Here is a 288,358-nt window from a genome sequence, read left to right on the forward strand (position 1 = left end):
TTTAATAAAGTAATGTGTAAGCTTGTTTTCATCAAGTCTGTGTTCTAGAGGTTGTGTAATGTAAATGCAAGCATTCTGGATTTGGAACCAGACTTAACCTAATATGAAATCTAACTCTGCCATTGCTTAGCTCTTGGTGTCACAAATCACTTAGCCTCCCTGTCCCTCAGTTTACTGCTTTGTGAAATGGGGCTAATAATATCTGGTTCAGAGAACTGTGAAGAATAAAGGGGTAATGTGATATTGTTGACAGAGTATATGGCACATTGTAAGTGCTCAATCTAATATAAAGACTATTATCATTATGGCTCCTATTATACTGCTACTAGTGCTAATTGCTTTCTAGAAAAAAAGCAAAGCTGAAAATCACTGGGGAAGGAATATTTGATCGGTCTTACTAAAGGACTCCTGCTTAAAGTGAAAAATGTTTGTGGTGTAAATGTTGGCATTTGTAAGACAGAGCAATGTTCTTATTTCACCACTGAAGAAATGCCCTGCTTTCAACCTTTTGATGGACAGATGCCTTTGCTGCTTTTACATCCCACCACACCATGCTCTTCCTCCCTAACTGCAACTACCAGTATTTTGTGACAAAAGACTCTTCCTCCGTAGATAGACTGTGGGGATCACTAGGCCAGTCCCAGTGTGACTTCTTACTTCCCATAAGATAGAAATGTCTTACTCCATTTGAGATTAAATTTGATCTTTCTGGGAAATGTAAAGCTAGTGTACTCCAGTTTCTTAAATATAAAGGTTGTGAGGTGAAGCAAGGCATAGCATACATGGAGATCTAAATAGCCATCCCAGGGTTCTAATGAGGTCACAAATCACAGAACTCCATTATGATCAGAGTCGTGGTAGTACTAGACTGACCATAGCTTGCTTAACCTTACTGGTGCCACAATTTTGGAGTAAGCACATTATCTCCCTGTAAAGCACATTTCTATTTAATACGTGCACATGCAGCAGGTATTTATTCTTACACCAGTTCCCCACCCATCGTTATTTGCTGTGAATAGTAATTTTAGAAAATATTTATTTTGCAATGATTTCGGACTTATGAAAGTGTCACAAGACTGGTTTAGAGAATTAAGGATTTATTTGGATTCACCAATTTTATTTTGAAGGAACACGTACTAGAGGTTTTAGCTCATCATTAGTGAGGGAAACAGGTGAATATTACAGCTAGTTCAAAGGTTCATTTATAGATCAGGAATATCAAAATATATTTGCATATGGATGCAAACTAGCTTCTTCTGCAGAAATGGAAGGAAGACAACCTCTACTTGACAGAATTTATTTACTGCGTCTTGACAAGAATTATTTTGCATTGCTCTGCTGATTCACTAATGTTTAACATTTTGCCACATATCCTTTATCATTCCTTCTTTCTCTAATTAAATTTTTCTGAACCCTTTGAGAGCAATTTGTATGCAGCATGCCTCATACTCTTTAGTACCTTTAATTCACTGTGAATTGTCTAAGAAAACACATTCTCTTACATAACCACAACAAGTAATTAAATTCAGGAAACTTATCATTGATACAATACTTTAATCTACGGTTCATGTTTTGTCAGTTGTCCTAATAATGTCCTTGATAGCATTTTTTCCATTCTGTAGCACTGAATTCAGTACAGGGTTATCTTTAGTCTCCTTTATATTTTTTAAAAATTTGAAGTTTGTCTACATTGGAAATTTAGAGTCAAAGATTGTGGCATTTGTATATTTGTGTGTGCATGTACGTGTTGCTTCATTTATGATAATATCCTTAGCTATTATGTCAAAAGCTGACTTTTTTTAAAGTGCATTTCAACTCCAAAGTAATACTGAGGGGAAAATAGCAAGCATAAATCAGAACATCAAAGTAAGTCCCATCATGCCTACAGTGTACAAATAGCTGTTGATGAGTTTGCCATGCTTACTGAACTGAATAAGTATAAAAGCTTTTCGTGTGCATTCCTGTTTTCAGGCCCAATACAGTACGTTAACCTCAGAATATCAAATTGAATCAGAGGTTCTGAGAAGAGCAGCCTGCAAAGCCGTTAGAATGACACTCTTCATTACACTATCTGGATTCAGATTTCAGACAACCATAACTGGGGCTTTTCCAACCTCTCACCTAAAGTCAAATGTGCACAGCCACCCAAATCACTGCCTGCCTTCCTGCAAGGGCTCCCAGACCTCTTAAAGTGGGAAGTCCACCCAGTGCCGGAAAGCTGAGCCCGGAATTATAAAGAACCTTTTTGTGATGACATTTTTCCTGGCGAGTCTCAAATAAACAGCCCTTGCAAGGCAGCTTGCCACACAGTGTGTCAGCACATATTATGCAGTCTGGTGCTGAGTGGATGTGTCAGCTGCCCATTAGATCACACTAAAATAGTATTGCTGGGAGCCTGAAGCATGAAGCATGATATTAGATAAAGTGATGAAATTTCACTCGATTAAAGAGCCGGGTCAAGGACAGTTACCTCGGGAAATTCCTTTTTTCCTCGAATATTCTCGCAACTTTGATGAATTTATCATTTTCTTGCTTATTTTTCATTATTGTCTGGGGCTTTATGAACAATAAAATGTGCCCTCAGCAGGCACTGACATATTGGAGTGATCAGAATCATAGGTTATGTTGATTCAAAGAAGGAAAGGGAAAAAAAGACGAGATTGACATTGCTGCAGGTCAAAAGCTCTTGGAAATGTTGGATTGATTTGTTTAGACAGTTGTTTGATTTCTCTCTCTCTTTTTCTTTCTCTAGCTCTTTTTTTCCCCTCAAGTAGAGGGATAGGAAAAAGAACAGAGAAGGGTAGTCTTTTTTATTTTAGGCCAGTTGAAGGAGAGAAACAGAAGCATATGGCTTGGCAGAAATTTTTATTTTTATTTATTTGATTTATAAGGACAGGCGAGAAATGCTTCTTGCAAAGGGCTTCTTTTATCAAAAGGACTTGCAGGCTGAAAGTAAATGACTACATACCTGCATTGCTTTTTAAACCTGGGTTAGAAAACCACATCTAGCTAGTGTAAAGCTGACTGGCTGCTCTCCATAATAGGAAAAAACAAAACAAAACAAAAACAACCCACTTTGGTTTATTAGTATTTTACTCTGACATAATTTCATTTACAATAACATTTGAGAGACAAAAGAAAGGAAATGTGAATATTCAGAGCAGTTTTTGTTCTATCCTTAGAGCTTAATTCTACAATCCTTCCATCCCCCATTTTGCCACTAAAGGTAGATTTCTTGCCAGCCAGACATCCCAGGAAAACCAAGCAGCACCAAGCCCAGCTAACTGGACCATGTTGAATTCTAATTCAGTTGGTCCTTCTTTAGGTCAGAAAATTGCTTTAGGCAAATGTGCTGGTCTGGTGGACTGGGAACACTTTGGAAGTTTAAGTTTTTAGCACCGTGTTGGGGTGATTACAAACTCTGAACTCAATGAATGACTGAGTAGCCTTACTTCTGTGAATTTCCCATGTAATATTTAATTCTGGTGCTCCAATTCCATTCTAGTATGTAACATGCTTGAGTTTTTAAGACTCCTTTTTCTTTCTTATAATATAGGTATACTAGCATAGAATACCTCTTCTAACGTACAAGACTGTAATGAATATGAAATAAGGTCATCTATTTCCAGATATGTTGTTCCTAAGAGGAAAGGTGTTATCTAAATTCTAAATAGTGCCATGATTATATTTTTATAATAATAATCTTACATTTTAATATAATAATCTTATATTTTAATATTGAGGGACAAAAAATTTACATGACCCAGTGAGCTGTACTTACTTGGACTATGAACCAGAGATGCACTTAAAATTTGTATCTTGGCCGGGCACGGTGGCTCACGCCTGTAATCCCAGCACTTTAGGAGGCCAAGGGGGGGGCAGATCACCTGAAGTCAGGAGTTCAAGACCATCCTGGCTAACATGGTGGAACCCCGTCTCTACTGAAAACACAAAAATTAGCCGGACTTGGTGGCGGGCTCCTGTAGTCCCAGCTACTTGGGAGGCTGAGGCAGGAGAATTGCTCGAACCTGAGAGTTGGAGGTTGAAATAAGCTGAGATTGCGCCATTGCACCCAGCCTGGGCAACACAGTGAGACTCCATCTCAAAAAAAAAAAAAATTATTTTTCAGCAAGTTCCTTGGGTATTACATTAATGTTTATATAAATTAAATTTCTTTTTCATAACAGCACCCATTCATTAGGTGAGATTTGATGTCTAAGGAAGAAATAAATAACAGCCTGGTGGGACAGGCAGGAAATGCAGGATGAGGAGTGTAATGTTGGTACTTCAGTTTTCTCATAATTGATAGGACAAAAGTGAGACGTCAAAAAATTTTTTCTTTTAATTACAGGAAAAAAAGCCTGCACAGAGACGTTAGACAACTGCTTTCAGATCTGATCAACTGTAATCTAATTTTTCTTTTCTTTCTTCCTCTTGAGCCAAGGGGGTTTTGTTTTTTGTTTTTAAAATATTGAAGTGGTTTGAAAGATGGGAAGGCAGTTGTGCTAAATTTTCTATTATTAGCATGGAAGTGATAACAGCTTTCTTACCCCTTGGGAGAAGAGGTGGCAGTTGGAAGCCGAGGAATGCTCAGTGCTGTGTCGGCACACTTTTCACCAAAACAAAAAACGGAGTAAGAATATCTGCCTGTAATAAAATAATGAGTCTGTTACTTTTTCTCAGTATGAAGTGGGGGTTAAATATACGCATATTATTAGGCAAAAGAGAGCACCACGAAATCGGTGGAGTTTTAAACCCTCCCTCTCCTGTCCGGTGGACACCAGTGGCTGCAACCCTCTGTCTTCTCAAGGCTCTAAGGGCAAGCAGCACCGTCTCCCCAGTGTGTTTTTCACTAGTTGCTTGCTTTGGGATCTTGATTTCTTTGCTAGTGTCTTTTTATTTTGGCCTGGCAAAATCCTTCACTAAGCTACAGAATGCAGAGAGTGCATACCAGGGGTGAGTTGCCAACATAAGGCTTAGTCAGCAAGGTGCAGGAGGTGGCATTTGATACACATTTCCCTCCTCTTCACCAAACTCCTGGGCAGCACTCAGCAAGAATTGTATTCTATTTACGGTCATCTTGCTTGTGATGTAAATTATATGTTTCATCCCAAGCAACAATAAAAATATTACTTTGAAACCTCTCACTGGCACTTCTAATGAACACAATAAATAGAAGTATATGCTCATCAAAAATTGTTCTCCTTTTCTCCATGATAAACCCAATAAATATTTCATTAGAAGAAGGGTTTAGCTTCTCATGTGAATTGTGAAATCTCTTGGGTTATATTAAGGCTGTAAATGTAGTTCAAAGCAGCTCAGAGTCTCGCTTTAGGGAATGGGTGCTTTTTATTTTTTATCCTTTCCCTAGAGGGTCTGATTAGCCCAGAGCTCATTTGGTGCAATAATGGAACAGGAAATTTTCTACCAGCGACTGCAACAGAGTTCCAGTTGAGAGTTTGCTACCTTGGGAGAATCAGGTCATTCTCATATCTGCTGGGGAAATGCATGCTCCCCAAGAGAAAGGAATTGGAAAAATAAATTCTTCTGATAAGTGGAAAACTTCTGCTGCAGAATGTTCCTGAACCTTGCCAGAGGGGGAGATTTTGTCTTCCTGATCTGATTGCCCTAGCACTTTCCCCTCTGCCTTTAAAATTTTGTGTTTTTATTTTATTTATTTTGTTTTAACATAAGAGAACTGAAAGGTCTAAATGCTCTAATGTGCATTCTTCTAATCTGAAGCACTTGTCATTTCAGTTCTGAACACCGATTTCTGTCACTTTGGCCAACACGAGGAAGAGGCACACTTCTTTTCCTCCCTGACACCTTTGATGACATGATACACAAATGATGGACTATGTAATAATTTAACCAAGCCTGATCTTTCTGCCTGGGGCACTTGCAGTACTTAAAGCCTCAGTGGGTCTTTACTTATTTATTTTTTAGATCACTCAAATAAAGAAACCATAGTATGTAAAATTCACCTATTTTTAAATCTTTAACATGGAGATTTCATTTTTTTTCTTATTGCTGACCAACTATCCCCATAAGCGAAAGTGGTAAGAGTTCTAGTTAGAAGGAGATTCCACAAATATTTTAATTATCATTTTTTCCTTTGTTAATGTCTGGGGTTTTCGTTTGAGCTCTCCTTTATCTGGGCACTGTGCAGAGGAGAAATTGCATGTCCTTCAATTTTCAGGGTGATCCGTTGGTTTTGTCACTTTGATTATTTTCTTTCCCAAGTACTACACAACATACGTTTTCTGCTGGATTCAGCTAAATTCATTCGCTTCTGGTTCACTGTGTTGCAGATGATGTGATGTACCAGGGATCTTGCTTGAAGCCAGTGCTAGATTTCTTAAGAGCACTTGAGCACCTCTTGAATGACATAGGAATTCCTCTGGCACCACTAACATGGTGATTCTCTTAGGACAAGGACATGCCATTTTTTTTCTTCTTCTTCTTTCCTGGTGTATCCAGGCAGGATTTAATATAGAGATGGATGAGTAGACAGAAAGGAAGATGAGGTAGGTCTTACAGATCTGTCTTTTAAATTAACAAAAGCTACAAAAATATTAAGAATTAAGCTACATTTGAAGAGGCCTCAGGAGAAATCTGTTAGTCTCCAAGACCCAATGGCATTTAAATGTCACTCAAGGCAAAGCCATGAAGTGTCAAATTGGTCATGAACTTCATCACAAAGTGTGGAAACAGGATGAAAAAACAGGAATGCCTTAACCAATTTAGATGTTGTCAAAGAGCATTCTTAGAAGTCCAGTCTGAAAGATGTTAGTTTTGCCTAATGCCAATTATCGCCTAATTCCAACTGAGATTGAATTTCAGACTGTGAGTAGTAAAGGTGAGAGGAGGAGTGGAGACTGGTGGTCAGTGGAGTTGAGAGGTGGGAGCTCTGGCCACTGGGAAACAGATGTTGCAAATTTTAATGGGTTGGTCAATGTCATTGACAAGATGGCATTTGATTAAGGAGAGGATCAAGTCAGCCTTATAGAATCTTCGGAATGGAGGCAAATCAAGTCAAAGGCCATGAGGTAAGGGTATGCCTGGTTAAGTTTGGAGAAAACTGAGGAGGTCAAATTTCATGGAATGTTGCTGTAAAGGGGAAATAGAGGATAATATGGGGGTAAGGAGGGGGTTCTTTTTAAGACATTTGACACTGATGGGCATGACCCAATAGAGAGGAAGAAATTCTTGATGTAGGGAGAGCGATGGGAGAGGAGAAGTTTCAGGAGTAGGGTTTACGTGAGAGAGAGGAGATGGAATCTAGGATGCATGTGAAGTGTTGGCTTTAGGGAGAAGCTTAGACAATTCAGCTATAGCGGCAGGAGGGAAGGACAAACATATGGACACTGCTTCCAGTAAGGAAGGAGATTTGGGGTCAGGAGCTTGGGAAGCTCTTTTCTGATTGTGTGTGTGTGTGTGCGCGTGTGCGTGAGTGCAAGTTAAGTCATCAGTGGAGAGTAAGGATGGGAAATATGTGTTGGAGGTTTGAGAAGAAAGAGAAAGTCATGAAATAATCATCTAGGGCAGTGGTTACCAATGCGTGGTCCAGATTAGCAGGGTCAGCATCAACTGGGAACTTGTTCAAAATGCAGTTTCTTAAGCCCACCTTAGATTGCCTGATTCAGAAACTTCAGGGGTCAGGACCCAGCAACCTGAGTTTCCACACATCCTCTAGATGATTCTGTGGCAGTCTCAAGTTTGAAAATCACCAGTTTAGGGTAACAGGAGAGTGAATGGATTATGGAAATATTGAATGATTGATGGGCAGAGCTCGAGATCTTTTTGAAGGTAGGGGTCATCAACTTAAAATGAGATCAGTCAGTAAGCTGTGTGGCTTTCTCTAGCCATGGCCATCTGTGTTGGTGTGCAGAGTAAACTGAGTTGATTTAACCTGGCCTTGGGCCTTGTTAATCTTCTTAACAAGATTGTTAAGAATGTATGCAAGAGTGTGAGATGATGGACCATCAGATTTAATCTAGGTGGGGGAGGAAATTGAGGGACCAAGAAAAGCTTAAGCAGTCTATGGCTAATAGCTCCTAGTGGGGTCAAGGTTTCTTGGAGTTGGGGCATTGGTGAGAGTGAGCTGGAAAGACAGAATGGTTGAAATTGTAATTATGGATTGCTTTGCTAGTAATGATAAGGATAGAGTATGGCCTTTGGAGGGAGTGGTTGAGGAAGGGTAGAAAATGTGAGAGTTGGAAAAGAGGGCCTCGAAAAACCAAGAGTCTAGGACATTGGAAAGATCATATATATATATGGATATTGAAATTACCAAATATGTTGGAGAAGTGGTGGTGAGTTAGGTGCTAAAATCTTCAAGGAATTAGGGTAGTGACCTGTGGATCTGTAGGTAACAGGAATAAGCTAAAAGGGTGATTGATAAGGACTAATCGCATGGTATTAAAAGATCAGAACTTTGTGTTGTTGTTTGTTCTTGTGGCGGGAAAAAGGATGTTCCAGTGGCAGTATGAAAGCAGAACACCTGCCCCTACCTCCAGATCCGGCATTACGAGAACCTTGCAAGATACCATAGCTACCACTTTCAGACTGCTGGGTAAAAGCAAGTGGTTCCCTGAGAGTCTGTCCATTTATAGCGAGAAGTGAAAAAAAGTTCTGAGAAGAAGTGAAGAGGAGCTAACAATTGAGCATGACTTCCAGAAGACAGTGTGGACTGGTTTCAGGTATTTGGGATGAGTGGCAGAGTGGATGAGAAAAGGGAGACTATAGAGATAATTGAGAATAAGAGTCCAGGAAGATCAGAGTTGATTGGGAGCTGCAGGCTCCTTGTGAAGTTTGATGTACATGAGAGAATGGCAAAACAAGATTTGCCTTGATGTTCTCAATGTAAGCACTGAGGAGAAGGCTGGGAGTGTTCCAGGACAGTGAGTGGTGGAGTCTTGCTGGGAGTGTTCTGAGCCTTTCTCTTTATTCCTGACAGTGGTGATGTGGGGCCCAGGATGGCAGTCTTATCCTGACTGCTTGGAAATCAGGGAGAGGTGTGGAGACCAGGGAAGTTTAATCTTTTTCAGTTGAATGTGTGGATGGCTCTTCAATCGAGTAGATTTGAAAGTGTGTAATGGAAAACGGTGTTGGAAATGAGTTGAGGAGTAAATGAGTCAAGGCTACTCTAATTTCAATGCCCCAAACCATGCCCAGCTCAAAAGTCACAGGGTGATAATAACAGTTCCACTTTTCTATTCTTGTTAACATTAAGCCTCAGAAATAAATAAAAATGGGGGCCTGTCTTCAGCATATCAAAAGCAGCTAAATTTGTGTCCATTTATCCTTTCATTGTTGTGAGATCAAGCAGTTGCACTTCAAGTGCATTCACTGATATAATTTCTAGCAGGAGAGACCACTTCATTCCACATTGGTGCCCCACTCATCCTCCCAGCATGTTCCATACAAAGAGACATCTGGTTTGCAGAAATGCTCTTAGGAACCAGCATGGTTTGGTGGCTTGAGCACAGGTCCTGGGTGTGAGGAGTGTGCCGAGGATGCAATAAGGCATACTTTTCCGGGGATGCACACCTGGACTGCAGAGAGGGGGCTACCAAAAAGCAGTTGGCTTGGATGCAAAATACTTTCAGAACAGCTAGCTCCAGTGGAAGCCTCTTCAACCCTGGCAAGAATTCCAAGTTTTGAGAGTGGTGCACACTCAATTTTCACACTGTATGTGAGCCAATGCTTTGTGTGGAAATGCTCGAATGCAAATAGAATTCTTGTAATGTGCCTTTAGTGGCATAATATTGCATGCAGAGCAACAAGCCTTAATGCACTGCCTCCCTCACAGCTAGGCTTAATAAGTGGCAAGAGAATGGCCTGATGCAAAAATTAATACCTTTTAATGAGTCAAGATTGATTCTAGAATTTAAAGAACTATTCTATGTTTTCAAAGAATTAGGTAATGGAGAAAACTCTGGACAGCTATTGGCAATTTTGAATATCTGCAGAGAGCTAGAGGGATGACAGAAAGAGATTTGCTTCTTTAAGGTCTGTTTTAAAAAATGAAACAATACTGTATAATTCCAATTATATGACTTTCTGGGAAAGACGAAACTATGAAGACAGTAGAAGGATCTGTGGTTGCCAGGGGGTTTGGGGTTGGGGGTTAGGGTTGCATAGGTGATGCACAGAGAACTTTAAAGTAGTGAAAATACTCTGCAGGATACTGTAATTACACAAATGTATAATGAATATGTGTCATTATACATTTGCTCAAGCCCATGAAATGTACAACAGCAAGAGCGAACCCTGTTGTATACTATGAACTTTGGGTGATGTGATGTGTCACTGTAGATCCATCAGTTACAACAAATGTACTACTCTGGTGGAGGATGCTCATAATGGGGGAGGTTGTCTTCACATTATGGGGCAAGGGATATATTGGATATCTCTGTAACTTCCTCTCAATTTTGCTGTAAACCTAAAATTGCTCTAAAAAAGTCATAAAAAAACATAAAACACTTTGAATCTTTAAGATCTCTTTCTCACCTGCTTCCTCTTCTCTTACTGTAGCTATTAACCACTGTGAACAGTTTCATTAACAGGAACACCTTTGGCAACCTGTCCCTGGTGATGAACATTTAGGCGGATTTTATTTTGCAGCTACTACAGCAAAACTGCAGTGGACTTCCTTGTGCAGATGTATTTTGTGCACTAAGGCAAATCTATCTTGCCTTATGAGTGGGGCACCAATGTGGAATGAAGTGGTCTCTCCTGCTAGAAATTATACCAGTGAATGCACTTGAGGTGCAACTGCTTGATCTCACAACAATGAAAGGATAACCGCCTAAAAGTATAATTTCTGGTTTAAAGAATGTACGTATATATTTTTAGTTTGATAAATAAGGCATTTTATTTTAGGTTCACAGTGTTCCAGCAAACCAATAAGTAAACGATGAATTAAAAAGTGTAAAACTAGGTAAAGGAAAAGATAAGTGGCAGGGAAAAAATACAATGGGTTAATGAGCAAATGAAAAGATACACAATCTTACTCATCACTAAAGAAATGAAAATTAAAACGATATCATTTTACTCATAAAATTGATAAATATTTATGAGTTTGATCCCACATGGCATTGGTGAGAGGGTGGGAACCCAGCATACGCATGCCTTCCTGATGGTGGTGTGAACAATCTCACTTGTTTTGGAAGGCACTTCAGCAAGAATTTTGCCAGTGTTTTAACTTTCTAATGCCCTGCAACTTGGCCTCGAGCTACACTCTGCTCGCTTGATCAGAAGAAGATCTTCTTTGGGCACAAATGATAGTTTATTTTTCAGTTTGGAAAGCTGTCTGACTTACCTCATTATGAATCAATGTATCAGTTTAACTCTGAAGGCAAAGGCAATTTTATTTCATTCATTTAATAGATGTTTGTTAGGCATCTGCTGTGTGACTTTGGGAACACAGTAGCCACCAGTGGGCATGGCAGGTAAGGCCTTTGCTCTCAAAGAATTTTTATTTTGATGGAGGAAGGCAGGCAACAAGCAAACATACAGATATATGATCAATAGCAGGAGAGAGCAAGTGCTGTGGTGGAATCAAAACAAGCGAAGTGATGGCAGTGGCTGGGGGATATTGAGATCAGTGGCCAGAGGGTCACTCCAGAGATATGACATTCAAGCTAAATGCTAAATGACAAGAGAGAGCTGGCCATGCCAAGACCTGGAGAGGTCCTGCAAGCAGAGGGCACAGCATGACCGAAGGTCCTGGGGGCAGGAAGCCAGTGTTAGGGACTGAATAGTGTTCTCCCAAAATTCATATGTTCAAGCCCTGATCTTCAGTGTGACTGTATTTGGAGATAGGACCTTTAAAGTGGTAATTAAAGCTTTCTGAGGCATAAAGGTGGGGCCCTAATTCAATAGAATTGGTGTCCCTATAGGAAGAGACCCAGGGATGTGTGTGCGCAGAGGAAAGACACTGTGAGGAGACAGTGAGGAGATTATGTGAGGAGACTAAACTTGCAGCCACCTTGATTTGGACGTCCAGGCTCCAGAATTGTGAAAAAATAAGTGCCTATTGTTTGAACCACACAGTCTGTGGTATTTTGTTAATCAGCCTGAACTGATTAAGGCAACCAGTGTGGCTAAAGTCTCATGACCACTTGGTAACAGAGGACTAGCAGGGCTGAGCAGGGCTTTGAGGGCTGGCATAAAGATGCTGGATGTGGTTTTCAGTGTGATGGGACACTACGGGGGGCGGGGGTTAAGTTTAGAATTCTCACTCTACTTGCTGTGAGGAGAACGGAATGAAATGGGCAAATAGGAAGCAGGAAGGACAATGAGGAGGACTTATGTTATAGAAGTCCAAAAGAGGTTGGGCGTGGTGGCTCATGCCTGTAATCCCAGCACTTTGGGAGGCCGAGGCGGACGGATCATCTGAAGTCAGTAGTTTGAGACCAGCCTCGGCAACATGGTGAAATCCCTTCTCTACTAAAAATACAAAAAAATTACCCAGGCCTGGTGGTGCATGCCTGTGATCCTAGCTACTCGAGAGGCTGAGGTAGCAGAATTGCTTGAACCCAGGAGGCAGAGGTTGCAGTGAGCCAAGAAGGTGCCATTGCACTCCAAACTGGGAGACACAGTGAGACTCCATCTCAAAAAAAAAAAAAGAAGTCCAAAAGAGAAGACAGACGATGGTGGTATCTAGGGTGGCAAGAAAGAGATAGAGACGGCTGGGTGAATCTGGAATATAATGTAGTATATGAGAGGGAAGCCTTGGGGACCTCTACCCAGTGGTGCACCCAGGAAGGGCAGTGGGTGTGGTCTGTCCTGGTGCCTGAAATAGGGGGTGCATTGTCTGGAGAGAATTTAAAGACAATGGTAGTAATGACAGTCCTCTGCTTCATATTATCATCATGCTCTGACACTTCTAGACAATGTTTGGGATAGAACATTCCTCAACATGAACATGGACATCTCCTGTCATCTCCCCATATCCACCATCTCACTCCCTTGGCTCAGACGCTGGGGCGGGAGCGTGAGCCCAGTAACTGCACCACTAGTGCTGTGAGGCAAACTGAGGGCCTCAAATTCTCACCTATTAGGCTAGCGACTTCCTCTCCATCTCTGAAGGGTGAGTGGATAAAGATGTGAGTGGAGAAAAACCAGAATCTCTCCTGCCAACACATCCCTGCACAGTGAGACAGCATGAGCACAAACAGGTCGAGAGGTGGCCAGGTGTTCCCAAATTCTCCTCAGCTTTCTGTTCCCTCTCAAACTTTTGGACTGATGGTCAAGCATATGATCAGCCAAGGACATAGCTGTCCCCAGAGAGAAGGGGTCAGCAGCACCAGGGCCACTCTGCTCCTTCTCCTGGGCCACTGCCCAATACCCGACAAGACTGGGGATCGTGTCCTGGCCCTAGAGAGCCGTGCACTTCAGTTTTTACTCCAGTAGAATAGAGAAGGGTTACAAAAAGATGTTAACTTATTTCAAAGGCCAAGCTGAATTTTAGGCTGAGTTCATGCCTCAGCCAATACCCAGGCACACTAACCAAAATAGTTTATCCAAGATTAGGGACTGGATCAAAATAATGCACTATTGATTCCCCAATATCAAGAATAGATAACTTGTCTCTTTACTAAAGTCCTAGAAGAAATTAGAGCTCGAAAAGTGATATAAAAATGGAACTCCCCTTTCCCTTGTCAACCAAAGAAGCATAATTCTAAAATACCTTCCTCCTCCATCTCCCATTCTGCTCAGAGTCAGTCTTGCCTGGCTGTTGCAGGCTGCTCTGATTTCTAGGGAAGTGCTGCAGCTGCTATATCCTCCTAAGAGTAGATTCAGCCAACCCCAGAGCTCTAATGTGTCCCAGGTTCCCAAAGGGTCAAAAAGTCACCCTGACTCATGAGATGATTGATCAGAGCATCAAACCCATACAAACACCATTTATACATAATCTCCACAGCAAAAGCGTTTCACAAATAGAAGCGATGTTCCCCTCTTACTTTAGCCAGCAATGGATCAAAGCAGAGAGTTGGTGTTGTTATGTGGAGGAAGTAGCACAGAGGAAAAAAAAAAGTATGAAGGCAAAAATCATCTTGTCTTTGGATTTGCCTGTGTGCCAGTTACTCTATGCCAGCTGTCTGGAGTATACAACATGTTCACTTAAACTCAATTGGAAAAATTTTCCATCATGAGGTTCAACATACTGCCATATGCTCCTACCCGAGCCTTACATAAGGCCAAAGCTTCCTTCGCCTGCGCCGCTGCTGAGAACTTTCTCTTTCCGAATCCTGAGAAGTGAAGACCTCTGCCTGCCATGTGCTTCTTTTCTCAAACTTGCAGTAACTGTGGATTTCTTTAGCTCATTCTGGCTGACATAACCCCCAAAACATGTGATTCAGTGGTCCTGGAGAAATAGGAACCCCAAAAGCTTTTCCTTTTTCCAATTTTTTTCTTAATTCCCCCAGGCTTTGAATAAATTTAGCTGCCCAAGTGGCAGCACAAAATCCCTTTAACCACCCATGTCCTGATACATTAAATCCATAGCAATGGACGAAGGGGAAAAACTAAGCAAGTAACCTTGCCTTTCACATGCTCAACTCTCCAAACATCTCATCCATTTGAATTCTCCAACATTTGAATGTTTCTAGGCCCTTGAGATGAGTCTTCTTTAACTCTATTAAAGGGCTTTTTCTTCCTTCCTTCCTTCCTTCCTTCCTTCCTTCCTTCCTTCCTTCTTTCCTTCCCTCCCTCCCTCCCTCCTTCCTTCATCCCTCCCTCCCTCCCTCCCTCCCTCCCTTCCTTCCTTCCTTCCTTCCTTTTCTTCAGAGTTTCATTCTTGTTCCCCAGGCTGGAGTGCAATGGCACAATCTCAGCTCACCGCAACCTCGTCCTCCTGGGTTAAAATGATTCTCCTGCCTCAGCCTCCCGAGTAGCTGGGATTACAGGCATGCACCACCACACCCAGCTAATTTTGTATTTTTTAAATATAGATGAGGTTTCTCCATGTTGGCCAGGCTGATCTTGAACTCCTGACCTCAGGTGATCCACCCACCTCAGCCTCCCAAAGTGCTGGAATTACACGCATTAGCCACTGCGCCTGGCCTAAGGCCTTATTCTTTCTAGGGCTGTAGTCTGTGAAAGGCTCTGTGAGATCCTGAATTCCTGGAGAAATTAGATGGTCCAAGAAAACTTAACTGATGCCAGATGAGAAGTCCTTATCACTGCTCCAGACCAGATCCCTGCTTATTCATTTTGAGATTCCAAATAAACAGTGAGTTCCTTTTAGTTATAATTCCACCTGTGGCCAACTGCATTAGGATCCCTGGAAAAGGTGCAGATGATTCTCAATTGCTGGGGCCTATGGTTTCTAGGTCCAGATTCCTTGGCCTTGTCATTCTAGAGCTGCCATAATGATCTACACTGTAAGCAGCAGAAGAATTGGAACAGAGAGAGGAGTGTGGCCTGCATCTCACTCACCATAACCAATGGAACTTGAAAAAATCTCATGCTTCTCTTGAGCATGTGAGAGTGAAAAAGGAAGCTGATCATTTAGTTTCTGCTTTGGAGGCATGGAGATCCTGCCTTCTACTAAAAGTGGTCAAATGAATGTCTTGTCCTTTGTCCCAAATAGCTCCATAAACAAGGACTAAAAGCTTGCCTGTAAAAGACAGTTTGTGGGTCCCACGCAGATATGTAGATATGTGTCAGTATTATCCTGTTTGTATTGCTATAAAGAAATACCTGAGGCTGAATAATTTATAAAGAAAAGAGGTTGATTTGGCTCTTAGTTCTGCAGATTGTACAGAAAGCATGGGACCAACATCTGTCCCTGGTGAGGGCTTCAGGAAGCTTTTACTCATGGTGGAAGGCAAAGGGGAGCTGGTGTGTGCAGAGATTATATGGCAGGAGAGGAAACAAGAGAGGGGAGAGAGGTGCCAGGCTCTTTTTAACAACCAGCTCTCACAAAACTAATAGAGCAACCACTCACTCATTACCTGAGAACTGTACCAAGCCATTCATGAGGGATCTGCACCCACAAACCAAACACCTCCTATCAGGCCCCACCTCCAATATTGGAGATCAAATTTCAACATGAGACTTGGTGAGGCCAAACAAATCATACCGAAACCACAGGATTTTGCCCCTGGTCTTCCAAATCTCATGTTTTTCTCACATGCAAAATACAATCATTCATTCTAATAGTCCTTAAAAGTCTTAACTTGTTCTATCATCAACTCAAAAGTCCAAAGTGTAAAGTTTCATCTGAAACTCAAGGCAAGTTTCTTAAGCTGTGAGCCTGTAAAATAAAAAACAAGTAATTTACTTCCAAGATATAGTGGTGATACAGACATTGGGTAAACATTTCCATTTCAAGAGGGAGAAATCAGCCAAAAGAAAAGGGCAATAGGCCCTACACAAGTCTGAAACTCAGCAGGGCAGACATTAAATCTTTTTCTTTTTTTGTTTTTTCTTTTGTTCTGAGGCAGGGTCTTACTCTGTTACCAAGGCTAGAGTGCAGTGGTATGATCACGGCTCACTGCAGTCTCAACCTCCAAGCTCGAGCAACCCTCCCACCTTAGCCTCCTGAGTATCTGGGACCACAGGCATGCATCACCACACCTGGCAAATTAAACAACAACAAGAACAACAACAAAAAGCCATTTGTACAAATGAGGTCTCACCATGTTGCCCAGGCTTGTTTTGAACTCCTGGTCTCAAGCAGTTCTCCGATCACAGTTTCCTAAAGTGTTGGGATTACAGGCATGAGCCATTGTGCCCAGCCAAGAAATTAATTCTTGAAGCTCCAAAATAATCTCCTTTGACTCCATGTCCCACATCCTGGGCACACTGGTGTGAGTGGTGGGCTCCCAAGGTGTTGGGCATCCACACCCCCATGGCTTTGTTGGGTGCAGCCCATGTGGCTGCTCTCATGGGTTGTAGTCTGGTGCCTGCAGCTTCTAGGCTGAGGGTGCATGCGGCTAGTGGTTCTATCATTCCGGGGTCTGGAGCATGGCAGCCCTCTCCACAGCTCCACTAGGCAGGGCTCTGGAGGGCATTCTCTTTGGGAGCTCCAACTCTATATTTCTCCTTGGCATTGCCTTAGTAGAGGTTCTCTGCATGGGCTCCTGCATCAGGCTTCTACCTGGGCACCCAGAGTTTTCTATATATCCTCTGAAATCTAGGTAGAAGCTGCCAAGCCTCCATCACTCTTGAATTCTGGGAGCCTGCAGATTTAACATCATATGGAAGCTTCCAAGGCTTATGGCTTATGCCTTCTGGAGCAGCAGCCTGTACAGTACCTGGGGTCCTTTTGAGCTGTGGCTGGAGCTGGAGTGGCAGGGAGATAGGGAGCAGCATCCTGAAGTGGCATAGGGCAGTGACACCCTGGACCAGTTCCCCAAAACTGTTCTGCCCTCCTAGACCTCTGGGATTATAATGGAAAGGGTAGCCTCAAAGATTTCTGAAGTGCCTTCAGAGCCTTTTCCTTATTAGCACCTGGCTCCACTTTTTTTTTTTCTTTTTTTTTTGAGACGTAGTCTCGCTCTGTTGCCCAGGCTCTGGAGCGCAGTGGCACGATCTTGGCTCACTGCAAGCTCTACCTCCCAGATTCACGCCGTTCTCCTGCCTCAGCCTCCCAAGTAGTTGGGACTACAGCTTTTCACTTTCCCTTGTCTTTCTTTTCTTTCACCACATCCGGCTAATTTTTTGTATTTTTAGTAGAGACAGGGTTTCACCGTGTTAGCCAGGATGGTCTCGATCTCCTGACCTCGTGATCCGCCCACCTTGGCCTCCCAAAGTGCTGGGATTACAGGCGTGAGGCTCCATTTTATTCTTGCTAATCTCTCTAGCAAGTTGTTCCAAATGTTTACACTCTGTTTACTCTTTAATTATAAATTCCAACTTTAGGTCATTTCTTTGCTCCCATATCTGATCATAAGCTGCTAAAAGCAGCTATGACATTTCTTGAATGCTTTGCTGCTTAGACATTTCTTGTTCCAGAAGACTGAGAAAAGGAAAAGCTTTTAGGTTCATTATTTCTCAGGGACCACTGAGTCACAGGTTTGGGGAGGTTATGTCAGCCAGAAGGAGCTGAAGAAATCTACAGTCACTGCAAGTTTGGGAGCAGAAGCACATGGCAGGCAGAGGCCTTCACTTGTCAGGATTCAGAACAAGAAAGTTCTCAGCAGTGGCTCAGGCAAAGAAGCTTTGGCTTTATGTAAGGCTCAGGTAGGAGCATATGGCAGTATGTTGAACTTCATGATGGAAAACTGTTCCAATTGAGTTTAAGTGAACATGTTGTACACTCCAGCCTTTGTGAAAGGCTGATTTAAGATTGATAAACTTGCCTTCCACAAAGCTCTTGGGCATGAACACAATGTGGCCAAGTTCTTTGCTACAATGTAACAAGAGTGGCCTTGGCTCCATTTCCTAATAAGTTCCTCATTTCCATGTGAGACCTTGTCAGCCTGGCCTTCACTGTCCATATCTCTATCAACATTTTACTTACAACCACTTAACCAACCTCTAAGAAATTTCACTTTCCCTTGTCTTTCTTTTCATAAGCCCTTCAAACTTTGCCAACCTCTGCCCATTATTCAGTTCTGAAGCTGCTCCACATTTTCAGGTAACTTTACAGCAACATTCCACTCCTTGCTACCAATCTTCTGTCTTAGCCCATTTGTGTTGTCACAAAGGAATACCCGAGGCTAGGGAACTTATAAAGAAAAAAGGTTTATTTAATTCACAGTTCTGCAGACTGTACAAGAAATATAGTGCCAGCATCTGCTTCTGGTGAGAGCTTTAGGCTGCTTCCATTCATGGTGGAAGGTGAAGAAGACCTGGCATATGCAGATCACATGGTAAAAGAGGAAGTGAGAGAGGGGAGGGAGGGAGGTACCAAGCACTTTTTAACTATCAGTTCTCATAAGAACTAATCAAGCAAGAACTCATTCATTTCCATGAGAATGGCACCAAGCTATTCATGAGGGATTCTACCCCCAAGACCCAAACACCTCCCATCAGCCCCCATCTCCAACACTGAGGATCAAATTTCAACATGAGACTTGGCAGGGATCACACGAATCCTATCTAAACCACAGAAGCATCCCACTCAGGTGTACATGCTTGAGCAAGATGCCAGTCTTGTTTCCGGTTACAAGACAGAGTAACTCCACTCATTAGTAAAACAGCATGAGGCTTTGAATACCAGCCCTGGCTATTTAAATTGTTTACCATAGTCACTACTTCTTCCTTGGAAAAGAGTGAGCTTGGGGAACAGTTAGGGGAGAGAGAGAGAGAGAGAGACAGCAAGAGAGAGAGCAAGCCTGAGTGTTTATTATAATGCTTCCTCCTGTGTGCAGAATGTCAGATTGAGAGGCATGAGTAGTGTATCAGCCAGGGTTTCAACAGAGAAACAGAACCAGTAGAATGTATGTTGCGTGTGTGTGTGTGTGTGTGTGTGTGTGTGTGTGTAAAATGAGATTTATGTGATTGTGGGGACTGACTAGGCTAATCAATAATCCGTAGTGTGGATCATCAGGAAGGGCAAACTGAAAATCTCAACCAGTGGCTGATGCAGTTCACAGGGGGAAGTTTTTGCTTCCTCAGGGAAACTTCCGTTTTGCTCTTAAGGCCTTCAACTACTTGGATGAAGCTCACCCAGATTATCCAGGATAATTTCCCTCCTGTAAAGCCAACTAATTGTAGACGTTAATTAAATCTACAAAATACTTCACAGCAACACCTAAATTAGTGTTTGAATAACTAGATTCTACAGTCTAGCCAAGTTGACAGAGGAAATGGACCATCACAAATAGTAAGGAAAACAGCAAGCTTTCTCCACTAACTAGGTGACTGTGAGGGGGCAGGTGTTTCAGACAGTGGGAACAGCATGTGCATAGAAGCATTGAAAGAAACTCAGAGTGTTGTGGGTGGGATGGAAGGTGGCAAAAAAAAAAAAAAAAGACAGAAAAAAAAAAACTCAGAGTGAAGAAGGAAAAGATTTATAAAGGTGAGCTGAAAAAATCATAAGTTGTCTTGCATTTTAGAGCTAGGAAGTTTAGATTTTATCCATATACTTAAATCATAGAATTTTAAGATAGAGAGGGATATGAGAAGATATGTATTTATAGAAAGATCAAGGAGGTGACTCTAAGAAGGGACTGGAAGAGGCAAAAATGGAAACATGAAGGCAAGATAAGAGACAGTGGACAGGATCCAGGTAAGAAATGTGTTTCTAGGGGTCAAGCGGAAGACAAGGTATAAATTCATCATCAATTTAGTCTGTTTAAGAAGTAGAGTTTACAACACATGGTAAGGATTGAAAATGGGATTCAGAGGTCAGAGAAGAGTCCAGGTGTTGGGCAACAAACAGGGTTTTTGGTCATTCATCTGTGAAACAGGGAATTGGGAGGGATATCTGATTTGTATGTCTTGTGTTCATCATGAGTGGTGTGTATAGGGATTCTGTATAGAAAGGAGACTGTGAGTGTTCACATGTGAATAGGTAATACTAGAGCCCTAGAGAGATGTCTGAGCTGAAAATAGAACTTTGTGGTCTTCTAATATACATAGTGAGTTATACAATTGGAAGAGATTATTTAGGAAGTCTATGAACATGAGACTCCAAAAAGAATAGGAAAAGAGGAAATAAGAGGATACAAGAAAAGAAAAGGGCCAATGAGAAAATTCTCAGGGTCACTAACATTTAAAAGATTGGAATAGAAAGAGCATGTTGTGAGTGATGTAAAAATCAGATGAGGTGAAAGTGCATGTTCTTTTCAATAAAACTCCCTAAATGATGATATTCTATAGAGTACTTACTGCCTTTGGTCCTCTTAAATGATTTATCTAATTCCATCTATTGCCAGACACCATTCTGGAGATACAATGATGAGCAAGTCATGATTTAGGCCTTCAAGTATCCTAGAGCAGGGTTTCTTAATTTCAGCACTATTTTTCATTTTATAATTTCAACTTTTATTTTAGATCAAGGGGTACATATGCAGGTTTGTTACATGGGTATATTGTGTGATGCTGAGGTTTGGGGTATAAATTACCCTGTCACCCAGGTGGTGAGCATAGTACCCCAACAGGTAATTTTTCAGCACTTTTCCCCCTCCCTCACTTATCTCTCTAGCAGTCCTCAATGTCTATTTTTTTTGATAGGATTCTTTTTTTCCAACTTTTATTTTAGACTCAAGAGGTACACGTGCAGGTTTTTTACACGGGTAAATTACATGTTGCAGGCATTTAGTGTACAGATTATTTTGTCAGCTAGGTCATAAGCATAGTATCTGACAGGTAATTTTTTGATCCTCACCCTCCTCCCACTCTCCACCCTCTGATAGACCCCAGTGCCTATTTTTCCCTTCTTTGTGTCCATGTGTAATCAATGTTTAGCTCTCACTAATATAATAATATAAATGAGAACATGCAGTATTTGGTTTTCTGTTCCTGCATTAATTTGTTTAGCATGATGGCCTCCAGCTACATTTATGTTGCTGAAAAGGACATGAGCTCATTATTTTTTACGGCTGTGTAGTATTCCATGGTATAAATATATGACATTTTCTTTATCAGGTTCACTGTTGATGGACATCTAGGCTGATTCCATGTTTTGCCATTGTGAATAGCCCTGCAGTGAACATATGTGTGCATGTGTCCTTTGGTAGAATGATTATATTCCTTTGGGTATATACCCAGTAAATGGATTGCTGAATTGAATGGTAGAGCTAAGTTCTTTGAGGAGCCTCCAGACAGCTTTCCACAGTGGCTGCACTAATTTTACATTCCCACCAGCAATGTATAAGTGTTCCGTTTTCTCTGCAACCTCACAAACATCTGTTATTTTCTGGTTTTGTTTTTGCTTTTTTGTTTGTTTTTTCATAATAGCCATTCTGACTGGTGTGAGAGAATATCTCATTGTGGTTTTGATTTGCATTTATGCAGCATTTTTTCATATGCTTGTTTGTCGCATGCATGTCTTTTTAAAAGAAGTGTTCATGTCCTTTGCCCATTTTTTAATGGAGTTGTTTGGGTTTTTTTTTGTTTTTTTTTTTTTTTTACCTGTCAATTTGCGTAAGTTCCTAATAGTTTCCAGATACTAGACCTTTGTCAGATGCATAGTTAGCAAACATTTTCTCCCATTTTGTAGCTGTCTGTTTACTTTATTTTTGGCTTCTTTTGCTGTACAGAAGCTCTTTAGTTTAATTATGTTCATTTGTCAATTGTCGGTTTTTGCAATTGATTTCAGCATCTCCATCATGAAATCTTTGCCGAGGCCTACGTCCAAAGTGATATTCCCTGTTTTCTTTTAGAGTTTTTATAGTTTTAGGCCTCACATTTAAGTCTTTATTCCCTCTTGAGTTGATTTTTGTATATGGCAAGAGGAAGGGGTACAATATTAATCTTCTGCATATGATAGCCAGTTATCTCAGCACCATTTATTAAATAGGGACTCATTTCTTTATTGCTTGTTTTTGATTGCTTTGTCAAAGATCAGATGGTTGTCGATGTGCATCTTTATTTCTGGGTTCTGTATGCTGTTCCACTGGTCTATGTGTCTGTTTTTGCACCAGTACAATGCCATTTTGGTTACTGTAGCCTTGTAGTATATTTTGAGGTTGGGTTATCTGATGCCTCTGGCTTTGTTCTTTTTGCTTAGGATGGCTTTGGGTATTAAGTCTCTTACTTAGTAACATATAAAGTTTAGAATAGTTTTTCTAGTTCTGTCAAAAATGACATCGGTAGTTTGATAGAAATAGCATTGAATCTGTAAATCACTTTGGGCAATAAGGCATTTTAGCAATATTGATTCTTCCTATCCATGACCATGGCACATTTTTCCATTTTTTTGTGTCATCTCTGATTTTTTCAGCAGTGTTTTATAATTCTCATTGTAGAGATCTTTCACCTCTCTAGTTGGCTGTATTCCTAGACATGCTATTATTTTTGTATCTATTGTGAATGTGGTTGCATTCTTGACTTGGCAGTCAACTTGGATGTAACTAGTGTATAGAATTGATTTTGTATCCTGAAACTTTGCTGAAGTTCTTTATTCTTGGAGCTTTTGAACAGAACTATGGGGTTTTCTAGGTATAGAATCATATAATCTGTGAAGAAAGATAGTTTGACTTCTTCTCTTCCTATTTGGATTCCTTATATTTCTTTTTCTTGCCTGATTGCTGTGGCTAACACTTTCAGTACTATGTTGAATAGAAATGGTGAGAATGGGCATTCTTCTCTTGTTCTGGTTCTCAAGGGGAACACTTCCAATTTTTGTCTGCTCTCTATGATGTTGTCTGTGGGTTTGTCAGAGATGGCTTTTATTATTTATTTTGAGGTATATTGTTTCAATGCCTAGTTTGTTGGGGATTTTTTTTTTTAACATGAAGGGATGTTGAATTTTATAGAAGCCTTTTCTGCATCTATTGAGATGATCATATGTTTTTTTGTTTTTAGTTAGGTTTATGTGATGAATCACGTGTTGATTTGCATATGTTGAACAAAACTTGTATCTTAGGAATGAATCTTACCTGTTTGTGGTAAATTGGCTTTTTGATATGTTGTTGGATTGGGTGTACTAATACTTTGTTGAGGATTTTTGCATCTATGTTCATCAGGGATATTGGCTGGATGTTTTATTTTTTCATTGTGACTCTGCAAGGTTTTGGTATCAGAATAATGCTATCATTATAGAATGAGATAGGGAGAAGTCCCTTATTTTCATTTTTTTGGACTAGTTTCAATAGGGTTGGTACCTGCTCTTTACACATGTGATAGAATTTGGTTGTGAATCTGTCTGGTCCAGAGTTTTCTGTGGTTGGCAGGCTTTTTATTACTGATTCAATTTTGGAACTTGTTATTGGTCTGTTCAGAGTTTCAATTTCTTCCTGGTTCAACCTTGGGATCTTATATGTTTCCAGGAATTTCTTCATTTCTTGTAGGTTTTCTAGTTTGCATGCATAGATGTATTCATAAGAATCTCTGACTTTTTTTGTATTTTTGTGGGGTCAGTGGCAATGTCATCTTTGTCATTTCTGGTTGTGTTTATTCAGATCTTCTTTTTTTCATTAGGTAGTGGTATACCAATCTTATTTATTCTTTCAATAAACCAACTTTTGGTTTAATTGATCTTCTGTATGGCTTTTCCCACCTCAATTTCATCCAATTCAGCTGTGATATTGGTTATTTCTTTTCTTTTGGTAACTTTGGAATTAGTTTGCTCTTGTTTTTCTAGTTCCTCAAAAGTTACCTTGTTACCTTGTTAATTTGAAATCTTTCTAATTTATTGATGTGGGCATTTAGTGCTATAAACTTTCCTCTTAACACTGCTTTAGCTGTGTCTCAGAGATTCTTGTATGTTGTATCTTTGCTTTGATTAGTTGTAAGGAAAATTTTAATTTTTGCCTTCATCTTATTCTTTACCCAAAAGTCATTCAGAAGCAAGCTGTTTAATTTCTATTTAATTGTATGGTTTGAGAGATCTTCTTAGTATTAATTTAAGTTTTTAATGTGCTGTGGTCCAGGAGTGTGGTTGGTATGATTTTGGTTTTTTTGAACTTGTTGAGAATTTTTTATGGCCGATTGTGGGGTTGATCTTAGAGTATGTGCTATGGGCAGATGAGAAGAATGTATATTCTCTTGTTATTGGGTAGAGTATTCTGTAGATGTCTGTTAGGTCCATTTGGTCAAGTGTTGAGTTTGGGTCCTAAATATTTTAATTAGTTTTCTGTCTTGATGATCAGTCTAACATTATCAGTGTGGTGTTCAAGTCTCCCACTATTATTGTGCCATTATCTAAGTCTCTTCTTAGGTCTCTAAGAACTTGCTTTTTGAATCTGTGTGCTTTAGTGTGGGTGCATATATATTTAAGATAGTTGAGTCTTCTTATTGAATTGAACCGTTCTTCATTATGTAATGCCTATCTTTGTCTTTTTTATTGTTATGGGCTTAAAATTTGTTTTGAAATAAGAATAGTGACTTCTGTTCTTTGTTTTCCATTTGCTTGATAGCTCTGTCTCCATTCCTTGTCTTTAAACCTATGAATGTCATTGCATGTGAGATGGGTCTCTTGAAGACAGCATACAGTAGTGTCTTAATTCTTTATCCAATTTGCCACTTTGTGCCTTTTAAGTGGGGCATTTAACCTCTTTATACTCAATGTTAATATTTGTATGTGAGGATTTGATATTGTTGTTGTGTTGTTAGCTGGTGGTTATGTAAACTTTATTATGTAGTTGCTTTATAGTGTCAGTTGGCCATGTATTTAAGTGTTTTTTTTTTTTGTGGTAGCAGGGAACTGTTTTTTGTTTCCATATTTAGCACTCCCTTAAGGACCTCTTCTAAGGTAGGACTGGTGATAATGAAGTCCCTTCGCATTTGCTTCTCTGAAAAAGATTTTATTTCCACTTCACTTCTGAAGGTTTGTTTTGCTGAATATGAAATGCATGGTTGATATTTCTTTTCTTTCAGGATGCTGAATACATACTCCAATCTCTTCTGGCTTGTAAGTTTTCTGCAGAATGGTCTACTGTTAGCCTGATGGTGCCCTCTTTACATGTGACCTGCCCATGCTGTCTATCTGCCTGTATTATTTTTTCTTTTGTGTAGGCTTTGTAGAATCCGAGGTTTACATGTCTTAGGGATGGCCATCTTGTACAGTATTTTGCAGGACTTCTCTCAATTTCCTGAATTTGCATGTCAACCTCTCTAGCAAGGTTGGCAAAATTTTCATGGACAATATCCTCAAATGTTTTCCAAATTGCTTTCTCATCCACATCTATTCCAGGAATGCAAAAGAGTCATAGGTTTGATCTCTTTACATAATTCCATATTTCTTGGAGGTTTTGTTCATTTTTAAAAATCATTAACAATTTTTTTTTTTGACTGCCTTTGCTGGTTCAAAGGAATTTCAAGTTCTGAGATTCTTTCCTCAGCTTGATCTATCCTGTTATTAATGCTTCAAGTTGAATTCTGTAATTTCCATAGTGAATTTTTTATTTCCAAGAGTTCAGTTTGGTGCTTTCTTAAAATATCTACGTCATCTTTAAAATATTGGGCCATTTTATTGTTTTCCTTGGATTGAATTTCAACTTTATTTTATCTCAATGAGTTTCCTTGCCATCAAGATTCTGAATTCTATGTCTGTCATTTCAGCCTGGTTAAGAAACATTGCTGGGGAGCTAGTGCAGTCATTTGGAGGTAAGAAGATACTCTGGCTTTTGGAGTTGCCAGAGTTCTTGTGCTGGTTCATTTTGATCTGAGTGGTCTAATGTTGTTCCCTTATTCTTTGAAGTTGTTGTCTTTTGGATGAGGCTTTTTGCTTTTGTATTCTTTGATGCCTTTAAGCATTTTACTGTGGTATGGGTTGGGTTTAGTCAAGTGGCATCATTTCTACATGCTTTCAGGGGCCAAATTTTATCTCAGCATTCCTGGGCTGCATGCCCTAACTCTTGGGGGCTGGGATCAGGCCGCCTGCAGCTTTGTTCTTTGGCCCCTCAAGGTTAAGCACCTGCTGCACTAGAGGGGTTAAGGGTTCCCAGTCTGCTGGCATCAAAATTCCAATGGAGGCTGCTGGCGAAACCACCCCAGGGAGGCAGTAGTGACCTCCCTCACATACGCATGCCAGCAAAGTGGCAGGGGTCCTTGTGTGCATGTGCACTGGTTATGGATCTGCAGGTGTATGTGCATCTGCAAGTCTGTGCATGTATGCATGCTGATGGGGCAGTGGCTGGCCCCATGCACATGTGCTGCAGTGGGTTGGTTGTTGGGAGGCTAAGAGTGAGTGGGCACAGGACAAGGAAGGCTGTGGGTGGGTCCATGCTGGTGGGGATCGGTGGGGATCTAGCTTCAAAAGTGTTATGATGGGTAGGTGATGTCTGTCAGTGAAAGAGCTGTGGTGGTGGCCGCTAGCAAGCTGAGGCTGTGCTGCTAATGGGTGCAGCCAGGCAGGGACCCTGGGAGAGGCTGACAGATATAGGGTGTTCAGATCACATTGGCCTCACCCCACTGGCAAGACAGCCCTGCTTTGTCCAGGTCTAGCAGCTAATAAAAGCTAAAGCTATCTGGGGGAGTATGTTGAGCTTTGGAGGATGAGCACCAATAACCATTTTCCACTGCAGCCATTCCCAGGCCAAACCTCCTGGGCTCTGTGCAGGCTGGAGTTCTGCCTGTGCAAACTCTCTGGGCAGTTCTCCCTACCAGCTCAGATGTCTGTGGGGATCATGGGGTCTGTTGCAGCTACAGTCCCAGAGGACCATGGCTACAGTTGGCCAGTCCACACCTGTTTCACTTGCTCCTTCCCTAAGAGCTGCTAATGGCGAGGTATGAGTGCCAGTTCTTAGAAACCCCATGTGGGTTTCCCAGCTATCTCTCTTTTTATCCTGCAGCCTGCATCCTCCCTCTGTCAACTCCCAATGCCCAAAAGTCATTGAGAAACTACTTTCAGATCTGCTCAGAGTGTGCCAGTCTACCTGATGGTCTGGTCTCTCCCGATGGGAGAAGCTCTTCCTGGCTGCTTGTAGTCAGCCATCTCGGCAAAGCTCAAAACAAAAACAAAAACAAAACAAAAACAAAAACAAAAACAAAAAACACCCTTCTAAAGACTACTACTAAGTCAATTAAATTTGTAGGCAATAAAATTGTTAATATTGTTAATGGGATTTCAGTTATATTTTTGTGTTTTCATAGCTGACAACAGAGATATTAAGATTAAAATATCATCACCATGGAGGCTTTTAATTCCTGCTTATAAAATTATCAAATTTATATAATATTAATAGATCACTTTCTTACTGGTGGAAAGAAAGCTCTTCTAAACAGCTTTAGAAGAGCTGTTTAGAAGAGCTGTTTAGAAGAGCTGTTTAGAAGAACAGCTTTAGAAGAGAAATACAAACAGAAATTTGTATTTCTCCAGTTTTACTGTTAAACAGCAAAGAGGAGAATTGGTGTGTTATATTTTTGTTCACTATAAAAATAAATTAAAATAGGCCAGGTGTGGTGGCCCATGCCTGTTATCCCAGCACTTTGGGAGGCCAAGGCAAGAGGATTGCTTGAGGCCAGGAGTTCGAGATCAACCTGGGCTGAATAGCAAGACCCTGTCTCTCCAAAAAATAAAATTAAACTAGCTCCAAGCATCTCTATTCTCTTTTCTGGTCTACCTAATGGAGCTTCTTAATGGAATCTTCTTACTCTACTAACCTCTCCAATTCTTGGATAAAAAATACTCTTGACTCTGCTGTGATTATTTAGATCTGTGATGCTGTAATCTTAAGCTCTGTTAGCTAGAGATTGGTCCTAGATGCCACCTCCCTCCCACCTAGTTGAAGTGACAGAGTCTTTCTCTGTCACCCAGGCTGGAGTGCAATGTTGGGATCTCAGCTCACTGCAACCTCTGCCTCCTGGGTTCAATCCATCCTCCCACCTCAGCTTCCCAAGTAGCTAGGATTACAGGCGTGCCTCATCACGCCTGGCTAATTTTTTTGTATTTTTAATAGAGACAGGTTTTCACCATGTTGGCCAGTCTGGTCTCAAACTCCTGACCTTAAGTGATCTGCCCACCTCGGCCTCCCAAAGTGTTGGGATTACAGGCATGAATCACCTTGTTCGGCCGAATTGTAATCTTTGCTGGTGGAGAGTCTTGCCTCGATGCTGATGGCTGCTGACAGATCATAGTGGTGGTTATTGAAGGCTGGGGTGGCTGTGGCAATGTCTTAAAATAAGAACATCCATACTGTTCTTGTTGATTTTTCACCTCCTTCCATAAATCACAAATGTTCATAATGCCATCCATAATGGGGAGTCCTTTTCAGTAAGTTTTCAATATACTTTGCCAGATCCGTTAGGGGAATCACTATCTATGACAGCTACAGCCTTACAAAATGTATTTCTTAAATAATAAAATTTGAAAGTTCAAATTACTGCTTGATCCATGTGCTGCCGAATGGATGTTGTGTTAGCAGGCATGAAAACAATATTAATCTCCTTGTACGTCCCCATTCAAGAACTCTTGAATGACTAGGTGCATTGTCAATGAACAGTAATATTGTGAAAGAAATCTTTTTTTTCCTGAGGTGTAGTTCTCTTCAGTATGTTTAAAATATTCAGTAAACCATTCTGTAAGCAGATGTGCTGTCATCCTGACTTTGTTGCTCCATCTATAGAGCAAAGACAGAGTAGATTGAGCATAATTCTTAAGGGCCCTAGGATTTTTGGATAGTAAATGAGCATTGGCTTCAACTTAAAGTCATCAATTGCATTAACCCCTAAAAAGAGAATCACTGTGTCCTTTGAAACTTTGAAGCCAGGCAGTGACTTCTTCTAGCTATGAAAGTCCTAGGTGAAATCTTCCAATAGAAGGCTGTTTCATCTACATTGAAAGTCTGTTGTTTAGTGTAGCCACCTTCATCAATTATCTTAGCTAGATCTTTTGAATAACCTGTTACAGTTTTACATCAGCACTTACTGCTTCACTTTGTACTTTCATGTTACGAAGATGATTTCTTTCCTTAAACCTATGAACAAGCCTGTGTTAGATTCAAACTTTTATTCTGCTGTTTCCTCACTTCTCTCAGCCTTCAAAGAATTGAAGACATTTAGGGACATGCACTGGCTTAGGCTTTGGCTTAAGAGAATGTCATAGCTGGTTTGATCTTCTATCCAAACCACTAAAACTTTCTCCATATCAGCAATAAGTCTATTTCACTTTCTTATCACCACAGTAACACTTTTTTCAAGAATTTTTCTTTTGCATTCACAACTTGGCTGTTTGGTACAACAAGCCTAGCTTTTGGCCTATTTCAACTTTTGACATGCATTCCTCACTAAGCATAATCCTTTTGATTTAAATGAGAGACTTGTAACTTTTTCTTTCACTTGAACACTTATAGCCACCGTATGGTTATTAATTGGCCTAATTTCCATATTATTGTGTTTCAAGGATAGGAAAACCTAAGGAGAGGGGAAAACACAGTGGAATGGCTGGTCATGGAACAGTCAGAGCACATACAACATTTATTGATTAAGTTGGCTATCTTATATGGGTGAGGTTTGTGACACTCCAAAGTAATTACTAGGTTGGGGCAAACATAATTGTGGCTTTTGCATTTTTGGGTTCTATGCTAATAAATGCTATGCCACTTTATATAAGAGACTTGAGCATCCCTGGAGTTTGGCATTCGTAGGGGTACTGGAACCAATTTCCCACAAATATAGAGTGGCAACTGAGTTTTGTTATGGCAGACCTAGAAAAGTATTAATATAGTAGTAACATCAAAGATTACTGATACTAATCACCATAACAGATAAAATAGTAAGGAAAAAGTTCAGAATATTGTGGCAATTATCAAAATGTGACATAGAGAAACAAAGTGAGCACATGCTATTGGAAAAATGGTACCAATAGACTTACTTGATGCAGGGTTGTCACAAATCTTCAATTAGTAAAAAATGCAGTATCTGTGAAGCACAATAATGCAAAGTTTAATAAAATAAGGTATGCATGTACATATCACATTTTATTGATCCATTATTCCATAATTGGATGGTTGGTCAGTTTCCAGCTTTTAGCTATTGTGAATAATGCTTCTATGAACATTGGTTTACAAATATAAGGTCAAGTCCCTGATATCAATTATTTTGCGTATATACTTGGAAGTGGAATTGCTAAATCATATGATGTATTTGATTAATTTTCATATGTTGAAACATCCTTGCATTCCAGAAACAAATCCCACTTGATCATAGGTGTATAATCACATGCTGCTGAATTCAGTTTGTTCATATTTTGTTGAAATTTTAAAAATGTTTACATTAATTTTCATAAGAGTTATTGATCTGTATTTTTCTGTAGCATTTTTGTCTGGCTTCAGCATCAGGATAATGCTGGCCCTACAGGAAAAGCTAGAAAGTGATTTCCTGCTCTTTGAGTTTTAGAAAAGTTTGATAAAGGCTGGCTTTGAGTTGCTGTGTAGCATCCTTCCATTTCAACCTGGAAGTCTCCCTTTATCATTTCTTGTAAAGCAGAGCTAGTGGGAATAAACCGCTCAGATTTTGCTTATCTGAAAATGTCTGAATTTTTCCCTCATTCTGGTGGACAGTTTTGTTGGACATAGAATTCTCAGTTTACAGTTTTGTTTTTCTTTTAGTACTTTAAATATATTAGCCAACCAACTCTGGATTCCAAAGTTTCTTCCTAATAAATTGGTTGATAATCTTACTGCTGATGATTGGCACGTGATAAATCACTTCTTTATTGCTGCTTTCATGTTCCTCTCCTTTTCCTTATTTTTATTTTTCAAGTTTGGTAACGATGTGTTTCACTGTAGTTTGAGTTTAGCTCACATAGAGTTTATTGAGCTTCTTGGATTTGTAGATTCACACCTTTAATCAAATTTGGAGATTTTTATACATTATTTCTTCAAATAATCCCTTTGCCCTTTGTTCTCTCTCTTTGTCTTTGTGAACTCTCATAATGCATGTATTGGTCCTCTTAATGGGGTGCCATAGGTATCTTCAGCTTTTTTGACTTTTTTCATTCTTTTTTGTAGGCTTTCTCATCAATAGTTTTTGACAGTTTATTTTGTTCCCTTAAGTAGGTCATGTTTTCTTGTTTCTTTGCATGCCTTGTAATTTGTTGTAATTGTTGAAAACTGAGCATCTGAAAAACAGACACATCTTCCAGTTTTTGAAGACAGACTCTGTCTAGGACAGCACTTCACTGATTAGCTGGATTTTCTCTGAGCCTAGGGATCAGCTAAAGGTGGAAGTTTAATGTATTTTCTGAGTATTCATCTTTCCAGGGTCTGAAATTGGCCTTCTCAACTCTAAAATATACATGACTTCTCTCAAATGTCCTAATTTTCCAAAGAGTCTTACCCTAGATTCTCCTCAGGGCCTTAGATTGTCTATTCTATGTTTCTACCTATAATCTTTTGTCATAGACATCATCAGGTCTGAAGTCTCCCTGCAGCTTTCAAAAGCAGAGCCTGAAACTTATACCACCTAAGATGTGAGTTATGCAAAATAGAAACCAGGCCTTTGAGCAGTCCCTGAACAGTTTAGAACATTGCAGATAAAATCTTCTCCACTCTCTCCAGTTTGAGAGGGAGAACTGGTAGCTGGGCTGCCACCTTTTCCAGGCCAAGATCATGAAACACAGAAGGGAGATGGGAATTTGGGCCAAGGCAGGTGAAAACACCTTAAAATGTCCTACCATATGAAGGTGGCCTTTTCCTGATTGAGCGTACATTCATTTGCTGTAAATCTTTGACTTTTTTTCAGAGCTTCTATAATGTTAGTTCAGCCAGTTTCTGGTTCTTCCTTGGTGTTTTTGGTGTTTTCAGAGCTTAGAGATTCCTAGTCTGCCATTTTGCTAATGTCACTCTTGTCAGTTTGTCTTTTCATTGAACCTTTTAATGAGTTCTCCTCATTCATTGATAACAGGACAGGGGCCATTCATTCTAAAGCACCACCGATATATATTTCACCAGTCCTCAATGCTATTATTTTCCATCCACATCCTATAGCCAGTTTCTACCATTCCATCAAAAATTACTGTCAAAGGCAACTTAATGACAGAGAAAGGACTTGGGGTTTTGAGATCATCAGGACTTGGTTAAAATTCTGGTCCATAATTACTTGTTTTTGTATCTTGGACAACCATCATAAACTCTGCAAGTCTCAGTATAGTGAGCTATTTCATTATTTTACCTGTAATATAATCACTTTGCAAATTTGATTTAAAAATCAAGATTAGGCTTGTGACTACCCCACCCCCCACCAATAACTCAAAATCCATCTCTCCCTTTTTTTCACATGGTTTATCCTATGGAAATCCAATAAGAACTTTTATGCCTCTTTCGAATCGCTGTAGCACTTGTTATCTGTATCATTTATATGTCAGTTACCACTCTGTGACTGGAAATACAATTTTTCTCTTTGCTTATGCCTTGGATCTTTCTTAATGATGTGTTCATTTGGAAATAAAGTCATGTCTCTATCTGTCAATTTATCTGTTGCTTATTTATTGAGTGTTTCATAGACATTGTGTTCAGTTCTGGTTACAGATGCTAGTGAAATATAGTTCGACCGCAGAAGCTATAATTTACTGCAGAAGCTATATTTACTGCAGAAAAATAGGAAAAAACCAACAGCATATGCCTCAAATATCTTTGCATTTCCCAAAGAGAACACAATTAGTAGGTACAATAAATTAATGTGTTATAGGTAAACATATATTTATTTGGCATCAAAAGCCAGTTAACCACTTTTCTATTTTGAAATAGAAAACTTCTTTTCTCCTTGGTTTGCTCCTTGATATCTGGGATAAACTTAAGCTAGCAAGGAGCAAACCTTATGAGGTTCAGAACTTTAGTTCAGAGAAGCATTGAGAAGTTATTATCTGAACACTTATACAACATGCTTGACATGAAAATAGAGCTGGAAATCTCTCAAAGTTAGGGATCTTTCAGGAATTTCAATACTTCCTGCTGTTGGTTGGAAGGCCTTTAAGAATAGCCTCCTTTAAAATGCAGTTAAATATTCAATGACCTATGTGTTGGCTAAGTGAGCTCAAGAAGGGAAAGAAATTTGTGCTTTAGTTCCATTTACTATGGAGCCTCCAGTCAAATTATTCACTTCTGCTATATCTCTGTCAGCTTATCATCTATAAAATAGAGGAAGCTCTAAAAACATAGTGAGAGATGCTGCACAGCTTTATGTGTAATTGTGTTCATTTATCTTAGAATACCAAGGATATCTAAACTATTACTGCAGACAATTCAAGTGTTATTTGGGGTCATCTAGTAGAGTCTGTGGAAACAAAAGTAAAGAGGCCCCAGAATAACTGACTTTTCCAAGGGGCCACAATTATTTTCTGGCCAACTTGGGACAAAAACCTAGATCTCCTCAATTCCACTCTATTGTTCTTTCATTGGGTCCTAAACACAGATGCATAAACAGAAAATAAAATCCTGTTCTATGTAACTTGTGCAGGGTTTGGCAATATCAAAATTGCAGCACTGAGTATTAAGAGGCATTTGGTAGTTTCTTTTGCTGTGCAGAAGCTCTTTAGTTTAATTAGATCCCATTTGTCAATTTTGGCTTTTGTTGCCATTGCTTTTGGTGTTTTAGACATGAAGTCCTTGCCCATGCCTATGTCCTGAATGGTAATGCCTAGGTTTTCTTCTAGAGTTTTTATGGTTTTAGGTCTAACATTTAAGTCTTTAATCCATCTTGAATTAATTTTTGTATAAGGTGTAAGGAAGGGATCCAGTTTCAGCTTTGTACATATGGCTAGCCAGTTTTCCCAGCACCATTTATTAAATAGGGAATCCTTTCCCCATTGCTTGTTTTTGTCAGGTTTGTCAAAGATCAGATAGTTGTAGATATGCGGTGTTATTTCTGAGGGCTCTGTTCTGTTCCATTGATCTATATCTCTGTTTTGGTACCAGTACCATGCTGTCTTGGTTACTGTAGCCTTGTAGTATAATTTGAAGAAACTACCATCAGAGTGAATAGGCAACCTACAAAATGGGAGAAAATTTTCGCAACCTACTCATCTGACAAAGGGCTAATATCCAGAATCTACAATGAACTCAAACAAATTTACAAGAAAAAAACAAACAACCCCATCAAAAAGTGGGAGAAGGACATGAACAGACACTTCTCAAAAGAAGACATGTATGCAGCCAAAAAACACATGAAAAAATGCTCACCATCACTGACCATCAGAGAAATGCAAATCAAAACCACAATGAGATACCATCTCACACCAGTTAGAATGGCGATCATTAAAAAGTCAGGAAACAACAGGTGCTGGAGAGGATGTGGAGAAATAGGAACACTTTTACACTGTCGGTGGGACTGTAAACTAGTTCAACCATTGTGGAAGTCAGTGTGGCGATTCCTCAGGGATCTAGAACTAGAAATACCATTTGACCCAGCCATCCCATTACTGGGTATATACCCAAAGGACTATAAATCATGCTGCTATAAAGACACGTGCACACATATGTTTATTGTGGCACTATTCACAATAGCAAAGACTTGGAACCAACCCAAATGTCCAACAATGATAGACTGGATTAAGAAAATGTGGCACATATACACCATGGAATACTATGCAGCCATAAAAAATGATGAGTTCATGTCCTTTGTAGGGACCTGGATGAAACTGGAAATCATCATTCTCAGTAGACTATCGCAAGGACAAAAAACCAAACACCGCGTGTTCTCACTCATAGTTGGGAATTGAACAATGAGAACACATGGACACAGGAAGGGGAACATCACACTCTGGGGACTGTTGTGGGGTGGGGGGAGGGGGGAGGGATAGCATTAGGAGATATACCTGATGCTAAATGACGAGTTAATGGGTGCAGCACACCAGCATGGCACATGAATACATACGTAACTAACCTGCACATTGTGCACATGTACCCTAAAACTTAAAGTATAATAATAATAAAATAAAAAAAAAGAAGCATTTGGAAAATTCTGACAATGAAGTAGGATATGGACCTCTGATACTGTAGATGAGCAGAACTGGTAAATAAAAGTGTATGAGGACTGTAGTTTCTGATAGGATAGTTGAATTATTGTCTTCTGGTACCTTGAAGGCTCCAACCCAACATACAACTCTAAAACAAAATAAATTTTTCAACTAGATCACATTGAATTCTACATGCATTCATGCAGACATGCATACATCTACATACACTGATGTAAATCAATAAAATATCCCATGTATCATTTATCATTTGCTTTTCTTGATTTTTAATTTCTACTTCATTCTTTCCAAACATAGAACAGAGACTGAATATAGGTATATGGGAGGCTATGGAGATGAAATAAGCTCACTTCATTCACCATGAAAATTAAGAACCTGACAACCTCTTTGTAGCTGAGAGTATCCAGACCAACTATCTTTGCTTTATAGGCAAGACTTCTGGAAAAATCAAGCTGACAAACTCTTAATTACCTAATGTCCCTTGTCTGTTTCAATAAGTACAATTATATGAGAATTCTTCTAGAGACAGAGAAGGGCAGCCTGACTATAACCATGACCATAATGTGGATATGATGGGCTCAAATTATGTTACAAGGGATGAAGCCTATTTCCCATTACTAATATTAATATAGTACAGCATTTAATCTTCTCTTTGTTTTGTGCTAAATAATTTTTTCCTGTCATTTAAATGGATGGGCTATAATTGAGTCTGTAGTGTATGTATTGTCGAAAGCTGAATAAATCTTTGTGGGTTACTGGTATCACTTTTATAAGTCACAGGTTTCTAGGGAAGATCTGCTGAAAAACTCTCAGTCTATTATTACATTTATAACAAAATTGTAATGTAGCCTTCAGCAAGTTAAGCTCATCTGTAAAAGAAAGATACTTACACAGTAGATAAATTGTGTTATATACAGGAAAATTTGAATTCTCATATTCTGATTCTTTCTCAGCAACTTTCTAAAGCTGAGAGTAAGTCCAGGGGCCTCAAAACTGAGCTCCATTACACAATAGAGGCTCTGAAAGAAAAGGCTTTGGTTTTTGAACACGTACAAAGAGAGCTAAACCAAACACAGTGTCAAATGAAGGAGACTGAAAAAATGTACAAAGATGGCCAAGATAAAGTAGAAAAATGCATAGAAAAGCAAATAAAATTATGTCAACTACAAAGACAAAATATGTTACTTCAACAGTAACTGGATGATGCTCACAACAAAGCTGACAATCAAGAAAAAACAATAATTGATATTCAAGCCAAATGTGATGTTAGAGTACAAAACCTTCAAGCTGAGTGCAGAAAGCACTGTCTTTTGCTAGGAGAAGACTATAAGAAGTTGATCAATGAATTTAATCATTTGAAAGAAAAACAATGTCAATATGAAAGAGAAAAAGCAGAAAGAGTAGTTGTGAGACAACTTCAACAAAAACAGGATGATATCCTAAACAAACAATCAACAACAAAAGCTCTGCTGGATGCTTCATTGCATCACTGCGTCCATTTAGAATGTGAGATGCAGGATTCAAGGAAGAAATTAGGCCAGATGAGAAGTCAATTTTAAGAAATACAGGATCAACTTACAGTGACTATAAGACGTAGTAAGGAGAAGCAAGGCCATGTACAAAAGCTTGACATAGAAAATTCCACGTCAAAAGATACAATTAAAAACTAAGATGACCAAATTGAGCGGCTTCAGAAAATCCTGTGAAGTTCAAGTTTAATGCAGCAGATGTTGCAAGAAAATGAAACTACAGAAGTAGATGAAGCTTCTTCTGAATTTAAATCTGGATACTCTATAACAGAGGTCCCCCAACCTGCAGGCCACGGACAGGTCCATGATCTGTTAGGAACCAGGCTACACAGCAGGAGAGTTATTGTGGATCTTGTGGATCATCTGCATGCCATGTGAATCTTAAAACCAGTTTTCAATTTCTACCAAAAAAAAAAAAGCCTGCTTGGCTTGGGATGGGAATTGCATTATATCTATAGATGAATATGGAAAAGAATTAACATCATAACAATGTTGAGTCTCTCAACCTATGAACAAGATATTTACTTAGGTCTTCTTTAATTTTTCTTAGCAATGCTTTTTAGTTATCAGTGTACAGATATTCCACATAGTTTGTCAGGCTTATTCCCAAGAATTTTATATTTTAATGCTATTGAAAATAGTATTATTTTAAAAACTTCAATTCCTAATTGTTTACTTTTAACATATAGAAACACAATTGATTTTTGTATATCAATTATACATCCTGCAGTGTTGCAAAACTCATTTGCTGGTTTCAGTAACTTGGTAATGGATTTTATTTGGTTTTCTACATAGATGATCATATCTGTGAATTGACAGTTTTACTTATTTCTTTTCAATCTAAAGGCCTTTTATTATTCTCCTTCCCTCCCTCTTTCTCCCCACTCCCAATTAAAAACTGATTGCAGTGGCTAGAATTTCCAGTACAATGTTGAATAGAAGTGGTAAGAACTGACATCTCTGTTTTATTCTCAATCTTAAGGGAAAGCATTCAGTCTTTCATCATTACGTAGGATGTTAGCGGTAGATATCTTAAAGATGTCCTTCAACAGATTGAGGAAATTCTCTGTATACCTAGTTTGCTGAGATTATTTTTTAAATAAAGAATGGTTGTTCAATTTTCAAAAACAAAACAAACAAAAAAAGAAAGATACTTATACTTGCTGTCTCTACCTCAAGGGGCTCTTATAATAAACTCAATAGAGGTGTATATGCATGCATATATTTCCAATATTTACAAACATTTAAAATGAATTCTATAGAATGCACTATAAAAAATCGTGATTGTGTCTCCCTCAAATAGTTCCAGACTCCATCAAAATTACCTAAATGAACAACACCCTATATATTTACAAACATAGAAGAGAACTCCAAATACTGCTTCTTGCAGTACCCTGTCCCAACCATGCTACCTTCTTCTTCACACTAGTCCTCAATTCAGACACTATGGGGATTCATTTACTAATCCATGCATACATTTATTCATTCAAGATAATTTATTAATCCCCTACCAAATGCCAGGTACTGCCCTTTGGTATGTTTCACAGATACGTTGAGGAAATATAGCCATAAACAAAAAACGACAAATATCTTCACCTTGTAGTTGGAGGGGGGGACACAAAAATAAATAAATGAATAATCTTATAAACATATACATAAATATATAAATAAAAATAGATGGGTAAAATGAATAGTACATCAGATAATTGCTAGAGTGAAATAGAAAACTGGGAAAGGAGATAAAGACTGTTAGATGGTGGAGGGAGGTTGCAATTTGAAATTATGGGGGAGGTGAAATTTAAGAAGGAGCCTGAGGGTGTTCCGGGAAACAATAATGTGCATATCTGGGAAATGAGCCTGACAGGCAGAACGAACAGCCAAATGGGAAGGCTGTGAGGCAAGAATGTCCATGAGTATTTAGGGAACAGAAAGGGCACCAGTGTGTGAAGGAGAGAGGGATCAGAGTGGAGAGGAGAAGGAAATGATGTCAGCAAGGAAACGGAGAGCATGGGTTGCTAGGGGTTTGGAGGCATTTAGAGGACTTTGGCTTTTGCTTTGAGCAAGCCATTATAGAGGTTTGAGTGATACAATCTGATTTAGGTTTTAACAGGATCTCTCTGGATGCAATGCTAATTAAAAATTATAGAAAAGTAAAAAAAAAAAAAAAAAAAATTAGCGAGACCAATTCCTGTACAGAAGTGATTTGCTCAAAGATTTGCTTTCTACTCAGTAATGAAATAGATCAGTGATGGGCAAAAAAATGGCCCATAGATCTTTTTGTATGACCTGTGAGCTAAGAATGATTCTTACATTTTGAAAGGGTTCTTGAAGAAAAAGAAAAAGGAGGAGGAAGGGGAACTACAGAAACTGTTTACGGCCTATAAAACATAAAATATTTAAAGTCTGGAAAATATTTGCTAAATCTTCAAGTAAAGGATGTAACTGGAAGTAGGTTCTCAATAAAATTGGAAACAGAAATACTGAGAAAATAGTTGCTAAAAACATTGTGAAGTGATAGGTGTTAAGAAACGTCTATGGTTTCATTCCCAACCTTCACAACGTCATAATTTCCACTAAGATATTGAAAAATATGGTCAGCTTGTAAAAGAATAAACAAAAAGGCATTGTGTCACCTAGACAATGTCATACATAAAATTGTATAGTAATAACAAAAATAATAACACAAAGTATTTTTATAGAACTTAAAATTTTACAAAGCATTTTCATGTTAATTACCTCATTTCACCTTCAAATCAACTCCTTGGGATAGGTATAATTTCCTTATTAGAAATTACTGTATCCTAAATCCTTAGTGACTGAGTGCTCAAGAAAAGTTGACGTCATAAATGCTACATCTGTTAACAGAGGTTGGTTTTCTCCTATGAGAACACTGGATACTAAAATCAACAGTGACTTGTAGTAAAAAAGGATAGACCATGAACACATATTAGCCTTGTGTTCCTCCTGAAAACATACTTAAATAAAAGTATAAAGATAACAAAACTAATAGACCAATAAAAGTCAAGAGATTGTGGAAGTCATCAACCACAGAAAGGTTTTGTTACATGTCTGGAAAACAAAACTGGAGGAACTGGAGGGGTAATTAATAAAACAATAAAGAAGAGTATCTTAAGAAGCAACTGCACAAAGCCAGTCTGTTTTTGCTGAGCCTTGGGCAAAGGCAGAAGTGTGTGAACAAAGCGAACCTGAAAGAGCCAATCCTGGACCCTGATTGGTTAACTGGACTCCAAGCAGCCATTGGCTGACTAGAGGTCACACAGGTACTTTGAATTCCCTCAAAATCCACACCATTTCAACTCTGGAACTTTCAGACATCACCTGAACCAACCAATTAGAGCTCGCCTGCCTAAGCCAATCAGGGCTCAGCTGTATGAACCAGGCAGGGCTTGTCTGTATCAGCTAATTAGAGCTCGGTTGCATCAAACTATTGGAACTCAGCTGTGTTGACCAATCTGAATTAAGCAAGTTTCTAACCTTTCATTTGTGTAAATGGACCTGAATGGGAACCTAGACAGAAAATTTCTGCTGTAAAACTCAAGCCTTCCCTGTAGGGTGAACCGTGTAGCCTAATATAAAACCTACCAAGAGAATTGCATGGGGCTATAGAAGCAAAGCCAAAAGATTACACTCTCATGCCTGTAATCCCAGCACTTTGGGAGGCCGAGGTAGGCGGATCATGAGGTCAGGAGTTCAAGACCAGCCTGGCCAACATAGTGAAACCCCATCTCTACTAAAAATACAAAAAATTAGTTGGACATACTGGCAGGTGCCTGTAATCCCAGCTACTCAGGAGACTGATACAGGAAAATGGCTTGAACCTGGGAGGTGGAGGTTGCAGTGAGCCGAGATCATGCCATTGCACTCCAGCCTGGCTGGGTGACTGAGCGAGACTCTGTCTCAAAAAAAAAAAAAAAAAGATTCTACTCAGCATTGTCTATTGTCTACAGTCACACCCCCTAGGCCCTAGGAAGGGGGGTGAGGATAGAAAGGGAAAATGAAAGAAAAAACAATAATACTATTATTATAGGGAAAGAAAGAAGAAAAAGAAGAAGTATTACCTGCACGGAACTAATTACAAAAGTTAGAAGTGCCAGTGTCTCCAGGTGAGAAGAAACCAGTCAAATAATGTTGGAACCATGAAAAATCTGAAAGTAGTGACACTACCAAAGGATTGCACTAGCTCTCCATCAATGGATGGAGATTTAGTTAGGTTTGATTCCTAACCAAAACGGAAACTCAGAAGTGACAGGTAAAGAATTCAAAGCATGGATTGCAAGGAAGCTCAATGAGATCCAAGACAAAATTGGAAATCAATACAAAGAAACTGCTACAGCAATCCAGGAAAGGAGAGGAATGTGTAGTGACTGACAGCAAGGAGACAAAAGGTATTTTAGAGGAAAAAAGTTTATTTAATGAACTCCATAGGTCAGTAAAGTCCAGAGAACTCAGTATGTCCCCATATTGACTCTATATGACTTAAAATGGATTGTTGGTGATCAAGACAAGAAAAGGGGGAGTGAGAGTGTCAACCACAGTTTGCCAGCTATGGTTTATTGTCACTACCACAATTCCATCCCAAACTGGCCAACCCCAGGTTCATTTTCCATGATTGAAAATTGTTCCTTTTTTTCCTCAAAAAAAAGATAGAGGTGATTTTTTTTGTGGAATATCCTTGTCCAAATTTCCTTGTATTGTCCTGAAGCCCAAATATGCATTATTATGTTTAATAAATTTTTTCCTTTTTGGAGAAAAAATGAAAATAATATGATATTAATTTATTATTTTTAAATGTCTGACATATCATCTTTCTTCCTAGTTCCTCTAGGAAATCGTTGTCCAAAATTTGTACCAGTTTGTTTTGTTCCAGAAAACAAAATCAAGAGATTATTCCTAATTGAACTCTCTCCAAATGATAGCAAGGAATTATGGTTACATGCCATAACTGTAAACCATTTGTGCCCTGGTTTGAAAGGGCTTATAATATTTCTCCTCTTTTCAAACAAAATTTGGGTCTGAGCAAAAACTTTTTGTGTTCTACCAACCTCAGCCTTGTTGGGAATGGAACTTCAAATTTGCTCTGACATGCTATGAAAGGAATCTTATGAGGAGAGGGCTAAAACCAATTTTATAGTATGTTATTGTGTACAGTGTTATTTTAAATAGATGTTTTAAAATGTAACATTGTATGAAAAATTTTTAGAGTTCTGTTCTTGGTTCTGAAACTTCTGCATGTCATATATCTGATACACCACATCAGCCCCAAGAGAGAAAAACACATTACTGAAATAAGCCTGAGAAACAAGATTCAAACTAGACAAATCTCTGTAGGATTTTCAAATCTTTCTTGTCATGCTGAAGCTTCTAGCTCCTAGGACAGTATCACACATTTCTCTTTTCCTGACCCTGAAGATCATGTCTCCTCTCTTGGGCATAAGAAGGTTTAGAGTGATATTTAGGTGACAATAATGTGTGGTGAAGAGTAGTTCCAGCTGGCATGCTCACAATGACCAAATTGTGTTGATCATATTTTAATTCAATACATTTCTCCAATATTAACTGGCAAATAAGTGATATACTTGCTTTCTAGACATATTTCAGGAAGACCAGAAAACATGGATTCTTTATTTTATTATACTTTAAGTTCTAGGGTACATGTGTACAACGTACAGGTTTGTTACATAGGTACACATGTGCCATGTTGGTTCGCTGCACCCATCGACTCATCATTTACATTAGGTATTTCTCCTAATTGTTGTGGGAAGTCAGGGACCCCAAACGGAGGGACCGACTGAAGTCATGGCAGAAGAATGTGGATTGTGAAGATTTCATGGACATTTATTAGTTTCCCAAATTAATACTTTTATAATTTCTTATGCCTGTCTTTACTGTAATCTCTAAACATAAATTGTGAAGATTTCATGGACACTTATCACTTCCCCAATCAATACCCTTGTGATTTCCTATGCCTGTCTTTTCTTTAATCTCTTAATCCTGTCAGCTGAGGAGGATGTATGTCGACTCAGGACCCTGTGATAATTGCGTTAACTGCACAAATTGTAGAGCATGTGTGTTTAAACAATATGAAATCTGGGCACCTTGAAAAAAGAACAGGATAACAGCAATGTTTAGGAAATGAGAGATAACCTTAAACTCTGACCGCCAGTGAGCCGGGTGGAACAGAGCCATATTTCTCTTCTTTCAAGAGTAAATGGGAGAAATATCGCTGAATTCTTTTTCTCAGCAAGGAACATCCCTGGGAAAGAGAATATGTGCTGGGGGGTGGGTCTGAACTGGCCCCCCTGGGCGTGGCCATCTTCTATGGTCGAAACAGTAGGGGTGAAATAGACCCCAGTCTTCCATAGCGCTTCCAGGATTATTAGGAAGAGGAAATTCCCGCCTAATAAATTTTGGTCAGAATGGTTGCTCTCAAAACCCTGTCTCCTGATAAGATGTTATCAATGACAATGGTGCCTGAAACTTCATTAGCAATTTTAATTTCGCCCCGGTCCTGTGGTCCTGTGATCTCGCCCTGCCTTCATTTGCCTTGTGATATTCTATTACCTTGTGAAGTATGTGATCTGTGTGACCCACACCTATTCGTACAGTCCCTCCCCTTTTGAAAATCCCTAATAAAAACTTGCTGGCTTTGTGGCTTGTGGGGCATCACGGAACCTACTGACATGTGATGTCTCCCCCAGTCCCAGGTCCTCCTCCCTCCCCTGACTTGGGAGTGGGCCCAGCTTTAAAATTTCTCTCCTTTGTACTCTGTCCCTTTATTTCTCAAACCGGCCGACACTTAGGGAAAATAGAAAAGAACCTTTGTGACTATCAGGGCAGGTTCCCTGATACCTCATGCTATCCCTCCCCCAGCCCCGCAGCCCCCGACAGGCTCCACATGTGATGTTCCCCGCCCTGTGACGTTCCCTGCCCTGTGTCCAAGTGTTCTCATTGGAGAACATGGATTCTTATCCATAATAAATAAACCGCTGGTGAATTTCTTTCAGGATAGACCATAATGGATCTAGAACATAATCTTTATATACTTAGATACTTCACACAGGACCAAAAAGATCATCTGGGCTGCAAGGCTCCATTAGAAGAGAAATGTGGCATGACACTGTGGGACAATTGCTGGTCCCTGCCCTACATTTTCTCAGAGGACTGGAGCCCACTGTGGGCCATGGTCAACTTATGAGTTGAGGTAAAGGCCTCATCCTAGGAGTGCATGTGCTTATTACACATATGCCACCGTGCAAAATACCCAGAGAAAATACATGTAAAGTAAGTTGCCCATCTCGAGAGAGTTGTGCTTGCTTCCTTTTACAAATTTGCTAAAACACTCCTTCGTTTTGTACCGGATATTGCTAAAACAACATTTGGGCCTGAGACTTTTCTCCAGGTCATTCAGGTGGCAGTGGCCCAGCCAGGCTGTGAACTTGGGCTATGTGATTCCACAGCTCACGCTCTGGCCTGTGTGCCTCCTTTTCGTGGAGACATGGTGTTTTCTCATTCTTTCCTGTAGCCGGATGGAGGTTCATCGCCTCTGCTTCTGTCCCTCGCTGGAGATGGGCAATTTACTTCACACGTTTCTTCCCTGGTCTGGCTGCAGGCTCTTGGGCCAGCGGCTGCCCCTTGCCCTAAAGGCCTCCGTGCCTGCCCAGGACAGCCGGGCCCTTTCTTATTCCTGTTCAACCCGCGGCAGCCTCCTAGGTCCTCCTCTCCAGGCAGCTTGTGTGGCACCCCTTGTCCTCTCCCACATGACAAGGGCGACCCTCTGGAGTTTCTGCAGGCTGTGGCCTCTGAGCCGCCTGTTGGGAACTCCTGAAGGTTGCTGCACCCAGAGTCCCTGAGGACCCTCCTCCCGGCTGCAAGTTCGCCCTCCCTCTGCCTTCACCACCTAAGCAGGTCCCAGCCAGGCTCCTGAAGGAGACTGATGGTAGGGCCGAAGAGGAGCCCAGAACAGTGACATAGGAGCATCACGTAGAGACCCAGGAGCAGGATGACAAGAAAAGGGCCCCTGTAGCCAAGGCGGGACTTCATCCACATCCAGGGCCCTGGAGACCCAGGGAGACCTCACCTCCTTCGGGTGCAGGCCCGGGCCTCTGCAGGGAAATGCCCACCCCTACTTTTCAGAAAACCATTTGAGAGAGAAGGCCCAGGTGTCTCCAGTGAGTGGCTCCTTCTAGGAGGGCCATGAGGCCCCCAGCTCACACAGCCCTGCTGGAGGTGGCCTTCCCCTTGGGAAACCTGACCCGGCTCCAGCACTGTTCCCTGCCCCGGCCCCGGGCTGCTCCCTGCAGGCAGAGAAGGCGGCCAGGAAGGTGCTGGATGAAGACCACCCACCCAGCTCTCCAAGCTTGCTGATGTCGGGGAAGAAGATGCAGGGCAAGAAGCCTTCAGCTCTTCCATCATGGAACTCTTCTCCACTCAGAGCTGCCAGCAACAGGCACTGCGAAAGGAAAATGTGGATTCCATCGCTGCTGCCCCTGGCCCCACCCTGTGATTGATGTGGGATAGAAGTGAGCTTTCTCCATCTGCTAAGCTTCTCTGCCTGTCTATTAAGGGATACCTGGGCAACTTGGAGAACAGCATGGGGTGTAAACAGAACAGCAAAATCTTGGAGGATAAAATGGACAATTTGGAGGACAAAACAGAGGCCAAGGCAAACTGCAGCACCATCCAGCCTGCCCCTGCTATGTCCCCACATGCGGAAACTTCAGACTCCCTGTCCCTGACCACCTACACTTCGCAGGTCCCAGCTCCTCCTTCCACCCTTGACTTGGCTGAGCCGGCTACCAGACCCCGCTGCCTGTCTGTCACACCAAGAATATCCAAAATCCCTAACTCTCCATTGTCTCTTCCCACTGACCTTGTTCCCATTTTTTGGGTTCCACCTAATGAGGAAGGAGGTTCTTCTCATTCTGGAGTAGCTTCAGCATCTCCCACTTCTGACCCCCTGACACCTAGCCCCACACCTTTCTCCTTCCAGCCTCCCTTCAGAAGGGAGTTCCCTACAGCTGTGTGTGTGCATTCCCTTCCTCCTCTTTCCTCTCCCACCCTTCTTCCAGGACCTTCCACCAGGATCTCTGTTATCACCAGCAAGCAGATAAATTCCACAGCAGTCATTTCCACCATCACAGCAAACACATCTGCCCACCAGACCTTGCAGCCTCCTTCAGATCCTCAGGTCCTCAATAAGGACACCACTTTCCCACCTAAGGCTGTGACGTTCAGAACTTCCTCAAGCTCCAGGATGAACTCTCTGCTAGTTTCTCAAATTGATGGCAGTGCACAGCAGGGGCCCCCTGGTAAGACTCAACCTACATCACCCAGCTACATTTATATTCCCCAGCCCCACCCCTCAGCCCAAATTTGGGGCCCCTGATTTGGCCAAGGCAAACTGCAGCACCCCCCAGCCTGCACCTGCTGTCTCCCCACCTGCAGAGACTTCATACTCCCTGTGCCTGGCCACCTACACTTCCCAGGTCCCAGGTCCTCCTCCTACCCCTGACTTGAGCATTGCCTCAGCCCACATCTCCACCAGTTTGCCGGCACAGCCAGTCATGAGACCAATGACAACTTCTAACCACACTGTAAATCTGGGAGCCACCGCTCCACTCACATTGGGGGCCACTAATGGGCAGCAGTGGAAAGCCTGTCTCCCCAGTACCCCTGTTATTCTGAGCCATCCCATCATGGCTCATCCAGACCCCTCCAGTTTAGGGAATAGAACCTCTGCAGCATCATCATCCATTCCTACCATTGACAGCAGTACTGTGGTTACCACCCTTATTCAAAAGCTGTCATCTTCCAGTCTGCCTCTGTTTCATGGAAGAAGTGTATCCTTGTCTCATCTGAGGCTCCTTGGTTCTGGGAATACAGATCCCAGTGGCAACATTGTCTCAGTTCATGTCTCCACCAGTTTGCCTGCACAGTCAGTGGTAGGACCAACTGTAACTTCTAACCACACTGTAAATCAGGGAGCCACTGCTCAGCTCACACTGTGGGCCCCTGATGGGCAGCAGTGGAAAACCTCTCTCCTCAATGGTTTTCTGAGACTTCCCAGACACCTCCAGTTTAGGAAGCAGTACCTCTGCAACATCATCTTTCCTTCCTACCATTGACAGCAGGGCTACGGATACCACCCATTTTTCAAAAGCTGCCATCTTCCACTCTGCTGCTGTCTAAAGGAAGAAGTGCATCCTGTCTTATCTGGGGCTCTCTGCTTCTACAAACAAAGAACTCAATAGAAACATTGCCTCAGTTCACATCTCCACCAGTTTGCCTGCACAGTCAGTCATAGGACCAACTGGAACTTCTAATCACATTATACATCCGGGAGCCACTGCTCAGCTCACACTGGGGGCCTCTGATGGGCAGCATTGGAAAGCCTGTCTCCCCAGTACCCCTGTTTTTCTGAGCCTTCCCATGATGGCTCCTCTAGACACCCCCAGTTTAGGGAGTAGAACCTCTGGATCATCATCATCCATTCCTACCATTGGCAGCAGCACTGTGGATACGACTCCTTATTCAAAAGCTGTTGTCTTTCAGTCTGCTGCTGTCTCAAGGAAGAAGTGCATCCTATCTTGTCTGGTGTTTCATGGTTTTGGTAACACAGAACCCAGTGACAACATTGTCTCAGCCCACATCTTCACCAATTTGCCTGCACAGTCAGTCATGGGACCGATCCCAACTTCCCACCATGATATAAATCCATGATCCACCTCCCAGCCCATATTTGGGGCTTCTCATGGGCAGGATAAGTCAGACCGTTCTTTTATTCTGGGAAACCCAGCAACCCCAGCACCAGTTATAGGCCTGAGGTGTTCTTGCAGCCAGCCACCCAGTGGCAGCACAATGGCAGCAGATCTCACCAGTGTGACATTACCATATTTTGCATTTGGCTTGCCTATCAATGTACAGCCAGGTATGATTAAAAACCCAAGTGCTTTCCTCATTGGCACAGCCAAGTCATCTACATTTAGAGATACCACCAGAATGCCTGGCACTGGAGACAGTAACCGCATCAGTTGACAATTCTACTCTAGACCCATGGGGGATAATGAGACCTGGAGCCCCTAGACATGGTGAAAACATTGGGGTTAGCACATCTCTGCAGTTCCACATCAAGAACACCGAAAACTATACCAGGATGGAGGGCAACAGGCAGCACCAGCCTGTTCCCCCATTTGGTCAGGTAGCCTGGGGCTCACCTGCTCACACCACATTGGTTGTGGCTACAAACACCAGCACCATCCTTGCTTGTTCCACCTTCATGCCAAATACCTGGCATGCACCACTCCAGAACCCAGGTGATGCACTAGGAAGAGGCAACCACATTCCCATTGTTGGAGGTCCTCGTGGTTCCTTTTTCCATCAGTCCATGGTCGGTCCACCTGGACAAAACACAGGTAGTGCATCTACAGTGAATTCTATCATAGCTATAATGAGAGGCCTTCATGTGCCAGCACAGCAGCCAAGCTCCCAAGGCCACCTGGACAATGATTAGATGGTGTCCTGGGGGACAACAGCACAAATGCTGTGAGTGGTCACACTTATAGTTCCCCATTCACAAAGAGCACCTGAGGCCCACTTGTGGTGTGATGGGGGACAAATAAGAAGCAAGTTCCCCTCCACATGCAATCTCCATGAACAAACTTTGCCCCTGGAGAAAGGGGCTTAGTCTCTTTAAATTAAACTTACGCTGCTCTCTCCCTTTAGAAGCCAGAGGCCCCAAACCTCAATGGGTGTGTGTGTGTGTGTATGTGTGTGTGTATGTGTGTGTGTGTGTGTATTTGTGTGTTGGAGGGCATGAGGAGGCTGATAAGCCCAGTCAGAACCACAGTGTATTTGAGACACTCCCCTGGGGAAGGTAGAGGAAACCAGCATCTGTCAACTGTGCTTTCTCTGGCTTGACTGTTAACCTGGCTGTCCCAAGTGCCCAGCCGGTTCTCTAATCTTTGAACTGGCAGGGTACCCTGTTATTTACAGGTGCTACTTTTCCACTTGCCCATTTTTCACAATGAGCCCTTATCTTTCTCAATTGTGTGTATTAAAACCTTGTTCTTGCTAATGTGCCTCTGCTCATGTGTCTTTGCTCTTTGACTCAACTGTGGAAGAAGAATTCACATGTATGAGGAATGATGTGTTGAGGCAGACTTTATGCAAAACTTTCTGTATGCCAGGGAATAGCATGTGGAAGCAGCCACCCTTTCTGACTTCACAGGCTGAGTCCTGAAGCCTCTGTGTGAGGTTTGAGCATCAGGGATGACAACATAGTGAAACATGAGGTTCAGACCAGGGCGAGACCAGGTGGCCCGTCCTTGCCTTTTCTGTCTGTTCTTCTCTCCTACCTCATTGGCAACAATATATTCCTGATGTGTGTTAGGAACCTGCACTTTCTCATTTTCATTTTAAAAATTGTTTAAATATCTTTTGTGTGTGTCTTTTTGTTTAATTTAGACTTAGGCACGTCATCCTTACAGATTCCCACTTCACCAAGAGAGGTTGGGCTTAGCATCCAGCTTCTTGCACGTAGAGGCATCAAGAAAGGAAGCACTCATGCCTACTCTGTAATTATTGAAAATTCATGTTTACTTAGAATTTATCATGCTGCTTAAAACGATCAGAAAAGATTCTTTTTAAAAACTGCTCTGGCTGTAGTCTAAATCACCAAGATATCAAATCACTAGAGTTACAGTTACACCTAGATCTGGCTGACCTTAGCATTCTGCTAGATCTCCACTAGACTGAAATGCTGAAAATACAATCTTTTCTAAGGTATTTCACAACCCAGGAGAACCATCTCAAGATGGGGAAAGAAGAAAAGTACAAGCATTTCCCTCAGCTTCTAGCATATTCGACATTTGCTAGTGATGACTTTATAATAAACTCTGTGCTAGGCCCTGAAGATACAGAATTGAAAGACATCTCTTGCCCCAGAAAATTTACAATGTATTCGGGGGGACAGATGACCAGACCAAACAATTAACTGGATAGGTAGGTGCTGAGATAATGGGAGCAGGTAAGAAGAACATTAACTACTTCTGGGGTAAATGAAGGATGAACTGCACCTTCAAGGAGGAGAAGGAGAAGTACTTCTGGATCAAAGCAATAGCATTACTTCTGGGTCAAAGCAATAGCATTAAAAGGCTAGAGGAAGAATGTAGATGACCAATCAGTGGGACACTAGACTGGTAGTCAGGTGTGTTTGAAGAGTGAAACCAAAGGTGGGAGGTGCACCAGCAGGGTTCCACAAGGGTGGATAGAAAACAAACTTAAACACCACAATGGGGCACCTGTTCGTTTTTCTGAAAGCATGAGAAGTCATGAAGGGATTGTAAGCAAAGATATGACAAGATTATATGTAGATTGTAGAAATCTCCCTGTGACTGTGTGAGAAAGAAGAAGTAAATGATGCCAGGGCAGAGACAAGGAAGCTTAGTGACACTGCAGTGAGTCAAGGAAAGATGAAGCAATGAGTTTCTGGCCTAAAGAACCTGACAGCAGGGATAGTGAGGAGGTCAGAGAAGAGGGAAGTGAAATGGGTGACAGCAACAAGCCCAGGCCTATCCTCATCATCTGGCTTGAGTAAACAAACATGAGTGATTTTGGCAAAAATTTAAGTTCTACTTTTCATAGTGTGAGATGATGGTGGAAAATCCAGATTATATTTGGAAAGCAGTTCATTCACTCTGTCAATTTAAAGTATCTGTTGAGCAACTGGGATGTGCTGTGGACTATTGTAGGTAGTAGTGTCAATTACAAGAAAGGAAAAATTCCTGACTTTGTGGACTCTGCATTCTAGTTGAAGTGGAGAAAAGAAGCAACAAACATGGAGATTATCTAGTAGGTTAGCCAGTAAGAAATGCTATTGAGAATAAAGAAGTACGTGGAGGATTGAGATTGTGGATAGAGAGAAGCAGGGGTTTCCATTTAAACTGTGGACAAGACAAGCCTCACTGGGAAAGTGAAATGTGAGCCTCAGAAGCAACTGAGCCAGATATCTGACCAAAGAGCATCCCAGATAATAGGAATAGTCACTGCAGAGGCTCAGGGGAAGGACGCCTCTCAGGTCCTCAGGGAGCAGCTAGTGAGGCAATGTGGCTGGAATGGAGTCAGTATGAAGGAGGGAGGGAGGGAGAGAGGGAGGGAGGGGAGGAGGACAGAGAAAATGTGGGGTGAATTCCTTGCATCACCATTTATTAGTTGTACAAACAGTAGAGTCAATCTTCAAGAGTCTCAATGAAGTCAGTTCTTATGCTATGGACTGTTTACGTGAGAAAATCTCTAAAAGGATAACATGAAATAATATAAGGAAGCAACTTGGAAGCCATTGTTGTTATTGTTCTGTGGATAAATGGATGGATGGATGGATGGATAGATAGATGAGAGAGGTACAGACTGAAATTTTGCATTCCCTCAAAAATTCATATTTTGGAACCCTAACCCCCAATGTGCTGTTATTAGGAGGCTGGGCCTTTGGGAGGGGTCTAGTTTTAGATGCAGTCATGAGGATGGAACCCCCATGAAGGGATTCGTGCCTATATAAGAAGAGCAAGAAACACCTGAGCTTCTTCTCACTGCCACGTGAGGACACAGCAAGAAGGTGACCGCCTTTAAGCCAGGAAAAGGGTCATCACAAGAAACAGTATCTGCTTTCATCTTGGACTTCCCAGGCTCCAGAACTGTAGGAAATAAATGTCTGTTGTTGAAGCTACCAGTCTATGTCACTTTGTTATAGGAGCCTGTGATGGTTAATACTGAGTGTCAACTTGATTGGATTGAAGGATGCAAAGTATTGATTCTGGGTGTGTCTGTCAGGGTGTTGCCAAAGGAGATTAACATTTGAGTCAGTGGGCTGGGAAAGACAGATCCACCCTTAATCTGGGTAGGCACCATTTAATCAGCTGCCAGGACTGACAGAATATCAAGCAGGCAGAAAAAGATGAAAAGACTAGACTGGCTTAACCTCCCAGCCTACATCTTTCTTCCGTGCCGGATGCTTCCTGCCCACGAACACTAGATTCCAAGTTCTTCAGCTTTGGAACTCAGACTGGCTTCCTTGCTTCTCAGCTTACAGACGGCCTATTGTGGGACCTTGTGATTGTGTGAGTTCATACTCCTTAATAAACTCATATCTATATCTTTATCTATGTCTATCTATATCTGTCTATATCTCTATCCTATTAGTTCTGTCCCTCTAGAGAACTCTGACTAACACACAGCACAAGCTGACTAATATAGACAGGTAGGTAGGTAGGAAGGTAGCAAGGTAGCTTGGTAGGTAGACAGACAGATACATAATGAAGATAGAGAGCAGTAACTTATATATGTGTGCTCTGTGAGTTGAGTTCCTTAAGCAGTGGTCTTCTGCTTGCCTTTACTAGGCAATGCAAATAGAAGAGCCCTATTTTAAAGTGAGCATAAAAATGCTTACTTTCATGAAGTAAGCACCTGTAAAAATATGATAAATAGGGCTAAAAATGCACAGCATTGTGCCTAGTGCAATATGTATGAGATTAGCCCTGTAACAACAAAACCATCTAGTGGACTCCTCCTGGCACCCTGCTGCCTGATTCCTTTACTCTCAGTTGCTTAGTACAGTTCCAGAGGGTCAAAGTTCCTGTGCAATGGGTACAGAGAATCACCTTCCCTTTGTGGTCAGAACTGTCTTACAGAAGCAGGGACAAAATCTGTTTGCTTTTAATAGTCCTGCCCCCTGTCTCTACCATGCCTGGCAATAATATTACCAGGGACAGGTTTTAAAAACTCATACTTTTTGACATTTTAGAGAAGACCTTCAATTATTATTCTGATAAGACAAACTTTAAAAAAATATGTGAGAGATGTAAAGATGAATTTGATTTTTATGTTTTGATGCACTTACACAGCTGTAACTATTTCTAAACAAATAGATTCTTCTGTTTTTATTAAAACAAGCATAATATAAATTTGAATAATACTGAAATTCAACCCTTCCTACTCCAGTTCCCCTTTCCAAAGGTAGGCTTTAGCCACTTTGTTGTTACCCCCGTATTTCTAAACTTTATGCTTATTCTGCTGTATCGTGAAATATCCATTTTAGAAAATATTTCTACCACCCTAACGTAAGGGAGGACGATAAACTCCCACTTCCACTCATATTCCCCATCTCTTCTCATGTGTCATATTCATTTTATTAATTTTGCTGCTTTTGTTTTATAACTTCACGTAGTTTTGTAAGCTTTTTTGATGAGGGAAAATGGTAGCATAGTGGCTAAAAGCATTGGCTCTGGAAATAGACCACTTGGTTTGGAATCCTTGCTCTTTAGCTTACCAGTTCTTCAACCCTGAGTAATTTACAGAGCCTTCCTATGCCTCTGTCTCCTTATCTGTCAATCAGGGAAAAGGCAAATATCTACCATATGGGCTGCTCATGATGCTTAAGTGGAACAATGCATTTGTAGACTTTAGCATCCAATACACAATCTCAAGTTTTTTCTGTTAAGTCTTGTTTTATCAATGTTTACTCTAATCTTAGGACTTTATGCTCAAAACTGTATTCTCATGACTCCTCTGCCTTTCCTTTTCCCTTGCACAACTCACCTTTGTCAATTTAAGTATTGGTCAGTCCTGGGGAAAATAGTGGGATAGGATTATATTTTCTTCTTTGTAGGTAGAGGGCCCCAACTTATGTCTTTTCCATCAATGGTTGTTCTATTCTGGTTTGCATTTTACTTCAACTATTATTTTTCCATATAGATTTCATTGCTTTTCCTACCATTTGACTTGTCTCTTTTAAATCCTTGCATTCTTTGCCACAGGAGAGTATTTCGTATTTTCAGACTCAATATTGTTTATGTGACTGGATCACTCCCTTTTCCAGAAACCTTGTGCCTCCCCAACTCCATTTGGAAGCTTTAAGGCCAAAGCAAGGACATAGTCTCAGAAGAAAGAGGGCCAAAGCGGCCACTCATATTGCTTTTAGGTTAGGCCAGAAGTGTTCACTAATCACTCATTACAAAAAATGTCTGATTCTCACCTTGTCATCCTAACTTCCTAGATCTGTGGTAGAGCCAAGAATCTGGACTTCAACTAGCACTCCGGCTAACTATGATGCAGACAGTCCACATTTCATATTCCTCCAAACACTGCTTCAGGCCTTAGGCGAAGGCTCACCAAGGGCCCATTCATCTCATCAGATAAATAATTTTATATAGGAAGTGAGGACAAAACCGTAGTTACTAATAAGCAGAGTATACATCTACTTCTCAGGAACTAGAAAGTGGCATGTGGGAAATTTTAGGATTTCAGAGATGTGGATGCATGTCTTTCTGGCTCTAAATATTTTCATTTTAGAGATCTAGAAGCTGCCCCTGGCTGTAAGGAGCGTTCCCAGGCCCTCCCTGAAGCAGTCACTGCTGTGACCCCAGGCAATGTGATGCAGTGAGGGCCTCCTGAACTACAGCTCATTCTTTTCCTGAGACACAGCTGGGAATGACTCTCCCAGAAGTCCCAGGACAGGAGTGTCACCTTCAGGAGTGCCTTCTGGATAGGAAAACTGAGGATCCTAGGATCAAATAGCGGCTAAGTCTTAGAGCCACAATCTAGATCCTGGATTTATTGAAGGCGGGGGGGGGGGGGGGGGGCGTGGGAGGGACCAGAAAAACAAAACCGAACAGAATCTCTGCTAAAAAATGGTTTGTCTTAGGTAAATAGCACCTTTCTTTAAGCTCTTATTTTTTTGTTAATGACTAATATCAGAGGCTTTCCTGGAAGTAGGTCTCACAGTATGGAGGGAAAAATGAACACTTATGAGTAAAAATATAGGGCTTTGTGGGGAGACTGCATTGAAGATAAGGGTTCAAAACACATACTAGGTCAATTTCTAATTTGCCATTGGACTAGCCTAAGCTAGAAGCACTGACTAGTGAAATGCCCAAGTTAGCCACAGGGACAATCACTAAAAGTATTTCTTCTGATTTCCCTTGAAGTTTGATGATTTCACCAAATATATATCTCATATATGCACAGAAAATGTAAGCCTTGAAAATGCTGAGATATTTGGGAGCCTAACCTTGATGGACATCAATACTTATGACAGAAAATGGAGTAAGTGATAAGCTTTGGATTTGCATTTATTATTAATAAATAGTGCTTACTCTATGCCAAGCACTATTGTAAGTCATTAGCAAATTCTGATTCATTTAATCTTCATAATAACTCTATTGATAGGTATCATTTATAATCCTACTTGTTTATTTTTTTAAGGACGCTGAGGCCCAGAGAGGTTAAATACCTTGTTCAATGTCACACAGTTAGTAGATTGCAAAAACCCAGATGTATAACTAGACCATCTGAACTTTTGTCACTTGGCTGTACCACCTCATTATAAACCATGTGTAGGGAAAGGACTAAATTGACAAGAATCTGAACTAAAGGCAGAAGAGGGAAATGAGAAAGTGAGTGATGCTGGAACCTGGGGAGAATTTAAGTTCAGAAGTTCTCAGGGATGAGTCCTGGGAGAGGGCCTGAGATATGGCTGGAATATTAACTTGGGGTGGCACCTAAGTCCCCTGAGACAAGAGTCTGTTCTCCTTAAAGTTCAGAAAGGCAGGTTGGATGAAATGTATTGGAAACAGGGTAGAAAGGAAAAGAATAATGTGACTTCAGTGATGAGCAGTAACATTTTCCCTTTAAGTAATAGGAGAAGAGAGGGTCTCTGGGGAAGGAAAGACCTCTTGCTGCCAGGTGTTTAGGCATTTATTCCCCGGATGAACATGGGGAAAAGTGACAGTCATTGTACTGGTTTCAGAAATCCCTTAAAACCAAAGCTTCAGTTCCCCAGAACAGGGTTAACAGTTGTGTGTTAGGCTCTCCACTGTGTCTGCAGTCACATGTTTTCCCTGGAGTAACAGTTCCTGTTAAGTATGCATTAGTCTCCTACGGCCGCTATAACAAATTAGCACAAACTTGGTGGTGTGAAACAAAATACATGTATACTTTTACAGTTCTGGAGGTCAGAAGTCTGAAAGCACTTTCACTGGGCTGAACTCCAGAGGTGGCAGGGCTGTGCTCACTCTGGAAACTTGAGAACAGGATCAGTTTAAGATGAGATAGCACCTACAACATAAGCTGAGAACTGTTAGGTGCAAGTCAGTGACACTGAAAATGAAGCCATCACTAGTTTAGAGAAAGAAATCAGAGAATAAAGGTTTACTTGTTAATATTTGGAAAGGTTTTAATTTTATACAACAAACATTTATGGAGAAAAGGTGACTGGAGAACAGGAATGTGCACAGGATTTGGTAATTGGTAGTGGGGTAGCTGCTGTTACACTCATGAATCCACATGCTTTTCCCTCAAATGGCAAGTGGAAGTCTGTCCTCCGCTACTGACGTCAGCTAGAACTGGATTTTGGCATTTCATTGGCTCAAGTCATACTTTCTTTTGGTGTTAGAATCTCCTTAGAGTTTACAGTCTTGTGTTTCTACTTAGGTTGCTTTTTAAAAGTTAAATTCCAGCATAGGCTGGGGTTTTGCCTACACAGACTCTGTTATGGGCGACGTCATGAACTTCCAATGGCATCCAGTTCAATCAAGTTGTCAGAAGTGTGCAGGAAGCTGTAAGACAGGTTGTTAAGATACAAAGGGCAAGTTAAACTTTAAAGCGCGCTATAAGAGAGGCTGCCTCGTGACATAGTATATTCCAGGCCCTATTGAATTCACTAGGTCACCACAGCCGAGCAAACTGGAACCTGTAGGGCTTCTTTGATGAGAGGCGCTCTGTGTTACTTAAACTCTGCCCTGTACCAGGGCAACTGCTACTTTTCAATCTAGAAGAAAACCAGTAGAAACAAAATTCTTATTGTAAAATCTTATATTAACACTCTCAAAAATAAGAACTAAGGTTTTCTTACATGCTATTAATGAAAATCATGATGATGTAAATTTTTTAATGAAAAATTTTAAATTTTAGTATTTAATTATGGGTGAAATTGAGCATTCGTTCAAGCATGTTTCCAAGTTATTTGTGTTTTCTTCTAAAATGTACTTCTTAAGTGAAAGGCAACTAAAACTTTGTTCTATGTCTATAATTGTATGAAATAATCTAATCATTTATTTCTCCAAAAATAGTATTGTATCTTTTGATAAAAGAAAATTAAACACTGACCCAAGGGGAAAGCTGACAAATCTCAATACCTTCACATTTATTAGGGCCAACTATCCTAATGTCAAAAAGAAAAAAAAGAAAAGAAGAAAAAATATTGGCAGTACATATGATTGTGTTTAGAATTAAACTATCATTTAAAGTGCTATTATAAATCATTAAGGAAAGAGTAAATATATCCATAGAGAATAGGGAAATGACATGAATAAATAGTTTGACAAAAAACAAAATATAAATAGCTTAGACCATATGAATACATGCTCAGTAGCATTCATATTTTATATTAAAATTAAAATAACTGAACTATCACTTTAACTTTGATATTAATCACAAAAATCATTGCTGAAGATGTGGAGAAATGAAAATTTTCAGGCAATTTTAACAGGAATGCACATTGGGATAGTCACTTGAAGCACAATTTAGAAATATCTTTCACATTTTTCAATGTATTTACTATTTGACCCGACAATTCCATCTCAAGGACTCTCTCCTATGGATGTGTCTAACACATAAGCAATGATATGTGCCCATTGTTATTATTAGTAATGGTCTGGAAACATTTTAAAAGACCCATTAATAGGAAACTGACTAAAATAATTATAGCGCATTCATATAATGGATCACTTTACAGCCATTTTTAAAATGAGGTACCTCCCTAAGTTCTGACATGCTGAAATATAATTTTCTCTAAAATATATTGTTAAGAGAAAAAATGAAAGTTGTAGAAGAAGGTAACACAGGACACAATAATTTACATAGAAAATTCCAGAAAATATATATAAAAACTTTTAAGCAGTAAGATGAGAGGGAAAATTATTTTCACTGTTTACCTGTTTTGCTATTTTGCATATACATTGCTTACTTTAATTATATAATCTAGCTAAGGAGAAGTAAAGTATGCCATGTCAAAGTAGTCTGAGCTCTATATAAGCTTTTTAACTTATCTTTAAGGAGGAAAAACATTCTGCTGAAATATGTCAAAAAGAAATTACACAAATAATGAATAGATAGATGAGTATCCATGATGCATGCCACTTTTAAATCTAGATATCTAGAGTATTTCACAAATATATCTGGGCAGGCAATGTGTATACTAGTCTCACTGGCTAGTTCACTTCATGTAATTCATGCCAATTCCTCATATTGGGTTCAAAGAACACAATTGTACCTAAAGGCCTAATAGAAATACTCCTAAAACTTTTGTGACTATAAAAGGAAGATGCTCAGCCTAGGAAATATGATGAGACCTCGTCTCTACAAAAATGTTTGTATTAAAACTAGCCACGCATGGTGGTGCATGCCTGTAGTCCCAGCTACTCGGGAATCTGAGGTGGGAGGATCTGTTAAGACTAGGAGGTCAAGGCTACAGTGAACCATGAGCATGCATTGCCCTCCAGCCTGAGTAACACAGTGATACACTGTCTTAAACAACAAAACAAAACAAATATCAAAAAAATGCTAAATACAATTTCAAAGATTAATCGTTCATTTTAGAAAATTTATCTATACACAATTTCTCTGATTCTGAAGAATTTGATATTTTAATCTAAACCTTAGTTAACTATGGTATCTAAAAATGTCTTAAAAGAGAAAAATAAATATGCTATTAAATCTCATTACTACTCTTAGGTTGATACATTTCCCAATAATCAACTTAGCTTAAAAGTACTCAAATAATATGGCAATGTATTGCCCAGATTCAATGCCACTTTTGGGAGTGAATATAATAACCAAACTTAGATTCACCTATTTATGGAATAATTATTAGCCTCCTTAAGATCTTTTTTGTGATTGGACCGGTAAGTAATATCATTAACTGTCAATTAAAAAGTCACACTCACTGATTTTATCAGGAGTAAATACACTCAAGAAAAAGACCTTGGACATCATCATAATTGGGATTTATACAAACTAGTGGATGAGAAAAGTCATGATGGAAGTCAGATTTCAGAGAGTGACTGGCAGAAAATCTCTGAAAGTGCAGAAGGGATTGAGTCTACTAGGGCTGACTCAGAAATAAGACCCACTTTTCAAAAGGGATAATGATTTTGGGTAGAGAGTCAGGCTGTGACTGAATTTAGTCTGCATTATTTTCTACTAGACTGCCTAAACACTGCTAAAAAGAGAGTTTTGTAGGTGGAAATTAAATAATTTTGGCACCGGAAGCCCAAGACGTTCAGTGGGAATCCGTTTTCTTTATAGAGAGTGCTGGATGGTATAGACTGGACTCTTTCAATAGGAGCCTTAATTATGGATGTGTCATAAGAATAGAAAATAAAAGAGAACTAAAGATGTGTTGTGGAACTTTGGGAGTCAGAACATTAAAATAAGGTGCTCCTGGAGCTTGGAGTTGAAGCTTTTATAGGTGTGGGCCAAACAGCCTATTGGTAATGATATCCATGGGCTGAAGAGGTAGAGGGTTTCCAGGCTTCAAAACAAGTGTGGTGAAGCAAGTACCCTCACGAGCCTTTCTGCTAGAAGTCAGCTGGATTCTGCATTAAATATACTTTTGGATTTAATGCTGGTCTTCCAGGAGATAAGAGAAACCTCTAAACATCTATAATAAAGAAAGGCAAGAATCTGTGTGCTGAAAGTAGAGCAGTGAAGGGCAAGCAAATAAAAGTTGGATTTTCCCAAGGGCAAAACCAACATTAGTATCATACCATGTGAATTAAGCCTCAGGCTAATGGTAAATAAGTAAATCTGACCCATAGTTGCATGTATAAAACCAGAAACCCTGAATAGGGAAGTAGTTCAAGATAGGAAGTCCCTCTGGTTCCCAGCAGATATAAAGGCAAAACCACAGAATAATGTCAACCAAGCACATATAAACTCACAACCAAAGGTCATCCACCAAAATAGGCCACCAAGGGTAAAAATTTGGAGAAAAAGCAGATTCTTCTGATATTAAATATTTCAGTGTGGAGTATTAAAATGACTCCTATTAGATGTTAATAAATAAAAGAAGTAATCACAAATTTAAACAAGCAGTAAGAACACAGTGCAGATATTAAAAGGAACTATGTACTATGTTTTGAAATGAAAATGTATTGTCAAAGTAAAAAGAAATCCTCAAGGACTTATGTAAACAACAGATTAGCACACTGAAAAAAAAATTAGTGAACTGGAAGCTAGTTCAGAAGAAATCAGACAATACAAAGGGACTAGAAAATGTATAACATGAAAAGAGGCCAATGGGTATGGAGGACAGAACTGTAAGTTTCACCACACATCTAATCAGAATTATATAAGGAGAGAAAGGAGGAGAGGCAATATTTGAGGAGCATTTTTTCCAGAAATGATTAAAGACATGAACTCACAGATACAAGTGAAAAGAAATCTAGACCCAGATTCATTGTAGAGAAACTGTAAAATATCAAAGACAAAGAGGTTAAAAGCAGCCAGAGAGAAAATATAGATAATCCAGCAAATTACAAAAGCTACATGACAATTAACATCTCAATAGCAACAATGGAAATTAGAAGACAAAACCTAACTGTCAGCAACAAACTGGGCACTCAGGAAAAATACATTTTAGAATAAATGTAAAATTAAGATTTCATTTTAGGCGCTCCAAAACTAGAAGTTTTTATGTAAAGCTACTTCTAAAAGTTATACTTAAGAAAGAAGAAAAAAATAACATCAGAAGGAAATTCTCACATGTAGGATCAAGAAGGCATAGAAACAGGTAAACATGTAGCTAAATAAAATTAAGCCATGTCATATGGAGTAATCATAGTGTTGTCTAATTAGTAGGGTTGAAAATGACAAAAATGATACAAATAATGATATGCACACCAGGAGGGAAGAGTTGAAGGCATTACATTTCTCATACTGTTTTTGAGGGAAGGTTAAGATACTAACTTTTTAAAAGCATACATGGTAACAAGTTAAGATCAGTAACTAAAATTAAAATAGCATATATAACTTTTCAGCCTCTGGGTATGTAGAAATGAAATAACGAACAAAAACAGCAGTTAAATTAAAAAGAGAGGCAAGACCTAGTGTTTGATAGACCAGTACAGTAGGGTGACCATGATTTATAATAATCTGTAACAAATTTCAAAATAGCTGGAAAAGAATAATTCTAATGTTTCTAGCCATAAAGACAAGAGAAACATTTAAGGTGATGAATAGCTCAAGTACACTAATTTTATCTTTACAAATTATATGAATGTATTAAATTATCACATGTAATCTCAAATTGCATCCATTATGAATCAATAAAATAAGATAAAGTTTTTTAAAGTTAAAAAAGAAAGGCAAGAAAGCAAGAAAAAAATTTCTTGAAGCAAAGGGACACATAGCAAGGATAAAAGAGTAGGCAAGTCTAAATATATTAACCACAATTAATTTAGATATACTAAACTAGCTGGTTAGAAAACAAATTGTCAGATTAAAAAAAAAGAAAATCTTGACACATGCTATTTGTATTAGACAAGCATAACACTTAAGGGCACAGAAAGTTTTATATAAAAGGATGGGCAAATTATTCTAAGCCAATTAACCAAAAGAAATAAGCAATACTGATTTTTTTTAAAAAGGGTATATTGGAATCAAAGTTGCATAACCTCTACAGAAAAAATTAAAAATATGTCTGGAAAGATATTATAGAAGATCTAAATAAATTGTGAGACATTTCATATTCATTAGACTCAGACTGTTAAGGATGATAATTTGCTCTAAGCAATCCACAGGGCATTCAAGGACTTCCACTCAAAATCTTGATAGAATATTTTTGAGGAACTTGACGAGCTGATTCTAAAATTTACATAGCAGAAATAAATACCAAGAATGGTCAAAATTATCCTTAAACAAAAATAAAGTGGGAGAGGGATTGCCTTACTAGATAATAATAGTTTTTATAAAGCTATAATACTCAAGATTTTGTTGTACTGTGAGAGATGGAGACATTGACCAATGGAGCAGAATACATCGCTAATAGGAACAGACCAATGTAACCTGGACATCTGAGAAATGAGAGTGTTGGATTTGTAGAGATAATTATAGACTATTATAAGTGCAAAGCTGGGCTTTCTTAAACAAATTTAAAACATGCAAACAGAAATTGGTAAGTTCTAATTTATAGAAGTTAAGAATTTCTCTTCATGTAAACCCACCAAAGAGAAAATGAAAGCAAGTCACAACTGAAGTAGATATTTGCAGTATGTCCAGCTTGCATGAAGAGCTACAAATCAGCAAGTTAAAGACACCTGCAGAAATTCTGGTTCTGTGTGTGACACTCCCTGATCCTCAAGATCCCAAATTCAGGTACTAATTGAGAGACACAGAAGTAGTGGCTGAATTCTTTGAGACTGAGTAATTTCCTAGACTTTGGGGATTGCCATTGAAAGTACTTTTTGGGAAAAGAAGCAGGTGATCTTAGGGAATTTCAATTTACATATAGTCTATGAAATATGTCAATTTGAAGTACTTCTTAATGCTTGATTCTGATTGTGTATTCTTTTCAAGTAGTACAGTCAGATGAATACAGAATAATGTTAAGATGGTAGGGCAATTGCACTAGAGTAAGTTATTAAGAAAACAACATATTCTTCACTAGTGTTGAGGGTAAATATATATACATTTTTTACCAACTGAAATGTAAGCAAGGCATGAAGTATTGCATCAAAGACTAGTTGTCTGAAAATATGGAAGAGTATTCTTTATATCTTTGTGTGCTTTTCTGCCTTGAAGGCTTTGGTTTCCTTCATCTCTCTTTCCAAAAGCCTCAAAGTCTAGAATGTCTTCTCAATCCTTTTGTTTCCCATACAAACTATAGCTACCTGTCTAGCCTCTCCTCTCCTCTCCTTTCTGCTCCTCTCCTCTCCTCTCCTCTCTTGTTCTCTTTCCTCCCAATCCCTCCCCTCCCCTATCCTTTCCCTCCCTTCTCCCCTCTTCCCTCCCCTCTCCTTGTTCCCCCCCACCTTTCCCCTCTGTCCTCTTTTCACCTCCTCTTCCCTCCCTCTCCTCCCTTTCCCCTCCTCTCTCTGTCCTCTTTTCTTCTTTTCTGTCTTCTCATCTTCTGTCCTCTCTTTTGAAATGTTGACCCTGACTTTTCTTATCATCGTAAAGAGAATAACAGTTTCCTATCAATAACACTGTGTCGTATTAAGGACAATGCAGGAATAAATAGCTACAAATTCCTTTGATTGGAATTTGTGTTTCAGATAAGAAAGCCTATTTAACAAAATCTTAATGGTCTTTTGCCATAATAATAGGTTAATAAGTTAATTAGCCAACCAAACATTCATATATGCTATACTATTTTTCTTCACTTAAATCTTTATTTGTTAAGCACTTTCCTTGAAGTCTTACATTCTTCTAAGTTGTCTTTTCTCAAACTGGGTTCTATAGATCCTTGGGGGATTCAACCACAGACATCTTCTCAAAGAACCAAGAGTTCTCTATGAGAAATCTAAAATACTATATTTTTATTTAAATGAGGATTTACAAATTTAATATATTTATCTTTTAATTCTCTGAATAATCCCCTTATAACAGGATACTCCCCTCTCAACCTCAGGGATCTAATTTGTGCTTGTATTTATGACTATGCTGTTGGTCAGTAAGCTCTCAAAGTGAACACATTTAACTCTTAAAGTGTCGTTAAGTATGTCTGGTAGCAATTAGGTGAATAACAATCATAATATCAGAAGGACAATAATTACCTGATTTCTGCCTCTTACCTATTTTGAGTACTTTTACTGTCAATAAATACAAAATTTCTCTTTTACAATGATAATTCTCAATTGAAGACACTTTTCATAGAATAAGAATTTAATGTCTTATTGGAATTAAAGAACAATCTTTAACATAATATTACCTAAAATTAGCAAAGCAAATCTTACAATAGTATAATAAAAGTACAATGCTTTATGAATGAATTGGTTTTAGTCCAAGAATGCAAGGTTGATTTAACATATGAAAATCAATTAATGTAATCCCCCACACTAACAGGTTAAAAGAAGAGAATTGTATAATCACTATATGTAGAAAAAGCATTTGACAAAACATACTACTCATTTCTCATAAAAATTGTCAGCAAACTAGGAATAGAAGGAAACTTAATCAACCTGTTAAATGGCACCCATAGAAGTCCTATGGTAAGTATCATAATGATGAAAGATTGAATGCTTTCTTCTAAGATTGAAGAAAAGGATGTTTTTTTCTCACCATTTCTATTCAACATTGTATTAGAAGGCCTACTAAGTGCAAAAACTAAAATGAAAAGCATGAAGATTTGAAAGGAAAAGGAAAACTGTCTGCAGATGACATAATTTTGTAGCTAGAAACTCTTGTGGAATCTAAAATTATTAGAACTAATACTGGATATAGCAATATTATAGAACACACGTTGAATGAATAAAACTGTTTTATTTCTACATATTAGCAATAAATAAGTAGAAAATAAAATTTAAAAACATTATCAAAAACATTGAATACCTAGTAATAAACATAAAATATGTGTAGGACCTCTGCATTGAAAACTAGTGCAGGCTCTAATCTGCAATGCACAAGGCAGGATCGGGGTGGAAGTGGGGCCTGAGGTTGTACCAGGGCCGGATGTGGGGTGGTAACTGGCAGGGCTTCAGCCCAGAGCTGTGGCACAGCTGTGGGGTGGGGAAGGCTCTGGGGAGAGGAAGGAGTGGGTGGGGACCACTTAGCCTGCTTTAGGACTGAGGGTGCATGAGCTGTCCCACCTAAGACAGAGGGGACCCTAGTGGGGAAGAGCTACCAGAGGTGGAGAATCAGCCCTGAGTCTCACTGTGCAGGCAGAGGACACCCTGAACAGCTGGCCCCACACCTGCCGCTCAGGGTGCCCCATGGTTGTGGGATGCAGAGGCCACTATGGCCTGCGCTGCTGCTTTCATTGCTCCTGAAAGTTTGGACACCTGTGGTGTCCTGCTTGCTAACAACTGAATCTCAGGTGTTTCCGCCTTCATTTGGTAGCCTGACCTCAGGAGTTTTGGAAATGATCCCCACTTTATGTGTCCTCCCAAATCCAGACATCCCCTTTCTGGATAACTTCTCCCCAGGTGCTCCTGGACATCACAGAGGGGGAGTCTAGCAGCTTCCACATGCCTGCTTGCAGGACCTCCCAGAGACAGGCTTCTGGCAGGTGGCTAGAAATGAGCTCTTGCAAGAGAATGGAGAGGGAGAAGGGGATGGAAAACATTTGTGTCAGGGGAAGGGGTAAGCTGGGTGCTTTTTGCCTGAGACTTCAGGGAGGAAGGGAACACCCAGCTGGAGGTCACTGGAGAGCAGCACTCAGGACAGGGCCCAGCGGGTGGATCACGAGATCGAGACCATCCTGGCCAACATGGAGAAACCCCGCCTCTACTAAAAATACAAAAAAAAATTAGCTGGATGTGGTCGTGCACGCCTGTAGTCCCAGCTACTCGGGAGGCTGAGACAGGAGAATCACTTGAACCCAGGAGGCAGAGGTTGCAATGAGCTGAGATCATGCCACTGCACTCCCTCCTGGCGACAGAGTGAGATTCTTTCTCAAAAAAAAAAAAAAAAATTGCAACTGAGTCCGATGAGTCAGAGTTAAAGCAGAGTTTGCCCAAGGAGGAGCAGATAGGGTGGTAGGTGCAAATCCCAGTCCAGTGAATCAGTGTGATTCCTGGTATGAGTTAAAGTAGGTGAAAGATTGAAATTCTGACAGAGAGTGGGTCACATGGGGAGCTTGGGTCAGAGACCAAAAGAGGTTTGGATGGGTAATAGAATACAGTGTCTGAGTGTGCCTTGGAGTTAAAAAGGAAACATCACTACCTTGATGTGAGAACCAGACCGTTAAGAGATTGAGGGCCAGTGGCACAAAGACACCCTGTGGTGAAGGGAAAGAAAGGACAGTGATGGGGTGGCTGAGTCATGTGGGAATGGTGGACACCAAGAGATGAAAAGGCCAAGGTTAGCAAGGACTCTAGCAGGGAAGCTGTGCCATCCCAGGGGGACACAGAGGGAGTAGCTTCCTCCACCAGCTCTCACGACAGGATGTCCTGCTTCCCCAGCTGTTCTGTGGCACCCCTGTCTGCAGAGATCTTGATGGAGTTTGCACAAGGCTACTTTCAATGGGAGCTTCCCCAGATGGCTGCAGGAGACAGGTGGTACTGACTACAGCCAGGAGCACTCCCAGGACAGGACGCTGGCAAAGTTCGCATCCTCCCACATCTTGACTACACCATTGCTGCAGCTTTTCTGCCCTGAATGAGTTCTGAGTTAGGTAAAACAAAGGCAATGGCCTTGTGTCAGTCCTTCAGGTAACCCCCAGACAGGTTAGAACAAACATACACAATTCTTTAAGAATAGGTTCTTCTCTGCTCCCTTGGGAACCAAGGACCAGGGTCCCATCCTGGGAACCTGGCCTCCTTCTTCAAGACCATCACCAAGCAGGGAGAGAGTGGGGCGACGGCAAGGAAACACACAGCAAAGCTGCCTTGTTGTTTTCAAGCTGCTTTTGTGCTGCTTCACCTTTCACTCTGTTGAAGCTCCTTGGGCTATTTCCGAGTTCTGACAAAGCTGAACCCAGCCACCCAGTTTACTTCCACAATTTCCCCCCCAAATCTGCATCTACAGAGAAGCATCAGTGAGCAAAGTGGCCTTTATTAGAGCGATTGAGGAGGAGGGAGCGGTGAGCACACCCCGTGGCCCCAAATTTAAAACTGCCTCTTAGTGATAATTTCCTTTGAAAGTCCCTTTTGCACTGCTTGGCCCTTGAGGGCTCTCAGCCTCTCACTTGTACCCGTGTAGTCCCAACCTGCCAGCATCCTCCTCCCCTTGCCCAGGGTCCCTCCCTCTCTCCCAACAATCTAAAATATTTTCCCATTTTTACACAGAGCAAGCCAGCTCCCAGGAGTCCCTATTCCTACCTGCACATTCTAAAGCCATCTAGATTTGAAGTACAGATAGGAGGCCTTCTATTTGGTATAACTTAAGAGAGAAGTTGCAGTGATGTAAAGCACTCTCTTTTTGTTTTGTTTTGAATCACATCAGTTGTTGTTTCCCCATGAAGGGTTGTTTTATGATGTGTATGTATGTGAGTGTACATATATACGCACATACACATACATATGCACACACATATACATATGCCACACACACACACATGCTCCCGTATTTTATTTATTTATTTTTGAGATGGAGTCTTGCTCTGTATTGCCCAGGTTGGAGTGCAGTGGCGCAATCTCAGTTCACTGCAATCTCTGCCTCCCAGGCTCAAGTGATTCTCCCTGCCTCAGCCTCCCAAGTAGCTGGAATTACAGGCACCCACCACTACGCCTGGATAATTTTTGTATTTTCAGTAGAGACGGGGTTTCATCATGTTGGCCAGGCTGGTCTCGAACTCCTGACCTCAGGTCATCTGCCTGCCTCGGCCTCCCAAAGTGCTGGGATTACAGGCATGAGCCACCGCGCCCGACTGCTCCCATATTTTATATCCTCATATTAATAGATTCAATTAGCTCAGCTTAAAAAGCATTGCCATTCATTGGTGTGCTGGGTCCTGAAAGCCACTGCGCGCATCTTCTCAGTGCTCTGTAGCAATGCTGTCATGTTGGTATATTGAAATGATAGAGTGGTGGAGTATTTACACCATGGAATACCAGCAATGGTACTTTTAAAAAGAGTGAGCATCCCGCTGTTTCACAGAGTTGTGATGCTCACTACTACATTATTAAGATCCCACCCTGGTGGAAGCAAGCATCGTATCATTTCCTCATTAATCTCCTCAAGTCTCATGATAATTCTAATAAATCAACCACGGCCAAAACTGTTTCCTCTCATATGACGAAACCTCACAAGAGTTGATACCTCCCTTTTTGTTTGTTTTCTCTGGCAAGACAGCTTGTTCATAATCCCTCCCCATCAAAGGACTTACACTTCAAAATCCCCTCTTCTGCTCTCCTTTCACTGCCAGATGATGCTCTGTTTGGCAAAGACCTGCAACTCATTGCTGACATCTCTTGCTTTGGCATTTGCAGCCTGATTCTGGCCGAGACTGACTTTAAAGACCCAGATCTCTTAGATCTAAAAATACCCTTCAAAGTTTGAACATAGGTAAGATCTAGAGAGAGAAGTTCCAGGTGAGAAAATAGGGTTTACAAATGGCCTGAAGTATATTTCTAAAAAACAAATCAGTATTCTAAAAGGCAAAAATTTGCTGGAAAATTTCAAATGTTAAAGGAGACTGCAGAAACATACTATATGATATGCGGTCTTTATTAGACCAGTACTCCAGGGAAGACAGTGCTATAAAGGACATTACTGGGTAAACTGACAGAATTGTCATGCAGAAAGAAGATTCGATAAAATTTCTTTAGTAATGTTAAATTTGTTCACGTTGATAAACTCTGTACGTACTGAAGTATCTAGTTTGTGAATGAATATACTCTGAAGTACTTAGAGAAGTAAAGGACCATGTTGTATGTAACTTATTCTCAAAGCTTAAGGAAAAATATTGATAATTATATGTATATATAGAAAACAAATCTGATAAAATGTTAAAAATTTGAGAACCTGGGTAAAGAGGTATAGAACTCTTCTTTTTTTCCTATAATTTAGCTGTGACTTTGTAATTATTTCCCCAAAAAAATGTTTAAAACATTTTTTCTACATAACCCCAGTAGACTCAGGACTTGGAGACACAATAAGAAAGAAAGAAGAAAACTAAAAGAAATTCAAGCCTGAAAATTGGTTTCAGGGCTGCAGATATCTATTGTGGTGATTGCTGTTAGACTTCCAGTCACCACACCAACAGCTTTTTTTCTTAATCAAACCAGTTCTAAGAATATATAGTAAATTAGCCAGCAACAAAAATCTCCATGGGTAAAGCCATCTGATTCCTGCCTCAGCTCACTGCCTATAGCTCTAACCACCCTGCAACCCAGCATCCAGTTGGATTCTGGGAACTTTAGTTCTGTTGCAACTGTTCTAACTGTCATTACTGGTGTACAGAGAAGAGCTTCACTGAGGATCCCTTTCAGGATGCTGTGACTCCCTTTACAATTATATTTCTCACTGCCTTGGTAAAGGGTCTTTTGGACTCTTCTTGGATGTAGTTTAGCGGGTAGGTGAGTGGTTCTTCGATGAGAAATCTACTCTAGCATTTCAGTTTCCCTCGGCCCTGTAGACTTTCTGCAACATACCAGTGGAGTTCTGGCATTTCACTTGGATTTAGTCTAGGCCACCAGATTTTAGTCAATTAACCAAGCAAACTCTTAGAGCCACTCAAACGGATACATTGAATCCAGAATCTTGGCTTAACGTTTCTACATCAAGATTTCATCCTTGTCCAATAGTATGTTCCTTTCCTCCTGATCAGACCCTTAGGATCCATTTCCATGCATGTTCCTCGGGTTTCTGTCTATATAAATTGATAAACTCTTGCAATATTTAGATGTAACTTGCATCCTCTCATGGTTCACACTTTGTAACTCACACTCTGGGGCCTGGTGAGACTTGAATCTGGTTACGAATGTAGAAACAAGAGGCACTGAGGGTTTTCAGGAAGGTTGGCAATCCTTTGCAAGGCAATTACGTTGAAAAGTTATTACAATCTTTAGGCAAAGGAATACTAACTTTAATCTTGGAGGAAGGGTTTCCATCTGCAAAAGGGGCTCTGAAGAATTTAGAGATTCATGGTCTCCATCTTCACTGGAATTTGTCCATATGTCCCCTTTTAATTGTTAGAGAGAGTCTCACTCTTAGTCAGTGTACCAAGTTCAACATGAATTCAATTTGCCTTGTAATTCAGCCACCAGAAAGATCAGACTTTGAATTTGTTTTTCAGAAATCTTGGCCCTATGTCTACAGGAGAAAAAAAGGTACTCATTGAAGCATTCTGCTCCCTTATGCAGACCTTGAGCTGGGAATTCAAAGCCCCGACTTCATTGTTGTCTTTCCCTAAGTTCTCTATTTTACTTAGAAGCAACTAACCAATCCCATTATGGTCCTTATTTCTACCAAAATATTCTAAGGTATCACTACTTGATCCCCCAAACCTCTGCCTTCTATAGGTTGGTGATTTCAGATGCCTGCAGGTGATCAGATATCTAAGTAACCCTCTTGCCACCAAATAACCACACACACTTCAGTTACTCTTTCAAAAAAATTATCAAGCAACTGCTCTATGCCAGAGACTCTTCTAGTCCTGAAGATATAGTGATAAATAAGATAGAGACAGTTCCTGCTGCCATTCATTCAGCTTGGTTCTAGTGAGAAAGACAGATATATTAAAAAATAACTTGACATTACATTTTCAAGAATTTAAGTACTTTATTGGAAAATATAACTGTGTAAGAAGACACATATTGACAAGGACACCTTTAGTTCTTGTAGCGAGGAAGTATAGACTTAACTCTTATTAGTAAAAGAGTGTTTAAGAATAAAAATATATCAATACCCCTAACTTTGGAGACAAACTGAAGTACTGAATGTACTTCTATTTTTGATTTTTCCCTTAGCATGGTGAGTTGTTTGGGAAATGATTCAATAGTTATTTGTAGTTTCTAAATTCTCAGCAGCAGTTGCCTCCTGATATGTGTCACTATATATTCTGAGTTGACATCTGTTATCTGAATCACCAAAATAGTGCCTTGTTTTAAAATTTATCCACTATTGGCTTATGTTTTATCTTACTCTAGGCCATGTTATCACTACATGTGACATCTCTGTGTATGTGTTTGTGAAACTGGGATAAAGTTGGCAAAACTTGAGATAGAGGAAACTATCTATGAAACATGTTTTGCATTAGTAGAACAGGAGGCATAAGCACATTTGGAATAGAAAGAACAGAGAAGGCGATATTGGAGAAATAGGATCTCACAAAGGAAAGTAGAATGCAAGTAGAGAACTTAAATGCAATTTAGGCAACAACCTATGCAATTTGGACAACTATAGACCTACTATGGCTTATGGTTTCTACCAACTAGACTTAAGCTCCTTTTGGAATAAAGCCTTTGCCTCATGGAGGAAGTCAGTTAATGTTTATTGATTGTGATTTTGATGATGACATTCATGATGATGTTCTATTTGGGGAATGTTTTTCAAAGTGGGGCTTTGACCTGACAAACTGTTATACCGATAGAAAAATCAACATTCTCTCACTGACTCCTTAGGTATTTGATGGATATATGAAAGAAAAATAATTTGATATGACCAAGCAATAGTGAAGTGTAGGATATTGATCTCCAGAGACTTGTGAGACTAAAAATTGTGCAAACGAATAAAAAAAAAACATAGTCTAGATTATCCCAATGTTGAACAATATACTTATGTTTACACATAATGTTGGAAAAGGCATCAGTGCAATTTCTGCAATGCACTGATGATAATGATAATGAAATTTTAGTGACAATGTGATAATGAAATTTTAGAAGAAATTATAATTAGTTTTTCATCTCTCTTAAATGGATGTGTTGTTTTTTCTGTCCTCTTCCCTCTCCATTTATGCCTGTTCTGATTCCTTGTTGACTTGGGGAAATATACATGTGGATAATAAGCGTGAACATTTCTGCAGAAACAAAGCAGGTCTACTATGCTTCAGCAGGCTTAACTCATTTGTTTAATGAGGGTTTGGGAAGATGGTGGGGTTTCCTACATATAGTCAATGCATACTTAAGAACACCTACTATGTGCTGGCTTCATTTTAGTCTCTAGGAACTGGGAGACATATTGAGCCATTTGTATCTACATATATTAAAATTGTTGTACCGAAGAGTATTTCAAGGTCTTCTATCTATCTGTTTTCTTTTGGATGGAAGCAGTCAGTGCAAACCAGCATGGTGAATGAGCTTGACTGTATTTAGGAGAAAAAATTCTCACTTCTGGGGTTTTTGCTACAGATTTTAAGAATGGGGAGCTGTTTTCAGAACTAAAAGTTTGCCAGCGCACTAATAAGATGTAAAATGAAGAAAAATTAAAAGATAGCTCTATCGTTTCAAAGAATGTGGAGCTACTTTGGCTTCATCGGCAGAGTAAGTCTGTTAATAACCCCGAAGCACTCCCCTTGTTGAAATAACACAAATTAGCGTTTAACCTGGGAGGAAGAACACGTGAAGTTATTTAACATTTACATAAAATTATGGAGTAAACTCCAAACAGGTCGCCTCCAAAATGTATAATTACACTCAGCAGTCCTGTCAGCATACATAGAAACAATTTTATTTCCAATCATCTTCTGCTTTTATTCACTCAGGAATGTATCATTAAAATTTCCACAGAACAATGAACCTTAATAGGCGCTAATGCAATTGTGAATTATGGTAATTGTTACCTAAATTAATCTCTGTACTTTCCATTCCTTATTGCCCTGTGCATAAGGAGTGTGAAAAAGATAATGTTGAAACTGACATTTGTATAAATGGTAGAAAAATTTATCTTATTTAATAAAAATTTAGTATAAGAACTTGCTACTTTGTAAAGTAGTTTACTTAGAAAAAAATGTTAGATTTGTTGCAAGTTGAGTTTATACAATCTTTAATTTGTGAAATTTGGGAGGGAAAATGGCAGTTGACCCATTATGGTTATCTCTGGGGTATGTGTATGCACCGAGGTATCTGGATGGCACATGTGTGTTCCTCCGTGCACATACTGCCAGGGCAGTGTATGCATTCGTACCCTTATCTGTGTGCATGGCCTCTTTCTGTGTGTTTATGTTTACTCATTTACGTAAACTACCCTCTTGGTGTAATAAAATCCACCATTATGTGTTGAATTGTGTTCCTCTCAAATTCATATGCTGAAGTCTCCTAGTTCTTCAGAATGTGACCATATTTGAAGATAGGACCTTTAAAGAGGTGATTAAGTTAAAATTAGGCCGTATGTTTGGGATCTAATCCAATGTGACTGGTGTCCATCTAAGAAGAAGAAATTAGGACAGAGACATAGAGGGAAGACCATGTGAAGACACAGGGATAAGATGGCCGTCTACAAGCCAAGGAGAGAGGCTCCTGAAGAAACCAGCCCTGCCAATACCATCATGTCAGATATATGGCCTCCAGAACTGTGGGAAAATAAATTTCTGTTGTTTAAGCCACACAGCCTGTAGTACTTTGTTATGGCACTTCTAACAAACTCATATACTCACCTGGATTGGAAATAAAGAAATACAGGGTTTTGTCTTGTTTCTGTCACTCCTGAATTATGTTTGACTTTGGGCATATCACTCAGCCTTCCCATTTGCAGTGTGGTCCAGTTCTTGTATACTTGTTTATTCAAACCACTCAGTTTCATAGTCTTTGCTAACCGTACCCTGACTTTACTCTGAGAAAACACTCACTCTTCACATTTATTTCTCACAGTTCAGATGGAGCTGATCTTCAGCTCCAGCTCCAGTGGGCATGTTACTCAGGTCTGGCCAATCAGTATGTTCCATGTTTGTAATGATTGGTTCAAGAATGCACATATGACAGAGCCCTGGACAATGAGATTCCATTTCAGGACTTAATCTGGAACCATTGTGCAGGTAGGATCTCTGTTTGCTGAAGCTGCTAAGGTGAGAGGGTGAATGTCTGGGGCTTGCTTCAGCTGTCTTGGAACCACAGAGAAGGGTTGGACCAAGAATGAAGCCAATGCAGAGAAAACTGAACCACAAGATGGAGAGAGATCCAGTACTAAGAACCCTTTGCGAGTCCCCGATCCAGTCTTGCCTGAAGTCAGTGATTCTTGGGGGCCCTGCAGTTTTCATTAATAAGCTAGTGAATCCCTCCACTTTTTCCCCTCAAGGCAGTTTGACTTGCATTCCTCTCATTGCTACCAAAAGAGTCCTGAGTTGTAGAATGGCTGAATGCTGCCTCTTCCTCTGCAAAATGAGTGTATCCTTTATAATTGAAACTATTTTTTCCCAATTAAATATTATATAGAACACAAATACTGCTGTGTATGTGAGAGGAGGCAGGAGTGAGGGTGGGAAATAAAACCTGACCCCTTTGACATTCCTCGAATCCCCTGGTTCTGTGTGGAAACCTCTGGGTTACATGATTCAAAGTTTCCAGCCAATCCTTAGAATTATTAAGTTTTCTGTACTTATGAACATTTGTAGCGCTCAGCAGGTAGGAATTTCAGGGGCAAAGGGGTTAGCAGAGTGAGGAGGAGAAAGCACTAACAGGTAAAGAAAACACAGTCAGAGGCCACACACAGGCATTTTCTCCCCCTAATGCTGGTGAAGTTGCTGAATGACCAGAGGTGAGGGCTGCTTGTAAAGTGCTTTAATATTGGGATACTCTATGTGATTTTTCTATCTGTCTCGGGCAGGGCTCCAGGCTGTCAAGCACATGCTGAATAATTGACTTGAGAACACTTATGGAGAGCGGTATACTTGGTCCTCATGGTAGTAACACAACTTAAAGAGCAGTATCACTGGAGCCCCTAAAAACTTCCACAGATGGGTGAAAAGCCCACCAGGTTCAACTTGAATGTACCATAATTAGTAGTACTTTTATAGAAAATGTTTTACTGAGCCCCATCTGGGATGAGTTTTGCCATTTATAATAATCTTTAGCACAGTGATTTTTCACCAAATCTGAAGAAAACTTTGAAAAATACATGAGCCTTCAATCCTTCGTCTGCTCTCAAATGTGTACATACAGTTTGCAATCAATTTCAAGGATTCTGTCCTTTCAAAGCCATTTTTGTACTGGACCTCAGGCAAAGCGCTCCTGCTCTAGACACATGTGTCACACATGCATTTGCTGATTTTTTTAAGCCACTGGGATCTTTCTAAATCTAAATTCTTTAAATCGTAGTTTAAGCAACCCTGCTAATTCATTTTGTCAAGTGCCATTATCTTTTTCTTTTATTTCGTGAGTTGTGTTGTCTCTGATTTGATTCACCTCTGAGTATAATCTAAGGAAGAGTTCCTCGTTTACTTAACAAATATTTACTAGGAACATGTATGTGCGATATCATGAAAGTGAAGATAGAGGGTCTCAGTTGCCTTGGAAATTCTGGTCCTGTGGGAAAACACAGGACTTAGGTAACGGGAAGTCAGCAGACTCTTATAAAGTCAGCTCTATCTCTAGTACAAGGGCATTAGATCGGTGGGACTCAGAGCAGCAGAGGACTGGAGTTTGGAGGGGAGTCTTGCACCTAAGACTGTGTAAAGTCTGCCCCTACAACTGTTGCAGCTTTGCAGAAATGCTGGAGGCTTCACAGAAAGAGAGACTAAGAAAGACTGAGGACTGTTAAGCATGCCCTATCCTATTATCAACACTTCACTCCAGGGTAAGTTCAGTGAGGCACTTGACTCTTGAGTGAAATTTTATGGAGACTCTAAAATCTTTTTGAGAAATAGATATCAAAATGTTGATATTTTGCCCATCATGGAAAAATTAATTTTAATCTTTTAAAAATATTTCATGAAAATATTATCTCTCCGTCACTGAGATTTTTGATGCTCCCTTAAATTTTGTGCCTGAAGTGAGTGTCTTGCTCATCTCACCCTAGTCTCAGCCCCACCTCACACTGAAGTGACAAGTCACAGCACATGGTTTAGAAATGTTTGCAATTGATCATTTTATAATTTAGTGTATATGGGATGCATATTGTTATAATAAATATTTGGGATTTTGGGGTGTGTGTGTGTGTGTGTGTGTTTGTATGTAACTAATTTGACTTCATGAGATCCTTAAAAAATTTACAGTAAGCGTTTAAGGGTCAGCAGATTGAGACACAGAGAGAACATACATGCATCATTTTTGACTCAACACCTCTTAGTTTAGCTTGGAAATCCTGCTGCACAGCACCACATTTGGTTCTGAGGTTTAGCTGTTGTCTACATCTGTCCTACGTGGTCATAAAGAGCTGGTGGAGGCTGGGCATGGTGGTTCATACCTGTAATCTCAGCACTTTGGGAGGCCGAGGTGGGCGGATCACTTGAACTCAGGGGTCAGAGACCAGCCTGGGCAACATGGCGAAACCCTGACTCTACCAAGAATACGAAAATGAGCTCGGCCTGGTGACCTGTGCCTATAGTCCCAGCTACTCAGGAGGCTTAGGTGGGAGGATCACCTGAGCCTGGGAGGTTGAGGCTACAATGAACCATAATTGTGCCACTGCATTCCAGCCTGGGTGATGGAGTGAGACCTTGTCTAAAAAAAAAAGAGCCAGTGAAGACTGCTGACTGCATGCTCTGTAGCTACATGCCTTGCCCTGAGGCCACTGTTATTTTCCCACTTCATGATCCTCCATGGGATCGCTCAGCCCCTCACCTCTGGCTTTATGTTGCCCTGATCTCTTCTTACTTTCCCAAGTTCCATATCTCTGTCTTCTTCCGTTCCTAATTTTCTACCTGTTCCCCAGTCTCAATACCAGACTTTGCTTTGTGTTTCATCCCTGACTCCTCTATTGCTGGTGTATATCCGTCTCCCACGCTATTTCTTCGCCATCTGGAACAAGTTCTAGAAGCCTAATTAACTTGTAAAGTGTGTTCGGTTTGGATGGCACAACCCATCTTTCTTCCCCGTGACTTGAACCTCCTGACCTTTTCTCATAAAACACTCATGTCCTATTTGCTACCCTGTGCTCAGTTGTCATTAGTTTTTGTTGACAGTTTTATTGTTTCCTGGCGACCCCTGTCCATCCACAATTACTATGGTATGTAGCAACCTATTTATTTCAAAGTTAAATGTGTGGTATAAAAATAAAACCAAAAATTCCACATTCTTGGGGGCAAAAATCCCAGTTTTTCAAATATAATTCACATTCATTCATGTATGTATAAATCCTATTATAACTTATTTCACTAAATTAGTGGCTATGTCTCTTAACCACGTCCAGAGAACAGTTAGTAACTCTTGGCTTTTTAGAACTCCTAGGCTCTTACTCTTGGCTTTTTAGAACTCCTAGGCTCTTAAATTGTGCATATGAACAAGCAAACATTGAAAGAAAATTTTTTCATGGACGCCAAAATCAACCAAAAATAGATACATTTCAGCAATTATCACATAAATGGCTTTAAAATATTGGCTATTAATGAAGATGATTCATTCTTTCAAAACATCCTGGATTTTGACATAAAATAAGTTTATAGTTATGAGACCTGTGCGACCTCATCATAATGTTGGAATTAAAATAATGGAGAAAAAAATAGTTTGGTATATAGGAGTATGAAGCGAGGTGAGGAGACCAAGGTCTTTGTGTCAGTTGCTGACACTGATTATGGGACCATCTTGGGTAAGTAAGACATGTACCGTGTGGTTGCCTTTATGCTGGTAAAAGGAAGATGGGGGCTAAAAAGAGTAGCTTTCACCCAGAAATCACTAAAGCCCATGTAAATCAGCATCACATGGCTACAGACCTATATTTAAAAAATTTTTTTATCTCTGGTTGCATTCCTATGATTAGTTTACATAGTAACGGATCGTTATTTGATTTTAAAAGTTGAAAGGCCAGCACAAAGATGCAGAAAGAAAAAAAAAGTCCTGTGTGTTCCATAGGAGGCCAAGAAGTTTGGTATTTTTTCAGATACACGTAATATTCTTCTATGTGTATCTGTACTTGTTAGACTGAGGATCCAGGTTTTATTAATTTCCATATCCTTTTTGTAACTCTGTGGGATTCACATCTTTGGGGAGAATGGACTCTGGGAATAACCACGTCTATTTGTAAAAGCATGCCCTTGACAGTTTATCTTTGGATTAATTGGTAAGTTTTATGAGTCAAATTGCCCCAGGCTTTTTCCTGAGTTTCTTCAGAGAAGCAATGGGAGGCAAAACTAACATTTTGCTGGTGCTTTGGGATCCTTGGTAAGAAGCTTATGTGAGAAGCACAAAGTATCGCTCTCATTTGGCACTCGTGATTCGAAGGCATATTGAAGCAGACACTTGAGTGCTCCAAATGACAAGATAATCCAGATAAACTTTACGCATCTTGCAGCACTTGAAGTTTCTAAAGCCAAATAGAGTGGAAGGATAAAAGACAAACCAAGTTCCTAAGTTAGTTCATATCCTATATGTACTTAATGTCTCTCCTTCGTATGAATCCCTGCTGCCAGCAACAAATATTACAGCCAAGCACCTAGAGTTGGCCTGTCTCCATGTGGACAATTCTATCACATATATGGGCTATGGATTCCAAAAATGAGACTGTCTTCTTATGTAACTTGCTTCATTTTAATTAACATAGTACTGACTAATTAAATATGCTTTTCTACAATATCAGCTGTAATAGCAAAATAGTTCTCCATTATATAGATGAAATGAAAATATACTTAATCAATCCCCTATATTTACATATTAGGAATCTCCACTGTTGGTGACTTACAATGTGGAAAAAGCTTCAATTTGATCTTTTAAGGTTTCCAAAACTTTTAGTAAAAATGAAACTGACGGGAGACCCAAGAGAGTAGGACTCAGAGCCCTGTGAGGTATTACATATTGTTAGATGTTGGGTCAGCAGGGCTTGCACCCTACAGAACCTGGGGGAGAACTGGATGCTTGAGTAATAATTTATGTAAAATCATTATATAAACTGTGGCAAATGCACAAAATATGACATATTAAGGCTCAGAAATGACTATCTTTCAACATAATCTTTCCATGGTCATTTCATTGGCCTATGTTTAATTATCAGCCATGGTTTATACAGTTTAATGTGTGGTTCATCTTTCTTAGAAGAGTCTTTTTTTTTTTTTTTTTTTTTTTTGAGACGGAGTCTCACTCCGTCGCCAGTCTGGAGTGCAGTGGCGTGATCTTGGCTCACTGCAACCACTGCCTCCTGGGTTCAAGTGATTCTCGTGCCTCAGCCTCCCTAGTAGATGGGATAATAGGCACATGCCACCACACTCAGCTAATTTTTGTATTTTTAGTAGACACGGGGTTTCACCATGTTGGCCTGGGTGGTCTCGATCTCCTGACCATGTGATCCACCTGCCTCAGCCTCCCAAAGTGCTAGGATTATAGGCATGAGCCACAATGCCTAGCCTCTTAGAAGAGTCTTGATATAGACTTAAGTATAGTGCAGTTTAAAAAGTGGACAATGGCTTTATAAGTGAATTAATAATTTTAGATGTATTAAGTCTAGTGACTTGTATTGTGTGAGCGTAGCTACCTGGAACTACATGTCCCAGGATACTCTTTCCTATTTGGTACCCGGTTAAAGTTGGCCACTAGAAACATTCACACAAGTTTGGGAAGGCCAAAGCCAAGCCACAGCCATCTTGTTATTTTTGGAAGGTTGGCACAGGATGCCAGGCATGGAGGCAGCTCGTGCACACTGTAACTCTTCTGCAAGCTCACTTTGTTGTTGTGGGGCAGCACCCACACCCATCCACCTGCACCTCCCACCAGAGCTACTCCTTCAGGTTCTGTGAACTCTGGGTCCCATATGCGTGTTGCTCCTTAATTAAGGGTGCAGCTCGTCCTGCAGATCATCCGTGGCAACATGGTTAGAAGTGGTGCAAAGCAGATGCAAGTTCCACTGTGATCTCCCAGTTTCCAGTTTGTTCTTGCTCTTCTTTTCATCCAGCTTCCTGCCCTACTGCAACCTGGCTGACCTATGGAAATTGCACAGACTGCTTCTTCGGTTCCCACAATTACCTACAGTTTAACCACTACAAGAAATTCCTTATCTGAGACCACTTATACCAGTTCTACTTCTTTGATCAAATTCTGTTATAATAAGGAAAAAAAGAAAAAGTGTTCATACACATACAGACAAGCACACACATTGAACCTGAAAGGTAGATGCACATAGCAGCTAGGCCTCCTCAGGCACTGAGGGATAGGATTGGGGTGGAGATTGAAAGACTCTTTAGTATAGGAAGCTTGCGTGTGAGAAATGTGTGAGATGTGAAAGATGTGAGAGTGATGATGGGAGTAGCCTCAGGCTTGATGGGGAATGACCCCATGGGCCTGGGAACATGGGACACAATTCTAGACACAAGAGCTCTGGAGAGTTTAACATAGACAGAACCTTACATATGTGCAATTAGTGAACCAAAGTTTATGGACCCGGGGCCCATAGAAAACATAGAAAGTGCATATAAGAAAATGTAGAAAAGAGTATGGGACTGGGATGGAAGCATTCTGGAAAGGAGTAGTGGACCTCTGGTAGTTTTGCCTGCCTAGCAAACATCCCTAACCTCCTGACAAGAATACCAGGGTTTTTAATGCATACGGTGATTCTCTGTGAATTTATAAAGGATGATCCCTCCAGGCAGATGCCCTAGATTGGGGCACCTGGCCTGGAGACTGGAGCAGATCCTAGCTTCATTCACCCATCTGAACATTCTGCTGGTAACTTTGTGCCATGAACATCCTTGACTGTGTGCCATACCTCCTCACACAGTTCATGTGTTTCAGGTGGAGGGGCTCTAGCCCACCTTAGGCACAGGAATGGGCATTTGACCAACTCCTGGCTATATTCCCATAGCTGATAATCCCCATGGATGAAGAGAACCTCATTTTCCCCAGAGAAACAGAATCTTGGTGGTGTGACTTTGAGAAATGTGTTCACTCCTGGACTTATCTCTATGGTCAGCCATATGATCTCCTATTTAGACATTTGTTTTGGGCTGAACCGTGTCCCTTAAAATTGATATGCTGAAGTCCTAATCTCCAGTATCTCAGAATGTGACTGTATTTGGAGATAGGACAATTAAAGAGCTAATTAAGGTAAAATGAGGTCTTATGAGTGGGCCCTGATGCAATATGACCGCTTTCTGTATAGGAGATTAGGACAAAGATGTGCACCGAGGGAAGGCCAAGTAAAAGGAAAGGAAGGAGAGGGCCATCCACAAGCCAAGAAGAGGGGTTCCAATGAAATGAACCCTGCTGACACCTTGTTCTCAGACTTCCAGGCCCCAGAATTGTGAGAAAATAAATTTTTGTTCATTAAGTCACCCAGTCTACGGTACTTTGTTAAGTCAGCCCTACCAAACTTATACAGCATTGTTAGCTCTTACTAAATGACTCCATTTTTATAAAAAGATATCAAACTAATCTGTATTGTCTGCCTAGATACTTGCCTATTTAAAAAGTGACATAAACTAGCCCCATAATGAGCACCCTTTTAGCTTGGGGCCCACCCACCATTTAGCAAAAATCAAGCTGAAACAACCTTTATGAAGGGAAGTTTGGTTAAAGTGTATTTGTTTCATCAATTCCACCAGCTATTTGAAAGTTTACCTCTCTACCAAGCTCAATCATTAAGCTGAATCCCTTGGCTGTCAAGTGTTATTTCGGCATTAGCTTATCTATAACAAATTGCTTTTTGTTGAGGTGTCATCAGCATTGAGCAAAGAACATTCTAGAAGAACCTCAAGAAGACCATCTGTGTGTCTCTTGAAAGGTAACTACTAAGAACATTGCATGGGATTTTTGCCAGGAGGGCCCTGGGGAGAAATTTCTAACTCAAGTACCAAGAATATCTGCTCTTCTCATGATCAATTGATCCAGAGATTCACATAGTTTTTATTTTTGCAAGGATAGCTAGAAAGTTGGATAATGGTTCTTAAACTTAAAACTTAATGTGCAGAAGAATCACCTGAGGAGCTAATTCTGAAACTCTTCTGGAGAGTGGGGAAAATGTAATACAGTACCCAATTTGGTCTGATGAAAACATTGAAGCTGTTTCTTTAGGTCATGTTCCACTCCTATTAGGTAGAATTACTTAGGTTCTGTCTCCTTATTTTGCTTTCCAGGATGGCACCTGGGTATATGAGGTGTCTCCATGTTAGTGGGTTGGAGGGGTCCCTGTCCTTTTCTGGCTCTCAAGTGTTCTCTACCATGCCTCCTACCCAGCCCTCGGACCAGTCTGCTCAGTTCCACCTTCCCCTGTGGTGTCATCTTGCCCAGGACAGAAGGCTCCACGTGAAGGTGGCTGACTCTGATCTCAGATACCCACAACCCACGGGCCTTCAGGGAGAAGGAGAAGTTTTAACCCAGATCACCCTCTGTTCAGCCACATGGGTTGCTTTCTTAGTTGGGCTGAGTGGCTTTATGTTGATGTGAGGCCTTCCTCATAGTCATCTCCTCCTTCAATCCCAAATGGAGAAGAAGGGGCAAGAGCCACCTTTTCTTTGAGATTTCTTTGCTTATTCAGCACAAATCACCCTCTGGGCAAAAGTCTGAGGGGAAAATCAGGAGACCCAAGACTGAACATTTGAATCTTCATTTCTTTCTTCCCTTTCTGCTCTCTCTAATTCCCCAAGCCAGAAATGGGGAATCTTTTATTTTTCTTTACCCGCATTTTGTTTTCCTACAATTGAGCAAGAGCTTTCCTGCCATTGCCTTCTTGGGGGGAAATAAAATTTTCTTAGCTCTAAGAAGAACTCAATGGCCATGGGTCCTTCAGGATTGGCTGTTGATGTCCTAAAAGAGTAAATAAAAGCATTTGGGAAATACTTTCTCTCTAAAAAATGCATGGCTCTTAAGCTTATTGACTTTCTGTTATATCCTATTTCATATGTCAGATGCTGAATATTACATCAGTCTTTATTTTTATTTTTCTTTCCCCATCACATCTCCCCAAGCATATGGATGCTCTAGGAAATGTACTTGGAAATGCAAAACAAATAAAGTGCATTAATAATTTAAAATACTGTCTCCGATATATGCTTCTATATTATAAATAATAATAAAAGATAGATATCAGAAAAGAGAAAAAATTGTTTTGAAGGAAAGGAGGAAGAATAAATAATAAACTCCAAGAGCTCATTTTTTTTTTTTTCAATCCTGGTGAGAGAGAGCAGTTCTAAAGGCATAGATACTGAGAAAGAAGAGATGGGGTCTGGGCCATATTTTAGGGCCCCTAATTTGGAGCATCTATTGGTAGACAAAAATTACTTTGAAAATTAGATGTGGGGCTAGTTGTCCTTGATCTGAGAAAGGACTAAAGGGTTAAGCTGAAGTATTTCTAAGAGCAAGTAATCCAAATTTTCTTCGCTTCAATTTTTTTCTTTACTTTTATGAAGCTGATCAAACCATTCTCTTATCTGTCTTGCTGACCCCAAAGGAATGTGATGGAAAAAAAAACTGAAGAATAGAGCTCCCTTTAGAATAAGGTTGAGTTATTAGGTTTATTACATCTTTATTGTTACACATCAAGAATGGGCAGCTTTCTTATTCTATATCTTTAATAACGGAATTGTTGCAAACTGGTGGGCAGTTAAAGACTTTCAAAAGCAGCATGTCTTCCCATTTCATTTCACATTGCTTATTTCTTGTTTTGATAGAGATTGAGATGAAAGGAGGACTTAGAAATGTGCAGTCATTAGACATGGCAGTGGAATAGCACAGGTGTGTGTCAGGCGACAGATGATTCCATAGCAAGAGACAGTAAAGTACTTTATGGTTAAAGAGTAGCAGGAGAGATTGTGGAGCAGGAAGGTTTCTATTATGAGTTTTATTATTTAGGTTTGTTTAGCAAGTATATGTAGGTACAAAATCCTTGAAGATTTCGAAAACTTCATAATTGGTTTAATTAGGAGCCTCCTTATTTCCCTATTTTTCCAAAGAATCTCTGTTTAGACAAAAGGTGGTTACCAGCTTTATATGTCATCTTTACCACAATCGTAAGATGTACTTTTTGTTCCTTTTGCAACCCACACACTGATGTAGCACACTGCTTAGCTTTCCATATTTCTTCTCTAAATTTTATCCCATTTTTCCAGTGTTTTTGTAGCAATAGGGACATGTCATCACTTTTTTTTTTTCAGTTGAAAAATACTGTAATAAAGGTAGGCCGTGAATATATTCTGGTGGCATGATTTGTAAATGAGAAATGTTTTTAAAGATGCCTTTCTTGATGAATCCATTAGTGGTGTCTTGGTTTAAAAAAAAAAAAATTGATGCCAGGGTGGAGTCTCCTTTTCTCCTAAGCACCTCTGATCCCAGTGTACAAATAATGTTTATATTCCAGTTCACAGAAGAAAAAAAGGAACGTGAAAATATTTCATTGAAAGCTGACAGCTTTAACGAACTTTAAAGGTTAACCCTGGTGCTAGTTAGCATATCTATTCATGTCTCCATCAGTCTATTGAATTACTCAGCTGAACACGCACACAAAAGCAAAACTGGAAAAAAAAATACCCAGAAAGCCAACATTAATAATTCATAAATACTGGAGGCTTGTGACTGACAATTTTCCCCCTACTGTGTTGAAGTCTGTTAAGAACTGAATCCTGATAGCTCCTAAGTTACTTTAGAAACTCAGTGAGCAACCCTGTCCAGGAATGTTAATGTTTCTGTAAGTGGTTAGCTACCGAAACACATTGTGGGTTTTCATCCCCTCAAGCACTTGTTCATGTTCCTTTGGATTAGTATAAGGTATGGCTTTTCATGAGATGTTTAACTGACAGTTTTTATATTTGAATTTCACAAGCATCTGCAGACCATAAAGAACTCCAAATTCAGCCACAATCCTCTGTTACAAAGTAAATCGGCATTTTTGAACAGATTCCAGATACCAATTATAGCATTAATGAGGATATACAATCACGTTGTCTGCTTGGGCAGGAGTAGAAGTGATGCTGCTCCTGACAGGCCTGGCCTGCCTTGGAATTCATAGTGCTTCTTCCTCCATGTACATGAAATTATATTTATTAAATATTTCCATTAAAAATAGAAGCTATCAACATTTTTTATATATTAACTATTTTCCAGGGGATATAAGGGACAAATACTATCACTGTTGCCTGACGATGAATTGATTTCAAGCTCTTATATAGAAAGAATACAAATTCAGGCTTTATGTTATTAGAAACATTTAATGAAGTGCTCCCATAGAGGACTGAGGAGATGGGAACTGCATAGGTTCTCCAGTTGGTACTGATTGCTTTTCTCTACTGGGTTTGCTTCAGAAGGGGTTCCAAGGCGGTGGGCCGATATTTCTACCATTTGTCAATGATGAAGCTTCCTTTTACATTTTGCATTTTAGGATTTTTAATTGTTGTGCCATCTTTGGGGAAAAACAATGGAAGTGTGTGGATGCGGAGTTTTCTCAGACTATTTTGACATGAGGCTATTGGTTAGCTCTCACTAGCCTGCTTCTAAAGGTGAAATGATGGTGATGTTCCAATTTTAAAAACCCTTGCTTGGCTTCCTAAATTGCAGTTCTAGAAATTGGTTTATATAAGGGATAGCTAGAGAAATAACTCAATCTCTGACCCTGTTAGCAAAAAGTCTGTTTTCATTTCCTTTAAGTTGCTGTTATAACAATCAGAAACTATTACATTAACTCAGGTCCTTCCTCATTAAAGTCTTAGCCTCATGAACTGTCACTAAGGGATTTAAGTTTCAAGATTTGCAAGTTGTGGAGTAGATACTCAAAAATAAATGATTGATTCCATATGATTGCTTAATACAGAAGGCATTGACGTTTGTATTGAGCAATAAATAAAGTCCAAAACATCTATTGAGTACCTTTCCCGTATGGGGAGCTTCACCTGGTATGATGACTGTATCAGTCATTTATGATAGATGTAAGTTTGAAATCTTGCACTGCTGATTAATAACTGTGTAAGTTTGAGCCTTTGTTTACTGGTCTGCAAATTGGGGATAATAGTATTCACCAAAGAGGGTTGTACTGTGGATTAAATAAGATAATTTAGATGGAATACCTAGCAAAATTAATAGTAAATGCTGTTTTCCTTTCCTTCATATGAGAATCAGAACAATCTTTTGAAGAATCAAAACAATCTTTTTGTGCATGTGTGTGTGTGTGTGTTCCTTTACTGTAATCCTGTGAGGTAGAAAAGGCAGATGTTAATGAAGAAATCGAGGCACAATCAAGTTATGTGGTTGGCTTGTTTAATTCAAAACTGGAATTTCAGTCTATTGATTTTTCCTTATACTGCTTCTATGAGTATATACTGCCTTTTTTTTTACCATTCTGTATCAAAGTCCAAATTAAATAATAATTACATCACTCCTAATTGTTTCAATCAAAATTTGTCATTATACTAAAGGTTATAGGTTAATTCTCCTTTGCTCAACACACATTCATTAAAAAAATCTATTTGCCTATTTTTTCCCTTTGAGGATTTGAGGCAGCTTATAACATAGCAAACCAAAATGAAAGTGACAAAGAAGATATAAAATATCAGGATCAAATAAAAAGGAGATCATAATTATCCACATCATAAGGCTTAAACCTTGTTGCCACAGCTGGCTTTCAAATTTGGCTTTAAGCCATTATATAATTCCTTGAGGGCAGTGAGTGATGTAATAAAAACTGACCTCAATCACATTTTTATAACTGATAAAATACTAAATTTCATATGGCTTGACTACATGATGACATTTGATAAAAGCTAAAGGTAAACATTACACTCTTAGGGATAACCCTAATGTGTACAAAAATGTAACTTTCTGGCAGTTCAGCTCACTTCATCTCAGTATCTAGAGATGCTTGAGATCCCTGTGGATTCCATGAGTATTTTTTTGAAATGTTTTCTCTATGTTACAGTTGTTTTGCAAAAGTCCCATTAAATTTTCCTCCCAAATTTATGAAATGTATGTGAAAAAATACAAAACAACATATTTTATAATCTTTCTCTTTACTCTTTTCTCTTCTCTGTTAATGTAATAACCTATATTAACAGCTCATGTGTATTAGTCCATTCCAGAGTAGAGAGTGCTAAAAAGGCAGATACAATACTTCAAAAAATCCTTTTAAATGTATTTGAAAGTTGTGTGTCTGAGCTAGGGTTAAAATATAAGAAATAACTGGAGGTCAGAATCAGTCAGAAAAAATATGGAGGTAAGAATGAGCTGAAGATTGTTTTTTGCCTTGAGGGCGTGTGCTGAACCCTGCAAACTAGACTCATTTTAAAGGTCCTTATGCAAGGGATAGGAGACAGAGTCTATAATCCAAAGAAAATGGGATGGCAGATCACTCCTCTCACACCCTCATCCCCAAAACACATACATATAAAGCTGAAGTCCACTTTTATTTGGCACTCTGAGAAAAAAAAACCACAAAACTTTGTCTACTTGCCTGTTTGGGATTTGGCAAGAAAAATGAAGTCTTCTCAGATTATTCAAAAAAAAGGCACAATCACCAATATGGCCAGAAGAGCACATCAGATTAGATAAATTTCAGGTTGTTAATGCTGTTAGGCCCATGCCAGAAAACAAACAAACAGACAAATTTCTATCTGAAGTGATGCATGTTAAAAACTAGGTTAAGGAATTCTCATAGATGAACTTTCAAGGAACATGGGTTCATAATCAAAATTCACTAATAACATGAAGAAACAAGTGACTCTGAGTTTCAGCAGAAACAACATAAGATACAATCAGACCAGCAAATACTATATAGATACTGGAATTATTTGAGAGTAAACATTCAAATGTGTTTATTTTTTAAAGGAATAAAAATGGAAGGAAAGTGTAATTAAGGAACCAGAAATCAAAAAAGCTGAGTAGGCAAATAAGAAACAGAACCAAGTAAGATTTCTAAAAATAAAAAAAGGACTCATTATAATTGGAAACACAATGGATAGTTTAAACAGTATATTAGACACAGCTGACATGAAAATTAGTGAACTGAAAGAAATCTAAACAATATTACCAAGAGTGTAAACCAGAAAGAGCAAGAGATGGGAACTGTGAAATACAGTTTTAGACATTGAGGATAGGTAAGAAATTCTGACACATATCTAATCTGATTGACAGAGCAAGAGAATAGACTGAATTGTGACAAGTTAATATTCTGAGAGATAATGGCTGAAAATTTCCAGAACTGATGAAAGAAAACCATCCACAAATACGGGAAGATTAATAAATCCAAAAACAAGATAAAGAAAAAGAAATCCAAAATTTTTACTTTTGGCTATGATGGAATATTTTGTATCAGAACAATGTCTCTATTGAGAACAATAATTAAATCTGAATTAAAAAAAAAAAAAAACCCTACTGTTTGAATGAATTGTAGTACAACTAAGCAGCCAGAACTTGTGGAGCCAGGATTCCAGCGGGAGGAGAAATGTGTTGAAGAGGAGCTCCACTTTGTCTGCTACTAATACTTGTAGGTTATTGTGGACTACAGAGGATAGAAAAGCTGAGTGGCAGCTCAGTGCTATCTGCATTCTTAGCAGACTGAGAATATAATTGGAACTCAAATTTACCCAAGCATCCAGAATTTTAGGGGTCACAATCTTGAAAATGGGGAATTGCTATGAAATGAGCTCAGTGATCAATAAGATTTCCCCCAGAGGTATTTGCTGATTCCTAAACCATGGGCCAAGAGGTCAAAAACCCAACCAGAAAAAGGCACAGAATTTTTGACATTTTCATGCCACTAGGAACACATAAATTGGATATCATAGCTATCCAAAGATGAGGGACTCTGATAAACACCCCATGCTTTAAGTTGGGTCTACTGAAAGGCTAAATCCTGAGAATAAGGATAAACTGAAAACAGACCAGATCTTCTTAAAACAAATACCAAACCTCAGATGATCTCAATCCCTGATTGGATAAAGATGATCAGCCTTCTATCTAACTGCCTTCCTGAAGAAAATGAAATTATCTCTGAAGAGAGATATCATCATTCAGAACTGGCACACGTATGACATTGCAATCAATAACTTTAGAATACACATTCTTTTTTGGTGCATGTGAAACATTTGCAAACACTGACCATGTCCTGGATTATAAAGAAAATCTCAGGTATCAAGGGATGGAAATTATAAGCGTTTATTCTTTGGTTACAAAAAATTTAAGATAGACATTAACTATAAAAAGATAACTTGAAAATCCCCAAATATTTGGAAACATAGCAGTTTTCTTTTGAAGTAACTTAAAAGTCAAAAAAGTTATCACTATGGAAATTAGAAAATATTTTAAATTCATTGTTAATAAAAGTATCACATATCAAAACTTTAGAGATACCACCAATGCTACGCTTAAGAAGGAAATTATAATGTTCATTGTGTATATTAGACAAGAGGTATTACAATATAAAGAGAATACTAAAACCAAAGATAATAAAAGGGATGAAATAAAAAGATGGGAAATTAATAAAATAGAAAATATATTTAAAATAGAATATATCAACAAAGCCAAATTTGGCTCTTTAAAAAGACCAGGCCAGGTAAGGTGGCTCATACCTGTAATCCTAGCACTTTGGAAGGCTGAGGCAGAAGTATCACTTGAGGCCAGAAGTTCAAGACCAGCTTGCGCAACATAGACACTGTCTCTACAAAAATAAATAAATAAATATTATCCAGGTGTAGTGGCACATGTCTGTAGTCCTAGCTACTAGGGAGGCTGAGGCAGAATGATTGTTTGAACCCAGGAGTCTGAAGTTATGGTGAGCTATGATTGTGCCACTGCACTCCAGCCTGGGTAACAGAGAGATAACCTGTCACAAACAAACAAACAAACCCCCCAAAAAACCAATGACAAACCAAAAATTTATAATCTTGTGGAAAGATTGATAAATAAGAAAGAAGCTCAAATTACCAACATTAGGTATAAATGAGAGACATCATTACAGATCATACAGTCATTGAAAGTCACAATAGGGTGTTGTGAACAAGTTTATGCCTATATATGAAAATTCAGATTAAATAGATAAATTTATATAAAATATCAGCTTATCAAAGTCAATTCAAAGAAAGATAGAATATTTGAAAGGTTCTATATCTATTAAGGAAATCGAATCCACAGTTAAAAATTTTCACAAATAAGTCTCTAGTTCTAGATGGCTTAACTTCCAAATTATTCCAAATATTTAAGGAAGATGTAACATTAATTTTAGATAAACTTTTCTAAAAATCAAGAGAAAGACAAAGAAACATTCCCTACTATTTTCATGTGGCCAATATAATACTGACACCAAACTGGACAAAGGTAGCAAAATACATCAAAATTACAAGTTAACATCTTGAACATAGTTATAAAAATCATAAACAAAAATATGTCAATAGTAAATCCAATGATATATAGAAAGGCTAACACATCAGAATCAAGTTGGATTTTCTAAAAATAGAAGATTAATTAACGTTTGAAAAATCATTGAAATTAATAAAATAAAAAAGAAAATCATGTATTTATCTTAATAGGAGCAGAAAATGTATTTGATAAAATTAAAAATGGTTTATCATAGAAACATTTAATAGCAACCAGCTTAACAAAGAAGAAATTCTCTTTCTGATGAAGGGTATTCTACAACATACTTACAGCCAACATCATACTTAATGGCGAGATATTGAAGCTTTTCCTCTCATATCAGGAACAAGATAGGGTCCTAGCTCCTGCAAGTAGGGAAGAAAAAGAAAGAAAGTATATAAAAATTGAAATTGATGCAATAAAATTTTCATCGTTCACTGCTGACATGATGTGAACATAGAACATAGAAAATCCTCCCAAAATTAGAAAAATTTAAAAAGTGAGTTTAACAAACACTGGATAAAATGTCAATATACAAATATCGACTGATTTTCTATATATTAGCAAAATAATTATGAGATTAAAATTTTTAAATTAAAAAAATTTACAGTAGCATCAAATAACATCAACTCTCTAGAATAAATGTAATGGAAGATTTGTAAATCTTCACTGAAAACTAAGTAACTATACAGAAAAAAGTTAAAGAAGACCAAAATAATGGAGGAATAAACCATATTTACTGATTGGAAGGCTCAACATTAAAAAGATATTAGTTGTCCTATATGGACTTATAGGTCCCATGCAATTCGAGGTTTGTTTATTTATTTTCTGTTTCTCTTGAAAAGTAGCATGCTGATTCTTAAATGTGTATTTAAGAATATACAATTTTTGATGCAAAGAGGCAAGAATAACTAAGATGATCTTGAACAAGAGGAACCAAGTTGGAGGAAAACATTCTCAAATATGAAGATTAACATAAAGCTGCTATAAGTAATATAGTGTGATATTGATATAAATACGAATAAAACAGGGGAGAGTCCAAAAAGTGACTCACATATATAAAATCACTTAGTTTATGACAAAGTGGGGAAGAGCACTGTGAGGAAAAAGATGGTCTTTTAAATAAATAGTGCTGAGTTAATCATATACACACATTTAGAAAAGAATCTTACTGCCATCCTACATTGCATGCATGTGCGCACACACAGACACACACTCACACACACAAAATTCTGGGTCCAATCATAGGTCTAAACATAAAAAGCAAAACAACAAAAGTTCTAGGAAATAATATGGGGATTACAGAGGCTGGAATTTCTCTGTCATATCCAGAACTCTCTGAAGAGATGCAATCCGTTTCAGAGACTGCCCAAGGGAGGGGAGGAGGGGAGTAAAGAAAGTTGGGGTGGGGTTGGAGAGATCCCTGGCTTCTCTGCAATTCCACCTTTAATCCCCTGCCAGTGACTACCTTGCTGGACCCAGGTAAAAATGTATTGTCCAGGGAGCTTGGAAATAGAGCAGAATGGGGGAAAGAAGAGAAATGGATCTGAGAGCAAATAAAAAATTAAAACAAAACAAAACAAACAAAGGCTTTCAATCATTATGTCCAAAATTATTAGTAATGATTTCTTATATTGCCACTCCTCTTCATTATTTTTGGATAACTCTGTTCCATATTAGATGAATCCAGAAAGCTCATAGAGGGAATATGGTAATGATTGAAAATAAGTTTATTTCATTTCACTGTTCTATTATTTATTACTTACCTTTCTTCAACATTTAAAAATTCAATTTGATTTTTTTAAAAGAAAAGGCTCCAGTTGGAAATTTTAAAGCCACTTAATATTTGTCATCTATCTATCTATCTGAATACATATTCTGAAGTATAACAATAAGTAGAATAACTAGTGTTGCCAATATATTGAATATAATCCTTGACTCTTATTCAGTCTTTAAATTGTTAGGAGGAGCTGAGTGGAAGAAAAAAACCCAACAAACGCCAAATTGGTTCCAAGAATGGCTTTCCTTTTTAGCCAGTGTTACATTTTTCACAGGATGGGGGAAAAAGCTTTAGTGGTTGCATGCTGTTCTTGGGTAATACTTTTTAGTAATGCAAGAGCTTAGTTTGCTGGGTAACTTGATTACTCTAGAGGGCATGCTATTAGCAGAGTGGGAAGAAATCAAAAGAAAAAAATAATTTACATTAAGGCCACAGACATGCCATACAATACAATTACTTCAGGTTTTATATCCAAAAAGCTATTATACTTTTTTTTTCCATTCTTTTAGCACTGTTGTATTCTGGTAAGGGGTTTTATGAGAGGCAAGAAATGGATGCTAGCCCAGAAAAGCCCAAGAGATTGTTTTGTGAATGAACGAGGCCTGATGGTGGTAATAAGTCCATAAGAATTTTTCTTTTTAGGCTCTTTCTAATGAGTTGTGATTATCTATGGATAATCAATTCACTGCTTTTACTTTAGTTTTCACATGGAAATGATCATTCTAGTTTTCATTACAGAAGTGCTATATGCATAAAGGAGACAATATATAAAAAGTGCTTTTGTATACCCGAGAGAAAAGTACAGTGTCCTTCAGAATCATTACCCAGGATCTCATTAATTATTATTCACTTATACAGTAGGAATTATCATGAGGAAAGAGGATCTTGGAGTTAATATTAGTTAGGACAGGTTAGGTTATGTTGGAGTAACAAATTAACCCCCACATCTCAGTGGCTTAAGAGAAAAAAGATTTAATTTATATTCATTTGGTATATCTTACAGTGGGATGCTTTGCTGCAAATGCTGAGATCCAGCCTGAATAAGCCCTACTATTGTTACTGGTGGGTCTTTGTTCTTAGAGCTCCCAAAGCTCCCATCTTGGGAGGGGCGGGCCTCTCCCAAGATGGCAGCAAGCCTTTTGTTCTCTGACCTGGGGTTCTTGGCCTCACGGATTCCAAGGAATGGAACCTTGGGCCCTGCGGTGAGTGGTATAGCTCTATTAGAAGCCATGGATCACAGAAAAGAACTGTGGAACCCAGCGACTAGTGTTCAGCTCAGTTAGGACGAACCCAGGCATTTAGCCGTGCAGGAACAATGGTGAGCCTTTAGCCTGATAGGGAGTGGCAATGGGCGACTCACTGGATCAGGAGCGCAGTGGACACCCTTCCTGATCCGGAGGTGGGGAAGTCAGTGGCGGGTCTGCGATGGCGGCAAACAGCAGTGGTGGACGGCAAGCGAAAACTCAGCTCCAGCCCAGCTCCAGCTGTAACAAACACGGACCAGAAGAGTGTGCAGTTGCAAGATTTAATAGAGTGAAAACAGAGCTCCCATACAATGGGAGGGGACCCAAAGGAGGATGCCCTTTCCCAGCTCAAATGCCTGGGGTTTATATCCCAATAATTGTCCTTCCCCTTGTGCTCTCAGGCAATATATTGTTTGACTATTTCTTTACCTCCTGCTTTTAGCCTAATTTGTATTTTAGTGAGCCCTCTTTACTTCCTGATTGGTTGGGTGTGAGCTGAGTTACAAACCCTGTGTTTAAAGGTTGGTGCAGTCACCTTCTCAGCTAGGCTTAGGAATTCTTAAGTCAGCCTAGGAAATCCAGCTAGTCCTGTATCTCACTATCACATGTTGATGCCAGCTCACAAACATGATTTCCAGGGTCTACCTGAGAAAGAAAGAGGGAACACAGAGCATTTAGACCTATTCTGAAGTTCCTTGACCAGAAGTGGCACAAATCACTTTCACTTGCTTTCCATTGGTTAGAAACAGTCATGTGACACCACCTACCTGCAAGACACCTGAGAAGTATACTCCCATGTGCCTAGGAAGGAGCAGAGAGCCACAGATAGGTGAACACTGTACTCTTAGCCACAGTCCACTGTATTTCAGTGATTGAAGTGTGCAAAGGAGCTCATCAAAAAGAAGCTATTTACAGATGAAGGTGACCTTCATTACTCATCTCAGGTATGTCATCACAGTAGTGTTTTAGTTTATTTCATTCTTGTCTTGCTTCTAATTGGTAGATGGCCAACCAGAAACAATCCTGGGCTTTAAAATGAGGCGTTGGCAGAGACACAATTTCTAACCTCAAATACCAGACTCTGAACTGACCACAGAGCTCCTCTCTGAGTTTATATCAAGTTGTGAGCCTCTGCTTCCATCAGGAAATCCTTAAATAGTTCATTTTTCCTTCTAGGAGCATGCTGTTGTGTTCTGGCTAGAGGGAACAGGACCAGGGCCAAGTAAGATCTTGAAATTTAAGATAGAGACATCTGGTCTGAGTTTTCTGAGAAGCTTATTGAATCCTACATTAATCTAGGCACTCATAATACAGAAACTTTATTTTATAGGCAAGTGAAAGAGATAATTTATGTTAAAGAGCCTAGCACAATTTTTGGCATGACTATAGTAGGTGCTCAATAAATGCATCTGTACTTCCTTTGCAAAGAAAAATTATACTGGTTTGTACTCTAAGTAAATGCTGTTTAGTGGAATTCTCATGTAACAATATTCTTCCTACTCCTGTATTTCCATCTGACCAGTTGTACAATTATGAAGCTATTAGAACTTCTATTCAAAAGAAGGATTTCATTTGAAGCCATGCACTTGTGAAAGGAAAATATCTTGGGCCCGCAAACTCACCAAGCTAAAGGGAAAATTCATGTGGGGAACTGCTTAGGGCAAACCTGCCTCTCATTCTATTCAAAGTCACCCCTCTGCTCACTGAGATAAATGCATATCTGATTGCCTTCTTTAGAAAGGCTCATCAGAAACTCAAAAGAATGCAACCAATTGTCTCTCACCTGTCTGTGACTTGGAAGCCTCCACCCCGCTTTGAGTCTTTCTGCCTTTGCTTGGAGTTGTCCCACCTTTCTAGCCTGAATCAATGTATTTCTTACAAATATTGATGGATGTTCTCATGACTCCCTAAAATGTATAAAACCAAGCTGTGCCTCGACCACCTTGGGCACATGTCATCAGGACCTCCTGAGGCTGTGTCACAGGCGCATCCTCAACTTTGGCAAAATAAACTTTCTAAATTAACTGACACCTGTCTCAGATTTTCTGGGTCCACACACTGGACAAAACAGAAGTGAACAAAATAGCCGAAGTTCCCAATTGTGTTCCTATGGTGGGATTAGGGCAGCAATGGAGATGGAAAGCAAACAAGTAAATGAAGAAAGAAAATATCACTGAGATGTGCTAAGGAGAGAATTGAAAGAGGGTGATGTGAGTATAAGGAGCTACTTTGGATAGGTGGTGTAGCAACCCTGGTTCCAGGAAGAAAAACAGAGGCAAGTCAAATATTCCAGGAATATTGGGTGGTGTGAATATGGGAGGAGTTGGAGAGTGAAGGCCTGAAAAGCTTCAGCTCTAGAATCAGAGAAACTCTCTGCACTTTCACCTGGAAAAGCTGGAACTCAAAGTGAAGTTCAAGAAGTAGCACAATACTAGCTCTTTGAGTTGGATTGTGAAGTGTGTCTGTGAGAGTGGCCTTGTCTTACACTCACGACCTCCCGATAATAGTGACTTCTGCCTTCCACATCTTGTTTGAACTTCTCTCCTTGGCAAACCCTAATCTAGAAGCATACAGAGAAGGGGACTCTGGGAAACATAGTTCTCATCCTTAGATGGGCGTGGTGGCTTGGTGCTGAGCTGATAGCTGACAATTTAACACTGATGATCAGAATGACATTTAAGCTGAGCTCTAAATAACAAGAAGGGGTCAGCTTTCCAAAGATCACAGGGAAGAACATTCCAGACAGAGAGGGTAACCAGCACAAAGGCACTGAAGCTAGAAAGAGCATCTTGAGTTCTCCAGAAACATCAAGAAGGCCAGTGTGCCTGGAGCTGAGTGCATGAGAGGAAGACTGATGGGAGATGCTGTTGGAGAGGTAAGCAGGGGCTGAATCATATGGGGTCCTATAAGATATAGTAGGTCCATTCGGGATTTATGTGCCTGACTGGCTTGTGTCTGTGTCTGAGCCCCGTGGATAAGGTGTTTGTGGACAGAAAGCTCACTGAGCTATTTAGAAAGAGGGGCTTGTTGAGATTTAGGGACCCAGACTTTTCTGCCTCAGGCAGTAGACAGTGCTATGAAGCAGAGAGGGGCACTCACCTTATCCTCCCCAGAACACAACAGAGTTTTGCAGCATGGAGAGTTTAGGGGACACAGTGCTGCCCTGGAGCCTGGAGGAAAGGACATTTGGGAGCATCCAGAGACATTTACCCTGGGAAGGATGTCCACTCTTGTACAGTGGTGAAGAGCCACAGTATAAGAATAGAGGTGCTCTAGTAGGTTTGAGTTGTCAACTGACAGATGAATTCAGGAACAGATGTGAGACCCTCATCCTGCAGCCAGAAATAACAGGATGAACAATAGAACAGACTTGGAGAGGGGACATGAAGGTGAAATGTGAGTCAGTAAATGTTAAGGTGATCCTGTTTCCCTTGAAGCCTGGGTGAAAACCATGTGGAACCTCAGATTGCATTGGCTAGACCCTTGTTTGAATGCATTCAGAAAGTTAAGGGATATTCATTTTCTTTGGGGAATCCATATAGTTAGTGATTTCATTCCCAATGTACATACTTGCTTTACTGAAATGACTAGGTTGCTTGGAATTTTTACCAGGCATACTTTCAAACCCAAAAGCTATAATTTTAGGCACTTCAGGTCTCCCAACAAAAGTACTGGCCAAGGTTGATCAAATACAGGTTGGTGTATGCCCTATGGTGACATCTGTGGGATAACAAGATGATTCTAATGTCCCTTGAATATGTCTCCTTCGCATCGTCTGAATGCCATGATGGAGAGTTGGTTGGCCTGTTAGTGTGACTGAACCAAGTGCCTGCAGTGATAGCTGCTCTGGATGCGCCCTAAGTTAATTTCTTTACATTTTGATCTCACTTCCACAGTTCCCTGGGGATGCTTCTTGAGATCACCTCCCAAATAAATTACTTGCACATAAACCCTAGTTTCATTGTTGTTTTCTGGGAAAGCCCAGCTAAAAACAGTAAACACAGCTGAATGTAGAGATGTGTTTGATGCCTGGCAAGGTGTGATTCTCACCTAATTGCTAAAACAACTCTATGAGGTAAGGATTTTATTATTATTATCCCCATTTTACATGTAAGGAAAGCAAGACACAGAGTAGTAAAGGAACTTGCTTAAGGTTACCCAGTTAGTAAATGGCATGAGACCTTCACCTCACTTCATTCTCATCCCTCTTTTACCAATTTCTGATAAATTTCGTTCCTTTTGGCACACCATAAGGAAAATATTTAATCTCCCTGTCATCCTACTTTCTAAAAATTGCTTCTCCCAAACACTTCCTTCCTTATTATAATATATAATAATATGGTGCTGTTTTTATAAAATTCCCCTAATCTGAGAACTTCTGTAGAAGCACATATTACCGTTGATGGTAATAACAGGCCACAGGCCTCACCAACATCTTAATGTTCCTCACATTTACCAAAGAATGGCTTGATTGATGTATTTCCCCCCTAATCCCTTGAGACTTGACTGCTTCTGCGTGAGAAGCTGAGGCTTTGAGCCCAAGGCTTGTTCTTTGGAGAGTAGTGATTGTACAGAGGAGAATATGTGTGATGCATTCAGACTGCAATGCCTGTGGGTCCTTACCATGGCTCCTATTTTTGCTCTTTGGGGGAAATCTCAAAATAGTCCACTTTCCTTCACCACCCAGTTTGATTTCTTCTCTCACAGTCCTTAAGGCAATAGCAATATGTCTGTCTGTGGTGGCAAAGAGATACCAGTCTTGAAAAGTTGGAGGGCTAGAGAGTTGAATCTATGTATGACTGTAGATATGTAGTCTCTCTCTCTCTCTTTCTTACTCTCCCTCCCTTTCCTTTTGAGTGTGTGACTAAAACTTTGTCTCAATGTTTGTCCTGAGGTTTGTTTGTTGCAATAGAAATGCTCTCAAAGAGACTTCAAATATAAATACATGAACTACATAAATTCAGGTCCATGGAGGTGGACTTTGTGGGGTCTCTCTCTCCTCTCTCTACAAATAGTGTTCACTCTTGCTCCTCTCTTTGCTTCTGCTTTGCCCTCTTCTCTCTCTACCTGTTGCCTTTCCTGCTCACTCCTCTGTTTCCGTGACAGTGACCTCAGTGTCCATATTTTTATGATCTTTTAGCTCAGCTTCTTACAACTAAATGAATTGGCTTCTGTATTCTGCCTCCTAATTCCTGAGAGAGAGAATATGAATTGCCCAGGTGGAGCCAAAAGGCCATCTCTGGTACAACCAATTGGTGTGGATGGTGCTGCTTACTCAACAGGAGTCACCAGTCTCAGAAGAGTCTGTCAGTGGCAGCAAAATTGACCTTCATGTTGGCTAAAATATTTTTATTTTATCTATGCACATAATTTTTATGTATATTGAATGCCAGGCAATTCCCCAAATCATGCTATAAACATTATTTTATGTAATCTTTACAGTTACCTTGACATGTAGGTGTAATTATTCCCATTTACAGATGGAAACTCTGAGGGTCTGTGGCAATCCTGAAGGAGAGAAGGCTAAATAGTGTTGGGTGTTATGGCATCTCTCTGCCTCCAATCCTAGTGCCCTTTCTCTATGGGCAAAGCTGAGTGGAAAGACTCATTAGGAAGCCATTTTCAATGCAAGCAGCATACTTGGCAGATGTCACTGCTTTCTCAGGGAGAAAAAGGTGAAGTGCATGGAGCACATTTTTATTTTTTAGCTAGATCAGGTCAGCACCCCGCTGCTGAAGGTAGAGCCTGCCTACTGATACATAACGATATTTCAAGATGATGAGCAAGAAAGCTCTGTCCATTCCAGGGCAGAGTTCCCTGGGGACAAGGCTCAAAGAGCAATGAAAAGAGGGTAAGTGAATCTTGAAGGCTTTGGAGCGAGGATGAGCACTAGAGCCAGGCATTTACAGTGAAGGGCAGAGTGGCCTGGAGAGGACTCAAGAAGCATTAGAAAAATGATTATCTGCCAACCTGAAATGAGACTCCAATGAGTGCAAGCAGTCCTCCCACAAAAGGGTTTGTGGAAGTTCTCCCAATTTGCAGGGACCTGCTTGTGGAGTTTGTTCACTCATTGATAGATATTGGTTATCTTCGGGATTGTGAATAGTATACCCTATGGTGTGGGATAAAATCTTTTTAAAATGGAAAGCAAAACATATTTTCAAATAGAATGAAGTGTGTTTTGTAGTCATGATATTAATCCTCCTTTATTATTAGTGGAGTAATTAGAGAGTAATTCCATGACACAGAGTAAAACACAGGATAGTGAGGAGCTGGGAGGCTTTCAGCTGCAAACCTCAGAAAAGCAAGCTCAGTGAGGAAATATCTTGGCTCATGTAACTGTCAGTCAAAGAAAGGAGGGGCTTGTTGGCGTCTGATGCAGGAGCTCAACCATGTCCTCAAGGACCCAGCTTCTCCCTTTCTGCTGTGATGTCCAAATGATCAGCTTCATTCTAAGAGTAATTTCCTGTGTGGCCTTAAGATGATTGTCAGAAGCAATTAGGCTACAATATTGCTAATTCTTTTCTCGGGACAGACAGACGTTTGCAGGAAACTCTTCTGGAAGTGGCAGGAGAAACTCTGTCACATCTCTATCTCCTTGGCTTGCAGGTGTGCTGCAAGCCCATTCCCATACAGTTCCCATCGAGGAGTATGGGAATACTCTGATTGGGATAGATTGCTGGTTTTCAGCACTCACTGCTTATTAGAATCAAAAGGGAGGCCTTTGAAATGTTTTTTAAATTATTATGGGTACAAAATAGTTGTACATATGTGTGGGGTACATGTGATGTTTTGATACAGACATATAATGTGTAATGATCAAATTAGTGTAATTGGGGTATACGTCACCTTAAGTGTATATTGTTTCTGTGTGTTAGGAACATTCCAATTCTACTCTTTCAGTTATTTTAAAATATACAATAAGTTTTTTTTATAATACTTTAAGTTCTGGGGTACATGTGCAGAATGTGCAGGTTTGTTACATAGGTATACATGTGCCATGGTGGTTTGCTGCACCCATCAACCTGTCACCTACATTAGGTATTTCTCCTAATGCAATCCCTCCCCTAGCCTCCCACCACCCCCGCCCCACAGGCCCGGTGTGTGATGTTCCCCTCTCTGTGTTCATATGTTCTCATTATTCAGCTCCCACTTACGAGTGAGAACATGCCGTGTTTGGTTTTCTGTCCTTGTGTTAGTTTACTGAGAATAATGGTTTCCAGCTTCATCCATGTCCCTGCAAAGGACGTGAACTCATCCTTATTTATGGCTGCATAGTATTCCCTAGTGTATATGTGCCACATTTTCTTTATCCAGTCTGTCATTGATGGACATTTGAGTTGGTTCCAAGTCTTTGCTATCGTGAACAGTGCCACAATAAACATATGTGTGTATGTGTCTTTATAGTAGAATGATTTATAATCCTTTGGGTATATACCCAGTAATGGGATTGCTGGGTCAAATGGTGTTTCTAGTTCTAGATCCTTGAGGAATCTCCACACTGTCTTCCACAATGGTTGAACTAATTTACACTCCTGCCAACAGTGTAAAAGTGTTTCTATTTCTCCATATCCTCTCCAGCATCTGTTGTTTCCTGACTTTTTAATGATCACCATTCTAACTGGCGTAAGATGGTATCTCATTGTGGTTTTGATTTGCATTTCTCTGATGACCAGTGATGATGAACTTTTTTCATATGTTTGTTGGCTGCATAAATGTCTTCTTTTGAGAATAAGTTATTTTTAAGTACACCACTCTATTGTGCTGCTGAAAACTATATATATATATATATTTTTTTTTTTTGAGACAGAGTCTCTCTCAGTCACCCAAGCTGGAGTCCAGTGGCATGATCTTGGCTCACTGCAACCTCTGCCTCCTGGGTTCAAGTGATTCTGCTGCCTCAGCCTCCCAAGTAGCTGGGATTACAGGCATGCACCACCACGCCCAGCTGATTTTTGTATTTTTAGTAAAGACGAGGTTTTGCCATGTTCCCCGGGCTGGTCTTGAACTCCTGAACTCAGGTGATCCGCCCACCTCAGCCTCCCAAAGTGCTGGGATTACAGGTGTGAGCCACCACGCCCAGCCTAGATCTTATTCATTCTATCTAATCGCATTTTTGTACACCTTAACCATTGCTACTCTATGCCCCCAATCCCTGCCACCCTTCCCAGCCTCTGGTAACCGTCATTGTACTCTCGATCTCCATAACTTTAATTTTTTTTTTCCTAGCTCCCACATGTGAGTGAGACCATGTAACTGATTTGTCTTTCTGTGCCTGGCTTATTTGACTTAACATAATGTTCTCCAGGTCCACCCGAGTTGTTACAAATGGCAGGATTTCATTATTTTTATGGTTGAATAATATTCCATCATGTATATATACTGCATGTCCATCATCCATTCATTAGTTGATGGACATTTAGGTTGATTCTGTATCTTGGCTATTGTGTATCGTGCCACAAGAAACACAGGAGTGCATATATCTCTTTGATATACTGATATCCTTTCTTTTGGATATAGTGGGATTGTTGGATTATATGGTAGTTCTATTTTTAGTTTTTTGAGGAGTCTGCTGTTCTCCACATGGCTGTACTAATTTACATTCCCACAAACAGTGTATGAGGGTTTCCCTTTCTCCACTTCCTTACCAGCATTTGTTATTGCCTGACTTTTGGATAAAAGCCATTTTAACTGGGGTGGGGTATCTCTTGAAGTACTAATACTTGGACCTTTCCCTGGCCAGGAAAGTCAGACCCTCTGGGCATGGAGCCTGAATATCAGGATGTTTCAAGTTCTCCCCAGGTGATTCTAAAAGCTAGTATAAGCACTAGCTTATACTTCTCAGGATTCATCCACTGATGTAGAGATGGGAGCAGCTTACCCTAGGTAAAAAAGTCCTGGATGTAGAAGGGTCATGGAATAAAAAATTAAGATTTTGTTATAAATATGGAAGTGGGGAATAGATGCTTGGTAGGCATTAAATGTTATTCACTCTAAAAGAGATTTGCTAGTGTCCTTTTTTAAGATTGATAGGTACATGTTCATTTAATAACAACAACCTGATGAGCGGAGCATACAATTCACCCATGTGTAATAGTTATTGCCCCACCACTTGTTTGCTGCAAGTACCCATGCAATTTGACCAATGTTTATGCTATACTAGATATTAAATATTTCTAATATTACTCATACCAATAAGTCAGATCACTTCGTGGTTTATTAACCAAATTGAGGCAGTTTTGAGAGTCAAAAGAAGTGTGACATTTTAAAGGCTATTATTCCAGAGCATCAAGAATAAACTGGGAGGATTATAAATCATTCTACTATAAAGACACATGCACACATATGTTTATTGCGGCACTGTTCACGATAGCAAAGACTTGGAACCAACCCAAATGCCCATCAGTGATAGACTGGATAAAGAAAACGTGGCACATATACACCAGGGAATATTATGCAGCCATAAATAAGGATGAGTTCATGTCCTTTGCAGGGACATGGGTGAAACTGGAAACCATCATTCTCAGTAAACTAACACATGGACAGAAAACCAAACTTGGCATGTTCTCACTCATAAGTGGGAGCTGAACGATGAGAACACATGGACACATGGAGGGGAACATCACACACCAGGGCCTGTTCGGGGGCAGGGGGCTAGAGAAGGGATAGCATTAGGAGAAATACCTAATGTATATGATGGGTTGATGGGTGCAGAAAACCACTATGGCACTTGTATACCTATGTAACAAACCTGCATGTTCTGCACATGTACCCCAGAACTTAAAGTATAAAAATTAAAAAAAAAAAAAGAATAAACTGGGACTGTTCTGGGCAAATCAACACATATCGTCACTCTACCTAGGAGGTATTATGTGTAGTAGAGAGTTTCGTTTTGTTAAAGAGATGTATGGCCTTTGCCATCAGCTCTAGAAGGTAATCTCTGTCATACCTGATTGAAATGCTTTGCTTAGGCTAGGGCTGACCACACTAGATTTTTTTTTTTTGAGACGGAGTCTTACTCTGTCACCCAGGCTGGAGTGCAGTGGCATGATCTCGGCTCACTGCAACCTCCACCTCCAGGGTTCAAGTAATTCTCCTGCCTCAGCCTGCTGAGTAACTGGGATTACCACCACCCATCACCATGCCCAGCTAATTTCTGTATTTTTAGTAGAGACAGGGTTTCACCATGTTGGCCAGGCTGGTGTCGAACTCCTGACCTCAGATGATCTGCCTGCCTCTTAAGATGAGGATGGCCACATCTGATAACCTTAGGGTGGGAGCTGGCCACACCAGAATGACCTACAATGTGATTTAGGGTGGGGGCTTTGGAATACAGGGTGTCAGTTGACGTAGACACTGAGTTTAGCTATATGGGCAATCAGTCAACAAATCATGCCTACAAAATGAAGCCTCAGTAGAAACTGTACACTGACGCATAGGCAAGCTTTCTTTATTGTCAGCGCTGCATGTATATTGCCATACATTGATGCCAAAAGGCTAAGGTGTCCTGAGGACAATGGAAGCTTCACATTTGGAACCCTTCAAGACTCCGCCCTCTGTATCTCTTCTTTGGTTGATGTTGATCAATAATAAACATAAACTGAAGAACGATAGTTTTCAGTGAGTTCTGTGTGTTCTTATAGTGAATTATAAAGCTGAGAGTGATTTTGCTAACCCTCTAGACTTGCAGTTGATGTTAGAAGAAGGGGAAGTCTTGATGGCTGTGCCCTCCAGCCTCACACTTTAACTAATTCTGGGTGTATCAGACCACTTAAGGAGGCCAAGTAACTTGCCCAGTGTCTCAGAATTCATGAAGAAAGGAACCAGTTTTCAATCCTCAGAAATTACTTCTGAGGTATTTCAATGTCACCTTTTTTGCTCTTTTCTTCCTTCAATTCCTTATGTTACTTCTTTTTGTTAAAATAACTGATGTGTTTTCTGTTTTCCTGATTGAAACTGAATTGGTACAATGGTATTGATATTCTAATACTTTCTTTTCATTAAAAAATCTTAAATTTATGGGATACTTTCTACTATAAATACAATAAAGAGATACTTGTCTATAATCTTAGAATTTGAAAATAGCAAAAACTGTAACAAAACTGTTATTCGAACTAATAGCTCAATGTTGACTTAGTCAAGTGAATGGTCTTTCCTTGAGCTTTCAGAGGCTGGAGCAGGCTTAAAGTGAATCAGTTGTTCCAAGTCCCGGCTTTTCAAGGCACTTCTCTGTTCCTGGGTGTTTTGTAACACTCGGGCAGATGCTGATGAGACTTGAGACTCAAGACTCATGCAGTGTGACAAGAAAGTAGCATAGTTGCACAAATTCTCCCTGTCCTTTCCTTTTCCATTCTGGTTTCTAAGACTAACAATTTGATTCAGTAGAGTGGCATCCTTATCTTTTCTGGTTTTGGTCATATGAGTTTTCCCTCTAGTTTTACTGTTCCCTGATGTTTTGGTTAATATTAGGTGTCAACTTGATTGGATTGAAGGATGCCTAGATAGCTGGTGAAGTACTGTTTCTGTGTGTGTCTGTGAGGGTGTTGCCAGAAGAGACTGACATTTGAGTCAGTGGACTGGGAGAGGAAGACCCACCCTTAATGTGGATGGGCACCATTCAATGGGCTGCCAGCAGGGCTAGAACAAAGCAAGTGGAAGAAGGTGGGCTAAGCTGTCTTGCTGAGTCTTCTGGCTTTCATCTTTCTCTCGTGCTGGATGCTTCCATCTGTTCCTCCTGCCCTCAGACTTCAGGTTCTTTGGTGTTTGGACGCTTGGACTTATGCCAGTATTTTGCTAGGGGCTCTTGGGCCTTCAGCCACAGCCTGAAGGCTGCACTGTCAGCTTCCCTGCTTTCGAGGCTTTTGGCCTGGGACTGAGCCACTATTGGCTTCTTTCTTCCCCAGCTTGCAGACAGCCTATGGTGGGACTATGCCTTATGATCATGTGAGCCAATTCTCCCTAATAAACTCCCTTTCATATGTACATATATCCTATTAGTTCTGTCCATCTGGAGAACCCTGACTAATACACCTGGGTGAGGGAAGCTAGTCACAGAACCATTCACTGATGAAAGTATTTTTCAGTCGTTTGGACAATTACTGCTGATTTAGTGCTTTTTAGCTTTAGTTCTTCTGACATATAGATTGTGGCAAGATAAGTTAGGAAAGTGAGCCCATAAACAGCATTAGCTTCATTAATATTCAATCCATAGATACAGTTGTGAATGTGAAGCCGTAAAGAAGAATACTCAACTTCTGATTAAATGTCCTAAATGTGCTAGAGTTAGCAGATGGGGGTCGCATACAATTTCTAATTTATAAAACTTTAAGTATAAAAGATTAATGTAGACAAATGGTAGGTACCTCATGCTGCTAAAACCTTCGTTTTAAAATATAGCGTATTGATAGATAATTTGAAGTACAGTAAGGCCAACAGATCAGGAAATAACCACCATCGAGAAGTTAGTTTAGTACTAAAACTATTTTCCCAAAAGGAAGGGGCCTGCCACATCCTGGAGGTAGGGTAGGGGTATTAGTCAGGGTTCTTTAGGGAAGCAGAATCAATAAGCATATTTGTGTGTGTGTGTGTGTGTGTGTGTGTGTGTATGTTTGTGAGAGAGAGAGAGAGACAGAGAGAGAGAGGGGGAGAGAGAGAGAGAGAAAGAGAGAGATAAGGAACAGGCTCACACAATTATGGAGGCTAAGAAATCCCAAAACCCCTAGGTGGCAAGCTGGAGACCCAGGAAGGCAAACTGATGTGTAGTTTCAGCACAAGTCCAAAGGCCTGAGAACCAGGAAAACTGCTGGTGAAAGTTTCGGTCTGCAAGCAACATGCTTAAGACCCAAGAGGAGCAGATGTTTCAGTTTGAGTCCAAAGGCAGAAGACTCACATTACAGATCAAGCAGTCAGGCAGGAGGAAGTCCCCGTTACTCACAAGAAGTTTAACTTTTCTGTTCTATTCAGGTTTTCAACTGATTGTATGAAGGCCACCCGCATTAGGCAGGAAAATTGGCCTTACTCAGTTTACAAATTCAAATGTTAATCTCATCCAAGAACACTCTCACAGACACACCCAGAATAATGCTTGCCCAAATATCTGGGCATCTTATGTCTCAGTCAAGTTCACACATAAACGTAGCTGCCACAGGGGGGCCCCCTGGGGGAGTACTGGGCTTGGTCAGAAGGCAGGGTGGAGGGGGGAAACTGGTTAAGTTTTCCTTGTGGTTTCTGCAGGCAGGAACAGGTAATATAGGGTAAACAAATTTAGGATTGGGTAGTTGGAACAATTTCAATAGGCTCTGGGCATAAGGGTTGTCCCTATTTGTCTAGTACATGGCCCTAAGGTGATTAGGGCAGGTGTAGAGTGGATCAAAATGTGACACCAGATAAGTCTGTAGGAAGTACAGACTAAATGTGTTGGGTTTTAGTTAAAGTGTACCCAGGAAGAAGATTCCTCCTGGGCACAGGGGGAGGTAGCAAGGGAGGCAGGAGGCTAAGGCAAGTGACTTAGGCATATTATTATGTTGTGCACAATAAGGCATGTAGAACAAATGTTAAATATGGAGTTTACAGAAGCCAGAAACAAAGTTAACACACTCCCTGGTACACAGCCTCTCTTATTCCTATTGTAGGAGTTAGCATCTAGTCACATGCATTCTCTTTTTCTAACCCAAGCTGAACCACAGGCATCCCCATTCTCAACTTACAGACTTGTGGGTCCAAAAGCAAGTAAAATAGGATAGCAGGAAATGCCTGTGCCTTGGAGACAAGAAAACTTGTAATTGAATACTGACACTGTCACTTATTAACAGTTTCTTTGGAAGGTAATTTAATCTCCTTAAGACACGATTTTGCTATTTATGAAAGGTAGAAAATAGAATCAATCTATCAGGGTTACGTAAATATTTGGTATAAGGAATGTGTGATATTGTGATACAATAAGAAATATATATTTGGTCTCTGCCTGCCTTTTCTTAGACAGAGTTCCTAAAACCCTTGTAGATAAGGGTGCTAGGAGAATCTTTTGCTCTGTAGAGGAGAAGTAATATTTTTTTCTTACGCATCACAAGGTTCATGACTGAGACCTCTACAACAAAAGACAGATTAAAAAGAGAAAAGCATACAAATGTGTTTAATATAAGTTCTACATGATACAGGAGCCTTCAGAAATCAACACTCAAAGAAATGGGAAAATTATATTTTTATGGATAGCCATGCAGAAGTATGACTGGCAGACAAAAAGGTCTGATCTAATGGTAATAAACTGGGGGGTAAACTTAGCAAGGCCCATTTATTCAGTTTCTTCTTGGTATCCCTGTGTGACATTTTTTTCCCTCTGGGTATAAGGCAAGCCATGTCTGCGTCTCTTGAGGGCCTTCAGGGGACAAGGGAGGAAGGTCAGAGAGTTTTTTGGTCTGCTTCCAGGAAGAAAGGGTGAGGACAATTTGAGTTTTTATCGCCCACTTCAGGAGAAAGGGGGAGGGAGAAGGTCAGAAAGACCTTTGCAGTCTTCTCAAATGCCAAAGTACCATATTTTGGGATTTTTTGCACCTCATCTGTTCTAATATTTGATCTTTGACCCCTGACACAGAGCTCCTGAGATCTTTGTAATTTCCTGAGTGATAGGAGCATTTTTTGTTTTCATGAAGTGATTCTTGGTGGACTCCTGGATAGCCTCAGGATGGGGGCTGGTTGGTAGGAGAACCAACCATGAGATTACAGGGTTGGAACTTTACACCCCACCTCTAGACCTCCGGGGAGGAGAGAGGGCCTGAAGGCTGAGTTGATCACCAATATCCAGTGGTGTGATGTAATCAAACACTCCTATATAATGAATCCTCCTTAAGAATTCAAAAGGACAGGGTTTGGAGAGCTTCTGGTTGCTGAACACACGGAGGTGCAAGGACAGTGGTGTAGCCCAAGAGGGCATGGAAGCTCCGTGTTCCCTGCCCATATCTTCCCTATACATCTCTTCCATCTGGTTGTTCATCTGTATCCTTTATAGTATCCTTTATCATAAACAAGTAAACATAAAATATTTCCCTGAGTTCTGTGAGCTGCTCTAGCAAATTGATCAAACTCAAGGAAGGGTTTGTAGAAATCCCAGATTTATAGCTGGCTGGTCAGATGTACCAGATGTACTTGCGATTGGCATCTGGAATGGGGGCAGACTTGTGGGACTGACCCCTTGGCCTGTGTGTTCCACCACTATCTCCAGGTAGATAGTTTCCTAATTAAACTGAATTACAGGACATCCAGTTGGTGTCCACTGGGGAATTGGTAATTGGTGAGGAGACATCCCCACACACATTTTGGTACCCAGAGGTGAAGTATTGTGTTGAGAATGGTGGGTAGAGTGTGAGACTAGGAAGAAAACATTGCTTCTTTCCCATTTCAAACAGAATGTAATATGCCTAGCCTATTTTAATTAAGATGTTTTTGTTAGTATTATTACCATTATTAGGATGCATAAATTTGGGAATCCTGAACTGAACTCAGGGCTCATGAGAACTTGGTATTCATAAAAATTCAAAATAGCTGGGGCTATTAACTAGATTTAACCCTTTGAAATTGTTAATCAAATAGGCTTAATTTAATTCACCCACTGGCAGCTGGAATACATCTTTGAGTTAAATGAACAATACACAGTTTTATATTACCTGACCTGTTGCATGTTTATGTCCTTCTGTTTCTTTTAGACTTGTTGAAAAAAGAAAAAAAAAAACTTGGCCGGGCATGGTGGCTCACGCCTGTAATCCCAGCACTTTGGGAGGCTGAAGCGGGTAGATCACCTGAGGTCAGGAGTTCAAGACCAGCCTGGCCAACATGGTGAAACCCCGTCTCTGCTAATAATACAAAAATTAGCCGGGCATGGTGACACGTGCCTGTAATCCCAGCTACTTGGGAGGCTGAGACAGGAGAATCGCTTGAACCCAGGAGGTGGAGGTTGCAGTGAGCCAAGATTGCACCACTGAACTCCAGCCTGGACAACAGAGTGAGACTCAAAAACAAACAAACAAACAAAACAAGATCTCTTCAGTTGCAGTATCTTTCTAGTAACCTTTGCTTTACTGTCTTCTGTATTAAGTATTACAGAGAAACCAAATGTCTGCCTGAGTTTGGATATGTTTCTGTGTGGTGGTTGTTTATATGTGTTTGTGTGTTCATGAAGGGATATTTTATGCTTGAGGGATATTTTTAGTGGAAAAATTGAAAAAAAAATGTTGGCTTATATCTAGGTTTTGTTTTTTCATTAAATTCTTTTTTTTTTTGGGCAAAATATTTCAATCTTGAAAATAGTTCTTTTCCAGGTAAAAAAGTTTCTTCTATTATTCTTACAATCATTGCTTCAATCATGTCTTTCTATTTTATTCCTCTTAGACTCTCTTTGCAACTTTATTGAATTCCCTACATTAACCTTCCGTGTCCCTTAGCTTAACAATTTTAATCTGCTTTCCCTGAGTTTGGGGAGAATTTCTGGTTACAAATTTGAATTTTTAAGATAAGTCACTGGTTAGTAAGCCTTCATTCATTTTATTAAGCTTGTTATTTAAGTTTTTTACCTCCATGTTTGATATAGTTTTATAGAAACAGGTCTTTTTGCTTCCTATTTTAAGCACATAATACAGATGTTCTAAAGCACTTTCCTGTTTTCCTTGCAGTAAATTTGTTATTTTATAGGAAGACATTTGCTCTGAATTCTCATGGTGATCCGTTGCTTTTGAACTACCATATCTTTTTTATATGCCTTGTACATTTTTTTTTGTCTTAGTTGTTCACTCTTGCAAAGGAATAGCTAGGCTTGTCAGGGATTGGGAATTGAAAGGGGATCTATCAGGCATGAGTATGAGGCCTTGTTTTAAATTTTTACACCCAGATGAGGGGTAAAGAATGGTACTTGGTTTCATTTTGCCAGTTCAAAGATCCTTCAGCCTGTGGGGAATGGGGATAGAGCAGAAGCCAGAGCCAGAGTTGGAGAAGAGCATCAGAGGCAGTTATACCTGGGAGCTTTGCCCAAAATTTGTTTTGCATTTGGCATGCAGTCAGGATTTTTCTGGGGCAGGGCCCCTGCTATTGTCTGGCACAGTCACACCCTTTAAGATCTAATGGTATCTCTGCCATTACCCTTCACCAAACGTGGCTGCCAGAACAAATTTCAACTGAGAGGAAAGCTGCCACAGAGGCTTCAGGCTTGGCAAGGCCTCTAGGATGAGAAGTGCTTTAGGTGTCACTGGTGGGATGTGGATTTCTTCTTCCTGCTCCCCACCGTCTCTGTGATGTCACACGCTATTATCCCACCTCCTTCTTCATGCCCAGCCCTCACAGCCTTTGTTTCTCTGAGTTACACCAGAAGTCAGCACTTAGTTATATAAAACCCGAAAGGATAAGACCCTGCCAAGAGGGGTAGCTTGGCCCAGAGTTCTACAACATGGGGAGTTTGCTTGGTTGTTGGCTGATTTTGCTTCAGGGTATTTTCCTGTGTCTCCTTTGTGTCACACATTCAGTCATATAATGTCTGGAGCAGGAGTGAGGAATCTGTATTTCTTAAAAGCTTCTGACGTGATTGGAGTGCAGCTGGTCCTTAGATCTCTGACATTTATTTGCAAATCATGAACCTGAGAACAAGAGCTGAAAAAAAATGTGCCAATGTGTCTTTCTAACATTTTCTGAGCACCTACTTTATGCAAATTGCTCCGCTATGACGGTGCTGCTGCGTAGGATAGCAAGGAGTACAAGGGGGAGAAATGTACAACCTAATTAGGCAGAAAAGAGGTTTTGCAAAAATAGTTAACATTTATCCAGTGCACTTCCCTTAGCACTTCACACACATTAGCTGGAATTGATCCTTGCAATAACCCCATAACCCCAGGATTGGGAAACCATTATTTTCCCTCTTCTATGAATAGGAAAACAGAGGTTTTAAAAGAGATAGGAAGCTTGTCAGCATCACACAGGTAGCAAGTGGCAGGGCTTAGAAACTGAGCATGCAAAGTTTGCCTCCAGGCTGCATTTTAAATAAATTCTATTGCCTCCCACAGAAGGAGATAATGGACAGGATCGTTGATCTGTGGTTAGGCCAAGTGGAAATTCAGATTCTAAGTGTTGTGTGTGTTCAGAGGGGTGATGCATCACAGAAAAGGCAACCTGGACTGGGAGTTGGGGCGTTTGGGCCAGGGGAGGCATAGTGGGTGTCACTGGGGAGTTGGGCTGTTCTCACAGTTGCATCTAGGCAGCCAGTCTAGAGTGACCTGTCTCTCACATGCCCTGAACATCCACTTCCCTCTTTCTCCCCAGTCTGCCATTTACAGCCGGTGTTGATGGAGGCTGTACCCACGTGTGTTTGCAGGAAGCCTGAATGCTCCCTTGTCTGTTTTTAAGCTGTTTGCCTATGACAGAGTAGGAATAACAAAATGGGAAACATCTCTAATATAACTTTAGAGGCCCTGTGTGCCGTTTCAGCTTCAGTTTGTTGTTTTTCCCTTTCTCTTTATGATAGTGAAGATTGGCTACTGCCTCTGATCTTGTCAAAGAAGCATAAAAGCGTCATTTACTAGCTTTTGGGATAATTTATCCAAGTGGATTTCCAAATATTTTGTACAAACCTAATGTAAATATCTTGTAAAAATTGTAGCATAAATGCCTCAGTCACATTCAGGGGAACATCAGAGGGAAGAAATGTTTTCAACGTTGTTTTATTTTCTGTGATGTTATTAGAATTTGGTAATATATTATGTCATTGTTATTACTAGGAATTTAGTAAGTGATTAACTACACAAGTTGCTTTGGTCGACTTTACACAGAAAAAAGCAGAGAAATAGTCTGCCCCTAAGAGATGTGTTATCTGAGATAAATTTAAAACAAATAACACTGGCATAAATATTAAATAAAACCAGAAAGGATGAAGCCCTATGAGAAAGGGAGCATAGCACAGCATTTAGTATATAGTATAAAGTATGCTCTAGTATAATATTTAAGAACACAGATTCTAAAGCCAGGCTGCCTGATTTCAAAGCCCCACTCTCCATATGGCTGTCTGACCTTAGGTAAGTCACTTAAAGCTTCATTTTTCTCATCTGTAACATGGGGATGCCAATCATATCTATCTCATAAGTTTGTCATGCTTATTAAATATGTATACATATAGCATACATATGTTATTTAAACTATATCTATTGTTTATCTGCCACTTACATTTAGTATATCTGAAGGGAAAAATTAATAGCAAAATCATAATTAGTTGTCAGAATGCCAATTATAAACTTCTTTTGCCTTGATCAAAGATATTACCACAAGATAGTGTTGGTTGAACTTGATTTCTCTGTTAGAGGCAAAATAGGAAAATGAAAGCATTTCTTACATGTTGGTGGATTTTATTGGACAAAGATTTATGTAGTGCTTACTGTGGGTCAGACTCTGGCCAGAGAATTTTGCAAATATTATTTAGTTATTTATTTAAATGGAGTGGGGAGGTCCTTATCATTCCCTCTTTTCAGATGAGGGGAGTGAAATACAGGGGATAAAGTAATGACTCCAAACCACACAGCTCATCAATGGCAGAACTAGAACTCACACAGGACCTTGGGCTCCTTGGTCAGTGCTAGGAAACCCCACACTATGCTGCCTCTCTTAGTATTTAAATGCTTGACCCATTGAGCAGAACGTTTTATGAAGACACATGTAGCTTTGACTATAAAAGAGTAAAAGAAGCAGCAACTTACCAATTTTTCTATTTGCCTATCCCCGTTGACTCAGCTACCATTGGATCCTCAGTCCTAAGGAGAATATCAGGTAGAGACATCAAGGAAATCCTGGAGAGAGGCAGGGTGGAGGGGGTGGGATATGTTTTAACTTTTCTATAACAATGTTTGGCCTCTCATTTGCTAGCTTTTCTTACCATGTCATGGATTTCTACAATTATGAAGCTGGAACAAGGCTTACTACAGTCTTCTCAAACCTAAAATTGCATATGATTTGCCCTGGGATCTTGGTAAAGATTTTGACTCTGTAGGTCTGGGTGCAGCATTTCTAACAAGCTCCCAGGGGATGCTTCAGGCTTTGGGATCATAAAGCCTTGGAGTTGTATGTGTCAACTCCTTTACTGAACAAATAAAAACAATGAGGCCAAGAAAGATCCAGAAACTTGCCCATGGCCTCATGCTTATATTGAGATATGTCAAAAAAAAGATCAAAACAAGATATATAACTTTTATATCACTCAAAAAGGCACTTCCCATTAATCCTCATGACATCTTCATGAAATTTTACTTTTCTACTTACGATAAAGTAAAATGAAACACAGGGAAGAAAAATGACTTACTTTAAGCCTATTCAATAAGTTGTATCATACCTAGAGTATAAAGTAAATTTAGTAATGCCCCTCTGGCATTAAAATCACCCCTTTAAATAGTATGCAGATCAATGACTGGAGAAATCCATGTGCTGAGGATTAACATTTGTGTTATGGAGCTGGATTAAGGCATATCAGTGTAAAGTCCACTCAAGTTGCCTTTTATTTTGAGAATATTTTTTCTCCATTTGACCAACTTAATTTACAAACCATTAAGTAGAGATTCAACTTTGGGGATCATGTGGTCTTTTCTACTGAGGCTACTTGCAATGCTATTCTCATGTCTCAAGTACCTTTGAGAAAAATCATTGATAGAAACCACATGACGTTTTTGTGTTTTTATATCTGACACTTGCCCAAGGACAAGTTCAGTTTCTGTGTTTACTTATCTATACCTACTCTGATTCCACAGAGAATTTAAGGCCACTGATATGCTTATTTTTGCAGAGGCCTTAGTCAGTTGCTCTAGAATTCAACTGTCTTGCTGTGCCTCTGTTATGGGCCAGGGGCTCTACATATCGCATTGAATCTGTACAATAATCTGATTCAGTTAGTCTTGTTCCTGTACATTCAGAGATGAGAAGAGTAGAGCCCAGGGAGCTTAAGTAAAATCCCTAACGTCAAACAGTATAGAAAATGGCAGCACTGTGATTCAAACTCGAATCTGCTAGCTTCCAAAACATCATGCCCTGCTTCACAGCATTTGGCTAAATGTAGCTTTAGTTGTCTGGAAACCTCATAGACAGGTTTTTTTGTTTTGTTTTGTTTTGTTTGGCGGTGCTTGTTGTTTTTGTTGTGGGGCTTAAGGTCAGCCCTGAGTGAAATCATGAATTAGACCATTTTCTCCCATCTCTCTCTCACTTGCTCCTTTGTTCCTCAATGGACCCACGACAGCCTCCCATCTGAGCCTGCCTGGGCCTCTCCCTTAACACTTCCCCTTATATTTTGGGTATCATATTTTTTTTTCTCGGCTAGCTATCACATCAAAAGCAATATCTGATTGCATTTATTCCTACTGGAAATGTTATTTTATATATAGGCTTGTGAAGACATTAGAGTGCAATCCCAAATATTCTCTTTAACTGTAGAATTTTTGGCCTGGTCCATCACTGGAGAAGATTGACTTAAAGATCTTCCCGCTTCTCCAAATCAGACCCAAATTTTGCTGCATCAAGGGTTATCAGCCTCAGAACTATAATATTTTTGGCCACCAAACTATTAAGATTTTGAGCGTGGTGGCTCATGCCTGTAATCCCAGCACTTTGGGAGGCAGAGGTGGGCAGATCATTTGTGGTCAGGAGTTTGAGACCAGCCTGGACAACATGAAGAAACCCAGCCTCTACTAAAATAAAAATTAGCTGGGCATGGTGGCACGCACCTGTAATCCCAGCTACTTGGGAGGCTGAGGCAGGAGAATCGCTTGAACCTGGGAGGCAGAGGTTACAGTGATCATGCCACTGCACTATAGCCTGGGCAACAGAGCGAGACTCTCTCTCTCTCTCTCTCTCATATATATATATGAGAGAAAAAAATGTATATGAGAAAATATATGTATATGAGAAATATATATGAGAGAATATATATATAAAATATATATTTGGTCATATATTTGGCAAAATATACATATTATATATTTTTTATATATTATGTATATTATATGTATTTATATATTTTATATATGTATTATATATTATATATTATATGTGTATTTTTTATATATTATATTTTATATATTATATTTATATTTTATATATAATATAATATATATTACATATATATTTTATATATGTAATATATATTACATATATATTTTATATATATAATGTAATATATATTACATATATATTTTATATATATAATATAATATATATTACATATACATTTTATATATAATATAATATATATTACATATATTTTATATGTATAATATAATATATATTACATATATTTTCTATATATGTAATATATAGTATATATTTTAAGTATAATGGAATATATATTATATATTATACATTTTATATATAATATATAATATATTGTATATTATATATTATACATTTTATATATAATATATAATATATTGTATATTATATATTATACATTTTATATATAATATATAATATATTGTATATTATATATAATATGTATAATACATATATATAAAATATGTATAATATATAATATATTATATATATTCTATTATACATTAAATATATGTAATCTATATTACATATATAAAATATATGTAATCTAGATTACATATATATAAAATATATGTAATCTAGATTACATATATATAAAATATATATGTAATCTAGATTACATATATATTTTATATATGTAATCTAGATTACATATATATAAAATATATATGTAATATAGATTATATTATCTATATAAAATATATATGTAATATAGATTATATTATCTATATAAAATATATATGTAATATAGATTATATTATCTATATAAAATATATATGTAATATAGATTATATTATATATAAATATATATGTAATATAGATTATATTATATATAAATATATATGTAATATAGATTATATTATATATATTATATATGTAATATAGATTATATTATATATATAAAATATATATGTAATATAGATTATATTATATATATAAAATATATATGTAATATAGATTATATTATATATATAAAATATATATGTAATATAGATTATATTATATATATAAAATATATATGTAACATAGATTATATTATATATATATTATATATGTAATATAGATTATATTATATATATTATATATGTAATATAGATTATATTATATATATAAAATATATATGTAATATAGATTATATTATATATAAAATATATATGTAATATAGATTATATTATATATAAAATATATATGTAATATAGATTATATTATATATATAAAATATATGTAATATAGATTATATTATATGTATAAAATATAAATGTAATATATATTATATTATATGTATAAAATATAAATATAATATATAAAATATAATATATAAAAAATACACATATAATATATAATATATAATACATATATAAATATATATTATATAATACATATATAAAATATATAAATACATATAATATGTTATATACAATATATATTTTATATAATATATTATATATTATATAAAATATAATATATAATATATAATTTTCATATATTATATAAAATATAATATATAATATATAATTTTCATATATTATATATTATATATTATGTTACATATTTCATATATAATATATCTTATATATTATGTATATTGTATATGTACAATATATTATATATTACATATTATATATTATATATAATATGTTATATAAATTTTATACATAATATATTATATAAATTTTATATATAATATATTATATAAATTTTATATATAAGATATATATTATATTATATATAATATATTATATAAATTTTATATATAACATATAATACATTATATTATACATTATATATTATATATATTTTATATATATTATATATATAATATATATTTTATATATATATTATATATTATATATATTTTATATATATTAGATATTATATATATTTTATATATATCATATATTATATATATTTTATATATATATTACATATTATATATTTTATATATAAATTATATATTATATATTTTATATTTTATATACTATATATTTATATATATTATATATTATATATTATATATTATGTATAATATTTTATTTATATAATATTATATATTATATATATTTTATGTATAATGTATATTATATATTTTATATATAATTATTATATATTATATTATATATATTTTATAGATAATATATTATATTTAATATATTCCATATTTTACATATATAATATATTATATATAATATATTGTATAAATTTTAAATACAATATATAATATATTATATATAATATATGATATATAATATACAATATATATTTTATATATTATATATTATATATTATATATAATATATTATAATATATTTTATATATATATAAAATATATTATAATATATATTATATATATAGCCAAATAATTCTGTGAGGGCAGTTTGTCTCCAGGCATTGCTAAATGTCCCCTGAGGGGCAAAATCAATCCTGATTGAGAACCACCATTCTACGCAAAAGTTAAGTTCTGCTTAAAATGGTTATATAAGCAACACTTTGCTACTTCTCAGCAATGAGAATCCATTCATAATACTTTTTAGACTGTCTATAGTTTGTTAAGCCTACATTTTGACTGAAATGTAGATGGTGAAAATTAAATAATTTTTTCAGTTGTTAAGTGGCTTGACTTCCTACTCCTACTCTCACATAAACATTATTTCTGCTCTTAAAAGTGTAACACTCTCTAGTGGAAAATGGCATAGTCCTAGTCAGAAACTCAGGCCAGAGATTGACTTACTATTTACTGGCTCTTCAGGCTTAGACAAAATTAGATCTCCACTTTTGTATTTGTAAAATGGGAATTTTTCCTGGGACAACAAGTTCTCTACTTCTGTAAAAGGGATGAGATTTCCATTCTACTTCCCAGAGAGGGAAATTTGTGAAATTACGGAATGAACACATTTTGCTTTTCCCCACTTCTCACTCATGCCTCCCCAGGGATGAAAGGTAGCTTAGCTGCTTGGTGAATTTGGAGATGGAACTGAATGTGTCCAGCTCAAGCTCTTTCCCTCTTCAGAACTGCCTGCTTGCCAGTCTCCCTGCCCTCACCTGCCCCTGACTTGGAGATCTGTGGTTTTTTTCCTGGGGGCCAGGTATGACTTGGGTGAAGTATTAGGAAACCCGGTGAAAGCTTAACAATAAGCCTAGCTCTCCAATCCACTCGAAGAGCTGACATTTTGATCTTAGCTAGTTCCAAGTGCACATTGTAAGGAAAGTATTTCTTAGGGCTCCAGGACCCTTAGCAGAGCCTAGAACTATTGCTCACAGTAGTAGTGATGGGTAAGCAAAAGGAGCAGGGCAAATTGCCTAGCCTGGTGCCTGGTTACCTGGTAGATATCCAATATGACCTAATTCTCATTTAAATTGTTATGTTTTATTACTTTTCTCTAAGCATATTAAATTCTTCTTAAGGCTAAATACCCTTTTAGTTTTTTGTTATTTAGCTCACAGGCCACATCAAAGAGGAACAATGTCTAAGGGAGGAAAAAGCTCAAAGATCTTCACAGCAGTGTGGAAGTGAGGAGGAACCTGATTAGTTTATTTAGGAAGTATAAGCCTCAATAAATTTCATAGTTTACCCTTGCACTGAGATTTGCTTGACTTTTATCTTAAAACACAACTTCCTATTTCTCAGTCCTGGCAACATCTTTCAGAGAATTCTCAGGTTGAGTTTTTCTGTATTTCTTTTCCCCCTATTTTCCCCTTTTTTTCTTATTAATTCTCTCTCTTGTTTTTGCACTTGCTCATCCTCCCCCCACCCCCGTCTCCTTTCTTTCTTTCCCTCCCCTCTTGTTATTTTTGCAAGTTGAATGAAAAGTAGTATGGAGTGTCTTACAAATACTTTGAGCAGGCAGCTAATCGTTTCTTAATCTTGGTGCACAGTCCTCTAAATTATGGGAAGAGGAGATGGTGCATACTTTGCAGAAGACCTCACTGAGTGCAGAGCTGGCTGCATGCTTATCATGGTCACTATCTGTCAGTGATGTACAGAAGGGCCTTGTGCTGGTGAGACTTTGGCCAGGTGACTTCTAAGAGCATTCTAGACTTCCAGGCCAAAGGATTCAGGCAGCAAACACCTAGGCGGAAATTCAAACAGTACCCATTCCTCTCTCCCCTTTCCATTTCACTATTTCTGAAGAATAAAGCCAGTGTGACCTGAAGTCAAGGGAGCCATAATGAAGCCCTAAAATGTCCGTCACCAATCAGCAAACACCTTCTTTCCCTGAGTTGGAGCATGGATAACCTCGTGACTAATTTGCCACATCTTTTTGTAATAACAAGGAATTTTTAAGGTGTTTATCCCATCCACAGCTTTTTAAAGCAGCGAGTTCATTTAAATAATTACCTAGTCATTTAGTTAATGCATTCTTTTTTAAACTTGACTAACTACTGCGTATGCGGTTTTGATGGAAAAAGAGCCCCCTTTATGTAATAGCACTGTTTTTTTCCCCCGCAAAATAAATGCAACACAATTATTTTACTGCAGAGAAATTAGCTCATTTGCAAATGCCACCTCAGAACACAAGAAAAATGGCATTTATTGAAGCACTAATAAAGGCACCATGTTAGAATAATTTTATGCTGACGGGCCCACAATCACTCAATATTTTAAGAGCTGTCATCACACCAGCATGAGCTGCATGCAAAAGTACAAATTTATGCTGTGACATCATGGCACTAAGAGTATAATTGGAATAAAATTACCCAGCGTCTCTTTGGCATTTGCTGGCATTTCTGAGCCTTTCACTGCCCTCCCAGAGTGGATTCTTGGTTTTTGCACCAGTGGCCACAGATTCTGTGAATGTGGGATGCACCAGGCTCATGGTGGTGGGCCCTCCAGGTGTTTCTAGAGGACACTTTTCGGTAGGTACTCAATGACCTGTACCATTACAAAACAGAGGGCTGCCCAGGCCTAGAAAATGGCAAGAATCACAAATCAGCCAAGGACACTCTTTAGATATGGATAATTAAGCAAACAATCGCCATACAATGGTTGAAGACCTCATAGCATCAATTTTAGCAAGTTAATAAATTCTAGTCATGGCTCATGGTTACATGCTAAGCTTGAACAAATGAGAATGTCTGCATAAAAATAGGGACTTTGAGATTCTACCTTTTGACTTTTTACTGCATTTTTATTCTCATTGGGTCTTGAGGCGGGGGGTAAAAAACAACACCTGACAAGGGATGGCAGTGAGTGTGGAGAAAGGGCACAGACTTACCTGTCATGTTTAGACATGACATGCTGCTTGAAATCTCGCATTTCCTCAGCGCCTTTTGGGCATAATCAGACGTGCTCTACACTGTGGGAGAAGGTGCTAATGTGAGTCTTCAAATCTGGGCTGAATTCTGTGAGTTGATAAGTTTGTTTGGGCACTCAGGTGTGCCTGTCTGTCAAGGGATTTGAGGGGGAGGGGCAGTGAGAATACTGACTTCTGCAAAGCACAGGACACTATTCCCCTCTGGGGTGCTGAATGTGTGGAGCTGGTTGAGACTGTCTGTGGCCTCTAGGACCAGAGAGTGAGGGTCTTTAGTAAGCTTGATGGGATAGTTAATTTAGATGTAAGAGAGGAAATGTTGTAATTAACAGCCTGACAGTTGGTAAACATAACACATTCCTGTGACTGGATGACAGAATATGGAGGCTGTTGAGATGAAGAATGTAGGTGTTGATTGCTCTGATGCTGTATTTGTATAATGCTCTCTGTGGTAGGCAGAGTGATGGCCCCGAAGGTGTCCACATCCCCAGCCTCCAAACCTGTGAATATGTTACTTTATATGGCAATAGGGACTTTGCAGATGTGATTAAGAGTCTCGAGATGCTGAGATTATCCTGGATTATCTGTGGGCCCAATGTAGTCACAGGGGTCCTTATAAGTGAAAGAGGGAGACAGAGAATCAGTCAGAGAGGGAGATGCAAGGACAGAGCAGAGGTTGAAGTAATGTGATGACTGGCTTTGGAGATAGAAGGGCCCGTGGGCTGAGAAGTGAGGACAGTGTCTAGAGGCTGGAAAAGGAAAGGAAATGCATACTCCCAGAGCCTCCAGAAGGACAGAAGGAACTCAGCCCTGCCCAACCCTGAGTTTAGCCCTGTGACACCTACTTTGGACTTCTAACTACTATAACTATAAAATGATAAATCTTGGCCAGGTGCTGTGGCTTATGCCTGTACTTTGGAAGCCGAGGCAGGCAGGTCACCTGAGCCCAGAAGTTCAAGACCAGCCTGGGCCACATAGAGAGACACAGGCAAAGAGAGACCCCGTCTCTGCAAAAAATACAAAAATTAGCCGAGCATCATGGCTCATGCCTGTGTGGTCTTAGCTACTTGGGAGGCTGAGGTAGGAAGATCGCTTGAACCCAGAAGGTTGAGGCTGCAGTGAGCCGTGATGGGGCCACTGCACTCCAGCCTGGAAGACAGAGTGAGACCCTATTTCAAAAAATAATAATTAAAAAAAAATCAGTGTGGTTTTAGGCCACTAAATTTGTGGTCATTTGTTATAGCGGTAGTAGGAAACTGATACAGTCTTTTTATTTATTAGTGTCTTAAATGCATTGAAATTATTTAGTTTTTGGTGTTTGATGAGTTTTTGATTACTGTGTAAACTAAAGCACAATTTCTAAAACCCTGTATTTTTCATGAAAGTTAATTTTAAAAGTGATTTTTTTATTAGAAAAAATTTTTTGCTAAATTGCAAGTAAACATAAGGTGATCTCAGTGAAGAATAGTAAGAAAGTACCAGGCTTTGGAATCAAATAGACCAGGGTTTTGTACAGTGCCACGTGTATTTGAGTAACCCTGAGTTTTAGCTGCCTGACTTGTCAAATGGAGATAAAAATAGTTTCTTCATAGAGCTGTTGTAAAGAGTAAATAAGGCTGTGTTTTTAAAGCCTCTATAGTACATAGTAGCTTCTTCCCTTATTTTATTGACTATTAACAGTGTCGATTGTGGCAGTTATATAGTTGTGGCAATTTTAAAATATGACCACAAATTCTTTGACATTTACCTCATTAAGAAGTGATGTTTATATCCACTCCTTTTGAATCTATGTGGCTTTGTAATATTTCAAACTATGGAGTATAGCAGGAAGGACGCTATATGTTTTCTAAGAGTAGGCCATGAATGGCTTCATTTGTTGAAATGCTCACTCCTGGAGCCCTGAGCTACCAGGTCAAAAGCAACTACCCTTCCATGCTGTGAAGAAGCCTAAGCTTCATGGATAGGTCACCTGTCCACACTCCAGTGGATAGTCCCATCTAAGCCCAACTTTTGAGTCATTCTATTTCAGGCACCAGACATGCAAGTCAAGAAGCCCCCAAATGATTCTTAATCCTAGAGGTTGCAGCCTCCCAAAGCCCCGGAGTTTTGCCAGATGTGGCCCCAGACATTATGGAGCAGGGAAGTTACTCTGCTGTGCTCTGTCTAAATTCCTGAACTAGAGAATCCACGAGTCTAATAAAATGGTTGTCACTTTAAGCCACCAAGTTTGGGATGATTTGTTGTGCTGCGATAGAATACTGGAGCATTAGATTATTAACCAATGTTAGTGAAAAATACAAGGCAGAAAAGTGTGGTGCTAAAACAAGAACCCATTGCAGATCACTAAGTCAGAAGTAAAACACAGAGAAACGTATTTACGTGGTTTTTCAAATGCGTTCTCTTTGTGAAAAGTAAAAGCACTGTATATTCTTTATTTTCCTTCCAGTTGCAGTGTCGTTAAAGAATCTCTTCCTTCTCATTTTTCTAAATTAGGAAAGGAGTCATATCTTTAAAAACATCAGACAGGATGCCTCCTGGATCTTCTGTGTGTATCCCTGTTTCATCAGAAGATAATTGTTTGAAAATACACATTTGAATGGGAAAACTAGCTCAAATGAAAGGAGACAACGTCTTGTTTGTCCAGATGATTAATTAACAAATCTTGGACTTCCTATTCCTCTCTGTAATAGCTTCTTTATTTGTATGTCATTATTATCTCTCTCCTCTTTCAGATTTGAAATGCAATATTAATCATTTGCTAGATATACAAACAAAGGGATTGCAGCTAGATTATATTGATAGGATCACAGTATTTGTGTTATACAGAACCTAATCGCATCTCTCCATTTTTGGATGACTTGGCATTGTCTCACGAATCAGCTACTTGCAGGATTTCCAGCGGGCACAGAAATGGGATGCTCGCCCAGACTTTAAAGTTTGGCAAACATAATGAGATAGACCTTACAATGGCTGCTAGTGTATGTATTTTCATGGACTCCCCCTACATCCTGTTGTAATTTAAACACATATGTTCATTATTTTTGAAGTACATGCATATGCTTGAATATTTATTTGGAAATAAACAAAATCATTTTCATCACAATTATTTTTTAAATTCTAAGGATAAAGTGACACAAAGAAATCAATATTTCAGATTATGTACACAGAATAAATGGCTAACTGAAAGTTTTGACAGATCTACAATATTTTACAAAAGGAATGAAATGTTTGCCTTTCTTAATTTAATGCATGTCCGAAATAATGAAGTAGAGGAGAAAAGTGAGTTAAAATTTCACCATATTTGTTGGTTCTTCAAGAACATCATGCTACCTTTCCTTGCCTCAGGAAGGAAATTAGAAATTCTAAAATGCTGTTGACTTGCAGCCCTGTCATGAATTGGATGTGATGGAAAAGTGAATCATAAATGGAGAGATGTATTTTTTAAGGAATATTTTGTTTAAAATTCTCATTTTCTCTTGGTGGCCATTGCTGTTGCCCCTGGCTTCTCACAGGTCTGATCCTCACACTGCCCTCCAGCTTTAGCTGATGTTCCCTTTATTGCAAACAGTGCTTTTCTGAAAAGCTGAAGCCTCCTGCATCACATTTCTTTGACTGGCAAATGCGCTTTCTTTGTTGAATAATGATAAAGTCATTAAGTCATTACTTCTCAGCAATAAGACTCTTTCTGCATTCATACACGTCATCTGTAAGACCCACATTTCTGGACCAGCCTGGACAATCTCCGATCTGAAGTTTCTTTAACTTACTGGACATTTTAAGAAAAATAATGCAGAATTCCAGATGAAAGCAGGTAAGAAAATGAATATTTATTTTAGAGTGAGAAAAGAAACCACAATAAACTATTGGAGTCTGAGATTCAGGCCCCTTTGTTTTGACATCCTTTCAAGCAACTGGCCAGAAATGACCTCATAGAACGCTTCCTCCCACAGCCGGGCATTTCCTGTCGCCTAGAACATCCAACAGCTCCGGCGGAGTCGACATGCTCAGTTTTGAGTGTCAGAGACGCCTTGAAGCTTAAGCTCATTAACTTCAGGGCAAATTTGCCTCTGGTCTACTGAATGAATAAATTTTGCCAACAGAAAGCCATCACAACTGACACTATTGAACACTAATTTTGCATGGACTACTGTTGCAAGCACTTTACACGTTATTGACTTATCCTCTCAACAATACGTTTTGTCCAGAACCAACAGCCACACAGGTGAAAATGGGAGTTTCCCTGTGCATAATTGTATAATTTCCTTTGTATAATTTTTAAAATATAAATATAATACATGTGCAGGACTGTTTATAGCTCATACTCATAGATGAGGAAATATTCCACAAATCCTTAAAGGCAAATTAGTGGCAATACTATAGATTTCATTAAAATAATCAGAGAAACATTAATATCCCAAATAAAGACATTCTTATCATGTAATAAATTCTGAGTCGAGAGTAATTATGCTACTGAAAATTATTATTAATTTTTAAAATGAAGAATTCACCATTATACCTTGTTGGATTGAAGAAAGGTTCCTTGTGTAGGACTTTTCTTTTCATTTGGTTATTTAATATTGTGAGACCAATAATATCAGAGAAGAAAACGCTTTCAAGGACATCTAGTCAATGCTTTTGCAGAAGTGCCAATTATAAATATTAAGTACTTTAATCAAGTTTCATAATTTGTAAATATTCCTCTTCTCACACATGACAGATTATTAAGATGTCTAATATATTAGTAAAAACTGGCATAATTGTGTTAAAGTTGGCAGATATTGGTCTAACATACATGTTACAACTTCCTAAAATAATTTTTTCAATGTTCTTTGAAGGGTAAATTAAATGAGAGATAAATGTTAGATTTGGCATTGCTAGAATTCAGCCCATAGTGATGTCGACAATTAAGCTCAAATCATAGTAAAAACACAGTTAGAGCTAAGAAGAGGCCTCCAAGTGTGGAATGTCAGCTCTTAAATGGAACAAGCAATAAAAGGGTTCACAAATAACACTCTGTGTGACAGATGTTTTCTTAGTACTTTCCATATAAGCCTAACTTATCTGTGTTATTTATTTTACTGTCCCCCTCTACACTTTGTATTTGTTTAAACTTTTTAAAGCAATTTATTATAATGTATTCTTTGGGTAAAGCAGGATCCATTTTTATGGTTTAAACAAGAAAACTCAAAAGATGGGACTACTTAACAGAGGCGTAAGAAAGGTTTGGAACTTACATTGTAGGATGCATGTTAAGGCTCCTAGGGAGTAGCAGCAGCTAAAAGCCTTTGGTGCTACAGCGGCAAAGGTGAAAGGAGTACTATGAGAATCCAATAACACCTGTCACCATGAGAAGTAAGTAAAGTAAATAATCTCTACAGATTATTATGTTTGTAAACCTAAATGTTCAACTATTGGTTTGCTTAAGAATGGGTATGTCCATGGCTCAGGGATGAATCCAAGCTTGGAGGGGCCTGAAGTTTATACAAATGGGGGACCCTTTTTAAAAGCATGACAGAATTACAACTGACAATTGCTAGGTCTTCTGCAAGGGCGTTGGTAGCAGGCCAAGCAAGTGAAAGAGTTGCCCTAGAAATTGAGTTTCCTTGGCTTTTCAGCAAATGTGTCTCCACTCTTGATGCATGCTTCCTGCCTCCCAGCTACTTGGTAGGCTCTTGTGAACTGACATCTGCCAATTTGGTCATGGAACATTTGATGATTCTTTTGGATAGATGATGGTATGAAGTTAGGTAAGCCATCCAAGAAGTTTGTAGTGGAGAGGGTTAGCAGCTCCCCTACAATGCCACTACCTGGTACAATGAAAGGAAGTCTCAGACTACATTCTGTCACAGACATGGACAGTTATTAAACAGATATTCGCTAGCAAAGCAGGAACCAAAAAGGAGGGCATGACTAGTGTGAGGTGAGTGAGACCCTTGGCTAGGGCACAAAATATAAGGGGGTGCCAAAAAATTCAGTCATCAAAATAAATAATATTTTAATATATTATTTTTTAAAACCAAAATCAATGCAATAGACACATGATGAAAAAACGTACAAATTTTAAATAAAGATGGGATCAATATCACTGATTTTATCTTCTGCCTCAGACTTCAAAATGGTTTTGCGTGGCACAGCAAAGGGTTGAAATCATCTCTTTTGTTAGCCCAAGAAATCCCAGTTCTCCATTCTTTGAGATGGTCCCAGCATTCTTCTTATGATAGGTTGACTCAGGCTTCCAGAGTCAGTACTTTGCATTCTGGCTGGTGTCAGACAAACAGAAATCCTCCTGGGTAGCAGGCTGAGTAGGGCTCAAGCTTGGGTGCCATTTTTGAGGGTGCAGGTGAGGACACTCACTGGATTCTTGGACATTCTTTATGCACGAGATTAGAAAGTGTGGACAACATGTGCCTAGTTATTACTCTGTGTATCTGGAATAGCTAGAGACCTTGTTTCTCACTCTGCTAACTTCACAATAAGAACCCATTCCTGACGTTCACTTTGAGGAAGGGTGAGAAGTTACAGCTGTGCACGTGGTGGCCTCCTCTGCTGTGTGACTCTTCCTCATCAGATTGCCATCTGACTACCCCATCTGTGTGTTCTGGGTAGGCCACCCTTTGCACATTCCCGATTAGCATCTAGGTTTCGGCTAACCCTAGTGACCATGTCTCACTATATTTGCAGGAGTATCTTAAAGCAACTTAGGCATCTGGGCTCTGGGATAGTGTGAGAAGCACAACAAAGCCCTCATCCTCACAGAGTGAACGTTTAGCAGGGAAGAGCGTTCATGAAAAAACAGACACACATATGTTACAATATTCTAATATCAGGTACTGATAAGAGCCATAAAGAAAAATAAAGCAGCATGGAGGGATAGGGCTGGATGAAAGGTGTTATATTACTTAGGGTGGTCAGGACAGTCTTCTAAGACAAGTGACATTTGAGTGGGGACTTGAATGGGGTGAAGCAATTGCTTTGCAAACATCTGAAGTGAAAGACAATTTCCCGCGAAAGCAATATAGCAAGTGCACAGGTAACATGTGTTAGGCAAATTACCACATTTATGTTGTGAAAGATCCAAATAAGAAAATAGAAAGCAAAGAAAACAAAAGCTTCCTATATTCCCACTCACCTGGGGTAGACACTTGAAGCAGTTCCTTATGTTTCCTTCTAGACGTTTTCCTGTACATGTAAAACCCTATACCTGTCTTTACTTTCTCCTTTCTTTTTCCCTCCTTCCTTTCTACATTTTATCTCTCCCTTCTTTCCTTCATTTCTCTTCCTGTTTTAAAACTAGAAGGTACCATACCCACTTCTTTGCAGTGTTTTAACAATTTTGTATTGGTTTTTCTTCAAGATCTTTCATTTTAGCATAGTCATTTGCAGAGCAACCTCATTCTATGATAAGTGTGCTATGGTATGGATGTGTCCAGATTGATTCAACCAGTCTTTGGTAAACAAATTTTGTAGTTCCAGTTCTTTACTATTAAAAGCAATACTGTGATAAATATCCTGATACATATTTAATATATATATGTGGGTGTGTAAGTATACCAGTGCATGTGTCTCCTGCTAATCCTCAAGTGGGAATGATAGGTCAAATGGAATGCACTTTTCTAATTACGATATACGTTGCTGAAGTGCCTTACAAAAGGTTATGCTAATTTAGATTCCTGCCACACTTTATGAGAGTTCCTGTTTTCTCATACTCTCACCAATATTAAGGAATGAACAGTCGTTTACATCTTTGCCAGATGATAAATAAAAATTACATCTTCTCATTACTATAATTTGCATTTCTTTTATTTTTAGTGAGGTTGAATATTTCTTCCTATGCTTATTGGCCATTGATTGTGGGAAAGTTGCTAATTATTAATTGAGGATAGGAATTCTCACCTATTTCCTGTCTCATATGAAGGGCTGCCACCAGCACATAGTACATCTTGAACAGATTAGAAAAAGGTGTCCCTTCCTCATGACACTTTACTGCCATCTACCAGAAAATTGCTATTATAGATAAACAAATCAGGGATGATTATAGTTGTGAGTGATTAATGGGGCTCTGTGGAGTTGTGCAGTGCTCAACCCACACATCTGTATGAGACAGCCCTGCTAATATTCAGGCTTAGTTTCTGATTCTCAGCCAAGATAGCTGTTGTCATCTTGACCTCTCTAGCTTTCGTTCCTTGTGCCTTAGCTCTCTGACTGAGTCTAGGACATAGTCCCCTGCCCCACCCCATCCTGCTTTTTTCCCTAAATCCCTTGGGCTGTCTTGGTTTTTCCTTTCTGGCTCATTTCATCTGTCTTCAAACTTGACTCCTTCAGTGAACTGGTTGGTGCCCTTTTGTCACCTTCTAGACAGGAAGAAGTAATTCATATTTTTCTATAAAACTTGTGAGTCAGAGTCACAGTTCCACCAGCATTCCTAATGCGTAGGAGAATTTCTATGACCATGTAGCCCATTTCTCTTTAAAAACACTTATCATTTACTTTCTTCTTAGAATGCCATTACCCTTCTAGGTTGTTGCACAATACATATAATCATAACATTGATCTGAGTGCTTACTAAAGGCAGGGCACTTTTCTCAGCTCTTTAAACCTGTGAACTTATTTTTTTTATTTTCAAAACTGAATGAATTTGATACTAATTACTATTTGTATCACTAATGACCATTTCTACTATTAGTAGTATTTTTAGAGGCAGGTGGACAAGGAAAAGGAGGTGGAGATAAAGGAAGCAAAATCTAGCAAATGTGCACTTAAGGTTTGGAGCAAACATCCCATTCCTATCTTTTTAATAAGGGAGGGCACTGAGTTTACCTACTCAGAAATATAATAGAGGAGCTTAATGCCATTGGGCAAACTCTACAACAACTCAACCCGCAAGAGGCTTGAGATAATTCAAGCCCTTTAGCTTCAGAATAAACTGATGAGGCTCACGGAAGGCCGTTTTCTCGGGAAGCAGGTCCCTGTTGACCTCCCTTTAAAAGTGTACAAAGTTCATGGTTACCTACAATCCACTGAGCAAATGTCACATGCCTCTGATAAAACTCAGTCCAACGAAAAATCAAGCAGGGGACTCTATTTGAAAATACCCAGATGAAAGCGTGTGTATATCTGTGGCAGGGCCTGGGGAAATGTTGTGAGGAGCACAGTGCATCCAGTAACATGTACTGGAATTTGGAGGCTAAAAGCAGCCTTGGAAATCATCTAACTGAAGACTCTTATTTTCAAAACCCGTAAACTGAAGCCCTGGAGGTCTTGGTGACTTGACCAAGCTCACGCAACAGTTGAGTGACCCACCCTGATGCCTAGAATTATCCCTTTCCCCAAATGACCTGCCCTGTTAAATGTGGAGACAAAGGTCTTCAGTTTTAGTGTCAGACCTGTTGCTGATTGATTGTGCCACATTGGGAAAATTAGTTTATCCATATGCCTAGGTATTAGATTTCTAAAGTTTCTTTGCTCCTTAACATGCAGTGACCCAATTGTAAGTATTTTTAAAATTTATTGTTATTATTATTCCTAAACCTAGCTCTTTCTACAACCATTGGTTTTCATTTCCATTGACCATCCTCTAGGGGCTTAAGAATGGCCCCTGTGAGATGTCTTTACCTGTGTTGGCAGCCGTCGTGGGGCCCAGCCAAGAAGGTGGATAGTGTGGAGCTTTCTCTGAGCAGTGCTTTCAGTAGGAAAATGGCCAGCAGCCAGCATCCAAAACCAAACAATTGTCAGATGGCTAGGGAAAGAAAAATAAATGTTGAGCAAAGTCAAGAACTCAATAGCTGTTTCAGTGCAGCAGAAGGCTTCCTTTATGTCCATTTCAACTGGAGCATTGGAACATGTCTGAACTAGAGGGACCTACCATTTCCTGCCCCCAAATGCCTGGGCTACAGTGGCCTGGGAATGTTCTGTCAATCATCTGCCCCTCAGCCCATGGAGCTTGGGCCCTTGGGAACACCACCAGTGGGGGTAGGATTTCTGCTGCTACAGAGGACTTTCTGCAACCCACCAAGGACATTGAGGATGATTTTTGAGCTCTTGCTACCCATACTGTCTGCACACAGTGCTGTGCTCATGCTTTTCTTGACTTACAGAAGTGTGTTCTCAAGCTCACAGGGTCTTTTAGATGACATATGTTTATTTCATTGACCAATTACTCTCTGCATCTATACACTACACTGTGGGGTTGACATCTTTTTATTTTTCCTAGATTGAAAATATTGGATAAAAAACTTATTTTCACTCTATTCCTCAATCTGGGAGACAGGATTGCTTTCCACCCCCACCTCTCTTTATTCATGCTCATACTTGTGTCTGTTTTTACATGTTGTATAGGGGTGTTGTGATACAAATATTGTGTATTTAGGGACATCCAAACTCCATCTGTGTAGAGATTTGATCCTGGAAAATACAATATAGCCAATTCAGATTTTCTAGGTAGTAAGTTTACTTTCAAATTTCTTTCTCTCTTATTTTTCCATATCTTTTTTTCTCTTCCTCATATCTTCCTCTCACCTCTTTTTCTTTTTGTTTCATTAAATTTCTTTTCCTTTGTATCATACTTTGTGAGAGTACAGCACAGTAAACACAGCAGAAATAAATTTCACAAATGCATATTTCCTTATTGCTATCATCTTATATTTAATAAAGTTTATCATTAAAGAAGAGAGGCATTGTGAATTTTTTAAATCTGTGACAGATGAAAATAAACTATTTTATCTGCAGAAAATCTTAGCAATAACCTGAGGATAAACCAAGAAATATCTGTTTTGAGTAATTCTCTCAAACACAAATGGCTTCAAAGCTTTCAAGTAAATGTGTTTATTCAGTGTGAGGCAATTGGGAATAGTGAAGTCTGTGGCTGAACTAGAGTGCCATGCCTAAAATCATTCAAATTTACTTTTTTTTTTTCCTCGTCACATTAGCCACTCAAAATAACTCTTTTGACTTAACTGGATGCCAGGGCAGTAACACTGCCTTAGGTAATCATCACTTCTATTTTATTCCATTTCTCTGGTGAAGCTGATGCTTGTCCTAGAATAACTTACTTAAGATTATGGTGTCCCTTACTACTGTGTTGGTTATGTCACTCTCCAGGGCTCCTCATTGTTTTTTGAATGAAGGGAACATTTCCATGGCATTTAATGTTCTTCCTGATCTGGCCCCAACCTACTTTTATGTTCATTTATTTTTCTCTGTCCTCTTTAAATTTATGATAACCTAATTTACTCATATTTTCTTTTTTTGGAATAGGATCTCAGTCTGTCACTCGGGCTGGAGTGCAGCGGAGTGATCTCAGCTTACTGCAACCTTCGCTCCCAGGCTCAAGCAATCCTCCCACCTCAGCCTCCTGAGTAGCTGGGACCATAAGGTGTGCCCCACCATGCCTGGGTAATTTTTTGCACTTTTGGTAGAGATGGGGTGCTGTCATGTTGTCCAGTCTTGTCTTGAACTCCTCGTCTCAAGCCATCTGCCAGCCTCAGCCTCCCAAAGTGCTGAGATTTAGGCCTGAGCCAAGGCACCCAGCACTCATATTTTCTTAGACATACCTTACTCTTTTCTTTTTTCTCATCCATGTGCTTTTGTTGGTACCACATCTTTTCCCTGTCTTTGTGGACACTTTTCTTTTTGGTCAAGGCCTTGATTAAGACTGTTCGTACTGAGCTCTAGAAACTCCATTCAAATCCCCTTGCTCTGTGTTCTCCTGACACTTTATGTAAACCTCTGTTAAGCTAGGATAACATACATCCCAGTTTGCTCTGGACAGTCACTGTTTATGTCTGTGGTTTCAGCTTCATTATCACTTTATAATAGTCATGCTAATTATAAAACTTAATTACATTTCTGCCTTATGTTGAAGTTAGATGTGGTTTATGTCCTCATTGGACCAACGATCATCCTTGTATCTTCCAATGGCCAGGCTATCTATTTCTGTTATATTCATGACTGCCAGTTAAGGAAATTGGTGAGTTTTATTTCATTTCCATATAAGTAGAAAGGTTAGAAGATACAGTGTGTTTTATAAGCAGCTCAGAGCTGAATTGATTCTCATCTGTTGGCATTCGCTGTTCTTTTTTCTTTCTGTTTTGGAGGACTCTTGTTGATCTTGTTTCTTTCTTGAATGTAGATAGTGGGGATGGAGAACAGAACATGAAACCATGTAGAGCAAGAACCTAGAGTGATTACCTAGTCAGGTCCCCTGCCTTCACTCATGTAAATAATCCTATAGTGGACATCTGCTTTGGGCTCTGCATCATTCATTCCTTTTCTTTGGGTAAGTTGCACCCTGATTTTCCTTTGAGGAAATTGGTCTCACCTAACTCTCATTAGCAGGGCTGTTGTGAGTAGAATGAGGCAAGTAAGGTACTTAGGGTGCGAAATTTAAGGAGGTGCTCACTTCCAGGGTTGTACAAGTACAAGGTTGGCAACCAATATAGTGCCTTCTTAAAGGTTGTCCCCTAGGTGCCTTGCTTGCCTCACCCTTGTACCACCCGTGTTCAAAACAAGAAGGGATGACCGAATCCCTGTCATCAGGGATGAGGTTTGACACAAGCCCGGCCAAAGACCTTTCCTTCCCCTGGCCACATTGATTGATCGAGCCACAGTCATGTGGCACAATCACAGCCAATGAGATTCTATTCTGGGACTTTTCTTGGGAAAGCAATCTCTCTTTTCGATACAGTTGAAACAGGGAAGATGAAAGTCTAGAAATTCTGGGGCCACCATGTGGAGCAGCCTACAGGACAGTGGAGCCACAGCAGAGGCAAGCAGACCCAGGGATGGAGAAAGGCTGCCTTCAAATGAATTGTTTGAAGGCAAACAATTACATATTTCCTCGTCTCTTCAGTTGTGACTGATTTCACCTAGATTTAGGGGCACATAATACATAACTCTTCACACTCACCCATCCACACACACCCCTTTCCTTTATTTTCATGCCAGTTTGACTTAGGTTTCTGTTTGTTTACAACTGAAAGAATTCTGGGCATAAATATGAGAAGCCTAAAGCCCATGGAAGTTGACACTTGTTCCTGGTCACACAACTTTAATGAAGTGTATAGAGCAAAGCTAGATCTACACTTCCTAGCACAGTGTTTCTTCATTCTACTGTCTCTGATATTCATCAGCACCACATAACAGCTCAGTCATTGAATCACTCATTTAAAGTGCATTTGACAGAAATCATGATTTAAAAGTTACTTAGGAACCAAGAGGCTGTGCTTGATTTTTTTTTAATGTTAATTTCAGACTAATTTTCTGTTCAATTTTTAATGTTAACTGAGGGCACTGAAGTCAACAGAGATAAGGTAAAATTCGTCCAGTTCTCTGGACTTTTGTCCAGTGGCCTTTTTATTATACTTCTCAACCCCTCAAAACTAGAACCCCTCATTTTCATCTTTAGCTAGATTTTGATAAGCTATTGAGCCCCAGGAATCAGTTAGGTGTCTAGATTATAGTTTATTACAATGCTTACTTGGCTTAAGACCAAACAGTGGTGATTGATTTTTTGTCTCCCATTGGGGCACACAACTTGGTTTGCTAATGGTGACAAATGACATTAAGAGACAGATCAGTTTAAATTAATGACCCTACGCTTGCAAAATACCTCAGGGAGGGTAAGTTCACTCTGATATTGTGGAGACAGTGGTATTCTTGCCACTTTCAATTAGTAAAGCTAATGAAAAAATTCAAAGGCCATCACAACTTCACACACTCTAGTGAAAACACAGACCGCTGGGCCCTGTCTCCAGAGTACTAGGTTCAATATGTCTTGGGTAGGGCCAAGAATTTGTGTTTCTAACAATTTCCAAAAGATGATGCTGATCTTGAAGGTCTGCGGGCCACACTTTGAGAACTGCTGCTGTAGATCAAGAAGAATCCAAGAGAAATGGGGAACTGGTGAGAGGTACTAACAAAGATTCATAGTCAAGATTAACTTTTTGAGTTTGTGATAGAAAGAAGAAAGGAAGTTGTTCCAAATGCCCCTCTTGCTATTTCCCATAATTGTCACATTTTCCTTTATTAACCCTTCAAACCAAGGGTTATGCTAATAGAGTCCTTTTAAAATATTTAAAGGAATGCCTGTGGCAGTGGGATGTGTCATTTACAAGTAAGAAAACAAAGAGACATCTAATCATGATTAATTTCATTTTGACGCTTAGTTTTCTAGGCCTAGAAATTTAACTTTTTTATTTCACTGAGTGGAGGTCAGTCTTTCAGGGATGGTGTGAATACACAAGAGACTGTTAAATAAGTCTGAATGCAAATTTACTAGTGCACAGTGAGAAATACAACAGGTAGAAATATTCTCATATCAGTAGATAACAGTTTCTTTTACAGTAAGCAAACTGCTATAAAAACTAAAATACCGTCGGCTTACACCAGAAGGTTGCTTAGGGAGTGTGGCCCCAGAATAAGAGGCATTAGTCTAATTTGAGGAATATTGGCTATAGGTTGGTGCGATGAACTCACCTTCATTTGAAGATAGCTTTCCTTAAGGGACATGCGTACTGCTACCCTTTCACTAGTCCTCTTAGAGCTCTAAGAAGTCCTAGACACAATCTGCTTGATTTGCCTGTTTTTCTGAAAACCAAATTGACCAAATGGCTTCCAGAATATATTAAGATATTCAGACAAGTTGCAAGCACATCTTGCTCTGGACATTGAGTCATTCTGTTGCGTGATTTTGTACAAATAGCTCTGCTGATCTGTTTTGAGATATCATATTAATGTCTACCAAACTTAATAGGAAAAGGAAGCTAACTTTCCTCTGTGGATATGATGAGAAGACCTAAAGGAATATGTGAGAAGTTCATAATTTGTTTGAATTTAATTCTTTATTCTTCATAATTCTAAAACCTTAGACCTTTGTCCTTAGAAGAATGCAGCCTGCTATCAATTCTTGAACCCTTGTCCACTGAAGTTTGTATGAAATTGAGTAAGTTTCCCTGGACCATACAGAAATCTAAGTAAGGTTGCCTCAAGAATTATATGATGCTGGGAGGCTTATATTTTTCTATTTAATAGTGGTTCTAATTTATTTTTGATTTTATTTTTTTCTGAAGGATTTCTCCGTTTGAGAGAATCCCTCTGCTCCACCCTGATCTGCATGTGGAGCAAAGACATTCTTGATTTTCATCACTTTGCTCACCCAAAATGTTTCTTTGTAGTGGGGTTTTTACTGAAAGTTTAGGGTGATGATGGGGTAAGAGTGTTGGGAGTAGATGGGAGGGCAGGAGGCATGGTGTTTAACACATAGCATTATATAGCAAAGCCTTTGGAATGGAATATTAGGCATTTGTGTCCCAAATATGCTTCAGAATCTTATCATGCTGAATTGAATTTCTCATGGGACATTTTCCGCCCCCCATGGACTCAAACTGCCGTATCATGCTACTTCTTCTTGGATTTTTCCTAATGACTAATCTTTGAGTCAGTAGGAACATTCTGAGTCTTGGAACAGTCTAGCTCTCTCCTTTTCCCCATCTGTGTCCATATCACTTCCCCAATGCCCAACTGTTAAAATCAGAGTGGTTTAGTATGGTATTTCTTAAACAAGGACAGCTCTCTATAGTCCACTATACTAATAATAATGTTTCAAAATAATGAATAAATACTTATACTCTAGAAACAAGGTACTACATTTTCCTGCACAGTCCTTGGCAAATTGCTGTGCTCTGCAGTTTCAGAAGAATGGTATTGGTGGTCAAGTTTGTAGTTTAAATCTCAGAGAGCATTTACCTTTCCATGACCATGGGCATAAAATATCCTCCCTTAGTCATGATACCTCCTTAAGGTCTGTGCTATGTACTTACTATCTGCTATGTGTCGCCATAGTGTGACTAGACTTAGATGAAAAGAGCCCAACTAATAGAAATAAGAATTAAAACTTTCTCAATGCCCAGTCTGCTGGCTACACAGGTAGTTTTCATATTTCTCAAGAAAATTTAATATTTTCTTCACATTAAAATCCCAAGTTTCTAATTAAAGCTTTTCCAAAATTATGTGTGTGTGTGTGTTATTGATGTGTTATTGCTGAAATTTTGTTTGAAAAACAATTCAGCCATGTATATTTATCTTACATCTGATCACTTTATGTGCTTTATTAATCCCAAGAATTGTAGAGTATATTTATTGGGCTTTCTGAATGAATACATACATATTATTTTATTAATGATAAAAATTTCTCTCCAATAGTCATCTCTCTCTGTCTGCTTCTTATACTATTGAATTGTCTCTACAAGTTTATAATGTTGAAAAAATTTCATTTTTAGTTTTCTATAGTTTATAAAAATTAAATGAGGAATAGATAGTGAATGCTGTTGAAGGCCTTTGAAACAGCGGAATGATTAAATTATTTATCTTTTTTCTTATTAGGCCTATTTTTTGAATAATTATATTATGAGATTTCCCAATCCTAGGCCTGAATTCTTGGGATAAACCCTACTTAGTCATGGTAGCTAATTCTTTTGTATTAATGAATTCAGTTTGAAATACTCATATTAATAAATGAGATTTTATGTGTGTGTGTGCTCTTTATGTCTAATTTTGGCCTTAGGGTTTGTTAGCTTATGAAAAAATTCAGTAGCTTTTGTAGCACAAGAATACTGTGGTTTTTGAAAGTCTATATAATTTGTAAGCTACTTTTAAAGGTAATTTTTAGATAAACTTTTATTTAATTTCCCTGTGAGTCTTTTCATATTTTATACTTTTTAATGGAATCATTTTAGATAATATATTATTTTCCCATAAACCCATTCTATCAAGATGTTTTAATTTTTATAATTATATGGTATTTTTAAATTTTCTTAATCTCTATTTTAATATTTATTATACAAATACTTTATTATTTATTACATCCATTATTTATTATATTTTATTTTATTTTTCCCCCCAAAATTAATATTTGTGATGTGATTTGGCCTTGTCTTCCCACCCAAATCTTACCTTGTGGCTCCCATGGTTCCCATGTGTTGTGGGAGGGATCCAGTTGGAGATGATCAAATCATGGGGGTGGGTCTTTTCTGTGTTGTTCTCATGAAGGAGAGTGGGTCTCATGAGATCTGATGGTTTAAATAGCGGGAATTTCTCTGCACAAGCTCTCTCTCTTTGTCTGCTGCCATCCATGTAAGACATGACTTGCTGCTCCTTACCTTCTGCCATGATTATAAGACTTCCCCAGTCATGTGGAACTGTAAGTCCAATTAAACCTCTTTCTTTTGTAAATTGCCCAGTCTCGAGTATGTCTTTATCAGCAGTGTGAAAATGGACTAATACAGTAAATTGGTAACAGTAGAATGGGGTGTTGCTGAAAAGATACCCCAAAATATGGAAGTGTCTTTGGAACTGGGTAATGGGCAGAGGTTGGAACAGTTTGGAGAGCTCAGAAGAAGACAGGAAAATGTGGGAAAGTTTGGAACTTCCTAGAGACTTGTTGAATAGCTTTGACAAAAATGCTGATAGTGATATGAACAATAAGGTCCAGGCTGAGATGGTCTCCAATGGAGATGAGGAACTTTTTGGGAGGAGCAAACTTGTTATGTTTTAACAAAAAGACTGGCTGCATCCTGGCTCTGTCCTAGAGATTTGTGGAACTTTGAACTTGAGAGAGATGATTTAGGGTATCTGGTGGATGAAATTTCTAAGCAGCAAAGCATTCAAGATGTGACTTGGGTGCTTTTAAAGGCATTCAGTTTTATAAGGGAAGCAGAGCATAACAGTTCAGAAAATTTGCAGCCTGACAATGCAATAGAAATGAAATTCAAGCCAGCTACACATATTTGCATAAGTAATGAGGAGCCAAATGTTAGTCCTCAAGACAATGAAGAAAATGTCTCCAGGGCATGTCAGAGGTCTTCATGGAAGCCCCTTCCATCACAGGCCCAGAGGTCAGGAGGAAAAAGTGGTTTCATGGGCTGGGCCCAGGGTCCTCTGCTGTGTACAGTCTAGGGACTTGGTGCTCTGCATCCCAGCCACTCCAACTATGGCTGAAAGGGGCCAATGTAGAGCTCAACTGTGGCTTCAGAGGGTGCAAGCCCCAAGCTTTGGCAGCTTCCATGTGGTGTTGAGCCTTTGGGTGCACAGAAGTCAAGAATTGAGGTTTGAGAACCCCTGCCTAGATTTCAGAAGATGTATGGAAAGTGGCTGGATGCCCAGGCAGAAATTTGCTGCAGGGGTGGGGCCCTCATGGAGAACCTCTGTTAGGGGAATGAAGAAGGGAAATATGGGGTCAGAGCCTCCACACAGAGTCCCTACTGGGGCACCACCTAGTGGAGATGTGAGAAGAGGGCCACTGTCCTCCAGAGCCCAGAATGATAGATCCACCAACAGCTTACACCATGTGCCTGGAAAAGCCACAAATGCTCAATATCAGCCTGTGAAAGCAGCTGAGAGGGAGGCTGTACCCTGCAAAGCCACAGGGTCAGAGCTGCCTAAGACAACCCCTTTTATTTGATAACTCAGTTATTTTAAAAAATTTATTTTTAGTACCAACTTGGCAACATAGCAAGACCTCATCTTCACTAAACGTTAAGAAAAATCAGCCAAATGTGGTGGTGCATTCCGGTAGTCCCAACTATCCAGTAGGGTGAGGCAGGAGGATGGTTTGAACCCAAGAGTTCAGTGAGCTGTGATTGCACCACACTGCACACCAGCCTGGGCAAACTCAGAAAAAGCCCAAAGTTTATTTTGAAATAATATTAGATTTACAGAAGCATTGCAAAAGTAGTACAGAGAGGTCCTATATCCTCTTTACTCAAATTTACCTAATGTTAACATCTTATACAACCATGATATATTTGTCAAAATTAAAAAATTATCATTAATGCAGTATTATTAACTAACTATACTCTTTATTTGGATTTCATCAGTTTTTCCACTTTTTTTCCTCTTTCAGTATCCAGTGCCTTTAATTTTCATGCTGTCTTAATATCCTCCAGTTTGTGACAGTGTCTTACGATCTTGACACTTTTGATAAGTATATTCAACCATTTTTTTCAATGATGGTTAGTGATGGAACACATTCTTCATCTATTATTTCTGCTTCTATTCCAGTCATTCACTTTTTTTCCCTTGGGAACATACATAATTAATAAGTTTGATCTCCATTGTCTTATTTCCTTATCTGTCATGTTCTTTCAAAGATTTTCTTCTCTTTTATACCCTGTAACTTTAGAGTGTTTCTTATGTTTTTCTTCTACCTTGATTTTTTTTATTATCTGCAATGCCATTCTCTTTATCATCAATATTAAAAATTTTTCTGGTCTAAAGTAGGTTTACACGCAACACTTTCTTACATAACATTTTATCTTAGCTTGTAATCTATGCATTTCATCTACTATAATTACATTTCAGCCCATTGGTGCCTTTTCATTATATGCCCAAGTTTCATAGAGCAGAAAGTAACAAGGGAAAAAGAAAATAAAGTAGGTATAAAAAGAAAAGTGGAAAGAAGTATATGCTGCTTCATAGAGAGAGAGGCAGAGACCAACTGCTTTGGTTTTGAGGATTTGCAATTCAAATCTCTTCTGAGGCCTGACTACATTACATTGCCAAAAGCTTTGCAGCATTTTCTTCTGGTTCCTATAGTGAATCATTTTCAGAAATTTGTTTAGTACGAAATTACCTTTTCCTTATTTTTCAGTTCTTTTTGTTTCGAATAGGCCCAATTTTGTCTTTCCTCTCCTTACATATCCTCAGGTGTGGTATGTTTGATCCACACAGTTAACCAGCCTTCAGTACATTAGAAATTACTTTGATTTACTTCTGCTTTCCTTGGGCACTGATTGAGACCCCTTTCTACATCCACAGATGGAAATACCTGTAGAATTCCATCTTAAATTCTAAAGCTGAGCGTGCTCTAATCTAGTGTTGCTCTGTTGAAAAAAGTGAAATGCTCTCCTGTTCTGGATCACTGCTCAGTTTCTTGAGATTCCAAGTAATATGGTGTATACAAAATAGACTTCCTTAAGATGAACTGCATCCAGATTTCTTCCTATTTCTATCCACAACAATTTACTTTCAGTGGCTATACTTCCCACAGAGCAATATGGCATTATTCTCCTCCATGTTTCTCTAGCTGTTTTTTTCTGAGACCAGTGGTTTCTGGGTAGATATTAAAAAAAATGAGGCAAGGAGTAAAGCAAAGCGCTAACAGCACAGAGATGACTACATTCTTTGAAAGATTAATACAGATTGCCAGTCAATTGTGGGAGGGTGAAAATTATCCCCTTATATTTTGAAGGGTGAGCAGAACTGCTTAGCCATGATGCAAAGGATGGGGAGAGCACATTTTTTTTTTTTACTTTATGTATTAATTAGTTGATTCAACAAATATATATATATATTGGATCATTGTTATGTGCAAGGCACTGTACTTCATCCTGGTAATACATATCTAAACAAGAAAGTCATGTTCCCTGCCTCCATTAATTTTTTTTCTCAGTTGCTGGAAATTCATTAGCATTTTTGAATGTCGGCATTTATGGAGTGTACCTTTCTCCATAGAGTTGTTATCATAACTAAACATGATAATCCATGTCTGGTGTCTCCTGCATGGTAAGCACTGCATGTTAGCTTTTTTTTTTATTATGATCATTATGAGTACTACTACTTTCTCTATTACCGTTGGTCAGACATTAAGGCAAACACCTCGCATGCATCAACACATTCAGTCTTCAGAACAAGCCTTTAGGGAGGATGTCAGCCTTAGTTTTCTGTGTGCTGTTTTTATCTATTTTTTTCTTGGGCATTTTGGTGAACTGTTGGAGTAGGCTGTGTAAGGGAGTGATAATTTTTCTTTTTCCTGTTCTTTTTGATCCTGTTTCCCATTTTTGCCCACTAATTTTATCATTCATTGATGACGGTACTGACACCAATTTTAATACCTGTTGATTATTCTTGTTCACAGCTATTACTGTGGTGTTTACTAAATTGGTAATTTTTTATTTCCATCACCACATCTACTATTGTTCATTGGCATTTTGCTGTAGCAAGAGCTTGCACTTCTCCTCTCTTTAATTATGAAACTTTATTTATGTCAGTATATACTCATGAATATTCATTTATAATCATTAAATATTTTGTGACTCAAATTGACCCAGGTTTGAACATTGAGAGACCTTTACAGTTGTCTCCTGTTTTGGATAATACTTTAAATTGGAAATCTCTTAGCTTTTTCTGCCAAGTTTACTATTATACAAAATGTTGAAAGAATTATACAGTAGATACTCATATGGATTCTACAATTTGCATTTTTTCTGTATTTTCTTTATAATACAGCTATCTAACCATCAATCATCTTATCCTTGTTGATATGACAAAGTATGCTGCCGACATACGTACACTACACCCCAAAACGCTTCAGCTTGCATATCATTATCTAGAGTTCAATATTTGTTTATAGTTCATTTTTGAGGTATAATTAAATAATATGAAATGAAAAATCTTAAGTGTGCCAATAAAGGAGTTTGGATAAATGCATATACCTGTATAAATCAAATCCCTCTAATGATATACAACATTATCATCATCACCCTAGGAAGTTCCCTAATACATCTTTATAGTAGAGAGATTTATATTCTTTTGGGTATATACGCAATGATGGAATTGTTGGGTCAAATGGTAATTCTGTTTCTGCTTCTTTGAGGAATTTCCACGTGGCTTTCCACAATGGCTAAAAAATGCCTATTAGGTACTACGGATATTACCTAGATGATGAAATAATCTGTACACCAAACTGCCGTGACATGCAGTTTACCCTTATAGCAAACCTGCACAGCTGTGCAGGTTAAGAAAAAAAAAAAAAAAGAAATTCCCTAATTCTTCTTTCTTTCCAAGTAACCACTGTGCCCGCCTCCCTGTAGACTAGATTTCTCTCTACTAGAAGTTGATATAAGTAGAATCGTAAATTAGATACTCTTTCGTAGGGTTCCTTTCACTCAACATGTTTTCAAGATTCATCACATTGTTATTCTCAGTAGTTCATTCCCTTTAATTATTGAATAAAATTCCATTGCACAGACAAAACACTGTTTATCAATTTTCCAATTGGTGAATACCAGGACATTTCTAATTGCTGCCTATTATGAGTAAAGCTGCTATGAATCTTCTCGTATAAGTCTTTCTGTGGACCCTAGGAAGGGTTTTGCTCCCTGAATGTACATCACAGATATGAGCCATACCTCCTTCTCTTACAGTTTGCTTGCCGCCAGCCTCACCCATGTGAGACCTTGTGGCCCTGTTTGTACCAATGATTCCACTCCCCTGACCCTGCTTATTGGGTGGTGTATACATCTAACCTGTTTGAAGAAAGCAGATTATTTTTTCTTAGAACCTAAACTTCTGGAGCTATGGACAATCGTAGGCATGGAGAAATAGAGAAAGCCAATTTGCCAAAAGAAGAATGCAGACTTAGGGGGACAGAAACAGGGGGCAGGATAGCCTGTCCTAAAGAGGGAGAATGGAAAAAATAGCTGCCTATTTTTGATGGTTTCCTCATTCTGGACTCTCCAAGGCCTTGGTTGCATTTCCTTTCTCAGGTTTCAAAACAATTTTTTTTCTATATAATAATGCATTCTCTAATAAATTCTATTATTATTTATTCAAGTTAGCTCAATATATTTTGGATATTTCCTACTGAAAATCTTGACTAAATCACTGAAAACAAAATACCACAATTATAGATTTGTTGTTTGGTCTAAATTCCAGTCTGTACACATAACAGAGCCTAGCATAGAGTATATACTCAATAAAGGTTTGTTGACTGACGAATGGCTGAAAAGTGTAAACACTGTGAACAAGGCAATAATAAAGGTGATTGGTTGGTTATAGTCTAGGATAAATGGCTCAATGAGAAAATTTCCTGTGAGCAGGTTTTTAATGATGGGAAGGAGGAGAGAATATCCAACTGGGGAACTTTCTACCTGAGTAAGGAATGATTTCTCCTATAGCCTCCTAAAAAAGGAGGGCTCTGGAACAAGAAATATAGCAAAACCAAGTATTCCTACAACACATAAATGGTCAGGGCCCCATGTGAGGCACTGCAGAAAAGATAGAGGACTTAGTCTTAGTTCTCTACCATTTTTGGATGCAGACTTAACCTACTTCACCCTCCTGTTTAGGATCCAGGCAGAGAAAATGGGGTGAGTGAATGTTAGAAGCTAGGAATTTTTCTCTCCCTCTGTCTGGAAAGGCTTTATCTAACTTTCTCTGTAACGGAAACTTAGAGACACTCAGCATTCAAATAAAGTAGGTTGCCCGAATTTTCATCATCCCAATCCACATTGGAAATGTGTCTATTTTCTGAGAAACCACTGTGCTCAATCTACATTTCTTATTACCATTTAGAAAAAGAGGGATGGCAGTTGACTGTAACAGATAAAGGGCAATTGCTTATTTTTCAATCAATTCTTATTGATTTGGGAGACACAGGTCCTTAATTGTATGTGTACTTCATCTTCCCGTTGGAAATTTCTACTTCATTTGATAAATGGATTCTAGTTTAAATTACAGTGCAACATCCTTGTGTGCATTGTAGGAGGAGGCTTTAGGTCTTTCAAGTACAAGAGAGGAGTGTTTACAAAACAAGCAAACCTTTTCCCTATATTGGCTGCCTTGACTGGTAGTGCAGGTTCTGAAATCAGACTGCCTGGATTTGAATCCTGGCTCGATCACTTACTATCTTTGTAATTTTGGGCCAGCTGATTCTCCTCTTGATGCCTCAGTTTCTTCATCTGTGAAATGGGTGTAGCTTTAATAGTATTTACCTTATGGTGTTGTGAGGATGAAATGAGGATAATTTTATGTAAATGAAATTCCATGTAAGAAAAAATATTTTACATGAAAGGACTGAGAAAACATTTAGTTTGAGCCTGGTCTTTAAACTTTTTTTGTTTTCTTTCTCTTGGGACCGAAGGGTCAGCATTACTTCATGACTGAGCCTGCAAGTCTCATTTCATTTTCCCTGAATTCTTTCATTTTCCCTGAATTATTTGCAATAAGTTGTGGAAATACTTTTATATGCCCACCTTTCAACATTTCTAATTGTACTACCAATAAGATTTTGGATATGTTTTTATTTTCATACCACTTATTTTTCTTTTCATTTTGACACACTTGCAAGTGCTTATAGATTGATTCTATATTTGTATTATATGCATCTCTCATAAATATATATGTGTATATATGTAATAATGGTTTGCTTATAATTGATTCACAAAAATGGGAACACAGATCAAAGATGAATTATTTTTAGGATTATGGTACAGGGTTCAGTAGTTTAATAGACATTTATACTGATTATTTCTTTAAATCCTCTTTTGAAAATCTGGTCTTATTTTGGTATCATGTGAAAACAGCATTTAAACTGTATTTTTTTTGTCAAATATATGTTTCTAAAATTATTTATTTCATACTAAATTTCTTACTATTAATCTCTAAAAGATAGCTTTTTAGCATAATCAAAATAACACATCTAAAATATTCACATCTAAGTTAGAAAAAACTTTTATATTGATATAATTGTAAATTCAAATGTATTATAGTTGTAATAAATAATGCAAAGAGATTCTATATATCTTTTTCCCAGTTTTTCTTAGTGGGAGCATTTTGCTTAACTGTGGTCCAATATCACAACAAGGAAATTGACACTGATGCAATCCATCACATACTAAAAATTTTAACTATAATTCTTTTCATATTATTAAAAATGAAGGTACTGCCCAAATTTCTGTATTGTCTCATAATATTTTCCCAGATGATTTGTTATAATAAGAGGGATCCTTGCTTTCTTAAGAAGAAATCAAACAAATCTCTTTCTGGGTAATATTTGCTGCCTTACACAGCCTAACACGGATATGTACAGAATGGAAAAGAACAGACAGGTGAAGAGAATTGAGAATCCCATCGAGTCACAATCATTATGCCCAATTTGCAGGTGACTGAACTGAAGTACATAAAAGATAAGTACTTGTGCAAAGTCCCATGGATGGCTAGTGCCACAGCCGGAATTCTAATCTGAGGCTTTTTCATGTTTTCTGTGACAGCACAAGAGATCCATGGAAGCTCTGGGGAAAAAAATCTTGTAAAAATTCAAGACATTTTACAGCCTGCAGGACTGTTGGGACTCAAATGTTGCTGATGCAGCTTAATATGTTCTGGTACACTGATTTCTAGAGGTAGTTAGTGGGGCTATAGATGAAAGGACATAAGACTTGATGTTAAGGACAAGGGATCCACCCTGCTCCCATCATTTACTGGTAGTGAACTTTGGGCAGGTCATTTAATCTTTTTGAAATTCTATATTTCATCTACACAGCAGGAATATGAGTACCTATTTTATAGTTTTATTTGCTGATGACACAAGATAATATTTGCGAAGCTGCTAGCACATAACAGTGCTCAATAAATGCTAGTTCAACCTGAATGCTTGGCAAATAGCAAAAAACAAATGCTACAGAAAATGTTATTCAATGTTTGCAATGAGCCTGAAAATTTGAAGACTAATTTTGAAAGAATTCTTCAGAGCAATTTAATTTTTCTCAAGGCAACAGCAAAGGTTGATACAGGGGCTCCTGTTTTGTATAAGGTGTCATGGACAAGGGGCTGACATTCATCCCTCCTTCATTTTGGCCCCAAGTCCTTTACAGATTGGTGCTGACACACGCTCAAGAAACCCAGGCAGATCATCTGCTTGGTTCCTAACAAGCTGCTTGTGGTTTTAGCCAGAGTCAGTTTAACATCAGTGGCCCCTTTGTAAACTGTTTTGTTCTGTTTTTCTTAGGAACAAAATGCCAGCCTGGTCAAGATGTAGAAACTTGCTGTTCCATTGTAATAGGATATGCATTTAAATGAGAGTTATGCAAGTTGAAGGATACTCATGCTAGTGTTAGATTCAGCAAGCCAGTGGGAAAATCTACTAAGTCCTCTGGAATCGCTGAGCCTGAAGGCCTCTGGGGCTGGAGGCATGACTGGCTAGGACCAGCTTGCTTTTAATGTAGATATTTTGTTTCTGCTCCACCACTGAAAGAAAAACATCCCAAATAAATTCTACTATTTTTTCTCTTCCTTTATAACATGTTATTTCTGCACTTATGATTTTAGAAAGATGTTATTTCCAAACTTTGGGTATAAAGCTAAAATTTCTTTTACAACACCTGCCACAATGCTGTATTTTTATTTTCCCATAAGAATTCCTTTATTATGAAATTCACAAGTTGAAAACGTCAGTTGTTTTGTTGTGTAATTCAAGTTCTAAATGCATCTTTTTTTCTTTTTAGTCTATAATATCAGAATTTACAAAATGAGTTAAAAAGTACACTATTTGCTTAGGCCTTGGGCACTACATTAACAGTTTGGTGAGGGTTTTAGGATGCTTTAAGATGTTGTTAAAATCTTTTGGTGATATTAGGAGGAATCTCTAACAGTTTTGCAATTTAACTATTTAAATAAGCGCTAAAGATTTTCTGTGAAAAGAGCACAAAAACTCTTTAAACAAAGACCCATTTCACATTTTAATGCAAATTACTATAATTTGGAGAGTCTGCCTATATTTCTAAATATAACACTGCATAAAATTAGTGGCATATTTTGTATTATCCATTCACTTATACTACTCTCACTCTGAAAAGCCTTATAGGGATGAATAGATTGCCTGCACAAAGTGGGTGCATAGGCTTTCAAATGTTTAAAGAAGAGATGAGACTATAAAGAATATAGAATGCTCATGAAAACATTCCTCAAGCTTGATACAAGCGTCCATATCAATAGTGGTGGAAGAATAAGACCCCTAAGTACCCTAAGTAATTACTTCTCCTGTGGTTCGCCAAGATCATGCAACTGGGAGGCAGTGGTTGCTTCAGCAGTCTTGCCATGTAAGCGAAGAACACTGGAGTTCATTTCTAGAGGTGCTGATAGTTGCCTCATTCATGATAAAATGTTCCATAGTATACCACTCCCTTTCTTCACACATATATTTTTACCTAATTTATAAATTACTGCCTTTAAATGAGTGAGTCACGTGTAACAGCTGTTTGATGTTTCTCTGTGCAATTGGCCAGCCTTAGGAGATCAACATGGCGGCCTCCTTTCCCCTTTTTTCTTTCCCCAGTATGCGAGGTGGAGACCAAAGGGAGGAGAAGGAAAGAGTAGGAGAGTGACTCTTTCTTCCATCCCACATCAGTTTAACATCTCTAGAGTAGGAATTCTGCACAGAAATGACTACGCACGAGGCCTGCTAATTCAAACCCCTTCACAGACGGAAAGACCCGCGATGCTAGTCCACGAGTCCGAAGGCGACTGTCTCCTCAGTCCAGATGGCAAGGGTTCCCCAGCTGAATTAGTGAACAAACGCTCTACATTTTAACAACCTGACAAGCAAGGGTTCCCCAGCTGAATTAGTGAACAAACGCTCTACATTTTAACAACCTGACAAGCAAGGGTTCCCCAGCTGAATTAGTGAACAAACGGTCTACATTTTAACAACCTGACAAGCCCTCAACTGTAATATTAAACCTCTGATAGAAACAGACATTTCTAACCACCTCAGGAATGTAGCGCAGGTTATGAAAATGAAGATGGATTTAGAAGGGGAAAGGCTCTGTTGTTTTTGATGTTGAGAATCTGGGAAGGAAGAGAAATTAGATGGAGTTATAAGAAGACTTCCCAGCCATCTTATAGAAACCGGTGCAAATGAGTGACTAGACTAGAAAGCCAAATGCCCAGGCTGCTGTGATGCTGTGACTTAACCTTCCCTCTCTCAAGTGCTTGAGGCCAGCAAGCCAGCAGAATAAAAGCAGCAACAAAACTAAGGCTGATTCAGGGAGGCTGCAAAGCTTACCAGTAAATCCCAAATGAAATGCATTTGTGGGTCCCAGGATGTTCCGAATGGGAGCAAGTAATATACTTAGTGCTTTACTTACTTGTGGAGGCCCTAGGATGTGAGGGATTGTTCAAAAGCCTAATCTGCACTAAATGGGTCCATTTACAAACCATACATTCTGCTCCTCTGTGTGCTTTTAGACAAAAGAAAGTTTCAATATATTTAGGAGAATTTGGTGATTGTAGTATCCAAAGCTAAATGGTGGAGCGAGGGTGTAGGCTTTCTGAATCCTGGGCATCTCTCTTTTTCTCCCTCTGTTTAAAGGCCAGGAGTTTTCCTCAGAGTTTCTTGTGGAAAGTTGTAGTCTTCTCAGGATTTTTCTAAATATAAGAGATAGGTTATTTTGGTGTTGCCTGAAGCCTGCCTTTTTTCTAGGGAACTGGGGCAGTTAGTTCAAGAACCACTTGGCACACAGCTATACATGTAGAAAGAGTCTGGCTTCCCAACTCTGGTTGGGCCACTCTTCTGGAACCCAGGAAGAGTGGAGAGGTTTAGAAAGCCACACAGAATAGGGAATTGGCATAGAGAGAAGCCACAGGATTCCAAAAGGACAGGGGATTTGGAGCATGGAGCCACTCAATGGAAGCTCAGGGCTAGAGATGAATTCCTCCTTGAGTAGTTCTGCTGGTGCTGATGATAATGGAATATGCTAGATTCTGAGTTCAGATTATAAACGACATTGTACCTTTGTGTCACTACGTACAGACTGCATCTATAGCTTGAGAGAGAATATAACAGGAGAATAGTTCTGGAACTCTACAGCAACCACAATGCCTTTGTCAAGTTCTTTTGAAGAGTCCAGAGTACAGCCTGTTACGTATCGCAGGCACTTTCAAAAAAGAGTTCAAGATGCCTCAGAAGATTAGAGCAAGGCTGAATAAATGAATGAAGAGATATATTCTTAGGAGCAGGCAGAGGGCAAGTGAAAGATTCAAGAGTTTTCAATAAGGCATCTGCAAGTCTGAGTGAGCGAATGAATGGGGCGCAATGCTTAGAAACATCACTAGCAGAGAGGGTGAAGTAGAGAGGATCTTTCATAGAATACCTTCAGTCAGGGCCATTTTAGTCCTCATAAACCACTAGAAATGGTATTTTGGAGTTTCTATGCCACACAACATCAAATATTAATATATACCCACATCCAAAATGAAATATAAATTTTCTTGTAAAGTGACAAGATTTTTATAACTGACTTTCAAAATTATTTGACATCAAATAACTCATTTATTTTACGATTTGCTGTGACTTCTCTGAAATCACTGTGCATTCAAAATTCTCCCTGTGTGAGAAAATGTATGCTGATTGTTTTCAAATTGTAGTGAAATTTTATCAGTATCAAATTTAATGGTTGGTAAACCTGAAGAGTGTAATATAGACATTTAATTAAACCTTTATTAATTTTGAATTTCAGTATTTTTTTTCTATTTTAGAAGCAGTAACTTTTTCTCAAGTGTCTATCATTTTCATAGGTTCCCAAATAGCTCCCAAGCTGTCATTGTGCTTAGCATGCCAGTTGGATAAGGCAGCTGTTCCCAGCTAGTCCACCACAAGGAAGACAGTTGCTAAGCCAGTGTAGACAGTTAGGTACAATTTGGAAGGAAGGTTTTTCAAAGATATGAACAAATGACCTATTATCTTCAATTTTGGAATGGTGTGTTGTTTCTAAAGTTTGCTTAATTGCATTCCCAACTGAAGAGAAAAGAAAGGGCTGAATATTTTCTGATCACTGGGCAAGTAATTTTTGCTCTAAGAGACACTTGAAAGTTCTGGGCACTGACTTGTCAAGGCAAGACAGTGTTTATTTATTTGCATGTTACCTTGTTGCACAAAAATTTGAAGTCATGTATTACAAATACATGTGTAACACTATGAAGTAAACATTATTTTCTTATACTTCATTAGAAGAAGAGAATGTCTTTGTTTGGGAGATTCTTGGGAAAGCTATTGGAAATGAAGCAGAGATTCCACAGTCCTGAGTTCCAACTGATGCCCAGGCCTCAGAGTTGGGATGCTGCTGTACCTAATGAAAGGGAGAGATATTGAAAATTCCTATGCGAATATCCAAGTTAAGAGGGAACAGGTGTCAGGAGAGCTGGACCTGGCATAGTGGAGAGTTTGGAGAGAAGATGGATTTAAATAGAACTACCAAGTGGTTGTTGTGAGTTCTTTCTGGTGAGCTTGACTCACTCACAACCAAGGGGAAATTAAACTCTAAGTAATACATATAACAGGGTTAATATAAATCAGAACAGGTCTTCTAGCAAAGGGACACATGGTATGCGAAGAAACCTACCTAAAATCAAGCTGTGAATGGTCCTGGCATTAGTTTTATAAGATCCAGAAGTGCCTAATTATAAGCTCTTTAATAAGATGAATAATGTGAATTGCCTGTTATAGTAAGGCATCGAGTGACATCCAGGACATTATAATGTTCCCTTACCTCCCCTTCTTTGAGACATCTGTCAACCTCATTCTAAAGGACATCTAAAGGACTGATGTCCCCTTCTCAAAGGTCCTATTCTAACTTCTATTCTAACAAGAAAAAAAATAACTTGTTTTATCTATCTTCTTCCCCTTTGAATTTCATCCTCTTTCAACACGTTCTCTTCTGCCCAATGTTTCTGTTAATGGTGAATTAATTTATCAATGATTTCACTAAGTCACTTGCAATGTTTTTTTTTTTTTTGAGACGGAGTCTCACTCTGTCACCCAGGCTGGAGTGCAGTGGTGCAATCTCGGCTCACTGCACTCCTCCCAGGTTCACACCATTCTCCTGTCTCAGCCTCCCGAGTAGCTGGGACTACAGGGGCCCACCACTACACCCGGCTAATTTTTTTGTATTTTTAGTAGAGACGGGGTTTCACCATGTTAGCCAGGATGGTCTTGATCTCCTGACCTCGTGATCCACCCGTCTCGGCCTCCCAAAGTGCTGGGATTATAGGTGTGAGCCACTGAGCCCGGCCGCCACTTGCAATTTTTTCTTCTTCTTCTTCTCCCAATTTAATCAGTGGATGTGTAATGTCAATACTACCTGGGAAATGTGTGTCACATTGTATTAGTTTCCTATTACTGCTGTACTAATTACCACAAACTTAGTAGCTTAAAAATACCCCAGTTTATTATCTTCCATTTCTGAAGGTCACAATCCAAAATAGGCATTGGGCTCAAATCAAGGTATCAGCAGGGCTGAGTTCCTTCTGGAGCGTGTAGGAGAGAATCCATTTCCTTGCCTCATAGCTTCCAGAGACCACTTGCCTTCCTTGGCTCATGGCCCCTTCCTCCATCTTCAAAGCTATCAGGGTAACATCTTCTCTCCTCTCTGACCTCTGCTTCCTTCTTTGCATTCTCTCTTTCTCACTCTGATCCTTCGGGCTCCCTCCTATAAGGACTCTTGTGTTTAGATTATACCCACCCCGATAATCCAGAGTAACCCTTGCTTCTCAAGGTCCTTAATTTAATCACATCTGCAAAGTCCTATTTGCCATGTAAAATAACAGGTTCTGGAGATTAGAATGTGAACATCTCCATAGGGCCATTGTTTAGCCTATCACATATACCACCATTCCCCTCTCCCATTACCATCAGATTTGCCTTACCTCATGCTTGGAATATTATAGTAGCCTCATAACAAGATCCCCTGTCTCTAATACCTCACTCCTCCAATCCAACATGCACGCTGCTTCCCATTATTATCCTACAGCTGGGATGTGGTCACATGTCTCCCTTCATCCACATCATTCAATGGTTCTTCACTGAACAGAGGAGAAAACACTCAAACCTCAGACTTTAATGCTGACATTTTATATTTCTCATTTTTCATCCCTCCACAGGGTTCAACCATACATCATGTATTCCATATATCAACTCTACTTGCTATTCCTTCAACATGCCCTGAACTTTTACAAATATCTTCTTCTGCTTTTACTGTTCCTTCAGTAAAGAAGGGACAATTTCCTTCCATTTCCCCACCTTGTTAATTGAAGTTCAAATTGTTATTCAGGGCTCAAGTCCAGTCTCTCCTCTTCCATAACACCTAGGTCCTTGCTGTCCTCACCTATTTTTACTATCTCTTTTCCTTCTAAAGACCTCTGCATACATTCATGGAGTGACTGTCTCCACAGACTGTGAAGCTCTGATGGGCAGGGACCATAATTTTTTGATTTTTCAAGACTCCATAGCACTTAACACAATGTGTTGTTTGTTAGAAAATGTGAGCAGATATTTGTTTTATTGTATATTTGAGGTTTTTCTTTAAGGACTAGCCAAACAAGTTATAGAGATACTCTTAAAAATCATTTTTTAAAGGGAAGGTTATGACTCAAACACACAGATTGGCATATTTTGATTTGCTAGTTTTCTGGCTGGAGGATATTTTCTCCATTCTCTGGATTATACCATCTTTCAGGGAGGGTTAGCCTGATGGGAAAGTTCTCTCAGGTCTTTCCCAATCCATTTGCCCCCAATAGTGTTTCACATCTGCTTTGTCATTTGTGAGCCTCAGATATGGTGCCAAGGGGCCCTTGTCCTCCAACAGATACTTCTGTTCAGCTCTGTCTGCAGTGAATTATTCCTCTCAGTTTCTTATCCAGTATTTAATTCCCCATTACTGAGCTGTATTGAAGGTGAGGGAGGCCTATCTGATCTCCCAAGGGGCTCAGTGCCAGCAGAGTAATTAGCTAGGCTTCATGCCAATTCAGAGCTTTGATCTGGAAACCTATAACCTTCAGTTTCAATATGGTGGTGGAAGAAGGTGTGGGACTAAAGAAGAATGCTCTAGGCTCCGCTTTCAAAACTGTACAAACATTACCCTGGAGAGGCTGAGAACTGGACTACACAAAGTGTTGCTGAAAGCAAAGAAGAAATTTATTGGTTCATTTAACTAATCAAACTCTGACAATGTGTCAGTGGTTTCACAGAAAATTTAAACCAAGGAAGCCTGTATTCAAAGGCGATGAGGCTGATACATTTATTGAATTGTGAATGGCATTTCTCTGGGCACAAGGAGGCTCCATGTGAACAGATATGCTTCTGTGAGGAAGTTTGTGGCCATAATGAAAGTAGTATCTGAAAGGGTCCACTGCGATTTTTTTCCATCTTAAAAAAGAAAAAAAATTAGGGAGAAGAAACATGGCATGACGTATAAAAGGCACATTTGACCAGAAGACACATTCTGGTTTTGTGGCCACTAGCTTAAATACAAAAGATTTCTGTTGGAGTGAGGTTTGAAAAGCTGACAAGAAATAAAGCAGCCTCAGAAAGCTGTCTATCTATGTGAAGTACTTTGCTGGCACCAACACGGAGTGTGGCAGCTGCATTTGGTATCCAACAGGGTGCTATAGATATTTACTAATACTCTTGGAAAAAGAGATTGGCAAATACCCTTTAAGAGTCCTATATACTGAAAATGTTGGCTTGGCTGCCCAGGAAGCATGTGGAACCCCAAAGGATGGCACAGCACTTCCCTAATGCTTTTCCTTCATCGTGGTTTGGCTATAGCTTTTAAACTTGAGAGCAAATCGTAATGGAATTGCAAAGTGGTCTCATTACGTTAGATGGATTGAAGTAACTTATAATGTATGACAATGGGGATGTAGGGGGTTGTTAGTGGTGGCTGGCAGCAGGCATGGCCCATGTTCCGTTAATGAAGGCAGTGGTCTTTGTGGGTGACTGGAGAGAGGACTCTGGGACAGACACTCTTCTTAAAAACACCTCTCCTCCTAGCCCATCACAATGCTTTTATCTCAGCCTTTAAATTCCCACTGGCTAAGGCTTAGTGGTCTTTAACAACCAATAAAATGCCAGGGCTGCTGGACTGAGTTGCGCATTAAACTGTATGAAGATTTGAGAGACTTCCCTTCAAACCCCTGTCTCTCTCCTACTGTTCCTGCCATGCACTGTTAACAATTTCCTTATTTGTCCATGGTTTCTCTCACTTCCTCACCACACACATCTAATTTGTAAGTGAGTCTTGTCACTCCTACCTCTGGCTTAATTTTCTTCACCTCAGTGCACTGCCTTGATGATCTCTTGCCTGTGTTCATGCAGTAGCCTTATGGTCTTCTGCCGTGGCTACTGGACATGCATTCTTTGCACTGCCTCCATTATCCATAAATCTCTCCCTAACTCCTTAGCAGCCACAGGATGGTCTCAATCGTGTAGTTCGATAGCAAAAGCCCTTCACAGGCACATCTCCTTCTACCTGTCTCTGATTCCCTGGCTTCCCACCATATGGGCACCACCTTTTTCCTGATTGTAAAGAAGAATGTTTTACAGCTTCAACTTACTGTGTATGCTGCTGCCCCTCTACCTAGCCTGAACTTTCCCTTCTCTCTGCTTGTAAAGTTTCTTCTTACCTTCCAAAACCCAGATCATATGTGAGTACTGTTTCTGTAACTCTTCTAGATAAGACTTAGTTGGTCTCTTCTGCTCAAAATAATTTGTACACACCTCCATCAAAGCACTTTTTATCCTGTTAGTAACCCTCTCCCTACTTTCTCAAAGATATCAATAATGCAGCATTCATCTCTAGGTCTTCAGTGCTTACACAATGTCTGAATAATAAATCTAAATGAAAAAACTGACTGGCTGAATACATAAACCATTCTTGGGAATTAGTGGGTATGATCAGTTGCCCATTTCAGCGGCTCTGTTGACATAGCTCTATGACAAACTATAAAGAGAGACCACTCTCATTTGTACAACTTTTTCTCCTTTTTTTTTTTTGAGATAGAGTTTCACTCTTGTTGCCCGGTCTGAAGTGCAATGGCAAGATCTATGCTCACTGAAACCTCCACCTCCCAGTTCAAGCAATTCTCCTACCTCAACCTCCCGAATAGCTGGGTTTACAGGCACTTACCACCATGCCCAGCTAATTTTTGTATTTTTAGTAGAGACGGAGTTTCACCACATTGGCCGGGCTGGTCCCAAATTCCTGACCTCAGGTGATCCACCTGCCTTGGCGTCCCCAAGTGTTGGGATTACAGGCCTGAGCCACTGCTCTCGGCCTTTCTCCTTTTCTTAAAACACCACTCCCATCATTTTCTTTCAGAAAAGGCTTATGCAAGGTGTTATTTCAATCTTCAATTACAAAACAAGTATTAATGGCATGTCTACTATATCCCTGACACCTTTGAGAATTGATATGTCAGGAAATAAGAAAGGCAGGATCTCCGCTTTCAGGGGACTTGTGATCCAGGTTGGGCAAGACAGACATTAAGCATACAAATACACAAATAAGATCATTTTGAATAGTGAGAAGTACTATACAGAGAATAGAAACGGGGATATTGGAACAATTGACAGCAAGGCCCCTTCTACTTGAATCACATGTTGTTAACGAAGACTTCTCTGAGAAGGTGCCATTTAGTAAAGAGACAATGACAAGAAGGAAAGAAGCTTCTAACCCTGTGAAGATAAGATATGGGAGAGGGTGGAGTGTGGGAGCATTGCAAGCAAAGGCAGCATCTAGTGCAAAAATCCTCAAGAAGGAACCAAATGACTGTACATAGGAAGGAAGAGAAAAAAGGTATTAGATGATCTTTGAGAGCTGGGCAAGGACAGATGGTGCCAGGCGGGGGTTGGGTAGGGGTGTCTTCCTGATTGCCAGGGGAAGGCTTTGCAGAATTTTCAGCAGGAGAGCAGCTGGAGACCCGGGCCCTATGGAAGCAGCATCCGGCACTATTCTCGGGGGTTTCCTGATGTCATCCTTCTGAATGTGCACCTCCCACTCCTCAACTCACTCCTGTCTCTGCCTTGTTTTCCCTTTCTCTTCCCATTTGTCTCTCAGAACTCTGAAGAACAGTAAAAAGCAATTGACCATAAGCAAGTCTCTCTTTCCCTCTGTTTTATCTAAAACTTTCATGTAAATTATATATTCTATGCTCTGTTATATTCGTCTTTATCCTCCAGCAGACTTGATGTTCCAGGAAGCTGCATTGGATTTTTCCAGTGGTTTTGCAAATTCCTGGTATACCATGCTCATATCCTAATTTGAGAAGCATTAGGATATAAGATAGATTGACTTTGTTTGAGTAAAGTGGTTTAGGTCTAAACACAGAGTGAGTCTGCTTGACTGGGGGCCTCCAGTGAAGACCAGGCAGCTGTGGGAAATCCAGCAGAAAGAAGTTTTGTCAGTGAGCAGAGTAAAAGAAGCAACACAGGACAAAATAGTTGTTGAAAAGGGAAAGTGAGGGGCCTCAGTGTCGGATTTTACTTATTCCCTTTACTTATTTTACCATATATCCAGGGGGCACCTGTGTTTTCCTACCAGAAGCTAAATTCCATGAGCATGGACCTGTCTGACCTGTTCTCAGTGCCCAGAGCACTGCTGGGCACATAGTAGATGCTCAGTAGCTATTTATAAATGAATGAATAAATGACTAAATGATTGAATGAGCAGAGAAAGTAGCAAGGCCTACAGCCATCACTGATCTGAGACTCTCCCACAAGAAGACCAGGAAAAATGTATCATGAATAAAGAATTCGGCCACCCAGAAATGATTCTGGAATATTGCTATTGACATTTGGGGAGCAGACATGGGGAGAAGGAGGTAGCAAGGAGGCAAAAGGAGAAACTACATTAAATTAAAAATGGATAGGCAAAAACATTAGAAAAAAAGAAACAATGGGTAAAGTTTAAAAATAAGTATAAAATTGAACGGAGATTGAGCATATTTAATCAGACTATAAAAGTCTTTCATAATTACTAAGATGACAAAGAAACCCCTTGAAAGGAAGTTTATGAAGCACTGCACCAATCAGATTCAGAGCCTTTTGGGATCATTTGAGTGATAACTGTGTGGGTGTTACTCCCTGTAGATTATCATTTTCTTTCTGAATTCATTTCCTGCAGCAGAAATGAGAGCCTGCGTCACTCATGGGGCATTCTTGGGCAATGTGTGGGTTTCCCTACCCAAGAACTCATAGAATCACAGAGCTCAGAGTTTACTCAACAGGTCACAGAAGGCTCACCCTGGCCACAGTGGAGAAGCCTTGGCCATCATTCAGAGCGAGAGTCCCAGAGATGCCCAGGTAAGAAGACTGTGTCAGCACACTGGGCACACTTTTCAACTGGTTGTATTGTGCCATCATTTGTCCAAATGATAGGAACTTTGGGTCGTCCTCATCCTTCAAGTCTCAGCTTTTAATACTCCTTTCCTTTCCTAACTCATCCAAGACTTCCTCCTCCTTTGTTCCCACTGGGCTTTGTACATATTTACAGGATACTAATTATACTCAATTAAAACATGAACAGCTCAATTACCAAACATGTATTATGTACCACACAGTTTATTCAAGTATTCATTTATTCCAACATTCATCATTCATTCATGAGTTATTGAACATCTTTTAAACCTAAGACAATGTGCAAAGTAAATACTTGGGACACCAAGACAGTAAAACCTGGCAGCTGCCTTTAGAAGCTTAGTACCTAGTGAGGAACAAAAGGTACAAGGACCATTTGCTGGCTGACTACTGTGCTTTGGCTACTGTGGTGGATACTTTACCTTTGTTGTCTCTAATTTCATAACAATCATGTATGAAAGAAGACAGGAACTGGGAAGTGGACACTCAGAGAGTAAACTGATTTGATTGCCTCAAAGCTACAAGGTTAGAAAGATTACATAGCTTGGTTCCCAACTAGCCTTTTGTTGTTGTTGTTGTTATTATTGCTAAATTCATTACTATTGTTTTTCTTTATCAATCTCCCCATAAATGGCAGCTGCAGCTCCTTTTCTCACTCCCTTATTGTATTACAGTATAAGATCTCTGGGTTAGGGTACATAGCTCTATCACTAGTTTCTACCAGAAGGTTTAGGATACTGTAGGTGCCCCCTGTAAAAATTTGTTGAAAGGAGGCTTGCATGCACAAATGAAATGGCACGCTCCCCACACTAAGCTTCAGATCCCATTTTCAAAGTGGTCTGGCTTTAGTCAACTCTGCTGTCTTCCCCGGTTCCAGGCACGTATTACCTGCATCAGTCAGGTTTCAGCCAGGTATGTGAAGCAGGAAGTATTTTAACATGAGTAATTAGAGGCTCGCACATCCATGAGAAGGGCTAGGAGCCAAGGTCAGGCAGAAACTGCCTGTTCAAGAAATCTGGAAGTGCAGGAGGCAGAGGGAATCTTGGGCAGCCTCATAGTAATTTTCGATAGTATACTGGGACTTGCAAGTCCTGTCCCAGCTACTGCTGGAGAAGAGTGGCTTCTCTTTCTCTTCCCCTTCCAAATCCTGGTGAGATCCCTTCCTTGGAAGCATCTGACCTGGAATCCTACTGGTAAGGAATGCTGGGAAGTGTAGTTCCTGGGCAGGGAGTGGCGGGGGTAGGGGGCAGGGGCGGGGGGATGCCTCTGTTGACAACAGGCAATCTGGCAGTTAAACTCCTTGTTCATCCTGTCTTTATTTCTTAGGTAATGTTTCTCACCCAGCCCTGCGAGTCCCGGCACCCTTGCCTCACTCAGGCAGTACTTTTGTAAATCACCTTGTATCTTGTTGCCGTGCTAACAATGGCAACACCCGAACTTTTGCCAGTAACAAAACACAAAAGATCCATTTCTAACCCAAACAGGAAAATTATTTTTGTTTGTTTGTTTGTTTCATCCAACAGAGACTAAATTATGAGTTCCAATTCTGGGTAGGGCTTTCAAAATAGAGCCCTGACCAGTGCTGAATCAACTTGAAGAATGATGAAGGGTTGGCTTCTGTCTCTCGGCAGCTGTGAGTTTGGTCAGCCCTTTGCAAAGTAAGAGGAAATTTAATGAACCTAAATAAGACATGATCCTTTGTGGCTATAAAAGTTACACTTTGAAAAAAAGCTCAGCTGGTCAAGAGCCACTTGAAAATGATGTTACTGCGGGGGAACTCTGTCAAAAGTCCACTCCTCTTGGTGAGTTTCCTTTTCTTTAATGGAAAACAAAGAGAGGTTTTACAAGCTAGAGAAGGGTCATTTTGCTATTTGAAAGAGTGCATTCAAAATTTGAGGCCCGGTGCGATTGGGAGACATCCACAGTCAGTACTTGTTTATTTGTCCAGCTTTACACCATGTAAGTGATGCGGAATCCTTTCCACCTCTAATAATAACACCACCGTGGCCCTGAGTTAATGGAAAGCTGGAATGGCCAAATGAGAGCTGGTGCTCAGATTAACCACTGTGGGTCAGACCAGTCCACAGCTGCGGCAGGGGAGGCGGGAGAGAGGTGAATGGGTGGTGTGGAGGAAGGGCAGAGGGAGCCTGTCTTAAAATGTTTTTGCCTAGTCAACAGATTTAATGCATGGTGTTTTTACCACCAGATTCATCAACTGGAGCATTTTAAAAAGGATCGGGGAAAACAACCACCTAATTCACATTCTATGGCCTCTAATTGTGCAAGCAGTACATTTTAGAAACCCTTTGTGCCGAGGAATCTTCATTTGTGGAGCATTTCGTTTGCTTATACAGTAGGCAACAGTGCTTAAATAGTGTAATTATTATGTGTTTCTAGTTTGCTTCGAATTTTGATTCAATCAGAATTCCTAAACCTGACAGCCTATAATCAAACAAAGGGAGTGCTCTGGAAGCGAGGGATTAACAGAGGGGAATTAAACTGTCATTTTGAAACAGCTTAGACCAGTATGAAAGCCCATTTAGGAGTCTCTCCATAAATATCCCTTTTGTTTTGTCTAATTGCCGGTTTGAATGTATCAGACTCATCAATGGGATTAGGGTTAATAGATGTTTGGTCACGCAGAACATGCAGAGGAGGAATCTGATACACACACACAAAAATTGCACTTAATGAGCTTAGCAAATGTTTGCCATATTTTTAATGAACCCTGGGGCTGTCATTTAGAAATGCTTAGCAACGGCTTTTCCATCCTTGAAAATAGAGCAACTGAAGGACATTAACACTATGTACACCGTAAATAAGAGGAGCTATTTAAAGACACCAGCCAGGAGGAGGGAATGATGATATTTTTCTGTCTGAGCGCCAGTGATACTTAACACTCTGGGTGTGGGTTCAGTATGTGACAACAGAGTTGGGTGGTTCGAGTTCCCCGAAGGGTACTGCGGGGCGTGAGGTTTTTGCACAGGGTCAGGTAACCTTTTTTTTTTTTTTCTTAAGTTAAATCTGTTTAGGATCGAATCTCCCACCCTCCTACACCTACCCCTGCTTCTGTTTTCGCACATTCCTCCTGCCCTTTCCAAGTGTTCGTGTATAGGCTTTTTAAAGAGGAGGTTATGCATTTGCTGCTACTTCCCCAGGCCCGATACTGCACTGGCCACGAGGCCGGCTGTTCCTGTAGCTCAGCCAAGCCGGCCGGAGTGGCAAGCTCTTGGGATTGATTACTCAGAAGATTGAATGATCCATCTTTGGAGCCCTTGGGATTTGGCTCCAAAACCAATGCAGTCTGCAGTAATGGGGACTTATTGAAGGAGGCCATGTGGCTTGTGCTCTCGGAGCACAGGCGGAGCCTAAAAGAATCAGGTTTTCCTTGGGGAAGGTTTGATTCGATAGACAGAGCACGAAATGCAAGTCCAATGGATTATGGTTAGAGCAAATGAAGGATATCTTAGACCCTTAGTTTTCCACAGAGCCAATTGATTTCAAGGACTTCCTGCTCCCTGCCATCTCTCCTCCAGCCCTGCCTCTCAAGGAGCAAACATAGACACCACCTCATTAAAAAAATATATTATGAACTAAACACAGCCACCTTTCAGCTTTGCTGGAAAATGAACAACCCTCCTGTGATAGCAGCTGTACTTTTGTGTTGAATGATGAGGTCATAATTCTTATTAGGAGAGAACTGAAAAAAAAAAAAAAGGTTATTTCTAGTGTTGTACAGGAGCTCTGTAAAGCCTACAAACTTAGAAAGTTTTCTTTGGAGGAAGCAGGTTGAGGAAAATTAGCATCATGAGGGAAAAGGGCCGGTGTGTTTTGTTCTTGTGGTGGCGGTGGTGGTGATGGTGAGGGTGGGGATGTGTGTGTGTGTGTGTGTTGTATGTTTGTGTATTTTGTTACTCATTTGTCATCAAGTACTCCTTGCCCTCAAGCAACTATTAGAATGCCTGGTTTGATTAATGAAGCTAGAGATATTACCAAAGGCTTTATGGCTCTGTAGTTTAAAAACATTGTCAGTAATAAGCTATTTTTCTTTTAGGAGTGTCTAAATTCTTGGCATCCAAACCAGTGGATCAGATGAGTTCCAAAAACTCATGTATTAAATAAATCCCTTAGGTCACAGGTCCACAACCAAAATACCTACAGAATCTAGATTGGTAATATAATGGAATGAGTCTAGCTAAATGAAGTATTAAGGAATGGTGGAGACTGTCACAGACTAGAAACCACACCTGTCCCCTCTGAAGAGGGCAGGATGCTCTGCTCTTCAACCCCTCTGCTCTGTCTCAACTTTACCATCTTCTTGGTTTCTGGATTTTGAGCTTGATTTTGACTTTCATACCAGTGGTTCACTGACTTTATCTTATCTTCAGGCTTTAAGACACCAGCTAGCATTTTCTCTCAATTCCTCTGAGCACCATCCTACATCCAGGTCCCTCAGGTGAATGAACGAATGAGTGAGTGAATGAATGAATGCCCTACTGTTTTTTAGCACCAGTGTGTGTGAATATTCTTTTTCCTCCTTCCTTCCTTGCTTTGCGGCTTCTGTCCTCCCTTTCTTTTCTACATATATACAGATAAGCAAGAAATAGACTCTCTGCATTGTAGACACTATATAATCTAGAGAGAGTGATTCAAACATTGTAACATGGCAGGTGCTCTGGCTGCAACATGACAGAGGCCAGAGGGAAAAAGCACAGGTCCTGTGAGTTTCCCCAGGTAGTGCCAGGGAAGGAATCACCAGTAGGCATTTGCCAGGAGGACAGTATTGAGAAAAATACTCGATATAAATAGGGCAGCTTAGGCAAAGGCATAGAGTGTGAGAATATGGCTTCCATGGAAAGTAACAAGCCTGGCTATAGATTGAAGGAATTGCAGGTAAGAGGCTAGAGAGGTGGACACTAATTAAAGCCTTAAGTTTGGACCTTATTTTACAGGTATTGGAGAACCATTGAAGGGTTTTCCATTTTCATATCATATTCAGGAATTATTTAGCTCTTCAGAAGAAATCCAGCTGCTAACACTTATTTAGATTTCAAACTCTATATTAAAGGTTCTGCTTTTCTCAGAACCTTTGTGTCTGCATGTGTGTTTTTAACATTGGGTAAAAACCACAGATTGCTGAGAATATTCAGTGAATGTCCTAGGGTCTACTCTCCAAGGGAACAATCTGAGGTTCGTTAATTTCATAGTTGGGTACCTACAGATGTTCTTCCACTTCACTTGTAGAAAATGTGCTAAAGCTGTTTTTTGTACTCCTAAATTCCCTTTACAAGGAGATGCTCAAGTGTGGCTTGACATTAAAGCCAAAAATTTTCTACTACTAGCCGAACAGCTAAGCCTAGAACAGACAAAACCCTCTGCCTATCTTTCTGCATGCTTCCCTTTTCAGGAATGGTGTTTGGCTATTGAATGGACACCACCAGTTCATTGAAGAAAATGTTCTTACTTTTGTCATTTCCAAAATATTTGTGTTAAGGAGTGTTCTATTGCCCTGCCAGTTCAAATCAATGCAATTAGCACTTTGAACGCCTGATGAAGACATGGCAGTGTGCTATGTAAGGTGGACTTACAGAGGCTATGCCATCAAGTTCTTTTCTTAAAAAGTTTATAATCCCTCAGGAACAATGACGGGGCTACTTAAAAAGCGGTAGGGAGAACTTTTGGGGAAAAAAGTCATATTTTTACAAAAAACGAAGCAAAACAAGTGTCTTCGTTGCTTGAGACTTTTCAGTTTTAAAAATTTATCAGCTAAGACATTAGACATCCAATCAGTTCTTTTTAACTTTTCTAAAAAAAGTTAAAAAGTACAACATTTAAGTCAGAAATTCTCTTTGTGAGTGGAGCGAGGAAAAACCGGGTAGAATTCTTAGGCTAGTCTGTTTAGGCTGAGGTTAGGCTTTTCAGGGTATGGAATTGGCCCTGCTCGTAAACTTTGTAAATGAAAGCCTCACCACGGAGCTTTGAGTGTCTCAGAAATTTAATAAACAATTTTAATATAAGGCCAGCATTACAGGGGAAAAAGCTAGTTTACATTCTGCTTGTCTTCCAGAAGACTTAAATATATTATAAATATGATAAAATTAAGAAAGATGAGTATTTTAAAACCTTATTAATTTTATCTATTCTTGAGTTTCTTTAAGATTAATTTAATATCTTTGTTTAAAAATTTTAATTTCTAAAAATTGTGGTAAAATACTCATAACATAGGATTTATTACTTAAACATTTTTAAGTCTACAGTCCTAATTTGCTTCAAAATAGGGGAAAAAAGCTTGTTGTGCCAAACTATTCCCTGGAGGAGATCATTTTTAAATGTTTGTATTTAGGTTGGAAAATGAAAAAAGTCCTTTTTTTCCAATAAAGTCAAAAGAGGGAAAGATGGGAACTTCACAGTAAAAAACAACACATTAGCTTTGGACTTCTTACTAAGAGGGTCAGAACAAAGGCCTTGGCTGTAAAACGCCCACCCATTGTGAAATGAGACTGCCATGTCCGTGAAGAAGAGGTGGGAGTGGAGCAAAGGTTTACAGCTGACTGGTTTGGTTTTGCCTCCTGCTGATCTATGGCTGCTGATCTGTTTGGGTCTTTTCGGGAAGGGGGCAATGTTTGGGTTATTTATTCTGACAGGAGGCTAGATGCTATTTCCATCTGCCTTGGAATATTTGAGGAGATAAATGTCTGCCACATCCTGATGAATGGCCTCTATGGTTCATTGCCACAGAAGCTGAGTTATGGCTCCTATATTTCATTTAAGAGAAAATTTCAGCCATCCAAAGTATGTACTGAAGCCTTCCATTTGACCAGGACAGCAAAGTGTTTTTCCGTATAAAGGACAAGGTTTGCACAGTTGCACCTTAGGAGGATTGAAAGGTAGGAGATAAATAGAAAGCACTCCATAAGTCAGGCTAGTAAATCCAGTGTAGCCAATTTAAAATACAAAAAAGAATCCAGGGAACAGAACGTAACAGTTCTGTGTCCTGGCTGAGTTTAAGATCATCTTTTCCTGTGAACTCACATCTTCAGTCAGTGGAAATCATTCCAGAGAACATTATTTTTAAGAATAAAAAAGGGGGAGCATATAAATGTAAATGCTATCAAAAGTATCACAAGATATTTATTTTTTAAGATATGTGAAAAAGACACAACTTGTTGGCCCATATACCAATTATATGTATCAGTGCATTGAATGAAAATTTATTCTAGACACCAGCAGATTTTCAGATACCAAATGGCAAGGGGATTATAATTGTAAATAGGTTTGTCATAACCTAGTATACAGAGGCATATATATCCTGTATTCATTACTTACTGATATATGAACACCTACATATGTTGAGTGGCTTGTACGGATGGGGTGGAGTATTTGTTGCATGAAAAGGGGGAAATATTTCAGGGTAATACAGCCCAGTGGAATGTGTGAAATCAGTACCTCTCGGGAACATGTGCCAGTCACCAGGACCTTTGGGGAAACAGACAAAATAAGGAGGAAAGACCAGAGAATGTTTGCATTCTTGTTAGCAAGGAAATGAAGTAAGCCAAGAATTCACTCGGGATTTAATCAAACTGCAGAGAAAGTCTATACATGCGAAACTGTACCTTTTCTGGTTGTCTGGGCATTGGGGCCATACTTTATGAAAAAGCTGTTATTATGAGACAAAACAAAAAGCTTACTCAGATAAAATGATATCTGAATGAATGCTAATTTACAGGTGAAGCCCAACCGTGGTCTAGCCAGCTGTACTTTGTGGAGATGGTCTGGAGAGAAATGTTGGAAAGTTTTGTGCCACAGACCAAAGGTTAGGACTTGGGGAAAAAGACTTGGAGTTACGTACACAAGAGTTAATTTAACTCTGCATTCAACAGAACTTCTAGGTATGACGCTTATCTATGGTTTCTCTGACTTTGGTCAGTTGCAGACCCATGTTGCCTTGCCTAATTTAAACATATGCCACTTGATCCTTACTGGAAGCAACATTGGGTGAAGCGGATGCTCATCCTCCCAGTACCCTATGTGAGCTGGTGTGGGACTGAAGCAATTGCAACAGCACATTGTCCCACCTAGGGTGTGTGCCTGTGCATGTGAGTGTGAGTGTGTATGAGTAAAGTTTCCTATAAATCTAACTTATTTTCCCATAAACTGGAGACTGAAGAAAAAAAAGAATACAACCTCAGAGTACTTGTTCTTATGCTAATATGATGGGACAGTATAATTTGGAGCTGAATCATGAACACAGTTTATGCAATTATTAACCTACAGAAAGAACCCCTACTTATGAATTACATGTGACTTCCCCCAAGAAACCTTCTTTAATGTTCTCATCCACCTTTCCCCATCTTTGAATATTGACTTATCTGCCCCTTTCTCCTATTGTCAAAATACTCTGTGCATACCTCTCTTATTGTACTGTCCAGATAATAACTGGCTTGCCTTTTCAACTGGACTGTAAATTACTTAAAATCATTTGCATTCCATAATACTAAACATACTGAACACATATTAGGTGTATTAGTCCATTTTCACACTGCTGATAAAGACATACCCGAGACTGGGCAATTTACAAAAGAAAGAGGTTTAATGGACTTACAGTTCCCCATGGCTGGAGAGGCTTCACAATCATGGCAGAAGGCAAGGTGGAGCAAGTCATTTCTTACATGGGTGGCAGGAGGCAATGAGAGAACTTGTGCAGGGGAACGCCTCTTTACAAAACCATCAGATCTCATGAGACTTATTCACTATCATGACACCAGCACAGGAAAGACCCGCCCTCATGATTCAATTACCTCCCATGGCATCCCTCCCACAACAGGTGGGAATTCAAGATGAGATTTGGGTGAGGACACAGCCAAAACATATTGGTAGGTGTTCAAATAATGTTGGATGAATGGATGTTTACAAATAAATCCTTCTGAACCTCAAAGGAAAAGCTTGTTGTGTCCACTGCCTCCAAGATCATTGTTTCCTAAATGGATGTAAAAGGGCTACTTCAAAGCAGAGGTAAAAAAGAAAAGAAAATCCTATTTATCAAGTTGGAATATATTTCTAGTTGATGAATGGTAGAAAATAGGCTATCCAAGGAGTGACCGACTATAGAATTCTGCTAATTTTGAGAGCTGTGGACTTAGAATCTGCGCTAATTGTTGCATTTGACTAATTAAACACTCAAGGAAAGTCTTGGCATGACCACAATTCAGGCAAGGCAGGACAGATAATCACTATGGTCTTAAAGCAAAGCAGAAGCCCAGGTGGTAGCAGGTATCCCTGGGTTCAAATCCTGACATCACCACTTAACAATAGGAGTAATAAGACCAATTTTCCATGGTATTTTAAATGTCCAAAAAGATAATGCATATACAGAGTATTAGTTTCTCTTCCTCTGTGTCTCAGAAGGTGGTTTGAATTGTGTCAGGTGCTCTGAGTGCTGCCCAAATTCTCCTTCTCTGTTCCACCAAGTTCCTATTCTCCAAAGCAGACCCTGTAAGAACTTTCAGGGAGTCTCACTAGTCCTTCAACACCAGCCACGTCATTACAATGAATGAATTTCCATTTCTCCTTCAACGTATAATGCATATGCTTCTTAAATGTTCCCCTGTATCCCAATCAATAGAAACTGAATCTCAAATAATACACTGAAGGAAGCTCCCTATTTAGAAAACTGAGATGCATTTCCTCTGACTTTGATCAACACCACTCTTTCAGCCTTGCTGGTTAGCCTCTTTAAAACCACCCCTACTCCAGGGAAGGGGAAGATAGATCTCACTGGAGAGGTACAGCTGCATCTTTGAACTGGCTTATCATTGCCTAGATTGTGGCAACAACTCCTCAGGATTGAAAGATGCACAATTTGAATACTGAAACTTGAGGCCAAAATCTATTACTGGTAATGTTGCTTTACATCTTTCCTATGAATTAGTATAGATTTTCAAAAGAAACTATAAGTACAGCAATGGTAGCAAAGCAGAATTTGCTATAACTTTCTAATTGCTGCTAGTTTCAATAGCCAGTTCACAACAACCTTCTTTATTCTTTTGGGTTGTTTTATTTGAGCCTCTTTTTATCTGCTTATCAGATAGACATGGATAGACACCTGTAAATCAGTTAGCTTCGTCTATATTAGACTTTTTTTGCATGTAAATGATCACATTAAGGTGAATGCAAATGTATCTCACCACACCTTTTCAGAAGCATAAATTTAATTTTTTAAAATTTTATATACATGTGGGTTTAGGAATACCTCTGCTCTTATTCTTGTTTTTGCTTGTCAGAAGATCAATGATGCATCAAAAATCACAACAAGTATTTATAAAGAAAACAGATAGGATCCATTAGGTTTTATGCCACTGCTTTTTAAAAGTATAGTTTCTAAATATCAATTTAAATTGGACTTTGATTTAATAACTCATCGAGGGTTGAATACAATTTCAATTGAGTAATGCTAATACGGATAGAAGTTGGAGCCAGGCCAACATAATTTGAGTGCCAAGGGACCACACCTAATTATTGTTACCCAGCCTGAGATGTGATGCTTTGTCTTCTGAAACCAGCTGAAGTGATGGGAAGCATGCCAGGGAGAGGGCATGCCAGTTTGCCCTTACATGCCCTAAACTTGCTGCCTAGGTTGATTAGCGGAAAGAACATGGGCTTTGTCGACAAACCTCAGATTGAATTCTGGCTGTTGCACTTGTAACCTTGAGGCCTTGAGCATATTACATAACCTCTCTGAGTCTCAGTTTCCTTTCCCATAAAACAACGATTATACCTCCCCTGCAGTGCTGTTTGTAAAGATGAAATGAAATACAATAACTCATGTCTGATCACTAGGCCAGCATACAGTGGCTCCTCCTATTCGTTCCTTTGCTTCTTTTTCTTTCTGAGTAGATCGGATTAATGCAGACCATTGTTTTTAGCAAGTTATTGAAAACAGCTACTTCTATATAATGATGCTGAGATTCACTAGGTCTTTAATACTGTGAACAGGGATACTCATGAAAGTTATAGAGAGGGTATATGAATTAGAGCAGGATTGTTTCTTAAAATATTCTTCTCATTTTTCTTCCTCTCAGACAAGAAAAGGAAAATTACCCCATAGAATAAAAATGTATTCTGATTTGCCTCCCTCTCCTTTAATTTTATTTATTTGTTCATTTCTTTCATGTCAAATTATTTATTTATTTATTTTCGGCAGACTGGAGAACTCGAATCAGAGCTTAAGAGAACAGAGCAAATTGCTGTCTTCATTCTCCATCCTGGGCCAATCTGATAGTTTCCTCGAGGCAGATCTCCTTTGTGATGGTCTCCTGTAAATCAAGCACAGGGATGCAGTTGCATGGGTCAGCATGTAAAATAACATGCTGTCCGCATAGAACGCGATGTGCAAAGTACCAGCGTAACTTGACATCCATGCCCCTTTAACACCTGTTTCCATAGCTACACTGTAATCCAGACATTTGAGAGGCAGGCTTGCCTCTGCCAGGCCTGTCATTTCAGGGAAATAAATTAAGAAAGCTGATGACAAGGCCTGGATTATACAATTTCTTTAAAGTACAAAGCAGACCTGAAATCTAACCGGGAATGAATAGAGTTCAGATAAAATGGATAAAATCCATTTCCGGTAACCTTTGTAAGAAAATTTGAATGCAGCCTCCTTTATACATTTTGTTCCCTGACTCCCAGAAGCAGCATCATATGTTACACCTGGCAGCCGTATTTGTGGCACCATATTTTTCTTATTTTTAAGTGGTGCTACCATATTTTTTAAAACGAAAGTTTGGAAAAAATAAACAGATGGGAAGATACTGGTGGAGGGGGGACATGGTGCAAAGAGAAAAAGAGAGAAAGATGGAGTTAGGCAAGTGCTAAAGGGCAGAGCGTCAGTATCAGACACTGAGATATTTGCATATTCACAATATGTTTCTGGCCCAGAGCACGTTTTTCTGGCGTTCTGTATGTATTTCTAGGTCTCTATATTTATCCATGTCTCTGGCTACATATGTAAGACTAACTTTAGAGGTGGTGTGTTTGCTGGATGCTTTGCAGTGGTACTTGAAGAATTTCATGTTAAATATGCACTGGCAGCAGGAATGAGCTGCTCTCACATAGGAAGGGAAATAGGAGGGAGGTGGGGACCCCAGCCATGGTTCTGCAGCATGGTGGCCAGCTGGAGACAGGGCCTTTCAACACTATTTTCATCAAGTGTTTCTGAGCCAGTTCATTTATTTTTGGATTCTCCTTAATTCCAAATCAAAGCAGGTGATACTAAAATCAGACTATGCTGCATGAGAACAACTACCCTCCTCCAAAAGACCCTCACCATGCTATTTTTCACCTCGTGGAATCCAGGTAATGCTTGCTTGCTTGAGTGCATTTATCTCCTTATTTAGTATGCAGGGGAGAAGGTTGTTTTGGGAGCAAAGAAGGTAAGGAGAGACTGAGTTTGAAGAAGGGGTTATCACAAGGATATGTGCTCTCCCAGGGACATGGCACTCGCCATTACAGGAATGTTCTCATCACTAGTTGCTTTATTTTAATGTCCTTTTCTTCATGTTCATGGCCATCCCAGGTAAAACTGATGACTCAGCCTGATTATTATTTTTGGATCATCAGTTTATTATAGTGAAAGGATACAAAGTAAAATCAGCAAAGAAAAAAAGGGCCTGGAACAAAGTTTGGTGGAACCAGACCCAAGCTTCCAAGAATCTCTCTTGGTGGACTCTCATTGGATGTACTTGATTCTCATGGCAACGAGGTGTGACAACACATGTAAAATGTTGTTTACCAGGAAGCTCATTAGAAACTCAGTGCCCAGAGTTTTTACTGGGAGCTGATCATGAAGGTATCCTCTTCCTGTCAGGTGCCAAATTCCAGGCTCCCAGAAGGAAATCAGGTCTTCAGCAAAAACCACATTGTTTGCACAATAGTTGAGAGACAGTGATCCATTCTTATTAGTTACTATGGTGGAAATCCTCCCAAAATCCAAGTCCTAGACACTAGCCATGGGATAACCTTGTAAGCACGCCTAAGGACAGCAGTCTCAGGCTTGCTGTGACTCTTTTCTGCATAGAGGGTAATCAGGCAGAGAGGCTCTGGGATAGGCTTTCCTGGCAGCCTTCAGTTCTCAAGTGGTATGAGTGCTGTATTAAATGATCATGCGATTGCTGTGGAGTCTGCTGTGCAATGGGATTGATTGTGCAAGACAGGCTGGGATGGGTGGGGATCACTGGTCCAGGTGGACAACTCAGCAGTTAGGATCTATAGACAGCAGGAGTAAGGGGGGGACCAAGTTGTCCAGGGAATACCATCTAGAACCTTTCCCAAGGAAAGGCTGAACATTACCTAGTGGACTGTTTAGGTTACAGATCATTGCTTTAAGCTAAAATGCATACTCAATATATTTTTTCTCCTACTCACCAGTGTATAGTCATTTGGGGGAACAAATCCAGGTTAGAGACTGAGTAAAGAAATCACATTTCCCCCCACATCTGCATTGTAATGTGACTTAAATTCTGTGCCTTTACTGTACTAGTAATTTTTATTTAATTTGTGAGAAAGGGTACTAAAGATATTTTCCATTTCACTATCCTAAAGTCCTTTTCCCCTTTTAGATGTCTGCCAAAACTAAGGACATTTTGCCACTAGGTGATGGTACTTTCCAATGTGCTTTAAATTCAAAGTCAAAGATACATCCAAATATAAAGCTCTTTTAAAGCCACTACGTGATAGTCTTCGAAAATGGCTTCCCACAATCCTATACCTCCCTTACCCCCACTAAGGTAAGGAGTCCTGATTCATCTAGTTCTCCTTCCGTGAAAACTGGGTAGGCCCTTGTGATTTGCTTTGATCTATACAATGCAGCAGGAATCCATAGTGTGACAGTCCTGAGCTGTCTGTTTGAAGCCTGACAGCTTCTTCTTTTTCTCTTGGGAAGTCTGCTTCCATGTCAGAAATCCAACCACCCCTGAGACCACCGGGCTGTGACTATGTCCAGTTATATATTTGGCAAGGCCATGGGGAGGAGTACTTAAAGCCCTGCCAACAGGAAGAAGCAACGCCCCAGACCTGTGACCCCTGCGGAGTTGTCCACCAGGTTCCCAGCCATCTGCGTCATCCCAGCTAAGACTCCAGCTTTCATGGAGCAGAGACTGCTATGCAAATTCCTGCTCTACAGATTCACAAGCAAATGAAATGGCTGTTATTTTAAATCATTAAGTTTGGGGGTAGTTTGTTACGCAGCAATAGATAACTGAAACACAGAAATTAGCATTTTATTTGCCGATAAAACTAAAAAGGTAATCTTCTAAAAAAGCAAACACAAATGTTCTTTATCACCTATATGAAAAAGCTTTAACTTATGCTTTTGGAGCCAAATTATCCTTTAAATAGCCTAAGTTTACCAAATCTTTAAGTCCTTTTCACATTAAAACGTCTTAGGGCTTTTGACAGTACAGAGCAGGGAACGTTAAAATTTAGTGTCTGTTTTTTGAAGTAGGCAGTAGAAAATTTAGCATTAATTCCATTACTCAGAAATCATTAACTATGTTAACTGCTTTGGTTAATTGGTTACTGATTTTTGCCTAAGAAAACATTTTTTACTTTTCATTATACAATTTTTCAAAAATATACAAGATAGGAAATTAGTATAAGGAACCCCCCCGCCACGAACCCTTCAGTCGACATCAATGATCAACATTCTGTCATTCTGAAAAATCAATCTTATGATCATCCTTTTCATGTAGATTTCCTCCTAGGCACTTTTGTCTGAACCACGTGGCACAAATTGGCAGAGAACAAGGAAAAGAAGAAAAGAGGAAGGAGAAAAGGAGAAAAGTCATTCTATTGAAAACTTAAGAATCTCTTTTTTCATTCTCTTTAATCAGATGACTTATTTCTCCACTTAGCACTCTAGTTAGTGAATCAAGGAATATTGACTCCAAAACTGAAATAAAGTGATTAGCCTCACTAAATCCCTAGCAATAACTGCAGTTCAGACTTTAATAAGTGCCTCTGATATAAACACTTCCAGAAATTATTTCTCAAAGGGCATCCTCTTGCAGAAAGGTTTAAACAAAATTTAAACAAGATTTTGAACATAGATTTACAATAGTTTCATGACAAAAGCTATGGTTTAAAATGTTTTAGAGTTGCTGTGGGTTTTCGACTGAGGACATAGTGTGTTATACATTAGCTGTTTAATGTGTTCAGTTGTTGAATCCAAAATTGCTTGGAAGGTTTAAACGTTGGCAGCCTTGAAAACAAACACTAGTCCGTGTTCCCAGCGCCTAAATGAAATCAAAGCAAACCTAATCATTTTCTTTCATATGACTAATAAAGATGTGAAAAAACAAGCTTCAGTTTTACATTTGAGCAGTAATCTTCTTAGTTACATCTGGGTTACAAAATGCAAGGCTATGGTTCTTCTCCATAGTTGTAAAATGAAAGCTGAACGTTTATGTGTTCCTTCTTCTGCATCATGTTGACCAGGGTGGGCCTCATAAGAAGAAGGCAATGGGCCAACAGGAAATTTAATAGAGACACTGTTTCTCTTTCTTTATTTGTTGAGGGTGGGCGGGGGGAGGTGGAAATCTTTGTCAGAGTTGTATTTGTCTTGGGGTCAGAGTGTTCTCTCTCAGTTTATGAATATGTGGTGGGACAAAATGAAAGTGTAGGTTAGATAAATATAAGTAGGTAAAATAGGAATTTGCTGATAGAAGGCTGCTGAGCATTTTGGCAGGCCTAATGGTTTTGGAAAGCTTTTTGTAAGGCCGAGCTGATTTTGTTTGCTTCTAAAACAATGATAGGCCCTGAGTGTTGAGCTGTAAGATACCTGCTTTTATAGGTATTTCCCATTGAGGTAAATTAATCGTATATTTCTTTTTGAAGGTTCTTTAAAAAATTAAATTCTCTTGGACACACAGAGAGCGCCACGAAATATCAGTACACTTAGACATCATAAATTTCTTAATTATGGTTTGCAAAGAACATCACACTAAAAGAGGAATATATTTGAATGAAAGTTTTGACTAACTTTTCTCTAGTGAGTCTTGTCGCTATATTGCTACATATGCTTAGATTTATTATGCAATGGTCAATGTCTTAGTTGTTTTATAGGTGAAATAGAGCTAATAAAACCTGTACTATCTACCTGATATTATTCAAAAAAATTAAATGACATTAACCAGTGGCTTGAAAACAGGTTGAAAAAGTTCAGGTAGAGGATGAAAACCTGATTGTGAACATTAGTGTTATTTATAGAGTGCTATGTCATGCAGAACAGAGGTTAGGAAGGGGAGTTTCAAAGAAACATGCCAAATGTTACTATTAATATAAACAAGATTGTAATTCTTAAGTAAATAATTTGTTTCTAAGACTAGGAAAATAGATAAAAATGAAATAAATACATGGATTTTATCATTATTCTTTCCTTGCTATTAACATTCATTGGTAGATCAGTAGGTATTTGGTCTTTATTCAAAGAATATATGTGCATTGTGTGCAAACTTACACACACACATTGATTTTCTAGCAACTGGTAGAGTCTGATAACACTAAATACACCAATCTAAAGGGACATCATTGATGTAAAAAGTTAGAAAAAGAGTTCTATAAAGGACTGAGCTCTACTAGGGGAAATATATCACTACAAGAACTTGCTTAACCTTCTGTTTCTGTTTTCTATTGCTGCATAATGAACCACCCCAAAATTTAGTAGCCTAAAACAATAACTATTTTATTGCTATAATTCTGAGTGAGGAATCATGGCTGGGAGCAGCGGGGGCTGGCTCACTTCTGCTTCACATGGTATGAACCCAAGCAGCTCAGCTGGGCTTGAGGATCCAAGGTGGCCTCACTAACATGTCTGGGATTCAGTGCTGGCTGCTGGCTGGGGCTCTTCAGTCCTTCTCTGCCTGGCTTCTCTCTCATCCTCCAGGGATGGCCTCTCCTCCAGCAGGATAGCAGGTCTTTACATGATGGCCAGGGTCCAAAGGGCAAAATGGAAGCTGCAAGATCTCTGCAGACCTGAATCCAGAACTGAGAACAGCAAGTACCTATCTCTTGGCCTCCTTTGATGTGAGAAAAACAAACTCCTAAATATTCAAACTATACTGGCCGGGTATTCTGTTAGGTAGGGTTATGTTATCATTCCTGTCTGCACCAACACCAAAGACTGGCTTGTCTGGAGACTGAGCCTTTCTTCCTCTGCCCTCTGTGTTGTTTATCGTCAAACACCAAGGCTTTCCTCAGGTAGCCAGTACTATCACTGTGTGGATTATTGTTTTAAATAAGAAAGGTGAGCATTTCACCATTTTATTTGCTTTGTTTTGGGTTAACCCCTTGTTAATAAGAACATTTAATTAAACAAAACATTTATGTTGCCCTGAGAATTACAGTTTTTCTAGGTGAATTTGGTGAGAGGCGACTGCCTTGTAAATTTCAAAAAGGATGCTGCAGAGAAGGAAACGATACAGGAAGAAGAATTAAGTGGCAACAGCAAGCATTAATATTCATGACAGCCCTCCAAAGAACCTTAAAGAAAAGGGAGACAGCCAAAGCTAATGGATTATTTTCATAAACCTTTACCTCAATAAACAGTTGTAGAGAATTAATCCAGCATCAGTATGATCATAAGATTCAAATCATACACTCTTCCTCAAATGTCATAGCTGAGAACAGAAGTAAACCATACCTTATGCTTGAATACTTGTTAGTTAAATCACATCTTAACTGGACTGCATGAACTCTGATAGACTGCAAAGTAGCAAATGTGTGGACTGAAAATCAGAAGACAGAAATTAGCTACTTCACTATAGCCTGCCCTTTCCAAGGCTTCTGAACTTTGAAAGGGATGCTAATTAGTTATTAGAAAATTGATTCAAGGACATGAGAACACAACAACAGAGCACATGAAAATGGCTATTATCTTTGTGACAGAAAGGGTCCTTTCCATGGCTTACTGTGTCTCAAGGTAATCTGCTGAAGGGAAGCTACAGAGTAAGGCACAGGAGGGGAAAAGCCAAGTGTCATTAAAAAGGTCAGTCCAGCGAGGCCTTCTAACCTTGAGCATCATCCTTTCTCCCTTTCTTTCTCTCTCTTCTCCTCCCCTTCATGGGGATCAAGCCACACTTGAGGTGTTTTTCCTCAAGTGAACATAAAAATGGGTCCAAATCATCTAATCTTGTTAGACTGGTCCATAGATTTCTAGCCATGGGGGCTTCTTTATTCCAGAGCTGTGTAATAAGCTGAAATCCTAGATCATTTAGTCCACAGAGGACCTAGGGGACTGCATTCAAAAGACAAAAACTCATGTTGTGAACACTGCTGAAGAGAAACACCCTCTCTGTTGACTGGTCACACTTTCCATTCGTGATCACAGATGGGCACACAGTGCTATTTTTTTCTTAGCCTTCGGTGTTGGTTTCTCCTCACCTTCCTGACTGCTCAAATGTTTTGGTGCTCTAGGACTTCGGAGTGAGCCCTCTTGCCTTCGCGCTTTCCTTGGGTGAATACTTCTAGGTCTGTAACTTTAAATATCTATCTATATTTAACTTCCAAATTCATATCTCCAAACCAGATTTCTCTCATAAATTCTGGGCTCCTAGATCTACATGCTACTTGACATCTTCTTTTAAATGTTGATATGCATCTTAAACTCAACATATTTTTAAAAGTCTTGATAAACGGCCCATCTCCATCAACACACACACACACACACACACACGCACACACACACACACAGCCCTTCCTTTTCTAGGACTTCCTGTATCAGTAAAGGCGCCCTCCCACCTGCACTTACTCAATTGTTCAAGCCAAATAGCTAGAAGACGTTTCTTATTTTTCTCTTTTACTTTCCCCAAAATTGATTCTATCAGCATGTCAACGCAATTCAATTTCTAAAACATATCTGGAATCTATCTTATTCTCCCCCATTTTTACTATTAACTCCTTAGTCTAAGTCTGTAAGCCACCATTGCAAATGGATTAAGCCACTCTCTTGCTAACTGTTTTCCTTCCTTCTTTTTCTGACTACAGTTGATTCCCCAAATGGGAGTGGAAGCAGTCTTCTTAAGAATGTAAATCTGATCATGCCACTCCTCTGCATAAAACCATCCAATACCTTCTCAGACACATAGAATAAAATCTCATTGCTTAAAGCCCTGCATGATCTGGTCCTGCCTGTCTCACCCCCTGATCCTACAGCCCCTCTTGCCTCCTGAGTGTGTTTCCAACCCATAGCCCTTTATCTCTCCCTCAAGCACATCAAGTTCGCTCCTGCTTTAGATCTTTTGCATCTGCCATCCTTTTTTGCCTGGAATATCTTTCCTTCAGAACCTTTTATGGATGGATTTTTCTTGTCATCTAGTTGTCATTTCAGATGCTGTCTCTTCAGACTGTCCCTTTCCAACCACCAATTGCATCATTCTTTTTTATTTCCTTCATGGCACTTCCATTGTGTGATATTGTTTATGGAATATCTCTCCTGGTAAATTGTGAGCTTCTGAAACAGGGACCATACTTGTTTACTTCTCTACTGAATCTCCCATACCTAGAATAATGTTTGTCACATACTGCTTTTTCAGTAAATATCTGTTCAATGTAAGATTTCAGACTGGGCACCTAGATGTTCAAAGCCTAATCCTCAGGTGAGTGAACATATGAATGATGCATGACATTTGATGATACCGCTCCTAGAAAGGACTCTTCTCCTCCATACCCCAAATCCACCCCACTCTATTTGGATGAGTTTGTCTGTCTTGGGATTTTATATGACAAAATATATATATATTTGGTCCTAGTAAGATTCCAAAGCAAGGAAGGGGTATTTTCTTTTCTAAATCAAATATTTGTCCAAACATATTTCAATAGGTATTGGTATTTTTACTTTATTGGAGAGAATTATTTTCAGGACAGAAAATGTTCTTTCTACATTTATTTCAGGCATAGGATTCTATAAGTCTATTTTTCTTACGTTGTATTTTCTTTACTTAAATATAGAGGAGTTACTAACAGTGTTCACATAAACTGTCTTCTATACTTAGTGGAGTCAAAGGCTAAGCAGGTGTCTTGACTTGACTTGTCTTCCAGATTTCTGCAGACATACAAGAGCAGAAGTCATTTTTATGGTCAAATTTGTTTCCATTTCTCTTGAACTATGCAACATGTTTTTCCTATTTGTTAATGGTGACCTTTAAGCATTTTGCCATTGCAAAAACAATGCGTAGTTTTATTTATTTATTTAATTCCTGGTGATAAGCCATCATAACTCCATTTAAAAAAAATTCCTATTTGGAAAATTTAATGCAAATTCAAATTTAGACTAGCAAGATACATCAAATCACATGTCATTGTTGAACTGAAAAGTTGACTAGTCTGATATTTTGTCTCCAAAGAATATTTTTAAAAATGTAAATTCATTGATTTATTCTGCACAGCACAATAAAAATGATAAATCTGTATGAGATTAGAGTCTACCACAGATTCTGATTTGCTTATATAATGGAAACTATTTTAATTAACATATTTATTTAAAAATCAAGAATTTGTATCTACTTTAAAACTAAAAATGGGGCAGTTTATAAACACCATGTGTAAGTACATATATATACACACATATAAAATATTACTCAGACTTATTTTTATGTTTTTTCCCAATGTTATAAATAATTTGCCAGAAATCTTTAAGACTTTTTAATTGAGTAGCAATTTTTGCTTTTTCAGGTAACAGTACTGGCACTAGGAATGGGTCAAAATTTTTAAAATACTGTCTAAACATGATTGTTGTTACCAAGTAATTTTTGTTCTTGGGTGTTGTGCTTTTATCTGAAGTAGCATAAAATATGGGAAAGCAGTATAGGTTGGTATCAGAATACATGATGTCATGGAAAGAGAATGACAGAGAGGTTCTAAGTGTTCTGGTTCTAGGACTCACTAATCATCTGTATTTATAGATAAGCTATAATCTTTTGGGTCTCAGAATTTCCAAACATGTTTTTCAGTAAACTCATCTGAAGGATATTCATATGCATTTCACTAAGGAATATTTCAATAATCAAAACATTGGGGATATGTTATATAATATCCTGGTGTAGTCTTGAAAACTCATTAGGAATATTATCATATTAAAGCATTAAAAATACAAGAAAAACAAGTTTGATGTTAAAAACTTGGCATTTCCCAAATATCGTTACTCACAGAACTTTCATTTCTTTTTTTTCTTCTCAAATCTTTAAAAATTTTTCTCAGAACACCTGTCAAATCTTGCAAATCAAGTGTTCTGTAGTAACCCAGCTTAGGTGAGGTCATACTACAAGATTCTTAAGGTTCTTTCAAACCCCAACCGTCTATGTTTCTTTGTATCAAAATGATAAAACTAATAGGTCAGAAGAAGCAAGCGACCAAACTTTCAGAATTACCCTGTATTTATTCTCATAATGTAATATAATCAGTCAATAAAATGTAGAACTTTCTCTTATCACCCATGTCAACCAAAAATCTAAAGGCCTAGAATTTTCATCTACTTAAGGCTTGTTTAAAAAATCTGATTACATAAAACATGCAGAAAGACCTAAGTAAGTGATAAGCCTGAGAATATTTACTATGTTTCCTGCTTGTTAGATTTGATGTCCTCCTTTGGTGCCCCAAATAATGTTTTTGCTGTCACGATGCTTTGGAGAGGAAAGAGAAGAAGAATGATCACTTAAAATCAAGCCTTGGGGACAGTTTCATTGGAAAAAAAGGGCCATGAGAAAGAAGCACCAGCTTTCTGCTTGTATTATAGTAGAATTGCCATGGATCCATTTGAATTGACAATGCCCAAGTGATGCAATCATTTGTGGTGCCATAGTGTTTACCTTCTTGGCTTAGTTCCCTGGAAGAAATTAATGAGCCATCTTTGTGTTTCAGGCCCTAGGCCAGGCACTGGAAATATGCATGAGTAAAACATCGTCCCAACACCCATGATAAATATTCTGATGGGTAAATGTGCAGGATATTAGAAAAATCCAAATCCAGTGTGAGTATGCATAATCTAGGAAGAGAAAATACAAGAGAAATACAGTACAACAAGAACACCAAAGTAAATGAAGGAAGACCTCTAAGGTGGAAGCTGAGAAAAATTATTGGTCCTAGAAGGAAATGGGGCCAGAAGACATGGGACACAGTTGCTGCTATGGTTTGGATATTTATCCCCCCAAAACCTCATGTTGAAAGTTGATCCCCAACGTTAGAGATGGAGCCTAATGGGAGGTGTTTGGGCCACAAGGACAGATCCTTCATAAATTGCTTGGTACTGTCCTGCTGTCCTGGTGGTAAAGAGTTCTTGCTCTGTTAGTTTCTGTGAGAGTTGATTATGAAAAACAGCCTGGCACCTCTCCCATCTCTCGTTCTCTCTCTGGCCATGTGATCTCTGCACATGTTGGCTTTCCCTTCACCATCTGCCATGAGTGGAAGCAGCCTGAGGCTTTCACCAGATGGCCAATCGTCCAGCAAGCAGAATTATTAGCCAAATATATCTTTTTTCTTTGTAAAAACCAGTCTCAGGTATTTCTTTATAGCAATACACATGGACTAAGATAGTTGCCACAGAAAAAAGAGCCAGGAAGAGCAAGTCTCAGTAGTTAATGGATCTCATTTCAAAGAAATTTATCAGAGGATTCTAGACTTTAGGAGAAAGGGGGTCCTTGAAGCTTATTAACCTACTCATAGCACAAATGAGTACACAAAATCCAAGATCACAAAGCAGGTTTGTGGCAGAAACAAGACTGGAAGCTAGAAAGTCTGACCTTAAGCTCATTTTTCACTGTTTTATTATTTAAATTATTTAGGGATCCTGTGATTTTTTTTTAACCATCACACGTAGTTTGAAGTAAGTAGACCATTGTTTATGTGATATAAGATAGATTTTAATGATGTTTATTTTAATGAGACTTAAGCCGTGAACCATTAAACAATTTTAAGAAAGTCCATATTAGAGGAACAGAAGTTCAGCTTGTACACAGAGAAAATGGCAAATAGAAGATTCAAGGCACATGAGGAAGAAAGAATTGACCTGCTCTCTGATGATATATGGAGGTGGAAAGAAAGGAAGGAAGATGTCAAAACTAATTCATATTTCATTTTCAAGTGACTGGAAGAATGCTGATACCATTGCCAGCTGGAAGTAGCCTTTAGGGTAGGAAAGCAATGTTGATGTCTCCAAAGGGGAGAACACAGAGGATGGGATGAGAAATTGTCTGTAGAGTAGAGAGAGAGAACTGGAAAAGACAAAGTCTCTGCAGGGTGAATCAATGGCACCTGACTATGGACTGTACATAATGAATGAGGCCAAACGAATTTAAAAATCATGGTGATGGAAGGGCATGCAGCCTGAGGCCTGCTATAGGGTTGGAGTCAGGAAAGACCTCTGGAACAAACATTAATATTTTCTGTACATGAAAAACTGCTATAAATAATCATAAAATTTTAGGTCTAGGAAAACTATAGCAGGTAATCAAGTTTTTTTCTGCCTCTAAAAAATTACTCCTTAGGCTTTAACAATGGGTAATGCAGAGTTTGTTATTTGTCCTATTTTTAATAACTTCCCTTGATAAAATATTTGAATACCTATCAATCATTTTATTACTAAATCATTCCACATGCATAACTGTGGGCCCTCATTTCTATTTGGTCCATTTCCTTGAATTTAAATCAAGAATAGACAAATCACTAAGGCATTACCTCCATTCCGCTCCCTAAAGGTATTTGAGAGACAACCTTTGTAGTCTTCTATTCTCAGAACTACATTTTCTAGTTTTGTGAAGTTTTCCTCATGGACATTGTACATCAGCTTCAGTGATATGGTTCTATTTGTCCAGCTTCAATTTGCCTATAAATTATTTTAGTTGAAGAGACAAGAAGCAGAAACAGTTGTCTTGTAAACAAAACAAAACAAAAACAAAACAAAGCAACATTCAGATAATGGATGAGCATATTGTATTTCCTGCAAGTTCTAGTTTTATTTATATAGCCAGAAAGAACCCTTTTGAACTTCTTAAAATAGTGCTATGTATTTTATATGAGATACGTTTGATATGTAACATATAAAGCCTCCCATTAATCCCTCCAGAATACATAAAAATACTTTTGCCCTCCTTTGCCAGACATTGGCAGTTGCTTTGGAAAATATGTAAATAACTTGTTGAAATACTTTCCCAAGCTCCTTCTCCAGCATTCTTGTTTTCTTTTCAATTGAAAGACTTAACTCCAGTACCACAATTTAATACAACAAAGAAACATATTTTCCCAGGTAGTGCAGAAATAATAAATGGAAAAGATTCCCACAGCTTCCAGAGCCTGCTACTTAACATTACTTTTTTGAATCTACAGAAAATAAATTGATCCATTGGTAATTTTAATAGATGCCTGAGAAAATAAAAGCAGTGTATCAATTCTTGTCAGTGGCAATATTCATCTCTTTCCTTCTGTGTAGCAGCAACTCTTTGGGATCGCTCATCATAGAGACATTATAGATATTTGCAGAGGGAAATGAGAGGGCATAAGTAATTTTATTTATAGGCAATTCAAATTCTTCCTGCAAAGAATTTATAGCAACACATAAAAAAGCGAAAATACTGGCATTCTCACTTCCAATCCTGCCCATCCTTTTAAGTCACTGTCCCTAAAATCCTCATTTCCTCTCCTAAATTTTCCAAACTGTTTCCTTCACGTTTTCAAATATATCCTTGTAAGTTCAGCTCTTTTCTGTTTGTATAAAAGTAAGGTAACTATACTGGTCTCTCTAACTGTCGATAACTTGCATTTTTCACTTTGACCTTATTTAAAGTGTACAAATATTTAGCCCGTGAATAATATCAATTATGTAAATATGTATTTGCACATTCTATTTTCTTGAAAAGATACCATGTGATAAGCATATTCACTATTGCTTTTTTCTAAAATGGTACCAAAATGTTATAAATACTGGTATAAAAAAGGAGACAACTAATGAATTGGCGAAAATTTGTGGGAGCTAGATTAAGTTGATAACTATGCATGGGGTTGACAAATTTTATTGCGTTGCTGGTGCCATGTAGAAGAGGGTCTTTTTAGACAAGGCCATTGATTTGATGTATTTACAGCAGAATTTTCTAAAGTGTTGTCAGAAGGCCACCTTTACAGGATCAATTTGCCTTTTAAAAATTGTAGATATTTGTGTCCCATCTGTGACTGACTGAATGCAAGTTTCTAAATGGAGAGGGCCTTAGAATCCACATTTTAAGCAAGCAATTCAGGTTATTCTCCTCACGTTAAAACACCTGGGCATCATTTGTTGATAACATGTTACTAAAACAACATTTGTGTTTTAACCCAGATCTCCTTCTTGAAATTCAGAATCTGTTTCTAGAAGGAGCTATTAGTTTACTTTCTTGACTGCTCTGTGGGTATCTCATATTCATTGCATGCTTCATCCCACTAAACCTGCCCTTCGTTTTTTACTTGTCTTGCCAATCAAAAGCCTAAGCGTCACCCTAGACTCTGTCCACACCTTCATCCTTAGTACCCAAATCACCAATAAGAGCCTTCGTGTCTAGCTTTTACGATTCTTGTGTCTTATCACCTCCTCTCAAACCTCACCTTTTCTAACATGCCAACTTATAAAGATTTTCATCTCTAAAGTTATGAGGCCCAGCAGAGCAGCACATCACTGGCCTTTTTGAGCCTCCACAGTTGGCACAACAAGGAGGAACAGTGGGAGTGATCTGTCAACTGTGCAGGCTAGAAGTCTTGTTTTTGTTACTGTTTGTGAAAAATTTTTAAAAATAATAAAACTGTTGGTTTGCTTTAATCATCACCATTAAGCGATGTTAGTAATAAAATACTCCTTGCCACCAAACTGTTCCCACCCCTTCCCTTGACACACGGTTGGCCCACACTATATACTTTCTACATATTTCTATTATCTACATACATGCCATTTTATGTTATAATGATCTGTTTACATGTTTGTCCATCTCTCTACACTGCGAGTTCTTTTTTTCTGAGTTCTTTCTATATTTTATATTTCCTACTAACCAGCAAAAAACTCTCTATGCATTATACACACTTAATAAATATAAGTCTTGCATATTGGAATAAATTTATTATTATAACATTATATACAAGAAATGGATTAAACTGCAAGACTAGGTACATGCATCTGCATACTCATTTTCAAAAACATCTCTAGAAATTGTGAAACAGGGATATTTTAGAATTACAATAATATGTAGCTATGGGAAACACAGAAGTGTCATCAATGGATTAGGTAATTTAAAGAATAATGAAGTGACAAAGTCAAGTAGGTATGACTATTTGAATAAATCACTCCCCTAACACTGGCTGAAGAATACATTAAAACACAAAGATACACACACACACACACACACACACACACACACACACACCTATCAACAGGTGAACATGGAATATCAGGTTGAAAATTAGCAAAGACCTCCATGTGCACACACACATTCACACCACTCATATTTAAGGAAAATGAATACCATAAAATAGAAAGTAGTATAGTAAACGTAAAATAAATATAACTCATATACATAGATAAAAATAAAGCACATTTCATCAGGAGGAAAGAATAGTGTTTCGTGAAAAAGGAAAAACTAGAATGTAAAAAATATAATTATGGGTATAAACAGAAGCTGAATTCTCAGTACCAGAATGGAGGCAGCAGAAGAGTAAATTGTTGAACAGAAATATTGAGCCAGAGAATTGTCCAACATTTATCACCAAAGAGCAAAAGAATAAGAACTTTGAAAACATAGTTAAAAGGTAGGAATCATAGATATAGAATTTAAAATATTCTTTTCATAAGAAGTACAAAAGGAGAGAACAGTAACTAGAAGACAGGAAATAAACACATAATATTGAAAAAACTTGATAAAGATAAAGTAAAACATGGAACTTTGGGATAAAAGTGCTTCCCAAGTGCCTACCAAAATCAATGAAAACAAAGAAAAAAAATCTGCATCTAGGTATACCTTGTGGTAAAATTTCAGACTTCCAAAGATAAAGGCACTATGCTAACAGCTTCTGAAGACAAACCATGACACAAACAAGTTGCCTGTAAAACATAATGCATAAATAAAAAGATCACGGCCTATTATTTTTCTTCTGCCTTCCTTGTCAGCATCCTTCATGCATTGAGCAGACTTTGGAACTGTCAGTCTCCAAGGTTGACTTTGTTTACCAGTATTTTCCATATTTTATTCATCTTTAAAACTGTTTAAAAACAGCTTTCCATTCTATTAATCAACTCCTACGGGTAAACCAACGAATGTGATTGCTGAGTCATATGGTAAAAGTATGTTCAGTTTTGTAGGAGACTGCCAAACTAGCTTTCAAAGCAGCTTACCACTTTGCATTCCCACCAGCAATTAATGACAGTTCCCATTGTTCCATATCCTTGCTAGCATTTGGTGTTGTCAGTGTTTTAAGTTTTGGCCATTGTAATAAGTGTGTAGTAGTATCTTATTGTTGTTTTAATTTGAAGTTCCCTAATGACATAACATTGAGCATCTTTTCATATGCTTATTTGCTATCTGTTTATCATCTTCAATGAGTTGTGCAGGTCTTTTGCCCATTTTTAAATTGGGGCGATTATTTTCTTATTGCTGAGTTATAAGAGTTCATTGTATATTTTGGATAACAGTCCTTTATTAGATATGTCTTTTGCAAATATTTTTTCTCAGCCTTCTTGTTTTCTTGAGACAGTTTTTTTTTTCTAATTCCAGCATTTTGAAGACGTTGTTTCACCATATTCTGGCTTCCATTGCTTCTAATGAGAAATTAGCAGTTCTTCATATTGTTCTATGTACAGAACATGTCTTTTTCCTATGGCTGCTTTCAAGATTTGTTTTCTTTGATTTTTTTTTGTTTTTTTGAGATGGAGTCTCGCTGTCGCCCAGGCTGGAGTGCAGTGGCGCGATCTCTGCTCACTGCAAGCTCCGCCTCCTGGGTTCACGCCATTCTCCTGCCTCAGCCTCCCGAGTAGCTGAGACTATAGGCACCCGCCACCTCGCCTGGCTAATTTTCTGTATTTTTAGTAGAGACGAGGTTTCACCATGTTAGCCAGGATGGTCTTGATCTACTTACCTCGTAATCCGCCAGCTTTGGCCTCCCGAAGTGCTGGGATTACAGGTGTGAGCCACCGCGCCTGGCCGATTTTTTTTTTTTTTTTTTGACAGAGTCTCACCCTGTCACCCAGGCTGGAGTGCAATGGCGTGATCTTGGCTCACTGCAACCTCCATCTCCCAGGCTCAAGCGATTCTCCTGTCTCAGCCTCCCGAGTAGCTGGGATTACAGGTGTGCACCACCACGCCTGGCTCTGGCTAATTTTTTGTATCTTTAGTGGAGACGGGGTTTCAGCATGTTTGCCAGGCTGGTCTTGAACTCCTGACCTCGTGATCCACCCACCTCATCCTCCCAAAGTGGTGAGATTACAAGCGTGAGCCACTATGCCAGGACTTTTCTTTGATTTTTATCAGTTTGACTTTGCTGTGCTTGGTTATGAATTTCTTTGTTTTATCCTACTTTGGGATGTCTGAGATTGTTAAATCTTTTTGTTTATATTTTTGGAACGAAATTTGACATTTTTAAAACAATGTTTTCTTCCAATTTTTTTTTCATGTTTTCTCTCTTCTCTCCTTTTGGGACTTCAATTATACATGTATTATACTACTTAATACTAGCTCATAAGTCATTAAACTATGTTTATTGTATTTAATTCATCTTTCTTCTTTCCTTTGGCTAGGATAATTTTTACTGTTTTGCCTTTAAGTTCACTGACCCATTCTTCTGTTTTCAATGTGCTTTGCCTATCCAATAAGTTTTTCATTTTAAGATTACACTTTTTAGTTCCAGATTGCATTTAGTTGTTTTTAACAGTATTTAATTCTCTGCTGATATCTTCCATCTTTTCATTTGTTAAGATCACTTTTCCAGTCCTTAAACATACTTATCATAACTTTTAAATGTTCTTTGTCTATTATTCAATATTAGGAGTCACCTTCATGTTGTAAAAACAGTTGAAAGCATTACTATTTTCAGATAATCTACATTTGCCAAGAGAATTGACCTTAAAACTATTAAAACTAGTAAGAAAAAATTAGTGAGCTGTGTATATAATGCACTATACAATAACCAATATGTTTCATGTATAAATAAACTCGAAATATGTATGACTTGTTTTAAAATATAATTTTTATTGACAAAATTAAGATGGAAAATTGTTTTGAATAAAATGCCTCAGTATTGTAAAAATGAATGTTCTTCCCAAATGGATCAAATTTATGATCATTCTAATTGAAGTATAGATATGACTTTTTTTCTGTGTTTAAAATTGCTTGGTGAACTCCTAAGTTCATCTGAAAGAAAAAAGCATCAACAGAAATCTAGAAAGAATTTAAAGTAAGAATAGAGAGCAGATATAATATACTAAAAAAGCTGCAGTCATTAAAGTATATAAATATTGGTTTTTGGCACCTTCAGTGCAAGCACTTTATTCCAAACTACCATCATATTTTCCCTCTATTAGTCATTACTTTTTAAACTGGTATTTCTGCTTCCACTATTTCCTCTGTCATTTATTCTCAGCCCAGCTGCTAGAATAATCCTGTTAAAATATAAATCAGATGATGTCACTTCTATACACAGACTGCCAATGGCTTCCCATCTCACTCAAAATAAAAGCTGAAAATCATACTGTAACTACAAAGTCATACAAGATCTGGCTCTTATTTGTTTCTTTTGTCATCTCTTATTGTCCCTCTTTACTGCTTGTCCTTCATGTTCAGCAAGCATACTGGGTATGCCCGTGCCTTGGGAAGAAGCAACTGGATGGGGTGGAAAGGTGACTGAGTTACCTACAGTAGGTAGCAGGGCCTCTGCAGTGAAGCTACGCAGTGGCTAGAAGAGCAGCCACAGTCTCTGGATCCTGAATCAGAGGCTTGGCAAGTCAGCACTGTTCACAGTTGTGGAGCTGGTCTCTGGAGGTTATGTCCACATGTCATGTCTGGAGTTGACTAGTCACTGTCATAGGTAGCTTCTTCTAGCAGATGTAGAATGTTCAGGTTGCAGCAATGATGAGGAAGAAGGCCATTGGGATCATGTTTCTCAATACACTCAATTTACTTAGTGGCTTCATTTTGACGTTCTCATTCCTTTCCACTGGACATTTGTTGAGCTTTGACAATCCTACCCTATCTCCTTCACTCTACATCCTAGAGAGAAGAGAGATTTGCTGGATATAACTGCCTTCTGTCCTGAAAGCACCACTGAGTTCCTTTGACATTTTTTTCCCTTCCTCAGATGTCATCATTTCACAATGCATGCTTTTGTTTGCTAATTCAAACTAATGTTGCTCCTCTCCAGGCCAGGGGCTGTTCTGTTCACCTGTGTCAAATGGTGCTGCTTATGATATGCATCAAGGCAGCATTCTATTTCTGTCTACACAAAGAGCTGCTGGAAGATGTTTTCACTGTGGGGAAAAAAGGCTGTATGATGGGGCATCTGACTCCAAAAGCGTAAATGTGCTCTTTCTGAGGTATAAATGCCTAATTTCAGATCATTTTCAAGAGCACATGGAGACAGAGAAGAGGAAAGAATACTGGCTATTTGGAGTAAAAGCTATCATATTAGAGGAAAGGAGTAGTGTGGAGAAGAAGTTTGCTTTGCCCATTTAACACATTTTATTTGATACTTATTTTAAATATTAGCAAGTAGAATGTCAGATGTGAGGCAGAAGCCTTTTATAATATGGCAATGTTCCACCTGAAGAGAAAAGATCCCACTCAGCATTTTGAAGTTTGTTTTATTTTACCTGGACAAATTTCAGCACCTTTTTCTTTCTTTCTTTAATACTCATTTTAACTAGGAAGCACTATTGATTGCAAAGTGTAAAACTTTTCTGATTAACTTTGCTGTGCTGTGGCCAAGGCTTTTTAAGGAAACATTTAACCTTAGAATCCATAGTTTAAGTCTCTTTCTGCATCAACCAATTTTCATTTTGTCTCTGGCTAGTCAATAATCTCCGTAATTTCTTTAACTTGTTCTTCCAAGCTGGCGATGTCTTTAGTTGCTGTCACTGACAAGCACAGACTAAATAATAACACAAATAAGCAAAGTGATTTAGGGGACAGCTTGTTGGCTTTGTCACAATAGACAGAAGACCTAGTTAGTAGAGAGTTGCTAGCAGGGTGATTTTAGATTAATGGTGAGAATAAATTTTATGTTTTATTGTTACGGTAATTTTCAAAGTTAATTGTAACTTGTAAGATGTAAGGCTCTGTAAAGAGGAATAAAAGTCACTGAAATTAAAGCTGTATGACCTGGGGATGAATCTTGAGCCAGTACCTTTGTGAGTTTCTGTTTTTTCATTGGCATAAAGCATCCAGACTGATTTCTTCACAGAACTGGGATAAAAATGTAAATAACAATATGTGAATATAACTAGCACAGTGCCTGGCAAATTACAGTACTTTTCAATTGGGATTTGAAGATATTTTGGGGAAATATCAACAACTTTATATTGGATTCTTACTCATAATTTTTAAGCCATCAAATTAAAAAAAATATCTATTGAAGAATAACCTATGTGTAGAAAGATGCATAACTCTTAAATGTGTGGATTGATGAATATAACTTTATAAAGTGAGTATAACTTTATAAAGTGAGTATAACTTTATAAATATGACTCAGATTAAAAATATTATCAGCACCCCAGAAGCCCCCTCTTGCGCCATCCCAGCCACTATACCTGCAAATGTAACCACAGTCCTAATGTCTATCTGCATCAGTGTTTCCTGTTTATGAACTTTATGTAATCAAATTCTCTATTCCATTTTTTGTGTCTGGCTTCTTACTGTCTCTATTATGTTCATGAAAAATATTCATGTTATGTTCTCCAGCACGAATTCATCCATTCCCATTGCTGTAAAATATTTCATTATAACAGTTTATTTATTCATTCAATTATCGGTGAATGTCAGGAACTTTTACATTTTTGACTATTAAAATATTACTACTATGAATATTGTGCATGCATTTTTTGGTGTACATGTAGATGGAGTTTTAAAATTTTTCCTCAATATTTTATTTGGGAAAGAATAAAATTTAAAAAAAATGTTGAGAAATAGTACAATGTATAGCCCTATGCCATTCATCTACTTTTACCAATTATTAACATTTTATCACATTTTCTCTTTGTTTCTATTACTTTCACCTCTGAGTACTTTATTGAGTTATCTCTTAAAAACAAGGGCATTTTTTTCTATGTAAGTACAATTATCACACTCAGGAAATGTAACTTTGATAGAATACTATTATTTAATAATATACGATCAATATTGAGACTTCTCTGTTTATACTAATAATGTGTTTTATGGCTGCCATTTTAAAAACAATGGTTATTATTTTAAGATCTAGAATTAAGAATCTTGCATTCAGGTGCCAGGTTATTTTAATCTCCTCTAATCAAAATAAATTCCTTAACTTTTTCTTGTCTTTTTTGACGTTAATATTTTTGAAGAGTCCCGGGTATTTACTTAGCATAATGTTCCTCACTTTGGACTGGTCTGATTATTTTATATGTATACATTTCTGTTCACAATACCTTTAAGTAGTGGAATTTTTGCATCAGAAGTCTGCACAGATTCAGCTCTATTAGTTATTGCCGAAGAGTTTTCCAAAGAAAAATGTTCAATTTATAATCCCTCCAGCATTATATCAGCATTCTAGTTATTATGAAGTAATCATAGGACTTGGCCAGAATTTTGACTTGACAGTGTTTTTAACATTTTAACTATTATGATGGGTATGTAGTAATATCTTGCATTTCTCTAGTTATTTTGAGAAATTTATCATAGTTAGTATCCATTTGCCTATTCCCTTTTATGAAGTGAATTTTTAGACCATTTTGTGAAGATGATCTTAAATCATTTAACTTATTTTTCATATATGCATATAAGGCTATTACAGCTTTAATAGAATCTCACAAGTTTTTAAAAACAGCTTTATTGAGATATAATTCACATACCATACAAATCCCCCATTTATATTATATACAACTCAGGGGCTTTTAGTGGATTGACACAGCTTTGCATCCATCATCACAATAAATGTTAGAGTTATTTTTTTATTGCCATGAAAAGAAGCCCCACAAAACTTTAGATGTCACTTCCAAATCTTCTCATAGTCTCCAGCCCTAGAAAACCAGAAATCTACTCTCTCTATAGATTTGTCTCTTCTAGATGTTTCATATTAAAGGAGCCATACAGTAAGTGGTCCTATGTGGCTGGCTCTTTCACTTAGCATAATGTTTTTAAGATTCACCCATTTTGTAGTAAGTATCAGTACATCACTTCTTTCTTTTTCAAAACAATTTCATAATGTCATAACTTTATCAGCCATACATAATAAGAAATCATTAAGTGCAGGTTATGGTCCACATAGGGTGGTTCAAACTACTTATACACATTATCTCCTTAATCTCTAATGAGTAGCCCTTCATTCTTGAACTTGTTATAAGATGGCAATGTCATGCAAAGTACCTTGTGTTTTTGCAGTCAGGAATACAATGAAATGGTTGAAGGTCTTCTCCTTGTGTCTTTTTTTTTTTTTCATCTGGATTGTTCCTGTAGTTTTATGACCCATGTCTCCATGGACTAATGACAAAACAAAGCAATTATGTCCGGATGGGACTGGCATGGCTGCTCTCTCTTTCTCATCACTGAATGTGGAGAATGACTTAATGATATTAAACCACTTTGTTCTTCAGACACTTAGTTCTGCCTTTTTAATTCAGAAGATTTTCCCAAGTCCTTACCACAACACAGCTGAGAAGCTCCCTCTAAGCAGTAACATGAAGCAATAGTTGGGCTCATGTCATTTTTTTTAACATGTCTTGGGTATTACTGTTCATGGTAATTGGGATATCTATTACATAAAACACTTCTCATTTCTTTGTGTTGGACACCTTATAATTCTTCTCTTCTAGCTATTATGAAATATACAATAAATTATTGTTAATTATAATTTTCCTGCTGTACTGTCAAATACTAGAACTTATTGCATCTTTGTACTCTTAACCAAGCTCTTTTCATTCCCCTGCCTCCTTTCCTTCCCAGCCTCTGGTAACCACCATTCTACTCTCTACTAGCAGAAGATCCACATTTTTTGTTCCACGTATGAGTGAGAACTTGCTATATTTCTTTCTGTGTTTGACTTATTTCACTTAACATAATGACCTCCAGTTCCATCCATGTTGCTGCAAATGACGGTCTTTCATTCTTTTCATGGCTGAATAATATCCCATTGTGTATATATATACCATATTTTGTTTATTCATTCATCTGTGATGGACTCTTAGGTTGAATTCATATCTTGGCTATTGTGACTAGTACTGCAACAAACACAGAAGTGCAGTATTGCTTTCATATGTTGATTTCCTTTCTTTTGGATATAGTACTTCACTTCTTTTGATGGCTGAATATCATTATATGGATATATATGGATATATCATCTTTGGTTATCTATTCATCAGCTGATGGATATTTAGATTGTTTTCACACTTTGCCTGTTATAAACAATGCTGCTATGAACATTTGTGTACAAGTATTTGTTTGGTACCTGTTTTTACTTCTTTAGGATATATATCTAAGAGTGGAATTGCTGAGTCATATGTTAATTTTATGTTGAGGTTTTTGAGGAACCTCCAAATTGTTTTCCACAGCAGCTATACCATTTTATTTTATTTTTATTTTTATTTTTTGAGACGGAGTCTTGTTCTGTCACCCAGGCTAGAGTGCAGTGGCATGATCTTGGCTTACTGCAACCTCCGCCTCCCAGGTTCAAGTAATTTTCCTGCCTCAACCTCCTGAGTAGCTGGGACTACAGGCATGCACCACCATGCTGGCTAATATTTGTATTTTTAGCAGAGAGGGGTTTTTATCATGTTGGCCAGGCTGGTCTTGAACTCCTGACCTCAAGCAATCCGCCCACCTCATCCTCCCAAAGTGCTGGGATTACAGGCCTGAGCCACCACACCCAGCCAAGCTTTACCATTTTAAATTCTCACTAGTAATTTACAAAGGTTCTAATTTCTCTACATTCTAGTGAACACTTACTCTTTTCCTTTTTATTTAAATTATTGCCCTCCTAGTGCTGTGAAGTGGTATCTCTTTGTGACTTTGATTTGCATTCCCTAAAGACTAATAATGTTCAGAGTATTTCTATCTCCATTTTGCCCATTTGTATATCTTCTTTGGTGAGGTGTCTGTGCAGGTCTTTTGCCCATTTTTAAATTAGGTTATTTTCTTATTGTTGAGTTGTGAGAGTTCTTTAAATATTCTGACTACTAGTCTTATTGGACATATAATTTGCAATTTCTTTTTCTATTCTGTTCATTGTCTTATCACACTTTTGATAGTGCCCTTTGATGCAAACGTTTGGTAGAATTCACCAGTGAAGCCATCTGAACCTCAGATTTTTTTTGTGGGAAGTTTTTTGATTACTAACTAAATCTCTTTATTTGTTATAGGCCTATGCATTAGTAAGAGTTTTCTGCAGTAGCAGAAACAAGCAGTAGCAGAAACAAGCAGTAGCAGAAACAAGATGGAGATATATATATATCCATCGTGTGTGTGTGTGTGTGTGTGTGTGTGTGATTTATTATAAGAGATTGGCTCACATGATTATGGAGGCTGGAAGGTCCCAAATCTGCAGAGCAGATGTCCCAGTTCATGTCCAAAGGCTGGAAGCTGCTGTAGAACCAGGAAAAGCTGATATACTACCTTAAAGGCCATCAGGCAGGAGAATTCTTCCTTACTTAGGAGAGGGTTAGTATTTTGTTCTCTTCAGGCCTTCAACTTATTGGATGTGGGCCATTTACATTAGGAAGGGTAGTCTGCTTTACTCAGTCTACAATTTAAATATTAATCTCATCCAAGGCTATCCTAACAGAAACACCCAGAATAATGTTTGGCCAAATATCTAGGCACCCCATGGCCCAGTCGAGTTGACACATAAAACTAAATATCACTGTCTATTCAGATTTTCTGTTCTTTTGAATCAGCTTCAATAATTTGTTTTCTATGAGTTTGTCTATTTCCTCTAGGTTATCTAATTTGTTGGCATATCATTGTTCACAGTATTTCTCTATAATCCTTTGAAATATGTTCTGTAAGCTTGATAGTATTGCCTCCTCTTTCATTTCTGATTTTAGTAATTTTAATTTCCTCTCTTCCCCATACCATTTTTGGTTGGTCTAGCTAAAATTTTGTCAATTTTGTCTATGTTTTCAATAACCAACTTTGGTTATATTTGTTTTTTTCTGTTGTCTTTGTATTCTCTACTTCATTTATTTCCCTCAAATCTTTGTTTTCATCCTTCTGATTGTTTTGAGTTTAATTTACTCTTCTTTTTCTAGTTTATTAAGATGGATATATACATACATATTGATTTAAAATTATTCTCCTTTTTAATGTAGGTGTTCATAGACATACATTTCTCTCTTTGCACTCTTTACACTGCATCCTATAAATTTGGTATGTTGTAATTTCGTTTCCATTCATCTCAAAGTATTCTCTAATTTTCTTTTTAATAGCTTCTTTCACTCATTGGCTGTTTAGGAGTGTGTCATTGGAAATACATGTATTTATGTATTTCCTAAATTTCCTTCTGTTATTACTTTCTAATTTCACTCCATTGTGGTTATGAAATATATTTTAGGAAATATATTTTGTATCATTTCAATTAAAAATATTGATATTGTTTTAATATATACTGGGACCGTATAACATATGATCTATTCTAGAGAATGTTCCATGTGCACTTAAAAGGAATGCATATTCTGTTCTTATTGGGTAGAATGTTCTATAGACGTTTGTTAGTCCAAATTAGTTTATGATGTTGTTCAAGTCCTATGTTTCCTTACTGATCATTTGTGTGGTTGTTCTATCCATTATTGAAAATGGAGTATTGAAATCTTCATCTATCTCTCTCTTCAGTTATGTCATGTTTTGCTACATGTATTTTGGAACTGTGTTGCTAATCCCAAATGGCAAGTAAGTCCCATACATATTTATACTTGTTATAGCTTCTTGATGGAATGACTCTTTTATCATTGTAATATATCCTTCCTCGTCCCTAGTAACATCTTTTTCCTTATAGTCTATTTTGTTTTATACTACTGTAGCCATTTCAACTCTGTTTTTGCTACTGTTTGCGTGGCATACCCTTTTCCGTCCTTTAATTTCAGTCTATTTGTGCTTTTGAAATTAAGGTGTATCTCCTGTAGACAGCATATAAAGGTATCATGTCATTCTTTTATCTTTTTTTCTAATATCTTCCTTGTTATTGAAGTATTCAGTTCATTTATATTTAAAGTAAATATCAATAAGTAGAATTTATATCTGCCATTTTGCTATTTGTTTTCCACATTCTTTATACTTACTTTGGTTATCAATCTCTCCATTATTGCCATCTATTTTGTCAATAGATACTTTCTAGTGTATAATTTTGATTTTCTTGGGTTTTCTACTGCATTTTTGAAATATATTTTTAATAGTCACACTGTGGTTTCCAATTATCAACTTACACAAATCTAGTGTGAAATATTATCAACTTAATTCCAATATTATTCAATTTTTGTTCCTATATAGGTAGCTTCCTTGTTTCTCATTTTCTTTATGCTGTTACCATACTAACTAAATCTTTGTATATGCCCATTCACAGATTTATTACTATTTTTCTTTATGTAGTTGTCTTTTAAATCAAACGGGACCAAAATATTGACAAATAAAAAAAAGATGTATTCTGTCTTTTACATTGACCAATGCAGTTACCTTTACGAGTCCTTTTAATTCTTCATGTGTATTTGAGTTTTTCTCCAGTATTTTCTCATTTCAGCCTCAAATTCTCTCTTTAGGATTTCTTGTAGGATGGGCGTCCCAATGAAGAATACCTCAGTTTTTGTTTATGCAAGACTCTCTTAATGTCTCTGTCATTTTTAAAGAGTATTTTTCTGGATGTAGAGTTCTTGATTAAGAGCTGACTTACTTCACTTTGAATTTGCCTTGCTGTTGACTGCTGATCTTCATGGTTTCTCATGAAAAATCAGCTGTAAATCATTATGAAGCTACCTGTACATGATGTGTCACTTCTCTTTTGCTGCTCAAGATTCTCTATTTGTCTTTTTCTTTTGACAGTTCGAGTGATGTGTCCAGGGGTGAATGTCTTTGAATTTATCCTACTTGAAATTTGTTGAATTTCTTAGATATGAAGATTTATGTCTTATAAGAAATTTGAGAAGTTTTTGGACACTATTTCTTCAAACACTTTTCTGCCCCCTTTCTCTCTACCCACTTATTGGGACTCCCATTTTGTGTATGTTGATATCCTTAGTGATATCCCACAGGTCCCTGAGGCTCTGTTCATTTTCCTTTTTTCCTTTTCTTTTTGTTCTTCAAACTGGATAATTTCAACTGGTTTGTTTTTGTGTATGCTCATTCTTTCTTCTGCTGGCTCAAATTTGCAATTGAGCCCATCTAGTAAAATTTTTATTTTGGTTATTATTCTTTTTAACTCTAGAATTTCTATTCTGTTCTATTTTTGTAATTTCTCCTTATTTACTAATATTCTCTTTGGTGAGAAATTATTTTAACACTCTTCTTTAGTTCATAAAATGGTCTTATTTCATTCTTTTAACATATTTAAAGTAGCTGAATTAAAGTATTTGCCTAGTAAGTCTAATGTTTGCTCTTCCTCAGGGACAGTTTCTATTGATTAATTTTTTCCTTCTCTGTATAAGCCATACTTTCTTACTTTCTTGCTTTTGTATCTCTCTTAATTTTGTCAAAAATTGCTCATTCTAATTACTATAATTCTATTAATATATTAATATTAACATAAGTTAATATAACTATGAAAATAAAATTTTTCCTCCATCTCTGGAGTTCATTACTATTGTTTATTTTTGTTTCTGCTGCTTTTTTCTTTAGTAACTTTCCTAAACTAATTCTGTTAAGTCTGTATCGTCAGTCATGTGTGGCCACTGATATCTCTGTTGAGTTAGCTTAATAATCAGCTAATGACTGGACAGAAATACCCTTAAATGCCTGAAACCAAAATGTCTCCCAATCTTTGCTGATGGTCTCTATGTCTATGTTGGGGCATAACTTCACACTCCAGTAGGCAATTTACAATTCTTCCTTAGCCTTCACTTCCTGTTTGTGCAGAACCTCAAGATTAGCTACACGTGAGAACTTAGGGTCTTCACTGGCATTTCCTGTACACATGCATAGCTCTGTGTATACACACAGCCCTAAGTATGCACATAGCCTTCTCAATTACCAGAAATATGTCAGATCTTTTTAAAGTTCTCTATGGACATATTTACGCCAGAATTTTCTTTTCTTTTTTTTTAAGGTTTTTGTTTTGCTTGTTCTTTGCCCAATTGTTACAGCTACAGGCAGCTGCCACTGATTGCTTTTAACAAGTGTTTAGGTTGTGGGTACACAGGGTGTGGGGGTGTGTTTACACTAAGTAAGCTCTTAATTAGGTTAAAGACAAGCCTTGCAAGTAAAGTTTTCCATAGGATTGCCATACATGCCAAATAATGACAATTCCCTGAGAACAGGGCAGTGAAAGAGCTTCTACCCCATACCAACCCCTCCATTGGCTGCTAGAATGTTGGTTTTCACAGTAATTGCCAGCTGTTGATTTTCAAGGCTATCACAGAAGTGGGCAGTTGAGAATAGGTCAAATTAAATACCAAAAAGTAGTTATTCTTACTAACATTCAGCTTTGTTTTTTGAGTAAACATTCCTCAATTTTTGTAAGTCTGAAGTTAATTTCTAGAGTTCTGAAAAAGTTGATTTTGACTTTTTTTTTTTTTTTTTTGCCAGTGTTCTTGTTGGTTTTATGAAGGAAAGGATTTTTGGAGGTCCTTTACTTACTTCACATGCCAAATGTCCTTCTGGCCTGTAGTTTTGAATGACATTTCACTAGATGGATGTGAAATTTGGGGTTGGTAGTTATTTTCATTTAGCACATTAAAGATATCATTCCTTTTTCTTCTGAGTTCTACTGTTTGAATAGAAAATGTAGCTCCTTTTTTGCTGTTGTTGTTGTTGTATTTTTGCTCCTTTGATGGTGATATATTTTTTTTCTTCTGGGTGCCTTTGAGATTTTTGCATGTGTCCAGTTTTCAGCAGCTTCAGTATGCCCAGGTGTGATTTTCTTGGTGATTAATATTTATAGAACTTTTAGAATCTGGGGTTTGATGTTTTCTACCTGTGGAAATTTTCAGCCACCACCACTTGAGCTACTTCTTCTAACTTGTTGTCTTTCTTTTTCCCTTCTGGGTCTCCAAGTTCCTTCATATTCACCCTTTGCATAAGGTTCTATACATCTCTAATGCTATTTTCTGTACTTTACATATATTTTGTTTGCATGCTTCAGTCTAGATATTTTCTACTGACTTTCTTCAGCTCACTAAATCTCTCTTTAACTCTGATCAATTTCCTTTTATAACCATGTACAGTCATCCCTAAGTATCCACAGGAAATTGCTTACAGGACCTCCTGTGGATACCAAAATCCACAGATGTTTAAGTCCTTTATGTAAAATGGCACAGTATTTGCATATAAACTATGCACATCCTCTTGCATACTTTAAATTATCTCTCGATTATTTATAATACCTAATAAAATGTAAATGCCATGTAAATTGTCGATATGCTGCATATTTTATTTGGATTATGTTTGTTGTTGTATTGTTTTTTTTTTGTTTTCAAATATTTTTGATCTGTGGTTGGTTGAATTCATGATGCAGAATCCATGGATATGGTGGGCCAACTGTATTGAGTTCCTATTTGCTGTTACCATATTTTTCATTTCTTTAACATCCATTAAACTCTTTTTCTTATATTAAAGTTCTTTTCTGAGGTATTTCACATTATTCTCTATTTTCTGAAAAGTGTAACTTACTTATTTAAAAATATATTTCTGATTATATCAATATCTAGGTCTCCTTTGGATTTGTTTGTGTTGTTTCTATTTTCTCTTCATCTTATTTCTTGGTATGCTGGTAATTCTGACTAAATATTGAACATTATGATGAAAAATTGCAGAGGCTTTGAATAATGTCGTCTTCCTCCAGAGTGGATTCATTCTTTCTTCTGGCAGACAGCAGAAAGTCAGATCAACTCAATCTAAGTTTCTGACTGTCCTGACTCAAAGCTGGTTTGCAGTCTTTGTAAGGATCATTCTACTTCTGGTTTTCTTCCACTCATCCACCTTCAGTGGATTCAACTCACAGCCTGGAGCTTCCTAAGTCCTTTCCAACTTTGCATGTCATGAACTTTAATTTTTCCTCCCTAGCAAAAAGGGATAATGTTTTCTTATGCCTTTCAGCCATCTTAATCTTAACATTTTAGTCTTTTGTTTTTCTTAGATTAAGCAAGTGACTCAAGAAGAAAATGAGTTCCAAATATTAGTATATTAGTCTTAGTTCTCTGTACCTCAATTCTATCCTTTTTTTTTTTTTTTTTTTTTTTGAGACAGAGTCTTGCTCTGTTACCCAGGCTGGAGTGCAGTGGTGCTATCTCAGCTCACTGCAACATCTGTCTCACAGGTTCAAGCAATTTTCGTGCCTCAGCCTCCCATGCAGCTGGGATTATAGGCTTGTGCCACCACACCTGGCTAATTTTTGTATTTTTACCAGAGACAGGGTTTCGCCATGTTGCCCAGGCTGGGCTCAAACTCCTGGTCTTGAGTGATCTGCCCACCTCAGACTACCAGAGTGCTGGGATTACAGGTGTGAGCCTCCATGCTCAGCCTCTCTGTCCTACAATTCGGATCCTTAATATCTGGCTGCTTTGGCAGCCTTGAACTTCAAGTTTTGTCTTCCCATGCTCATGAGACTGCCTAAAGCACTCCCATGTCTTAGCAACTAAACTTTGCCTTCTTTCCTAGGCCATCATCCCATGCCAGGGCTCAACAAGTGCTGTAGGATATATCAACAGGCAGAATTTGAGCTCACTTCAACAAGCTTTCCTTTGGTGTATAATCTGGGTCCTTCAGTCCTTTTTGTCACAGTAGCATGCTGATGTCTACAAACAGATGTTTTGTATTTTGAGGGCTTTAAAAGTTTTTCTCAGTGGGAGAACTGGTACGCTATAAGCTACAGCATCAAGAAGCAGCAGAATTCTCCTGATCAACCTTTTAACATACAATTCTTATCAAAGGTTGCTTTCTTTCAAATATGATTATGACTAAAGTGTACCAATTTAAGTTGTTTCAAAAAAGAAAACTTGTACTTTCAAACATGTCATAACTTCATAATTTTAGAATTTGTTTTTCATGGGGGAAATTCTCCATTTTAAATTTTGGGCCAAGGGAGATATTTTAGAACACAAAATTTATGTCAATTTAGTCTGCTGTTTTTTATATATTCCATGGTTTGTAAATATGATGAATGTGTATGTATGCACACATATATAGAGAAAGCTGAGATATCAATACAGAATAAAACTTTTCAAATAAAAATAACACAGAAGCAGCTGCTGTTCTCTAAATAAAAGAAACAATAAGCTTGATTTTAATTTTTAATTTATTTTCATGTAATTTTATGGCTTTCAACACTTCCTTATTCTGTCATTAAATTCTCAGTTTTTATAGTTTAATGGTATATTCTCTGTAGTGCAGGCGTTATATAGCTCTTTTTCTGTAGCTATTCATCTATATTCATAATACTTATAATTAGGAAATTGTTAGAAGACATTTTCAGTACGAATGGAATCAAGTTGAAAATTATGTAGGAATAAGAAGGGAGAGACCAAAAATTGGATGAAATGAGTCACTTATCAAGAAGAGTAAAACAGTGTTTCCAAACTATAATGTGATCAGAAAGAACCATAATCTTTGGAAATTAAATCTATGAAATTAATATTGTTAAAGAAATTTTTGATCCTCCAAATTTTAAAATGTCTAGGAAAACAGATACTGTGATGAAAAACATAATAAGGTCATTAAGTTTGGGTTAATTGGTGTCTTAGCTATGGACATGATTAATTCAAAGGATTCTGAAAGTCATACAAAATTATACAATATAGAAGAAAGCAATTTATTTTACAGAGAATCTTTTTATTCAATAGTTTTTAATTCTCCACTGAAATTCTCTTTACTTTGCTATTCTTGAACATATTAAGCACAGCTATTTTAAAGTTTGTGTCTGTTATCTCTATTTGATTAGAATCCTTGTAGGTCTGCTCCTCTGGGATCTTTTTCTCTGGATTTTCAATCACACTGTCTGGTCTTCTCATACACTGAGTAGTTTTGATTGAATGCTGGACATTGCATATAAAAAATTGAAAAGATAAATTGACTTTCGTTAAAGGCATCTTCCTTCTGAAACGAATTACATTTGCATCTGGAAATAAAAAAATATATATATTGTTTGACAGAGGAACTAGCCATCTCAGGTCACATTAGTCCAATCAAAAATTGAGATGATGCCAAGATAAGTTTTAGACTTTGCTAGGATTGTTTTATTTCTGGCTGACCTTGCCTCTAGGGAGTATGTGGCCCTTCAGAATCCTGACTGAAAACTTGGAGAGTTTTCCAGGGACCCATTACCTACGTTGCCAAGGCACAAATTCTAATTTTTATCTCTCTAGACCTGTGAGGGTTTGGTTACGCAGGTCAACAAGTTGGCTTCTTAACTGTCTTATTAGAAACTGGAAGAAACCCAGAAGAAAAGCAACCTGAAAATACTGGGTTCAACTTTCTAGATTTTCTTCTTTTCTTGGATCGTGGCATTGTAATTCTTCATGGAAAGGTTACTTCTCCATTGCCTTCAAAGGGATTTTTAATCTTGTTCATATTTTCAATGGGAGATTTGGTATAAAATGCCTAGGGTATCATTACTGCAATAGAACACCCTAGAATTATTTAAGTGGGAATATCAGTTATTTTTTTCCTGCCACCTGAGAATGTGAAATTAGTTTACCCATGTCAATCATTGTAGAGAACAACCTGGATTCTATTCTACTCATTTTATTACATTGGATTTTTAAAATTAGGTAAGAAAAATATATATCTACTCTACTATACTAAGTAACATAAAATATATTAATAAAAGCAATAATTTCTCTCCTCATTTCCTCACATCCTTGACTAACCTCTGCTCCTTAAAATAGCAAATCTTCAGTATGTATAACTCTATATTTACCTTTATATATACATACACAAGCTTATATACATATATGTATTTTTTATAAAAGGACTATAGCATAACCATTGTGCTAATTTATTTTAATAACTTTCTATATAAATTTTCAATCTGCATTTAAAAATTGGATACAGAGTTTCATCAATTTTTGGTAGACACAGTAATTCCGTAAAATAAGAACAAAATTAGATTTGTTTTCATTTTAGGGGAAAAATGCATTTTGTGTCCATTCATCTTTCATTGTTTTCTTTTATTGGTTCTAAGGGGATAAAGTTTTTATAAGACCCTGATGTGGGTGGCTTCTAGGCTCTTTGTACATCCCATTTCAGAGACAGATGCATCTGTGAATGAGTAGGTATGCAGTCCTCTTTAAAGACTGCATCATCTTAGGCAAAATGTGTTTGGTGGTTTAAGGCCAGCAGAAGAAACTACACATACAAACATTCACCATATATATATGTATATGTATTATGTATAGACACATATATTTTATACATTTAAATCTAATATAAAATATGCATTATATAAGAAATCATACGATATACTTTTATAATCAATTTTAATTCTACATTATTCTTATATAGATACACATAAACACACACTATATGAAGACAAATGTTATTTTTATATGTAAAATAAGTACATTGTATTGTGTGAGTCTGCTATTTTTAGAATACAGAAATAACTCTTCATCTACTTGGGAAAAGTTTTCATAACTGAAAAGAGGATTTTAGCAGCACAACATATAAGTAGCTACTAGTACTATGTTAAATGTTTTTTTAAATTGTTAATGATAGCATTTATTCAATACCATATATGTGCTATGTATTTTGTTATGCACCTTGAGTGTAGTATTTTATTTAATACTTAAAATATCTTTATAGATTAGGTAATTTTTTTCATTTGCTATTTAACAGAAGAGGAAAGCAAGACAGAGAAGGTAATTTATTTGTCCAAAATCACAGCCAGGATATTTGATACTCAAACTGTCCTTTGATTCTGAGCTCACTCCTGTCTACTCAATTATACTGTACTTCAGTTTGTTCAATTGCATTGTGTTCACATTTTCTTTTTGATCTTGCAACTTCTCAGAATTTTGTTACTTGTTTCGTTTTGTACTTTTGTACAAAGTTCCATTCTACATTGTGTTGGAAAAAGGCAGGGTGAAGCAACTTCTATTTTTTCCTTTAAGTGGAACAAATTCACTTGAGTGACATAAATTGTCTTATATCTCAAGGGTTTCTTGAATTTCTATCATTTTAGGCTGATAGTTTAAAAGGGTACATGATTACTCTGTAGAAGTACTCTTATTGAAATTGATTTCCTCAAGTATTCGGCCAGTTAAGCAGAAATTTCAATTAAAGCAGGGAATCATAAATATGATTCATATAGTAATACATACACATATGTACACAATATCATGCAACGTATTCCTATATCTTACACATTTTATTTTAATGTGAACTATATACTTGTAGAGTTTTTGCCAATCAATCAATACACTTTGAGTTCTTGTGTGGCATCAATCAAACCTCTTTTATTGCACTGATTGGAATTTGGCATCATCAGTTAGGATATTATATTTATTGTGTAGATCAAGCCCATAAGCCATTACATACATTTTCTAGATTTGGCTTATTTAAAGATTAATGACAATTTAAACACGCTTGCAGAACAATTTAAAACAGAACACCTTACAATTTTCTTCCTCACACTTAATGTTACAGCATTTTTAGTACTCATTTTTACTGAGATTTTACTAAGCATTCAACTTAGTTTTCAGAGAAATGACAATTTTTCTGAAATTCTTTTATTTTCCTCATATTTCATCCCCTTAAAAGTAGCTGTAATAGGTTTAGGAAAAAACACTACCCCTCTTGTTAAGCATGTAGCCGCATAGGTGGTAGGAGACATGAGGAGTAGATGTATCAGAGCTAGCCTCCGGTCTCTAGCAACCAGCATATCCTACACTGCTTGTTACTCAAGGAGTAGAGTTTCCTTGTAAATGAATGGAGAGTCAGTTAAATGGAGTTTCGTTTTACTGCAGTGCCTACCTTCTTTCCATCCATTACATTTCCAAAAGCAGGACTGGGAGAGATATCCAGGGTTATAAAAATGCATTCTCCTGTTGGCCCTATGTGATGGAATGCTATTTTAATCAAGGAGTGCTACAAAATATATTCTGGATCTTACCTAAATAATTTTTATAAATATTTTCATTTAGTTTACTTCTCTAGCAATTGCTGAAATTGTTGATGCTGTTCCTGGAGATTGCTATCTATTTTACATTTTCTGTTTCAAAACTGTGTCTGCATTGTAGGCAATTCTCTGGCTACCCAAGAAATTTAATATTTTATTATGTCACAATTTTTCTTATTAGATATTTCGTAATTCAAAGGTCAGCTCTAACAAAATGATCTTTCTGACCAAACTGGCTAGCTAAATTTAGCAACGAATTGATGGCTTTTCTTTTTTACAATGTCTTGTCTGATAATTGAAGTTTCTGAGTCAACCAGTTGTTTTGCCCTCACCTAGACATTGCCTAAGCAGGTTTATTTCACAGTCTGGTTGCCAGGGTGCCTCGCTCACGTAAACACATCTGGAGTACACTTCAAATTCTTAAACTAAATACTAAAGTATGCATTTGATCAGTGAAGTCTTATCAACCCATAAATCTCCCCCTTTACTATAATCAGCGCTAGAGTTCTTTAAAACCATTGTCATACAAGCGTGAACCTGAATCCTTTCTCCTGGCCCATTTTGTATCTATAGGAAAAAATATAAATACATTAAAACACAGTTCCCCAAACTTTTCTTGCTTCTTTAGGTTCCAGAAGTATCAAAAGAGTGGGGTGTAATTGAAATGAGCCCTGAGTGATTTGTTGCTGATTTTTTTTAAGAAACCCATGGAAATCACAGTGACTTAAAATGAAACTCATGAATCTATTTTAAAGTTCACATAAATCTGAGATTTGAAATTGAAGGTCACACAAAACATAAGAACTGGAAACTCTGGTGTTTCTTAGTGTGGTAGCTATTCTGATTCTGTCATTTCTGTGTGATCAGGCCGACTTCTTTTGGAGCATTGCATTATGAAAGGACACCTAGTCTGTCAGTCAACTTCTGCATACATTAGTAACATCTTAAAAATTATTTAAGAAGTGATGGGTGAACATTTTGTGGCTTTTCAACCCTGATATAAAATTTTTTCTTTTTTGATTTCTAAATGCTGACTATTATGCATTCAGGGTTTGAAAGAATATTTTCATTAAGCACAGACTTCTTCACTCTGGTACAGGATATTGCCTTGTTCTACCATAAACATTAACTTTCCTAGCACTCCAGTCTTCTACCAGGTCCTTCTGCTGGGCACCCTCTTTGTATCATGCTCTCTTGTGGAGCATCCTGGCTCCTGGGAACCTGCCAGGGAACTACGGGCTGCACTGAATGTGCTCACACATGATCTTCCACTAGGAGCCTCCAAACTGATTCCTTGGAGTCCTGGTGATGATAAACCTACATGGCCACCCATGGCAAAGTGAAATAAAACATTTCTCCCCTGTTGGTTACAGTGTTTGGAAAATATCACATAGTATGGCTGCAGCCAGATATAGCTAGGGCTTCAAAAGAAATTATTATTTCAGTTTTCATCCCTCTCACTACTCCTCTTGTTGGGTCAGGAGACACTGTGAATGGCAGACATCATTCAGAAGTCTAAGTGTTGCGAATGGGCCAACTCATAACCCTTTGTTCTGTTGCTGCTTAAGGTCACGTTCCCCCTAGGAGCCTCTTATTAATGATTGCTGCTACAAATAGATTTTAGTGGCTCACATCTCATTCACTTATTCCATAAATGGAGGTTTTGTTCTATTATATTTATTTATTTTTGTTGCTCTTGTTGTACTGTTTTCATTGGTTCCAATTTCACTTAACATGAGTCTTTTATTCCCAATAAATAATCTTGGCCTTTTATTTATTTATTTATTTTTTGAGATAGTCTCACTCTGTTGCCTAGGCAGGAGTGCAGTGGCATGATCACTGCAGCCTCAAACCCCCAGTTCAACCAGTCCTCCTACTCAGCCTCCTGAGTAGCACACCACCATGCTCAGCTAATTTTTGTGTGTGTGTGTGTATTTTTTTGTAAAGACAGAGTTTTGGCCTGTTGCCCAGGCTGGTCTCAAACTTTTGGGCTCAAGTGATCTGCTCGCTTCAGCCTCCCAAAGTGCTGAGATAACAGGTGTGTGTCACTGTGCCCAGCCTGTTCTTGGCTTTGATTGCACAAAACTCAACAGCTTACGAGACATGTCCATGTATATCAGTTCAGTGGTGAACTGAGCTTGGGTTCTCTCATGGACAACTCCTCAGCCTCTACTTCAATGTGTTTATGGAAGTCTGGGCCAACTATCTGCTAGATATGATGAGTTATATACAAATCCCACTAAGACACAAATCTGGACACTTCCCCACTTTGCCACATTAATACTAGGTGTAAAGGTTATGAATTATTACCTGATTTTTACAGTCGAGTACACTTGGCCTTAAAGAGTTTACAGAAGTTGCTCAGGGCCTCACATCCAGTGAGAGGTAGTACAGATTCCAAAGCCAGACCATATCTACTGCATCTTGTTATTCCATTAAATCTGTGATATGGCATAAAAATCTAGCATTTCCTGGAGAAAGCTCTTCTAGAAAGAGGTAGGAGAAATGATCTCCATCCTCTTTGTTTACTCTCTCATTCATCAGGAAGTGATTATGTGATATTTTATAGGTTTTTGTTCATGGTTCCTGGCTTATAACTCCTACAGCCCTGGTTATAATGTTGTGGTCCTTTAGCCTTCAGAAGCAGGTCTCAGGAAACAGCATCTCTTTCTCTGACTTTCTTCTGCCCTCCTTTCACCTGCCCAAGGCAGGACTCTATCTGACTGTCATCATTACATCTGAGTCTATCATTCCAAAGAGAATCCTGCCCCATACCCCAGAGAAAGGCATGCTGCACATAGAGGCCAAGAAGAATCTGAACACACAGGCCTCACTGGGTTTAGATCATACCCTTTTTGTCCAATCACATTTCTACATGGTTGTCAATTATGGAAAACAAATAAAATCTTCATAAAAGGCCTAAAGGACAGGGTTCAGAGAGCTTCTGGAGAGCTGAGTACATGGAGGTTCCTAGACGGTGGCACACCCAGTTATATGGTTTGCCTGTGTCCCCGCCCAAATCTCATGTTGAACTGTAGCTCCCATAATCCCCACACGTCATGGGAGGGACCAGCTGGAAGGTAATTGAATGACAGGGGTGGGTTTTTCACATGTTTTTCTCGTGATAGTAAGTAAGTCTCATGAGATCTGATGGCTTTATAAAGGGCAGTTCCCCTACATACACTTTCTTGCCTGCCACCATGTAAGACATGACTTTGCTCCTCCTCTGCCTTCCATTATGATTGTGAGGCCTCCTCAGCCACATGAAACTGTGAGTCCATTAAAACTCTTTTTCTTTACACAAATTACATAGTCTTAGGTATGTCTTTATTAGCAGTGTGAGAACAGACCCAGGAAGGGCATAAAAGCTCTGTACCCCTTCCCCAATACCTTACCTTATGCATTTCTTCATCTAGATTCTTTGTGATATCCTTTATAATAAAGCAATAAACATAAAGCAAGTGTTACCTTGAGTTTTGTGAGTTGCTCTAGCAAATTAGTTGAACCCAAAGAAGGGTCACAGGAACCCCAACTTATAACCAGTCAGAAGTTCTGGAGGCCCAAACTTGTGACTGAAGTGTCTGAAGGCAGGAGGCAGTTTTGGGGACTGAGCCCTCAACCTGTGGGATCTGACACTCTCTCCAGGCAGGTAGGGTCAGAACTGAATTGGAAGAAACCCAGCTGGTATCTACTGCAGAACTGATTGCTTTCTTGCTGGTAGGGAGAAATCATGACATGTTTTGTGGTCACAGATGTCTGTGTTGATGGTTGTTATTCTTTTGGTAAGAGAGTAGAGGAAAATTGGTTTGAGAGTTTTTTCCAACAGAGTCACATTCAAATTCTCCAGATTGAAGAATCACTGGGGAACTAGACTTCTTTGCTTTTCTTCCAGCTTCTCACAGAGAAGTTTGTTTCTTTGTTTTACTGTTAAGAAAATAGTTGTTTTCACATTACTTTTTAGTTTGTTTGAAACCTGTTGGCACCTCATTTTAAAGTGCCATCTAACACTGTTCAGTCATAATGAGAGAGAAACTTTTCTTAGACTTATAGAATGTGGGGTCTAAGAAACACATACTCCACTTCCACATTTGATGCTTCAATCTCACCAACCAGGAGACTGGCATGCTTTCCTATAGACACAACAGACCACTCTCCATAGCCTAAAACAAGCTACGCTATCTTCACAGCATTTCCTACTGTGCCAAACTTGTTCCCTGTTGAGCACAAAGCTTCTGATCCTACCCGTGCATTCCAAGAGGATATGAAAATGTCTCCTGTTTCTTCCACATAGAGAGCTTTCAGAAATCCTCACAACCCTTCCAATACAATAAAAATAACCCTTATTTCTTTCTTATTTTTAATTTTATGGACCACTTAAAAATCTTGTTTGAAATGCCCTCTGACGTAAGGGAAATTAATTGTTTACAAGAAAGGAAAATGAGGTTCAGCTAAAATAAAGGAGTCAAAACCAAGATTCTTCTGGCCCATTTGTTGGGACTCTTTTCTCCAAGCCTCCCTCCATTTCTAAGTGAACTGTTCCCGTTTTTTGCCAGTTGTTCCTCCTGTAAGCCTGTGCCAATGTCCACTCAGCATCTCAGGCCCTGTCCCAGCTTATGATAATGTTCACAGTGCTTGGGACTGAAATTAGGGACCACAGCTATTTTTGATCAGTACAGATGGATTATGCACTCCAGGAAAGATTGTGCTGATAAACTTATGATTGCTCAAGTAAGATCAGTGCAGAAACCATGTAAGGTGAAAAAAAAAACCTCAGCAGAACACTGTAGGGGGCTACATTAAAGGAATTTTCTAAGGATGAAATTGTTACATAATAAAAAATATTATTTCAACCGTTTTCTTTTGCATGTATTATTTTCCATCTTACCTTACAAAGGTATTCACGCCCATTATATTTCCATTTCCCAAAGTTCCTAAACCATTCAGAAGATAGAATTGTAGGAGTCTCTCCTGTGCATCCCCATCTCCATTGCCATCACCCTAACTGGGTCCTTGATGCTTATCCTGGCTGTTTGAAATATCCTCCTTATTGTTCATAATCACTCTCATTACTCCCTCTTTCAGATTCATAATCCACATTGCTTCCAGGGTTATCCTTTCTAAACCTAAAGGGACTATGTTAGTCAGGGTTCTCCAGTGGGACAGAACGAATAGGAAAAATGTATATATAAAGGGGAGTTTATTAAGGAGTTTTAACTCACATGATCACGAGGTCCCGCAATAGGCTGTCTGCAAGCTAAGGAGCAAGGAAGCCAGTCAGAGTCCAAAGCTAAAAACTTGGAATCCAATGTTTGAGGGCAGGAAGCATCCAGCATGGGAGAAAGATATAGGCTGGGAGGCTAAGTCAATCTGGTTATTTCACATTCTTCAGCCTGCTTTATTCTGGCCACACTGGCAGCTAATTAGATTGTTCCCACCAAGGTTGAAGGTGAGTCTGCCTTTTCCAGGCAAGTGACTTAAACGTTAATCTCCTTTGGCAACCTCTTCACAGACACACCCAAGAACAATACTTTGCATCATTCAATCCAATCAAGTTGGCACTCAGTATTAACCATCACAGGAACTAAGTTTATTTCCTACTCAAAACTTTCCAGTAGTCTCCCCTTATGTGAAAAATAACATATAGCTTCTCAGGCTTCTAACCCAACTTTTACAATTTTCCCCAAACTCTCCAAAGACCTTCACTAAAACATTCTTAATTCTACGAGACTAGAAATTGTATTTGCAGTTCTCCAACGACAGCTTGTATATTTCCTGCTTCTGTGTCCTAAAGCACACTGGTCTTCCCTTCTTTCTAGGATTCTAATTGCTTCTTAGCTACCTTCCAGAATCTTCCAATTTTTCAAAGGCTCATTAAAATCTAACCTCCTCTGAAAAGCCTTCCTGTGGTCTTCATTTTTCTCAACTTCTTGTCAACTCTATTATGTATTTATCAGAGTCTGCTACTATTAATTATTTATGTATTTGGCTTGCCTGAAACACTGCAATTCCTGGAGAAGAACATTCACTGCACATCATAGGCACTTAAAAGGTTTTATGGATTGAATTGAATTCCAACTGATGTTAGCATATTCACATATTTATTTATTCATCATGCATTTCCTTAGCATATGTTTATTGAATGACTACTACATGCCAACGGAGAGAATGCCAAGCCTAGTAGGCAAGATCGGCACAAACACTTCTAAGTAGAATTCAATGTAGAAGAATGACACAATCGAGATACAGCAAAGAGCTGGTGATCTGCCATACCTTAGTTTTATGTTGTGCTTCCTCAGTGCCCTTTTTATTATTTCTGCTTCTATTTCTCTTGATCGTGAGGCTTTCGTCTCTTGTAGGCTCTATCTGAACTGTTATTGGAAAGCCATGTAAAACATGATGTCATCCAGTACTGTTTCGTTCTTGTCATAGTATTCTAGTCCTAGTTTTCTTTTCCTTTTTGTCTATAATAACAATTATGAATTCCTTCAGCATTTTCTGCCTTTTTTTGCTTGCTTCAGAGTTAAAGAAAGTCTGGTAGTTTTCTTCCTCCTAAAGATCAACAAAGAAAGCATTAGAATTTTAAGTTTTTTTCCTGTTATTAATAATAAGTGAGGTCAGAGAGAAAAAGTGTTAATACAAGAAGAAAACACAAAGATCCAGTGACTCTTACAACTGTCATTAAATCTTAGCCTTTTACTCATAGTTCAAGGATTTCTTCTGAGAGAATATTTAATTGCATAATTATGCTTTTGCTCTAATGGATATTTATTTTTATTATGGTAAAATACACATAACTTTTCAGTGCATGGCTTTATGGCACTAAGTACATTTACATTGTTGTGAACCCTCACCACCATCCCTTTCTAGAACTTTATCTTTCCCAAATGAAGTTCTGTACCCACTAAACACTAACTCCACATTCCTCCCTTCCCATCCACACTTTCCAACACCTAGAAACCACCATTCTACTTTCTGTCTCTGAATTTGACTACTCTAGTTATTTTGTACAAGTAGAATCATGCAGTATTTGTCTTTTTGTGTGACTGGCTTATTTCCCATAAAATAATGTCCTCAAGGTTCTCCCAGGTTGTAGTGTACGTCAAGTTTTTTTCTTTTTCAGGCTGAATAATATTCCCTATATTTATATACCACATTTTGCTTACCTGTTCATCTATTAATGGACATTTAGCTTGCTTCTACTTTTTAGCTATTGTGAATTATGCTACTGTAAACACCAGTGCATAAATATCTGAGTCCTTTCTTTCAATTCTTTTGGGTATATATCCAGAAATAGAATTCCTGGATTGTATGGTAATTATAGGTTTAATGTTTTTAAGGAATCACCATCCCTTTTTTCAAGTGCGTACATCATTTATATTTTCATCAGCAATGCACATGAATTCAAATTCTTCCACACCTTCGCCAACACTTATTGTTTTCTTTCTCTTTCTTTTTAAGATAACCATCCTAACCAGAGTAGACCGTTCTTTCATTGTGTCACCATGGATATTTCTGATGGTGACACTCACCAAATCTTACTCCTTCTTCAGACTTTTACTTTTTTATGGAAGAATATGTTAACACTTTCCTCTGTGAAGTCTTATTTTCCCAGAATGTCATTGTAAAGGGTCATGTAAGGAAAAATAGTAGATACTTTTTATGGAAAGAAATTTATTTAGATTTGTGAAAGCTCCATACTGATGATAACCATCACAGTAGGCTCCTTCCCCCTCAGCAAGGTCTCCATAGGAAATTTCCTCATACCTCTATCATCACATTTGACATCAGCTCAGACATGGACCTACCCAGCAGCAATAATCCATCTATTTCCATCCAATCATTCATCAATTCATCCCTCCATGCATTCATTCAACAATTAATTATTGTACACCTATGCTCTGTTTAAACCTAGCAATTCCTTTTAGTCTTTTTATTATTTATGATAACTAAGGAAATATATTAATGAAATACTTTGGCTATTTTCTTCTGATTGAGTATCCAGGCTGGTTCTCCAGACATCTTTTCTGGGCAAGATAAAGAGACAAAGCACAATGCTTTTTAGAAATGAAATGTTCACCTCATCTATGGCTCACATAAGTGTTTCAAAGTGGGACCTAATGCTTTTAGAAACTATATTTACACAGCATAAAATAGGAACTTGTATTCCACTTAAAGTGAAAACTATTCATGCCTTTCTTATATGGTAAATAACATATTGTGAGTTAAGGATGTTTAATAGACACTAAATAATGTAATACATGAGAAAGGAAACTATGATTGGCAAGCCCAGTTACCTGGGTCTTACCATATATTTTTTTAAATTGAATCTAGTGATTTTTGTTTTTTTTCTGTCTTCTCTTTTTTTCTTTTTGAACAAGAAAAAACAAGATTGGCAATAAGAACTGTCACATGCAGCATGTTGTTAGATTTCAGAGTTATAACAAAATAAAAATTGAAGTAATTTCACATCAAATGTTGCCCAGATAAATCCAGGGATTTCCACCACACTTTGTTCTTAGGAAATCATCACCGTATCTCATTGTAGAAGTATTTCCATGTGTAATTAATTTAAATATAACATAAAAGAAACAGACTCAAGCTGAAACAGACAATAATCTTTTACTCAAACATATTCAACCACAAACCAAAGTCATATTTTGGATCGTGTCCTCATTTTGATGATCACAGGATTTATCTTATTTGTGGTTTACTTGGGCTATTTTCAATGCCTGGAGAGACATGATGTACATTGTAGAATAATGCAATAAAGTAATTGAGCATATTTTCCTCATCTCTGGACATATTTTTACTTGTACACACAGTTACATTAAAACGGCCAGAATGCAGCAAGCTCAGCTGTAAGTTATTACCATGATGGTGCTGGCGTGCTAGGGCTGCTCTCACACTGAGATGCAGACTGGGTGTTCCAGTGGGATGGATTATCCTAGGGTCTGCTGAGAAGTCAATGCATCTCATGGAGAGAAAAATCTGTTGGGCTTAAAAGAAAAATGCCTGTGGAACAACACAAACTAACATCTAATCCTTTCCCAGAAGAAGTTTTTAAGCGAAGTGAAAAATTAGTGACAGACAGAAATGTTCTTCCGAGTCTAGAATCAGAACAAATCCAGCTGTGGTCATTCTACTGGATCTCAGCAAAACAAACTTGGTTGCTTACATTTGTTCTGACCTCTTACATGAGAAAAGATTCAGAATTGGGTAATTTCAACTGAGAAAACTTGGTTAAACGAAATGAAATAGGTTTAGATACAGGATGTTGAGGCAAGTACAATATGATTTGAGAGTCAGAGTTTGGAATTAGGAGCCTCAAATCAGACCAGATGATTTTTAAGACAACACTAGAAACTTGAAAATGCAAATAATAAATAGGACCCCATAGACTTTTAGGGGGAGGCAAGAAATTTTCAATGCACTGGTTTCTATTCAAGTTATAAATTGATCCTGACACTAAATAGGAGTGTTTTGTGCTATATTTGCCTTATAGCAAACAGGCTTGAGCTGATTTTGCTCTCTATGAGAAGTGGCTATGAGTTTTGATCAAGAGTGCAAAGGAAAAAGTTAGTTTGAGGGAAAGAATCAAAAGACCAAGATCTGAATTCTAGAACATTGGTCTGATCTAGAGTTAGAAGACCAAGGTCTGATTTCTAGTTTCTCCACTTACCAGGGTTATTTTGGAAATGTCATTTCATCTCCTCTTAGTTTTCTTTTTCCTGAGAAAATGAGAATGTTTTCTGCCATCTTTAACTGAGGACAATGTGCAAATGTTTTGTAAACTCTTGTCAAGGATTATCATTATTTTAAAGCTGAATTCCTTTCTCAGTGATAATTAAGTAAACTATGAGAAAAATAATTCTTAATATGAGAACTATGTAAAACTTTTTTTGTGTGCAGTTGAGTTGGAAGTGTGTTTTGGAGAACTCAATGTCTGGAAACTGTAACTGGTTTGTTTCCAACATACAATACATTCCTATGGTAGGTTTATGCATTAGGGTATGGCTAGCAACCATACCAAATAAATCTAAAATTGCAATTCTTTAATACAATAGGAGTATTTTTCTTGCACATATAAAATAGGTATTCTTGATTGGTGGGCTGTTCTTCAATGGTGATTCAAGAACTTGGTGGTTTGTTTTGTTTTGTTTTTGCTTTATTATCTTTAACACACAGCTTCCTACATAGCTATGTATGCAAGCCACTGGATAGAGAAAGAACACGGTGGATATAGTGTGGAAGGCTGTTTATGAGCCAGCTCTGGAAGTGGCATACATTCCTTGTGTTTAATTCCATTGGCTAGAACTCAGGCTCACAGTCATGCCTCTTTGCAAGGAAGGCTAGAGAATACAGTTGATTTTTGTGCCTGAGGAGAAGATGAAATGGGATTGGTAAGCAGCTAGCTAGTATCTGCTAAAATTTTGGATCAGAACAACAACTCATGCAGTATCTGGGCTGCAATACAGGTAAGTTGATCATTTTAATTGAAGTATCAGTTGATGAGAATAAAAAGACCAGGCTTTTCATGAATCCCCAGAGGACTTTCAGAAATGCCGTGTTCAGCAGTAGTGGATACATGTATGCTTGTGTGAAGCATCAGCAGAGGGTAATCCCAATTCAGGTGTAATATTTTCCCTTTTGTCTTCTCATAGGAGCTGACTGAGTTGGCTTGGCTGTACGTAGGAGGAAGACCCTGATCCCTGGTGCTCAACACAAAAATGCTTCAATGATCCCCTGAGATTGTTTTACCTTGCAACACTCTCTGGAAAATTGCTGCTCCAGGAATGCGATGAAAAGATCTGTAAGAGAGCACAGCCCCTGTTGATTGACTTGTCTTGGTAAGCTTTCCTAGTTCTTTTGGGAAAAAAAATGTGAGCCATAAAACCATTTATATGTGGACAGCAATCTCCTGGTCTAACTTTCAAGCAGAAGGGATTTCATGGTCAAGGGCTAGCCTCAGAAAATAAGACTTGTTAATGGATATATAATTCTATGGTTCCTGAAGGTATGTGCATACAAGAACTCATGATGTGAAAGGACTGTGAACTGAGGGAAACTGACCCATTGGGTTGGCGGTGGGCACAAGAACGAAAGGCATTCAGCCATTGAGTTACAAGCACCTCCAAGTACCACATAATTACATTTCTACCAGGATTTTTATAAACAAATATAACAATGTTGACTTTGGATTTGTTAGCTTCAGGCTCCCACACATTTTTATTCCTCATGACTATTTTATTTTATTTTTCAAAAGAAAAGAAACCCCCATATATGTGGTCAGAGAATAATTCTGTGCATGGGAACTTTTCAAGTAAATTTACTACTTATGCTCAGTGAATGACCTTCACTTAGCAGCAGTATGTAAACCTTGGAAAAAATTAAAGCCAACATAAAATTATCCAAAAATTCCAGAGTTCTAGCTCCATGGCCCCTATAAGAAATTCTGAATCAATAAGTATGAGATCTGGGAATGTGAATTTTAATGCAAACCTCATACAAAATAATTCCAATGTAGCTAGTCCTTCTACTTTGGGAAATACAGATTTGGTGATTTAATATGATTTGCTCAGGTTTGTGTACAAGTATACACAAAGAATTTTCTGTATCCCTTAACATGACAAACTATCACATGATTATCATCATCAAGTGAATATTTGCTCCTTTTTTATTTTAGGAAGTCAGCAAGGGTACAATAGATTTGGATCAAATGGGTAATATAATTTGTGGGCATTGTAAGAGATATGTTGACATCACCCCAACTATTTAGCACCTACTATTTTCCACTAAAATGTACTGCACCAGACACTTTATATTCATGTCTAAATCTCAAAATAACAAAGAGAGGTGGCTATCATTGACTCAACCTTATAGTTGAGAAAACTGCAATGCAAAGGGGTTAAATTGTATTTGTCCATTTGCATTGCAATAAAGGAATACCTGAGACTGGGCAATTAATAAAGAAAAAAGGTTTAATTGGCTCAGGGTCCTACAGGGTGTACAGGAAGTGTGATGCCAGCATCTGCTTCTGATGAGGACTCAGGAAGCTTATAATCATTGCAGAGGGCAAAGGGGAGCAGGCACATCACATGTTGAGAGTAGGAGACAGAGAATGAGAGGGGTGAGGTCCCAAACCTTTAAGCAACTAGATCTCACTTGAACTTAATGAGCAATAACTCACTCATCACAAAAGGAATGGGGCTAGGCCATTCATGAGTGAGTCACTCCCACGATCCAACCACCTCCCGCCAGGCCCCACCTGTAACACTGGGAATCACATTTCATTCCCTCCCCGGCCCCCCAAATTTCATGTCCTTCTCACATTTCAAAATACAATCATGCCTTCACAAAAGTCCCCTGAGATCTTAACTCATTCCAGCATTAATTCAAAAGTCCCAGTTCCCTAGTTCCAGTTCCAAAGTCTCACCTGGAGATAAGTTCCTTCCACATATGAGCCTATGAGATAAAAAACGAGTTATTTATTCCCAAGAGACAATGGTGGTACTGGCATTGGGTGTACATTTCTATTCTAAAAGGGAGAAATTGGCCAGAAGAAAGGGGCTACAGGCCCCATGCAAGTCTGAACCCATCAGGGCAGTCATTAAATCTTAAAACTCCAAAATAATCCCCTTAGACTATATCTCCCATATCTTGGGCACACTGGTGCAAGGGCTGGGTTCCCAAGGCATTGGGAGCTTCACCCCTGTGGCCTTGCAGGGTATACCCTCTGCAGCTGGTCTCATGGGCTAGAGTTGGGTGCCTGCAGATTTTCTAGGCTCAGGATGCAAGCTGCCAGTGAATCTACCATTTTGGGGTCTGGAGGGCAGTAGCCCCTTTCCCAGAGCTCCACTAGGCAGTGCCCTTGTGGGAACTTTGTGTGGGGGCACTAACTCATTTCCCCTTGACATTGCCTTAGTGTTTCTCTGTGCGGGCCTGCCCCTGTTGCAGACTTCTGCCTGGGCACCCAGGTTTTTCCATACATACTATGAAATCTAGGGAGAATCTGCCAAGCCTCCTTCACACTTACATTCTGTGTGCCCACAGACTTAACATCATGTGGAAACCACAACGGCTTGTGGTGGTTTGCACTCTCCAAAGCAGAAGCTTGGGCTGTACTTGGGGGCACTTTGAGCCAGGCTGGAGCCAGAGCAGCCCGGATGCTGGGAGCAGTGTCCTATCTTCAAGGCAACAGAGCCCTGTGTTTGAGCCCTGAAATCACTCTTTCCTTCTAGACCTCTGGCCCTGGGATGGGAGGGGCTGTCTCCAAGATCTCTGCAGTGCTTCTAAGCATTGCCTTGTCTATTAGCATTTTGTTCCCTTTTAGTCATGCTATTCTCTCTAGCAAGTGGTTGCTCTACACCTTACTTGAATTTCTCTTCTAAAATGCTTTTTTTGTCCTCTACCACATGGCCAGGTTGTGAATTTTCCAAACTTTTATGCTCTGCTTCCTGTTTAAATATAAACTCCAACTTTAAGTCATTTTTTTTGTTTGCTTCATTGTCTAATCATAGACTGTTAGAAGCAGCCATGCCACATCTTCAAAGATTTGTTGCTTAGAAATTTCTTCTGCCAGATACCCCAAGTCATTACTTCTAAGTTCAAACTTCCACAGATCCCTAGGTCACACACACAATACAGCCAAGTTCTTTGCTAAGGTATAGCATGGGTAAACTTTACAGTGAAGGTCATCAGCTTAGCCTTCACTGTCCAAATTTCCATCAGCATTTTGGTCACAACCACTTAACAAGTCTCTAAGAAGTGACAAACTTTCCCTCATCTTCCTGTCTTCTTTTGAGCCCTTCAAACTCTTCCAATCTTTTCTCATTACCCAGTTCAAAATCTGCTTTCACATTTTCTGGTATCTTTATAGCAATATCCCACTTCTTGGAACCAATTTTCTGTATTAGTCTGTGTGTGCTACTGCAAAGGAGTACTTGAAACTGGGTAATTTATAAAGAAGTTTAATTGGCTCAGGGTTCTGCAGAGCACACAGGAAACATGGTGCCAGCATGCTTCTGGTGAGAGGCTCAAGAAGCTTACAATCATGGCAGAAAGCAAATGGGGAGCAGATGCATCACATGGTGAGAGCAGGAGCAAGAAAGTGAGGAATGGGGAGGTCCCAGGCTTTTAAACAACCAGATCTCATGTGAACTAACTGAGCAAAAACTCACTTATTACCAAGGGGATGGTGCTAAACGATTTATGAGTGATCTGCCCTCATAACACAATCACCTCCCATTGGGACCTCCTTCTAGCATTAGGAATCACATTGCACCATGAGATTTGGAAGGGACAGACCTCCAAACTATATCACTTGCTAAAGTTTGATAGTAAGTGGCAGAGTCTAGATTTGTATCCTACTCTTTGATTCTGGTTCTCTGCCTTTTCATTTGCTCTAGGTCAAACCAGAGCTTCTGGCTGGGATACTGGTATCTTGAGTGAGTCACAGCAGGAGATACGTTCTGGAGCTGAGGAGGTTGGAGAGGCAGCAGAAAAGGTAGGAGACAGCAAGAGGAGGAGAGCAGCCTACAGATGAGAAGACAAGTAATTTACCCTGAAGTTCTGGGACTGCTGTTGGTCAAAGGATAAATCCTTCTGAGAGATTTCGATTTTAGGTTTTGATTCTACTTCTGTTTCTATGAATGCTAGAGAGAAGAAGAAGCCTATGAAGTATACATTTTCATAGTATTTTATAGATAAGAATCAGTGTATTTAAGCTATTAACTAAGTCACCTAATTAGTTAATGAAAGAGTTGGGATTACAACCCAAGTGTGTTTGATCTCAGGGACCACACTTTCTAATTCACAAATAATCTTTCCCTTGTAGAATCCATACCAGTGTTTTCCAAACTTGTTTATTCTGTGAGACTAACAAAAGTAAAATTAGAGTATAATCTGCAATACAAGTTGTTGGTGGTGGTGAATTAGAGGCAAGAGTCAGAAAGACCGTGTAACTGAATATGTGAAGCAACAGGGGTTTTTGCTAATGGGCTGTGTTCTTGAAAAGGTAAGGAAAGAGAAAATAATAAGGACAAAGAAATGAATAAGGCAAGGAAAATACAATAATAGAAGCCAAAACGAAGTGAAAGGAAAAACAGACCATTTGCTATATTTTGCTTTATTACCACCACCATTCTTAGGCATCAGAAGATTTTAAAAAAATCATGGCAGTAACTTCTTGAAGTAATATTGATAAAACTTGCTTCCAAATATTTATTTTTTTGGTAAATAAAAGCATAATCAGAATTCAATGATCCCTTTTTAATGCCACAAGTAGTGCAATGTTAACAAGCTAGACTGCATGATATCCTGTTTAAGAGTGTGTCTGTGCGTGAGTGGGGCAGGGAGGGGATCTTTGTGATGTCATATCTACCTATCAGTATGAATGTAGGAAGTAAATTCTGAATTGAGAAAATCATCATATTGCAACTATATCTAATTTATGTGAATTAATAATAAGGGCATAAATCTTGCTACTTATTCTAGTTCATAAGGAGCTGGTGAAGAAGTACTTTATAATGAAATAATTACTTTTTCAAGGCAAGAAGATAGTAGTTATCTGATAGGTGAATGATTTCCCAATATATAAAAATGAAATCCAAGGGAATTTCTAAAGCCAAATATATATTATTTTTGGCTTTTGTACCACTTCAGATAATTTGTATCCATAGCCTTTAATTAGATTGTAAGAAGATCTCCGGAGATAGGATTTAATGCGATTTTTGTCTGCACATTGTTATTTTCTGATTGTTCTACAATTAACGCAGGTTACTAAACAAAGGAGATAATTGTTGATAAACAGATAAAGCCATTTCTCAAATTCTGAATAAGCCTAATTCATTGGCAAATATGTTGATTGTAGATAAGACCACATTTTTAGATAAAGATGACAATTTAAATTCTATTTTGATTTGAGGTCAGCTCACAAAGACCTCTGAAACTTTCATTTAGTTTAGCTTCAGCACTGATAAGAGAAACTGAAATTTACTGTCTTCTCTCTTATTATGTGATGCCTAAGACAGGAAAAACAAAGAGCTCCTTTAACTCTTCTTGGACTTTTTTTAAAAAAAATAGCTTCACTGAACTTTAATTGACGTACAGTAAACCGCACAAGCTTAAAATGTGCAATTTAACAAGTCTGATTTATCTGGTAATAAGTTCTAACGAAAAATCTGAATTAAGCCAAAGCTATCCTCTTATTCTATTTCCTTATACTGTCCCCTCTACCATGCACATTGCAAAATATGTTTGTTAGAATGTTGGTAAAATACTGTGGAGACTAGTCTCAAAAATGACAATTACTAGTGATCTAGTGTCTATGAGAAAAATATATTCTAAATTCTTAGACATTGATTTACAGAATTATTTTTAACACATCTTACTTGTGAAATGAAGACTAGCCAGCATTTACCAGTGTTGATAATCATCCTAACCCGTACATCTGGTCTTCTCACTTATTCTGAATATCACATATATTCTCTTATATCTTCTATATCAAATGTCCAATAAAGCCCAATTACCTGATGTCATATGAAAGCAGCTTGTGGAAGGTGGGACTATTGGAGATGCTGTACCCCTGCTAAGAAGTGGCCCTGGAAAATGTTTCATTTAATATCCAACGAGATTGAGTTGGAGCTAATGTCTGAGTGGTAGATATAAACTAAAGCTGAGCTTTCTATGTTCTGCTCAGCCCTTTGATCTTTTGAGCTTTGCTACCTCTCTTCTACCTCCCTACTACCGCCTCCTGCCTGGAGGCCTCCTCTTTTTTTCTAACCCAGAATATAAAATTCTACTTAATAGTGAATTTTTCAAGGCAGTTAACAGTACAGCTTTCCTCCTTGAAGTCTACTCTGCATTATTGCTATTAGCAGAAGGAGGAACCTGCAGGGATGTGCAAAAGTTAGACCGAGAAATAAAACACATTGGTGGTCTTCCACCAGATCATGAGTACACACATATCCATCTTACAGCCCTGGTTTTGCTTTTATGCAGTGGAACCATCACCCACTGCTTCTATATGAAACTTTTAAGATTTTCAACCTACAAGTCTTTTCATGCTAAGAAATGGCATTTCTTAAAAGAAAAAAGAAATAAAAGAATGTCTGGAAATTAGTTCTACAATGAAGTTACAAATGAGAGAATTGATAATTCAGTCTTATGCTGCTTCTTGAAATATGATGGTTTCTTTTTTGATAGAAGATGTCTTTCATATGTAAGCAGCACACAGAAACTTATAATTTTATATCTTATTCTTAAAATTCTTATAATTTTAATCCCATTATAATATACTATATAAGTGACTACAGTCATTATTATGTTGATAAAATTTTATTCTCAATCATTATTAAATGCAATTGTGAGATTAGAATTGATGCATTTGATAGTTTGGTCTCTTTATTGTGAATTTCTGTGTCCCTTTTGCCCCTGCAAGATTTTGGTGAAAGATGAGACTTGAATGCCAAACCTCATGTTACAGATAATTTATACATATTTCCACCTTTTATCTTTGCAGCAACTTTGTGAACTAAGTATCATGATTTTAAGTTTACAGATTAGAAAACTGACACCCAAGGAGTTAGAGAATTTGTTTAACTCCACATGGGGGAGTCTGAGATTTGCTTACACCTAGGTCTGCTGGGCACCCCTCACTATCTTAGGACAAAGTGCCACAATTTAGGTAAGGGCCAGGACTTTATTCTAGGTGCATTACTCCCATTGCTATCTCAACTAAGGCTCCTTGCTCTTCGTTCACATCGTCTCTGGGGTATAAACCATCAAATGAAAGATGACCTTTTCTGTCTCTCCCAATTAAAAAAGCGTAATCCTGAGTTTTAAATGAATATTTCTTCCCCATTTCATGATCACTGTTATCTTTTTGCCCTCCCGTTCTCAGTTTTACTTTTAGGCCTGAAGCATTTGGTAGGTTCATTGCTGAATGTGGGAAGTTTCACCATTTTTCTGTTCCATAAGGAAAATCAAGAAGTCTGTGTTCTTTTATTTTATTATTTTATTTTATGTTTTTGAGACAGGATCTCGCCTTGTTGCCCAGGCTGGAGTGCAGTGGGGTGATCGCAGTTCACTACAGCCTTGATCTCCTGGGCTCAGGCAATCGTCCCACCTCAGAATCCTGAGTAGCTGGGACTGCAGGTGTGCACCACCATGCCAGGCTAATTTTTTTTTTTTTTTTTTTTTTTGAGATGGAGTCTCGCCCTGTCGCCTAGGCTGGAGTGCAGTGGTGCGATCTCGGCTCACTGCAAGCTCTGCCTCACGGGTTCATGCCATTCTCCTGCCTCAGCCTCCCGAGTAGCTGGGAATACAGGCGCCCGTCACCATGCCCAGCTAATTTTTTGTATTTTTAGTAGAGACGGGGTTTCACTGTGTTAGACAGGATGGTCTCCATCTCCTTACCTCGTGATCCGCCCACCTCCGCTTCCCAAAGTGCCGGGATTACAGGCGTGAGCCACCGAGCCCGGCCCCCTAATATTTTTTTAATTAATTTTTTGTAGAGATGGAGTCTCAAACTATGTTGCCCAGGCTTGTGTTCTTTTAGTGTCAGGCTTTATTCCATTTGCTTCCACAGCTCAGCAAGTTAGAGATGAATGAAAGAGCATATGAGGAAAGGGCTGAAATCGGCGTCCAAAGCCTCATCTGGCAGAGAGGCATGATACATCTATTTAACTTACTTGACTTCAACCGTACATGTCAGCAAAGAAATAGTAAGAAAGTTAGGGGAATGGAATAATTCCAATGATGCTGGCGGGTGATGGTATGCCCCAGAGGGAGGGTGCTCTATGGAATGTAAATCCCCTGACCTTTCAAAATAGCCTCACTTCCTGTTACCTCTCGTGATGTGAGCATCCCCACATTTGGACAGGGATTCTGGGGTTTGCAGATATGTTTCCTATTCAACATGGTACCTAAATGCCAACCAAAAACATTACGGAATTCTCTGCCGAGGAGGCAGAAGTTGATTCCAGCGGTAAGAGAAACAAATTGCAGCGGCAGCAACATCCAAGACAACACCAGCCAAATAACTGGTGCACAGTGCATCCGTGCATTCTATTTTATGGATGATATAAAAGAGATTTCTCAATGGTAATTTTAATTATTTACAATTTTTGCCATACATGCTAACTTCAGGACATAAACTCTTTTAAGTTGAAATGTAGTTTTTTTTTTTTTTTTTTAGAAAGCAAGTTTATTAAGAAAGGAAAGGAATTAAGAATGGCTACTCAATAGGCAAAGCAGCCAAAATGTAGTCTTTATTATTATTATATATTTTTTCAAACAGAGTCTCACTCTGTCACCCAGGCTGGAGTGCAATGGCGCGATTTCAGTTCACTGCAACCTCAGCCTCCCAGGTTCAAGCAATTCTCCTGCCTCAGCCTCCTGAGTAGCTGGGATTACAGGCGTGCGCCACCACACCCAGCTAATTTTTATATTTTTAGTAGAGATGGGGTTTCACCATGTTGGCCAGGCTGGTCTCAAACTCCTGACCTCCAATGATCCACCTGCCTCACCATCCCAAAGTGCTGGGATTACAGACGTGAGCCACTGCACCCAGCCAGAATGTAGTTGTATTTCTCCATTTATTAGAGGACTTTGGTCACATCACTTTAGATCTTTGAGATACACTTTATTTGAAATCTTCACAGTTAGCAGTAATGCCCAAATGTCTGTGTCTTTCAGAGTTTTTGAATATTTAATAAGAAAAAATATATGTGCATATTTTTAAGTACTTAAACATTCCAGTTATGTAATAATAATTTCTAAAACAGTGTAAAGCATCGGTATCCTTTTGAAATTCCCTGATCCCATGATGAGCTAAAAAACTTTGTAAGGTTGTAAATAAATTTTAAAAAGCATTTTCAGTCTTTGTAAGGTGTGTATGTGTATACCTATATCTATATCCCTATATATTTGAATTTTGGAAAAGGTTAAAATGACTTCAAATATATGAATTAAGGTTTGGGTTAATTTTATTTTGCCTGAGTACGTTTACTTATCCCCATGGCAAATCGGCATCTGAATTGTCATCCGGCAGGTGTATTCCACACTTTTCGCTTGTCTGTGTGTGTATGAGCACAGAGACCTTCAAGAGCATTCACAAGTCTAACTGCAAGTTTGCCTCTGAGTGCATAGACCTGAAATCTTAATGCTACTTTTTTTCCTCCATAAACAATACAAAGAAGTTGACAGGTCTGAAAGGGGCTTATGTGAAAAGATAATTAAGAGCTTTAGAGAGTGTCAAGAGTCAATAGCTCAGCACTGTCAGCACTCCGGAGAGTTACAGGCTATAATTAGATGGCATGGAGGTGTAAGGCATGCTTGGCAGTTGATTCCTGCATGATCTCCAAGGGAAAAACAAAGAGCAGCCTCCATGAGATCTCAGGCAAAGTGGAAAACAGACGTGCTGGAGTCAAACCTCTCAAGCGTCTGCTGTTTTCCCAGGTTGCAGCATTTGGTGAAGAGCTTTTTTGCCTTTTGATTGGCATCTGCATGGGCCGACTGGCATGTGTTCATCATTCCCACAATCCCCTTGGTTTTGGGGAGCAGACCTTCATTCAGCTTTGTGAATTAGAGGTCATTTCTGTGGAGTCTATGAGTACAGCCTGCCCCATGTTCCTGTATTCACTTTGGACTCTGAAAAGTTCAAGTTTATGGGAAACAGAGTTAGTTGATCCCTGATAAAAGACCATTTTGCAAAGAGATCTGGAAAAGTCCAGAAGAGTCTCTCCCTAAGTAAAGTTGAAGAGACAAAAAGCATGTGCAGAACTAGATTAAGATGCCCAAAATACTGCAAAGATTATGGAAAACAACCAATCATACAATGTTAACTTTTAAAAAATCAAAATAGTAAAATATGTATAAATAAGTCAAACAGTGTTCTAATTTTTTCCAAATATGTATATGTATGTGTATATATATGTGGGCCCTCAAAATGTACATGGAAAATGCATATTATGAAAAAATCTGTGCATAAATTCCAATTTTTTGCACCAAAATAAACTCATACTAACTTGTTACAACATGTGTGACCAGAATCTAGTTTGAGACACTAAGAAGGATAAAACATCAGTTTAAAAAGAGCCCCTGTCAGAGCAAAATGAATTCTGCCAAAATTAAAGCAAGAACAAACATCAAATTTATGGTAAAGCTTGGGTGGAAGAATGCTGAAATCACTGATGTTTTATGAAGTTTATGGAGACAAGGCCTTAATGAAATCAATAGTTCGCAAATGGTTAACTTGTTTTAAGAAGGGACAAGATGATGTTGAAGATGACATCCACATCAATTTGCCAGAAAAAAATTAATCTTGTGGTCCTATTTTTTTTTTTTTTTTTTTTTTTTTTTTTGAGATCAGGTCTTACTTAGTCCAGACTGAAGGGCAGTGGCATGATCATGGCTTACTTCAGCCTCAACCTCCTTGCCTCAAGAGATCCTCCCACCTAAGTCTCCCAAGTAGCTGGGACTACAGTTGCATATCACTACAGCCAGCTAATTTTTCAAAAAAAAATTTCATAGAGGCAAGGTCTTGCTATGTCGCCCAGGCTGGTTTTGAACTCCTGGGCTTAAGTAATCCTTCTGTCATGGCCTCCCGAAGTGCTGAGATTACAGGCATGAGCCACTGTGCCCCACCCTTGTTTGTGAACTAGTTAAACAAGATGGGCGACTAACAGCAGAAACAATAGTCAACACCACAAACATCCCAGTTAGTTCGGCTTACACATTTCTGACAGAAAAATTAAAGTTGAGGAAACTTGACTCAATTGTGCCCAGATCAGCTGCAGATAAAAGCAGAATTTTCAGTGGAAATTTTAAACAAGCAGAATCAAGATCCTGAAGCATTTCTCTGAAGAATTGTAATGAGATGAAATGTGGCTTTACCGGTATAATCCTGAAGACAAAACAGAATCAAAACAATGGCTACCAAGAGGTGGAAAGTGGTCCAGTCAAAGCAAAAGCAGACCAGTCAAGGACAAAGGTCATGGCAAAAGTTTTGTGGGATGCTTAAGCCATTTTGCTTGTTGACCTTATGGAAAGCCAAAGAATGATAAGATCTACTTATTATGAGAGTGCTTTGGGAAAGTTAACCAAAGCTTTAGCAGAAAAATGACCAGGAAAGCTTCACTAGGGAGTCTTCCACCATGAAAATTTTCCTTCTCATTCTTCTTATAAACGGGGCAATTTTGTGAGAGTTTCAATGGGAAAGCTTTAGGCTTTAGTCTGCTATAAGACTATGAGATTTGGCTCCTTCTGGTTTTATTGTTGTTGTTGTTTCTTATTCTTAAAAAAATTGTTTAAAGGGCACCTATTTTTCTTCCATTAATAATGTAAAAATGTTGCACTGACATGATTAAATTCCCAAGACCCTCAGATCTTTAGGGATGGACTAAACAGCTGATATCATTGCATACCAAAATGTCTTGAACTTGACAGAGTTTATGTTGAGAAATAAAGTTTATATTTTTTATTTTCACCTTTTAATTCATTTTTTCCACAAACTTTTGATGTCCCCTCATATGTATCATATTCCCCATTCCCCTACACACACACACACACACACACACACAGCATACATGTAAACATATATATGTATATGTGTATATATATGTGTATATATATATAAAACTTTTTCACAGATGTTAGTGCTTTAGTGGTTTTCTTTGGCCTGTGCTTTAGATATACTCAGCCTTTTCATTTGCTCTCCTAGCTCTGGCGTGTGTTTTTCAGTTAGATGCAAAATATACCTTAATTTTACTGGTGAACCATCACCTCCATAGATTCCAAAGCACTGTCCATATTATTGAGTCAAAATGCAAGTTTCTAGGTAAATACTGCTGGTCAAAATTTGACCTTAAAAGTTTCTCATTATATAGAAGCTTTAACTGAAAAACAGCATTTAATTGAAAAAATTGCTATTTAATCGTAATATTTAAGTAAAATGTGCGAACATAATGTCACAAACTGAATAAATACAAAGAAAATATATATGTGACAAAAATTAGCTTGAAATAAACCTGTATGCCCTTAAAACATAACTATTTTTAAAATGATTGAAAATGTATTTCTTGCCTCCAAGAAATCTGACTGTGATCAAAGAATAATCCCACACAGATCTGCTAATTTTTAACATTTCCTTCAAATCTTTTTAGAATAAAAAGTTATAAAATATTACAGATGAAGTTGAAGTCCTCAATAGTTTCATTACCATCTCTCATTCCAAAGGCAATTACTTTAATAAATTTTAAATAATTTACATATATTTTAATCTGTATGTCTGGACAATAATATTGTTATTGTGTCTTCAAAGTTATTTATAAATGGTGTCAAATAAAATATGGCATTCTGTAATTTGTCTTATTTTAGTTAATACTATGCTTTTTGAGATTTAGCCATATTTATATGTATCTGTTTCATTTCTTTTAGCTACTATATATTATTCCATTTTGTTTCTTTGTTATCCTGTTGATTAAAAAGTAGGTAGTTCCTAATTTTTCTCTTTAACAAATAGAGTTTGTATGAACATTCAAACATGTCTGTATATGGGGGTGAGTTTCCTCATGTAGTTGTAGAATTTAAATTACACCCATTTTGGCAAATTTTTCATGTTCACATAACACTTTGGGTTTTTTGGCTCCCAAAGAAAAGTAGATAAGTAAAAATAATCTGATAATGTGAATAGATGTGATTAATACACAATACCTGAATTCAAATCTGTTGAAGTTAAATATTGTATTGCTTAAATAGTTTTCCATATTTTATCATTCCACTGGGTTACTTTTTGGGGTGATATATTTAATTAATGAATCTCAGCCATCTTTATCATATTTCTAGAACTCAGAAACCACTTAAACCTGTAGATATTTAAGATCACAGTGTCTGCAAATCCAGGTGCAAGGGTCCTTTAAACTAATCCTAGAATCCAATGACCCTGGATCATGTGGCTTTCACCTCGACAGGCAAGAACATCCAGGATACTTCTTTTTTTTTTTTTTACAGGTTTTTAAAATTTTTATTTATTTATTTATTTATTTATTATACTTTAGCTTTTAGGGTACATGTGCGCAAGGTGCAGGTTAGTTACATATGTATACATGTGCCATGCTGGTGCGCTGCACCCACTAACTCGTCATCTAGCATTCGGTATATCTCCCAATGCTATCACTCCCCCATTCCCCCACCCCCCAACAGTCCCCAGAGTGTGATGTTCCCCTTCCTGTGTCCATGTGTTCTCATTGTTCAATTCCCACCTATGAGTGAGAATATGCGGTGTTTGGTTTTTTGTTCTTGCGATAGTTTACTGAGGGATGAAATTGGAAATCATCATTCTCAGGATACTTCTTTTTAAGCTTGGTGTTTTTTTAGAAAAGGAAAGGCAGTGAAGATGAACTCGGGCCCATTTAGAAAGGAAGCAAACATATTAAAAATGGATAGCATTTACTAGCTTTTGTGACCTTCTTCTCCTGCTCCCACTCAGACTTGAAAAAAAAAAGTACATTAAGCTTTGCACCTGTCTCTAAGAGCTGTTTGTCATCACTTACTCGTTCCTCATTTTCTTTCATTGAAAACTAACAATAAGTGTGATAAGACAGCTGAACTTAAGTGTAAGCATTAGGTAGGCTGTGATTAGAGCAAGATGAGTTGCTTTAGGCCAAGATCTTCTAACCCCCTTCTAGAAGAAGCCTGTAGAAGCCATCTCTTTCTCCATAACCCTGGACAGCAAGTGACCTCAGGCCCTCATTGTATTTTATAAGGCTATTATATTACACTCTGAATTGTAATTTTAACCTGTAGTCCCACAAAGCTCCCCTCCGAATCTACTTTCCATACTCTCCCCACACTCATTCTTCTGATACTCAGATCGAATCATGCCCTTTAATGTTTAGAAACATTCTGTGATGCTCCACTTTCTTCACACCAGTCACTCTAGGTAAAGTTTAAAGTCTTTAATAAGGAGATGGAAAGCATCCACAATTCAGTCTGAATTAACTTTCCAGGCTCATTGTCATTGATTCTTATTAGCTAGTGTTCTCCCAGGACACTCATTGGGTCTCAAATATGCCCTCATCTTTTGTAGCTCTTTGCCTTTGATATAACTATGACTGAAAATCTTCAAGTGACAACATCTTCATGAAATCTTACTTATGCAATAGCAGTTTATATCTTCCTTTCTTGAAGATATTCATTTTTATGAATAAAGATTTAATAAAACACAGCCACATAATCTTTTTTTCTTCTTTTATTTATTTATTTTTTTACTGGTTCTCACTCTGTTACCCAAGCTAGAGTGCAGTGGTGCAATTATGGCTCCATGTAGCCTTGACCTCCCAAGGCTCGGGTGACGCTCTTACCTCAGCACCCCCGAGTAGCTGCGACAACAGGCACACACCACCACACCCAGATAATTTTTGTATTTTTAGTAGAGATGAGGTTTTGCCATGTTGCCCAGGCTGGTCTCAAACTCCTGGGCTCAAGTGATCCACCCACCCCAGCCTCCCAAAGTGCTGGAATTACAAGCATGAGCCACCGCACCAGAAAAATAGCCACATAGTCCTTTACATATTGCTTATGGGTGCTTTCTCTATATGGCAGAGTTGAGTAGTTGTGATAGAGAGTGTATGACCCACAAAGCCTAAATATTTACTACACAGTACTTTCCACAGAAAATTTTCTGACCAAATGAATGAAAATGGGCTGTGTAGCAGGGAAAGGCAAGATCAGAGAGCAGCATAAAATGTTTCTAAAAATATTTACTTATTACTCACATTTGTCATTTCAGGAAATTTCCCCTGTCCTCCATTTCCATTCACATGAAGATACGAATATATGCAGTTGTTGTCAGCTTTCTTGTCTTTATTGATGGTGAATGATAATAGTGATCAGTCCAAGATAGCTTGAACTGATATTTGGGGTATCTAGCCACCCATCCATCCATCCATGTATATATATATATACATGGATGGAGATATATATATATATATATATATATATATACATGGATGGAGATATATATATATATATATATACACACACACACATACACACAGAGACATACATATATGCACATATATATGACATATATCATTTTTAATTTTAGACTCTTTTTGGAAAATGCTCAGAAATAAAGAAAACATGATTACGCCCTAATCACACAATTCAAAATTTTAAAAATCACATGAAGAGTTTAACCTGACTGCTTTTCAGAATTCAGTCAAGAAATTTGAGGTTTGTGTACATATACTCATTACTGGCTGAATATCCAAGAGTGACCTGCATATAATTGCAAGATAACAATATTATAATTCCATTAGAAACAGTCGTACTTGTTACATCCTAACTTGTGTTTGTCCTGAAACTCCACCACCTGATGAATATGCAATTAACCTACTTATTACCACAGAAAACATCTCCTTAGAAATACAACACATCCACATAATTTTTAATCTGATCTTCAAAGGCTTTCTGTGGGAAAAAATATTTTTTCCCAATAAGATATATTATTGGAAACACAAGTCTATGTAGCCAATTCGCTACATCATCTGATTTATTTTAATTAGAGGTTAGCTGCTGAATGTGATTACAGTTATAATTATTACAATACCAGTCATCCACACTTCCATTAGCATTCCACTTGATAGTTAGCAATAAGCAGAAATAAAATATTAGGACTTTTAAGAGAAGAGATTACCAATTAGTACAATTCTGCACTGGCACAAGATAATTATTAATTATGATCATCACGGTAATTATTCACCAAGCTAAATTTCACAGGGCTACCTGTGTGCAGATTCTCACTGTACTGCATTCTGACATCAGCAGCCTTCTTATCTGCTATGGAAATCCTGAAGCAATATTTGTATTAAATACACAGTTGACTGCACACCAAATGGAAGGGCAGCTGCAAAGGTACAGGATGAATCTCCATTTCATTAAAGGATCTCTTCTCTTTGTAGGGCATTGCAAAGGGACTATGTAAAAGCATATACCTTCAGAAAAGCATCACTAGTCACATATGTGTTTTCTAATCACATGTGATAAAACTGTATCAAAACTAGCCCTCTCCTTGTCAGCTCTTGCATTCTCCTGATATTGCCATTCATATCAACACCAACACTATTTATAAATAAAACAACAACAAATAAAATTTAGGGATTATTGATCACTCAAGGACTAATATTATGTAAATAAGTTAGAAAAATATCTACAGGTATCATGGTTTTCAAATTACATCGACATCACCACTGATGTACTAAAATATAAAGTCATTATTCAGAAGTATGTTAATTCTTATACGTAAATACACTTCATATGATACCACTAGGCTGGGCGTGGTGGCTCTCACCTGTAATCCCAGTACTTAGGGAAGCTGATGTGAGAGGATTGCTTGAGCCCAGGAGTCTGAGAACAGCTTGGGAAACACAAGGAGACCTCGTCTCTACAAAAGATAAAAAAATTACCTAGGCTTGATGGCACTGGGCTGTGGTTCCAGCTACTTGGGAGGCTGAGGCAGGAGGATCACTTGAGCCCAGCAGGTTGAGGCTGCAATGAGCTGTGATTGGGCCACTTCACTCCAACCTGGGTGACAAAATGAAACTCAGTCTCAAAAACAAAAAACAAGAAACAAAAAAATCCACCATATTCTGCTCCAGTTTTTCTATCTGAAGTGAAAGAAGTTTCCGAAGGTTCAAAGGAAATAAACACCAAATGCAACTGGGAAACAAAGACAATTTGCTGGAGTGGACAGCACTAGATTGGGAATCAGATGAGTCAATATTAATCTTGACTCTGAATTTACATGGTTACTTTCTTGAGGTAAGTTATTAAACTTCTCAGAGCCTCAGGTTCTTTATTTGCACTTCAGGACAATATCTCTTCTGCCTTTCTTGGGAGGCTGTTAGTCGAGTCAGATGAGACTCTATACAAAATAATTTTTACAAGCTATGAAGTGTTGTTCAAATATAAGGCAACTTTTAATAATTCAGAAAAATCACATTTAACTTAGACTGTTGAATGTTTCTTGAAAAAATAATTTTAGAGTGTCATATAGCCCAAGTTTATGTTTTTACTCAGTAGACAGGAGGGAAAAGTCTAGAACTGTCAAAAATGGAATTAAGGTAAGATATTAGAGTTTCTTCAATCTCTGGATTAGGAATTGTTGACACAAAGTATAAAGCAAGTTTTCGTTATCTTGGTTTTTGCATATTTAACAGGAAAAGGCAGATAGGTGATGTTTTGAAAAGGAAGAGCATATGGGCCACCCTACTTCCAGGGGTGGGAGATAGAGTAGAACAACCTCTGGGAAGCCTTTTCAGGGTCAAGATCATCTGCGTTAGTCACCAGGATGCACTTCTTTGCTGTGGTGACTGCATCAATCAATGTGCTGCTGATTCTAAAGAGAGGAAAAATAAATTTCAAATGACTTTTTTTCACTGCTGTTCATGTTTGCTGCCAATGTTTGCCTCCATGCTTGAAAACATGAGCAAAGATTTGTTATTTGGAAGAGCTCTATTTCTCATGTTCAAATAGCTTCTGCTCTAATGGGGACTGAGAAGAGATGGGGGACATCCACTATCCAGTGGACATATTTGCTCAACAAAACAAAAAATACCTAAGAGTAAAAGCAAAGCAATTTGTAATGTGGTGTTTGTTATTGCCTACCTATATTTCTTGAGTTGGATCAGAAACAAAGGCAGACAGATATGGTTCAAATTGTCTTTAGGCATTTATCATTTTAAGTGTTCGAAAAGCCCAGCTTCTGTAAATACCAGTGCTATTAAAGATTTATAGATGCAACAGTCATTTTCTTGGTAATTTAATTCTGTTACAAGTTAAAAAAAACTAACACCTATTATAGGCCACATTTCTGAAATATCTGTCAGGAAGAAAAAATATATATGAATTTTTTTGCCTTATGAACTGATTATTTTTAGCAGCTTTTATAAGCATAATAATAGTAATTTAAGCAGTTAATTTACCAAAAATCATTTTATTCCAAAACCTGAAAGCCCCCAAATCAAAGGGTTCTCTTTGTCTAAAAAGTTAAATCAAAATAAATGTTTCTAGTTAGTTTTAAGAGGAGAAATTAGGGTTTCTTAATGCTCAAATATTTAGCAAGCTCTCAAGGAGGTGTAGGGGGAAGCAATCTGCCTGTCATAGGAGAGAAAAAAAAATTAAAGAGCAGGATTTTAAAATTGTACCTCTTGACACCAATAAATAACGAGAGAGAGCTAGTACCATTCTTTAACAGGCGTGCATACAATACAATAAGCAAATCTGACTCATCTGCTAGCTTGATTGCTTTGTTTAGAATTCCACTGTCAGAGGTAAGGTGGGGGTGAGGGGATTTATGTAAATTAGGCCCTTCCAAGCTGGAAGAAAGTTGGATTATTTAAAAAAAAAAAAACTTTTCCAAGTTTAGAAAGTTAGAAGTGTTTTTGTTCCCACACTCTTCTGAATAGCAGTGACTTGAAGTTCTCAGAATCAGGTTAAAAATATTATCTGGAAACCATGGCTATGAATTTCCACAGATTTTTCAAAGCTTTGAAGGCAACTGTGATCCATATCTTCCTGCCTTTCTGGTATTACCATGTGTGAGTGCTGGGAAGGGAGGGTGGATTTTTGGATGTGATACTTAGTTTCCTGTTTCTAAAATGGGATGAGTGTAATCAATCAGATTAATCTAAGAAATAAACAGTCATTTGTCTGAAGTTTTCGTTAGGTGATGTAACTGCAATTTGTTTATATGCAGCTGGAATTCATAGGAAGGTGCTCCTGGAAATCACTGTCTAATAGTCTAACATTGTGGGCACTTTTGTTTCATTTTGTTTTACAGAATATCAGGGGGCTGGAGTCTAATTCTTAAACTCTGATTCCTTACCCTGATGATCCCCAGGGATCTGCACTAGAGAGATGAATTTAATTCACTTAAAGCATTCTATACATACAAGCTACATACTACGTGTGCAGGGTGGGAATGTTGCAGAAATGACACAAATATAGGACAGCATAAGTTCAAACCCACACCAATTGTTGGGGTATTTGAGAGCACACCCTTCTTGAGGGGAGTTTGGTTTCAGGGCAATGGCTGGAGGGTGACTGTGGGGCTCCAGTAGGTTATCCATTTATGCATCATTGCGATGATCCTCCCTTCTAAGATTCAATCTGATCAACAGCCATTCATGAGCTGATTGTGAGACTCCTCCAGCTCCCATAGTGAGTGTCTTAGAGGAAAAGAAGAAGAAAGAGAGCAGGCCTCCAAGACCCCATTCCCCTCTGGAAAAGCAGTAAGCCTAAAGGCTAGCAGCAGAGATCTGGGCCCGTGGTTCTCAGGTGTTATGGAGAGGAAGGGCAGCTTTGACCCCTTTTGGTTTGGAGAATATCCGCTGATCTCCCTCATCCCAGAGAAGTTAAGGGACAGGGGACTCACTTTCCCTCTCTGTCTGAAGTGGAGTACATGAACATTTGCCACTAAGGAGACCAATCTTTGCTGCTTCCTGTGGTCTTCATGGCTTACCAGCTGGAACTTTGTAAGCCTACAAGGATATAAATGTCTCCCAGAACCCACACATGTTCCAGTATTTAAAGTACTAGCAGCCTGAGTGAATTTATATAATAACAAAATACCAAATTGTTATATATTTTCTTCATTATATTTTAACTCAATTTATTATCATTTTATTATTTTTAAAATGCAGGAGTGAAGTGTAGCATGGCCATGCATAGAATCCCCTGTTAGATGGTTACTCTAACATTAATTAATATTTTTCTTTGGGAACTTTGCATGATATAGCTTTTAGCAGAGAATTTGAGAGAAGAATTCATCAACTGTTAATATTTTGCCATATTTGCTTATGTATAAGTTTATCTCTATATATACATGTCTATCTGGGTACATTATTTTCCTGCACCATATGAAAGTAAGTGATAAACATAACATTACACTACGTATTTCAATATATGCATATATGCTAAGGATAAAAACATTTATTTACCAAAACACAATTTTTCCACATATTAAAAATTATTAATTCACTAATATCATTTAATACACAGTCTTGCATAATTTTCATTTGCCTGAAGAAAAAATGTTAAGTATAGCCACTTATTTTAAGCTCAGAAACCAATCGATATTTACTCTTTGGGTTGATTATATTTGCCTTTAGTCTGTTTTAATCTAGAATATTATTCACTGAACTTTTAATTTGTTTGTTTTTAATAACATTAACTTTTTAAAAATAGTCCAAGTAGATTGCATTGTAGAGCATCCCACATGCTGTATTTGTGTTTCCTTGTGCTTAGATTTATGCAAAAGATTTTGGTAAGAACAATCTTCAGTTCTTATAAGTGCTTTGTACTGCTTTACAACCAGGGACTTTTAATGTCAGGTTGTTCCACTATTGATGTTGCCACATATTATCACTTGACTAAGGTGGTGACTCTCATATCTCCTTATAATAATGGTACATGATTACCTTTGTAATAGTAACTAATCAACTGGATGAAAATATTATTCTTCAAGAAAGTTTTTTTTGAAAAACCTTCTCTATATTTTGATAAAATAAGCTGTAGAATCCTGAAAATTATAAGAAATATAATAGTTATGTGAGATGAGGAATAGGGACAAGTCCTGATGTCATGTACTCCATTTGTGTTCTGGGTTGTTTGACCATTTTATTATCTTAATAATCTTTAGGGGAGACTAATGTCAGAAAGATGGCTGAATAAAAGTTTCCAGCACTTGCCTTCTCAGAGAAGCATTAATTTGAACAATCATCCTTGCAAAAAAATACCTTCAGAATAATTAAAGGATCCATGTGAGAGATCACTGCACCTGGAAGTACACAAATAATAAAAGGCACATTGAAGAGAGTAGACAGAACAGTTTCACATTACTCATGAGATTCCTCCCTCAAGCTCACACAGTGCAGTATTGAGAGACATATCATCTGCATAAGGAAAGGAGAATGAAGTGAGAACCTGACTTTACCATGGACCCCAGTGCCAGGCCTGCCTCAGTGAACCCCAGAGTCAGAGTGGTCCTTGCAGACCCAGTTTCCAGGCCAGCCTCTGTGGACCTAGGTGCCAGGCCCATCAGCCCATTGACTGAGGAACCAGGCCAGCAACAGACTCCAGCAACAAGCCCATCATAGATCCTCCCAGCCAGTCTGCTCATAATCTGTGGGAGACGACTAGTGAAGGACTTTCTCTGTAAAGACTGAGAAAGGTGTCTACTTCTTTACATGCACAGACACCAATGCAAGGCCACAAGGATCATCAATAATCAAGAAAACATGACACAATCAAAAGAACAAAATAAGGCACCATTAACTGACCTTAAAAACAAACTGCCTAAGAATTAAAAATAATAATTTTTAAGAAGCTCATGAACTATAAGAAAATACAATAGACAATTAAATGTAATTTGAAAAATAATATGTAAATAAAATTAGAAGTTCAAAAAAGAGAGACCATAAAAAAGAACCAAACAGAAATTCTGGAGCTGAATAACCAATGGTTGAACTAAACTTTGCAGAAATTCAACCTCAGACTCAAGAAGAAGAGAATTAGTGAGCTCAAAGGCAGTCCATTTGAAATTACCTAGTCAGAGGGGAAAAAAGAATAAGAAAGAGTGAAGAAAGTCTATGGGACTTATAGGACACCATCAAGCAAATCAACATAGACACTGTGGAATTTTCAAAAGAGCAGAAAAAAAAAGGGGAAACAATGCTTATTTTAAAACATAATGACAGAAATCTACCCAGGATTACAGAAGGAAATGAACACCCAAGTTTATGAAGCAAAAAGAACCTCAAGTAAATGTATCATAAACAGATTTTCAATGAGAAACATTATAATCAAATTCTCAAAAATCAAAGACAAAGTGAGAATTTCAAAAGCATCAAGAGAACAGCAGCTCATCACACACAAAGGAACCTCTAGAATACTATAAGTGAATTTCTCAGTAGAAACTGCAGGACAGGAGAGAATAGGATGGGATATTCAAAGTGCTGAAGGAAAAAGAAATTGTCAACCGAGAATACTCTACCCAGCAAAATGTTTCTTCAGATATAAAGGAGAAATAAGGGCTTTCCAAGATAAAGAAAAGCTGAGGGAGTTCATTACCATTTGAACAATCTTACAAAAAAGACTAAATGGAGTTCTTTATATTGAAAGGAAAGAATGCTAACAACATAAAAACATATTAAAAGTAAAAAACTCACTGTAAAGGTAAGGATGTAGTAAAATTTAGAATGATCTGATATTGTAATGATGGTATATAAATCACTTTAACTGTAGCATAAAAGTTGAAAAACCAAAAGAATAAAAAATAACTATAGCCACAATAGTTTCTGAAAGGATACACAATATAAAAAGATATAACTTGTGACATCAGTCACATAAAATGAAAAGGGAGGAAAAGTTAACATGTAGAGTTTTTTTTTTTTAATGTGGTTGAAGTTCAGTTGTTATCAGCTTAAAATAGACTGCTGTAACTATAAGGTGTTTTATGTAAGCCTCATGGTAACCACAAGGAAAAAGCCTGTATTAGATACATCAAAGATGGAAAAAGGACTCAAAGCATACCACTACAAAAATACATCAAATAACAAAAGAAGACAGCAAGAGGGGAAGAAAGAAACAAAGGAATGACAAAACAGTAAGAAAATTTTAACAAAGTAGTGATAGTACTTACATCTCTATAATTACTTTAAACAGTAAATGAATTAAATTCTCCAATCAAAAGACAGTGGCTGAATAGATAAAAAGCAAGATCTAACTATACTCTGCCTATAAAACCTACCTTACCTTTAAGAACATATTGATGAAAAAAGATACTCCATGCAAATGATAACCAAAACAGAGCGGTGGTGGCTTTACTAATATCAGAAAAAAATAAACTTTAAGTCAAAATTGTCAAAAGAGACAAATAAGGTGAGTCCATCAAGAGGATATAACAATGTAAATATATGATGCACCGAACATCAGAGCACCCAAAGATATAAGAACTGAAGGGAGAAATGAACAGCAATATAATAATAGTAGAAGACTTCAGTACCTTATTTTTAATAATACATAGATCATCTGACAGAAAATCAATAAGGTACAGTAGACTAGAACAATATTATGGACCAAATGTACGTAATGCACATATGTGGGACATTCCACCCAAGAGCATCAGAATGCACATTCTTTTCAAGTGCACATGGAATATTCTCCCAGATAGATTATATCTTAGGTGGCAAACAAGTCTTAATATACTTAAGAAGATTGAAATTATATCAAGTATCTTTTGCAAACACAATGATATGAAACTAAAAACCAATAACAAAAGTAAAATTAGAAAATTTACAAATATGAAAAAATTAAACCTCACACACCTGAACAACCAATGAGTCAAAGAGGAAATTAAAGGAAAAAATTTCAAAATAAGTTTGACAAACAAAAAAAGAAAAACAAAAATAGAAACACACTCTGCTAAATCTTATGGGATGCAGCAAACTCAGTTTTGAGAGGGAAGTTTATATTGATAAACAGTTACATTAAGAAAAAAAAGACCTCAGATAAACAACCTAACTTTATACCTCAAAAAACTAAAAACAAAAGGAACAAATTAAGCCCCAAATTACCAGAAGGAAGAAAATAATAGTTACGGAAAAATACATGAAATAGAGACTAGAAAAACAATTAAAAAGATTAATAAAAAGGAGACATTGCAACTAATACCACAGTAATACGAAAATACAAAGTATTGTAAGAGACTGCTATGAACAGCTATATGCCAACAAACTGTATAGCCTAGAAGAAATGGATTAATTCCTAGGAGCATACAATCTATACAAATTGAATAATGAAGAAATAGAAAATCTGAACAGATCAATAATGAGTAAAGAGATTGAATCAATGATAAAAAAATCTCACAAGAATGAAAAGCCCAGGACCTGATGGCTTCACTGGTGAATCTAGAAAACATTTAAAGAAGAATAAATGCCAATTTTTTCCAAATTCTGCCAAAAAGTTCAAGAGAAAGGAATACTTCCAAATTCATTTTATGAGGCAGCATTACCTTGAAACCAAAGCCAGACAAGAACACCACAAGAGAGAAAACTTACAGGCCAGTATCTCTGATGAGCATAGATGCAAAACTCCTCAACAAAATGTAAGCACAAACAAAATTTAAAGGATTATATAACATGATCAAGTGAAATTTAACCTTAGGATGCAACGATGATTACACATATGCAAATCAATAAATGTAACATATCACATTAGCAGAATAAAGTATAAAAATCATATGATCATCTCAATAAATACAGAAAGGGAACTTGACAAAACCCAACATTATTTCATAATTTAAAAAAATCTCAACAAACTCGGTGTAAAAGACATGCACCTCAACATAATAAAGGCTTTGCATGACACACCCACAGTTAGCATACTCATTGGTGAAAGAGTTGAAAGCTTTGCTTCTGAGATTAGGAACAAGACAAGGAAGCCCACTTTTGTCATTTCTAGTCAATGTAGTACTGGAAGTCTTAGAATAGTTAGGTAAGAAAAAGACGAGTCATTCAAATAGGAAAGAAAGAAGTAAAATTGTCTCTTTTGCAAACAACATAATTTTATATATAGAAACCCTAAGGACACCACCAAAAATCTGTTAGAATGAGTAAGTGAATTCAGTAAAATTATAGGATATAAAACCAACATATGAAAATTAGTTAGCTGTGTTTGCATACATTAAAAACAAACTATCCAAAAAATAAAGAAAACAATTCCATTTACAGTAGCATAAAAATACTTAGGAACAAATTTAACCAAGGAAATGAAAGATCTGTATAATAAAAATCATAAAACATTGATGAAAAAGTTGAAGAAGACATAAATAAATGCAAAGATATCCTGTATTCAAGAATTGGAAGAATTAATACGGTTAAAATGTCCGTACTATCCAAGCAATCTACAGATTCAATGGAATCCATATCAAAATTTCAATGACATTTTCCAAAGAAATAGAAAAAAATCCTAAAATCTGTATGAAACCACAAACCCCTCAAATATACAAAGAAATCTTCAGTAAAAAGAACAAAGCTAGAGGCAACACACTATCTGATTTCAAAATATACTACAAAATTAAAATAACCAAAATAACATGGTACTAGCATAAAAGCAGTCATATAGACAAATGAAACAGAATAGAGAGCCCAGAAATAAACCCATGCATTTAAAGTCAATTGATATTTGACAAAAGTGCCAAGAACACGCTTTGGGGCAAGGGTACAGTGCTCAATTAATGGTGCTAGGAAAACTGGATATCTGCTTAAAAAATAATAAACTGGAACACTTTTGTCAAACCCATATATAAAAAAATCAACTCAAAATGGATCAAATACTTGAATGTAGGACCTGAAACTAAAACTACTGGAAGAAAACCTGGAGAAAAGCTCCATGACATTGGTTTGGACAAAGATTTATGGGTATAACCTTAAAAGCACCTTCAAAAAAAGTAAAAATAGACAAATTGAATTACATTGATACAAACAGGAGATAGGGAAATACTGGGTGGAAGACAGTGGTTCCCCAGCAAATGCCCCACCCTGAAGCCTGATGGGCAAAGGGCCTGAATAGACGTTTCTCAAAAAAAGACATCCAAATGGCCAACAGATATGTGAAAAAATGCCCAACATTACTAATCATTGGGAAAATGCAAATCAAAACCACAGTGAGATACTGCCTCACACCTATTAGGATGGCTATCATAAGAAAGACAAAAGATTACAAGTAATGGTGAGGGTGTGCAGGAAAGGGAAACCCTAGAATATAAATTGAGGTAGCCATTATGGAAAACAGTATGGAGGATCCTTAAAAAAATAAAAATACACCTACCTTATAATTCAGCAATCTCACTTCTGGGTATATATTTAAAGTAAATGAAATCAGTATGCAAAAGAAATATCTGCACTCCCATTTTCATTGCAGCATTATTCATAATAGTCAACATATGGAATCAACCTATGTGCCAGTTAATAGATGAATGGAAAATGAAAATGTGGTATGTATACAATAGAATATTATTCAGTCTCAAAAAAAAAAAAAAAAAGAAAGAAAGAAATCCTGTCATTTGTGACAACATGGAGGAACCTAGAAGACATTCTGCTAAGCAAAATAAGCCAGGCACAGAAAGACAAATACCACATGGCCTCACTTATATGTAGAATCGAAAAGAGTAGAGCACATAGAAGAAAAGAGTAGAATGGTGGTTGCCAAGGACTGAGGGGGTGGGGAAATAAGGAGATGTTGGTCAAAGGGTTTCAGTTATGCAGGATAAATAATGTGTAGAGCTAATGTGTAGCATGGTGACTATAATTAATAATATTATATTGCATATCAGAAATTTGCTAAGAGAGTTAATCTTAAATGCTGTTACCACACCAAAAAATGGTACCCATGTTAGGTGATGGATATGTTACTTACCTTAATAGTGGTAATAATTTCACAATGTATACATATATCAAAACATCACATTAAATATATACGTAATGTCCCTTGACTTTTGAAGACAGCTATGATAGATCTCTTGAGTTTATAAAAAAAATAAAACCATGACATATCCATTCCCCAGTCATCCTGGGCCAATGAGTAGCCTGTGGTGGGGTATTATGAAAAGTTGCACTATAACCAATCCCAACATAGCCAAATACCTTAGTGTATAAAAGGAAATCAGTTGACTCATTTTATTCCATATATATTAGAAAGCTGGATTTTAGAAATTATTCTTTTTAGAAAATAATGTATCAACATCAGGGGAAGTAAAACAAATAATCCACATTTATATTATCTAGTCTCAAAAGCACAAATGTTCTTATGTGCTCAGTGTCCTCACTACTAAGAAGGAATATTTGGAGTTAGAAGAGCTGAGTGTGTGTGACAGTGAGCAAGTTCTGGGCTACTTTTATTACTATTTGCTTAAAAAACAGAAATAATGTTGGTTATATCACAGGGTTGTTATAAAAATTAAATGAGATAGTGTGCTTGATGGACATAACAGTGCTTGATTATGTCCTGAAAGTGTTCACTGAATTATTTTTATTTTTGTTTTCAAGATGGGGTCTCACTCTGTTGACTAGGCTGGAGTGCAGTAGCATAATCACAGCTGACTGCAACCTCAAAGTGCTAGGCTCAAGCCATGCTTCTTCCTCAGCCTCTGGAGTATCTAGGATTACAGGTGTGTGTCACCATGCCTGGGTAATTTTGTGCATGTGTAGAAATGGGGCTCTCACTATGTCCCCCAGGTTGGTCTTGAATGCCTGGCCTCAAGTAATCTTCCTGCCTCTCCCTCCCAAAGGGTTAGGATTACAGGTGTGAGCCTCCACACACAGATTTTTTTTCTAATATCACAATTTTTATTGTAAAAATACACCGATCTTTACAAAACTGGAAAAAGAATGAGCATGCAATTTTAAGAAGATATTAATATTTTTCCTGTTTCAAATATAGGCTTACATTTTATTATAAGCAGTAAATTTGGCACTTCCCGTGTCTTAATTTGGCTCATTGAATAGCTAATGATTATTGTAAAACCAAATTTCAAAACAACCTGCATTGTAGTTTATCTAACTTACACATGGCCACATGCATCGTTCTATGTTCCCATCTTCACAACAAGATTAATAATGCCTTGTTTTTTAAATAACTGTGGAAATATCGGGAGTGGTAATTCCGTTTTAGAAAAAAATAAGCTATTAAGAGTGGCTAATTTTCTAAACAAATAGAAAATTGCTATTTACTTCTTAGAAAATACAACAAGGAGTCAAAACAAAGCTGAACTGTGCAATTTAATATCCACGTTCAAAAGAGATTGGTATTTTGGATTCTTTGAATAGTGACTAGCCTTCCAAACAAAATAGTGTTTAGGGATTCTTGACAGTTTTGGAAACTTATATTCTAAGTGGCTTACAGTAAAAAATGTGAATCCAGGGTGTATTTCATCTGAATTAATCTTTTGGAAGTGATGGCATAATATGCAGATGAGGGAGAAGATACAGGCAGAGGAGCCTGGGTTGCAGCGGTAGTGCTGCCACCATGGTTGCTGAGTGAGAGATACGGGAAACAAATGGGTCTTTCTTCCACTGAACTCATGGTGCTGGGTGGAACAAAGAAAGGAGATTTTTTTTTTCACGTTTCCCTCCTGTTTCACGTTCTTCTTTCTGACCTGTGCCCAAGGATATCAGTGCTTAAACATATTAAGATACAGACATCAAGACTGACATCTCAACGTTGTTATCTTCACCAGCAAGCAAAGCCAGATGACGTCAGTGGTGTGGCTACACCCAAAGCATGTGGGGCTGCATCTCCCGGTGTCATCAGAAAGTGTCAGAACTGTGCGGTAGTTATTTGTTGAAGAATTAGGGAAGAGGCATATGGGTTACTCCTACTATTATCTTGCAAATCGATTGCTTATGAAAACATTGATGGCATGATCTGCATGTGTACCTAAATAACGCTAAAGAGGCTGCTGCTTCAAAAGTTCCAGAGGCATCTTCTGACTGCTACAGAGATATCCAAAGGAATACATGTGGGGTATTAACATTATTGATAATGATGGTGACATTTTTAATCAAAATTTTTTACCTAACCCACGTACTTGTCAACTAATGGAGGAAATTCCATGTGTGGGAAATATTAGGATTTCAGATTTTGTAGTAATATGGATAATTATTGTGAATATGATACATAGAAATGTATATAGTAATCACATTTGGAAGTAGTTGAGAAACTGTTGAAGGCACTGATCTAGTGATCCCCTAAGTCAAGGGTAACTTGGAAAATTGAGTTTAGCTTTGAAAATCTTTTTGATTTTGTTGGTGCTGCGGAGTATGGGGCCTTGCTTTATACTGAAAACCACCAGCAGGTTAAGCAGTAAAATCTGGGGCATTATATCAACTAGCTTTTGCTAGATAAGAGTACCCCAAAACTTAAATGCTTAAGACAATAACAACTAATTATTTGGCTCATGATCTGTGGGTCAGAAGCTTGGACTGGGCTTCACCAGGTGGTTCTTCTGCTTTTGGGGTCAGCTCTGTCACACGTCTATATTCAGCTGCTAGGTTAGCTGAGTTGGCTCCTGAGGATGGCCTTTAGCTGTGACAGTTAACTCCTCTACATGGTATCTCATCCTCCAGCAGGGTAGCTCAGGTTTCTCACAAGGCAGATGGGCAAGTTTCCAAAACAGCAAGCAGACATGTATGAGACGTGTTAAGGTCTCGGTTTGGAAGAAGCACAACATCTCTTTTACCCCATGTTATTCACCAGAGAAAATCACAAGTCCATTCCAGATTCAAGGAGTGTGAAACTAGACTCCAAGTCAAAATGGAAAACATCACAAAGTTACATTGTAAAGACTGTGGCTTAGGAAGGGAAATATTGTGGCCATTTTTATTGCCTATCAAAGGCCTCCTTCAAGGTGACTGAAGTTTAGTTTGGTCTGTGTTACCCAGGCTCTTTCATTTCTATTAAAAAGACAACCAACCTTTTGGGCTGACTTCATTAGTAGTAGTTGTAGTAGTATTTTTGAGTCAGTTTTGCTCTATCACCGAGGCTGGAGGACAGTGGTGTGATCTGGGCTTACTGCAGCCTCAACCTCCCATGCTTGGGTCATCCTCCCACCTCAGCTTCCCCAGCAGCTGGAGCTACAAGTATGTACCGCAATGCCCAGCTAAATTTTTTGTACTTTTTGTAGAGACAGGTTTTCGCCATGTTGCCCAGGCTGGTCTCAAATTCCTGGACTCAAGCAATCTGCCTGCCTCAGCTTCGCAAAGTGTGAGGATTACAGGTGTGAGCCACTGCACCCAGCCTAGCTAACTTTATTCTAATGATCTCCCAGGAATGGGGAAATACTAGTGGTCTAATATTGATCTCTAACAAAATCAATTAATGGGTGTAGAGGTCATGTCTTTTGAGGTAGTATAAATCAGTTCCATGAGTTAGATATTTTGGAACAATCAAGAGTTTTAAGACGGCTCCAGAAATTGGAAGGATCAAAAACAAATAGTGAAATTGTAGCTGAAGCCAGCTGGTGCTCTTGGGCAGTGGGAATGAGCTGAGCAAGTCGTAATATATTCAGAAATATGAGTTGGGCTGGATATTGCCATGCATGATTCTCTTTTGAATCTGTGCAAAATGATTCATGCTCATTTTTTATTTTTAATTTTGCCTGCAAGCTAGGTAAAATAAAGAGCAGTGAATGTAATGTTTTGAAATAATCCCATAGTTTTCAAGTGCTCTTGAGCAATAGAAAGCAACAGGGCTCCATGTGCTTTTCTCCACAGACTTAATACTTATTGTTTATGCTGCCTAGAACAGTTTTCTTTAATTGATACTTGGCTTGATATCCTTTTAAATTATTAAAAATTGGAGGTACTCATTAAATAAGAGATTAAAAGACATGGTAGACACAGCTAATTATTAAAGGCCCAAGAAGGGACATGAAATGCATTTTATCTGAGGCTTTAGTGGATTGTTAAAGTAAATGAATGGTTTAGTGATAAACCAGTCAGAGTTAATCAATTGAGCAAAACGATAGGGGAGGTTTTTGAGTCTAGATTTGAAGGGTTTATAAGTAATCACAGAGACTTACAGCTGCTCCCTACTTCTTTAATTTTAGACTCTTGAGCTGCTAATTGGTCAGGAAATTGGGTCTAAGCTCTAGAGTGGGGACTAGAGGAAGGCGGCTTAGGGGTCTTTGTGGGGAAGGTCTGCATGGCTAACCATTAGCAGATCAGAAGCTAGAGTGAATTCTTTCGTGGCACATTGTGATTTAAAGGCTGTCATCATTCTGGAGACAAAGCTCTGAGGAGGCCTATTTTCAGCTTCTTCACTTCCTGAGCTTCTCAACCTCTCAACTGCTCCCTTAACTTCCAAATAATGAGCAGTGTATTATTTTTGCCTGCTTACTAAGAGGGAATGTTGGTTGTTGACATAGCCACTGCTGGCCAGTGAGATTAGTAACATGAGACAGAGATTTTCACCACTTAGAAGTCACTGGCTCAACATGGCTCAGATAGGTAATGACTTAAAGTTATTCTGACCTGACAGGTGTTTAGAGGCCTATTTGAAGTGAACTATTTCTCAGTTCGCTTCCAGACAGGGGACACGTTGCTGCTGTGGATTGCAAAATGTCATCTCTGTTGGAATCTTACATAGCAGTAAGGCTCAGTGTTGAGTCATCATCACCAAGGCTAAAATAACATGTTCCATAGAATTAGGAACATTTGGCTGGCTTTCGTGTAAAGGTTTTGAGCCCTGTGGAAAAATAATATTGAGTTAGTTTCTCCCCAGAGTCAGAGTCACTCTACTTACAAGCTTAATACCATTAACTAGTTCAAGACACCAGGGCACCATTTAATGCATTACCAACGATGGACCGAATCTTCAAAGAAGATACATTTAATGTCCTGTCCTTGGGCCTTCAACAATTAGCCACATCTACCATGCTTTTTAATCACTTATTTAATGAACATCTCTGATTAGAAATAAGTGTCTGCCAGCCACCTAAGGAGTGATTTAGGCACTAGAAAAGATAGGGATCAGAGGTTTTAAATCACCAAGGACTCAGTAATTTCCAGCTTCATAAAATTCATGTTGAAAATGCACATAGTTCAAAGAAAACAGCCTAAGCAGATTGCAACAGAAAGCGTGAGAGTAGAATGGGATGGTAATTAGGGAAATGAAATATGACACATTAGTTAATAATAAAACTTTGTTTAAAAACTGCTTGCATTTAAAGTGCTATGACAGAAGGACATACTCCAGCTACAGAGTTTCTAGTCTTTGAGTGTAGCTCTTCTAATCGTGTGCCTGCCTTTACATCAAGGACTCTAAAACACTTTTTGCGACATAACGTCTCTTTTCACTGTTTGGTGATTGCGATTATATCCAATGCATGTCTATTGTAAGAAACATAATAACTTGTTTCTGATTTTATATTAAACTTTGTGCTGATGTTACTGCAAAGTATGCAAAGACGTTCACCTGTACGGTTAATTTCTTATGTTTAACCTTTCTAAATTATAATTAATCTTTCTAAATTATAATCTTTCAAATCTTATTATGTATCCTCTTTTATGTATTCCTGTCATACCTTCACAGCTAATCTGTACTTCCTTGGAAAGCAGTGCACATATTTTTTTTCTTGCCTTTATACACCCTCACACTGCTTATCCACCTTCACACCCGGCACCCATGTGCTGAGAATATGGTCAGTGGCTGATGAATGAATTTTTAAAGTCACTTTTGAGCTCCTTTGGACATAGGATTAAATTACTGTCATGACTACTATTTCTATTTGCCACATAGCCCTAAGTTTAAGGCAGGAGCAAGAGACTATGATTCTTCTCAACCTCCACCCATCCTATTTATGGACACAAGGCATTGGTATATAAAGCGTGTGCCCTGAGAGTTCTCAACGTTCCATGTTTTGGGAGTCTTCTGGCTTCTTAAAGTTCAGAGCATTCATAAACTGGTATAAAAATTTTGTGAGGTTTGGGAGGTCGAGGCGGGTGGATCATTTGAGGTGAGGAGTTCGAGATCAGCCTGGCCAACATGGTGAAACCCCATCTCTACTAATAATACAAAAATTAGCTGGGCATGGTGGTACACACCTGTAATCCCAGCTACTCAGGAGGCTGAGGCAGGAGAATTGCTTGAACCCGAGAGGCAGAGGTTGCAGTGAGCCGAGATCGTGCCACTGCACTCCAGCCTGGGTGACAGAGCGAGACTCTGTCTCAAAAAAAAAAAAAAAAAAAAAAAAATTGTTAGCTAAACGTTGTACAAAATGAGTGCTTTAAACAGAGACTCATAGAGAAGCCAAAGGAATGAGGATATAGAGACCTCATTTTAGTCATACTGCTTTCCCTAGGGAAGCAGATAATTTCCTCATTTATTTTGTTCCTTCTTTATTCAATACCTATGCTGCAGCCGGGATTCTACGCTGTGCTGAATGTAGAGTCCTGTGTCTTTTGATGTCACCCTCATCTTATGATGCAATGATGTTTAAGGTATTTCTGTCTTTTATTATCTGTGTTAACAGGATGTTTTCAATTTTCTTTTCTCTGGACTTCTATTCATCTTTTTCTCTTCCCTCCCACCCACCAGAAACCAAATTAGAACATAAAGACTTCTATTCATCCTTCAAAACTTTTCTCATACTTTATTTTCTTTGCAATACCTTTCCCCAGCTCTAATGAACAATTGTTCATTGACTTGCCTGTGTTCTAATAAAACTTTGGTTTTGGCTTTGCTTTTGTAAATGTATCATTGACTCATAAATGTGTGCTTCTTTTACTACTACATGAACTTTTGGGTGGCAAAAATGATGTCTGTAATTGTCATTGTATCAATGCTTCCTTCTCTATTCTCTTCCTTCCCAGTGCCAGGGATATATACAGAGCCACGCAATACTCAATAAGCATTGTGAAATGTACTGAATTTGGGAAAAAAATAAGATTTTCTTTAAAAATTTCAGAGGAAACATGATTCAGCATTGATACCAAAATTATAGTTTGTTTTCCATTGAAAATAATCTCACAGTTAGTGGGAAATTTTAATGTGATTATTGCAGATAAACTAACGTAATATATAAAATGCCTCTAAATGTAATACTATTCTAATAAATTTCACTGCAAAATTATATAATTAATATTGCCAGTTTTCAGAATGGTTAAGGAATAACAAAAATTGTAATGAACTTGTAATAATTTCATTAAGATGATGGCTTAGAAGCTACTCATATGATAAGCTTATCATAAGATAGTTTTAGAGGATGAAAAACTAAACCCATTAAAAATAAACCTAGTAGAATGGGTAAGGAATTGCTATGTAGGAAAAAGGCCAAGAAATAGGGTGTTTTGGTTATCATTAAATTCACTCCTAAGTTGATAACTGTAATACTTTGTTAGAAAAGCAATGCATGGAGTTGGCTTGCTTAATTTCCTCAAGTCTACACTCTGTAATATATCATTCATGAAGTGACTTTGGTGTCTTAATGATGTGCTGATGCTGAGTGTGTTCTGGACCACCAGCGTTTGTATTCCCTGGGAGTTTGTTGGAAACACAGACTCTAGAGCACCTCTCCAGATGTTTGCCTCAGTAGCTTCATTTTAACAAAAGTCCCAGGTGATTCCCACGTACGTTAAAACTGAGTCACACTTGTCTTAATGTATGTCATTGAAATATGCATGATAATTATGGAAGGTTAAGCCCATTTGAACAAATAATCAATTGTCATTGTCTTCCAACAAAGGAGAAGGACATACACATTTAACACAACAGCTTTCTGGATATCTTTTACTAGGATAACAGTATTTATCTGAAAATCATTTTATATCTTCTGAAATTTATTGTGCAACTGCCAGAAGGGGGGAAAAAAGGAATACCAAGTAGTCCACTTAAAATAACAATTGTTTTCATTTCATTCTGTCAAGAAGTGACATTTTCAATCAAAAGTTTAAAAAATAGGAATATTTATGGATGCTTGCTAGCATCTTTAATTTAGGTAGTATATTTTAGTCTACCCAAGCAGTATTTCCAGAGCAGGTACTTTAGACTTGTGATATGCATAGAAAATCCTGCTCATGGGGTACACAAATGTACTGGATTATTAGGGAAACTTTAGGAGTTAAATTTCGCTTTGACATCTGGGTGTTTTTGATTGACTGGTAAGGCTAAAACCTGAGTGAATGGTCCATAGTTAGATCATGGTTTTCTTCTATTGTTGTAACTGTTAGTTCCATTCAAATTTTATTCGAATCCTAGGTTGTAAGTATTCCTGCAGTTTTCTAGACAAAAACCATGTAAGACATAATAAAAACCAAAGTGTAGACTCAATAAAGAAACCTGGTATAACCTACTTTTTTGCTTTCTTTCTTTCATTTTGCCTTTTTTTAAAAATGAGATTCTTTGTTGGAGAAATTCCCATGTGTTTTATTTGTCTCTATCGTGAAGCGAGAAGCAATATTAGGCAATGTGATTCTAGGGCCTGTTAATGAGGGTAAATACCAATCACTCACCCCAAATGTAAAGATATTTGGCTTCAGAATTTTCAAAGAGTCAAACCAGTGCTGTTAAACCTGTTTTATTCTGATTGTTACAAAACTACTTCCATTCCCTGCTGGCAGCTCAAACAGCTTTCTCTGGAAAATTCTCCTGTCAAATACTTGTTTCCCCCTCCCCCACCCCACCCTAAGTCAGTCAAACACATGAAACTTCTTAGGTTCATCCCCTGCTAATGTCCAAGTCCAACCCCATCTGATTGCAGTAATGGAGATTTACTTTTGAGCTATTCTGAGGGATGGTTTTATCTACTGGGCAGCAGAGACCCTTTCATGCAGCAGCAAAATAAAAATATCCCAATATGCCCTTTTCATTCTCCTTTCCAGGGCCCAGAGCATGAGATCAGATCAACTCAAATCTCTGAGAAATAGTGCTTTCTACTGGTAGTTATTATTTTGCTCATTTTTAAAGTTACCTTAATTTTTTTTCTCTCCTTGTTGCAGTAACAGCCTGAGGCATCGAGAAATACAAACCCATCCCAAAACACATCCAGACATTTGCTTGTCATGCCTTATGTTTGTATTTTTGACTGTTTGAAAATTAATTAAGAGATGTTGATTTCAAAGTGTTTTTTCTAAGTTTCTCAAATATTTAAACAATTTTTACACACTTTTTAAAATTTCCCCTTTCTCTGTTTGTAATAAGATTAATTATGTGAGGTGCACCGCTGCTTATCCCCATGAAAGAAAATCTAAAACGAGGGATTTCAGCTTCAAGAAGGCTATTTTGTCCTGTTTCCGATGTTCTAAAGGGATTAATTTACCATATCGTATAGCCCTGGAAGACTGTGATAATTGAAAACATCCATATTCATTGCATGTTCAAAGGGATCTGTCTGACTTTGTAATGTAAAAAGTGCATTTTTAACCTGAACGGTGACCTGCATCTGCTATTGCTTAATCCTATTAGTCCGACAGTTCCAAAGCTTTAGTGTATAATCATTAGCTCGTGTTAATCCTGAGACATGCCTCCAGCTTCAGCCTGCCAGAAGGAATCCCTGCAGGGAAAATGTGGAGGTGCTGATAGCACAACACCAACTAATCTTATCTTAAATGCTAGCAGCAGCCTCTATCTGTGATAGCCAGGGAATTAAAAACAAATTTTTTATGGGTATTGGATAGCAGGGTGTTCCTAACCACATCCCCCACCCACCAGCCTCTCTCTCTCTCTCTCTCTCTCTCTCTCTCAGCTTTATCCTTGCCCTAGTTTCCCTAGATTCTTTGTTAGGGTGATGCTAGTGATGACAGAACAGGATGAATGGAAACGGGGTGGGCGAAGAAACATTTAAGATACTGTTTCAGCAGTGGAAGCTCCTTGCTAAATCACTTAGGATACTTGCCAGGTCTTCCATCATTTTTATTCCTTGATGTCAGAAAGTTAAGCCAATCCTGTCCTTTGCACTGCTGTGGATTATAAAGTAAGATGACAAAATTTATCTTACAGTCATCACCCGTCCCATGGCATGGCCTCCTGAGAGTCTAAGATCTAGGACCCCAGATACAGATACAAGCTTGCCTGAGTAGAAAGGTAAGCTGCCATAGAGTGGTGAGGCTAGCAGGTGAGGATTTCATGGGTGGGGAAGAAAATGGCCATGGCGGATTTTGAGAGTAGAAGAAAGTTTGGGTTTGCGGATGCTGTAAGAGGTATATAGAAATGTTGTTACTGAATAGAGTTTAAAGCTGTGTATTTTAGATACAGCTGAATTACAGTTGGGGTAGAACACCCATCAAGGGTACTGTCACTTTGGAAGGGGAGGTTTCTACAGAATGAAAAGAGAATATTTAGTCATTTATGTAACCGGTGTTAATTTGGCAATCAATATATGCTAATCAGTGGGATTCCAACAGTGAATGTGGTACCCCACCAGTGATTGTGGTCCTCATTCCCATAGAACTTAGAGTGGTGGTCTAGACACAGTTAGTAAACCAATAAACAAAGAAAAAATGGGCACAAAATAAACAATTGCACACTATAATAAATTCTAAAGCACTGTGGTCCATATCCTAATAGCTCTTTGCCTGGATGTTGTAAATTGAGCTTGGTCATTGGTAAAATGCCTCCAAGGAGGCTTCTTGACAGTGGCATGGTCCTCCTTTTCATATAATTTATCAAAGTTTATTCACCTCCTCAAGAGCCTGGAAATAGCCAGAGGTTACACTCTTTCTTTACCCATCTAAGTTTACCCTTTATTAATTAAAGTTTAAAGATATTTCTAAATTCATGCATTTTTCCAATGGCATGAATTCTGGCAACATCATGTAGACCTAGTGCAACTGGCAATCAAATAATATGATTTTACTTATGGTGTTTTCTGTTGTGTGGTGGTTCTCACACTATTGGTGGAATGTGAGAGAAACACCTTTTGCTTTAATATTTATATATGTCCTATTATAGATACCTTCTATTTATGACAATGATTTGAAGTTTCTCTTTCAAATTCATTGAGGTAAAGACAGTGAGTGATTTGTCTTAAAAATGTTAAGTGAGTTATGAATAGTATAGAAGTTGTAAATGTATGGCAAAAATCTTGAGTATGGTACTTGGATTTCTTAGTATATGAACAACTACATTGCAAAAATACAATTTTTCTTTTTTATAAAGTAGTGATGATGCAGGATTTATTGTTCCTTAGCTCAGGTAGGTTTGGGTTCTTGTTTCATGACCAGGAAGAAGTAGACACAAGGATGCTCAAAGAGTGAGCAAGATGGGAAGTTTTATTGAGTGATAAAACAGATGTTAGCAGGGAGGGGTATGGGGGTTGTCCCTCTCCTGAAGGCAAGGCAGGAGAGTTCTCAATATGGCTGAGCCTGGGGCTTTTTATGGGCTCAGAATAGGGAGTGTGTGCTGATTGGTTTGTGAGTATGCAAAAAAGGTCAAAGTGAAGATGCCACTCAAAGGTAAGCATGACAGTGTAGAAAACCAATTAGGAAAGGGTAAGCGTATGTAAAATAGGTAAAGGATGGAGATCAATCAGAACAAAGTACACCAAACGAGAAGGTGGGTTCTCAAACTGGTTGGAGGATTTAACATGTAGCTTGGCTTTCAGGCTTTAAACTGTCTTGGCTTGGAGGTGGGGTTTTGCCAGGGACCCGCTCCTATCTGCCTATGCATTTGGCTGCCTCCTGTTGCTGTCAGTAAGGATTGGTAATTCCCCAGTCATAACTGGGAAAGAAAGAGTTATTGCACTTTCTGCAGACACATACAGCTGTCTTGGTTGAGTAGCTGATCCGTCAGGTAATATGCTGTTTGTTTGATTAGAGTTACCAGTCGCAATGAACTGAATGTTTGTGTCCCATCAAAATTCATATATTGAAATCCTAATGCACAATTGATGGTATTAGGAAGGGGGGACTTTGGGAGCTAATTAGGTCATAAGGTTGGAGCCCTCATAAATGAGACTAGTGCCCTTATAAAAGACATCCCAGTATTTTATTGAGGATTTTTGCATCAATATTCATCAAGGATGTTGGTCTAAAATTCTCTTTTTTGGTTGTGTCTCTGCCCGGCTTTGGTATCAGGATGATGCTGGCCTCATTAAATGAGTTAGGGAGGATTCCCTCTTTTTCTATTGATTGGAATAGTTTCAGAAGGAATGGTACCAGTTCCTCCTTGTACCTCTGGTAGAATTCGGCTGTGAATCCATCTGGTCCTGGACCCTTTTTGGTTGGTAAGCTATTGATTATTGCCACAATTTCAGAGCCTGTTATTGGTCTATTCAGAGATTCAACTTCTTCCTTGTTCAGTCTTGGGAGGGTGTATGTGTCGAGGAATTTATCCATTTCTTCTAGATTTTCTAGTTTATTTGCGTAGAGGTGTTTGTAGTATTCTCTGATGGTAGTTTGTATTTCTGTGGGATCGGTGGTGATATCCCCTTTATCATTTTTTATTGTGTCTATTTGATTCTTCTCTCTTTTCTTCTTTATTAGTTTTGCTAGCGGTCTATCAATTTTGTTGATCCTTTCAAAAAACCAGCTCCTGGATTCCTTAATTTTTTGAAGGGTTTTTTGTGTCTCTGTTTCCTTCAGTTCTGCTCTGATTTTAGTTATTTCTCGCCTTCTGCTAGCTTTTGAATGTGTTTGCTCTTGCTTTTCTAGTTCTTTTAATTGTGATGTTAGGGTGTCAATTTTGGATCTTTCCTGCTTTCTCTTGTGGGCATTTAGTGCTATAAATTTCCCTCTACACACTGCTTTGAATGTGTCCCAGAGATTCTGGTATGTTGTGTCTTTGTTCTCATTGGTTTCAAAGAACATCTTTATTTCTGCCTTCATTTCGTTATGTACCCAGTAGTCATTCAGGAGCAGGTTGTTCAGTTTCCATGTAGTTGAGCTGTTTTGAGTGAGTTTCTTAATCCTGAGTTCTAGTTTGATTGCACTGTGGTCTGAGAGACAGTTTGTTATAATTTCTGTTCTTTTACATTTGCTGAGGAGAGCTTTACTTCCAACTATGTGGTCAATTTTGGAATAGATGTGGTGTGGTGCTGAAAAAAATGTATATTCTATTGATTTGGGGTGGAGAGTTCTGTAGATATCTATTAGGTCTGCTTGGTGCAGAGCTGAGTTCAATTCCTGGGTATCCTTTTTAACTTTCTGTCTTGTTGATCTGTCTAATGTTGGCAGTGGGGTGTTAAAGTCTCCCATTTTTATTGTGTGGGAGTCTAAGTCTCTTTGTAGGTCATTCAGGACTTGCTTTATGAATCTGGGTGCTCCTGTATTGGGTGCATATATATTTAGGATAGTTAGCTCTTCTTGTTGAATTGATCCCTTTACCATTATGTAATGACCTTCTTTGTCTGTTTTGATCTTTGTTGGTTTAAAGTCTGTTTTATCAGAGACTAGGATTGCAACTCCTGCCTTTTTCTGTTTTCCATTTGCTTGGTAGATCTTCCTCCATCCCTTTATTTTGAGCCTATGTGTGTCTCTGCAGCACATCAAAAAGCTTATCCACCATGATCAAGTGGGCTTCATCCCTGGGATGCAAGGCTGGTTCAATATACGCAAATCAATAAATGTAATCCAGCATATAAACAGAACCAAAGACAAAAACCACATGATTATCTCAATAGATGCAGAAAAGGCCTTTGACAAAATTCAACAACCCTTCATGCTAAAAACTCTCAATAAATTAGGTATTGATGGGACGTATCTCAAAATAATAAGAGCTGTCTGTGACAAACCCACAGCCAATATGATACTGAATGGGCAAAAACTGGAAGCATTCCCTTTGAAAACTGGCACAAGACAGGGATGCCCTCTCTCACGATTCCTATTCAACATAGTGTTGGAATTTCTGGCCAGGGCGATTAAGCAGGAGAAGGAAATAAAGGGTATTCAATTAGGAAAAGAGGAAGTCAGATTGTCCCTGTTTGCAGATGACATGATTGTATATCTAGAAAACCCCATGGTCTCAGCCTAAAATCTCCTTAAGCTGATAAGCAACTTCAGCAAAGTCTCAGGATACAAAATCAATGTACAAAAATGACAAGCATTCTTATACACCAACAACAGACAAACAGAGAGCCAAATCATGAGTGAACTCCCATTCACAATTGCTTCAAAGAGAATAAAATACCTAGGAATCCAACTTACAAGGGATGTGAAGGACCTCTTCAAGGAGAACTACAAACCACTGCTCAATGAAATAAAAGAGGATACAAAGAAATGGAAGAACATTCCATGCTCATGGGTAGAAAGAATCAATATCATGAAAATGGCCATACTGCCCAAGGTAATTTATAGATTCCATGCCATTCCCATCAAGCTACCAATGACTTTCTTCACAGAATTGGAAAAAACTGCTTTATAAAGTTCATATGGGACCAAAAAAAGAACCCACATCACCAAGTCAATCCTAAACCAAAAGAACAAAGCTGGAGGCATCAAGCTACCTGGCTTCAAACTATACTACAAGGCTACAGTAACCAAAACAGCATGGTACTGGTAACAAAACAGAGATATAGCCAAATGGAACAGAACAGAGCCCTCGGAAATAATGTTGCATATCTACAACTATCTGATCTTTGACAAACCTGACAAAAACAAGCAATGGGGAAAGGATTCCCCATTTAATAAATGGTGAAGGGAAAACTGGCTAGCCATATGTAGAAAGCTGAAACTGGATCCCTTCCTTACACCTTATACAAAAATTAATTCAAGATGGATTAAAGACTTAAACCTTAGACCTAAAACCGTAAAAATCCTAGAAGAAAACCTAGGCATTACCATTCAAGACATAGGCATGGGCAAGGACTTCATGTCTAAAACACCAAAAGCTATGGCAACAAAAGCCAAAATTGACAAATGGGATCTAATTAAACTAAAGAGCTTCTGCACAGCAAAAGAAACTACCATCAGAGTGAACAGGCAACCCACAAAATGGGAGAAAATTTTCGCAACCTACTCATCTGACAAAGGGCTAATATCCAGAATCTACAATGAACTCCAACAAATTTACAAGAAAAAAACAAACAACCCCATCAAAAAGTGGGAGAAGGACATGAACAGACACTTCTCAAAAGAAGACATGTATGCAGCCAAAAAACACATGAAAAAATGCTCACCATCACTGGACATCAGAGAAATGCAAATCAAAACCACAATGAGATACCATCTCACACCAGTTAGAATGGCGATCATTAAAAAGTCAGGAAACAACAGGTGCTGGAGAGGATGTGGAGAAATAGGAACACTTTTACACTGTTGGTGGGACTGTAAACTAGTTCAACCATTGTGGAAGTCAGTGTGGTGATTCCTCAGGGATCTAGAACTAGAAATACCATTTGACCCAGCCATCCCATTACTGGGTATATACCCAAAGGACTATAAATGATGCTGCCATAAAGACACACGCACACGTATGTTTATTGCGGCATTATTCACAATAGCAAAGACTTGGAACCAACCCAAATGTCCAACAATGATAGACTGGATTAAGAAAATGTGGCACATATACACCATGGAATACTATGCAGCCATAAAAAATGATGAGTTCCTGTCCTTTGTAGGGACATGGATGAAAGTGGAAATCATCGCTCTCAGTAAACTATCGCAAGGACAAAACACCAAACACCGTATGTTCTCATTCATAGGTGGGAATTGAACAATGAGAACACACGGACACAGGAAGGGGAACATCACACTCTGGGGACTGTTATGGGGTGGGGGGAGCGGGGAGGGATAGCATTAGGAGATATACCTAATGTTAAATGATGAGTTAATGGGTGCAGCACACCAGCATGGCACATGTAACTAACCTGCACATTGTGCACATGTACCCTAAAACTTAAAGTATAATAATAATAAAAAAAGATTTAATAATAATAAATAAATAAATAAATGACATCCCAGAGAGCTCCCTGGTCCTCTCTTCTTCATGTGAGGACACAGCAACAAGTTGGCCATCTGCAAACCGGAAAAGGGCCCTCAACAGAACCTAACCATGCTGCCACCCTGACCTTGGACTTCCCAGTTTCCAGAACTTGAAAAATAACTTCTGTGTTGTTTTTAAACCACCCCAGTCTGAAGTATTTTGTTATAGCAGCCAGAACTGACTAAGACATCAGTGTTGAGCTGTGTTGCAAGTAAGCTGCCTTGACAATATCAAAGTTGGTAACAAGAAAGAAGAGATTCTTGGATGTATAAATGGAAGGACAACTGAAAAAATAAGCAGCTTCTTTTTATTTTGGTTAATTTTAATTAATTCATTCATTATTTTTAGTTTCCTTAGCAAATACAATTATATATTAATCACCTTTTTATTATAGTTCCCGAAGTACAAAAAATGTAAGTTTTTCTTTGTCTCCTAAATACTGCCTTTCTACTCCTGATTCTATTGCTTTGAAGACAACTGCAAACTTATAGCAGAACTCAACACACAGAATGTCTTAGAAGAAATCCACCATATCATTTATTTCTTTGCCTCCAAGAACATGCCAGGAAAATCCCCTGTAATTAGATTTTAGGTGTCATCTAAACAAGAATTGCCAAATTTTTAATCTTGATGCTTCACTTTTCACTTCCTCATACATCCTTACTTTGCTGCTGCATTGAAAGGGGCTTCTTAGAGTTTATAAAATTTAAACTCTGTAATTAGATTTACTCAGCTGATCAGACAGTGTGCCTCTCAATGAGTTAATACTTATTCAACATGATCCCTGCCATGTGCCTTGCTAGAAACTGAGCGTATAAAAATGTAAGACAGAGGCTCTGCCCTCCAGGAACTTACTCTTTAATAGAGGAGAGGTAGTATCTACACATCTACTTTTTATAAAGGGTAGAGAGTGTAAAAATGGGGATTTTGTAGAACTGAATATTGTTGCTAGCTGGAGAGACAAGGAAGTGTTCCATTTCAGTGGTTGCCAGCCCTGATTGCAGATTAGAATCACGCGGGAGCACTGAGAAAATATCAGTGTTTGGGTCTCACTCTCAGAGATTCTGACTCAAGTAGTTTAGCTGGGGCTCCATTATCAACACGTTTTAAAAACTCCCTGTGATTTTGATGTACATCGAGGGATGAAAACCAGTCTTCTAAATACTTATCAATAAGAACTGGATGGTTTTGAGAATTTTTAAGTGTAAGACATCATGTTTTCAATTAAAAAGAAAATGTCTTGATGGAATATCCTACATAGATTTTGTGTATTGTCAGTGTTGATATGGATCAATTTCTTTAAAATATTTCATCAAACAAATGTTTTCCTTTGTGAGATTGTTTCACTGTATATTTTAACAAATTATAGTAATACAAGACTTGGTTCCTATAAGGCACTGCGTGCAACAATAACATTCATTAGCACATTGAAACAGAAGGTAAAAAATATTGCTTATTTATAATGGATACAGATTTTATCTACTTTTGAATGTAAATTGGTAAAGAGGCAAAGTTTTAATATTTCTTCAATACTCTAAAAATTGATCAATATCATTTGAATTCTTTTCAACTCTAATTTTTCTTTTGTATGGAATCCTCTGCTCTTAGCACATATCTTAGGCCTAATTTTCATAATGGTAAGGCTACCATAAAGAGTTTTTGAAGAGGAACTGTCCTAAAACTTGTGCATTATACTGGTAGAATATTTCAAAAACCATCCTTAAGCTATGAAATTGGCTTGCTTGCTTTCTGTTGGCCTGATGACTTCTATGAAGAGAAATTTGGATGCTTGGAACAAGTATTGCCAAATGGAGATGCGATGAAAAGGAGCTCTTATTTTCTCCTAACGGCACCTCATTAAGCAGATAGCTTCCTGAGAATTCAGCCTTTAGCATTCTGGAGAAACTAATGTAATGCTCTTTTTAAAGTTGTCTAGTTTATTCTTTGTTATGGATTTTCTTCAACTGTGCAAAACCTGGCTCAATTAAAGACTCTTCTAATTCCAATCCTTTAGTGGAATTAGAAGGGTGCTCAAGAAGCTACCAAATTTAGGCATGATTGTGCATAAGGCATACAATACAAGTCTATTCTATTTTTGAATCATAGGAAATAATCTATGATTAATAAAGGAATAAATGAATGAACAAATAGTTGTGAAAGGCACCAGGACCACTATATAGTCACCTTTCCCACATGAGTAAGTATTTCATTACTCATCCTATTCTCTGTGAAAATAAACAATATCTTCTCAATAGCTCCTCTATGGCTCCCATCAACAGCATAAACAAAGGGAAGAACTTGCTCCTCTTAATGAGAAAAGGCAGAAAAGCTCTGCTCTGGGGTATCCTAGGAAGTCAATCTAAGTCAAATATTGGGAAGAGTCATATATATGGCATTTGCGGCAAAGAGAGTATTGCTCACCAAGTTCTGTATTAATTGCCCTATATTTCCCAGTGTGTTCACAATAAGAAAAGGGTCATGGAACTAGTCTTGGTCAGGAAAATGTGAATACATGTGCATCAGTTGCACAGTGAAGTAGTGAAAAGCCCACGAACAATTTTGTCTCTTTCTCTTCCCCTAACATGGCGACTGAGAAAGCTACTTGTTACGGATAGCCAGCCACAAGAAGGTAGGGCCTCTGTGTGTCAGGGAGACTGGAGCTGAGCCTTTCCCTCTGCTCTTCACCAGCTAACATGGGTCATATAGTGTGCCTGAGAAGCAGTAAACCACTGAGGATTTTGTCTTGTTGCTTCTGCAGCAGAGGTTAGTTATCTTGACAAATACAATTAACTAACACTATGATCAACTATTAATACAATATAATCTTCACGGAGCTTGGCTCTTTTCTGCATTCAATGATTCTAATTCTGCATATCTTTTTTACTTTTTGGAAGTCGCATAAAATAACAACAACAACAAACTATTGTTAGCTATTCAATCAGTCCCTCTTGAGCCAAGCCTCAGTTTGTTGGGGGAACAACTACAAGAAGCCTGGGGAGGAGGCCCATCTGCTCTTTACCCAAGGGAGGAATGTTGCCAATGCCCTCGCTGGGCTTGAAGGAAATAATTGGACTCATTAAGTTGCTTTTCACTCTTCTTTTCTTTAGTATAAATAACCCTTAGGTTAATTAGACATGGTTTCTAGCCTCGGGAAATTTTTCTGTGTGTGGTTAGTAATGGAGAGAATGGTCATAAACTCAATAATTAAATTTTCAGTTTTGCAAATGCAAGAGAATGGCAAGGTACCTGTAAGATGTCTTTAAAAATCAATAGTCCTTGTGAAACTAATATCTTATATCAATAATTCTGCAACTATTAGGTCATAATTGAGATGGTTCTGTTAGGGTAACAAAACAGTTAATCTCAGTGCGTGCCTGGCCAAGTGTGCCATTCATTAACAGACAGAATCACGTAGTGCACTTGCTGCCCAGCCCTGGCTGCACATATATCTGGCTTTGTTTTTAAAATGGTGTTGCCTGGGCCTAATCCCAGAGCAATGGAATAAGTATCTCTGAGTCATTCTAATATCCAACTGGAGTTGAGGACCACTGGTGAAGTGAACAAGAACGGTAATCTAGAGTCAGAATTTGAGTTTTGATACTGTATCTTTTAATTAATCATGTAACTTCAGACAAAGCACGTAGTCTCTCTGGACTTCAGTTTTTTTACCCATACAATGAGTATAGTAATATTCTCCTTGTCTAGTTTCTAGTACAATTTTGATGCTAGGAAAAATCTATGTATAGAAGTGCTTTCTAAATTATGAAGAGTGAAAGTATACTATTTTCCTTATTACCATGGACTCATAGTCATGATTCAATTCCATTTCTAATCATCTCATTAAAGTAGTATGAAATAAGTGAATTAGTAAATTACCCACCTTAGTATCTGTGCCTGAGAGAACAAAAAATCCAAATTGAGTGATTTTGCTGGCAGACTTCTCCCTTCCACCCTGATGGCCTGTGTTTGTACAAAGAAGAAGCATTACAACTTTTTGATAAATTACCATTCTTTGGCTCCATTCAGGGCATAGTGAAGATAGTGATATTCTCAGAATTGCTGCTACCTTTGTGAGCTGACTTTTTCTCACTTTTCTCTAGGTATTTACTACTTTAAAGATCGTACACCCCCCAGACCCTGTAAAAGGCAGAGGCAGGATAAGAGTGTAACACAGGGGGCTGCTTTACACTTTGCATTCATATGGGCCTAGTTTGGATTCTTTTTTTTTTTTTTTTTTGTAAGAGATGGAGTCTTACTATGTTGTGCACACTGGAGTGTAGTTGTACAATCACAGTTGACTGTAGACTTCAACTCCTGAGCTTAAGCAATCTTCCCACCTCAGCCTCCTGAGTAGCTGGAACTACAGATGTGTCCCACTATGCCCAGCTAATTCATTTATTTATTTATTTTTAGAGACAGAATCTGGCTATGTTGCCAGGGCTGGTCTCCAACTTCTCACTTCAAGCAATCCTCCTGCCTTAGCCTCCCATAGTGCTGAGATTATAAGCATGAGCCACCATTTCTGGTCTAGATTTGATTCTTAACTTTATTATTGGCTAGTTGTGTAAACCTAGGTAAGTTATGTGACATTCTAGAGCTTATTAAATCTTTATTAAGCCATTATTATTGTCAGACAATTTGCTTAGAGCAGAGAAGATCATTTTTTTTAAGCCCCTCCTCAAAGAGCTCACAGTCCAGAAGGGAAGACCAACAACGAAGGTACCAACATGTTTACCTTCAGTGATGTTTTGTAATTAAACCAGCCCAGTGTCTGGCAGAGAAGTAGTTCAGTACATGGTAATGAATATTGTTGTTATCCCTTGTCTTGGGCATGCTGGAGGCACAAGCCATGGGACATGAACTGAAGCCCTCAGCTTAAGCAGATCTGGCAGTGGCAGATCTCAGCTTATCTAAACTTTCCTACCCGTGGCCAAGCTCTGAGCTGAAGGAAAGCAGGAGCTTCCTCTGAGTATAAAAAGGCCTTGCAGGGCCTGCCCTTGACCTCAGCCATCCCTGCTGTTGGACTCGTTCTAAAGCCAATCTATGGCTTTGGGTTTTCTCCAGGACTGACAGGGCATGATTCCAGATCACGATTTCAGAACGCATCCTTGCCAGCAGGGAGCTGCCTGAGTTATCCTCAGGAACACCTTGGCCTCCTGAGAATCTGCCCAACCAAAATTCCTGGGAGCAGGGCCAGACTCACTCAGGCGATTTCTGGTCTTGCTGGGGAATCAGTTTTGAGCCAGAACCTATTCCAAGTTGGGAGGTGAGTAGAAGTTCGCCCAAATATCAACCAGCTCTCCCAACCATGGCTGTCTTTTGTAGGTTCATTATATCAAAATTAATGGAACATATTTTTGAATCACAGAGATTTATCTATGTGGTAAGAAAATTTTAATATCTGACCATTCAGATATTAAAGAACATAACCGTTGTTACCTTTTGACATTAATTAATGGTATTCTACCGTGTTATCAGGAGACTCTGCCAAGCTAGAGCTTGAATCTGCTCATCTGCTGAAACCTACAAGTGTTTGTAGTTTAAACAAAAGCAAAATCAAAATAAAAAAATTCTCTCCTGTAAAAGAAAAACTGAAAAATTGAGTCACAACTTAAAAGCATTTTTATGTTTTCTTTTTCTGTTTTCAAGCCTGACCTCAAACATGCCCATTTACTCATCTAAAGATAATCAGCTTCATCGCTATCAGCTCAAAATTGATGCTTTGAAAGACCATTTTTCATTATAGCTAATTAAAAATGCATCAAGGGTCAGCATGCTATTATAGGTTCTGAGCAGTTTAAAAGGGAAGGACTGGCTGATGGAATCACCTGCCATGACATAGCACCTATTTACTTGTTTCTCATAGAGATACTTTCTGAAAAATACACCAACCTGGGCTATTTAAGGTTGTGACATATAATGGAGGTTCTGTGCCAGACCAAACTTTATTCAGCCTCCTAAACTTTCTCCTAGGCCCATTAGTTCACTTGCTCATAACATGAAATCTTAGCAAAGAACCCTGCTAAGTTAGTTTAGCAAATACACTCCCTGCCAATATCTGATCATCCTTGATCTCTCATTATCCTTGATATCTGATCAGGTTTCTCATCCTCCACCATCCCCCAAGTGATGTCTGAGCACCCTGGCCTGTCTTCAGCAAGAATGTCATTAAGTAGCTTCAGCCAGGATTGCCCCTTACCCTTGAGGATTCTCTTAGCAATTTTCCATCCACTGATGCCATGCTGCTCCTTGGGTGTCAATTCCCATTTGCCTGTGCTGTATTTGAAGTAGAGCCCAGTCTCTCTCTCCCACTGCAAAATGTCACTGTAGAGGTCTCTACACCTATGGTAATCATCTAAATAAAGTCTGTCTTACCATACTTTAACAAGCATCATTGAGTAATTTTTTCTTTAAGACATACATGGTGTGAAATCATCTCAATAGCCTGCTTCTACATCGGAAAAGCTGTTAAAGTGTTCGAATCAAAATAGTGACATTTGGTTGAAGATGTTTTCCTTCTTTCTCTGCTCATTTTTCATCTTCCTGGAGGGTCCTCCTTCTCTCCCTCCCCCACCTCCCCTCCTCTGCTATTCTTTACCCCTCTCACTTGTCTCCACTCACGACAAGAAGGAGTGCCTCCACAGGGCCAATACATCAAGCCATGACACCAGCAGAGTCTCATTCCCTCTGACAGACATCAATTTAAAAAGCAAGAGAAGATTTCAAGGCAGGGGTGAGGGACGTGAATGAAATTAGTCATCATTATCCTGAAGCAACATGGGCTCGCTGTAGCTGTTCCCTCATCAGGCTTCTCATGACTATGCCCCGAGGATCACCCCCATCACTCTAAATAGTCATGACACTGCCAGTGTATGGGTTAAAATGATGAGCAGGAGAGACAGGCCGATCCCAAAGTAAATAGACTGAATTAGACGCATTACAACAGTTAATATGTCAGGTCCCTGTAGGGAGGCCATAGATCCTGTGTGGTCTATTTCCCCTGCATATTGAAATTGATTGTGCCTTGGGCAATGGCAGGACTGATGGGGGAGGGGAGCTGACGATTCTTCCTTCCCCTCACATGGATCAAAGAAAGCAGACAGTGTTACGTGAAATTATTTGCTCTGAAAGTGCTGGGAATAGAATTTAATAGTGAAAGAAGCCATGAGTGTTAGCCAGTGTCTCCCCAGGCCACACCATCCAAGGAGCATAAATAAGGTCATGCTCTCACCAAAATCATATTTCGCTGGCAAAACTGCAGGAATTATACCCTCCTTTTTCCCCCACCTGACCAACTGTTTCTTGAAACCTCAAGGGATTCCTCCTGTATTTTTGAACACAGTCCTCTTGGCCCCCACATCTGAGGTTCTCCTCCTCCCCTTCTGCTCACTGTGGTGGTATCTATCAGGCCAGGCTACCAACTCCTGAGCTAGTCCCTGATGCCAAACACAAAGGACATTGGTGCCACGGTGATGTTGGCACTGACCCTGGCACCTATAATGCCACAGAGAGTCTCAAGTTAGTGCTCACAGGCCCAGCACCAACACTGTTAATCCAGTTGGTTCCTTCTTAAAGCAAATTCAATGCCACAATAACTTCAATGAAACTGATCTTTGTGTTTCTATTTCCTCATCACTGCCACCCACCTCTTCCAAGTTGTAGTCAAGAATGCTCAGTGACTGTTTCAGAGGCTTGTCTGGGTAATTGTTAATGCCCTGATTCAGGGTCTCCTGAGACAGACTCAGAAGGAGATTTGTGTGCAGGATATGTACTGAGAGTACACTCAAGACCGACAATTGAAAACAACAACGAAAAAGAGAAAGAAGAAAGAAAGAAAGAGAAAGGAAAGAAAGAAAGAAAGAAAGAAAGAAAGAGAAAGAAAGAAAGAAAGAAAAAAGGAAGAGAGAGACAAAGGAAGGAAGGAAGGAAGGAAGGGTATGATGGCTCATGCCTATAAGGGAGGAGGATCACTTGAGCCCAGGAATTCAAGACCAGCCTAGGCAACATAGTGAAACTCCTGTCTCTATAAAAAAAAGTTATTTTTTTTAAAAGACCGATGATTGTGTGAGGGGACATAAAGAAGCTGATAAGGTAGAGGGAGAAGAAGATGAATAATCTGTGGGGGAGTGAGGCAGCAGGGGTTGGAGGAGGAAGCAGATTAATTGTGATGAAGTTGTAACAGAGGCCTTCTCCGATTGCATTGGGGAGATCTGGAGCTGGCCTGGCTCCTCAGAGTTGTTTGCCATTGAAGCAAGGAGCTAGAATTTGTACTCCCTCATCATGCAGTTATGAGATGTGGATTGTCTCAGGTAAGAGACATAAACTTGAGTGAGGTGGTTTTCAACTGAAGGCAAGTCCCAAAGGATTCAGATGGGAGTGGTCTGTAGCAAACTCTGTGAAACTGGGGGAATGAGTATCTTGGTCTTCAAGGGGGATCTAGCTGGTATGCCCTTGATCTCTCTCCCTCTTCTTTTCCCTATAGACTTTGTTTGTTGACCTTGGCCCAACACTTTTCCTTCTTAGGCTGAATTATTTTTAAAGAAGATCCTTAAACCAAGGCAAGCCCCTTCACCTCAGTCCTCTTTGAGCCCTTGGATAAATGATTGCCAATGCTCATAGCTGGACCACTGCCATAAGCACAATCAAAATATGTCTCATTTAAATCCTAGAAATAAAGGCAAGGAGCCTGTATAACACAAAGCATGTGAGACCTGAGTTCCCCTCTGCCTGTCTTAGCTCTTAGGTGACATTGAACAATTATTCCACCCCACCACAGGCCCTGCCTTTTAAATGCAAATTCAGACTAACTAGTTTCTAAGGTCATTTTCCAGTTTTAGATTTCTCCAACCATGTGCTCAAGGAGACATAAAATAAGCAAATGGCATGATTTATGTCTTAGAGGATATTTAAGCTGCAAATGAGGCAAAATAAAGCAACTAAGAAAAAACTAAAAAACTAGAATAATGAACTATAGTTAATACACTAAAATTCCAAAATATTTGCCAGAGGCAATTCATACAGAGGCAATTGATACTAAAGCAAGCCCTTTTTTTCTGTAAAGGGATAAATAGCCAATATTTTCAACTTTAAAATCATACATGGTCTGTACTGCAATTAATTTTTATTGTTGTAATGTAAAAACAACATACATAAAATGTTAACAAATGAGCATGGCTGTGTTACAGTAAAACATTGTTTACAAAAACAGATGACAAGCTGTGGTTTGCCAGTCTCTTCTGTAAAGTTAAAAAGAGGAAAGAAACCTTAAAGATTAATCCCTTGCAACTCAAAGAGCAGTTCACCGATGCTCAACATTGGCATCATCTAGGAAAGTGTTAGAAATGGAGAGGCTCAGGCAGCACACACCAGCTGAATTATAACATGCATTTCAAAAATACCACCAGGTGATTTATATATGCACAGTACAAGGTAAATAGCACAAATCTCAACTTATTTTCTCATTTTTACAGATGAATATACTGAGGCCCAGAGTGATCAGATGACTCATCTGAGGTCACACAGCTAGCTTCAGATCAAATTGAGATTAGAGATCTGATTTTTTTCTTCATTCTGCAAATATTTATTGAGCATCTCCTACATGTCAGGCAAAACTACCTACTTTCATGTATAAATTAGTTCAACCATTGTGGAAAGCAATGTGGTGATTCCTCAAAGAGCTAAAAATAGAACTACCACTTGACCCAGCAATCCCATTACTGGGTATATGCCCAAAGGAATATAAATCATTCTATCATGAAGACACGTGCAAACATATATTCACTGTGGCACTATTCACAATAGCAAAGACATGGAATCAACCTACATGCCCATCAATGGCAGATTGGATAAAGAAAATGTGGTACATATACACCATGAAATACTATGCAGCCATAAAAAAGAATGAGCTCTTGTCATTTGCCAGAACATTGATGGAGCTGGAGGCCATTATTCTTAGCAAACTGATGCTGGAACAAAAACACAAATACTGCATGCTCTCACTTATAAGTGGGGCCTGAATGATGAGAACCCATGGACACAAAGAGGGGAAAAACAGACACTGGGGCCTACTTATGATAGAGAGTGAGAGGAGGAACCAGACAAAAAAAAAATAACTATTGGGTACGAGGCTTAGTACCTGGTCAATGAAATAATCTGCACAACAAATTCCCGTGATGTGAGTTTACCTATATAACAAACCTGTACATGTGTCCCTGAACCTAAGATAAAAGTTAAAAAAAAAAACAACTACCCAGCTTCATGAAACTTGTGTTCCTTTAAGAGGGAAACAAAATTAAAAAATTGGCAAATTAAAAATTAGTAAATGTTTTTGGGGAATAATAAATCAAGGATAGAGAATAGGGAATATAGGGAGGTGCACACTACAATTTTATACAAATTGGCCAAGGGAGACCTCATTGAGACAGCAAGGTTAGCAGACAAAGGAGTACATAAACATGTTGAACTTCCTGTCTTATGAAAGTGATATGAATATTGATGTAATAAATCAATTAGAAAAGGTAAATATGAGTTTGAGTCTTAGTCTACAGGGAACAAACATGGGAACAAAAACAGAATGCATAACTTTTACAGAAGCCAAAGGAAACTCAGTCTGTCCAATAAGCATTAAGAATTGGGGAGGGGGGGGAGAGAATAAAACTGAAGGAATGAATAATAAATAGATGTGGAAAATGTAAAAAATCTCAGATTGCATAAATTATACAATTCAACAATACACGTCTCAAGAAACATGCTTAAAACCAAGACAAAAGGAATATTTGTGGCTAAAAGAGAGAATAAAAATATATTGGTGTGGGAATCATAATATCTGATAATATATAACTAAGGTAAACAATGTATTAAGAGCGAAAAAGACCCTTTGTATATTGATAAAAGAAATCATGTTGATAGTAAATTCTATGCCCTAAAAAATAAAGCCTAAATGTATAATTAAAATAACCAACAGTACTCTAGAGAAAAATAGCTATATCAAACACATCCTTCTTAAAAACGGATTACAGAAACAGACAAAAATAGATATCAAATACTTGAACAATTTGAGGTTTAAACTATATCAAAGGTTTAAGCCATATTAAACCTATATTATTGCACATATATTTTGTGCATATGTGTCATCTAACTCCATAATTCGTAAACAGAAAATGTACAATCTTGGGAAATTTTATAAAATTTGACTGTTAAGCCATAAGTGAATGTACAACCAATCTAAAACCATTGATATTCAGATTTTTTTACACAATGTAGTAAAGTTGGAAAACAAAATGGAAATCAATCTTTATTTGTAAGCTAAGTAAAAAGTAGTAAATAACCATTGTGTTGAAGAAATAAACATATAATACTTAGAAAAGAATGATAATGGGTAGGGTAGGGTAGGCAGAGATCTATAATGGCCCCTAAGATTCCTACCCCTGGTGTACACTGACCCTCTTCCAGTTAGTCCATCAAAGACAAATCTAGTTGGGGCTGTGAAGGGAATTGCAGACGTAATTAAGAGTTTAAATTATCTGACTTGGAGGTAGACAGATTATTCTTGGTAGGGCTAATCCGGTGTGGCCTTAATGGAAACTGGGCTCTTCTTGGTGAAAGAGATTTAAAGCACAAGAAGGAATATATGCAAGGGCTTTTTGTTGTTGTTACTGACTGCGAAGATGGAGAGGGCCAAGAGGAAAACAACGTGAGTGGTCTCTGGATGCTGAAATTAACCACTGGTTAAGAGCCAGCCAGGAAATGGGCACCTCAGGCCTACAACCACAAGGAACTGAATTTGCCACAACCATGTGAATTTGGAGATGATCCAGAGCTCCCAATGAGAACACACCCTGGCTAATACCTTATTTTAGACTAGCCAGATCCTGAGCAAAGAATCTAGCCCACTGTACCTTAAATTCTGCCCTAGAGAACTGTGAGATATTAAAGGAGCCTAGAGTCTTTTATATTGAGAGATTTGGGAGGATTTTACCGTAAATTCATTTCTCTCTCTCTCTCTTTTTTTTTTTTTTTTTGAGGAGACTGAGTTTCGCTCTTGTTGCCCAGGCTGGAGTGCAATGGTGCAATCTCGGCTCACCCCAACCTCTGCCTCCTGGGTTCAAGTGATTCTCCTGCCTCAGCCTCCCAAGTAACTGGAAGTACAGGATGCACTAAGATGCCTGGATAATTTTTTGTATTTTTAGTAGAGACAGGGTTTCTCCATGTTGGTCAGGCTTGTTTTGAACTCCTGACCTCAGGTGATCTGCCCTCCTAGGCCTTCCAAAGTGCTGGGATTACAGACGTTAGCCACTGTGACCAGCCATTTCTTAAATAGATAGGAAATGATTCAGGTTATCTATTTTTTTAAATGAAATTTTCTAATTTGTGTTTTTGTCCTCTATTTTTTTTTGACAGATTAATGATAGCTATTTTCAAGTGCGTGTTTTATAACTTCATTGTCTGACTACCCTATGGGTCTGTTTTATTTCCTGATTTTTTTCCTTTGATTTTAGTTACTTCTTTTTGTATGTCTGGTTGTTGTTCTTTAAATTTGCTTATTTATTATTGATTGGTTGATTGATTTATGTCTCCAGAATACCCTATTTTTGTTTAATCAGGATGCTGAAGCTTGCATATGAAAAATCTCAGAAATCATTTGGGGCTTAGGATGATGTTTTCTTCCTCTAATGAGGTTTCACTTTATTTCTGACTGGCAGTTATTCTAGGGACACTAAGAATCTCAGGTCATCTAAATCCCAAAGGGTTTAAAATTATTTGAACCTAGACTTTGTTTCCTGTTTGGGCTGGTCTGTTTCTGGTTCAATGTTACCCTCAGAACCACACAAAGGCATGAGTTTTTACAAGGACCCTCTGCCTAGGCGGGACCTGAGCTTCATTTTGGGCTCAGACCTAGGAGTCTATTGAAAGCTGTGCTTGCCTTCTCCACCTTACAGCCACTGCTTTTAGAAGTGGCAATCATCTTGAGAGAAGCTGCCCCAAATGCTTATTGCTGTGCTGTTATCAAGCCATAGAGTAATATTCCATAATATTGATTCACCATCACTTAATATTAACATCTTGAAGAAAATTGAAGTTACTTGTAACTTTTCAAAATATGCAGAAATCATATATCTTTCAGATGGAGTTTTTTCTTAGACATTTGACATTTTTGTTTTACTATCTCACAGTATGCAGTGCTGTCAAGGAGAAGCCTGATGTGAAAATGCTTCTTTCTGTTTTGTAGGGAAGCTACAAAAGTGATTTCTTTCTAGAATATTTTAGGAGTGGTATTCTTTTTAGTCTTGGCTTGTAGAAGAACCATACCTTGGTATATTTAGCTGAGACATTTTACACATTCCCCAGGTTGGTAAGTTTGGGTCTTTTCAATATATTTCTTCTGCTCTGTAAACATTTTCTATTTCATTGATGATGTGTTTTTCTCTATTCTCTAGGTTTCCTTTTCCTGATGCTGCTATTAAATGGATTTTGGGTATACTGGATCTATTCTCTGAAACTATTTATTTCATTGTACTTTCCATTATTGTTTTCCTTTCACGCTGTTCTGTGAAATTATTTGCATGATCATCTAGCTCATTAATTTACTCTTCGGCCTAGTTCATTTTGTCATTCAATTCACCTTTTGAATGTATAGTATTTTTATTTCCAAAATCTTCAGATTATTTTTTCATAAAATGCTCTTTTATAGATACGATAAACATATTCATATAATTTCATTAGAATTTAGTCTACTTGCTCCATTAATATTTTTTCACATTAGTTTTGTACTTTCTGAATGAGGGTTCTTTCTTTTGTGGTTTTGGTTTTCCTCAGATATTTGTTGATTCTTAGATATAATTCAAGCTTTAAACCATATTTATTTTAAAGTTCCAGACAGTTGAAATGCTGATGATGCACACGTGTTTATCACAGCACTATTACCTGTTTGTGGTTGCATGTTGTGATTGTAGAACCTGGTGTTTGGAGAGATAGAAATACTGTGGAATATAGTATGCTGCAGCCTGCTTTGCAATTTTGAAGGTACCCTCTCCATCTCTCACTGGATCTTTATATATCTGGAATTCTCTGGCTTTATTGCTCCATTCACTGTTACATCTGGAAGGAAACTTAGTTACTTTGCCCTCTCAAAACATTTGTACAAAGAAAGTAGTAGCTCCAGTTGATAACTAAATAAGGCCTCATAATCATTACCTGTATGCTTTGGCTTTGAATATTCCCCTAAAACAGCGGTCCCCCAGTTTCGTGGGAGGCAATTTTTCCGCAGACCAGGGTGCTGGTGGCAGAGGGGGCGGGTTGGGGATTAGATAGTTTTGGGATGAAACTGTTCCACCTCAGATCATCAGACATTAGATTCTCATAAGGAGTGCCCCCTAGATCCCTTGCATGCACAGTTCACAATAAGGTTCCTGCTCCTGTGAGAATCTACTGACACTGATGATCTGACGGGAGGCAGAGCTGAGGCAGTAATGCCAGCGATGGGGAGCAGCTGTAAATACAGATGCAGCGTTGCTGTGCAGCCCAGTTCCTAACAGACTGGGGAGCTGTACCAGTCTGCAGTCCATGGGTTGGGGACCCCTGCCCCAAACCACTCTGATTTCAGTACCATTTCTTTACTTTGTATATTTTCATTACAATTTGATGTAGCCTTTGGTTCCTATTTCATTCCTATCAGCTTTCTATTCTTCAGAAATTCATCAAACTTTTGCATTTATCAGAGACAATCTTTTTTATTTTCCAGTAACATTATAAAATCTTTTAAGACAGTTTATGTTTCATTTCTAAGGATTTTAGACTGGGGTGAAAGTGGTTGCTTATGCTCAGTCCACACCATAGTTTTTCAATGAAAATCGTAATGTTGCAGCAGCATAAATTGTAGAGAAAAAAGGCTCAGGAGAAGTTTACGCAGAACACATAATGATGGTGCATGTCTACTGTGGGGTAAAAGGATGAGGATACGAGGGTAAGCACGAAATTTCCAGAGACTGACTTTTATTCCAAGTTGAGTATGATTAAATATTTTGTCCTTGGTTAGCCAAAACAGAGAGAGAGCAGTATAGTAAAGACTGAGCTAGAACTCAAATCAGAGAAATGCTTCCGAATGAGTCAGGGCACATCTCACACAAATCCTCTTTCAAAAACACAGGACACAGGTGAGTATTTGATGACAGAAAGAAGTCTGAAGGCAAAAACCATGTTGAAGTGCAGGATTTGGGTGGATTTCAGTATAGTGTTTATTGACAGTGATTGACATTTCAGTGCAGCCACCGCTGAAAGAGACTGCAATTACCTCTGAATTACGCACAGACCAATGATTTTTCTATAGCATGTAAATAATAATGATCACTATATTTCTTGAACTCTCCCGATGTATAATAATAAAATAAAATTTTAACACATTTAAAATCAGGCATTTTTAAAATTATATGCTATTTATAAAAGCCTATTACCAAAGATGCACACAGAGGCATTGCACAATGTGGAGGCAACACATTGAGGTCAACTGAACCACCTCTATGCATTTAAATTTGAAACTGAATATTAAGAGTAGTAGACTATAGGTGGAGGGATCTGGAAACATTAGGCTGACATCACTAGCATTTTATTTTATTTTTATTTATCTTTAGAATCGGGGGTATATGTGCAGGTTTGTTGCGTGGTGCTGAGGTTTAGGTTTCTGTTGGACCCATTACCCAGATAGTGAACATAATACCCAATAGGTAGTTTTTCAACTCTTGTTTCCCTCCCTTTCTCCCAGCTTTTGGAGTCCCCAGTGTCTATTGTTCCAATCTGTATGTACATCTATACCTAATATTTAGCTCCCATTTATAAGTGAGAACATGCAGCATTTGGTTTTCTGTTTCTGTGTTAAATTTAACTAAGATTAAGATAATGGCCGCCAACTGTAGCCACATTGCTGCAAAGGACATGATTTCACTCTTTCTTATGGCTGCAAGTATTCTATGGTGTATACATACCACCACTGATGGGCACTTAGGTTGATGCCATGTCTTTGCTATTATGAATAGTGCTATGAAAAACACATGCATGCATCACCAGGATTTTAAATGTCTGGAACTTTAAAATAAATATGGTTTAAGGCTTGAATTATATCTTTCTTGATCACCAAACATGACTGCATGTTAGAATAATTTTAAAAAATCCCTGAGTGATATGGTTTGGCTGTGTCCTCACCCAAATCTCATTTTGAAGTTTAGCTCCCACAATTCCCACATGTTGTGGGAGGCACCTGGTGGGAAGTAACTGAATCATGGGGGCAGTTCTTTCTCATGCTTTTCTCATGATAGCGAGTAAGTCTCATGAAATCTGATGGTTTTACAAGGGGGAGTTCCCCTACACAAGTTCTTGCCTGCCACTATCCATGTTAAGACGTGACTTTGCTCCTCCTTGCCTTCCACCATGATTGTGAGGCCTCCCCAAGCATATGGAACTGTGAGTCCATTAAACATCTTCTTTATTAATTACCCAGTCTTGGGTATGTCTTTACCAGCAGCATGAAAATGGACTAATACACTGGGTTTTACTCAGATTTTGTTTCAGTTGGTTTTTAGGGTGCCTTGGGAATTAATAGTGTTAAAAATATCCTAGATTATATACGACATGCAGCAAAGTAGTAGAATCACTGATTTAGAAAACCGAATTCTTCATGGCTCTTTCGCTGTACAAATATGCACTTTATATATTTACATGTTCTCTGTCTCTCTCTCTTTTTTTTTTTCGTACTAAAAGGTCTAGAATTTCTCTCAAAATGCTCCCAGATCTCAATTTTAGGTAAACATGGGCATAAAAATGAACTCTAGCAGGAAATCAACCTATCTCCATAGAACCTAAGTGGCTTTTTTCCTTCCAACAAATGTTAGAAACACCACCCAACACAGAAAAAAAGGAAAGAAAGAATAACTTTCATTGTCAAAAATAGGAAATATCTGAACTTTAACAAATCCTTTGATGAAAATTTGCAAAACTAACTCATTCTAAAAGACAACATAAATGAAACCCCCCATTTTCCACACATGATCATCGACAGAATTCATTGCTATTCTCTAACTAGGCACTATGAATCACCTACGAACTTTCATAGCATGATTTGTATTTATTACCGGAGTATCCAAATTTGTCTTCAGGCTTGATATTCATTTTCCATTCATTTTTAAACTTGAAACAGACCAGAAGCATCTCACATTTTTTTAAACCAAGTGAATGCATGCCAATATGGAAAAATATGTGTCTTTAAATGCTGTGGTCTCATAAAATCTGTAACAAAAAAGCCCTAGCTGCTCAATTTCACCACTTAACTCCTGTGATTAAAATCTTTCAAAGGTTTCTTATTTTTCTTAGGATAAAATACAAAATAGAATATACTAGTTATTTTCTGCTCACCAATCTTCCTCCCCCTCCTTTCTCTGCTCTGCTCTATGTTCAAAGAAAGGCGCTGGCCAGGAGACATTGGCAGGGTGGAAGGAGAGAGTTGAGAGGTGTTTCTGTCTTGCTGCCTCTCTGTTTCTGTGTTGCTTCTCTGCCAGCAAGGTGGGCAGCCTTCCCTCTACAGGTCCTGCTACCACTGGACTCTAATAGCCCTATTCCCCTCTCCTTCCTCCTAGGGACAAGGGTAGGGGGTGATGACAGCTCTCTGATGTTGTGATTCTCTAGGTGCCTGGGTTCCAACCCTTGTTTGCCCCCTAAATACTGCCTACTCATGTATAAGTATCACTTTTATTAAAGTATCTTTATGAAACCATTCGAATGATTTCTGTTTCTTCCTAGGACCTTGACCGAGAGGCTGAGGTTGTGAAGCCCTTTATGAACTAACTTCCCACCTGCCCTGCCCACATTTCACCTATATTCTAGCCATGATTTCTCCCACTCAAGGTCATGTGCTGCTGCCTTTTCTTAGACTGCTCTTCCTTACACTACTACCTAAGTAAGAGTCTCCATGTATTTGAAATGATTTGTAGATCAGTACCAAGAAGTTACCAGCAAGTGTTTGACACCTAGTAAATACTTTGTGGTTGAGGATAGTACTCACGCAAATGCTTCATTATCAATTTAGTCCAGAGAAAGAGCTATTGACAATTCAGATGAATTTGCTTCTTTATAAAATTTTTTTCACTATTTGGTTTATTGGACATACTTATAGCTTATCGTACATACTCACAAAAATTATTTTAACCTGGTGGAAGATCAGTTAAGTCTGACCACAAGACTTTTCTAGAATGTACTAGATACATTTCATTCTTTTGAAATTTTATAGGAAGGTCAGGGATGGTGGCTTGTATCTCAGCATTTCGGGACGCTGAGGGAGGGAGATCACTTGAGGCTTGGTGTTTGAGACAAACCCAGGCAATATAGCAAGACTTCGTCTCTACAAAACGATTTTTTAAAAATTAGCCAGGCGTGGTAGCACAGGCATGTAGTCCCAGCTACTCAGGAAGCTGAGGCAGGAAGCTCACTTGAGCCCAGGAGTTCGAGGTTCCATTGAGATATGATCTTGCCACTGCACTCCAGCCTCAGTGACCGAGTGATACTGTGTCAAAAAAAAAAAAAAAGAATGAAATTTTATAAGAAATACAGAAGAGGCTTAAGGAGGAGAATGTAAGTTTGTTCCTGTATGATATTGTTCAGTATATATAAGTGAAGTGAGAAAATGAGAAGTAAAAGAAATTGAATGGTCTAGTGTATTAATTGTTGTTATGAGTTGGCTTTAACCTGCTTGGTTCTGAAGAAAACCTTATGGATCAGGAACAGAAATTATTTAAACTATTGATGATCATCATAAACTGTAGGATATCACCAGCTGTAACTTTTTAACTTGGTGACACTTCAATTTGATCTCAGTGAGCATTATGAGTGTTTGTGAAGGTCACTTCTACTGACCTCATGTTTGGAGTAAAAGCCCTGTCTGGTTTTTTTTTTTTTTTCTCTGGAGATGGAGTCTCACTCTGTAGCCCAAGCTGGAGTGCAGTGGTATGATCTCGGCTCACTGCAACCTCTGCCTCCAGGGTTCAAGTGATTCTCGTGCCTCAGCCTCCCGTGTAGCTGGGACTACAGGTGCGCTCTACCAGCCTGGCTAATTTTTTGTATTTTAGTAGAGATGGGCTTTCACCATGTTGCCCAGGATGGTCTCGAACTCCTGAGCTCAGGCTATCTGCCCGCCTCGGCCTCCCAAAGTGCTGGGATTACAGGCGTTAGCCACCGCACCTGACCAAGTCCTGTCTTTTTTTTATGTTTGCATAGAATGTCATATCTTTCTAAGCTCCTTCACATGTCTTGTTTCTTCTTGACCCAGTGAGGTAAATAGAAGCTCAGAATGTTAAACACTTTGGTGAAGGCCACAGAGATGGAAGGGGGTAGAGTTTTAAAATCACCTCCTGGTCTTCTGTCATAAAGTCTGGTCTTTGTTCCGCTGCTTCATGTTGCTGCTGCATACATCCTGATTATAAAAAAATGGACAGTCATCTTTCCCTGTGCTTCTGAAAGGAGACTGATTTAAAAAGGTTAAGGATAAGGAACGTTATAGTTGAGCCAAAGCTAAGAAAGATGTTTTTTTTTAAAAGTGGCAATCATTAATATCTGGCAAATAGAAGATATTCTATAAATATTAGTTGCTCTTCCTCATGAAAAGAACTCTGAAAAAAAATGTTCCTCTGGAAATAAACAAATTAATACTTGGGATCATTGTGTCTTGGCAAAAGTTTGTCACTGGTGTATGAACAAGGAGCAAAAGTTGCCACTGTCCCAGAATAGACTTCAGCTATGCCTGTCCATGGATATGATGTCATATTTTTATTAATTTTAAGGTCATTGATTTTAAGGTCATTGATTTAAAGAGAATCTGGCCACAGATTATCTGCTTAATGAAGGCCATTAGGCCAGGTGCGGTGGCTCATGCCTGTAATCCTAGCATTTTGGGAGGCCGAGGCAGGCGGATCAGTTGAGGTCAGGAGTTCGAGACCAGCCTGGCCAACATGGTGAAACCCCGTCTCTACTAAAAATACAAAAATTAGCCGGGCGTGGTGGTGCTCACCTGTAATCCCAGCTACTTGGAGGCTGAGGGAGGAGAATCGCTTGAACCTGGGAGGCGGAGTTTGCAGTGAGCTGAGATAGTGCCACTGCATTCCAATTTGGGTGACAACGGCAAGACTCCATCTCAAAAAAAATAAAATAAATAAAATAAAATGAAGGCCATCAAGAGCATTACGAATACAATTTAACACAGCAAATATATCTGTATGTCATTGCAGCAATCAGCTCCCCATATGGTCTGCAGAAAACAGGGTCAGAGCAGGACACAGGTGGTTGGGCCCTTTGCCTATAGCTGATTTGGTGGCCAATTCAATAAATTGATTGATCTCCTTTGTATAGAAATATTACCTCCCATTTCAAGAGCAATCATTAGCAATAACAGAATAATATTAGCAGGTCTTGGCCAGGCCCTTTTTCTAACTGGGTAAACTGATGTACTCGTGAGGCAAATGGATGAGTGAGGGGTACCTTTTTTACTGGATCATGGCCCAAAGGTGGTCCTCCAATTTAGCGCCTTACTTTTATAGTGGGATCAGGTGCTGTGTTGAAAACTCAGCAACTAGTGGTTCAATGAGAAAAGAATATTTTAAGTGTAGGATGGTGAATTCCCCCAGTTCTCCATCTTCAGCCAATTGAGACATTTAGTTCATTCAGTTTCTTGAAGAATTGGAGGAAAAGAATAAGAGGATGGGGAAGAGGGAAAATCCTCTTGGATAAAAAAGCCAATCATCAGGTGACATCTCTGGCACTAACGTTTAGTAACTGATAATTGCTGTAACTAGGGCCATTGAGCTTTGCAAATATTATCTAGTAAATTTTAATTAGCACCCGGGGGATTGAAGAGTTTCGGAATAAAGCTCTTGGGAGAAGATTCCCCCGCTAGTGGTGATGTGTGCTGAGTTATTTTAGATCAGCCGGCCTGTCAGAGCAGATCAATGTCACTGCACCACTTATCTGGAGGAAAATGCACCTGCTTCTACATGGAAATAAGGTGCACTATCTGCCAATTTGTGCTGCTTATTTCTACTGCTCCCCAGGTTTGACGAGTGGGGAGTGCAAGGGCTAAATCGGGAGGCTGTGGAGAAGAAAGGAAGGAGAGTTTTGCTGTCCTTCAAGGACACACACTGTTACAGGCTCTGGGTGGCTCCCTCTTCTGCTTTTGGTTGGGTTTGAGACCTCGCTTGGAGCTGTAACAAAATGAGAGGCATTTTGCTATGAAAACTGATGATATTTTGCAATAAAATTATCAGTTTCTTATTTATTTATTTTTTTGTATGGACAATTTTTGACTAATCCGAAGAAGAGGGTGACCAATTAGGTATGGTGGGACACTGATCTCTGACAAGAAATCTATTAAAGCCTAAATGAAAACATTAACTGGAAATGTTTAGAAACAAATAATATGTACAATTATAAAATGTACAATTCATTGATTTTTTTTAATTGCACAGTACAGTAAACACCTCCTCATTGTTAAAAAGAGTCAGTGAATGTAGAAGTACTTAGCTAATAGTTATAAACAAACAACTTAGCAGGCACTATGAGAAGCAAGTTATGTATGCTACTTCTATTGTTCCCACTTATAGATAGGGAAAATGAACTTACAGGAATTAAGCATCCTGCTTCGGGTCATTCAGGTATTATACAGCAGTGCCTGGATCTGACCTAAAGCAATTTAACCCAAGATCCCATGCTTTCAATAGTTCTGAGACATACACAATTACACGTACATGTATACACACTTGTAAGACACACATGCAGTATAAACATGTCCCAATACACATGCATGCACATTTATATCAGCTTAGTGTATACAGGTACTCTCCTATTTCTATCTTACTGATTTAAGTATTTTAACATTGAATTGAAATGTTAAGTATTTTAACATTGAATTGAAAAACTGTAATAAATATGTTAAGGTGCACTTCAAGAAAAGCCTAGCATTAACCATCAGAGAAATGCAAATAGAAACCAAAACGAGATACCATTTCAGACCCATTAAAATGGTGTATTAGTCAAGGTTCTGCATAATAAAAAAGACAGATAATAACAAACATTGGTGATGATGTGGAGAAATTGGAGCCCTCATACACTGCTGGTAGACATACAAAATGGTGCCTCCACTTTGGAAAACAGTTTTTTAAAAAGGTTAAACATGAAGTTACCACATGACTCAGCAATTTTACCCCTAGGTATATATCAAAGTGAAATAAAAACATATGTCTACACAAAAATTTATGTAAGAATATTCATAGCAGCATTTTTTCTAGTATCCAAAAGGTAGAAACAATCAAAAATTACCATCAACTGATGAATGGATAAATAAAATGGGCATAATAAAATATTATTCAGCCACAAAAATAAATGAAGTGCTGACATGTGCTATGACATGGATGAATGTTGAAAACATGCTGAATGAAAGAAATAGTCAAAAAGACCAGATGTTGTAGGATTATTTTATATAAAATGTCCAGATTAGGCATATCTGTGGTGCCAGAGAGTAGATTGCCTAAGGCTGAAGAGATGGGGGAATTGGAATCTGATGGGTAAATGGTGCAGGGTTTGTATTGAGGGTGGTGAAAATATTCCAAAATTGATTGTGTTGATGGTTGCACAGTTCTGTGAATATACTACAAGCTGTTGGGTTGCCTTGTATAATTTAAGTTGGTGAATTGTATAATATGTGAATTACATCTTTAAAAGCTGTTTTAAAAAAAGAGAGACCTACATGCATGTTATGACTGAATGTTTTAGTTGGATGACATCGGTATGATGAGTTACATTTCCAACTCCCCGTTTCCCCATTTACAAAATACAACAAATCATATCTCCAATCCAGAGTTGTGAGAATTAAAGATAATACTTGCAACAGTTTTTATGAATATTGGATTCCATTTTGTTGCCAAAGAATAACCAGATGCAGTGAAAGCAGAAAGTGAAGGAGAGTTAGCACTGAGAAGGTAATAGACAGAGAGACACTCAGAAAGGGCGAGTGGGCAAAGGAGAGAAAAGTCACATGAACATTTAGAGAGTTCAGTGATGAGGCGTGATGTGAAATAACCTGAACACAGAAAGCCAGTGGAAAAGCATTCTCTGAAGGAGGGCTGAGGGAACCTCCCTGTCACATGCTGCTGTGTACTTTGTCTATGGACAGCCACGTTTTACTGCTGAATAGAATGTACGAATTAGCTGATCGGCCACCATTTCGCTCTTCTTTATTCTTGAGGCTCTAACACTCTGGGTTTTCATCCTTCCCTCCTTCCACTCCCATTTCCACCATGCCCAAGGTACACTTGTTACAACGTGATTCTCTTCTGGGGGCCATGAGCCAGACACTTGAGCCCTGAAGAGAGAATAACTACACAGTCTATACAAGATAAAAGTAAGTGGCCTACAAAACCGGTGTGAGAACAGATAAAATGAAACCAAGGGCTAGACTAGGGCCAGTTGGGAATTCGTCACTTCTCAGCTTCACTCATAATCCCATCATTTTCTTCTCACACAGAAGTAGAATATTAGTGGCCAACACTCAGCAGGCTTGGTTAAGTTGGTTTCCGGATGCAAAACAGAATAGTGATCAGAAAATAGACTCAGCAATCCAATTTGTGTGATCTTTGGAAAACTATTTAGCCTTCTCTGAACCTATTTCCTCAAGGCCTATCATGGCTATTTTACAGGCTTGTTGTAATTTTAAAGGGTAAAGATGTATATTGGCAGTCTAGTCCTTGATCATAGTCATTTCTTAAATGCTTATTTTGATTTAACTTTTATTTTTTACTGGTTTATCATCCCTGCACATTTAGAATTTACATTTTATCAAACATGAATCACATAACTTATGCATCAAAAAAGGCAAGAATGAAGTAATTCATTCAAATCAAGACTAAACTTGAATAGGCCAGGCATGGTGGCTCACGCCTGTAATCTCAGCACTTTGAGAAGCCAAGGCAGGCAGACCACCTGAGGTCAGGAGTTCAAGACCAGCCTGGCCAACATAATGAAACCTTGTCTCTACTAAAAAATACAAAACTTAGCCGGGCGTGGTGATGCACACCTGTAGTCCCAGCTACTTGGGAGGCTGAAGTAGGAGAATCGCTTGAACCTGGGAAGCGGAGGTTGCTGTGAGCTAAGATCGCACTCCAGCCTGGGTGACAGAGCAAGACTCTATCTCAAAAAAAAAAAAAAAAAAAAAAGTAACTTGAAAGTAAAGAAAGTTTTTTTTGGTTTTGAAAAAACAATTCTACGTAAATAGTCACATGGTGACATGCATTTGGCAGATATTTGTGTGCATGTAAATAATATGCTTTGTTTCCTCTTAAGTGTTGATACAAAAATAGAAATACAAAAATATCACATGGTATTTCCAGTCTTACTGTAAGCATCAAGAATCTTAAAGGTTCCCATGTCAACACAGTGCGCTGTGATCCTTCATATCAGGTTTTATCCAATCTGTATATATTTTTAAAATGTTAGCGTTTCATAGAACTCATCAAATCTACTGCAGAAATTAATTTACTTTGAGGTTTCTCAATCTGTGGCACACTTTGATTTGAATAAAGGCAAACAAATATACATTTACCAAATATCGCCTGTGGACTTAACCTCCTGTCATGCCTTGGAAAAGCCACAGAATATGAAGACCAGCCTTCAACTTAATTTTTTAATTGGAGAGACAAAAAAACAAATTCATGAAGTAGCTGGGATACTGAAAATAAAATATATGACAGTTTTAGCATTTTGGAAAGAACAATTTTAGAGATGCTAGGGCAAGAGGAAGCTGGATGGAAAGATTAGAGGAGATGTTTGAGAAATGAAAGCTGGTGGTGACAGCATACACCAAGAGAAGGGGTTTTTGTACAGTCATAATGAGCATGATGGTATGAGTTTTTCTTTTTAAAAATAAAATTCTTTTCTTAGCCCTTTTTTCCCTTCTCCCTTCTTTTTCTTCTATGCTACATATAAATTTTACAACACTTTAGGCTTTATCTAAGAACTTAGATTGAAGGCTGGGATGTTGTCTGTATGCATCAGACTATGTTCAGGTATGTATCTTTATGTAGACTTCCTACTGGTAGACATTTTGAAAGCCTGCCTCACTTTAATAACTGGCTTTAATTTATACTTTACTTGAGTTATATTAAACATACTAACTAATCTTTCAATAGCACTTAAAAGTTTACCTAGAATTCCCACAGATTGTCTCATTTGATCTCATAATTACCGTGTCAAGTAATTTCATATTAGCTCATTTTACATATAATATACTGAGATTTAGAGAGACTAAGTACTTTTCTGAGATAGTTTAATGTTGAAATGAACAATTCTAAAGCCCGAGTATCCTTTAATTATTAAAGAAAAAACATGCAAGAGAAAAGACTGTGAAATTTAACACATTGGGAATGACACCTTTCTGTTATCTTGCAATTTCAGCAAAAGTTCTAAAGCTGTGAAGGGTTTAAAGGGTTAAAAAAAAATTCCAACTTAATTCTATAGAATTTGTGGGAAATGGAAACCCTGTTCAACCATGATCACTCCAACAGTCCAGGGATGAGAAGATCAAACATTCAAAAGTAAATTTGGTGAGGGAAATTTTCTTTGAAGAAAGCTGACAGTTCTTGACTGCCTCTCTTAGGAAGAGAAGGGACTGCTTCCTGCCTCTGTGCCAAAGGGGAGCCCGGTCACTAAATATGATGCTGTCTGCAAGAGGGAGGCTAGCATCTCACTCTGGCTTTAAGAGTGCTGAGACTTTTAGGCTACCCAGAGCTACTCCTGGAGTGCAGGAGGCAATAATTCTTGGGATAATTTGAAATGTGTCCTCCGGATCTGAGGAGAGGCATAAAGCCTCTCACATGGAGGAGAAGTCTGCAAGCCCTTGGGGCTGGCTGGAAGAAGCTGTAAAGAAGGAAAAAAAAAAAAAAAAAAAGAGAGCAGGATAGGTGTTTTGCTGTAAGACACTATGAGAGGTAGCCAGGCTTGGAAAGTCTTGAAAGGATCTTGACAAAGAGGGGCATCGCCAAAAGCCAATTCATTTGCTGTACAGCAGGGCTATCTTTTAGAAGTTTACCATAGTAGACAGAAGACATTTGCTGTCTAAAAAAGAACTACTAAAAGCTCTGGCCAGAAGCAGTGGAGGAGTTAGAAGAGAAAGCAGAGTGAAAAAGCCAGGAGTGATATTCAAACCATTTTACATTTGGTGGGAAATGCAGGTTGACCACCAGAAAAGATGCCTTCCAGGGCTACTGTGAAATGGGTTTTGTTTCTCCTTCTGGGCTAGTGCTTGCCAAACCTCAGATCAGCCTTGAACTTGGGGAGCAGAGAAGCAACTCTACATTGGGTACGTTACGATGTGAAAGTTTAGGTGCAGACTAAAGTAGACCTTTTGACACAGAAAATGAGACTTTCCAAATGTATGGGACCTGCTGAAATTGTCCGGAGGAGACTGTTGCCTCCTACAGAGTCCTTTGAAACATTAAAACATTTGAAACATTGGAAAACATTTTGAAACATTAAAACATTGGAAAACAATTAAACTAATGCGGTTTGTACCCTACTGAGTTCAGCAAGTTGGCTAAATGATTTACATGTAGGAAAAAAATTTTTTTTATTTTTATTTTTTGAGTCTCGTTCTGTCGCCCAGGCTGGAGTGCAGTGGCGCGATCTCGGCTCACTTCAAGCTCCGCCTCGTGGGTTCACGCCATTCTCCTGCCTCAGCCAGTACTGGGACTACAGGCGCCCGCCACCACGCCCGGCTAATTTTTTGTATTTTTTTTTTTTTTTTTTAGTTGAGACGGGGTTTCACCGTGTTGACCAGGATGGTCTCGATATCCTGACCTCGTGATCTGCCCTCCTTGGCCTCCCAAAGTGCTGGGATTACAGGCGTGAGCCACAGCGCCTGGCCGCAAAATTATTTTTATAAAACAGTCATGAACATAGAGGAAAAAAGTTTGAGGTGGACTTGGCTAGCATTTTATAAGTGAATTTCAGAACTGAGTTTCATACAGGGGAAGTTGCTTGGCCCAGGACATACACATAGTTTAATAGAACACTGAACCATGTGCAGGATGTTTGGAGCAAAGTCAAACCTACCTTTTACTGATGGAATAACACGTTGCACTGGTTAAGGTTACACAACACACATATGTGATTTCTCCAACAAACAATGGGAAAGGATAATTTGTTGTAGGCCCAGGAGTACAGAGATATTTGGTAAGACTCCAAAGAAAGTAAAGACAAAAGGCTGACAAGCTTTGTCTTATTACAAGTTGACTTACTTTTGGAGGAAATATTGAAGGCTAGAAAACAGTGGGCAAAATCCAATTATTAAAGAAAGGAATTAAAGCCATACCAGAGAATTAGTTAGTGACCAGTTTGAATAACAATGATTTCTAAGCAACAGCCAGAGAAAATATTTTGAAGGATTCGGTATTGGAGAAAAAAATTTTTTAAATCAAAATAAGCCAACATATGTGAAAGAATGTCTCGTGTATGGAAAATACAACAATTGAGAACACATTTTTTTTCTTTTTAAAATAATTGATTCAAAATATATCACTTTCTTCTAGTTTGTGTTTTTCCTATTGTGCTACACTTTGATACATGGCATAATCTCTTCTTATTAAAAAAAAATTCATGCCTTAGGGATAGATATCTCATTTTGGAGAAATTTAGGAAGAAAATGTGATAATGTAAGAGATAACTAGGACCTTAGAGCTACTCTCATGAAGTTCATATTCTGATGCAAATATAGAGTCAATCAATAAAACATAATTAGTAAACTGTGGGAAAAAATAGAGAACAAGTAAAGAGAGATTGAGAGTTCCAAGTGAGTTGCAGGTAAGGAGATAGGTAGAAAATGTTAAGAGTAGCTGTTATTGCTATGAAAAACATTATGGCAGGTTAGGCTTGATTTGGACCTGCAACAACAGATACCTGTGGCATGCTCAGTTGTTGTATATCTTTTCTGCTACATTAAAACAATAGCAGGTTTTCTGCTTTTAAAATACAAGTTCCTTTCCTCCTACTTCTCTTCCTACTCTTAACATGTCACTTCTACCTGCTACATAGCTAGAGGCTGATAAAGTGGCATCCGCTCAGGTTGGTGTAGGCGTTTCTTGTTTCTTGAGTCAAATATGCAGACATGCCACTGCAAATGGATGACTGCTCGGTTTGTTTGCTTGTGGATTTTTACAACTTCATCGGTGTTTTATCAGTCAAATTGTCAGTGTTTTTAACAGTTGATGGATATGATAGAAATTGGTACAGTGTAAGTCTGTGGTTCTCAACTCTAGCTGCATATGAGAATCACTCAGGGAGTTTGGAAAAATGCAGATTCTAGGGCCCAGGGCCAGGGATGTTGATTTGATTGGTCTCTATGAGGCCTGGGCATTAGTGCTAGGTGCTGGCCAGTGATTCTGAGAAGTAGCCAGGCTGGGGTATCTCAAGGTGTGTCAGGCAGTCTGCAGGTACTTTCAGAGGAATATGCCATGTGATTTAATCCTCACAATACTATAACAAAGGCATTGGGGTCCTCATTTTGCAGAAAAAGGTCTATATTTCTGAGTGATGGCATGATTTTCCCAGAGCCACATCACTAGGGTGTATAAGGGTGTATTTCATTTCTGACATCGTATTTGGAAATTGTGGGTTAGAAAAGCTAATTCAGTACCACTCAAATAAAATGGTTTACTTGTGAAACGTTTTTCCACCATCTGCGCCTCTGAAAATAGAGTGGCAATTTCCATTATGGAATTGTAGAAAGTTTGACCCCAAATGTACAACTGATAAAAAGTGAAATTAAATAACACACCCTACTTTAGAGAAGGAATCCCAAAATAGGTATCTTAAAATTATTTCCATTTTTTGCTTTTATGTTTATGCATTTCAAAAAGAGATTCAGCCAACCTTTATTTTTTAATGTTTGAAACAGCATTTTCCCCTGTTATTTCTGAGCAAGATAAACCCAGGAAGCACTAGAAATTTCAAGCAATATGTTTTTTTTTTTTTGAGGATAACACTTGAGTAGTTTAAAATATTGATAAAACAAAAAGTCACTTTTGTTATTATAAATGGTTTTGAATTATTACTTTAGTTATAAATAAATTCCAAATATAGAGGGTATTGTTACAATGACTTTGACAAGAATGATTGCTTCCATATTAGGCTCTTACTACACCTCTGTACATATGTGAATCTTTGTACAAAATGTCTTTTTTTCCCAATTGAAAGGCAATTTTTAGCATGCGATAAAAGATACAGAAGGTTAAAAAAAGAGATGATCGTGAAAAGGCAGTAAATCTGCTAGCCGAGAGTCACTATCCTACTGATTCCCAGAATCAACCATTTTAACCAGATTTTTGTTTTATTTTATTCTTATTTTATCCTTCTAGCAATACTACATGATTCTACAAACATAAAATACATATATTTATCTTTTCACATAAATAGCAGCATACTATAAATTCACAGTTTTATATCTTGCTATTTTTACTGGCTAATACTTCTTTGAGGTCATTATATCAACACATATAGACCTACTTCATTATTTTTAGTGACTACATAGTGTTACATTGAATGGATGTGCCGTAGTTTGTTTAAATGAGTACCCACAGGTGGGCATGAGTTGTAATATTTTTTGTTTTACAGACAATACTATCAAATGCTCTATGAAGTGTTTGAACCAGCTTACACTTTGGCCAATAATGTATGAATGTCTGTTTCCCTATACTTTAGTCAACTCTATATTGTCACATTTTAAAATGGTTGCCTGAATCTAACGGGGGAAAATGCTTGCTTATTATTTTAATTTATGTTTTGCATTCATATCTTAGAAAGCAATTCATAGTTTATTCTGAGAAGTGCCTGGAACTGCTCATATATATTGAAGGATATAAATACAAATAACAATGCAAATATTCATGTATATACCACCTAGCTTCATGTGTAGAACATTAGTGATTTTCTTTAAAAAACTCTGTGGATGGTTCCCATTTCTTCTTCAGCATTCAAAGATCACGATTACCCTGAATGGCATCTTCTCTTCTCTTGCTTTTTTCAATAGTTTAATGATATTTGATGAGTCCCTAAATGTTAGATCATTTACTTCTGCATGCTTTTTAAGTTTCTACATGTGAAACCAAACTACATGTATATATTTGTGACATAATTTTTTTTTGCTCACTCAAAAATTTATTTATTTATTTTTTAATATTCACAAATATCTATACCTAAGAGTGTGTTTCTAGTGTTCTGAAAAATTCTCAGGTACTATCTCTTCAAAAGTTACATTCCTCATTCCAGAATTCCTCATCCTGATCTCCATGTCTCTTAACTTCTTTATTATTTCTATTTTATTTGTATTTTTTAAAATTTTATTTAGAGGTAGGGTCTTGCTCTCTTGCCCAGTCTGGAGTGCAATGGCATGATCATAGCTTACTGCAGCCTTGAACTCCTAGGCTCAAGCAATCCTCCCATCTCAGCCCTAGAACATCTAGGACTACAGGGACATAGCACCATGATGCCCAGCCAAGTTTTTTCTTTAATTTTAGAGACTGGGTCTCACTATGTTGCCCAGCTTAGTCTTGAACTCCTGGCCTCAAGCCATCCTCCCATCTTGGCCTCCCAAAGTGCTGGAATTACAGGGGTGAGCCAACACACTTGGCTTCTTAACTTCTTTTCAATATTTTTCATCAATTTTATTTTATGTTACATTTTAGAGAAAAAGTATTTATATCTCTGCTTAAACTAAATATCTCTGTCTGTATAATCTATGATTTAATTTATCTGTTAACATTTTTATATCAATTTTTTAACTTCCAAAATAAGTATTATTAATTTTTATATCTCTTTTGTCTTTTTATAGTCTTTTTTCCTTGCTTATATTTTAAGTCATTTTTATTTGAATGTAGAAATACAGTTATTTCACAGTTTCATTTGATAATGTTGATATCTGAAGTCCTACTAAATATAATTCTGCTATCGGCTATTTATTTTGGCTATCACTCAAAGTGCCTTGAAATCTTTGCTATTATAAATGGTATCTTTTATACAATCCATCTTCTAGTTTT

The 288,358-nt window shown here is 38.3% G+C and overlaps 2 long non-coding RNA genes and 1 pseudogene across 2 annotated transcripts; 2 read left to right on the forward strand and 1 right to left on the reverse strand.

Moving 5' to 3' along the window:
* Positions 1-7,878: 7,878 nt before the first annotated feature.
* LOC134759781 (uncharacterized) lies at positions 7,879-218,434 on the forward strand. The gene is made up of 3 exons (XR_010136529.1): positions 7,879-8,702; positions 214,436-214,621; positions 218,180-218,434. It is a non-coding gene; the product is annotated as an uncharacterized LOC134759781 (long non-coding RNA).
* On the forward strand, positions 27,235-37,392 carry LOC129047758 (ankyrin repeat domain-containing protein 36B-like; annotated as a pseudogene).
* Positions 56,232-69,092, reverse strand: LOC129047886 (uncharacterized). Its single transcript, XR_008509747.2, has 3 exons — positions 68,707-69,092; positions 68,069-68,254; positions 56,232-56,851 (listed from the first exon to the last, which is right to left on the reverse strand). It is a non-coding gene; the product is annotated as an uncharacterized LOC129047886 (long non-coding RNA).
* Positions 218,435-288,358: the final 69,924 nt, after the last annotated feature.

The sequence above is a fragment of the Pongo abelii genome, chromosome 13 (assembly GCF_028885655.2).
Source record: "Pongo abelii isolate AG06213 chromosome 13, NHGRI_mPonAbe1-v2.0_pri, whole genome shotgun sequence".
In the NCBI taxonomy this organism is placed as follows: domain Eukaryota; kingdom Metazoa; phylum Chordata; class Mammalia; order Primates; family Hominidae; genus Pongo; species Pongo abelii.